The sequence below is a fragment of the Monodon monoceros genome, unplaced genomic scaffold (genome assembly GCF_005190385.1).
Source record: "Monodon monoceros isolate NGI ecotype Baffin Bay Population unplaced genomic scaffold, NGI_Narwhal_1 Super_Scaffold_4, whole genome shotgun sequence".
In the NCBI taxonomy this organism is placed as follows: domain Eukaryota; kingdom Metazoa; phylum Chordata; class Mammalia; order Artiodactyla; family Monodontidae; genus Monodon; species Monodon monoceros.
In genome coordinates, this window is record NW_021703781.1 from 31,897,435 (window position 1) to 32,185,792 (window position 288,358).

The 288,358-nt window shown below is 41.3% G+C and overlaps 1 non-coding gene across 1 annotated transcript; it reads left to right on the forward strand.

Annotated features, from left to right (window-relative positions):
• Positions 1-7,255: 7,255 nt before the first annotated feature.
• Positions 7,256-7,358, forward strand: LOC114883501. The gene has a single exon (XR_003790598.1). It is a non-coding gene; the product is annotated as a U6 spliceosomal RNA (small nuclear RNA).
• Positions 7,359-288,358: the final 281,000 nt, after the last annotated feature.

Genomic DNA, 288,358 nt, shown 5'->3' on the forward strand with positions numbered 1-288,358 from the left:
GCCTCAATGACTACCCACAAAGCCTTCTTTTTACTTTTAAATTTGATATTCTTAAGATATTTATAAATTGGTGCTCATTTTTCTGTATCAAAATCTTCTGGGGATTGATGTGCTCTTTTGCTCTACAGACAACAATGTTCTTTATTTTAGACGAAATTTCCTTTGAGTTTACATATTTCATTACATTTTATATTGCATTTGGCCTTTTCCAAGGATGTCAATCACGTATGTATTATATTTCTTCTCCCATCCATATCTATGATCTTTTCTATCATAAATGCTTTTTAGACTGTATTCTAATTCATGTTACTTCTACTATGGCTTTCATCTCTCTAATGGATTTTGTTTTTCTCCCATTTTTCATCCTCTTTTTAAGCCTTGTATCTCTTTTTTGAGGTCCTTTGTAAAAGAGAACATGTCAACAACATCCTGGAGCCCATTCAGAATTCTGTGCCTGAACTTTCTGTAGTGATTTAGGTAACTTCTGTCTCATATATTTTTCTGCTTCTAAAAGGTTGTCAGACACTTTTTCCTTAAATATACATTCTTTTTATTGATCTAGCGGTTATCTAGCTATTCCTCTATCTGTCTATCTATCTATGTGTGTATAAAACAAGGAAGGAATTTAAACATCCAAAATTCAGATATACAAAAACATAACTTTATTTTGTATAGGTGACCTCCTACTGGCTTAAGTCTCTCAGTTTGCACAGTATAGACAAACTTATTCTATACAATATGCTCACATGCTTTCTTGACATTGATTTTGAACATGATTGAGTGATTCACCGTGGGATTTTAAAAAAATCACAAAACATTAGTAAAGAGTATAAAAGAACTGAATTGACAGACTCTCTACTTGACCAAACTCAGGATCCTCTGAGCTCCTTTCTCATCTAGGGCTCAACCTTGGTCTATGAAGACTGTAGACTCTCAGAACAAACAATGTTGTCCACCCCCATACTAATAGACTTGAACAAACTCTAGCATAATTTCTAACAGCTTAAAACCACATCCCTGGGATGACCCAGGCCCCCTTAAGTTGCTGCCTGGGAAAGCTCAAAGCTGCAAAAAGAATTTACTGATTGTTCTAGCCAACACCTGGACAGAGATGCTGTCTCCCAGCTTCTGCAGGAGCGTAAGAGCCTAACTTCAATACATGCCAGTTAGCAAATGCAGATGGTCTAATCACATTGACCAACCTCCCTACCCACTTCATAACTTTCAACTTCCCTGACTCAGCTGGAGCCCGCATCATTTCTCCTCCCTCATTCTCCCTTTAATATGCCCAGTAACCTCTTCAAAGATTGAAGTTGAGCTCAATTTAAACTGGACTCTCTTCCCTACTTAAGTAGTTACTAAGTGAAATCTATCTTACTTCCTTTAACAAATGCCTGGCTTTGTTTCTCACTGACAGACTGCATCAGGGTATATCATGTACATGAATTATTGTAATAAAGTCGAATCTGTCCAGATTATCCCCAAAATTCAGTACTATCTCAATGAAAGTCTGAAATGCGTGCATGTGTAACTTAACAACCAGATTCTAATTAATACAGAAAATAAAAAGTTTAAGAATAGCTACCAAAATTTAAAAGAATTAAAAGAAATTGCCTTACAAAATATCAAGTTTGTTATAAAGCTGTTTTGAATAAGACATTGTGGTACTGACACAGGGATGTATGATGAGACTGACAGAATAGAAGGGAATTAATCATTTTTAACTTAAATTTTATTTTATACAATGTGTAGACAGTTCCCTGTTCTCTGCATTTAGAAGTATAAACAATATAAATCTGTTAATTCTGTAAGTAATTTTTATAATTATGATGTAACTCTATCCTATCCTTAAAACATTTAAAATAAACGCTTTATGTGCAAAAAAAAAGACGGGAATTCAAACTCACACACCTACAAGTAAACTTGATATTTGATTAGGATGACATTACAAATCAATGAGAAAACAATGAACTTTTTAATATATTGATCTGGGACAATTTGTTATCTACATGGGAAAAAATGGAATTAGATTTAAAATTTACCCAATTCATGAAAATAAAACATTGTCATTTGTATAAAGTTTAAAAATACTATATCTATTGTTGACCTAAAACAAATAAACTGCCAATTATTTCTCCAGCAAAGGTAAGTTTATTCAAGAATTGCAGTTTGGGGTCTGCAACCATAGAGAGCCATTTGCAAGTTCCCACATAACAAGGGAAGAACACCTTTGGAGAGGGGAAAAGGAAGTTGGGAGGGCTACAGTAGTCAGAGTCCACAGTTTTTCAATGGCTAAGTCCTTTCCAGGAAAGGAGTCTTTCTCCCTTCCCTTGGGCTCTGCTGTCGTTGTAGGGCGTGAGAGCTCCCCCTTCTGGTCTCCTGAGTCTATTTAATTGAGGTTATATTTTACACTATATACTTTGTTATTCCTATATAAATATATATAATTAAAACATACAGAAATGCATGGGAATGATGAATAAATAAGGATAATAGTTATTTCTAGGGAAGGCTGATGAATGTAGTCAGAGATAGAACACAGGGAGTTTTAATTGTGCCTGCAGTAATTGATTTCTTTAAAGATCATTTGAGACAATCTGAAAAGATACTCTCATTCCTTAAATGGCTGTTTGTTTTACTCCCTATAACTCTCTGTATGTTGGAATTATTCTAAGTAAATTGGAAAAAAGAGAATTAACAGTCATTGAGCTCTTACTGTGCCGATCATGATGCTAAAAGCCTTTACTTACAATTTCATGTATTTCTCACAAAACCTCTATAAAATGGTCATCATTTAGGTCCATTTTATTTACAAAGAAATTTTATCTCAAGAAGGTTAAATTTTTAAAAGGTTAAAATATACAGAAAAGTCTGGTTTCAAACATTGTAGAGGCATTCTGCTAAACCATGAGTTTTTAAAATGTGTCTCTGAAGCAAAACATGATAAACCCGAAGCTTTTATTCAAGTTTAATCTGTCTCCATAAGTCCCTTAAGCATTAATATGGCATGAAAATGCCTGGTGTTTCCAATTTTCCATGGTGCCTTAGTACAAGTTTTTAATACAATCATAAAGATGGTGTGCTAATATGATAAAAAATTCTATCATACATTTGCCAAATGATATGGATGGTGTGCCACAAGAAAACAGGAGCAATTTCTGAAGCATCTTCTGAAGTTATTTGCCATTTTCTCCCTCAATGCAGTTAACAGGAAAACTGCCTGGATGTGACTTTGGCTGTGATGCTTACTGTTTCAATTACTCTGCTTCTGGCTTGGCTGCCCAGACATTTAAAACTAGAACAAGGGTTTCAGACTGAGAAAAGGGAAGGGATTGGAATAACTGCTTTCCTTAGACTTTCCTAGGTAAAATCACCCAGTAAGGATGAATATAGAAAGTAGAAAAATCTATTACATTTTTAATCTCTTTCTTTGGCTTTTTTAACAATTTCTCTAAAATACATACTTTGAGGTGAAATGCTGCTGTGTCATAAGAAATACAGATATTTAATATTATTAGTTATTTTCAAAATACTCCCTAGGATGTTCATGCTAATTGATTCTGTAATAACAGTATATGAAATTTCCTACTGTGTCATAATTTATCACATGTTACTATCAGGCTTTTAAATTTCTGTGAATCTGTGAATCTGATTGATGTGAAATGCTATTGCTGTTTTAATTTGTACCACTTGATCCCTGAGGAGTTAGGAAAGAATATTTTCTTTCTTTTTTTTGTTGGCTATTTTAATTTCTTCTGTGAATTGCCCATTCGTATCCCTCATCTACTTTTAAAACTTATTTATTTATAATTTTCTTATTGATTTATAGGAGTTCTTTATGTACTCTGGAATACCAACTTTTTCAGTTTTATATATTGAAACTATTTTTTTCTAAGTTAATAAAATACTTGACATTCTGTGTACCTAGAAACTCTGCCACACCATCTTGTTAAAATTTTGGCTGGAGAATGTAGGCATTGGAGGGATATGATTGATGGATACACTCACTGCAGGTATACTAGTGGCTTAACTGGAAAATAAAAATCTCAGTCCTCTAGCCTTCTTCCTGACAAATTTAAATGACCAAAGCTGGGGCCCTCTGAACTGTCTATTTTTTAAAACGCTATGGTAATCAAGACAGTGTAATAGACACATGTATCAATGGAACCAAAGAGAGAGCCCAAAAATAGATCCATAAAAGTATAGTCAACTGACCTTTGACAAAGGAGCAAAGGCAACTCAATGGAGAAAGGATAATCTTTATACAAATAGTGCCAGAACAACTAGACATCTATTTGTAAAATAATCATCATATCATCTTACTTGTTTCACAAAAATTAACTAAAAATGGATCATAGACTTTAAAATAAAACTTCTAAAAGAAAACGTAGGAGAAAATCTATCTGGGTTTAGCAATGAGTTTTTAGATTCAACTAAAGTAAAACTGATAAAAGAACAAACATATTTTCAACTTTATTAAAATTAAATACTGAAAAACTTCCGCTCTATTGAAGACACCTTTAAGGGAAACAAAAGGGAAGCCACATACTAATAGAACATATTTGCAAACCACATAACTGATTAAGGGTTTTTATCTAAAATACACCAAAAAATCTTAAAACTCAACAGTAAGGAAATAAACAACTCAATTCAGAAATAGGTGAAAAGTCTGAGCAGGTATCTTACCAGAGAAGATATACAGCTGAAAAATAAGCATATGAAAAAATTCTCAACATCAGTTGTTTTTAGGTAATTGCAAATCAAAACAACAATGAGGGGCTTCCCTGGTGGCACAGTGGTTGAGAATCTGCCTGCCGATGCAGGGGACACGGGTTCGAGCCCTGGTCTGGGAAGATCCCACATGCCGCGGAGCAGCTAGGCCCATGAGCCACAACTACTGAGCCTGCACGTCTGGAGCCTGTGCTCCGCAACAAGAGAGACCACGACCGTGGGAGGCCCTCGCACAGCGATGAAGAGTGGCCCCCGCTTGCCGCAACTGGAGAAAGCCCTCGCACAGAAACGAAGACCCAACACAGACAAAAATAAATAAATAAATAATTTAAAATGAATATCTGCTTATTAAAAAAAAAAAGAAAATGCAAATTGTTTTAAAAAAAATAAAAAGGTGATTCTGGTAACAGGATAGATTAGTGGTCTTCAAAAAAACAAACAAACAAACAAACAAAAAACAACGAGATACCACTAGATACTTACTGGAATGGCTAAAATCCAAACAGCTGAAAATACAATATGCTAGTGAGGATGTGGAACAACTGAAATTTTCATTCATTGTTGGTGGGAATGCAAAATGGTACACCATTTTGGAAGTTATTTGGGCAGTTTTTTACAAAGCTAAATATAGTCTTAACATATGATTCAGGAATTGTACTCCAGGATATTTTTTTCCAATTGACTTGAAAACATATGACCACACAAAGATCTGCACATGAATGTTTACAGCAGCTTTATTCATAACTGTCAAAAACTGGAAGCAGCTGGAAGGAAGATGTCCCTCAGAAGGTTAACGGATGAACAAATAGTGGTATATTCATACAATAGAATGTTATTCATCACTTTAACATATATGAGCTATCAAGATATGATGGAATTTTAAGTACATCTTGCTAAAGGAAAGAAATCAATCTGAAAGATCTACATATTGTATGATTCCAGTTATATGACATTCTGGAAAAAGTACAATCATGGAAACAGAAAATAATAAGTTGTATAAAAATCATGTTTTTTATTTTCTGTATTCTATGATACTTTGACATTTTGGGGCCTTGTGAACTCAGGGAGATATTGCCTCTCCCCAGATTAGCTAATTCCTAGAGATAGCAAACAACTTATTTGAAAGCATGCATTTAATATGTAAACCAAGCAATCCTGAGCTCTCACCCCAACCATATCCTTCATCTAACTCTCACACACTGAGCAGATGAAAATGGCAGCTGATCGCTATGCTCATGAGAAAGATCTTGTATAAAGTCTAATTGAGGGATGTCCTATAAACACCTACCCAGTAATCCTCAAAACCGCCAAGAAAATCAAAAACAAGGAAAGTCTGAGAAACTCCACAGCCAAGCGGAGCCAAAGGGAACATAGCAACAAAATGTAGTGTGGTGTCCTGGATGCGATCCTGAAATAGAAAAGGTAAAAACTAAGAAAATCTGAATGAACTATGAATTTTAGTTAATAATAATGTATCAATATTGCCTTATTAATTATAATTAATATAATACTAATATAAAGGAAACTGACTGCAAGATATATGAGAATCCTCTGTACTATCTTCTCAACTTTTCTATAAATCTAAAACTCTTCTAAAAATAGTCTATTTAAGATAGCTAGTGGGAAGCAGATGCATAGCACAGGGAGATCATCTCAGTGCTTTGTGTCCACCTAGAGGGGTGAGATAGCGACGGTGGGAGGGAGACACGAGAGGGAAGAGATATGGGGATGTATGTGTATGTATAGCTGATTCACTTTGTTATACAGCAACTAACACACCATTGTAAAACAATGATACTCGAATAAAAATGTTTTTTAAAAGAAGCCAATTAGATAGATAGATAGATAAATAAATAAATAAAATAGTCTGTTTAGAAAAGGAAATGTGACCAATTTCCACACTAAGGGAAAGCCTCATACACTCAAAATACTTCAATATCAGAGAAGAGCATTGTAATTTCTGACACCAGTTTTACAAAATATATCCCAACTGCATTGAAGAAATTAAATAGAATACATTCTCCTAAATATTTCCAGAATTCAAGGTACTTATACATAGGAGAAAGCTTTAAAAACAGAAGGTTCACAATCCTGCATATTTTTAAGAAGAGAGATAGAGAAACAAAGATTACCAAGAATAATTTATTGAAATAGCTGATTTCTTGAATTATGAAAGAATATTCCTTCCCTCAGAATTTCTCCAGGTCCATATAATCCACAGGCACACAGAACTTTAGGTAAAGTAAAATGAGCACCCTAGTTATCCAACAATATGTTTCATAGAGCAGACAACAAGTGGAGAGAGGAAGTGGATGGTTCAAAATTGAATCAATTTACTTACAAACATAACCCTCAAAATATCTGTGAGATTGTCTTAAGGCAAAAGAATCAGATCGAACAATTGATTCTGTTAACCATGGCATGTTAAGCAAATCATAGGGCTACCAGGAATGATGTCTTTGGGTTATCATCCAGATGCTATGATATATAGGTGGAAAAAATAGCCACCCGAAAGGCGATTTAGGTGCTCACTTGGCAGTACGTACATTAAAATTGGAACAATACAGAGACAAGTATGGCCCTTACACAAAGACGACATGAAAATTCTTGAAGCAACTCATATTTTGGAGAAAGGAGAGTTATTGTTCAGTGGGTATGAAATTTCTGTTTGGGATGATGAAAAAGTTCTGAAGATGGATGTTGGTGATGGTTGCGTAACAATGTGAATGAATTTAATGCCACTGGACTATACACTTAAGGACGGTTCAAATAACAAATTTTATGGTATATATTTTTTATCATAATTTTTAAAAAGAAAGGATCTGGGAAATACCAGAAAGGTCCAATTCCTCTCTAAATGGCTCTCCTAACTTAATTCCAGGGCTGTGAAATTTTTGTTTGTATAATTTTTCTTGAGTTAAAGAACCATATAGCCAGTCTGCTATTCTTTTATTAAATATATTTTTATTATAATTGTTGATTTACATGCAGTTGCAAAAAATAATACAAAGATGCCATTACACATTATCCAGTTCCCCCAATAATAACATCTTGCAAAACTATAGTACAATAACCAGGATACTGAAATTTATAGTCAAAATACAGGACATTTCCATCACACAAGGATCCCTCAGTTTGCCCTTTTATAACCTAATCCATTTCCCTCTTGCCCCTACCCTCTCCTTAACTGTTGGCAACCACTAATCTATCTTCCATTTCTATAATTCTGTCATATCAAGAATGTTATATAAGTAGAATCATACAGTATGGAAGTTTGGGGAATTGGCTTTTTTTATACTCGGCATAATTCTTTAGAGATTCATCCCCATTGTTGTTTGCATCAGTATTTTGTTCCTTTTTATTGCTGAGTAGTAGCAATCTATGATATGTGTGTATAACAGTTTGTTTAACTATTTACCTATTGAAGGACATCGGACATCTGAATTGTTTCCAGTTTGGGGCTGTTACAAATAAAGCTGCTAAAAACATTCACACACAGGTGTTTGTGTAAGCAAAGTTTCCATTTTTCTAGGATAAATGTGTAGCAATGCGCTTGCTGGGTCATATGGTAGTTAGGTGTTTAGTTTTATAACAAACTGTCAAACTGTTTTCCAAACTAGCTGTACTTTTTACATTCCCAGAAGCAATGTATGAATTAGTTTCTCCACATCCTTGTCAGTGTTGGTGTTGTCACTTTTTTAAAAAATTATTTTGGGCATTCTGATAGATGTGTAGTGATATCCTTGTGGTTTTAATTGTCATTTTCCTAATGGCTAATGATGTGGAACATCTTTTCATATGTCATCTTCATATTCTTCAGTGGAATGTGTCTTATTTTGCCCATTTTCTAATTGAATATTTTTTTATTTTTGTTGAGTAGTAAGAGTTCTTTGTCTAGATACTCTTGGATATGCTGTATATTTTGTTTGTAAATATTTTCTCCACACTGTAGCTTGTCTTTCTATCCTCCTAACTGAATATTTCATAGAGAAAAACTTTTTTAATTTTGATAAAGTCTAATTTATCAGTATTTCCTTTTATGGATTATGTTGCTACTATCAAGTCTAAAAAAGTTTTGCCTCACTCTAGAACTTGATCATTTTTTTTCTGAAAGTTTTGTATTTTTGCATTTAATGTATAAGCTCATGATCAATTTTGAATTAATGTTGTATAAGGTATGAGGCTTACATAAAGGTTTATTTTTATGCCTATAGATGTCCAACTCCTCTAGCACCACTTGTGGAAAAGGCTGTCTTTTCTCCATTGAATTGCTTTTGCACTTTTGCCAAAAATCAATCAGACATATTTATATGGGTATATTTCTGCTTTTGTATTCTGTTTCATTAGCTATGAACCTATCCCTTCACCGATAGCACAGAGTCTCGATTACTATAGCTATATAATGTCTTGAAATTGAGGACACAGATTCCTTTCAAAATTGTTTTATTCCAGTTCCTTTTTCTTTCCATATAAATGTTAAATTCTCTGTCTATATCTACAGAAATATTGTTGGGATTTGACAGGAATTGCATTAAACTCATATTAATTAGGAAAGAATTGATATCTTTAATATATTGCATTTTCCAACCCATGAACATGATATGCTTTCTTTGATTTCTTTCTTCAGCATTTTCCAATTTTCAGCACACAAGCCCTAAACATGTTTGATAGATTTACATCAAAGTATTTAATTTTTTGAGCAATATTGTATGGTATTGTATTTTTAATTTTGATGTCCCAATGTTCATTGCTAATATATATATAATCACATATCAGTTCTGGAAACGTTATCATAGATTCCTTGGAATTTTCTATGTAGACCATCATGTCATATGCAAATAAGGACAGTTTTATTTTTTCCCTCTACAGTCTATATGCTTTTATTTCTTTTTCTTGCCTTATTGAACTGTCTACAACACCCAGCATTATGTTGAGTCAGTGAAAGAGACTTCTTTGCCTTGTTATCAGTCTTACGGGTAAAGCACTCACTCTTTCATCATGATGTATAATATTAGATGTAGGTATTTTACAGATGCTCTTTATCAAGTGGATGAAATTCTCCTCTATTCCTATTTTTCTGAGTTTTTAAAAGAATAAGTGTTGAATTTTGTCAAATGCTTTTTCTGCATCAAATTATATAATTATGTAATATTTCTTCTTTAGCCTGTTAATATGATAGATTACACTATATATATATATATATATATATATATATACTATTTGCTAATATTTTGTTAGAGATTTTTGTGACTGTATTCTTGAGGAATATTGATCATTGTGGGGTTTTTTTTTTTTTTGGTACTATTTTGGTATCAAGGTAATAGTAACTTCATAAAATTAATTGGGAAGTGTTCCTTCCTCTTCTATTTTCTGGAAGAGGTTGTATAGTATTGGTGTTAATTCTTCTTTAAACATTTGGTAGAATTATCAATGAAATCATCTAGTTCTGGATATTTCTTTGGGGGAATTCTTTTCATTACAAACTCAATTTCCTTAATATTTACAGGGCTCTCTAATTTTTCTATATTGGGTAGATTATGATAGCTGTATTTTTGAGGAATTAAACTATTTCATTTACGATACCAAATTTGTGTGTGCACAGTTATTCATAATAATCCTTAATTATCCTTTTGATATATGGAGGAACTGTAGTGTTATCTCCTGTCATTTCTGACATTGGTATTGACCTGAAAGGTCAATAAAAAGAACCACATCTGCTGACACCCAAGAATGAGAGGGATTCCTTGTTAGTGTGGACAGGGGTGAGAGTTCTGGCTCCCCTCTAGGCAGGACTGATATCTCCTTGGGAGGGTTAGGAGAGTCCCTAACTGCTTCCTGTGTGGCCTCCACTGAGACAGGGGAAGAAGAATGGCTTTATTACCTCTGGGCAGTGGGAAAAGTTATAATGCTCCACTAGGCCCCTCTAGCAGCTCTTAAGCAGGGAGGGGGAGGGATGCCTTGTTCAAAAGAAATCTTAAATGTCACTAATACATTAGTCTTACTCGGAATTAAATGAGCCATTTCTAATAAGGGGCCTGTTTCTTTCCAGCTGAGCAATCCTGGGCTCTTCCTCTGTGAGTGAGGCCAATAGTCCTTACCCTGCCAAACTCACACGGGTGTTATAAACTCAACAGATTTTATACTTTCATTATATATTTCTATGACAACAGATTCTATTATCATATGAACATAAAACGGTATGTTTATACTGTATAACCCTTACAATTATTTTGTGGACTATTTCTGGTGCCATTTTCCTCCATTTCCTTTATTCTTAGGAATACTCCTTGAAAAACAAAACAAATAATCTTGTCAGATATACAGGTAAAGATGTACATCTAATAGAAAAGGCCCTTAACATTTATTTTACATCTTAGTAAGTACTGAGTATTCCAGCGTGAACTTAGGGTGGGGAACTGATTCTCCTGACCCACAAATCCTGATGCCAAAAGTCTTTTCCAGACTAGGTAGATGAGACATGGTAATACATTCTTCCACTGTTTGCTTCTCCTGGGACTTGAATGCACATGCTGAATGGTGAAACCAGCTAGAAACTCCCTTTCAGCTTTATACAGAGTTAAAACTGAGACTATAATAGAATTACCTGATAGGGCAATTGTGAACATTGAATGAGTGAAGGGCCTAGAATGGTGTTTGAGTAAGTGCTCACAGAGTATAAATTCGGATCACCATCTTCTGCAACAGCAGAGACGCTCTTACTCAGATGGCTTGGGCTAGGGTTGCCTAATTGCCCAGGATCAAGTAGTAAATCTTATGTTTTACTTTTACCCAAGACTCTCAGGAACAGGAGAATCCCAAGAGCTTTCTCAAGTAGCACCAAGGGAAGCCCCCTTTAACTCCATTTATTGGCTCTTATGATAATGTCTCTCTTCTATCACCTATGTTTCTCTTGGCCAAAGAATCCCTTCCCGTATCCCATATCTATGAAAGTTACCAGTGATTTGATTGCCATTTTTTCCCCATTAGTCTAAAGAATATATCCTAGTGTTTCAAATGTGATAGTGCCAAAGAAATGGTAACACACTTTCCAAATATAACCTATGCCCACAAGTAATCAATTTTAGCAGACCCCTTTTCCTCCATGGAGAAGTGGTACACCTTGGAGTGGCTGCCTGGCTCATTCCCACACTCTGTAAAGGGTACCCAGTACAAAGGGAAGCCCCAGGTGACTGTGTCTCTGCCACGTGACCTTTCCCCTTGAACAAGCAGGTATCTGGAGACTTTCTCTTACAGAAGCCCAAGCTTGACACAGCACAGACACCATGTCATGTGAGGTGAGTCACACTTGTGGTAGTGCCAGGATAGGAAGTTTACGCACTTCTGCTGCTGAAGTTCCCAGAGCTGCCCTGATGCCTCCTTCATGACTTAATATCCAGCTCTGTTGTGATTACACAAGACACTCCAGGATGCTTCCCATAACATCCCCTATTTTCCTCAAGCCAAACAGAGTTGATTTCTATCAATTACAACCAAAAACTAACAAAAGGTAACACATCTAATCTTTTTGCCTGTGAGCCAAAAATAGTAGGGAATTCACTAGAGTATTAAATGAGGATGAAGACAAATTTCATCCACTTTCCAATTTTGCTGAGGTCTGGCAATGTTTCAGCCTCTGGGGTAATCATTGACACTTGTGATGGAAAACAGAATTTAGGGATTTTTAATCCTATTTTCCCTCAGTTGGCTGTGAAGCTCTGTCCTTTGATTCACCTTCTTTGTAGTTTGCCATTAATTATATCTTTTTGTTTTCCAATAAAGAAAATGGGCAATAAATAATTTTTCCAGGAAAGTGAGTACATTCATTTGTTAATTTAGAAGTAATTATTGAAGAGCTGGTATTAGGTAGTAATTTGAGTTTATAAATTAATTTCAAGTACAATATTGGGTTGGACAAAAAGTTTGTGTGTATTTTTTCATAAGGTGTATGGAACGAACTTTTAAGCCAACCCAATATTACTTTCAATCCACATGAACTACTTATGGGATAAATATTGATAAAATGGGAATAGTAATAAATATTTGCTCATTAAGTTGATAATTTCATAATTAACTAGTATAAGTAAATTCTAACTTTTCAAACATTTACTAATAACCTGGAGGCTCCTAGGAATTAGAAAGGTAGGGATGACAAAGAATGTAATTTCTAAAGTTAAGTTCAAAACTAAAAAAATAAATTCTAGCTATTTGATAGCCAGAAAAGGGGAGCAACGTTAAAAAAATATTTTTAAATGGCAAATTTGCCATAGGTATCTAGCTCCTCTTCCATCTCCTCAACCCTCTTCCCATTGAAATCATCCCAGGAATAAGAAAATAGGGAAAAGTCTGAAGCAGTAAAAGGTACACCTATAATACTAGGTGAAAGAAGTTAATCTGAAAAGTAAACATACTGTGTTATTGCAACTATGTGACATTCTGGAAAAGACAAAACTATGGAGATGGCAAAAAGATCAACAGTTGACCAAGGTTAAGGGAGTGGGAGGGATGAGGGAGCACAGAATATTTTCAGGGCAGTGAAACTACTCCGTATATGAGGATGGGTACATGTCATCACAAATTTGTCCAAACCCATAGAATGTACAACACCAAGAGTCAACCCTGATGTAAACTACAGGCTTTAGTGGATAATGTTGTGTCAACGTAGGTTCATCAACTGCAACAAATGTACCACTCTGGATGATAATGGAGGAAGCTATTATGCATGAGTGGGGGCAGGGGGTATATGGGAAATCTCTGTACCTTCCCCTCAGTTTTGCTGTGAACCTGAAACTGTTCTTAAAAATAAAGTCTACTTCAGGACTTCCCTGGTGGTCCAGTGGTTAAGACTCCGGGCTTCCACTGCAGGGGGCACGGGGTCGATACCTGGTTGGGGAACTAAGATCTTGTGCAGCGAAGCCAAAATAAAGTCTATTTTTTTTAATGGAACAAAAAGAAATAGGTGCACCTGAAAGCCAAAAACTTCAATGACATTTTGTTTCCTGCAGCATGAGTACTACCAGACTGCAGGTTAAAATTTTTAAAAAAAGGCAAAAAGTAAACTTATGATCCTCCTTTCCAATAAAGTAGCTCATCCTCATAGGAAGAAAGCTGAGAAAATCCTGATGAAACTCCATCCAAAAACAACCTCAATTTGGAGAGTCAGGCACTGAAGGAGAAGAGGAATTGGGGAAGTCCTTTCAGAATCCCTCCCACCTCCATGCATGCCCCAGGGTTCACACATACATGTCCCCAGTAGAAAACTCTCAGAGCATGGCTATCAGCATCACCTGGAGTTAAGCCAAAGTTACTAACTTTTATTGCAAAAAAAATTTATTCCAGTTAAAAAATAAAACAAAATAAAATAAAATAAAACAAGAATGTCTAGACTCAATAATAGATGGGTACAAATGGCTCTGCCTTTCTCCATACCACACATTGACTGGTGAGTGGTCATTGCCACAAAAACTAGTCCCCTTCTCCTCCTCCCAGAATGTGAGTGAAACTTCTCAGCAACTTCAGTCAAAAGCCCGAAACATGTCCTAATGATAGAGATGCCCCAAAAAGGGAAGGGTGCTATGGATTTGACAAAGCAACAGGGCTCTCTTTCTAAAATGTCATCAGAAGGAACATTCACATTACCATTAATTTGGCTAGTTAGGCTTTTGTTTTCTTCAGCATACTAGGTCCAAGGAAGTTACATCTGGCAAGGGCCACTGCAGTAAATACAAATGCTTTAGTTCACTTGAGTTCCCGTTAATATTCCTTGGTTATTCATTCAGCTGTGGCTCTAATGCAGTTGTCCCGGTAAGGAACTGTTATTAAAAACCTGCTAATTAAATCACTTTGATTTTAAAGTGTATTAATTCAATATTCAACAAATGTTTGTTTGTTTGTTTTTACTGCAAATCATATACCAGGGGATATATGGGGACATAATAAGCAAAAAACAGAACGAACTATAGGAGAAACATATACACATGAAACAATCACATAAACATGCACTTACAAAGTACGACATAGCCCGTGATGGGAAGTGAAAGAGTCTGCTAGGAGGACCAGGTCTGGAGGTCAGGGAAGGCTAGTGCTGAGATCTAAAGGATGATTTGCAGGCAGCTGCTATATGTGCACCACAGTAGGTTAGCTCTTCTCTGTGAAGTTGAACAAGACACAGTGCTGGGCCCTAAAGCTCATGAGAGGCGTTTGTCCTGGACCTTGAAGAATGAAAAGACTTTTGATATGGGGATGTATATATACACGTAGCTGATTCACTTCATTACACAGCAGAAACTAACACACCATTGTACAGCAATTATACTCCAATAAAGATGTTAAAAAAATAATGCAATAAAAATATTTCACTTTCACATTTTTCAATAAAAATAATTGTAGTTTCTTAAAAAAAAAAAAAAAAAAGAATGAAAGACTTTCAAGGATATAGAACAAAGGAAGGGGATTCCAAACTGAGGGAACCAGGTAGGATTTTTCCACTTTCTAACATAGTATCTTCTAAATACAAAGGAGTAGGAAACATCTAGCACCCATCAGATACAGAAAATCCTTTCCATATTACTTATCAATTAATTTCTAAAAGTCCTCCCTAGACTCGTCCAACTATGTACTGAAAATGCCTACCTGGGGCACAGCCAAGTTCAGGGCTCACTCACCCATGTGCTTTGCCCTCTCAAACTAAAATACTTTTATTCTGCCTTTCACAGAAACAAGCAAAGCAAAGGTTCCTGAAGAGATGGTGCTCTTGACCAGCTGGGGGACCCAGAATACCATAACAGAATCCATCACTGCCCTCCTTTACCTAAGGTTAGGATTTTCACAGAAAGCGGGGGATTACCACAGGGCTGCTTCCATCAGCAGACCCATCCATTGTTCACAGGCTTTAATTTTAAACTCCATTTCCTTTCAGTTTCAGCCTGAAGTCAGCTACATGTCCCACAGTGTTACATAAAGAGGCCATTATGGCTGAATTAATTCAGCCTTACCAAAGGACTGTTCTTGAAGGCTGTCTTAATCCTGATCCATTTTACTAATTCCTTCCATGGCCTGATACATGGGAGCTATGAACCTACCGAGAACAACTATTGATGAGGAAAGTTCTTCTGGGTATAACTTGCATCCTCTTGTTTGTTTCATATATAATCACTCCAAAAAAGAAGCCTGTAAGTGAACTAAACAGTTCTACATCAGATTCAATGTTATGCTCTGTATAGCCAAGTGGGATCTCAAACACCTTGATGGTAATCAATTTTCTTTCACTTCAGATTAGATGTAGAAAGAACAGAAGTTTCCCCACTTCACAGGAGTTGTGGTGCATGGGCTTAGTTGCTCCGCAGCATGTGGGATCTACCCGGACCAGGGCTCGAACCTGTGTCTCCTCCACTGGCAGGCGGATTCTTAACCACTGCACCACCAGGGCATCTAGTTTAAAAGGTGTTAATTGTGTAGCAGCAGATTACAGCCTAAAGAGGCATAGAAAAGGGAGCATTTGAAAAGCTACAGGGTGATTACATTGGTGAAAAGTGTCCAGGCAAATAGCATTTCTCTGTCCAGGAAGCATGTCTGCATCTGTCACTCAATCTCTATTTATCACTCAGGGTAGGGAAATAGGGCACAAACACTATTTAAATAAAGTGAATCCATTGGTAAATGTGGGTGCTGAGTGGAAGGACATTTTTGCTATTAATTACTGGATGTTTTCCATTAATATCTCCCTAAAATTTGCCATTTGGGAAGAGAAGAAAGAGCATAAAATTAGGATTTAGGCAGACCTGGGTTTGAATCCTGACACTTTTGTATATAGTTGAGTGACTTTGGGAAATTACATAGATTTTCTCACTGTGATAATAAACAACCCCAGGAGTTCAGGTCCAGACAATGGGACATTAACCCATTTCTTCCAGCGCCTCCCTGCCAAACAAAACTATAAGCCTTAGTATAGTCCAAACAATAACCAAAGGAAAACCGTGATAGGTAGTTTAGAAGAAGGCAAGCTGTTTGGGACCCCAAGATTCAAGGAACAGCACAACAGCAGGGCATTGTGCAACCTACACATATCAGAAGAAGGCAACCCGAGTGCTGTATTTCACGATCTCCAACGGAGCAAGAGAAATCAGTCCAGATGGGCTCTTCCTCCCGCAGACTGACGGGAGTCCCTTTGACAACAGGTGAACCCAACACCATCAGCAAAAGGGATCAACTGGGACCACAACCAAAACTAAGCAGCTGGAGTAACACTCTTCTTCATCAAGCCTGAGGACTCCACTTTTCCTCAAAGAGATACCAAGGTGGACAGGCAGAATCAGACTAAAGAATCCCAACTATAACAAGTGGCCTGGTGTGGTAAGCCTCTTGGTCTGTACATCCTATAGTTGCTCTTCACCTGTCTAGAGACACCTGAGCAGCGTGGGGGAAAAGGCCTAAGAGAGGACAGGTAGAGGGATTCACTCTGCACCCATCCTCCAACAAGAGACACCTAGCAGCTGGGCCTGGGAAAACTCCTTTCACCCCTCAGACAGTGCAAGCAGGACGAGCAGGAGCCCCATAGGCAGCAGATAAACCAAAAAAACCAAAAGATTCTGAAAATTAAACTGCCCCTGGAACCACAGCACATACGAGGGACCTGAATGCTAAAACTAAACATGGTGACTTCATGCAAAAATAAAAGATATAAATAAGACCAAGAGTCTCCTAACACAATAGACAAAGTGCCCAAGGCACAATCAAAAATTTTACTCATCCTACAAAGAACCAAGAAAATCACAACTTGAATGAGAAGTCAATTAACTGTTGCCAATACCAAGATGACTGCGTTGATGGATTATCGGACAGGGATTTTAAATCAGCCATCACAGAAATGCTCCGATCGTCAATTAGGAATTCTCTCCGAACGAACAGAAAAAAGAAATCTCAGCAAAGAACTAGAAAAAATTTTAAAGCAAATGGAAATCATAGAATTGAAAAATACAGTAACACAATTAAACTCAACCCCTGGATTTCGTGGGGATTTTTGTTTTGTTTTAAAGAAGATGCTGCATGTCAAATGCACAGCACGGTCCCTTCACAGAATAAAAACCCAGTGAATCTTAGAATAGTTCCTTTTAAGTAAATCCTACAATTTTTGACACCAAGAAATGCTATATTCTTGTAACTAATCACAAATTGAATTGAAGGAATCATTTCAACATCAACCCAAGCAAAATGTTTCTCCTAAACTATGCCCCTTATTACTTTCTGCAGGTAACAAAATTAATCAATCAGCAAATAATTATTAAGCAAATTTGTAGGATTTTATTCATTCTTAAATTCATGATTTGATACTAACATTATTGATCTTTGGGGTACCAACTACCTCATTCTATAAAAATAGGAGCAGGGACTCTAGTCTTATATGCCCATCATGGTTACCATGGAGAAACTCATTGTCCAAGCTTTCATGGTTCATTCAGAGCCAGGTGTCCCCCTGCCCATCTCCCCCTCTGCCTCCCACCCTCCCCACCAATTGCAAACAAGTGTCATTTAGCGAGGCTTGAAAGCCATTGGCTCTCAGTATCCTGTGCAGTAGCCCTGGCAGCCACATTCTCCCATAGATGCTGATACCTCTCCAGCATGGCATGTGAATGGGACAGGGTCTCAAATACAGACAGCACACAAATCCCTGTCATCTTCCAAGCATTAGAAAAAACAGCCTTATCCCAGTGAAGCCAAGCCAGCTCTTCTTCCTTAGTGGCCAGCATTTTCTGTGAGCCTGAAAGCCCAAATCCGAAGTCTGAGTAGATTACCTGACATTTTTGGACTTAACACTATGATAATCCAAAAGGGGATGAGGGATCAGGCTCTGCCATCTGATAGCAGATATTGGTGAAACAGCTAACTGCATTATAGCCACGATCATTTAAATTAAAGTGCCTAGTGAAGGCAAAATCTGGGGAGACTGAATAGCTATAGCCACAGATCAGTATGAGAGGCATTAAAAAAATCAAGTATTATGGGGTGGAATGGTTATTATTAGAAGCATTAGATATGTTTATAAAGGAGAAGAGTCTAGAAATAATTCTCAACTCAAGGCACACACTGAAAATTTGCGACTTTTTATGAGTATACTCCGAAAGTAACATTAACAGGACGGAAAGAGCTGACATTAAACTAAGATTTTCAAAAAGAGGGTTGAAAATTACAATATCAGTTAAATCTACAACTTTGTCAGGTCTTTTGCATGGAAATTAGTATTTTAGTTGGCAAAGTGTGGAATCCTAAAAATCAGAATGAGGACGTGGTACAGTATCACTCAATCCAGAGGACTCAAAGCCCCTCTGCCATCCCTGTCTGATGAGTTCTTACTGAAATTCCTAAAGGGCCTGTCAACATCCTCACTCATGGAGTTGTTTTCATGGCTTCTTGTTGTATGCCCTACGTCTTCTCATTCCATCCTAATATCCTTCAGCGTTTGCAAACCTAGACACAGAGTCAGATGTCAGCATTCCCCAAGGGCCAGTAGCCATGTCAGACCTAAGAGAGAAAACTTATCCTCCAAAATAATTGAAGGGCTTTGTTTATCACTACATGCAAAATTCTAGAAATACGTACAGGAATGGATTCTGAAAATGCCAGGCCAAGAAAAATTAGCACAACTTTAAATTCCACTTAATATATCTGTTATGTACTTTGAAGCATTTCTGAATTCAGTGTGTTAGCACAAGCAACCAAGTGGTTGCTTGGTTGATTAACTGCAATATGGGTTCAACAAAGGCCTGCACTGACTGAAGTTAAGATGCCAGCAACTTCTTAATGTGCTATTAAAGAAGGACTACAGGGACTTAGGGAGATAATAAATATTGGAGTGGATTTAACATGTGCAAAATCCCCTGTCCAAACCAAGCTCTTCTCTCAAGGTCAGGGATGCTGGTAGGAGCTACTGTGTCTGAAACAGTTTCCTAATTTCAGTGGGAATAGTACAATCATGAATGGCCGAGGCCAGGCAGTAGTTTACCAGAGTCAGGGGAGTAGAGGGGCTAAAAATGCAGGATTAGGGATCAGAATGATCTGCTGTGAAATGACCTTTGTGGGGAATGACAAATAAATGGGCATCCTACTAAGTTCCTTATGTAACTAGGACAAAAACAAAACAAACAAATTAAAAGTCTTATGAACCTAGGGCAATCAAAAGAGAGTCATAATCCTTGATCTAATACCCTAATCTGAGCCAGTTAAAAAAAAATCTCAGGGTTTATTGAATAAAGAGGAGGCTGGGTAATCTTGAAAAAGGTTCTCCAACAACATCAGCAGCAAGAACTCTGAATCTTACTCTCAGATTCTCATAAAGGGACCTGTGGCCATTTTCCAGGGTAACTGTGCAGCGGGGAAAAGGAAATATTCACACTCTTCAGAATTTATCAAACTCTAGTACCTGGGGCAACACTTATTCTCTGGGGCCCTTAATAGCACTGCTTTCCACCATTCAGAATATGAACCTGGATCTACTGTTCTTTATTATTCCATTCTAAAAGCCTCTATATATATGCTATTATAGAACCAGTAAGATCCTATACATAAGTCAGGTACAGAGTAGTACTTACTGGGAACGGCTATTCTCAACTGCTAGTAAAACCCACAAATTAGCCTCTTGACATGTAAAGTAAAGGCCAAATAGAAGTGTTTGACCATAATTTATCAAATTCAAAGTCATATCCCAGGGGACCTGCAGAAATGTGTTCCACCGTTGTAAAGTTGGGAGGTAATGATACAGGTTGCTCCACAAGAGACGGGTCATAAAGAATAACAATACAAACCCTTATCAGATGGGACTATAACTGTAGCTACCTGTTTTAAATGTGGACTATTTTCCAGAGCATATCAATATAATTCCTGGATCCTGATATTCAGTTATGGATCTAGAAGATACTTTTCCCTATCACAATTGCAAGGGAACACCATGCAATAGCGATTCTCACTTTCTCTATGACCCAGCACCTGGCAAGAAACTGATGGCATACTCAAAATGAGTAGTTAAAGATGGTTTACTGACTGGATTATTTCCAAAGGTCTAAACAGGGTTAAGGGACACCAGGGAGGGATGCTGAAGTAGCCTTAACAACAGCAGGAAGCCATTATCTACCCCGGACCTGAGGGAGCAAATGGAGGGAGAGATTAATAGGACCTGTGGTTGCATGAGGGGGGCGTTCAATGAAGATGTGGTCTTCAGTAGTGTAATGCAGCCATGACCAATTGAAGATCTGGTGAGAGAGAGCCGGGAGAAAATAACACTCCAATCTCTTTCCTCCCAACCTTCAATATCCTGCCAGTACTTTCTAGTAGATAAATCCAGCTGGAATCCAGACAGCAATGGAGCCTTACAGCTCAACCTCAGAGGACACAGATCAGGGTGGAGAAGGATAGAAATTCTATTTACAAAGAACAATAGGAGAAAATTCATCACACTTGTCCACTGTAATGACGGCATCTTGTGAAATGACTGAGCAGGAAGTAGCACACATCCTATATCACATGGCAAGATTCACACAAGCCAGAGAGCAGGAAACACAATCTACAACAGTACAAGGCGACCACCTCAGCCAGAAGTGCCGTGTCTAGTGATATGGGACATATCTGAGTACACTTTTGAAAGTAAAAGACAAGTTGCTACACATACACTGCAATCTGTGTCACAAAAGAAGTGACATAATGGTCGGTGAGCCCATTTTGATTTTCTAGGTAACATACACATATTTGGGTGTGCTGTTTTGATTAATTTACCTAGAGAATAGAAATTGTCAGCTTAAAGAAGGACCTAGAGCAAGGCCGGGTTTCCAGCTGGTCGGGGCCATCAGTCAAGCTTTACCTAGCGGATTCAGTGATGCTTAAAGTGTTCGTGGAAGATCAGGATGCTTCATAGAACCCAGGTCAATCTACGCTTAGAGAAGAACATCAGAAATGTCAGGGTGTGGAGCAAGTCCATGCCTGTTCTATTTTTCTGTGAAGTCTTGTTGATTGACAGTGTTGTGCCCATCTCTGCTGTACAGCACAGTGGCCCAGTTCTACACATATAGATGTTCTTTTTTCATGTTCTTTTCCACTATGGTTTATCACAGGATATTGAATATGGTTCCCTGTGCTATACAGTAGGACCTTGTTGTTTACCCATTCTAAATGCAACAGTTTGCATCTACTAACCCCAAACTCCCAGTTGATCCCTCTCCCTCCCCCACTCCCCCTTGGCAACCACAAGTCTGTTCTCTACGTCTATGAGTCTGTTTCTGTTTTGTAGATAGGTTCATTCGTGCCATATTTTAGATTCCACATGTAAGTGATATCAGATGGTATTTGTCTTTCTCTTTCTGACTTACTTCACTTAGTATGATCATCTCTAGTTGCATCCATGTTGCTGCAAACGGCATTATTTCATTCTTTTTTATGATTGAGTAGTATTCCATTGTCTATATGTACCACATCTTCTTTATCCATTCATCTGTTGATGGACATTTAGGTGGTTTCCGTATTTTGGCTACTGTGAACAGTGCTGCTATGAACATAGGCGTGCATTTATCTTTTTGAATTATAGTTTTGTCTGGGTATATTCCCAGCAGTGGGATTGTTGAACCATATGGTAATTCTACTTTTAGTTTTCTGAGGAACCTCCATACTGTGTTCCATAGTGGCTGTACCAACTTACATTCCCAGCAACAGTGCAGGAGGGTTCTCTTTTCTGCACACCTCTATTTTGAATAATAGGTTTTAACTTGTTACTGGGTTTGGGTAGAAACTCAACACCCAAGCATAAAGTACCACATGATGATGAAGCCAGGCCTTTCCATCATGAACTGAGAACCATCTGATCCACCTAGACATAAAATCAGGCATTCCCAGCAGCACACCAGCATCAAGTATAAGTGGAATGTAAAGCACTAAGCCCAAACAAGTCACAAGTAAGTTCTAGGAGCAAGTCTCCCACACTACCAGAATGCCTCCCTTTCTATTCTGCTACTCCACCCTTGACCCACCCACGGCCTCACTGAGTGTACCCTATGCCTAGTTCCCTGGGAAGGGGGAAATGAGAACATAGTGTGTTGGTGCCCGCCAAAATTGAAGTCCTATAGCACTACTGCTCCATTCAAGGACTCAAGGTCCTAACTATTTTTCTTCCCTCACTCTGATCCAACCACACTGGCCTTCTTGCTTCCCTCCAAACACCGCCCCCCGACCCCCCACAAACTTGTGTTCATCTCAGGATGCCACACTCCCTGTTAATTCAGTCTGGTACATTTTACCACAGATGGTCTTGTGGTTGTCTACAGCAGACTCTTGATTGACTAAACCAACACATTCCCAAGTCCTTTCTCCCTTGTCTGCCTTCACTATAGAAGCTGGAAAATAATCACTCTCCCAGAGTGCCTCGCAGCAAGAAGCAGCCATGAGAGAGTTAGGGGCAATAAGTCATAAGTAGAGACTTCTGGGAATACTTTTGCTTTCCTGATTAAAAAAAAGACATATTACAGGCACCAGGGCTAGCTGTAAGGCTGCAATCTGTGTGGTCACAGAGGGTTCTGCTCTCAGAAGGGCCCTCCCATACCTTCCCACTTAGTGTAATATTCTGCTATTGCCTTTTGAAATTCTTAATAAATCTATTAATCTCCTATGAGACAGCAGAGCATGATCACGTGAAGCAGAGATTCTCCAGGTGATAGGTTAAGTTCAGCAGACAAGGCAGACAATGCAGGCACTTAAGCAATTGGCTTGGATGCACCGTGCACTTGCCTTGGGCAACTGGGATAATATGAGGCCCCAGGGTGGGGGAAGCAGGGCAGGGGCCTGGGCCCAGAACGACAACAGGCTTAGGGGCTGTGCACTGTGATACAGTGGGAGGCCAGCTTGCTATCCTCCCTTGAGCCCTTTACTTCAGCCTCTGCATAAGTATTGACTCTGCTCTCAGCACCAGGATGGGAACGCCAGCACTCAGGCAGGAAACTTTGCCAGTAAATTTTTACAAAGTAATAGTGTATGCATGGACATTGCAATAAAATATATCAGAGAGTTATTTGGATTCTTCCAATCATTTAGAATCTCCAGTTTGGAAAACTACAGAAATGTTGCAAAGCAAATAGAAATTAAATTTAAAGATGTGGCATTCCGCAGAAAAGAACACTTTTCAAAGGAAGCTTCAGTTGAGCCAATTATTAATGAGAAAGACAATTTCAAAATTAATGTTTTAATTGAAAATACAATGATGGACTGCATAAACAAGCATTTTGAATTATAGGCAAATCACGAAGCCACTTCCCATTTCTTGTTCAACCTCCATATGTTACAGAAAATGTCAGAGGAGACATTAAAGTGCCATGGTACAAATGTACACTTAAAATAAAATTCAGACTTACAGAAAATTTATTTTAGAAAAATTACTTCATGAGAATCAACTTTGGATGTACTAAAATTTTTATTTCAAAATAATTTATCAGAAATTTTTTTCATGTTGCCACAGTCCATAAAATACTCTTAGCAGCTCCCATGACAACTGTTGCCTCAGCAGAAAGATACTTCTCAAAATTAAAAAATTATCAAAAATGATTTGCAGTCTCGTACTTGCCAAGAGTGACTGGTGTTGTTTTCAATTACATTGATTGAAAATGTACCTACTTTGAGTAGAAATTCTGATGACCTAATAAATGAAAGTGCAGAAAAGCAAGCCAGAAAAAGGTGATTTAAGATATCACATTACTCATTAGTATTTATTGTTTTATATAAATCCATGGTACCAAATTCTTTTTGCAGTTGGTAAGTTTATGCTGTCACTCATGTATCACTTTTTTATTTTTTTAAATTTATTGGAGTACAGTTGATTCACCATGTTGTGTTAGTTTCAGGAGTACAGCAAAGTGAATCAGTTCTACATACACATAAGTAATAAAATATTTTTAAATGAAAAAGCTTTATTTTGTGTTAGTCCTTTTAAACATCACTTTTTTCCTGCTTTATGAACAAAGACCCATAGTTGCATTTTTAACTGCCCCTGTCAATTATGTAGCCAGCTCTGACAGACATTTCCTTTTCTTTCTGACCTGAATGCACATACAACACCTAGGAGTACAGTAGTCATTTTGAAATCATGAGGAGAGAATCCAACATATTAAAAATGGATGATCAGAATAAGAGGAGTTTCTGTTCTTGATACTGTCATTGAACTAATACTTTGGTCCTAAACTGCCCACCTGTTGATATGTTGTATATGTACAAGAAAATAAACCAAACTTCCAGTGATTTGAGATACTGTTCATCCACTTTTCTGGAATGTCTATGCATCACTCAGAAGTCAGTTCATCTGTCCCTTCTTAGAGAGAAATACCCTGATCCCTTAAAAACTTCCCCTCTCACTGTTGTATTCACCCTATTACCATGTATAACATGCATCACTACCTTAAATGACCTTATTCTTTTTTTTGCATGATTACATTCTCTAAGTTAAATTATAAGCTCCATAAGCACAGAGATACTTTGTCTTTTTTACCATGACACAGCCAGCACCCTGACACAACATACCTACTCAAGAATTGTTTGTTTGAATGAGTGAATAAATGAATAAAAGACTTCCCTCAGCAAAGAAATCAGGCTCAGATCACAAAACAGAAAAGGGGAAAACATTGAAGACCTTCAAGATGGCAGAGGACTAAGACGTGGAGATCACCCTCCTCCCCACAAATACATCAGGAATACATGTACACGTGGAACAGCTCCTACAGAACATCTACTGAACGCTGGCAGAAGACCTCAGACATCCCAAAAGGCAAGAAACTCCACAAGTACCTGGGTAGGGCAAAAGAAAAAACGGAGACAAAAGAATAGGGATGGGACCTGCACCAGTGGGAGGGAGCTGTGAAGGAGGAAAAGTTTCCACACACTAGGAAGCCCCTTTGTGGGCGGAGACTGCGTGTGGCGAAGGGGTGGGGGAGCTTCGGGGCCGCGAAGGAGAGCATAGCAACAGGGGTGCGGAGGGCAAAGCAGAGAGATTCCCACACAGAGGATCGGTGCCGACCAGCACTCACCAGCCCAGAGGCTTGTCTGCTCACCCGCTGGGGTGGGCGGGGCTGGGAGCTGAGGTTCCGGCTTCAGAGGTCAGATCCCAGGGAGAGGACTGGGGTTGGCTGCATGAACACAGCCTGAAGGGGGCTAGTGCACCACAGCTAGCCAGGAGGGAGTCCGGGAAAAAGTCTGGAACTGCCTAAGAGGCAAGAGACCATTGTTTTGGGGTGCGCAAGGAGAGGGGATTCAGAGCACCTGCCTAAAGGAGCTCCAGAGACAGGCGCGAGCCGCGGTTATCAGCGTGGACACCAGAGACGGGCATGAGATGCTAAGGCTGCTGCTGCCGCCACCAAGAAGCCTGTGTGCGAGCACAGGTCACTGTCCACACCTTTCCTCCGGGGAGCCTGTGCAGCCCGCCACTGCCAGTGTCCCGTGATCCAGGGACAACTTCCCCGGGAGAACACATAGCACACCTCAGGCTGTTGCAACTTCACATCGGCCTCTGCCGCCGCAGGCTCGCCCAGCATCCATACCCCTCCCTCCCCCTGGCCTGAGTGAGCCAGAGCCCCCTAATCAGCTTTGAGTAGAAATTTGAACCATATGGTAATTCTTTAACCCCATCCTGTTGGGGGAGGGAACAGATGCCCTCAGGCGACCTACACGCAGAGGCGGGGCCAAATCCAAAGCTGAACCCCGGGAGCTGTGCAAACAAAGAAGAGAAAGGGAAATCTCTCCCAGCAGCCTCAGGAGCAGTGGATTAAATCTCCACAGTCACCTTGAAGTACCCTGCATCTGTGGAATATCTGAACAGACAATGAATCATCCCAAAATTGAGGTGGTGGACTTTGGGAGCAACTATAGACTTGGGGTTTGCTGTATACGACTGACTGGTTTCTGGTTTTATGTTTATCTTAGTTTAGTATTTAGAGTTTATTATCATTGGTAGATTTGTTTATTGCTTTGGCTGCTCTCTTCCTTTATATATATTTTTTTCTTTTTCCTTTTTCTCTTTTCGTAAGTGTGTATGTGTATGATTCTTTGTGTGATTTTGTCTGTATAGCTTTGCTTTTACAATTTGTCCTAGGGTTCTGTCTGTCCATTTTTTGGTTTTTTTTTTTTTAAGTATAGATTTTAGTGCTTGTTTTCATTGGTGGATGTGCTTTTTGGTTTGGATGCTCTCTTCCTTCTTTCTATTTTTTATTACTTTTTAATTTTTTTATTTTTAGTAATTTTTAAAATTATTTATTTTAATAATTTTATTTCTTTTTAATTTTCTTTCTCCCTTCCTTCCTCCCTCCCTCCCTCCCTCCCGCCTTTCTTTTTTTCTTCCTTTCTTTCTTTCTTTCTTTCTTTCTTTCTTTCTTTCTTTCTTTCTTTTCTTTCTCCTTTTTCTTCTGAACCATGTGGCTTACAGGGTCTTGGTGTTCTGGCCGGGTGCTCAGGCCTGCACTTCTGAGGTGGGAGAGCCGAATTCAGGACACTTGTCCAGCAGAGACATCCCAGCTCCAAGTAATATCAAATGGCAAAAGCTCTCTCAGAGATCTCCATCTCAACACTAAGACCCAGCTCCACTCAACAACCAGCAGCTGCAGTGCTGGACGCCCCATGCCAAACAACTAGAAAGACAGGAACACAACATCAACCATTAGCAGAGAGGCTGACTAAAATCATAATAAGGTCACAGACACCCCAAAATACATCACCGGACATGGCTATGGCCACCAGAAAGACAAGATCCAGCCTCATCCACCAGAACACAGGCTCTAGTCCACTTGACCAGGAAGCCAACACAACCCACTGAACCAATCTTAGCCACTGGGGACAGACCCAAAAACAATGGGAACTACTAACCTGCCGACTGCAAAAAGGAGACCCCAAACACAGTAAGTTAAGCAAAATGAGAAGACAGAGAAACACACAGCAGAAGAAGGAGCAACGTTAAAACCCACCAGACCAAACAAATGAAGAGGAAATAGGCAGTCTACTTTAAAAAGAATTCAGAGTAATGACAGTAAAGATGATCCAAAATCTTGGAAAGAGAATGCAGAAAATACAAGAAACGTTTAACAAGGACCTAGAAGAACTAAAGAGCAAACAATGATGACCAACACAATAAATGAAATTAAAAATTCTCTAGAAGGAATCAAGAGCAGAATAACTGAGGCAGAAGAACGGATAAGTGACCTAGAAGATAAAATAGTGTAAATAACTACCACAGAGCAGAATTAAGAAAAAAGAAGGAAAAGAATTGAGGACAGTCTCAGAGACCTCTGGGACACGTTAAACGCACCAACATTCGAATTATAGGGGTTCCAGAAGAAGAGAAAAAGAAAGGGACTGAGAAAATATTTGAAGAGATAATAGTTGAAAACTTCCCTAATATGGGAAACGAAACAGTCAATCAAGTCCAAGAAATGCAGTGAGTCCCATACAAGAAAAATCCAATGAGAAATACACCAAAACACATATTAATCAAAGTATCAAAAATTAAATACAAAGAAAAAATATTAAAAGCAGCAAGGGAAAACAACAAAAAACATACAAAGGAATCCCCGTAAGGTTAAAAAGCTTTTGACAAAATCCAACACCCATTTATGGTAAAAACTCTCCAGAAAGTGGACATAGAGGGAACCTACCTCAACATAATAAAGGCCATATATGACAAACCCACAGCAAACCTCATTCTCAATGGTGAAAAACTGAAAGCATTTCCTCTAAGACCAGGAACGAGACAAGGATGTGCACTCTCACCATTACTATGCAACATAGTTTTGGAAGTCCTAGCCACGGCATGCAGAGAAGAAAAAGAAATAAAAGGAATACAAATTGGAAAAGAAGTTGTAAAACTGTCACTGTTTGCAGATGACATGATACTATACATAGAGAATCCTAAAAATGCCACCAGAAAACTACTACAGCTAATCATTGAATTTGGTAAAGTTGCATGATAAAAAAATTAATGCACAGAAATCTCTTGCATTCTTTTACACTAATGATGAAAAATATGAAAGAGAAATTTTAGAAACACTCCCATTTACCACTGCAACAAAAAGAATAAAATACCTAGGAATAAACCTACCTAGGGAGACAGAAGACCTGTTTGCCGAAAACGATAAGAAGACACTGATGAAAGAAATTAAAGATGATACCACCAGATGGAGAGATATACCATGTTCTTGGATTAGAAGAATCAATATTGTGAAAGTGACTATACTATCCAAAGCAATCTACAGATTCAATGCAATCCCTATCAAATAACCAATGGCATTTTTTAACGGAACTAGAACAAATCATCTTAAAATCTGTATGGAGACACAAAAGACCCCGAATAGCCAAAGCAGTCTTGAAGGAAGAAGACGGAGCTGGAGGAATCAGATTCCCTGACTTCAGACTATACTACAAAGCTACAGTGATCAAGACAATATGATACTGGCACAAAAACAGAAACATAGATCAATGGAACAAGATAGAAAGCCCAGAGATAAACCCACACACCTATGGTCAATTAATCTATGACAAAGGAGGCAAAGATATACAATGGAGAAAAGACAGTCTCTTCAATAAGTGGTGCTGGGAAAACTGGACAGCTACATGTAAAAGAATGAAATTAGAACACTCCCTAACACCATACACAAAAATAAACTCAAAATGGATTTGAGACCTAAATGTAAGACTGGACACTATAAAACTCTTAGAGGAAAACCTAGGCAGAACACTCTTTGACATAAATCACAGCAAGATCTTTTTTGATCCACCTCCTAGAGTAATGGAAATAAAAACAAAAATAAACAAATGGGACTTAATGAAACTTCAAAGCTTTTGCACAGCAAATGAAACCATAAACAAGACGCAAAGACAACCCTCAGAATGGGAGAAAATATTTGCAAACGAATAAACGGACAAAAGATTAATCTCCAAAATATATAAATAGCTCATGCAGCTCAATATTAAAGAAACAAACGACCGAATCCAAAAATGGGTAGAAGACCTAAATAGACATTTCTCCAAAGAAGACATACAGATGGCCAAGAAGCACATGAAAAGCTGCTCAACATAACTAATTATTAGAGAAATGCAAATCAAAACTACAATGAGGTATCACCTCACACCAGTGAGAATGGGTATCATCAGAAAATCTACAAACAACAAATGCTGGAGAGGGTGCGGAGAAAAGGGAACCCTCTTGCATTGTTGGTGGGAATGTAAATTGATACAGCCACTATGGAGAACAGTATGGAGGTTCCTTAAAAAACTAAAAATAGAATTACCATATGACCCAGCAATCCCACTACTGGGCATATACCCTGAGAAAACCATAATTCAAAAAGACACATGCACCTCAATGCTCACTGCAGCACTATTTATAATAGCCAGGTCATGGAAGCAATCTAAATGCCCATCGACAGATGAATGGATAAAGAAGTTTCAGTACATATATACAATGGAATATTACTCAACCATAAAAAGGAACGAAATTGAGTCATTTGTTGAGCCGTGGATGGATCTAGAGACTGTCATACAGACTAAAGTAAGTCAGAAAGAGAAAAACTATGTCGTATATTAACGCATGTATGTGGAACCTAGAAAAATGGTACAGATGAACCGGTTTGCAGGGCAGAAGTTGAGACACAGATGTAGAGAACAAACGTATGGACTCCAAGAGGGAAAAACTGCGGTGGGGTGGGGATGGTGGTGTGCTGAACTGGGCGATTGGGATTGACATGTATACACTGATGTGTATAAAACTGATGACTAATAAGAACATGCAGTATAAAAAAACAAACAAACAAAACAACTAATACTAAACTTTCTTTGGGTTATTTGTATAGAAATATGTTAATATAAATGTTTCAGACATTACATGAAATTTCTAAAAATCTTGTACGTTCTGGTATAATGTTATAAGTCATAATTCTAGTTATTACTTTAAAATGTATATCTCAGAAATAACTAAATTTCCTCGTCAATTGCATTATTATGAACTGTCATCAAATCTTTAACCGCGGTCATTTTTAAGTTTTTTGTCATTTACAGACAGTTCTGGGTGTACTCTGAGGCTTTTGCAAAAATGTTCCTATAAAAGGGTTTCATCTCCAAGGAATTCATGGAAAAGACTCTGATAAGTACAGGTTTCTGGTAACTGACTATACTGCTGAGCTGAATGAATAAGCATTTCCAGAACTCTAATGGAAAACTGATGAATTCATAAAAGTGCTAACAAAAGATCAAGATGAAAAAAAAATTAATTACATGGGACTGAGTGAACTGATGAGGATGATTATAATTTTTGTGACTTTCTGCTTGAATTTAAAAAAAAATCCCACAAGGACTCAGGCAAAAAGTATACAAATCAATTTTCACTGCAAAGTAAAGGAGCTGTTACAGTGGAGGATTACTGGACTGAATGTCAATATTATGACATAGTATGAGTGTGTTTCGTGTTTGGTAATTGCAATCATTGTTGCTTTTGTTGTGGTCATCCACTTACAATGCTTGCTGTCAGTTTATTTGTCTCTTGTAAAAATAAAATACAGTGTGTATTTGAAAAAAATGCAAAAGGGCTGTATAAACTGGTACAAAACAATTTCCAGGATATATTGATAAGTGAAAAAAAAAGGAAGGGGCTTTTTTTATGATATTTTTTGTGTCAGACAAAGAAAAGAATTTTTTTTTTTTTAAGTAAAGAGTTGAAATAGTAAGTTGGTGAATAGAAGGTAACATTGAGCCTTCTCTTCATACCCACAGGGGGAGGAGGAATTGGCACAGAAATTTGCTAAGGATCCAGATTATGATAATGAGCAGAAAGTGTGTAGTTTTAAATGACGATGTGATCAAATCTGCGTTTGGGGAGATGTCGCATCACATCATAGGGGTTGACGCAGAGACATGAATGGTTTAAAGAGACCAGTGAGACAACTAGAGCAACAATCTAGGATCGACAGGTACATGGAAGGATCTAAGAAATGTCTTCTAGAAAAAAATGTGAGAAAGTGCCTTGAAAAGTCTTTGGCCATAATTGAGAAGCCACATCCAAGCTACATCAATGTGTCTAATTTCTTACAGTTAAGTTACTAGGGAAGTGCTCAAAATAATTATAGATTTAAAAGGAGAAGAGAAAGGAGGAAGAGGTGGAGAGGAAGGAGAAGAGTCGTAGTTATCTTCCCTGTGTCATCATGGCCAAGTGACGCTGCTGATTTTGGATTAAATCAAGGAAGTCTTTCCAGGTTCTGGCATCAGCTACACTCCTCAGCTGACAAACTTCCTCATCCTGTAAACCTTGGCCCACACACTACCATCTCTGCCTCCAGAGAGGACTGATGGCCCATTCTCTCCTGGACCCCTTCCTCGAGGCTTCCATGATGGCTTGTTCATATTTCTACCACTGTACTTACCACACTGTTGTAAAATTCTCTGCTTGTGCACCTCTCTTACCCACAAAACATGGACATCTTAAAGGGAAGATGGATTTTACCATCTGTGTCTCCACTGGCACTGGTTGAGGGCCCAGCACATGGTAGATGTCAGTAAATGTTGGCTGAATGAATGAGTAAAGGACTGAATGAATTCAATTTGGCAGAAAAAAATACAAAATCTTCTTTTTTTATTAAAAAATGAACAAGCAGATTAAATTAAATCATCAAGCCTGATTGAATGGTTTAGCCTGGAAAAGATGTGAACGTTTTTTAGACTCATTAATTTGCTCTGGAAAATGAAAGTACTAATTATTTGTAGGATTAGTCAACTGAATCCTGCCTTCTAATTTTCTTACTGATAGATTTCTTAATGATGGTAGTGAAGACAATCCCCATAGATTCAAGGAATTTATACAGACTTCATCAATCCAAAATCCTAGTAAGAAGATTAATTGGATCAGACTGCTGCTTCCACTTTGGATTCTTTCAGACTGACCTAACTTTAAGCCCCAGAACTACATGTGCTAAACTCTGTTCTGTGCACAGCTGCACGTACTCTATGTAATCCACAGGTGGTGTTGGTTCCTCAATTTCAAGAAATGAAAATTTTCTTAATTTATAATGGATTACATATCTAGTAAATTGCAGCATTCTTAGGCCATTATTATAAGTTTTTCTCTACTAACTGAGGGGTTTTTTGGTGTCAGACTTTTTTAAAATTTATTTTATTAAAAGTATAGTTGATTTACAGGGTTGTGTTAATTTCTACTGTATAGCAAAGCGATTCAGTTATATGTATCCTAACTGAGTTTTAACAAGTAAGGGTATTACTTTAAAAAATTAAAAATAGTTTTTTAAGGAAAGAGAAAGAAAAATTAGAAAACTTTTGTTTCTAATTCTGAGACTCTATCCTAAGGAAATGGCTATAAATAGAATTACTTTGTTACAAAAAGAGTTCAACATATCACCTTTTTTTAAAATCAGAAAACAGGGAGTATCCTAAATGGCCAAACATGGAAGCATAATTAAGACAGACTGTATTATATAAATACAGTATAAATTGTATAAATTTCTCAACTCTCTGATTTTTTTTTTCTCTCTCTCCCTCCACCCAGTGTCCCACTGACAGTGAATATTTTGGGTTTTTTTCCCTTAATTCTTAGTATTTTCTTTCATAAATAAAAATATAAGTTGTCAGAAGCAAATGTCCTCATATTCCCATCAAACTAACCACAACTCACTACACTTCCAGTCACCCTCAGCTTTTCTCCTGTTACAAGAGAAGACGTGTTCAAAAACCAAATTCTCCATATTACTCTGGATCTCTTCCAATTCCACTTTCTTGGGGGACTTTCTACTCCACTCTTCTGGATCATTCTGCTCACTCTAGTTTCTTTAAAAAATACAAACAGAACAAATTTTTCCCTAGCCCCATACCTCATTCTTTCTACTGCCCTAATTATCTTCCCCTCAAAATTAAATTTCATCAGAACAAATTTTTATAAACTGCTTCCACTTCCGAACCTCCCAGTCTTTGGTAGATACCAACAGAGCCTTTGCCCTCACCAATTAATTGAAAATTATCTTAATAAGGACAATGATGATCTTACTGCAGCTAAATCAAATGAGCAATTTTCAGTTCTCACCTTACCAGACTTTTCAATAGTACTGTATGCCAGGGACTGGCAAACTACAGCCCATTATATGTTTTGTAATAAAGTTTAATTGGAACATGGCTAGGCTCATTCACTTATACATTATCTAGGGCTGATTTCGTGCTAGCATGGCAGAGTACTAGTCTCTCCTCTCTGACCCACACTCTTCCCTTAGCTTCTCTGAAAAGAATCTCTTGGTTTTCCTTCTACTTCTCTGGCTCTTCTGCCTTCTTTTTTAGTCTCCTTTGGTGGCTCCACCTCTTCTATGAGTCTTTAAATATTAGAGTTCCAGGAGCTTAATCCTGGATCTTCTTCTCTTCTCATACATTTTACCCCTAGAGAGGCTCATCTATTCCTGTAGCTAAAATAACATCTGTAGGTTGACAGTTATCAAGGCATATCTCCAAATCAGACCTCTCCCTGTGCTCCAGAATCATATAAAACATCTCCATTTGGATGTTTCACTGCAACGTAGAAGTCCAGAACTGAACTCTTACTATCCCCCTCCTCACACATGAAATCTGGTCCTCATGAAGACTTCCTTACCTAAGTTCATGGAACGCCAATAGATCTATTAGCTCAAGTTAGAAACCTGGTGGTTGTACTCAATAACTTCTTCCTCAGTTCAGTACTGTCAATTCCATTGTCAGGATAGGTCTTGAAGCTACTGATGTCTTTACATCACTGCATCATTTCTGCAAGCAACTAGCATTTCTCTCATGGACTATTGTGCTCACTCTGTTCAAATCACTGAAATCGGGGTTTCCGGGAAGATGGCGGAAGAGTAAGACGCGGAGATCACCTTCCTCCCCACAGATACACCAGAAACACATCCACACGTGTAACAACTCCTACAGAACACCTACTGAACGCTGGCAGAAGACCTCAGACGTCCCAAAAGGCAAGAAACACCCCACGTACCTGGAGGGGATTAAGAGCGCTGCTTAAAAGAGCTCCAGAGACGGGCGCGAGCCGCTGCCAAAAGGGCGGACCCCAGAGACGGGCATGAGACGCTAAGCCTGCTGCTGCCGCCACCAAGAAGCCTCTGTGCGAGCACAGGTCACTATCCACACCCCTCTTCCGGGGAGCCTGTCCAGCCCGCCACTACCAGTGTCCCGGGATCCAGGGACACCTCCCCCGGGAGAACTCACGGCGCGCCTCAGGCTGGTGCAACGTCATGCCGGCCTCTGCCGCCGCAGGCCCGCCCCGCACTCCGTGCCCCTCCCTCCCCCCCCCCTCAGTGAGCCAGAGCCCCCGAATCAGCAGCTCCTTTAACCCCGTCCTGTCTGAGCGAAGAACAGACCCCCTCCAGCGACCTACACGCAAAGGCAGGGCCAAATCCAAAGCTGAGCCCCGGGAGCTGTGAGAACAAAGAAGAGAAAGGGAAATCTCTCCCTGCAGCCTCAGAAGCAGCGGATTAAAGCTCCAAAATCAACTTGATGTACCCTGCATCTGTGGAATACATGAATAGACAACGAATCATCCCAAACTGAGGAGGTGGACTTTGAGAGCAAGATTTACGATTTTTTCCCCTTTTCCTCTTTTTGTGAGTATGTATGTGTATGCTTCTGTGTGAGATTTTGTCTGTATAGCTTTGCTGCCACCATTTGTCCTAGGATTCTATCCGTCCGTTTTGTTTTTGTTTTTGTTTTTATTTTTTCCTAATAATTATCTTTTTATTTTAATAACTTTATTATATTTTATCTTACATTATTTTATTTTACTTTATCTTCTATCTTTCTTTCTCTTTTCCTTCCTTCCCTCCTTCCTTCCTTCCTCTCTCTGTTCCTCCCTCCCTCCCTCCCTTTCTTTCTTTCTTTCTTTTTTTCTTTCTTTGTACTTCTAATTCTTTCTTTCTACTTTTTCTCCCTTTCATTCTGAGCCATGTGGATGAAAGGCTCTTGGTGCTGCAGCCAGGAGTCAGTGCGGTGCCTCTGAGGTAGGAGAGCCAACTTCAGGACACTGGTCCACAAGAGACCTCCCAGCTCCACATAATACCAAATGGCGAAAATCTCCCAGACATCTCCATCTCAACACCAGCACCCAGCTTCACTCAACGACCAGCAAGCTACAGTGCTGGACAACCTATGCCAAACAACTAGCAAGACCGGAACACAACCCCACCCATTAGCAGAGAGGCTGCCTAAAATCATAATAAGTCCACAGACACCCCAAAACACACCACCAGACTTGGACCTACCCACCAGAAAGACAAGATCCAGCCTCATCCACCAGAACACAGGCACTAGTCCCCTCCACCAGGAAGCCTACACAACCCACTGAACCAATCTTAGCCACTGGGGACAGACACCAAAAACAACGGGAACTACGAACCTGCAGCCTGCAAAAAGGAGACCCCAAACACAGTAAGATAAGCAAAATGAGAAGACAGAAAAACACACAGCAGATGAAGGAGCAAGATAAAAACCCACCAGACCTAACAAATGAAGAGGAAATAGGCAGTCTACCTGAAAAAGAATTCAGAATAATGATAGTAAACATATCCAAAATCTTGAAAATAGAATGGACAAAATGCAAGAAACATTTAACAAGGACCTAGAAGAACTAAAGACGAAACAAACAATGATGAACAACACAATAAATGAAATTAAAAATACTCTAGAAGGAATCAGGAGCAGAAAAACTGAGGCAGAAGAATGGATAAGTGACCTGGAAGGTAAAGTACTGGAAATAACTACTGCAGAGCAGAATAAAGAATGAAAAGAACTGAAGACAGTCTCAGAGACCTCTGGGACAACTGTAAACGCACCAACATTCGAATTATAGGGGTTCCAGAAGAAGAAGAGAAAAAGAAAGGGACTGAGAAAATATTTGAAGAGATTATAGTTGAAAACTTCCCCAATATGGGTAGGAAATAGTTAATCAAGTCCAAGAAGCACAGAGAGTCCCATACAGGAGAAATACAAGGAGAAATACATCAAGACACATATTAATCAAACTGTCAAAAATTAAATACAAAGAAAACATATTAAAGGCAGCAAGGGAAAAACAACAAATAACACACAAGGGAATCCCCATAAGGTTAACAGCTGATCTTTCAGCAGAAACTCTGTAAGCCAGAAGGGACTGGCAGGACATATTTAAAGTGATGAAGGAGAAAAACCTGCAACCAAGACTACTCTACCCAGCAAGAATCTCATTCAGATTTGATGGAGAAATTAAAACCTTTACAGACAAGCAAAAGATGAGAGAGTTCAGCACCACCAAACCAGCTTTACAACAAATGCTAAATAAACCTCTCTAGGCAAGAAACACAAGAGAAGGAAAAGACCTACAATAACGAACCCAAAACAAGAAAATGGGAATAGGAACATACATATCCTTACTTACCTTAAATGTAAATGGACTAAATGCTCCCACCAAAAGACAAAGAGGGGCTGAATGGATACAAAAACAAGACCCATATATTTGCTGTCTACAAGACCCACTTCAGACCTAGAGACACATACAGACTGAAAGTAAGGGAATGGAAAAAGATATTTCATGCAAATGGAAACCAAAAGAAAGCTGGAGTAGAATTCTCATATCAGACAAAATAGACTTTAAAATAAAGACTACTGGAAGAGACAAAGAAGGACACTACATAATGATCAAGGGATCGATCCAAGAAGAAGATATAACAATTGTAAATATTTATGCACACAACATAGGAGCACCTCAATACATAAGGCAAATACTAACAGCCACAAAAGGGGAAATCGACAGTAACACATTCATAGTAGGGGACTTTAACACCCCATTTTCACCAATGGACAGATCATCCAAAATGAAAATAGATAAGGAAACACAAGCTTTAAATGATACATTAAACAAGATGGACTTAATTGATATTTACAGGACATTCCATCCAAAAACAACAGAATACACATTTTTCTCAAGTGCTCATGGAACATTCTCCAGGATAGATCATATCTTGGGTCACAAGTCAAGCCTTGGTAAATTTAAGAAAATTGAAATTGTTTCAAGTATCTTTTCTGACCACAACACTATGAGACTAGATATCAATTACAGGAAAAGATCTGTAAAAAATACAAACACATGGAGGCTAAACAATACACTACTTAATAACGAAGTGATCACTGAAGAAATCAAAGAGGAAATTAAAAAATACCTAGAAACAAATGATAATGGAGACACGACAACCCAAAATCTATGGGATGCAGCAAAAGCAGTTCTAAGAGGGAAGTTTATAGCAATACAATCCTACCTTAAGAAACAGGAAACACCTCGAATAAACAACCTAACCTTGCATCTAAAGCAATTAGAGAAAGAAGAACAAAAAAACCCCAAAGTTAGCAGAAGGAAAGAAATCATAAGGATCAGATCAGAAATAAATGAAAAAGAAATGAAGGAAACGACAGCAAAGATCAATACAACTAAAACCTGGTTCTCTGAGAAGATAAAAAAATTGATAAACCATTAGCCAGACTCAGCAAGAAAAAAAGGGAAAAGCCTCAAATAAATAGAATTAGAAATGAAAAAGGAGAAGTAACAACTGACACTGCAGAAATACAAAAGATCATGAGAGCTTACTACAAGCAACTCTATGCCAATAAAATGGACAACCTGGAAGAAATGGACAAATTCTAAGAAATGCACAACCTGCCAAGACTGAATCAGGAAGAAATAGAAAATAGGAACAGACGAATCACAAGCACTGAAATTGAAACTATGATTAAAAATCTTCCAACAAACAAAAGCCCAGGACCAGATGGCTTCACAGGTGAATTCTATCAAACATATAGAGAAGAGCTAACACCTATCCTTCTCAAACTCTTCCAAAATATAGCAGAGGGAGGAACACTCCTAAACTCATTCTACAAAGCCACCATCACCTTGATACCAAAACAAGGCAAGGATGTCACAAAGAAAGAAAACTACAGGCCAATGTCACTGATGAACATAGATGCAAAAATCCTCAACAAAATACTAGCAAACAGAATCCAACAGCACATTAAAAGGATCATACACCATAATCAAGTGGGGTTTATTCCAGGAATGCAAGGATTCTTCAATATATGCAAAACAATTAATGTGATACACCATATTAACAAATTGAAGGAGAAAAACCATATGATCATCTCAATAGATGCAGAGAAAGCTTTCGGCAAAATTCAACACCCATTTATGATAAAAACCCTGCAGAAAGTAGGCATAGAGGGAACTTTCCTCAACATATTAAAGGCCATATATGACAAGCCCACAGCCAACATCATCCTCAATGGTGAAAAACTGAAAGCATTTCCACTAAGATCAGGAACAAGACAAGGTTGCCCACTCTCACCACTCTTATTCAACATAGTTTTGGAAGTTCTAGCCACGGCAATCAGAGAAGAAAAGGAAATAAAAGGAATCCAAATCAGAAAAGAATAAGTAAAGCTGCCACTGTTTGCAGATGACATGATACTATACATAGAGAATCCTAAAGATGCTACCAGAAAACTACTAGAGCTAATCAGTGAATTTGGTAAAGTAGCAGGATACAAAATTAATGCACAGAAATCTCTGACATTCCTATACACTAATGATGAAAAATCTGAAAGTGAAATCAAGAAAACACTCCCATTTACCATTGCAACAAAAAGAATAAAATATCTAGGAATAAACCTACCTAAGGAGACAAAAGACCGGTATGCAGAAAATTATAAGACACTGATGAAAGAAATTAAAGATGATACAAATAGATGGAGAGATATACCATGTTCTTGGATTGGAAGATCAACATTGTGAAAATGACTCTACTACCCAAAGCAATCTACAGATTCAATGCAATCCCTATCAAACTACCAGTGGCATTTTTCATAGAACTAGGACAAAAACTTTCACAATTTGTATGGAAACACAAAAGACCCCCGAATGGCCAAAGCAATCTTGAGAACGAAAAATGGAGCTGGAAGAATCAGGCTCCCTGACTTCAGACTATACTACAAATCTACAGTAATCAAGACCGTATGGTACTGGCACAAAAAAAGAAAGATAGATCAATGGAACAGGATAGAAAGCCCAGAGATAAACCCATGCACATATGGTCACCTTATCTTTGATAAAGGAGGCAGGAATGTACAGTGGAGAAAGGACAGCCTCTTCAATAAGTGGTGCTGGCAAATCTGGACAGTTACATATAAAAGTATGAGATCAGATCACTCCCTAACACCATACACAAAAATAAGCTCAAAATGGATTAAAGACCTAAATGTAAGGCCAGAAACTATCAAACTCTTAGAGGAAAACATAGGCAGAACACTCTATGACATAAATCACAGCAAGATCCTTTTTGACCCACCTCCTAGAGAAATGGAAATAAAAACAAAAATAAACAAATAGGACCTAATGAAACTTCAAAGCTTTTGCACAGCAAAGGAAACCATAAACAAGACCAAAAGACAACCCTCAGAATGGGAGAAAATATTTGCAAATGAAGCAACTGACAAACGATTAATCTCCAAAATTTATAAGCAGCTCATGCAGCTCAATAATAAACAAGCAACCCAATCCAAAAATGGGCAGAAGACCTAAATAGACATTTCTCCAAAGAAGATATACAGACTGCCAACAAACACCTGAAAGAATGCTCAACTTCATTAATCATTAGAGAAATGCAAATCAAAACTACAATGAGATATCTCACACCGGTCAGAATGGCCATCATCAAAAAATCTAGAAACAATAAATGCTGGAGCTGGTGTGGAGAAAAGGGAACCCTCTTGCACTGTTGGTGGAAATGTAAATTGATACAGCCACTATGGAGAACAGTATGGAGGTTCCTTAAAAAACTACAACTAGAACTACCATATGACCCAGCAATCCCACTACTGGGCATATACCCTGAGAAAACCATAATTTAAAAAGAGTCATGTACCAAAATGTTCATTGCCGCTCTATTTACAATAGCCCGGAGATGGAAACAACCTAAGCGTCCATCATCGGATAAATGGATAAAGAAGATGTGGCACATATATACAATGGAATATTACTCAGCCATAAAAAGAAACGAAATTGAGCTATTTGTAATGAGGTGGATAGACCTAGAGACTGTCATACAGAGTGAAGTAAGTCAGAAAGAGAAAGACAAATACAGTATGCTAACACATATATATGGAATTTAAGGGAAAAAAATGTCATGAAGAACCTAGGGGTAAGACAGGAATAAAGACACAGACCTACTAGAGAATGGACTTGAGGATATGGGGATGGGGAAGGGTAAGCTGTGACAAAGCGAGAGAGAGGCATGGACATATATACAGTACCATACATAAGGTAGATATCTAGTGGCAAGCAGCCGCATAGCACAGGGAGATCAGCTAGGTGCTTTGTGACCACCTGGAGGGGTGGGATAGGGAGGATGGGAGGGAGGGAGACGCAAGAGGGAAGAGATATGGGAACATATGTATATGTATAACTGATTCACTTTGTTATAAAGCAGAAACTAACACACCATTGTAAAGCAATTTTACTCCAATAAAGGTGTAAAAAAAAAAAACTTATACGATGTGATATGTCAATTATATCTCAATAAAACTGGGGGAAAAGTTCATTGAAATGATTCAAATCCATGAATCTTCCAGAGGACCTTTTGGATATGGCCTCTGCTTATCATTGTAGGGTTCTATTGTACATAATCTGACCCCTGTCCACATGTTCTTCGTATCAGGACACTCCTCCACTTGTCCATTACACACCACCCACAATAACTTTCTTTTAGATCATAGAAGACAACAAGTTACTTCCTGTCTTGGAGGTTTCCACTCATCCTTTTCCCCTCTTCAGCTGGTTAACTCCTATGCATCCTTCAAGTCTCAGCTTCAATGTCACTTTCTCAGAGACGTCTTCCTTGACCACCCAATGGAAACCAGGTCATTTGTTATAATTTCTTATTACACTTGACTTCTCTATCAAAGAGTACCAGGTTTGACTCAAAGTCCACAAAGACAGATACTCAAGATTTATTAGATTTCCTTGTTTGGATGAAATCAAATTAATTTTGTCTATCCACTCTCTCAGGCAAATGAGAAATTCAACTTCAGTAATCCTTGGGAATTCCCAACATGCGGTTATGCCAAATATTAGGGTAATTTTACAGCACCAGGGAGTACAGGAAGCTTTTCTGATCATCAAGCCTCTGTGCACACAGCTTAGTGTTGAGATGCTCACTGCCCAAGCTCATGTAGTCAGTGCTGCCTAGTTCCAGAGGCTACTCTTTTGTGCCATTTTGGGGCCCACAGATCTCTGGGAGCACCTGCTTACATGTACCTCAGAACCATTTCTCTAAGGACTTGCCATTCTCTTGAAGTCACAATGTTCCAGTACCCGCAGCCCTTCTCCTCTTACCCGTCAAAAATCTCACCTCTCTACCTCATTGCCTCTCAAAGTATTCTCCCTTTCCTCTCTCCTTCAGGTCACCTGTCTAATCCCAAAGCTTTATTATCTGATCCTTGATGGAGGAAATCTTCTATCCAGCCTGACTGATTCTTCCTTATTGTTCATGGTCACAAATCTTAGATTGGCTCTCTACACTGTTTAGGACCCTTGCAAGTTTCTCCAGTAAGCTTGCTTTCCTATTGTCCAAAGTAACTCCTTTGTATCTTCTTCTCTCTCTTCTAATCACCTCCTGCCTCTCATAACCCCTCCTCACTCTCAACTAATGATCCTTCCCGTACATCACTGGAGCAAATAAGCCAGGCCCACAGACATCCTCAAATTTCCTATACCTAGTGTATAAACCTACTCAAACCCATCTTCTTCTTCTTCAGGCCTATTACAAATAAGGAAATTTCCCAATTCCTATTAAATACCAGTTTATCTGCCTGTTGTCTGAATTCTTTTACTTCTTGCTGTCTTCAAGAATTTTCTTCTTCAGTTTCCCCTTCTCTGCTGGACTACCAGTCTCTCCCTCTCACCTGCATTATTTTCCATCAGCACACATACTTGCCCATTGTTTTCGATTTTTAAGTTAAAACTAACTTTATTTATTTTTAAATTTTATTTTTGGCCACGCCACTCAGCATGAGGGATCTTAGTTCCCCGACCAGGGATCGAACCCTTGTCCCTGCAGTGGAAGCACAGAGTCTCAACCACTGGACTGCCAGGGAAGTCCCCCCAAAACTTTATTTTTCACCCTCTGCCTCATTTTTCTTATCCCCTTCACAGCCCAATCTGAATGTTCTAGTTTTCCAGGTATACTACCTTTAGTTACTCACCTCCCATTGACACGTCATCCCATATTATCCTGGTTTCTGCCTTTATCATTTAAGCAAAACTTCTCCCATCAAACTTACCAAAAATCTACATGTTGTCAAATCTTGACATTTTTAAACGACAGTTTCACTCAGTCTCTTGAAACACTCAATACAATTCCTCCTCTTGAAAACACGCTACATTTTTGCTTTTATATAAGCACACTCCCCTAGTTTTCCTCAAATCAGGCCTGGCCATGTCTTTTTAGCTACCTTTTCGGGTTTCTCCTCTGTCAGATATATGAATATTTAAGGTTTTTAGGTCTTGAGAAGACAGGCATTACAGAATCAATTTCTTAGAGGTACTGAGTTTCTGGACCAAGTTCTGTTTAGGCCAAAAAGGCATTCGTTGTTCTGGGGTTAGAACCCCAGGCAATCATAAAGACAACTACTTTATGAGCACAATTGATGTGACTCTTGATTCATTCTGAGATGACAGATTTAATCATGGAATTAATTAGCATTCTAGTGGCTTACTTAGTTCTACCTCAAACATGCCCTGTTCGAGAAAGACTAATATCTCCAACTTGGCACTAGAGCTCATTCCTTTTTTTTTTTTTTTTTTTTTGGCCTGACCAAGAATTGAATTTGGGCCACGGCAGTGAAAGCACCAAGTCCTAACCACAGGACCACCAGGGAGCTCCCTAGACCCCATTCCTTAACAGGAAATTTTCATTTTCAGGAATGCCTTCTTCTGTGTCCCTTCTTCTCTGAAATTCCCATAGTTGAGATCATCTACAGCCAAGAACAGATGCGAAGTTTAGTTCACACCAGCATAGATGATCAACTTTACTGGATACTTGACTTTTAATATCTTAAGACTTCCAACACCCCAAGATTCCTAGGCGGAACCTTCTTGCTAAAGCCTGAATTCCAGTGTTAACTGCATAGCTGTGCCTAGGTGATTAGCCTTCTGGAAAATGTGACCCATTAAGCACCATCTACAATAACAGCGCTCTACTGATAGCTGCAAATAGATGCAAAGGTCTCTGTTCATCTTTGCTTCTGATGTTTCCAAAGTCACTCAAGAGTGAGTGCTGGGAAAGGTGTTATTTTGAGAAGTCATATTCTACATAGACAGGTGTGTCACTCAAGGAGATCCAGGATGCAGTGTTATCCTAATGGTTCGACAGCACCCCACTGGCCTTCACTTGCCATGGCTGTCCAGTTAAAAATCTGCGTGTGACCCTACGACTTCAGGTAGTCACACATCAAAATTGCAAACACCTACAACACTTCTTCCATAGCCTCAACGTCTCCAGTGTTGTTATAACCTCTCCCAATCCCCTGAAGCAACTTAGGGACAACTGCTCTGAAATTTATCCCCCACATTTCTGTCTCAAAATAACAGATTCCAGATGCACGGTAGTTATTGACTTTGGGATTTTTCATGCTAGAATTGGCAAAAAAGAAAAAAAATTGCAGCCCATATTATTTATTTTCTTTACATATTCTGAATACCTGCATTCAGGTTCAGGGAAAGACCTGAGGCAGGACTCACCTACAAATTTCTATAGCTTGCCACCCCTGCACCATACGTTTTTAAGTTGACTCAATGAACAAGATATAAACATTGAATGATGGTTGTGGATTCCAGAAACTCAAAATGCAGTTTCAATCACAGTGAAAGAAGAAATTGGCAACCAACAGAAAAGTGTGTGAGTATGTTCAGAGCAGCAAAAAAAATCTCAGAAATAGAGGCTTCAAGATTTAATATTAAACAGCTAACTAACCCTTGACCTTTGAAACTGAGATATCAGAAATTCAAGGGGGAAAACAAATAATTTCAAGAAACAGGTTTTGCTTTATATTAAAACTTGTGGAAAAGAGAAAATATCTTCCAAACCAGGAAATATAAGCACTGTCCCTACATACAGTAAAGGAGGAAAAGCTCAGTCTAGGCAGCAGGCTTGAGCTGTGGGCTGAACCTGCTTGAAAAAAGGACACTCTTGACAGATGAGAATGAAAAGAGGACCTAGAGGGAGAAAGGACTGCTGTGAATATAACCTGTAGGGAGTTTTGGCTACACTCGAGTAACACAACTTACTCAGACCTTCTAGAACACGAGAGCTGCTGGGAAAGGAACAAATGGCAGAGCTCACAGCAGCTTTCACCAAGAACCTGAGGATCCAGTCTTTGGAACAAGAGCAATGCATGGTAAGACATGGAGAGAGAAGATACTTTTGTACTTAGTTAAGAAAATATATTCTCTGTGGAGGTATGACTTATTCAGTTAGGCTTTTATGTCTCTGGGAAAAATTAATTGCCTTTACTTGGGGCAGGGGCTCAAATTATTTTTAAAGTGTTACAACAAATTTCAGGCATGTTACATTGCTAATGGGTTATTATCTGGACAATGCTGTCATCTGATGCCCATTGTTCAACTCTCTGACAAGCCTGTTTAGATAAGGAAGATGCACCTAATTTGAAATGAGAGATAGAATCATGAATAAACCTCAGCCTAGTATACCCTGTGGCCTTGTGGTTATGTGATATCCTGAAGAGGTCTATGTCAGACGTTTCTAGGGCAACAACAAGACAGGCTTGTAACTGTCTAAAGAAGCTGAACCACCCAATCCTCCCTCCCAAGTGGAAGGTAACAGAGAAGCAGGGGTAATGATGGCATGAACAGATAGATTTCTCTAGTACTCAGGCTCTTTCTCTAAAGCAAGTAGCCATAACATTAGGATGATCACAGCACTGGTTCTGAGGTTCATTAAGTTAACAAGAGAAAGAAGGAAATAAAAGGAAATATTGTCCCCCTAGAAGAAGCTCAAGGTTTCCCCCCACTCTTCTTTAGTTCCAAGCACCACTGTGAAGGTTAGATTTTAGGGTAACATATTGGCTATGTACATGGCTAGAGCAGAGTATTGGTACAGTCTTATCTCTACAGTGTGGTAAAACATTTGAGATAAAACATCCATCTTCAGCTTCTTCTATCACCACATCTTTGTAAGTAGTTTGAGAAAGCCACACATATAATTTGGTAAGCTTACACAAAAGTGTAATCTGAAGTTGGGGTTGGCATGACCAGATGCACATTTTGGAGGTATGTCTGGGTCTCAGCATGTACAGCATGAAGGGTGGATTGAATGAGAAGTAACTGGCAGGGAGATCAATTAGCAGATAAGAGAGGATGGGGCTCTGAATCAGAAAGTTCACTGTCTTTCGTGTAGGCACATATTTTAAGGATTTGTTCTAAAGTTTTCACAAAACTGAAGTTCTTCTCTTTGTGGTTTGATGCAAGAGTCTCCATCCTCTGATCCCTGTAGCACTTGCGCTCTCTCTCTCTCTCTCTCTCTCTCTCTTTTTTCCTCTCTCTCTCAGCTTTTTGCAACTCATCTGCATCCTTTCTCTTAGATACAGAAACCAGTCCTGCATATAGAGGAGAGCAGCGGGGAAAGAGTTTTCTGCTGGGTTTCCGATACCTTTTGTAATACTGCCCAAAGATTAAATGATGTTTGGGGCTAGCTATCTCCACTCTAGGTCATCAGTAATATGAGTATATGAGTCAGGATTCTCCAGAGAAACAGAATTAATAGATTATATAGAGATATACATAAGAGCAGATTTACTGTAGGGAATTGCTTCACAAGATTATGGAGACCAAGAAGTCCCATGATCTGCCATCTGCAAACTGGAGACCAAGGAAAGCCAGTGGTATAATTCAGTCAGAGTCCAAAGGCTTGAGCACCTGGGAAGCCAGTGGGGTAAGTCCCACTCCGAGTCCAAATGCCTGAAAATTAGAGGGCAATTGTGTAAATCTGACTCCAGGTCCAAAGGTCTGAGAACCAGGAGTGCCAATGTCCAAGAGCAAGAGAAGATGAATGTCCCAGCTCAAGCAAAGAGAGCAAATTTGCCCTGCCTCCACTTTTTTGTTCTACTGAGACCCTCATCAGATTGGATTATACCTACTCATATTATGAGGATGATCTGCTTTACTCAGTCAACCAATTCAAATGCTAACCTCTTCTGGAAGCACCCTCACTGACACACTCAGAAAATATGTTTTGCCAGCTATTTGGTCATCCCTTTGCCCGGACAAGTTGAAACGTAAAAGTAACCATCACAATGAGAATAGTAGAACAACTTACTTACCTTCTCTGCATACACAGATTACACGTATTCCTTCTTTTGGATAAGATTCACCTTAGATTGAATTCACTTTGATATTGATTCCACACCCCCATCAAAAGTAGGAAATTAAAAGCAATAATAGTAGCAAATCATATTGACATATTTCTAATGTTCTTTACAAATTACATAGTGTTTTCAAATAAATTATTTTATTTGTTTGCCAAAACAACCTTCTGTATTAGCTTCAGTGATCTGAAAATGGGCTCAGAGAGGTTGAAATATGTGCTTAATGAAACAGCTGAAAGTGACAGAGCTGGGATTCAGTCCAACGTCCCCTAGACGCATCCCAGTTCTTTCCCCTCCTCCTCTGTGGATAAATGTGTAAGTATAAGGTCAACTGAGCCTGTTTTATCACTTTGAGAAATAGAAAATCATTCACTTTGTCTCACCTCCTTAATTTTTCCTAGTTTCATTAGCAAGCATTCCACTTTGAAGAATTTTCCAGTCTGCCAAAGCTTGTAACTCCTCAGTATTCATGCAACATTATGATTTTCCTTTAAAACTGAATAATCTCTGTATTTAATGTGCTTACCCATGCTGAGTCGAAGAGAAAGAGGTATCTTTCAAGGTGTCAACATGGCTGTAATTCTCTCAGGTCATGGCTATTTAAACCCTCACATCTACAAATTGGCTATTACATCACTGTCTCCAGGAGTTCTTTGAGTTTAAAAATTACAACTTTAATTTTCACATCCAGCATCCAAATTGAGAAAGGGGTGGGTCATTTCCATCACCCAACTGCTGCTACAAAATGAGCCAGTTCCCTGGAAATTTCACATTCTGTGACATTTTTGTTTCTTGTAAAAAATATTTCTAAAAACTATACTTGCCCAGAACCCTTTTCTCGAAACAGCTGTACCATCCCACAGACTGAATCCCCTATGCCTGACCTTCCAGGGATAGAAGTTACTCTAAGTTTCTTTTACCAACCAAGTCCCAATCTCTAGTCAAGCAAAGTAGTTGGGAACATTTGAATTTTTTTTCTTTGCTCCTGCCATATTCACTAGATTCTTTAAATAAACCATGAGTCCTGTATTGGGATTTGGATTCTAAACTGACTCTTGATTTGAGCACATCTGGGCCTTGTCATAGAGGGAAGAAAACAAGTGTTCTTGTTTTCAGACACACTGTTAGATAACACATTATTATCCAAGTCTGTTAATTAAAGAAAAGCCTAGGTTAGCCACAACTGAAGAACAAAATTATATTGTTCTTCTCAGCTGAGATGCAAAGTCATTCCCCTGTGGACAAAGAATGTTGCCTGTCATATCAGTAAACATGAGGCCATCAAGCCATCAGACACTGCAGCCACCTCCCACCCCCACCTCAACTGTGCACCCTGAGAGGATTCAGGATGGAGAAAACAGGATACTGCCCTGGATAGTTAAAGCGCGTATCAAAGGAATGATTTCAGACGCTTGCATCTTCCCATACATAGAAAAGTTCTGAATTTATTAACTTGAGATATTTTTTTTTCTTTAATTAATATTAATCTTTTGATGGTCCAACTACCTGATTTTTACTGCAGAAACCCCTATATATCCCGGCTCCTCCCTCACCTTTTTGAGCAGTCCCTCAGACCTCAGAAGCTGCCTCCCAGACTTCAGTCCGCAGCAAGTTCGCAGAATAAAACGTAATTCTCAACTTTTAGGTTGTGCAATTTTTTCAGTCAACAACCCTCATCCTATTCTTTCTGAAATTTCTCTTAGACTAGACACCCTACTGCAGATATAGTTGGGCACGTACATTTGGAGCTGAGAAAGATAAGAATACATGAAATGGGAACTAATTCCATGAGGAAATTTTGTTTTCTGTGGCTCTCTCAGACTACCGTATCAGAGATCCTGAGGAAGTCTTTGTTCATATCTCTCAACAAGGTAGAGCAGATAAAGTCAGCTTTATCTGCTCTGTATGTTGCAAAAGACTCACTTTCCCAGATCCTGATTTGGCAAAGAATGTTTGGAAGTTGTAGCCACTTAGATTAGATTAGTAAGTATCATATGAAAAGAAAAAAATCACAGACGTTCACAGGTGTTCATATCAATTCAAATCTAGTACAGATCTTTTTATTGGTTCTAACATTTTAAATGTTCTGCCTATTTCTATAGTACCTTGATTTGGACATCAAAAGGAAACGTTGAGGAAGTAATGACACACCACCTACAAAATCAAAATCCAAGTCTCGATCTGGCCGAACATATTCACACTTCAAGTTTGTTCATCAAAAGACCAGAAAGAGTTTTCTGGTTCTGAAATTAATGGAGACATTACCGTTGAGAGTATCAGCAGCTCATCCTCCAATAGTTTCTCATGCTTTTAGCACAGCTTGCTGCCCATCTTCAGGTTACTCCTTACAGGTGAGGGAAATCAGGAAAAAGAGAAAAACAAAAGAGAAATAGGAGCAAAAACTATGGAAGATGGTGGATCAGACAGGAGAGAATAGGTTATAATGTGCTGATTGAAAAGAAAAGCCAAAACAAAATCTCAGTGGCTCAAAATAACAAAGGTTGATTTCTTGCTCACAATACATGACCTTCTTGGACAGGACGGAGGCTCTGCTCGCATCATTCAGCTTCACTCAGGGATCCAGGTGGAGGGAACAGCCACTGTTTGAAACAATGCACTTCCTGATCACCATGAGGGAAGCAGAACTTGTGGATGCGTGCTCTAGCTACTAATGCTTCCATTGGGAAGTGACAAGTGTCTGCTATGCTCACTTTCTATTGAGCAAGTGATAGTCACATGATCACCCCTAATGGACAGGGAAGTACAATCCTACTTTGTGCCCCTAAGGGAAGAGCTGAATATTTATCACAATCCTAATGATTACTGTAGTTGGAGAAAAAAGAGGCAAGGTCAATGAATAGCCCTGGGCCTGAGCTGTGGGCATTGTGCCCTGGAGGGAAGAATGTGGGACAGGAAAAGGCAGCTTCTACCTTAAGTAGGGCTCTTATGCTTGCAACAGAAAATCTAAAAGACATGAAAAATAATTTCCCCAAATTTCCACAGGTAGGAAGTGGCAGAGCTAGCTCTTTGGTTTTCAGGGCCCATGTCTGCTGCCTCGCCCATATTCCAAACTGTCCCACTGAGTAAATGAAAGCTTGATCTCTGCCCTCCAGGCACTACCAGTGAAGCTGGGTAAAAACTTAATTGAGGGCACACAAGAAATAAGTGAAATTACCAAGTCAATATAAATTAAAGTTTCAGTTGTACGATAACAGACCTAAGAGGAGTTCAGGGAACAAGGGCTTGGTGCAGCTGGGGATCAGCCCAGGAAGCCTTCCTGAAGGAGGCGGGATTCACAGTCACTCTCAAGGGATAGATAGGATTTGTTTAAAGGAAGAAGAGAGCAGAGAATCTTCAAAATGAGCAGAACAGCAGGGGAAAAGCCAAAAGGGTAGGAGACAGCCCAGCACCAGGGAGAAACCCTGAGAAGAATGAGGCAGCATGTGGGACACAAGCTGGATGGGCTGACTGAGCAAGGATTATTCAGTAGGGGAGCCTGCTTTGTGCGGAAGGAGACAGGAAGCCTGAAGGGCTCCTGAGCAGAGGCACCATACTCTGAGGTGGGTGTTTAAGAAGGCTGTCTAACAGCGAGATGATCTAAAGGTGGGTAAGAGAGAGCTTCAAGGAAACTCCCACTCCAGGAGACTGTTAGAATGATCCTGATAACAGGCAACTTTGGATTGGCCTTTAAGATGTCAGAATTCATCAGATCAACAGTATTTTCAGCGTTGACATTAGTTCACTGACACAGTTTGGGTGTTCATTCTAACAACAGAGTGAGTGAGCCGCAATTCAGGAACGGCCCCTCCCCCTGCTCTCCAGGGTGATCAGGAGTTGGCTAGAGAGGGCCACCCTTTGATAGAGGGGTCAGGCAGAGGCAACTACTCAGCAAATCCTTGCATCAGGGAGATGAAGAAGTCATGACCCCTGCGATGCTGAGCTCACCATCTAGAAAATCTGAGGGTCACCTCTCTGAGTCGACAAAACTAATTGACTGGGACTTCCCTGGTGGCACAGTGGTTAAGAATCAGCCTGCCAATGCAGGGGACACAGGTTTGAGCCCTGGGCCGGGAAGATCCCACATGCCACAGAGCAACAAAGCCTGTGTGCCGCAACTACCGAGCCTGCGCTCTAGAGCCCACGAGCCACAACCACTGAGCCCTCATGCCACAACTACTGATGAAGCCTGTGTGCCTAGAGCCCATGCTCCACAGCAAGAGGAGCCACCGCAATGAGAAGCCCGCACACCGCAATGAAGAGTAGCCCCCACTCGCTGCAACTAGGGAAAGACCACACACAGCAATGAAGACCCAACACAGCCAAAAATAAATAAATAAATAAATAAAATTAATTTTTTTTTAAATAAAAATTATTTATTCATCAATCAGACCCTGATTGACTCTGGGTCTGTCATTATCTCTCTGAACCTGAAAATAAGTCTGAACCCAGACACAAAGCTCCAGCTCCCTGCCATTAACTCCAACTAGCATAGCTTTGCTAAAGCCAAGAAATCTTACATCCATCCTTGGGAGAACTTAATTGCCTACTTATTGCTATTACAGAGATTAATGAGGGCAAGCATGCTCCCAGCAATGCCTCATAAAAGGAGTGGGCAGCCACCTTTTAGAACGTGGGAGCCACAGCCCTGAGCCACCTCCCAGCCAAGCAACACACACACATCGACAAACATGCAACATACTGACTTTCAGGGCCCTTGTGCACCCATGACAGTAGGACAGGGCCAGTCTCCCTTCCTTCCTTCTCTCCTTCCCCAGGCCCTCCAGGCCAACCCAGCTCAATGGACTGTTCTGTTGTCAGGCTCCTAGAAGTCCAGCCACTGAAGCGGCTGGAGGTGACAGAGGCGTCACGCCATTTCAGCCAAGGTGCAATGGTGAAGCTGGGATGGGACTCAATTCAGATTCAACTTATACTCTGCTACCTTCTGATTTTATGGTGCTTTTACTTTCATAGCCCTGAAAAAGCATCTTTGTCAAAATACATATCATAGCATTAGGCCTGCGGAGGAGGCACTTTACAACACCCTCCCCTGTGAGGGCATAGACGAGGAGAGGCGTGACATAACTTCAGTTTATCTGTCAGTGATTGGCTCCCACTGTAAGGCAGAAAAGATCTTGCTGCTTCCATTAGAAAGCTTTCTCTTCCTGCGGACCGTAATTAGCTAAATGCTCTTAAACTCTACGATGGAAACAGCTGGGTATATTTCCAGGTGATGGTTCAATGCTTCACTTGGAGGGATCTTTGCCTTTCTAGATGTTGATCACAGTCTGGGAAATAAACAGCAAAACAGCTAGTGAATAACAAAGTTGGAGACTCGGCCAGAAAGCCATTTGTAGCATGTGCTCGGGGGTGGAGGGAAGTGTCAGGGAGGCCCAGTTCCTGAAAGTGGCCAGCCCGCCCAGGCAGGATGAACACTGGGGAAAGTCAACTGGCACCAAGGTGAGCCCAGATGGGTGAGACCAGGGCCACAATGACCTTGAGAAAGTGAAAGGCTACGTTTCACTCTTCCTCACAGGCAAGTCAAAAGAAAATTTATTTCTCAAAATGACATTAACTTTAGGGCTTCCCTGGTGGCGCAGTGGTTGAGAGTCCGCCTGCCGATGCAGGGGACACTGGTTTGTGCCCCGGTCCGGGAAGATCCCACATGCCGCGGAGCTGCTGGGCCCGTGAGCCATGGCCGCTGGGCCTGCGCCTCCGGAGCCTGTACGCCGCAATGGGAGAGGCCACAACAGTGAGAAGCCCGCATACAAAAAAAAAAAAAAAAAAAAAAGACATTAACTTTATATATAGGCTGGATGAAAAGAGCGTTTTCTAGATTTTCTAATTGCAAAATTATGGGTAAGTTTATTAAAACTGAACTGTCTCCCCTTTTCTGGTAGAGGTGGCACTCCTCCTTTGCCCTAAGCCTGTGCTTGGTCAGTCTCTTCGGTACCAGCATTGTGTTGGACCCCGTGTAGTTTTCTTATTATGAAGTAACTGATAGGGCTCAGGAGAGCCATCAAGAGCTTGAAGCTCATAACAGGAAATTTGGACAGGGTGCTGTGCTTCACTCTGGGTAGGAAGCTGCTGCTCTTTGATGACCCTCAGTTGTGGGGCAATCGTTTGGATACCCTACAGTCCCAGAGCCTCTGCTCAAATGTCACCACACCAGACAGGCCTTCCCTAACAAATAAATCTCTCACGAGAACTACTTCCTCCCAGTTATTCTGTATCTCTCTCCCATAATTCATTTTCCTTTATAACAGTCTAAACATAATATTATATTGCACACTAATTGTTTTAGTATCTATCTCTACTTATTGCATGAGGGTCTATGGTAGGCTGAATAAAGGTCAACCAAAGATGCCCACACCCTAATCCTTGAAACCTGTGAATAGGTTACCTTATATGACAAAAGGGACATTGCAGATGAGAATGAATTAAGGATTTTAAGATGGGGGTATTATCCTGGCCAGGTGGACATGATATAATTACAAGGGTCCTTATAAGAAGGAGATAGGAGATTAGTCAGTGGAAGATGATGTGATGGGGGAAGCAGAAGAAGAAAAGGCCATGTGATGTGGAGCAATGAACCAAGGAATGCAGGTAGCCTCTAGAAGCTGGAAGAAACAAAAAAACGGATTCCTCTAGAACTTCCAGAAGGAACCAGTCATCCCAAGATCTTGATTTTGGCCCTGTAAGACTCATTTTGGATGTTGGCTTCGAAACTATAAGATAATAGAATTGTGTTGTTTTAAGCTTGTGCTAATTTGTTATAGCAGCAGCAGGGTCTACTAATACAGAGTCTACACTGTATTTCCAGCTCCTAGACTAATTCCTGGCCCAGAGCAGGGAATAAATGCATACTTACTGAATGAAGAATGAATAAGTAAATGTATTACTCACCCACAATATGAAACTATAAGATTTTTGAGGGCAGGATTCAGGCTAGATCTGGCTTTATTTTCTCTTTGGTACTTTACACAAAGTAATCATTCAAGAAAAAATTTACTCGATTTAGTAAAGGAGATGTTCAAAATAATGTCTCCAACTGCATTCACGCATCAATTTGCAGAGTACCTGCAGTGTACCTGGCACTTTAGTGAGCATAAAGAATGGAAGACCAGAAAGATCTGTCCTAGTTGTTTAGTTGCTCACAGCTTAGTCAGAAAGGGAGGGATGGAAACCAGCACTCTGCACTTCAAGAAATGGGAGCTAACCTTAACTGAGCACCTGCTATGTCACAGGTCCTGTGCTGGGATACATTTTAATGGATTTCTTAAGAGCATGGGCTTTGTAGTCCAACAAATCTGAGTTGAAATTTCAGTCTTGTGCAAGTTACTTCCCCTTCCTTAGCCTCAGATTCCCCAATATAAACATGGGAATACAATATCTACCTCACAGGATTGATGAGAGAACTAAATGAGCTAATTTACATAAACATAAACATTGTGGTGATTAATTCTTGTTTGTTTTTTTTGTTTTTTGTTTGTTTGTTTTGTGGTACACGGACCTCTCACTGTTGTGGCCTCTCCTGTTGCAGAACACAGGCTCCGGACGCGCAGGCTCAGCGGCCATGGCTCACGGGGCCCAGCCGCTCCTCGGCATGTGGGATCTTCCCGGACCGGGGCACGAACCCATGTCCCCTGCGTCGGCAGGCGGACTCTCAACCACTGCACCACCAGGGAAGCCCGTGATGATTAATTTTATGTGTCAACTTGGCTAGGCCAAGGTGCCCAGATATTGGGTCAAACATTTTGGATATTTCTGTGTTGTTGTTTTTGAATAAGATTTACAATTAAACTGGTGGACTTTGAGTGAAGCAGACTGCCCTCCATAATGTGGGTGGGCCTTATCCAGTCGGCTGAAGGCCTGGATAGCACAAAAGACTGACCTCCCCTGAGTAAGAAGTAATTCTGCCAGAAGATGGCCTTCAGACTTCAACTACAACATCAGTTCCTTTCTGGGTCTCCAGTCTGCCAGCCCACTTTGCAGATTTTGTACTTGCCAGCCTCCATAATGCAGACAATTGTTTATACATACATACACACACACACACACACACACACACACACACACCCTATTTGTTCTCTTTCTCCAGAGAACATTGACTAATACAAACACAGAGTATAATGCCTAGCCATATCCTAAGTACTCAATGTCTTGTATCTCATTCAGTGTCAATGCCCAGCCATATGTTTTTAGGCATGATGTCCCCATTACACAGAAGAGGAAATAGAAGATTAGAGAGATTAAACATCTTGCCTTAGGCAATACAGATAACGAATTCTAGAGGCATGGTTCACCGGCCACCTAAGCCTGGATTCTCCATCTACAATGCTGCCCCCACTCTGCTTTAAAAGCTGGCCAGAAACGTATGAAGGGAATTTAAGTTTCTTTTAAAAGACATAAACTAAGGCAGCTGACATCCTTTTTGAAATAATGCATGTGAGAAGATATTAAAGCAACGTCTTTAAAGTACTGGGAAAAAACTATCAATTTATAATTTTATACCCAGCAAAATTTATCTTTTAAAAATAAAAGCAAAATAAAGCCTTTTTCAGACATCCAAAGTCTGAAAGAATTCATCAGACCTACACTGCAAAAAAATGTTGAAGCCCTTCAGGCAGAAGGAAAATAATATCAGATAATAAAAGGGTCTACAAAAAGAAATTAAGAACACCAGAAAGGATAACTGAATGAGTAAATATATTAGTTTTTCTTATTATTTAAATATCTTTAAAAGATAACTGACGACTGTTTAAACAGAAATAATAATGTAGTACGGGGCTTATAACAATTATAAAAGCAAAATGTATGAAAACAATAGTGTACACTGTTGATATAAAGATAAACACTTAGATCAATGAAATAGACAGAAATAGACCCACGCATATATGGACAACTCATTTTCAACAAAGGTGCAAAGGCAATTCAGTGAAGAAGGGATAGATTGTCATTTCAACAAATGGTGCTTAAACAATAGGCTATCCATACATTAAAAAGTGACCTTTAATTCCTTCAATAGTACCATATGCAAAAAAACAATTCAAAATTTTTCGTACACTTAAATGTACAAACTAAAACTATAGAATTTCTAGAAGGCAACATAGAAGAAAATCTTTGTGACCTTAGCTTAGGATAATATTTCTTAGATACACCACCAAAAGTGTGATCCAGAAACGAACGGTATAGAAAAGCGTTAATACAGCAGAACTGAGACTGCTGTCCTTGAAAGACCTGCTTGCGAGGTTGGCCCTTGACTAGGGTCTGGGAACTTGGACTGCGGGAGGATTTCCACCATTCTTAACTGATAAGAGTATCCACTGAACCTAAACTATTTCTACAAACAACATGGCTACGCTTAACACATGCTTTCTTTCAGAGAGTCTGGCATTTTTGGTACATTCTAGGAAGAAGATGCCTACATGACCAGCCCCTGAGGCAGTCAGTCTCTAGTAAGCTTCCCTAGTAGACGACACTTGGTTTCCTTGGGACTGCATCCTATGTGCCTTTCTTTTTGCTGATCTTGCTTTGTATCCTTTTGCTCTTATAAATTTTAGCCATGAGTATAATTACACGCTATGTCCCATGAGTTCTCCGAGCAAATCTCAAAACTGAGGGTGCTCTGATGGATCCCTGACATAAAAATAGACTGATAAATTGGACTTCATCAGAACTAAAAACTTCTACTCTTCAAAAGATACTGTTAGGGCTTCCCTGGTGGCGCAGTGGTTGAGAGTCCGCCTGCCGATGCAGGGGACGCGGGTTCGTGCCCTGGTCCGGGAGGATCACACATGCCGCGGAGCGGCTGGGCCCGTGAGCCATGGCCGCTGAGCCTGCGCGTCCGGAGCCTGTGCTCCGCAGCGGGAGAGGCCGCAACAGTGAGAGGCCCGCGTACCGCAAAAAAAAAAAAAGATACTGTTAAAGACAAGCCAGAGACTGAGAAAAAATATTTATAAAGCCTATATCTGATAAAGGACTTTTATCAACAAAATATGAAGAACTCTCAAAACTCAGTAATAAATGAAAAACTCAATTTAAAAATGAATTTAAAAGCTTGAAAAAATATTTCAGCAAGGAAGATATATAAATGGTAAATAAGCATATGAAAATATGCTAAACATCATTAAAGATTAATATACTTAAGGGAATGTAAATTTTTACCAAATGAGATATCACTACACACATATTAGAATAGTAAAAGCAAACTAATTATACCAAGTGTTGAATAGCATGTGGAGGAATTGGAACTCTCATACACTACTGCTGGGAATGTATAATAGTGCAAAGTACAACCACTTTGCATAATTGTTTAGCAGTTTCTTAAAAAGTTAAACATACACCTACCATATCTTCTATCCATTCCACTCCTATGTATCTACCCAAAATAAACGAAAGCAAATATCCATCCATACAAGTGGTTGTTCACAAATGCTCACAGCAGATTCTTTTTCTTTCCAGTGGCTAAAAACTGGAAGCAATCCAAATGCCCATCAACAGGTGAATGGAGAAACAAACAACGGCATATCCGTACACTGGAATACTACTCAGTAATAAAGTGGAATAAACTATTGGCACATGCTACAACATAGATTTATCTCAAAATAATTATGTTGAGTGAAAGGAGACAGACCCAAACAGGGTAAATATAGTACGGCTTCAATTGTATAAAGTCTAGGAAATGCAAACTAACGTATGATGACAGAAAGCAGACGAGTGGTTGCCTGAGGCAAAAGTGAGAGAAGCAGGAGGAAAGGATGAGAAAAGGAGGAAAAAAAAAAACTTTTAGGGTGATTATCTTGATTGTGCTAATTGTTTCACAGGTACATACATATGTCAAAACTTATCAACTGGGCACTTTAAATATGGACAGTATATTGAATGTCAAGTATACCTCAATAAGGCTATTTTTATAAAGCACAAACATACATGCAGTATATTTACACTGACCATAAGACAATTACAATTTTATTTAAACATTAATGCGGTATTCATTGCAGATGCTATAGTCTCATAATAGGATGCAATCTCTAAAAGTTGTATTGTTTTCATTTTATACAGTGTGTCTCTGTGACTGTAAGTATAATCACTTTGGAGATGTCCAAGTCAAAATTTGAGCTCCTTCAGAATCGTGAGGTTCCTGTCCAAGTGGATTTCCTAGCCAGGCACACAACCCCACATGCCCCACACATGTAGTTTGTGGTAGAATCTCTCTCATGCCTAAATCCACAACCTCCATTTCTTACCCTTGCTTCAAAGTCCTCTCAGTAACATGCACAAAAGGCCTTTATTTATTGAATTTCTACTTCATCAAACCTCTATGGGAGACACAGTGAAGGAGTCTAGACTGACCTTTATGGCATCCATTCCCTGGTTAGAAATATAAAAAACAAAACGTAGAAAATGCAACAACAACAAAAAGTACAAATGATGAAGATGTATAAAGTACCAAGCTCCGGCAGGTAACATTTCGTACAATTACTGATGCCCTTGATGACACTTTGAGGTGACGAATGACCCTTTTGCCTGCTAAATGTTAAAAAATCACCAAAGGGGATAATAAGATGCAATGGGGGGTGTGGGACTATTAGGCTGACCTAAATGGCAATGAACATAAAGAAACAAGCTGATACTGAGAAGACTATAATAGGAAAATAATGAGCCTGGCTTATCTTGCCTTTTCAAAGAAATTCATGAAGCACCACTCTTGCTAACATTTCTGCAATAAACTAATACTTTTTTTTTTCCTTCAGAAAGAAGATCCAAAACCTGAAATGAAAAATCTGTCAAGCATGTGGTTGTGCCATGGAGGATGATCCACTGGGGAATGGAAGAGCTGGCACACTGAGACAGGCATGCAATTTATGCAGTCCTGAAGCTTAATTTTTGCTACAGGCTCTCCTCTCTTAAAAGGAACTTGCAGAATGGCCATCCTCATAAAAATCTACAAACAATAGATGCTGGAGAGGGTGTGGAGAAAAGGGAACCCTCTTGCACTGTTGGTGGGAATGTAAATTGATACAGCCACTATGGAGAACAGTATAGAGGTTCCTTAAAAAACTAAAAATACGACCAAGCAATCCCACTACTGGGCATATACCCTGAGAAAACCAGAATTCAAAAAAAGTCATGTACCACAATGTTCATTGCAGCTCTATTTACAATAGCCAGAACATGGAAGCAACCTAAGTGTCCATCGACAGATGAATGGATAAAGAAGATGTGGCACATATATACAATGGAATATTACTCAGCCATAAAAAGAAACGAAACTGAGCTATTTGTAGTGAGGTGGATGGACCTAGAGTCTGTCATACAGAGTGAAGTAAGTCAGAAAGAGAAAAACAAGTACCGTATGCTAACACATATATATGGAATCTAAAAAAGAAAAAAAAAAAAGGTTCTGAAGAACCTAGGGGCAGGACAGGAATAAAGACACAGACATAGAGAATGGACTTGAGGATACGGGGAGGGGGAAGGGTAAGCTGGGACGCAGTGAGAGAGTGGCATGGACATATATACACAACCAAATGTAAAATAGATAGCTAGTGGGAAGCAGCCGCATAGCACAGGGAGATCAGCTCGGTGCTCTGTGACAACCTAGAGGGGTGGGATAGGGAGGGTGGGAGGGAGACGCAAGAGGGAGGAGATATGGGGATATGGGGATATATATAGCTGATTCACTTTGTTATAAATCAGAAAATAACAAAAAAATTATAATTCCAGGAGAGAGAAAGAATTGAGGTGAGGGACAGATGAAGATGAATGGCTAAATGTTGATAATTGTTAAAGTTGGGTGATGGGTATGTGGGTTCATCATTCTCTCCACTTTTGTATATGTATTTTTAAATTCCCATATTAAAAAGTTTACAAAAAAAGGAACTTGGAAAGAAAATAAGCAGAAATTCGCTCTAATATTCCAGAAAAGGACATTTTTCATGAACTTCCAACTTAATGGAAAAGCTAAATATTTTCAGTTACTGCATCAAACTTTTTCAAAGTTTCATTAACCTTGTAAAAATATTACATTGTTTTCTCTCCTTCCTTTCTTCCAGTTTCTCTCTTTTGACTGAAGTACATTCCTCTCCAACCAAGAAAGTCACTCAGATAGAAGACCTCCGCCCCTACCAATCTTTCTCAAAGGCACTCCCCTGGTTCTTAGACAAAGAAGCCATAGGGTGAATAAGGCTCCTTTATATCTGAAACAAAGGCACAATATTAGAGAGGGGGCTTCATTGATAATCATGGACCCATTTATTGTCTGTATGGGACAGGATCCCTTGTGCCTCTCAGGCTATACCTGCTTCCCAGCTTCCTTCCCATCCCTGTTCCCACGTGATTCCCACCTTCAAAGCCAACCCACCCCTCTCTCTAGAACCAGATAGGATCTCATACAGAAGAGATTTAAGATGCACCATTAATCGTCTATAATAAAAGCTAGAAATAATCTAAATGTCTATCTAGAAGGAAATAGCTGAACGTGTCAAGTTATGCCCCTACTATGGGCTACAAGACAACTATTAAAAGATTGGGTCGATCTATATGTACTTACTTAGAAAGTTGTCCATAGCACATTGTTAAGTAATAAAGCAAAGCTGCTTATCAAAATGCATAGGCCTATAGCAATATCTTTATAAATTTATTTTTTTTAAACTACTGGAAAGGAATAAACCATATTTTGGGTAGCATGAAAGAGGTACAGGAGAATTTTACTTTATGTAATTTTGAAGTATTTGGGATATGATTATTTCTACTTCATCTCTTTCTTATTTGTTTTTCACATAAAATATTTTAAAATCAATAAGCAAAGTAATAGCACATGTTTTCTCTTTATCTTTTCCATCATTTATTATTGGACTAACCTACTAAGTATACCATGTGGACAGAAGCCATGTGTGTCTTGATCACTATTGTGTCCTTTATGCCTAAAACAGTATCTGGAGTATTGAAAACATTCAATGAATGTTTCTTGAATAGATGGGTTAATTAAATAGATTCAGTCCCATCATACTCTGATCTGGTGCCCTTGGTCTAAATGGACTCTGCCTTGTTCCTGTGACAAAGTACCGCCTTGTACCCCATCATCATAACTGTGTCCCCACCTCACTCCCTTGCACTTAGCATCTTTGTCTTGAATCTTTTCTTTATGACCCAGTCCCTGAAGCATTGGCCTTGCTCTTGCTGTCCTCCTATCAGGAGATAAAGTCCTCCCTCTTGATCCTAACTGAGCAGCAAGAACCCTGTCACCTAGTGAAAACTCTTCTCTTTTTGACTGTCTACTTACAGTCAGACGGACTCAGCCCTGCCTGAGACTATCCATGTGTTTGTCTGTATTCCCCATAAGTTCCTTAGATCACTTTAATGCCTATTCTTTGACAATTTCTTTCCCTTTGGACACCCTCCTCTGTTTGTTAGATTGGACACCCTCCAAGGTTCCAAGTGTGGGTCTGTTTTCAGAGGTCCTCCACCAGTGGTCAGGTCTGGTTCCAAGTTCTGATCCCTCCCAGTCTGCCCCAACCCTAATGCAACAAACTACGTGATCAGTAGCTGGACTGAGAAGTGATATCCATAAGGTGTTTTCCAAATACCCAGATATATCCAACCTTTCCAGTTTCCTTTAACATAATGCAAGCACTTTCAGGAAGTGAAGTATATTTTTCTGAATTTTTGTATCCAACTCATTTACCTGAAGTGAAAACACATCATCATGTAATAGTCTGGCCCTTCTGATCCTTCTCTGTGGCTCTTCCTTCTCAAAAAGTCTTTTTCCCTTTGACTCCCTGTTCATAAATAGAAATCTGTGAGATTGTACCTTTGGTTCTAGTTACCCAAGAGAATCCATAGAGTTACTGTATTCATTCTTTAATCCTTTGTAAACTGAATAACCATGAGAATGAAAGTGCATTTTTGAAAAGGTTGTGGCCCTAGTAAAGATTCAGAATATGTTATCCAAGATTAAAGAGACAAGTCACCTGAGTATGTCTAATATTGATGGTTATTAGGATTCTGCCCTAACCTATTTTGTCTATTAAATTTTGCATTTAGTGAGAGGCAGCTATATTTACTTGGAAATTCATACAGAAAAAAATCAAGCAATACGAAACTATACAATGGGGAAAAGACAGTCTCTTCAACAAATGGTGTTGAGAAAACTGAACAGCTACCTGCAAAATAACCAAACTGAACTTTCTTACAACATATACAAAAATAAACTCAAAGTGGATTAAAGACTTAAATGTAAGACCTGAAACCATAAAAATTCTAGAAGAAAACATAGGCAGTATGCTCTTTTTCATCAGTCTTAATATTTTTGGGGGGGGTAAGTCTCCTCAAGCAAAGGAAACAAAAGCAAAGATAAACAAATGGGACTACATCAAACCAAAAAGCTTTTACATAGTAAAGGAAACTATCAACAAAATGAAAAGGCTGCCTACTGAATGGGAGAAGATATTTGCGAACAATACATCTGATAAGGGGTTAATATCCAAAATACATGAACTCATACAACTCAACATCAAAAAAACCAAGCAACCTGATTAAAAAATGGGCAAAGAACCTGGAGAGACATTTTTCCAAGGAAGACGTACAGATGGTAAACAGACACATGAAAAGATGCTCAACATCACTAATCATCAGGGAAATGCAAATCAAAATGAGCTATCACCTCACACCTGTTAGAATGCTTATTATCAAAAAGACAGCAAATAGCAAGTGTTTGTGAGAATATGGAGAAAAGGGAACCCTTGTGCACTGTTGGTAGGAATGTAAACTGGTGTGGCCATTATGGAAAACAGTGTGGAGATTCCTCAAAAAATTAAAAGTAGAACATCATACAATTCAGCAATTCCAGTCCTGGGTATATATCTGAAGAAAGTGAAAGCACTAATTAGAAAAGATATATGGACCCCTATGTTCATTGCAGCATTATTTATAATAGCCAAGATATGGAAGGAACCTAAGTGCTCATAAATAGATTAATGGATAAAGAAGATGTAATATATATATGCAATGGAATATTACTCAGGCATAAAAAAGAATGAAATCTTGCCATTTGTGACAAAATAGATGGACCTAGAGTGTGTTACACTAAGTGAAATAAGTTAGATAAAGACAAATACTGTATGAATCCACTATATGTGGAATCTTAAAACAAAACAAATGAACAGACATAACAAAACAGAAACATAGTCATAGATACAGAGAAAAAACAGGTGGCTGCCAGAGGGAAGGGGAGCGCTGGGATGAGAGAAATAGGTGAGGGAGATTAAGAGATACAAACTTCCAATTACAAAATAAATGAGTCATGGGTATGAAATGTACAGTGTGGGGAATATAGTCAATAACTTTGTAATATCTTTGTATGATAATGGATGATAAATAGACTTATTGTGGTGATAATTTTGAAATGCATAGAAATATAAAATCACCCTGTTATGCATGAAGAATGAACATAGTATTTAGGTCAATTATACTTCAAAACAAGCAAACTTGTAGAAAAAGAGATCAGATTTGTGGTCACTACAGGTGGAAGGCAGGGAGGGGGAACTGGATGAAGATAGTCAAAAGGTACAAACTTCTAGTTATAAGATAAGTACTAGGGACGTAGTGTACAACATGATGAATATAATTAACACTGCTGCATGACATATATGAACGTTGCTAACAGAGTTAAATCCTAGGAGTTCTCATCACAAGGAAAAAAATTTTTCTCTGTTTCTTTAGTTTTGTATCTATATGAGACAGTGGACGTTCACTGAATTTACCGTGGTAATCATTTCGTGCTGTATGTAAGTCAAATCATTATGTTGTACACCTTAAAGCGCTATATGTCAATGGTATCTCAATGAAACTGGAAGGGAAAAAATCAAGCCATGGTATCTATAAACATAGCTAGGTTAAAGTAAGTGAGAGATTTTGTTGCAAGTAGGTCAGGGACCTAAGAACACCTGAATCTTGCTCTCAGCCCACTCTTTTTTTTCTTTTTGGCCACTCCGCGTGGCTTGCAGGATATCAGTTCTCCAATCAGGGATTGAACCTGGGCCACAGCAGTGAAAATCTGGAATCCTAAACTCTAGGCCACCAGGGAACTCCCTCACTCTCTTTTTTTAAGATCCCTAAGAGAAATTCATGATCAGAGAATAACACAAGGAATATTTGATATTTTGAGGGGCCTAGGTCCGGAGCCACAACGAGCCAGGCTATTTAACATGGGTCACTGAACGGAGAGGACACTTCCTGCCTAAGCTAAAGAATCCTACAGAATCTGGAAAGGCTTACTCTGTCTACTTCTGCTGCAAAGTTCATAGCTGAGCCACACGTCTCACTATCGCAATGGGGTAAACACATTGGCCAACAAGAAGCAAAAGACCCAATGAAGACCCAGAGTATTCGCTGCAAGTCTTGGTAACCTGGCCCCAGGCCCTTCTCACCTGAAGAATCACACATATTAATTAGCTATTTTGGAAAACAGATCGTTCAGAATGAGGCAGCAAAGAGAAAAATGCATATGGCTTGGCTTTCTCTCAGAGAAGCAGTAACTGAAGGCTGTCTTCCCCCAGTCATTGGAAAGAAGAGTATCCAAAAGTCCACCTCAACAGATCACACAGATTATCACCTTCTTTGAAAGCTCCACCACTGGGATTGTGGCCCAGTACAATGTCCTAGAATCTGACCAATCCAGAAATCAACACTTACGGGTTGTATGAGGTAGGTAAGAGTAGCTATGAGCATTCCTTGGCCAACAGTGTGCTACTTATTTCCCATCCATGGCTAGTCAAGTCACAAAAGCTATACCCCATAACATGAGACACTGCTGCTATATCAATCAATGATTACTGACTTTGTATCTCTTCACTTCATCACCAGTACATGGAGTGTCTGTATTCTCAGCACTGGGCTAGTTCTACTAAAGTAACCAAATACAGAACTTGTATCTCTGTCCCAAATAATATTTTTCATATTTTTTTCCATTTTGCTAATCACATGTTCAAATCACATTCACCAAAAAGATTCCCTGTAAGAGCTATTACGTTGCAAGATATTTAAGGTCACACATGATTTAACCTTGAATAAAATAATGAAACATAAGAACTCAAAGAAAATTTCAGATTTTGGCTAAACTGCGGGGTTTTTTCCCTCATATTAAACTCAAAGAAATTTTAAAGAGAAAAATGCTGAAACTGTTAGCTATTTTCTAAATCACAGTTATACAAAAATGAAATGTTGTCTTCTTGCTGAGATACATTTTCCATGGGCAACATTGCCCTCAAGTCAATGTCGGGAGTATAGCCCACTAAGGACCTTTCAAAACCAAGCAGTACTTCATTACCTTAGGAAGGTCTCCATCCACGCCTGCCAGTGAGCCCAAATAATCTTCAGTTGGCTGACCAGATCATACCAATGATCAAGTCAATCCTACAAAATGCTGGCCGTTCCCTTTTGTAGGAAAACTCTGGTGTAGATCAGTTGTCCCGAGTCGGGCATCAAATGACCTTGCAAATGCTCTGGGTGACTATACACCAGCCAAGCTATAGCCTTCATGTTTTCCTCCTGGGCTTCAACCTAGATGGCCAGGTTTCCCCTACATTGTGAATGAGAGTGCTGCTCTCCCTATCTGTCTCTGCTCTTCAGCCACACTGGACTTCTTTTCGTTCCTCAAAGAAGACCCCAAGGGCCTTCCTTCTACACACTTTTGTCTGTGCGTCCTATCCTGGTTTTCAACAAAGACAACACTTCTTGAAAGGTACCTTTTCAGGATTCCCAGAGCACCTCAGTCCCTGCTGTTACATGCTCACAAGGCACTTCTCTTCATTACAGTTGTGTAACTTGCATTCAGTATCTGACTTCCCTATGAGACCATGCATTCTATAAAAGCCAGAGACCATGCCTGTCTTTGTTATCTCTTTACCCAAGGCTCCTAGCACATGTGCCAACCACATGGTATTTACTTAACGGTTTTTTTTAATGAATAAATAAATTCGTAATGAACCAGAAAAATACAGTCCAATAGAAAGAACGTGCAAGACAGGCAGAGTGTGAGGACTTGTTTTCAACTTCTGAAGAACTACATCACAGCTAGATAAAGCTCCATTCATTCTTAAGTCCGAAATTTAAAATCTATCAGTTTTAAATGACTCTCCAATCTGACCATCTCTGTGCAATTTTGTCTTAGTATCTAGCTAGGCTGTGTCAGGAAGATTAAAATCCATAAATGTGTGCTATAATGGAAAGAGCAGCGGGTGTAAAAAAAAATTTTCAACTCTCATTTCATGGCAGTGTGGCCTTGAGAAAGCCATCTGACATCTCTGAATTCAGTTACTCACCGATAAAAAGACAATGATTCTTGAGGTAGCATATATGAAAGAATTTTCCAAATTGCAAAAGACTGGGCACATATAAGAAACTCTTCTAATGTTGAAAATATATGGGTATTTCAAATGGAAAAACATAGAATTTCAGGACTAGGGAGCCCAAACAAATTTCCCTTGCAAGCCGATGAGTAAATGGTAAGGCCAGAGACCATGAGCATGTTGCCTGGGAGCTCTCCAGCAACCCTGCTCTCCGGACAACACCGTCACTCCTGTCAAAAAAAGAGGCTGGATGCTGATTTTATTTAAATAGATTCCATTCCATCAGATTTCCATGATAAAAATATTTTTCCATGCTGTCCATGAATTTGCAATGAAGTTCAACAACGTATAAGAGCCACTGAAGCATGAACACAAGCTAAATGGATCTAGGCTTATGAGTGGGGATGGCCTCACACTTGTAATTCAACCGCTGCCTTCTGAGAGGCTAAGCTGACACGTTTTAATATTAACGGAAAATGCCCCATTTGGAAAACCTAGAAAGGCAGTGTTACAGTACATAGAAATAACCCAGCCCTGATGTAATCAAGGACATTTTACTACCAACAGGAACCCTGATAGCAGCACCTCACCCCAGACCATGCCAGGGTGGTACAATAAAATAAGGAGCTTAAGTTCAACATTTATTTTTTCCAGCTTGTTTACCTTCAATATATCGTTCATTAAGCTTTCTGAGATTTTGCAACAGTCATAGGCATGCGCAAAAAATGGTACATGTAGGCACAACTAGAAGGAGTTCCAACCTGGAGAAGGCACTGCTGTGGACCCAGGGCAGCAAGCACTGGAGGAGAAGCACAACAGAGGCTGGTGATTGTGGTTTGGTGACACTGGCTCAGAAAAGGCATCTTTCCATCTGGGGCTAAGAGGGACCCACGGATCCTCATGGTGGGAGCAAAGAGTCTGGGGTTAGTCCCTATGGGTCACAGCAGATCTAAAGCTGGCCCATTGGTAACAACTCCTTCATAAACTGTCGAAAAGAAGCTGCCAGTGGAAATCCAGAGACTGCTCACTGTGAATGTTCTCCCAGATGCTGAGTGGGATCTGAACCAAGAGACCTGTGTATTCCCCTCATCAAAGTGCCCTATCACAGGGTGTCCCTGACTGCAGGCTCTCACCACCTGCTACTTGCTTACTATATTTCTTGCTTCCCTAATGAAATTAGCTGGCAAAGAAATCCAAAACCCACTGGAATCTGCTGGTGTCTCTGCCTTTGTAAATACTGAAGTTTAACTTAGGCACTAATGATGTAGCTATTGCCAAATACACAAAATGAATGCAAATGGTTCACAGTCATATATGTATGAGCCACCCCAAGCATCCCAGAGAAATTCACTCTGCTGCCTGTACATTTGGTGAGCAAAAAATCATCAGGGGAAGAAGCCGTTTAACTTTCAGAAGCAGATCCTCTAATAATCATGGGAACTAAAATGTCAGTTTTGAGGAATGGAAATTTTGTGTAACTTCTACAGGGTCTCCCCAGTATTTTGCATATGGTTTCGGAAGAAGGATCTTTATAGATATTCTGCAGATATTCCAGCAAGATCTATCCAAGGTCCCCAACTTTCTGCAAATTTTCCTAATGAATCCCTAGGCAAAGGAAACAGTTATATGATACTTCCAGAACAGGCTTCAGACCAAAACACTGACTGTCCCTGTGGAAATAGAAATAAATCCTAATATCCCGATGTGCTAGAAACACTTCTTGTTTTTCTGGCTTGCCTCAGAGGATTCCACCAGTATTAGGTGACAAGAGTTTTGAGATTCTTGCAAGGAGCTACTTCTGCCTGACTGATGCTTTAACCATCAGATGGCATATAAGAATGAGACGGTCAAACTGAAAGAGGGCGTTGGGTCTTCCCATGAACTAAACAGAGACTTGTTTTGCTATGAAGGCTCTGAGTCCCCACATAAGACTTGAATAGCAGGTGACAAAAAAGGTTGTGGGCAGGAAAGTTCTGCAAAGCCTGAACACTTTTAACGCTCTCGTTCCAGTTCACTAACAGATATCAGTAAAAAAAAATTTGCCCTATCCAGCTGCTTGTTTTCATGGTCTCCATTTCGTTTATCCTGTATCTACTTTCCATATTCTCCAAATTGAAATAATCTTCCCACCTGAAATTCTTCTCTCCCTGAGGAAAAGAAAGTTTTTTACAAAAGGAGACTAAATGAACCTACAGGCATATACAGAACATTCCACCAAAAGTAGCATAAAATACACTCCTCTCAAGCACACATGGAACAGTTTCCAGGGTAGATTACATGTTAGATCACAAAACAGGTCTTAACAAATTTAAGAAGATTGAAATCATACTTAGTATTTTGTCTGACCGTAATGAAATGAAACTAGAAATCAATAACAGAAGGAAAAAACTGGAAATTTTATGAATACCTGGAAATTAAACAACACACTCTTGAACAACCAATAGTTCAAAGAAGAAATCAAAACAGAAGTTATAAAATGTCTTGACAAAAATGAAAATGAAAACACAACATACATACCAAACCAAACAGGATACAGCAAAAGAAAAGAGGGACATTTATAGCTGTAAACACCTAGATTTTAAGAAAAAAGAAAAATCTCAAATCAATAACCTAACTTTTCACCTCAAATAACTAGAAAAAGAATAATAAACTAAGCCCAAAATTATCAGAAGGAAAGAAATAATAAAAACTAAAGCAGAAATAAATGAAATAGAAAAACAACAGAAAATAATAAATGAAGCTAAGAGTTAGTTTTTGTTTTTGTTTTTTTGTGGTACGCAGGCCTCTCACTGCTGTGGCCTCTCCCGTTGTGGAGCACAGGCTCCGGATGCGCAGGTTCAGCGGCCATGGCTCATGGGCCCAGCCGCTCCACGGCATGTGGGATCTTCCCAGACCAGGGCACGAACCCATGTTCCCTGCATCGGCAGGCGGACTCTCAACCACTGCACCACCAGGGAAGCCCCCAAGAGTTAGCTTTTTAAAAAACATCTAAAAAACCCATTAACTAAGAAAAAAAAGAGAAAAGACAAGTAAATAAAATTTTAAATTATAGAGGAAAAACATAACTGATACCACAGAAATACAGAAAATCATAAGAGACTACTGCGAATAATTATATGACAATGACTTGGAGAACTTAGAAGAAATGGATACATTTCTGGAAACATACAACCTACCAAGACTGAATCATAAAGAAATAGAAAATCTGAATAGTCTTATAATGAGTAAAGAGACCAAATAAGTAATCAAAAACCTCCCAACAAAGAAAGCCCAGGACCAGATGTCTTCACTAAATAATTCTACCAAACATTAAAAAAAAATTAATACCAATCTTTCTCAAATTCTTCCAAAATATTGAAGAAGGAAAATTTCCAAACTCATTTATGAGGCCAAAATTATCCTGATACCAGAGCAAGAAAAAGACACTACACAAAAAGGAAACTAAAGGCCAATATCCTTGATAAATACAGATGCAAAATTCTCAACAAAACACTAGCAAACTGAATTCAACAGCACATTAAAAGGATCATACACCATGACCAAGTAAGATTTAGCCCTGGGATACAAGGATGATTCGACATATAAAAATCACTCAAGGTGATACCCCATACTAACAGAATGAAGGATAAAAAGCATACGATCATCTCAATAGATGCAGAGAAAGCATCTGACAAAATACAACACCTTTCCATGATAAAAAACACTCAATAAACCAAGTATAGAAATAAATTATCTCAACATAATAAATGCTATATATGAAAAGCCCACAGCAAACAGCAAACCTAACAGTGAAAACCTGAAAGCTTTTCCTCTAAGATCAGAAAAAAAGCAAGGATGCCTACTCTCACCACTTCTATTTAACATAGTACCGGAAGTCCTAGGAAGAGCAATTAGGCAAGAAAAAAGAAATAAAAGGCATCCAAATAGAAGAGGAAGAAGTAAAATTACCTCTGTTAGCAGATGACATGATCTTACATGTAGAATGCCTTAAAGATCCCATCAAGATTTTGCTGGCAATCAGGCCTGGTAATCTAAACAGTATTCAGATACCAACAATTGCCCTTGCTTTTCCCCACCTCACTCAACCGAAACATTTGATGTCTCCCATCATGGTCTTGGTCCCACCCAGTATCTGAGCCAATGAAGGCTATCATATCTTAGCATCACACAGGCTAGGGAGACTGGTATTGCTGCCCAGAATATCCTGTATATGATGTCTGCAGTGTACTCGGGGTACTTGTTTACCCTCTTAGCCTAATCAGCCTCTATCCCACGCTGGATTCCCTAATTAATCCTCCACTAATTGAATTGTAAAAAGACGTGTTTGGATTTCTGATTTCAAAATTGCTGGCTCAGTAGACACTGAAGACTCCCCTGCCTTATGCTCAATGAATAGAAATTAATAGAAAACAATTAATTAAAGCAGTTATGCAAGGCATAAATAAGCAAGCAAACAAACAAAAAGGAGCACAGGGAAAATGTGAGTGGATGAGACACTGGAGAATCATAGAAAAATAAAAAGTCAGCTGAATTGAAGAGAAGAGGAAAGCCACAGGCTAGCATGGTAGGCAGGACATTTAGGAAGATCAAATCACAAAAAGTGAGAGCAGCACTGAGAGTGCCCCGTGCCGAGAGGTGGAAGCTGGGTGGCACAGCTGAGGCAGCAATGATTACTTGGAGTGCTACAGAGCAAGATCCAACTCTGTACATTTCCTTCCTCTTCTGCCATTTCTCAAAATGGGTCTTTCTCTAGGGGGAGTCTGACTTGAGAGACAAGAACCGATAGGGTCCTGGAATCTGGGATAACCTAGGAGGATCAGAGAAAAAACTCATCCAGATCAGACGCTAAAGAATATTTTTAAAATTAATGTTGCTTGAGAGCTCAGCTGCCCTTTCAGTTTGAAGATCTTTGCTTCTCTTGCTATCTTGTTTTCCAATATTCTTTTTTTTTTTTTTTTCTCTTCCTCTGGAATTATCCTCTATGCCTCAACTTCTCTTTCATACTTTTCTTCCCCACTGTGCTGCATGCTGAGAGAGGCTTTCTGCGTAATCTAGCTCACTAATACGTTGTCAGCTATGTCTAATCAGCTATTCTACCTATATTTTTAGTTGTACTTTTCTATCTAAATTTTAATTTCCAAGAATGGGTTTCTTTTCATAAATGCATATTGGGGCCTGGTAGTAAAAAAGGAAGGGGAGAATGGATTTAGGAGAAGCAAATGTGTCTGTCATGGCATGTAGACAATATGCAGCTTGTATCAAGCTTTGTTTTAATCTACATTATACTTCATCCATAAATATTCTTCAAAAATATGTATTTTAATGTCTGGATAATATTGTACAGTTTGTACAATTGTTTAACCATTCTTCTAGTGTTGGACATTCAGTTTGCTTGCATTTATCACTATTATAGTTAGCTAAGAAATGAGCATTCTAACACAAAAGGATTCATGCATAGCTCTGATAATGTTCTTAGGAAACATTCCCAGAAGAGAAATTACTGTGTCAAGGCAGATATTGTCAAAATGTTGCCAGAAATGTTGTTATCAATGTACACTCTCACCGGATATATATGGGAGTGCCCAGTTCATCAGGACCCTGTCAACATTGAGTATTATATATTTTAAATTATGTGTAATTTGACAGGTGAAAATATTTTCTGACCTTAACATATATTTTTTTGATTATTGGTGAGAATGAACTTTTTCCCACATAGTTCTTAGCCATATGTATTTCATCTTAGATGAAATTTCTCACTTTGTGTTTCCATTTGTAACTATTTCTAAGATTTTTATATATTGAGGATATCAAGCCTTTATCATAGCTTTAACAAAAAACTTTGCCAGTTTTTTAAAAATAAATAACTAGGTTTTAATACTTAAGAAAAGCATAATAATATACTGATCAATACCATACTGGGAAAACTTTCAAGTTATCAGCCCAGAAATGTGTAGAATTCTCCTAACAGGACATGAACTTCTTTACTTTCAAGTCTTACACTATACATTTTTTTATAGCATAGCTGTAGTTTTTGTTTTTTCCAACCTACATGAGTAATGGAGTCGAACTTAGTTTTGATGTAAAATGCATTGGAATGTATAACATATACTTAACAAAATTACCCAGTGCATTTTCTGTGAATAGTACCTAACTCTCTTTTCCTTCTTTTCTGACAACAAGAGTGCTATTGCTCAGAAAATCACCATTTCCCTTCACTTTTCTTTTTCTTTTTTTGAATTTTTATTTTTTTAACATCTTTATTGGAATATAATTGCTTTACATTGTTGTGTTACTTTCTGCTGTATAACAAAGTGAATCAGCTATACGTATACTTATATCCCCATATCTCCTCTCTCTTATGTCTCCCTCCCACCCTCCCTATCCCACCCCTTTAGGTGGTCACAAAGCACCGAGCTGATCTCCCTGTGCTATGCGGCTGCTTCCCACTAGTTATCTATTTTATATTTCGTAGTGTATGTATGTCCATGCCACTCTCTCACTTCGTCTCAGCTTACCCTTCCCCTTCCCCATGTCCTTAAGCCTATTCTCTACGTCTGTGTCTTTATTCCTCCCTTGCCCCTAGGTTCTTCAGAATCTTTTTTTTTTTTTTTAGATTCCATATATATGTGTTAGCATACAGTATTTGTTTTTCTCTTTCTGACTTACTTCACTCTGTATGACACTCTCTAGGTCCATCCACCTCACTACAAATAACTCCATTTCGTTTCCTTTTATGGCTGAGCAATATTCCATTGTATATATGTGCCACATGTTCTTTATCCATTCATCTATCGATGGACACTTAGGTTGCTTCCATGTCCTGGCTATCGTAATAGCACTGCAGTGAACATTGTGGTACATGAATCTTTTTGAGTTATGGTTTTCTCAGGGTATATGCCCAGTAGTGGGATTGCTGGGTCATATGGTAGTTCTAGTTTTAGTTTTTTAAGGAACCTCCATACTGTCCTCCATAGTGGCTGTATCAATTTACATTCCCACCAACAGTGCAAGAGGGTTCCCTTTTCTCCACACCCTCTCCAGCAATTATTGTTTGTAGATTTCTTGATGATGGCCATTCTGACCGGTGTGAGGTGATACCTCATTATAGTTGTGATTTGCATTTCTCGAATGATTAGTGATGTTAAGCATCCTTTCATGTGTTGGTTGGCAATCTGTATATCTTCTTTGGAGAAATGTCAATTTAGGTCTTCTGCCCAATTTTGGATTGGGTTGTTCCTTTGATATTGAGCTGCACGAGCTGCTTATATATTTTGGAGATTAATCCTTTGTCAGTTGCTTCATTTGAAATTATTTTCTCCCATTCTGAGGGTTGTCTTTTCGTCATGTTTATGGTTTCCTTTGCTGTGCAAAAGCTCTTAAGTTTCATTAGGTCCCATTTGTTTGTTTTTATTTCCATTTTTCTTGGAGGTGAGTTAAAAAGGATCTTTCTGTGATTTATGTCATAGAGTGTTCTGCCTATGTTTTCCTCTAAGAGTTTTATAGTGTCTGCCCTTACATTTAGGTCTTTAATCCATTTTGAGTTTCTTTTTGTGTGTGGTGTTAGGGAGCATTCTGATTTCATTCTTTTACATGTAGCTGTCTAGTTTTCCCAGCTCCACCTATTGAATAGGCTGTCTTTTTTCCATTGTATATTCTTGCCTCCTTTATCAAAAATAAGGTGAGCCAATCTATGTGCATGGGTTTATCTCTGGGCTTTCTATCCTGTTCCATTGATCTATATTTCTGTTTTTGTTCCAGTACCATACTGTCTTGATTACTGTAGCTTTGTATTATAGTCTGAATTCAGGGAACTTCCAGCTCCGTTTTTCTTTCTCAAGATTGCTTTGGCCATTTGGGGTCTTTCATATTCCCATACAAATTGTGAAGTTTTTTGTTCTAGTTCTGTGAAAAATGCCAGTGGTAGTTTGATAGGGATTGCATTGAATCTGTAGATTGCTTTGGGTAGTAGAGTCATTTTCACAATGTTGATTCTTCCAGTCCAAGAACATGGTATATCTCTCCATCTATTTGTATCATCTTTAATTTCTTTCATCAGTGTCTCAGTTTTTAAGTAGCATTTCATTTGTACATGGTTTCTAATAAACAGAAGATACTTAGCTTTTATGTTGTTTTCTTGTTATTCACTGATGGTTATTTTTATGTTTTAAAGTTTATCCCTCCATGATTTCTCTTATGTTTTTAAGTTTTTAGGTGTCTTAGTATATGGTCAACTGTTTATAACTGATTCATATACGTTTGAAATAAGTCATATTCTCTTTCTGAAAGATGAAATGTGGTTATTCACTTTACTGTTTATAGACTCCATATTCCATCACTTTCATGATTAAAGACAGAGAAGTGATCATTTCTATCACTGCAGTTACATATACATCACATTATCTTTGTATTTGCTTTATATTGTGGTATGATGTTTGATACATACAAATTAAAATTGTTATTTTATTATGAATTATAACTTTAATAAATATAAAACTATTGACATTTTCCTATGTAATAGTCCCTTCAGTTTTTTCTGTTAATTTGATTTCTAAGTTTTATTCATATTTTCTTTTAATATTTTAATATTGTAGCCTTCAAAGTAACAAAGCTTGATGATGACTTTAGCCAAATTGTAGAATTTGAGTTTTTAGTAGGACAGCAGATTAATCCCTTCATATTTGTTATAGTAACTAATATGTGCTTTCTTATTTTTGTTATTTTGTTTCATGTTATATGCTGTTTCTCTGTAATTTCTATTATGCTACATCTTGTTTTATAGACTTTTGCTTTCATATTCTGTAGTATTGGGAAGGTAGAAATCATGTTCTTCGTCATTAATGGTCTGAATATTATAAATACATAATTAAACTTGCATTTGATAGTGAAGAAGAAATAATAACTTCCAAATTCTCACAAGCATAACAGGAATTTTTGTGCACATATCTTTCCTATTCATTCTGTCCCTCTATTTTCAGAAGTTTATAATTTTCTCCTGAGTGATATAATGAGCTGATATTTGGTCAGGAGCTCCCATACATCAAATGATAGGTGTCCATTCTGATTACTCAATTCCCTCGACCTACTAGCTGTAAATATCACTGGCTAGGGATCTAGATTATTACTATACAATAAGTAGATTTAGAATAAAAATTATCTTTGTTAAACAATAGTGTGAGTTTTCATAGTACAAATTTGTAGCCATGCTTTTTTTAAAATTTCCTTATACATAGATCACATATTCTGTTTTTCTTTCATGTTGTCTTTAAGGCCTTTCATACAAAAACCAAAGACTGTAAAAACTGGATTACCCCTTTGAATTATTTGGTTTTTTTAGGATAGTTTAATAGTAGTTGGCTGTCTTCTAAGATAAAGGAGAATATCTTATTGTTGTCTTTTGACATGAAGAACTATTTGACTTAACATGGAGTTTTTTTATTTTTGTGTTAATGATAAGAAATATTTGAGAAGACGAGTGTTTGAGAGAAAAATAAGCCTGATTATAGTTCATTTTATGAAACTGATTTGCCATTATGTTTCTTCTTTCTCCTTAAAATGAAAAACCTTCACAGATCTGACTAGTAGTTGGCCTCTTTCATTAATTTTATCCATACTCAATAAGTTCATTTGAATTATAGACTCAGACATTTTAGTTCAAGGACAACTTCTATGTTCCCTTTGATAATTGTTACTTTTCAAGGAATTCACGTTTATTCTTTTGGAACAACTAAAATATTAGGTTGGATCTCCAGTACCTGCCTTCTATACCTATCATTCTCTTTATCTCTTTGTCTTTTTCTCTTTATTCCAAGACAGAATTTTTTTTTTTAATTCCTGTTACTGGAGTTATTTTTTACTGTATCAATTCAGCACTCTAAGGATCCCAAAATCTGTTTATTTCCACTATTGCATTTTGGGTTGTTTTGAGCTTCTTTTTTTATTTAGCTAAGTTTCCTTTATAACTATGCCTCAATATTAACCTTTTATGGAATTATTTCCAATATTTCTATTATGAAACTTTTCAAAAACACCAAGAGATGTTTTCAATGATGTTTTCTTTGCTGAAAAAGCAAACTCATTACTTTTAGTTTTCCTTTGGATCTATAGTTATACTCTTTTTTTATTATATTGTAATATATTTTTATAGAGCCTATAATGACTTAAAGTTTATTGAAGTATCATGTACACATAATGAAATTCACCCATTTTAAGCATATAGTGTGATGAAGTTTCATTAATTGTCTGCAGACAGGTATCTTCCACCACAATCAAGAATATCATTGTTTGTACCATCTAAAATGGTACCATCTAAAATGGTATATTGCTCCTTAGTTGGCAATCCCTTTTGCCATCCCCTGACCCCAGGAAACCATTGTCTGATTTATGAACCCATAATTTTTCCTTTTCTATAACTTCACATAAATGGAATAATGTAGTATATTTTTATGTGTTTGACTTCTAACACTTAGCATAATGTTCTGGGGAATTATCCATTTTGGGTTTTGTATTAATATTGTGTGTCTTTTTATTGTTGAGCAGTATTCTACAATTCTACACTTTATTTATCCATTCACAAATTGATAAATAGTTGGGTTTCCGATTTTTAGCTATTATGACTAATGCTATGAACATTCACACATGAGTCTTTGTCTGGATATAAATTTCCATTTCTAATGAGTGAATACCCAGGAGTGGGATTTCTGAGGCACAGGATAAGTGTATTTTTAGCTTTATAGAATACTGATTGCCGTACTATTTTCTGTAGTGGCTGTACCATTTTGCATCACCACCAGCAAAGTATGAGAGTTCCAACTGCTCCACATCATTGCTAACATTTGGTATGGTCAGCCTTTTTCATTTCTGCTATTATAGTGGGATGATAGTGGTATCTCCTTGTGATTTTAATTTGCATTTCCTTGATGACTAGTGAAGATGACCCTCTTTTCATGTACTTAATGGCCATGGGTATATCTTCTTTTCTACAGTTTCTATTCAGTTCCTTTCCCTGCCCTTTTTTTGCCTTTTGATCATTGAATGGAAGAGGTTTTTTGTCTTCTGGATATAAGGCTAGAATATGATTGGCAACTATTTTCTCTAAATGTATGGCTTACCTTTTCATTTTCCTAACTGTGCCTTTCAAAGAGGAAAAGTATTTATTTTTGATAAAGTCAATTTTACCATTCTTATCCCTCATGCCTTAACCTATCTCAAAGTCACAAAAATTTTTCTCCTTTTTTTTTTTTTTTGCAGTATGCGGGCCTCTCACTGTTGTGGCCTCTCCCGTTGCAGAGCACAGGCTCTGGACGCACAGGCTCAGCGGCCATGGCTCACGGGCCTAGCCGCTCCGCAGCATGTGGGATCTTCCCGGACCGGGGCACGAACCCGTGTCCCCTGCATTGGCAGGCGGACTCTCAACCACTGCGCCACCAGGGAAGCCCTCTCCTATTTTTTTGAGAAGTTTTAGAGTTCAGGCTCATATATTTAGGTCTACGATTTATTTCAAGTTAATTTTTTACATGATGTAACTTAAGAATCAAGGTTTGATTTTTTTCCCATACAGGTAATCCAGGACTTTTGTTGAAAAGAGTATCTTTTCCCTATTAAGTTACTTTGACACTTTAGTTATAAGTCAATTGGCTGTATATGTTTATTTCTGTTCTCCCTATTCAGTTCCATTAATCAATATGTCTATTTTTACCCTGTCACCATACTGGGAATACTGTACCTTTAGAGTAAGTCGTTATATAAGGTATTGTTAAGTCCTCTAATCTATTTCTTGCCTTTCAAAATTGTTTAACCTATTCTAGGTACTCTGTTCTCCACAAAAAATTTTAAAATAAGCTTGTCAATTTCTGCAACAGCTGCTAGGCTTTCAATTAAAATTGAATTGAATATACACATTGAGTTGGAGTGAATTGCCATCTTAACCATCCATATTGATATTTTCAATCAATAAACACAATATACTATTCCCTTTATTTACACTTTATTTAAATTTATTTTGTAATATTTTGATATTTTCAGTGTACAAGTCTTGAACATCTTTAATTTACTTCCAGAGTGCTATTATAAATTGAGTTTTTTGTTTCATTTTTTTAATTGTTCATGCCCAGTGTATAGAAATATAATTGATTTTTGTACCTTCAACTTTGATAAATTCCCTTATTCTTTCTAACCTATTTATACATACCTTAGTGTTTTTGATGTACATAACCATGCAGTCTGCAAATAAAGGCAGTGTAACTTTTTCATTTTCAATCTTATCCATTTTTTAAAATTTTTCTTGCCTTATTACAATGCTTAGGACTTTCATATAATATTAAATAGGAGAAGAGAGTAATCCTGTTGTTGGAATAAGAGTTTACAAATCTCCAACTATGATTTTTGAATTTTTGTGCCATGTATTTTGAAGTTCTGTTATTAGTTGCCTACATGTTTATGATTATTATACTTTCCTGAAGAATTGACCTATACAAATAGTAAATTTTCCCTTTATCACTAGCAATGATATGTTTGAGTGTGAATCTATCAGTTTATTTTTTGTTTTCCACATCTTCCTGTTTTTTTATTCTATTTTTCCTCTTTTGCTTTTACTTCAGATTACTTAAATATTTTAAAGAATTCCATTTAAATTTCCTTATTAGCTTTTCAGATATATTTTTGTATTAACTTTTAGTTTTCTCTAAAGAAATTATAATGTAAACCCTTAACTTTTCACTTTTTACTTTTAGTTAATAGATTACCCTTTCACATAAAATGTAAAAAACTTATAATTGTATACATCCATTCTTTATGCTAATTTGTCATACATATGGAACTCTATACCACAATGCAAATCAATATACTGCTTACTCATTAAGAAAGGCTTGCTACAAAAAGAAAAGAAAAAATTGTCAGCTGAGGGAACAGTGTGTGACTGGTGATGAATTTTATTTATATTCCTTCATTCTGATGGCTTTTTGCAAACCTAGGGCTGACAGGGGCAGCATGTTCAAGCTTTAACTTAGACTAATTAAATCTGGGACTCCAAACTTCTCAGAAATGTACTCTCCATAGTTCTAATTGTAGTTTGATACTGAGGAGGAATCATTCTTGGGATTTAGTAGAATATTTATTCATACACCGGTAGTTGAGCACTTACTATGCACCTAGTATAGGTACATAATTGGGATACATCAGCAAACAAAACAAAAATCCCTGTCCTCATAGAGCCCTCACTGAGTGGAGTGGATGGGGGACAGATAATAAACAATAGATACAATAAATAAATATATAATACTTTAAAACTGAAGGTAACTATGGATAAATTTTAAAAGAACAAGGAAGGTGGATGAGGAATAAAAGCAGTAATGAAAGCAGGTTATAATTTTAAACAGGGTGGCCAGAGACACCCTTGTGAAGACAGTAGTTGAGCAAAACTTGTAAGGAGATGAAGAAGTCAGCCATGTAGATAGCTGGGTAAATATGATCTCAGAAAAGAAAACATCCAGCAAAATGACCTTAAGAAGGAAATATGCTTTGAATGTCTGAGAAATCACAGAAACCAGGATAGATGGAGCAAAGAGAGTGAGGTAGGGACTAGATGGAAAGGTAATAGGAGACCAGATTACATAAAACCTTGTAGAGATTTAGGCCATGAGTGAGATGAAAGACGTTGGAGGATTTTGAACAAAGGTCTCATGCAATGGATTTAATTTTAAAAGTCTTGGTCTAGTTGCTAGGTAGAAAATAGTCGAAGCAAAGGTAAAGTTAGGAGATTTTTACAGTAGTCTAGGCAAACGATGGTGGGTGGCTCAGACCAGGGTGGTTGAAGTAGAGGTGGTGAGATGCAATTGTATTAGGAATATATATTTTCAAGGTAGAGTCGATATTTCCTGATGTTTTAAATGTCGTGTAAGGAAATAGAGTCAAGAGGATTACAATAAATTTACAGTGAACAAGAAGAGAGATGGGCTGCTCTCACTAAGGTAGTAAAGGAAGTAGATGAAGAAATCTGTGGGTGGGATGGGGAGAATATAAATTTAGTTTTGAATATTTAGGTGGAATTTTCAAACAGGGAGTTGGATATACATACAGGTCTGGAGTTCAAATGAGAGGTCTAGATTGGAGATAGAAATTTGGGAGTCAGTATATAGAAGATATTTTATATAATGGACACAAAAATATCATTTCATGAAGCTTTCAAGAAATAAGCTTAAAACAGATTTTCGGGCTTCCCTGGTGGCACAGTGGTTGAGCGTCCGCCTGCCGATACAGGGGACACGGGTTCGTGCCCCGGTCCGGGAAGATCCCACATGCTGCGGAGCGGCTGGGCCCGTGAGCCATGGCCACTGAGCCTGCGCGTCCGGAGCCTGTGCTCCGCAACGGGAGAGGCCACAACAGTGAGAGGCCCGCGTACCGCAAAAAAAAAAACCAAAAAACAAAAACAGATTTTCTCATTTTTCCTTATTCCCTATTCCAAACTATTTCAAACACAACCTACAGAGAGATGCTGCCAGTTTACAGGTTCTCAGGGCCTTGGCTCTGGCACCCAGCCTACATACATCTGCTGATGCTGCCTGGTTGGCAGGTACACATCACCAGCCATCAGGAAGTCATGGAGATGAGAGGTTTGGCCCTGAGTACCTGAAGCAATTATATACACCTCAGTCCTGGCAGTTCCTCCAGAATAAAGACAAGGAGGGCTGCCAGGCTTCCACCTTGATGGTGTGAATACATAACTGTGCATCACCTAATGAGGAGGCTGCCCGCCAATAACATTCCTGCTTGTCAAAAATTTTATAACCTACAGAAAAAATAATACCAAAAGCTGAGAGACCCTATTCAAGCAGTTAGGATAAAGTCATATGCCCCAGAAATAACTAAATATTAGTTATTAGGATTAAATATTTTCCCCCAAAATAATACAATAGGTGTCTGGGGGAAAAAAGAAGAAGGCAGAGATGACAAGTCTTGGAAAGATTAGAGAGGGTCTGTGTTCAGGAAAAAAAGAAAAATAATGTTGTCCTCGCCTACTGTAGGCTTGCTGGACTCAGAGAACTCAGGTATATTGGGGGGAAATGAGAAAGCTGAAAGTAAGCAGAACTAAAGTTGGAAGCTCTAATCAAACTCTTTAGGTGGCCCTAGAATGGGTAGCTCAAAATCCATTATCCAGTGTTCAAAGAGGTGCATAAAACTTGGGCTTGCTTTAACCTAACATCTATTGGCTCTGGTTTAAAATGGCATCAGGCAAGGAGCCTCTGAATCAGCTTTCCCCAATGTCCCATCAAAATGTCGGTGAAGAAGCTCAGAAAAACATGAAAACTCAAAAAATGACAGAGAACACGTTTTAAGAATCCACCAATTCCCAGATGATGAGAGTAATATTTACTAAATAGAAAACTGAGAGGACTAGACTAAAAAAGGTACTCTGTGGCCCACCTGGGCTCTGCTTCCCTGGTGACAGGTAAGATGACCTCTCTTCCTTCCAACACAGGCTGCCTATGGGCAAAGGACTTGAATAAACATTTCTACAGAGAAGACATACAAAAGGCCAACAGGTATAGGAAAAGATGCTCAACGTCCCTAGTCATCAGAGAAATGCAAGTCAAAACCACAGTGAGGTACCACCTCACATCTGTTAGGATGGACACTGTCAAAAATAATAATAATAACAAGTGCTGGTGAGGATGTGGAGAAACTAGAATCCTTGTTCACTGTGGGTGGGAATGCAAAGTGGCACAGCAACTACGGAAAACAGTATGGTGGCTCCCTCCTGCAAAAATTAAACATCGAATTACCATATGATACAACCATACTACTTCTGTGTGTATATCCAAAACAACTGAAATCAGGATCTTGAAGAGCTGTCTTCACTCATGTGTACACTGCAGCATTATTCACACTAACCAAGACATGGATACAACCTAAATATCCATTGACCTAAGAATGGATAAAGAAAATGTGATAGATACATACAATGGAATATTATTCAGCCTTAAAAAAAGAAAAAAGTCCTGTCATATGCAGCAATGTAGATGAACCCAGAGGACATTATACTAAGTGAAAGAAACTAGTCACAGAAGGACAAACATTATATGGTTCCATATTCCATGAGATATCTAAGCATCAAACTCATAAAGGCAGAGAACAGGGTGGCAGTTGCCAGGGGCTAAGGGAAGAGGGAAATGGGGAGCTGCTGTTCAAAAGGTGTAAAGTTTCAGCTGTGCAAGATGAGTAAGCACGGGGGATCCACTGTACAACATTGTGTCTGTAGTTAACAGCAATGTATTGTACACTTAAAATTTAAAAGGATAAATCTCACGTTAAATGTCCTTGCCACAGTAAAAAAAAAAAAAATTAATTAAAATTAATAATAATAAAAAGAATGCAAGGACAGTATAACTGGAAAGGGTAGCTTTCTGACTGCAAGGAATCTGCTTTTGAAGCAGCCTTCGTCTCCCTCAACTATCAAGAATAAAGAAAACACATGCACGGGTGTGTAGTTCAGACATAAAGAGAGAGTTGTAATAGGATATAAGAAAAGGATGTAAGAAAAGCATATAAATTCACCTTCTCTGGTGTTCCAATTCTGCCACGTTTCCTTTCTCCACTGCTTTGTTTTTACCTTTACTATAGCTCCTGTCACACTCTTTTGTATTAACTGCTTATCTGTCTGCTTCCCCACCAGGCTTTACGTACCTGGAGGGCAGGGACTGTTTGATATTGATTCTCTGGGCTAGCACAGATCGTTGTACGGTATATACTAATTTTAACCATATGGAATTACTGCTTTCAACTATTTTGGACTATAAAAGAAAACATACCCATTTCATATAATTCCACCTGATATGATACAATGAATATACATCTAATAAATAATGAATGAATTAGAAATAATCTGCTTCTCCACAGAGTAACCAAAATCAGACTCACCTCTATAACTCTAATACCAAAAGACAGGGCGACAAAACCTATAAAATTTTAAGTAAAAGTATTGAAAGCCTAAAATTTATACCCAGATTGACTTTCAAATGTGAATGCCACAGAAAAACAGTCTCAGGTATTTAAGGTCTCAGAAGTCATATCACATATATAACTTTCAAGAAAAAAAATATTTTTGAAGACATATTCCAAATGGCACTGGAATATTAACATTAAGTAAAATTCCTGGCAGAATCTCCCCCAAGGAATATAAAAATCCACACTGGTAATTAATCAGAAGAGTCTCAGCAAGAATTATTACTTCTGAAAACCACATTAAGCTTTGAACTGTCCTGCTGAATGACTTACAAGAGGGCGGAGAAGCAGAGCTGCTTTTCACAGTAGCATCTGAATAAAGCTAAAAAGTAAATTATCAAGCTCGGAATATCTGCCTACCTCTGGGACAGGTAGAGAACTGGGGAGCCCAGCACCTGCAGGAGTTGAACCTAGATACTAAGAATGGGAATAGTCCTCATTCCCCCTCACATTTGGTTCAAGCAAGGAGCTAGCCAGGAAGATTGGAAGTGGGGGAGGGGGTTCCAAGATACAGTAAGGGGGTACCCCAAAAGTCAGGCAGAGCCCAGGATTTCAGGCTGAATGATACTCAGCTCCAGAAAAGAGACAATGACAAGATCAGTCGCTGAGCTACTGCTTAGGGTCCTCTAGTCCCTGAGAATGGACAGCCCTTCCCAGATCAAGCAGATCAGAACAGGAGCATCATAGCAAGGGAAGAAGCCTGATTATAGCAATGGGTACACCAGGTCAGGTTAGACTAGCAGCAGGGGTGCTCTGAGAATCTCCTGCTTCACTGCAATGCCAGTCCTTTTATCAGAGATGGGAGCGTGGCTGAGCCTGCAAGTAAGGATCAGCTGTGACAATACGGGACTGCAAAGAGTCTGGGACCAAGCCAGACCTTCAGTGGCTCTACATGACTAAAGGATAAATTACACACTCCCTAACCTGACACGCAAGGAAGGCCGTGAAAGATCAGCCCCACCTGTCATTCCCAAGGACTCCTATGGATGCGTGTTTTGTCTCATGGAACTTGACCCATCCTCAAGGAGCTTCTGCCCCAAGTGAAGTTGGTGATTCCCTCCTCCGTGTGTCCGGCTCTGAGACACACACCACACTGCTCTGTAATGACTCAGTTGCATCTGTATTTCTGCTACTTGGCGGCATCACCATCTCCCTGCATCTCCAGTGCCTATCACAGAGCCAGCTCATAGGGGAGAAACAAAATACAGACTAAAGGACACGTGGGGCCACGTGAGCTATTCTAAGCTGTTGAGAATAAAGCAGCATGACTACAGAGTGGGGCTGCTGAATTTATTGGCACGTGGAATAAAAGGGACCTTGGGGACTGGAGTTTAAACTCTACACTGACTGCCTTTCTCATCTCAGCCCATAAATCTTTCATAGAAATTCTCGTCTTCACCCTCCTCAAGGTAGAAGGGTGACAGGTGCAACCGGCTATCATTGAGGAATGCTTATAAATGATGACAAGAACTCGGGACTTGAAGAGTGTTACATTTGGGTGTTATTTTTTAACTCCAGAAGACAGCAGCTTCGAGATATATTTTCTGATTTCATTGCCTCTGTACATACATAAATAAATACACGGCAATTTGATGTAGTGGAACAACCATGGGCTTGGTTTCACAGATTTGGTTTCAAATTCTAGCTCTACTGCTTAATGAGGAAGTGAGGTGACCATTTATAAAACTGGGACATTATCCTCTAGCCCACAGAGTTGTGAGAATCATTGACAAATCTATGTAATGTGCCTAATTCTGAGCTGGGTTCCTATTATACATTCAATGGATATCTATCCCTTCCTCCTGCATCAGGGAGCAACCCCTGCCTTCCTTTATCAGATTCTACTCCAGTGCGTCAGAAATCTGTGCACTGAAGACAAGACAATTTTTATCTTCAAAATAAATGTCACATAATGCCATAAATATCTAGCAGAAAGTTCCTTGTACTTAGTGTTTCCTACTCAGCTAAATGATATGGAGAATCACCAAGGAGCTGAATTCTGGAATCCATTGCCTGTGGCCAAGGACAGAGATTTAATATTACTTCCAAATCTAAAGATGCAGGGAGATTCTTTGGTGCCTATGGGTTCCTTGAGCCTTGGCATCTGTGAGAATGAAAAATGATGACTGGATGCAATTCCGTAAGGACTTAAGCTGTCCATGCCCTGGACACTCCCAGGGTGCTTGCTCAGTAGCAGCTCTTCACTCTCACCCATCCTTCGCTGGGAGTTTGGGAGGTTCAGAGAGAGACTTCAGCAGGGTAGAAACTGGACAAGTTTAACCACAAGGCAGGTAGGGACCTCAGAGGGTTAGGAATGTGGAAGAAAAGGAAGCTGTGAGTGATGAGTCGGAGATGAAGTGGCTCCTCTAGGGGCTTGTTGGCCTACAAGTCTGCACTCTGTCTAAGGATGTGATGAAGCCAGTTTTACCACCAGCAGATCTTACTCTCAGAGGAGTTCAGCCTGGTGGCTGAAACAGTGCTGCAGGGGTTTCCCAGTCAAGTGCAAAGACTAGGGTCAGGGGAGTTCAAGAAGGCGTGTGCCTTGCACAGTCCTAATTATGAAACGCTTAATCCAGGCTGAGCTCTTGATTCCTCCTGGCTCTTCAGCCTGTGGTTGCTCGGCTGTTGCCTTCCACTCTGTGTTCCTATCAGGAACCCAGATAGGGATTACTTGCCATCAGTCAGTAAGGCCTGGGGAGGCACTACCGCGGCTCCTTTTTTTGAACACATGGCTGTCTCTCTCCAGGGAAGCAGACTGCGGCTGTCTTGGAGCAACCTGTCTCCCAGTGCAACCCGATAGGAACATCCCTGCTTCAAATCCATTCCTATCCTCCTTCCTCCTTCTCTCCCTGTGGCTAACTGATTACCAGGATATCTCAGCATACTGGGTGATCACTACACTCCAAATGAGACCCCAGGTGGAGCTGAGGGTATACTGATGGGCCTAGCCTTGTGGGTGGTGGGGCTAGGGGTGTCTGCTGGGGCTGGCACAGGACTCTAACTTAGCAGAGAAGGGGAGGCTAAACAGAAGTCCAAAATTGGTTAAAAAAAAAAAAACAACTGTTGATTAACGCAGTTTGGGTTCTAACGGTGCTCTGGGCTTCCCCAAAATACTCAAATTACCAAGTACATAGTAACTTGATTAATTTCCCTTCCACTGGTGGGAACAGGATCTCCTTGTCCTCTCAAGGATTGACCTAGACTGAAGTGATCCCATAAGAGGAGGGGTTGCACCCAAGGGTTACTTCATGCCCCTGAGCTCTGGCCACAGCGGCCCTCTCTCCCACCTTGTGGCCTTCACACAGACTCCCTTCCCCAGCCAGTATGCTCTCCCACTGCCCTTCTCTCCACACAGGGTGATCCTTGTAACTCTTCAGCTTTCAGCTCTTCCCTGAGCCCTGGACTAGACCAGGCCACCCTGTTATTTATTCCTAGAGTGCCCTGCACTTTCCCTAGATAGTCCTTACATAGTTAATAATTATCAGTTTCTGACATCACTTGACTAATGTCTGTTTCCTCGAGGTTGTAAGATCCATGAGACACAGACAGTATGGATTTTACCATTTTATTTCTGACGCAGCTTTTGAAGTCAAAGCTCAATCGACTGTAGGGGTCAGAGGTAGTGAGAGAGGAATAAATCAGGACTCCCAGGTTTAGGTTTGGGCCACAAGGTCAATGGTGCCTTTCTGGGATATGGTTGGAACATAGCAGGAGCAAATTCCTAAAACATGGATGTCCACAGTGGTTCCATGTTATCTATAAACTGTTGGATCTTTTTTAATTTTTTAAATCTGGTCTTTAAAGCCTTTACCCATTGCTAATGTAAACTTAACATCACTCCTCTACAATCCATACCCAGTGGCACCAGCTGGGCCACTCTTGACACTTTCCCACCCACATCACTCTCTTATTCCTGCATCTTTCATTACAATTCACCTCCACTGTAAAGGCTTCCACCCTCACTTTCCACCCACCCAATTCAAAAGTACTTCAAAGCCTAGCTCTTGTCCTGCCTTGATTTTAGTCTCTTCCAACTTTTCCAGGTCATCCCCAAGCCCCCCAAGCACACAATGATGCTTGTAGCTCATTTAGCCTGAGCTTAGATCTCCTCAGCGAATTTCTAACCACCCGCTAAACCATGAAGAGATGGGCAGCTCCTTCAGCATGGGAAGCCGGCCTCACCCTCCCTTCTATCTTCCCCAGCCCCCAAACAGCTCGTAGACATAGGTTCACCAAGAGTTGTTGATTGGTTGGTAGTGATAAAGGGTCAGATAAATTTTTCTATCAGAAGCTACGTGCCCAGACCCACAATCAAGATGTCCTGTGGACAAGTGGCAACAGTTTTTCTATTAGCTCTGAGGAATCCCCACTTTTATATGTGTGGTTACATTTCTGGTTCCCTATCCCAGAAACATCTCACGATTGCCTAGATTGTCTTCATTGCAACATCCACAACTTAGAATAGCTGCATATGTCTTCAACCAGAAGACTTAAGATGTGTACGGATAGAAAAGCAGAAGGGACACATCTATATATGTACCATCGTTGAAAGCTCTACATGAAGAGCTATTTAAGATTCAAGTTGAGCTTGCAACTGGCTCTGACCTCTCTAAATTCTAAAACCACATGAAGGACTTTCCCTTTTACGAAAAGGAAGTACTCAAGCATGGCTATAATTACCCCTTTGAAAGGAGCCAAGAAGAGGCACTAAAATATACCATGGGTCTCCAGTGACATTAAAAGACTAATAACAATGTAGGTAACCACAGGAAGTGAAAAGTGTTAGTATTCAAGTTCGATGTTTGAACTTCCCCCAAGCTCCCAGGCCCTCACCCAGATTAAGTACAACCTTTTTCTTTATCTCCAAGTGTTCCCTTACAACTATCCACTCTGTTCTTGAGATATAAATTTCCTCTTCTTCTTGGAAAAAAATTCCTTCTCCTTTTGCCTTCTGTCTTTATTCATTGTCCTTTAAGATGACTCAGACTCCAATGCTTGTCATCCTCAGGCCCAAGACAGTGCCCAGGTCAGCCTCTGAAAACATCCTCTAGCTAGACAACGTGCTGGGATGTCACAGCCTGCATTTCTGCTCACTGGAGCCCCCAGGCAATCCTGCAGCCTGTGTGCTGAGCTGAGGATGGCTGTACCACAGAGACATCTGCTGGAGCTGTCCTCACACCACAGCTGTATGATACCTGGCCATCCTCAGCCCAGGGATCCACACAACAGGTGCCCAGAGGCACAATGTAGCCCAATGGCTTTGAGGTTAGTTTACACATGTATGTCCAGTTGATCCCATTTCCTGCCAGCTCTGAATAAAAAGAAAAGGATTTAATATTCATTGGACATCCCTTGTGTGCACATACAATGATAGGTGCTTTCCATATGCCATTGTACAGCCCTGTCATCTCCCCAGAAACAGCTGGTGAGATTTTTGTCCAAACAGAAAGCAGGCATATGTAACTTGAATGCTGCTATCTAACTTTCTGTGTCAGCAGATCTGAATACTCAAGGTCTGTCTAAGCAGAGTCCTTGTTTATTGTTCTGCTGGGGTTTTATAAATGACCCATTAATCCATGATATCATCCATTGCTTGACATTTCTATTCAAACACATATAAGCATTATCATGTGGAGTAGAAAGAAAGAGATGGGGTTTTCTTCAAGCATTTACCGAGACCTAGGCCCATTTCATACACCATCGCATTTAGTTGTCAAACTTTCAAAAAACTGTTATCTCCATTTAATAAATGAAGGTTTGAGAAAGCTGATTAAATTAATCAAGTTTGCACAGCTAATAAGTAACTGGCCCAAAATTCAAACTCTGTGTGTTCTCCTTTCCCAATCCACTTGGCACTTGTCCTATCTTCAGCCTAAAGCTGTGCTCACATTTCTACAAAGCTGGCCCTCAATATGTACGGAAAGTAATTCTTCATAGGCCAAGGCAGCAGGGCCGCAACTCAGCAAGAGCCAAAAAGAGAAATGGAGGTGGAAATTCCATCTGGAGAAGAATTATAGATCAGCTGAGCACATTTTTTATAACTAAAATGCATCACAGCCTTTTTGTACTTTCCTGCGAAACATCTTAATAAGCAGGGGGTGGAGAACATAGTGGAGGTCATGCTGTGACCATCTAGCTTGCGAGAAGTAACAAATGAGCTGATACCACCAGGAGATGGATCTGTGCTGAGGGAGAGCAGCCCCTTATTCCAAAGTCAGGACTTAAGTGGCTTCAGCACCTAAAACAGGTAGACACTGACAGGGGTCTCTGATGATGAAGGGGCACAGCAGCCACACGGGGTGGAAGGAGCAATCACAGCAAGGCCAGAGCAGAGACAACCTGTGAAATTCAAGGTCACAAATGGAGCTGTGCAATGGAGACACCAAGGAGACCTGGAAAGAAGAGGCTTGAGGAAGCAATGAAGAAATCCAGTGATGATGGCAAAGACAGTGAAATGCCCCTTCACAAGGGACCAAGGAAGCCAAGCTTGGTATATATGGATAGGTGTGTGTGCATGAGTGTGAGTGTGTGTGTGTTCAAGCATAGTGTGAAAAGCCATAGTCTACAGGCGTGCAGAAAATTTCTTGGAACGGATATGTCAGCCACAGTTCCCTGAGTCTGCCCAGAAGACTCCTCATTTTAATCTTCTCTGACCCAGGATGCCTGAATCCCCAGGATACATGTGGACCATGTTGAGTATGGAGACCCAGGGAATGTCCATGACAGAAATCACCCTAGTATTATGTCAGGCTGCTGTCACCTATCTTTCTTCCTATCTCCACTCCAGCTCTGTTAGGAATCATAACATTTAGCTCCAGCAAACTGACCCACAAAGAGTCTTCAAGATTACATGAACCAAGATTATGTGAACTCCTAGCATATATCCACAGAAAACTATAATTCAAAAAGATACATGCACCCCAACGTCCACTGCAACACTATTTACAATAGCCAAAACATGGAAGCTAAGTGTCCATCAACAGCTGAATGGATAAAGAAGATGTGGTATATGTACACAATAGAATATTATTCAGCCATAAAAAAAGAATGAAATAATGCCACTTGCAGTGATGTGGATAGACCTAGAGATTAGCACAGAAAGTGAAATAAACCAGACAGAGGAAGACAAATATCATGGGATATCAGTTATATGTGGAATCTGAAAAAAAAGATACAAATTTATTTACAAAACAGAAATAGAAAACAAATTTATGGTTACCAAAGGGGAAAGGGGTGGGGGAGGGATAAATTAGGAGTGGGATTAACATGTACACACTACTATATATAAAATAGATAACCAACAAGGCCCTAATATATAGCACAGGGAACTCTACTCAATATTTGTAATAATCTATAAGAGAAAAGAATCTGAAAAAGAATATATATATAAATTATATGTATACAATTTATATATATATGTATGTGTATGTGTATATATATATATATATATATATATATATATAAACTGAACCATTGTGCTGTACACCTGAAACGAACACATTGTAAATCAACTATACTTCAATAAAACACATATACACACAAAGATTACATTAACCACTACCCTTTCCAAACTGCTGTGACATACCCCCTTCTCACTTGTCTGTGGACCAGAAGTTGATGTTTCTTAGAGCATCACAGGTTAGGTAAGTGCCTAAGAGTTTCCCAAAGGCAGGGAACATTTTGTTCCTAACTTTGTCACTGTGGAACCTATGATTTTAGTAGGAAGTGTAGCACCTTTAGCAGATATCAGTTATTTATATTACAGAGTGAATCATCATCACATCCTCCCCTTCACTTTATGAACAAAAAGCAGTAAACTGCTCAAGTAGGAGAACTGAGCTCACAAAATCTGAGACTTACTCCTGACTCTGCCTCATCCACATCGTGTGACACCTTGACCTCTCTGAGCCTCAGTCGTTTCACATGTAAAATGAACATGAAAAACTCTTTCATGAGTTGGGGGACGATGGAGTGATATTGTGGAGGTAAACACATTGATGTTGATTGGGTATTATTCTATAAAATTCTCAAAGATTTGAAAAGTAAACACTGAAATGGCATAACAAATTTGCAGTTTTGTCTACCAGCTGGAACTGATTCCAAGTGCACGACTGGTTCCAAGCTTGGGGAAAGCTGGAGGCCAGCTCATGATCATCATCACCACCATCACCAACATCAACAACAACATCATCTTTTTTTGAGCCTACTATGTGCCAGGGCTAAGTTTCATACAGCACTTCATTGAATCTTCAAAATAGCATCCTGAGATAGATGTTAATATTATCTATTCTTGGCAGACAGTGAAATCAAGGCTTAGAGAGGTGAAGTCATGTGCCAAAGGTCTCACAGCCAGTATGTAACCCAATCAGAATACGAATTCAAGTCTCTGAGAGAAAGTACATGCTTTGACCCATAATGCCTTCCATCAAATTGCCCACAAGATTGCTTCCTGGATGGGAACTCTGGCTGATCCTCTACAAGATAATTTACCTAACTTCTCAGCTAAATGGTTTGACTTCCAACAGCTAGGAACTACTTTACAAGTCTCACGAGTACTCTAAACCTCAAAGCCATAGAACTGGAGAAAATAAATCACATTTCCTTCCAAGTGCTAGCACTACAGGTGTCTCCAGTGTCAGTCTTGTTGTCTCTAGGCCCAGGTGACACCCAAGGGGAGAATGTCAGCATTGAATAAGCTGACTGGATTCTTGTCTCATAACCTGAGAACAAGAACGCTTAGCTCATCTTCTGTGTGGGGAGTATCAACTAAGAGGTCTACAGCTAGTAGATTCCCTGTTCATTGATCTGCTGTGGTTTGCAAATGACCCCTCTGGTAACACAAGTTAAGTATCCTTAAAGGGACCATAAAATCAAAGAGCCACTAACCTATCACAAACAATGACAACAGCTGAAACCTTTTTTACTCAGTGTGGGTCTGGGGCTCCCAGCCCATAGTCAGGCTCTGAGCTCTTCAAACACCTTTTCTTTTGGGGTTTAGTCAGCACTGAAGTCATGGAGATTTCACAAATAGAATCTTCATTACCACGAGAGAAAGTAAATGGTGCAAGATTGCACCACACATGTGGAACTTCCATCCAAGGCCAGGAAAAAAGAAAAGAAAGAAAAGTAGAAAGAATGTATGTTCATGGTCTTTCAAAGCTCATTGGTTCATCCAAAAATACTTAATGAGCACAAACCCTCAGCCAAGTGCTGGGTCAGGGACTCTGGTTGAAGCAAAAAGGGGACACTAGGTCTGCTTTTAAATGTGTTCCAAGTCTGTGGCTCTTGTTTGACTAAATAGACATATATTAAAAGAGAGTGACAATACAGTGTGATGAGTATGTTCATCAAGAGATGTACAGACCCATTTAGGGCAATATTAACCTACTTGCTGGTGATCAGGTGGACTTCAAAAGAGGATGTGTCGTGTGATTTGGGTCTTAAAGGAAGTACAATATCTGTTAGAGATAGCCTGGAGGTCTTGCTTGAATTTGTCACTCTTTCCTTCCCTTGAGTCTGGAGTGATTTATCACAGGCAGGGAAAACTGGACAGCAACATATTATGTCTCTATGTAGCTGTTGAAGAGGAAAAAATTGGTAAAAGGATGCCTGCAGTAAGAACCCAAGACCAAAATGGCTATGTCAGGGACTGAATGGCCAACAGCATCCCCAGAGACCAGCAGGGTCCAGATTGGGACCCAGGATACTATCTTCTGAGAAGACCTGGGGGAAAAGGTCCTTTGCTGTGCTAGATGGGGAAGGGGGCTCATTCCTATGGGATTTTAAAAGTCTATTTCAGCATCTATAAATCACAGCAGCCCCATGGAAGTTTGCTCAAAGGACAGGAAAAGAAAGTAAGAGTTGGGGAAAGGAGTATTGCTGCCTCTGTTGTGATCTGAACAATGGCTACAGCTGGGCTTATTATTTCTTGCAATGTGGCTCTTATTACCAGCAAAAAAAAAAAAAAAAAATGAATTTTTCAACAAGAGCCTTTCTGAGCTTTTCTCTATTCAAGCCCAAACAGGAAAAATAATCATCTATTAAAACAAAACAGAGGGGAAAAAACTATTCTCATTTACAGATTTTCTTTCATTAGCATACAAATAACTTAAAGAAAAAAAAAAACAACTTCATGATAGGATTAGATGAGGCAATTCAAGAAGAGAGCAGTCAAGAGAAAATGGAAGGAGCTAATAATTCAACAAGGCCCAGGGATTCTGAGCCAATGATGATGAAACGGCTCCAAAATCGGAGAAGGAAGGTAGAGGCTGACAGTCTGAGTTACTTGATGTTGTGGGCACCTATGAGTAGATCTGTAGTCTACTATTTGGGCAGTAGTTTTCATTCCCTATGCTCTCCTGGAAAAACAAAAAATATATGGGAAATAATGGGGTTGACTTTCATTCTGGGCCACCGATGGGTCACAGAGAAGCCTAGGTCAACAACAGTAATGGAAACTAAGCTTGCCCTCCACTGGATATGTGTCTGGATTATCTCAGATGGCAGAGCCCCTTTAAAACTTCCCTGGCAGTTACTCTCTCACCCTCCCCCAAAAGCTCCAAGAGGCATTATTTACATGCCTATCACAGCACCCACTGCTGTCAAGTGTACCCTGCCTCTATACAAGTCAGCCTCTCTCACTGAGACAAGAGCCCCTCACACGGGCACTGGCTGCACCTGATCCGGGACTTGGCACAGAATGGGGCCTTACCTCAGGGTGGTAGACTATAGTAAGAGCTCAGGCTGAGCTGTACAGGTGGAGCACCGAGCAACATTAACCAAGCTCATTATACCACTAGGGGCTCTAAAAACATCTCCAAATCCGTTGTCCCAAGAAATCTTCAGCATCACCAACCACATGCTAACTTGCCCCATTTCCAGTTCAGAATATGCGAATTGAATCATTGGTTTCTTTCCCCAAACTGCTTCTCCTGACTTTCCTTATGCCTTTGGGACTCTCAACTTCAGCTCCTTGGGTGTATTGCTAACTCCTCCCTCTCCCTTGCCTCCCTTAGCCCTCCACAGCAGAAGAGAGTCCGTGAGCCCTTTCAATCAGGAAACAAAAGGGAGCTCCCTTTTCCTGATGCACTTGAAGGACTGAATGTAGCTATACCCTCTCATCTCCTGGGAGATACTGTGAGGATTGCACTCTCCTGCCCCCTTGAGAAAAGATAAACTAATTTTTTGGTTATTAATGACTGGGTTCTGGGTTTCGCTGGCCTTCAGGAATGGAGGAGAACAGGGTTGAGGAGAGAAGGAAGAGAATAAAGTAGATAGAGAAGTTCTGAAGAAAATCAAAACAACAGGAATTTTCCTAAGGTAAAAAAGATGTCAGAGAATGGGGGAGAGGAGAAACAGTGAGAGTGGTTACTGGGGCAGGACTGGGTCCCTGAGGGTTTCGTCTGAGGACGCTGGCCACAGAAGGATAGGGAAACCAAGTGTGCAGATCCAACAAAGAGACGTGAGAGGGACACTATGCAGGTTCCCAAGAGCTGTGGGAGCTGGTAGAAGACCCTGCCACCTACATCCGGCCCATCCAGCCTCCTTTTGGCAGAGTGGACTTCACCTCATCTGTATTTAGCCCCTCACCTGCTGCCTGCCAGGAGGGAGGGACAGCCATCCATGTCATAGGCTTCTCTCCAGCCCCAGGTAGCCAGCCTTCAAAATGACCCCAGGTGATTCCTGCCCCCTGGTATTCATACCTGTATGTAGTTACACACACACACACACACACACACATTGTACCAGGGTTGGTCTATATGACCATAGAATATGGCAGACATGGTGGTATGTGACTTGCAAGATTAGGTTGTAAAAGGCTGCATCTTCTGCCATGTTCTCTCTGTCTGTCTTTCTCTCTCTCTCTCTCACATTCCTCATTCTGGGGGAAACCAGCTGTCCTGTCATGAGGAACTCAGGAAGTCAATGGAGAGGTCGACGTGGCAAGGAACTGAGGCCTCCTGCCAACAACCACCTGTGCCATCTTGGAAGCAGATCTGCCTCCAGCTGAACTTGGAGATGACTGCCCCCCAGCCTGGAGGCTGACTTCAACCTCATGATAGACTCTGAGCCAGAGCCTCACAGCTAATCTACTCCCAGATCCCTGACCCTCAGAAACTATGAAATAATAAATATTTTTGTTTAAAGCTTTAGGGGGAGTACATTTTATACAACAAGATGACTAACGCAGCACGCACTTTATCTGACATGGACAGTCACAGGTTTTATTTCTAGAATATCCAGCACCCACAAAGCGAGAAATAGCTTGCTGGACACTGTGTGCGGGGGGAGGAGGGAGGGGTGAGAACCTCTGCCCCAGCTTCTGAACAGGGGGCTGAGGGGACAGAGCAAAGTTCAAAGGGCCTCTTACCCCAATCACATGTCTCAAGCCATGCTCACTGCCCAATGCCACGTGGACAGTAGCCACAGCCTTTTCTCTGGCCCTTGCCCTGCTGTTCTCTCTCCTTCCTCCCATATGTCTACAGCACTTGCTGTCAGAACTCTGAACTACAGTCCAATCCTGGCACTTCCCACTTTATGATCTTTCACTAATTCCTCATATTTTTACAGAATAATGCTTACTTACAATTAGAGCCCTACACTTCCCCATTCCCAAGGTAACCTCTGCATACCTCACCAGCTATATTTCCCACGTTTCCCCCAGATAAGAAGAGGCGAGAAGAAAGGGGAGATACAGTGTTTTAGGCTATATTTCTGTTTTTGTTTTTGTTCCGCTGTAAGGTTAGGCTAAGGAGATAGGCAGCTTCCCCACTCCACAGTCAGCCCAGAGGGAAGGGGATGGCTTGGACCTTCAGCAGCTGTCAGTGTCTCTGGGCATCAGACCTGGCGTGAAAGGAAGTATTGACAGGGAAGGGGATGAACAACCACAGATGTCTCCCAGCAGTAAAATCCTGCCTCTGGGGAACGTACAAGTTTCTGTCAGGACCCCCGCCAGGACCCTGGACTGGCAACTGCCATGCAGTGTGTTCACCCAGCGAGCTGGATCAGCCTGGCACTTAGGCCAAATACCCAGCAGACTCAGCAAGGTCCAAGAACAGCAACATGCTGGTGCTGGGGATTTAGGCAAATGTAAGCACCGTCATGCCCTGGGCAGCCAGATGAAATGTCCAGCCCACCTGCTATGCACCTGGCTGGGTGAGTGCTGGCCTAGACACTCAGATGCACTGGGCTGAGCCCGAAAGGAGAAGGTTCTCGGTCATGGCACCTCTGGAACAGAAGCTGAACTTCACTTAGCATTTCCCTAGGAGGAGGTTAGCTCTGGTCAGAATAGCATTCATCCTTTCAGCCCTGAGTCGAAACTCTCAAAGGCTTACAAACACAGCTACAGAAGTGATGCTCTTGCCACCAGGCAGGGATGTGCTGGATCACCACTGAAGCTTGAAGCAGCAAGGACTGCAGGCTCTGGTCTTCTGCCCTCTTTCTTTCTTCTTTCTCTCTTGTTTTCTGTTTGTTGTGGTTGTTACTCCTTTCGCTTTCACTCTTTCCTCCTCCTCCGCATCTTCATTTATATCCCTCCCCTGTCCTTCCTCTCTCCCCGCCCCTGACTTCCCTTCTCTCCTCTTCTAAACACCCCCACCCCGGTGGTTCCCTATCACCCCTTCCCTTCTCCTCCTTCCACTTCCTTCCACCCCACAAGTCACTCTGCCTCTCCTGCCGCCCTAGGTCACAGGGCACTGCCCTATGGTTTTCTAAACTAATGAAGTCCTATGGGGAAGTTCTAAATGCTGCTGCACCTCCACGTTCTTGCCAGGCTCTCCAAATTCATCTCTCAGCATCCACCTTCCCTGCTCCCAAAGGGTTTCTCCAGACAAGGCCCACCTCCATACAGGCCACACCTCTCTGCAACCTCCTGGGAACCCAGCCAGGATATTTTCTCATGACCCATTTGCTAAAAGATATGGGTGATCTATCATCAGTCAAATTATGCAAAGGCTAGTGTGGAACAGTGATAAGAACAAGACTTTAATACGGCAGATCCTGCTTCAAATTCTGGCCATGCCATACCTCCAAGCTGGGTCACTTTGGGCACATTGCTCACCTTTCTCACCCTCAGTTTCCTAATCTGTAGAATGGGTATTAATATATAACCATTTGTGGACCCAGTGAGATAATGTAGTAGTACACCTACTATGGTGCTCAGAACATTGTAAATACTCCAAAACGACCAGTCTCTTCATCCTTCACCATATGCCTTCCTTCATCCTCTCTCCAAACAAACTGAAAACTCCATGAAAGCAGGTGCCCTGAATTCTACTCTCTGTCTAGCCATGGCCCTGTTAAAATGCCCCATTTGCTGCTGATGCCAAGGAATTTGAAACTTTGCTGACGATTAGAGCGATGGTATTAGGCACTCATTACAAGAGAAGGGGTTGTGGGGAGTAGGGGGGTCTCACAGATTTATTACTGGGAAAGCAACACATAGTCTATCTTTGGCAAATATCTTCCCACATAACACGCCAAACCAGACCAGACATGCTCACCTATGACCTTATCTTCCATTCCTATGTTAAGAACTCCACATGTTTCAGAGAACTTACACTGCCAGCCAAGAAGGCCTCAATACCCAAACGATGCCCTCAGGGCCACTGTGCCTGCAGCTCATGACAGCCCTCGGAGGGATGCACACCAGGATGGTCTCTGTGCCTGTTTTGTCACCAGCTCGTGAGTGCCTCGTACTCAGGCTCCGACTAACATTGCAAAGCCTAACATTAAATGGCTCACAGCTATCATTTACTTGTGTTTTTACTTTTGGCAATTGAGAATTGGCCAGAGGAAGCTTAGCTGCACTCTTCACTCTTAAATTAGTCAAACCTTCAAGTAAAAGCACTCAGTAAATACCATTTAAGACCAAAAGATTAAACTCGTGTAACATGAGACCTAATAACTAAAAGGTCCAAATGTTTCCCACCATTCCACCCGGCCCAGCAGCCTAAAGATGCCTGTGTTTGGGCCGCAAAAAGCATATCTGTTATCCTTTCTGGGAAAGAAGAGATTAGGGAATTCAATGTTACACCAAGAATCCTGATCTTTGCTGGTTTCTGTCATAGTTTTCTGTAGCAGAGAATAGCAGGCAGAGCTCTAAATTATTAGGACGACAGTAGAATAAAGAACTGGAGAGAGGACTTCCCTGGCGGTCCCATGGTTAAGACTCTGTGCTTCCACTGCAGGGAGCGCATGTTCAATCCCTGGTCGGGGAACTGAGATCCCACATGCTGCACAGCATGGCAAATAAATAAATAAAAATAAAATAAAAATCTTCAGTTAAAAAAAGAAAGACTGGATAGAGAAAGTGGGTTAGTTCTCTTATAGGAAGAGTCTAGCCCTAAAGCAACAGGCTCTGGTTAGGGGCATTTATTCTTCTAGGCAGAGCCATCTGACCAGGTTTTTCAGCAGGGAAGCTGCAAGACCCCTACTCTCCACAGCCCCTTGTCCTCCTGATAAGTACCCTTCCCACTGCTCCACCAAGACATCTTCAGAGACACTCTAATCTTGACAGTCATTTGCAAGAACTCTGCGCCATTTTCAGCCACGTGATCCCCAGTGCTTCTGGAAAGGGCAGTGAATCAAAAAGGAAAACTCTCCAATTCCCCAACAGGGGGATAAAATGCAGGTAAGTTGGCAAACTGGCCTTTTAAATGTCTCACAGAACTCGCTTGCTTCAGAGCACAGAAAAAAACAAACAAAAAAATTGCTTGATTCATTTCCCCTTGTCCTTCCCCTTCAGAAACTGCCTTGCCTCTTTAGATTTTTTTTTTCTTCTTCTTCTTCATGCAAGGGACAGAATCATTAACAATCCTCAGGCTCTCCCAGGACTAAGTTAATTAATCTGATTTGGGGTATTTCCCTTCGGTTAGAAATGGTGAGCAGTAAGCAGGGCCAGGCTCCTGAAACTGAAGCCCATGTCATTCACTTCTCACGCAAAGCCCTAAGGCTTCCTGGTGGAATTGGAGACTTAAATTGGCCTTGTTCTTTTACCCAGGCAATTAATGATGCATTTGGCAAAAACAAAAACACACAGCTTGTTTGCTAGCTCCAGAGACAGCTGCCAACATTCCTTAATTGAGTCCAACCTGCTGGGCTAAGGTGCTTTTCTACAGGAGCTCCTGGGTGGGAGCTGAAGGGGCCTTGCCAAAGATCTGCTCTCTCTGGGAAGGAAATTCTGACTGATTATTTGCATAATAAGACCAAACTCCTTGGCATGTGCACAGTCCTTTGTAGTTTACATAATGTTTCTCAGCAGTTATCTCAGTTAATAGTCACTGCTCAATAACCTCCTTTTACATTTCCAAAAACAAATGGACAGCAGGTACGCCCAACAGTAACTTGTTCTCCGATGAGATCTGATTTCATATAAGATTGGTCAACCCAATTTATAAATTCCAATCCTCCCGTAGGTACAAGTAGGTTTCCTCTGGGTTTATCCATATGCTCTTAACATCCCAGGACTAACACTATCCACTCTCCAACATCCCAGTTCTTTCCACAGAACATCCACAAAACAAAATGGTTCATCTCCAGAAACAAATTTTAGGCATATCATGATTGCTATTTAAAGTCCTTTGAACTCTCTATTGTTCAAAGGATACAGTTTCAAATCTTTAGCCATATCCTCTGTGTTGATGCATGTAGATCTAAGTGATCAGTTTAAAAAAATTTTTTTTAACATTTATTTATTTGGTTGTGCCGGGTCTTAGTTGTGGCTTGTGGGCTCCTTAGTTGTGGCAGGTGGGCTCCTTAGTTGTGGCACGTGAACTCTTAGGTGCGGCATGCATGTGGAACCTAGTTCCCTGACCAGGGATCAAACCCGGGCCCCCTGCATTGGGAGCTCGGGGTCTTAACCACTGCGCCACCAGGGAAGTCCCTAAGTGATCAGTTTAAACCTCCTTGTGGTGGTATGCCATCGGATGCATAAGTCACAATATAGCCAACCATTCCCTTCCTGAGCAGTGGTCCATTTGTCCCCCCTTTTTGGTTATTACAAACAGAGTTTAAATGAAGAGGCTTGGATGTATCTCTTGTACATATTCACACCAGAGGTTCTCCAGGCTAGAACTGAAATTTCTGGGTGACAGACTATGCATATTTTGAACTTTATTAGGACTTGACGAATCGTTCTCTAAACTGATTTATCAATTTGAACTCCCACTAGCAATGTATGATTTTATTTTCTCTAGATATGCATTATTTCTTACCAGTTGATAACTTTTAACACTTAGATAGGTAGGAAATAATATCTCATTGTTTTAATTTACATTTGCTTGATTACTGAGATTGAGAATCTTCTCCTCCTCCCCTCCCCTCCCTCTCCCCCTTCCCTTTCTTCTCCATCTCCATCTCCTTCTCCTTCTCCTTCTCCTTCTCCTTCTTCTTTTGGATTTCTTCTTCTGTGTATAGATATATTTTGCCCATTTTTCTTCTTCTGTTGGGTTGTCTTTTTCTTATTGATTCATAGACATATAAATATATTCTAAAATTTTATATCTTCTCTTTCTCTTTTTTACATTAGGTTGTTAGGATATTCAAAAATACTTGAATACAGGGCTTCCCTGGTGGCGCAGTGGTTGAGAGTCTGCCTGCCGATGCAGGGGACACGGGTTCGTGCCCCAGTCCAGGAAGATCCCACATGCCGCAGAGCGGCTGGGCCCGTGAGCCATGGCCGCTGAGCCTGCGTGTCCGGAGCCTGTGCTCCGCAACGGGAGAGGCCACAACAGTGAGAGGCCCGCGTACCGCAAAAACAAAACAAAACAAAACAAAACTTGAATATCATCAATTTCATGTGGTTCAACCTAATATTAGTATACTACCACAAACTTCCAGGGCAATATGAATAGAAATAGTAATAGAGGGTATTCTTGATTTATTGCTGACTTTTAAGGTAATGCTAGAAAGTATTTCACCATTACATGTTATAAATACTGTAGGCATTCAGGAGATACCATTTTTTAGTTAGAAGGCATTCCCTTCCATTTCTGTTTTAAAAGACGTTTAGTTCCAGTTTTTCAATTAAAACCACTCCTACATTCCTGGGAGAGCCTACATAGCATTAATATGTTCACGGTATGAATATATTTTGATTTCATAAATCATTTCTAGTGCTGTAACAATGGCAGGATCTTCAATATATTTCAGAATTGTTATGGGAAGAGGAGGGTGGATGGGCTCCTAAGGCCACAGAGTATTGGGATCTGTGGGAATGGAACCACCAAGAAATTAAAACCTTAGGGATATACAGGAGACTTTGTTGAGAGAGAAACATTTTAGCTGAGACTTGATGGATGTATATGATTATTTATACAGAGCTGGAAAGGAGGAAGGAGACATGCTTAGTTATAAACAGATCTACACAATGTGAATTTAAGGCAACTCCAAATGACAGATATTTGAAGGGAAAAAAAGCTAAATAAAAAATCCTGAAGAAAATGGAGTGGATCCACATTAGGTGAATAATAACTAGTGAATGAATGAAAAAAACTCCATGGTCGAGAGCTCCCAAATGAAACAAGACTGTTTATTCAGTTGTGTTCAAACACAGAGTATCACCTCTGGAAAGGCATTCCCAGAATAACTAGCCCTAAACAGACATTGCTTTGAGTCTGTATAATTGGTGCTGTGATAAGAGGCTGATGGTGAAGCGGCTGGCTCTTAATCGGAGACTGACCACAACCAAGTTGTCCTCAAACAGAAGTCCAATGTCTGAGCAATAATGGCTGTACAGAAGACATAAAGCCCAAGGTGAAATGAACCACTCTCATAAATGGCACAAACACTGGCTAAACTTCATCCCACTCTAAGTACAAGTTCAAGCCCACTTTCCGCCCTGCAAAGTGAATCAGAGGCTTTTTTATTCATCAACTGGATAAAACGTGAGGATTAAAAACTTTAGTGTTCTAGTTGTCAATGTCCGTTTTATAGCTGGCATAAGATCTATGAGCAAAGTGAGAAAACGGGTCAGGATGTCTGTACTCTGTTTCCCCATTCTTGTTAGGAGAGAACAAATTCAAACATACACGAAAGCATTTTTTCTCACTTTGGTCCAAAATGAAGGCAGGTGATAAAACAGTCTGTGAGCTAAATCCATTTTGAAAGAGGAGTATTATTGAGTGATCCTAGACAGACAAAAGGATCAGAACCTGTTCATATTAAATAAATGCTATTTATAATCAAACCCTTTGAACATTTGCATCCAGGGATGAAGATCTTAATTGTCTGACAAAAGGGCATTTAATCACCAAGATCTAAGCAAGCTGAACAAGTATTGAAAACCTCCCATCTTCCTTCTGCTTTGCACGTAAAGATGTCAGTGACGGTTACTGAAGAAATAGGAGTTGTCTGTGTTGAGCCTCAGCAACAGATTCCCCAAGGGAAAATGTTGCACTGAGAAATTCCATTGCCACTAAAAATTTCTCCATCACCGTAATAAAAATTATAGATGCAAATATGGAATTTTCTTTTTGCTAAGTTTTCGACTTCTCCCATCAAGTTTTGGGGGGATCAGAGTTTATTCAAAATCAGTTTCAGTCACTGAAAGGAGTGATCATTTTATGGTAGGGATGCAATCATTTTGCCTTCATGTTTCCCCCGTAAAGAGAAGGAAAGACATGATCAAAAGAAGAAGTGTTGAGCAGCTGTTGAACTGAGACACTGTAGATAGGATAAAGGAAAGAAGTAAAAAGATCTGAATTCTAGCATTCTACAATTTATTTGCTGTATAATAATGAGCAAGTTACACAACCCCTCTAAGTTTCCATCCTTTTCTATGAAATGAAGATAGTAATACCTCGCTGACCTTACAGGGTGGTGTTTGGGACCTTATGATATAACACAGAGAAAGACAAATATCATATCCCTTGTATGTGGAATCTAAAAAAAAGAGTACCAATGAAATTATCTACAAAACAGAAATAGAGTTATAGATGTAGAAAATAAACTTAAGGTTACTGAGGGTAAGGTGTGCAGGGAGGGATAAATTGGGAGATTGGGATTGACACACACACACTACTAGGTATAAAATAGATAACTAATAAGGACCTGCTGTATAGCACAGGAAACTCCACTCAATACTCTATAATGGCCTATATGGGAAAAGAATCTAAAAAAGAGTGGGTATATGTATAACAGATTGACTTTGTGTACACCTGAAACGAACACAGCATTGTAAATCAACTATATCCCAATAAAAAAATTTTTTAAAAAGATATGAATGGAAGGTGACCTTAAAGGTAGTGTGGCTTTGAGCTCCCTCCCAAAATGCCCTTAGCGTCCATTCACTTTCACCCTATATTTGGAGAGCCCTTGCTCTGTGTAGAACACAATGTTGGACACCAAAGATAAACCTGATTTCATCATTAGCCCTGCCTTCAAGAAATACCCAGCTTTGTGATGGGCCCTAATTATGTGCATCTGCACAAAGTAGAAAGAGCAAACTGTCTTAAGCGAGAGAGATAAAGTACTGCAGGAGTTCAGAAGCATGAGAGGCTCCTTCCAGCCCAGCATCTTCCAAAACAATTTCCATCACACTCTAGCCCTATGGGATGTTAATAGATGTCACGCTTTAAAACATACGTGAAATCAGTCTGGAGAACACTGGCTGGAAACATATTTAATAGGTTTCTTTTCGGCAGAACTCCTCAGAACTTTTAATATTCAAGTGTGCATTATATATCTCCAAAGGGGGGCTAAGGTATTACTTGTTTTTTGATATGATTTGTGTATGAACCCCATTCGTGCCCTTATAAGAGCTTCAAGACAGATGGCTTCCCCACACGAGGATAGAAGTCGGCCATCTGCAACTTGTGAGACAGCCCTCACCAGAACCTAACCATGCTGGCAGCCTGATCTCAGATTCCCAGCCTCCACATCTGTGAGAAATAAGTGTCTGTTGTTTGTAAGCCACCCAGGCTATGCTACTTTGTTAGAGAAGCCTGAACTAAGACACAAGGTCAAGGTGGTATGGGACCAGGTCATGAAGAGACTGCCGTGTTTTGTAACTCTACCATGAGCAGTCAGGGATGTGGGTCACGATCTTGTCAACCAATTCCTTCAGTCATCTTTACCAAGGCCCTAGAGAAGTAGAAATCTTTCCTCCTGTGGGAAAGTAGAAAGCTTTCCAGGGCTTGTTCTCTTCACCATAAAGCCAAATGAGTGCCCCGTGGAAATAGCAAACAACATTAACACCTACAGATTACCTGAATGTCCTCTTTGACCTTCTCATGCTTAAACTGTTAAATGATCAGTGTCACATACAATCTCTCATAAGACTAATCCCAAATTCCAACACTGAAACAAAGGTCCCCCACAAAGTCTGAGCAAATTGATGAAAAACAATCACCACACATATATATGAAAACCTTCAGTGTTTCAAAGAGAAGAAATCTGTACCTTTTCCAATCCCCTATCTCTTTCCCTCTTACCCTCCACTGATGACTTTGCTTCTCATTTCATGGTGAAATACAGAGGCCATCAGGAGAGAAACTCCTCAAGTGCTCACCTCCAAACCTACTGGGTCATTTCTATCAGCTAAAATATAATGTAATTCTTTAAAAAATCTCTCCCCTTTTCCCCTTCAGACACCAACCCCATTTTTCCGCTTCTCTTTAAAGCAAATCTCCTCAGAAGAATTACCTGTGCTCACTGTCTCAAAGTTTCCTCCTCCTTTTCTTCTTAAACTTACATCAATCAATCCTTTTCCCCTATAGCTCCAAAGAAAAGTCTCTTCTCAAGGTTACTAATCTGAGGTCAATTCTCAGTCCTTTTCTAACCCATCATCTCAGTGACTTCTGACATTGTGGCCCTGTATCGGGAAAACGGTCCTTTCTCTTGTGTTTCTCTTTCAGTCTCACTCTACTACCACATTCACAACACCTGTAACACCAATTCCACTACACCAGTCCTACCGCTTAATTCAGACACTATCCACCTGGGGATAGCATCAGATCCCAAAGGACAAAGGTTCAGTCCCACAAGACTGCTCCAACTCCACTTCAGATGTCAATCACAAGTTCAGGTTGTCACCAGTGCTTCTGACGTATCAGCTATAAATTTGAGTTTCCCATAACCCCCTCCTCCAGTTGGATTAATCTTCTAGAGTGGCTCACGGAACTCAGGGAAACACTTATTAACATTTACCATTTTATTAAAGGATATGATAAACGATACAGATGAGCAGCCAGATGAAAAGATATATAGGGTGAGGTGTCGGGGTGTCCTGAGTGCAACGGCTTTTGTCCCCGTGGAGTCGGGGTGGTTCATCCTCCCAGTATGTGGATGTGTTAACCAACTTGGAAGCTCTCCGAACCCCATACTATTGGGATTTCATGGAGGCTTCCTCACGTAGGCGTGATCAATTATTAGCCTCATTTCTAACCCCTTTCCCCTCTCTAAATAGGTGAGCGGTGGGGAGGCTGAAAATTGCAAGTTTCTAATTATGTCTTGGACCAGCCCCCATCCAGAAGCCCACCCAGCGTTGCTCATCAGAACAAAAGATGTTCCTAGTGTTCTTATCACTTAGGAATTTACAAAGGCTTCAGAAACTCTGTGTCAGGAACTCTGTATCAGGGACAGAGACTAATATATAATTTTTCTGTTATCTCACAGGCCCCCAGGACATTATTCTCTGTGGCTTCTCCTCCTATGTCACTGACCAGTCCATCTCCATTTCTTCTGCTGGTCCCTTCTCATCTTCCTGACCTATAAAGGAAGGACCAGTACTCTAATCTCATGTTCCTGATATTCTCTCTCTAGATTACCTCATCCAATTCTATTCCTTTAAATGCCATCAATATCTTTCATTGATGTAGCTCTGATCTCTTTCCTGAACTTCAGGAAATACAAATTCCTACTTGAAATGTCCTCTTAGACATAGAATAGTCTAAAATTTAACATATTTAAAACCAAAATACTGATCTTCGCCCTACACCAAACTTATTCTTTCCCTACACTCTTAGAAAATAGTGGCTCGAGCCAAAACCGTTTAATTCATCATCCCTCTCAAACATTGTATTGTATCTTCAGCAAATCCTTTGGGGAAAATCTTTTTGGATTTATCATCCGAAAATATCAGTAACCTGACTACACTTCTCACCTTCTCTTCTAACCGAGTCCTCCCTATTCTAAGCCTCCATTATCTCTCCCCCTTGCTTACTGCAATAGCCACCTGCTGCAACTGGTCTCTTTTTTCTCACCTTTGCCCCACTCTCCCTCATAATCTACTGTGCCCAAAATAGCCAGAGGGACTCTTAAAAATCAGATCTTATTACCCTTTTGTTCAAAGCTGTCCAAGGACTTTCCATCTTACTGACAGTAAAATCTAACATCTTTACTATGCTTCAAAAACACCTCTACTTCCTCTCTGAATTCACCTACTACCACACTTCCTCTTGCTCACTCTACTCCAGCCATCATTGTCTCCTCACTCCTTGCCAGCCACACAGGATTGCTCTTATTTGGGACCTTAGCACTTGCTATTTCCTCTGTCTGGAATACTCCTTCCCCCAGAGGGCCACTTGTCTCTCTCCCTTCCTTATTTTGGGTGCTCTGAAATATCACTGTATCGGAGAAGTCTTTCTTCACCACTCCATCTAAAATTACAGGCACACACACATCTTTCTATACTCTGAGACCTAAAGATGGCTAGATCTACAGAAAAACCAAAGTAGATCAAATATAATGAAGTATAAGATCAAGGACGATGGGGTCAAGAAAGTTCACCAGTAATATAACTGGCAGCCAGACCAAAATTCAACACTTTTTCAAGGAAGACAATATAATCTAGCCTTTCTACAATGTATTTTCCTCAATGCCCACCATATAATCAAAAAAAACTGTTAGATTTTCAAAGAAGTAAAATATATGACCCATATAGCTCATAGAAAAAAATCAGCCAATAGAAAGAGACCTTGAGATGACCCAGATGTCAGAATTAACTGCAAAACCTTTAAAGCAGCTATTAAAAACCTGTTTGAGGCCCAAAAAGAAAAATACATATATAAGAATCTTTTTAATGTTTGATAGAATTCACCAGTAAAATTAGATTTTAGTTACATATTAATTTTCAGATAAAGTTCTTGAGATTTTATATTTCATCTTGTATAAGTTGTATCTTTCAAAGAATTTGTCACTATTGTCTGAACTGTAAAATTTACTGTCACAATGTTGTATGTAATATCTCTTTAATGACTTTAGAAATTATATTGATATTTCTTTTTCCATTTCCGATACTGGTAATTTGTTATTTCATCAATTTTTTTGATCAGTTTTGGTAAAGATTTATCAATCTTGTTTTTTTTCAAATTAACGAACTTTAGTCTGTTATTTCCCCAAGTTGTCTATTTTCCGTTCATTAATTTTTGCTCTTATCATTATACTTTTCTGCATTCAACTGATTGTGCATTTAATTTGTTCATATCTTTCTAGCATTTTAAAGCAGAATATTGGATAATTAATTCTAAACTTTTCTTTTTTCTAAGTGTTTAAAACTGTAGGCTGGCGGAGATGCTGGGTGGTGGGGGGGAAGCTTCGGAGTCATGGAGGAGAGCGCAGCAACAGGGGTGCAGAGGGCAAAGTGGAGAGATTCCCACACAGAGGATCAGTGCTGACCAGCACTCACCAGCCTGAGAGGCTTGCCTGCTCACCTGCCCGGGGCGGGTGGGGGCTGGGAACTGAGGCTTGGGCTTCGGAGGTCGGATCCCAGGGAGAGGACTGGGGTTGGCTGCGTGAACACAGCCTGAAGGGGGCTAGTGTGCCACAGCTAGCCGGGAGGGAGTCTGGGAAAAAGTCTGGAACTGCCTAAGAGGCAAGGGACCATTGTTTTGGGGTGCGCGAGGAGAGGGGATTCAGAGAACTGCCTAAACGAGCTCCAGAGATGGGCAGGAGCCTCAGCCATGAGCACGGACACCAGAGACTGACATGAAATGCTAAAGCTGCTGCTGCAGCCACCAAGAAGCCTGTGTGCGAGCGCAGGTCACTATTCACACCTAGCCCACCACTGTCAGGGTTCCGTGATCCAGGGACAACTTCTCTGGAAGAACACAGGCACACCTCAGGCTGTGGCAAGGCCACACCAGCCTCTGCCGCCGCAGGCTCGCCCCGCATTCCGTACCCCTCCTTCCTTCCTGGCCTGAGTGAGCCAGAGCCCCCTAAACAGCCCCTCCTTTAACCCCGTCCTGTCTGAGCGGGGGGGAAACAGACGCCCTCAGGCGACCTACTCACAGAGGCGGGGCCAAATCTAAAACTGAACCCCAGGAGCTGTGCAAACAAAGAAGAGAAAGGGAAATCTCTCCCAGCAGCCTCAGGAGCAGCAGGTTAAATCTCCACAATCAACTTGATATACCCAGCATCTCTGGAATACCTGAATAGACAAAAAATCATCTCAAAATCCAGGTGGTGGACTGTGGGAGCAACTGTAGACTTGGGGTTTGCATTCTGCATCTAATTTGTTTCGGGTCTTATTTTTATCTTACTTTAGTATTTCAAGTTTATTATATCATTGGTAGATTTATTGACTTGGTTGCTCTCTTCCTTTTTATACATATATTTTTTTTCCTTTTTCATTTTTAGTGAGTGCATATGTGTATGATTCTTTGTGTGATTTTGTCTGTATAGCTTCGCTTTTACCGTTTGTCCTAGGGTTCTGTCTGTCCGTTTTTGCGGGGGTTTTTTTAGTATAGTTTTTAGTGCTTGTTGTCATTGGTGAATTTGTTTTCTGGTTTGGTTGCTCTCTTCTTTCTTCCTTTCTTTTTCACTTTTTAAATTTTTATTACTTTTTAATTTTTAATAATTTTATTTCTTATTTTAAAACTATTTTATTTTATATTTATTTATTTATTTTTCTCCCTTTTCCTCTGAGCCGTGTGACTGACAAGGTCTTCATGCTCCAGCCAGGTGTCAGGCCTGTGTCTCTGAGGTGGGAGAGCCAAGTTCAGGACTCTTGTCCACCAGAGACCTCCTGGCTCCACATAATATCAAATGGTGAAAGCTCTCCCAGAGATCTCCATCTCAACACTAAGACTCAGCTCGACTCAATGACTAGCAAGCTGCAGTGCTGGACACCCTATGCCAAACAACTAGCAAGACAGGAACACAACCCCAGACATTAGCAGAGAGGCTGACTAAAATCATAATAAGGTCACAGACACCCCAAAACACACCACCGGACGCAGTACTGCCACCCAGAAAGACAAGATCCAGGCTCATCCACCAGAACACAGGAACAATTCCCCTCCACCAGGAAGCCTAAACAATCCACTGAACTAAACTTAGCCCCTGGGGGCAGACACCAAAAACAACGGGAACTACGAACCTGTAGCCTGCGAAAAGGTGACCCCAAACACAGTAAGCTAATCAAAATGAGAAGACAGAGAAACACACAGCAGATGAAGGAGCAAGGTAAAAACCCACCAGACCTAACAAATGAAGAGGAAATAGGCAGTCTACCTGCAAAAGAATTCAGAGTAATAATAGTAAAGATGATCCAAAATCTTGGAAATAGAATGGAGAAAATACAAGAAACGTTTAATAAGTACCTAGAAGAACTAAAGAGCAAACAAACAACAATGAACAACACAATAAATGAAATTAAAAATTCTCTAGAACGAATCAAGAGCAGAATAACTGAGGCAGAAGAACGGATAAGTGACCTGGAAGATAAAACACTGGAAATAACTGCCATAAAGCAGAATAAAGAAAAAAGAGTGAAAAGAATTGAGGCCAGGCTCAGAGACCTCTGGGACAACATTAAACGCACCAACATTTGAAGTATAAGGGCCCCAGAAGAAGAAGAGAAAAAGAAAGGGAATGAGAAAATATTTGAAGAGATTAGAGTTGAAAACATCCCTAATATGGGAAACGAAATAATCAAGTCCAGGAATCGCAGGGAGTCCATACATTATAAATCATGGAGAAACAAGCCAAGACACACATTAATCAAACTATCAAAAATTAAATACAAAGAAAAAACACTGAAAGCAGCAAGGGAAAAACAACAAATAACATACAAGGGAATCCCCATAAGGTTAACAGCTGATCTTTCAGCAGAAATTCTACAAGCCAGAAGGGAGTGGCAGGACATAGTTAAAGTAATGAAAGGGAAAAACCTACAACCAAGATTACACTACCCAGCAAGGATCTCATTCAGGTTCAATGGAGAAATTAAAACCTTTACAGACAAGCAAAAGCTAAGAGAATTCAGCACCACTAAACCAGCTTTCCATCAAATGCTAAAGGAACTTCTCTAGGCAGGAAACACAAGAGAAGGATAAGACCGACAACAACAAACCCCAAACAATTAAGAAAATGGTAATAGGAACATACATATCAATAACTACCTTAAATGTAAATGGATTAAATGTTCCAACCAAAAGACAGAGACTGGCTGAATGGATACAAAAACAAGACCCATATGTATGCTGTCTAAAAGAGACCCACTTCAGACCTAGGGACACATACACACTGAAAGTGAGGGGATGGAAAAAGATATTCCATGCAAATGGAAATCAAAAGAAAGCTGGAGTAGCAATTCTCATATCAGACAAAATAGACTTTAAAATAAAGACTATTACAAGAGACAAAGAAGGACACTACATAATGATCAAGGGATTGATCCAAGAAAAAGATATAAAAACTGTAAATATTTATGCACCCAACTTAGGAGTACCTCAATACATAAGGCAAATGCTAACAGCCATAAAAGGGGAAACTGACAGTAACACAATCATAGTAGGGGACTTTAACACCCCACTTTCACCAGTGGACAGATCATCCAAAATGAAAATAATTAAGGAAACACAAGCTTTAAATGATACATTAAACAAGATGGACTTAATTGATATTTACAGGACATTCCATCCAAAAACAACAGAATACACATTCTTCTCAAGTGTTCATCGAACATTCTCCAGGATAGACCATATATTGGGTCACAAATCAAGCTTTGGTAAATTTAAGAAAATTGAAATCATATCAAGTATCTTTTCCAACCACAATGCTATGAGACTATATATCAATTACAGGAAAAAATATGTAAGAAATACAAACACATGGAGCTTAAACAATAACTACTTAATAACCAAGAGATCACTGAAGAAAACAAAGAGGAAACCAAAAAATACCTAGAAACAAATGACAATGAAAACATGACGACCCAAAACCTATGGGATGCAGCAAAAGAAGTTCTAAGAGGAAGTTTACAGCAATACAATCCTACCTCAAGAAACAAGAAACATCTCAAATAAACAACCTAACCTTACAACTGAAGCAATTAGAGAAAGAAGAACAAAAAACCCCAAAGTTAGCAGAAGGAAAGAAATCATAAAGATCAGATCAGAAATAAATGAAAAAGAAATGAAGGAAATGATAACAAAGATCAATAAAACTAAAAGCTGGTTCTTTGAGAAGATAAACACAATTGACAAACCATTAGCCATACTCATCAAGAAAAAAAGGAAGAAGGCTCAAATCAATAGAGTTAGAAATGAAAAAGGAGAGGTAAGAACTGACACTGCAGAAATACAAAGGATCATGAGAGATTACCACAAGCGACTACATGCCAATAAACTGGACAACCTGGAAGAAATGGACAAAATTCGTAGAAAAGCACAACCTACAAGGATTGAATCAGGAAGAAATAGAAAATATAAACAGACCAATCACAAGCACTGAAATTGAAAATGTGATGAAAAATCTCCCAACAAAAAGCCCAGGACCACATGGCTTCACAGATGAATTCTATCAAACATTTAAAGAAGCACTAACACCTATCCTTCTCAAACTCTTCCAAAATATAGCAGAGGAAGAAACACTCCCAAACTCATTCTATGAGGCCAACATCACCCTGATACCAAAACCAGACAAAGATGTCACAAAAAAAGAAATCTACAGGCGAATATCACTGATGAACATAGATGCAAAAATTCTCAACAAAATACTACCAAACAGAATCCAACAGCACTTTAAAAGAATCATACACCATAATCAAGTGGGGTTTATCCCAGGAATGCAAGGATTCTTCAGTATATGCAAATCAATCAATGTGATAAACCATATTAACAAACTGAAAGAGGAAAACCATATGATCATCTCAATAGATGCAGAATTTCAACACAATTCAACACCCATTTATGATAAAACCCTCCAGAAAGTAGGCATAGAGGGAACTTTCCCCAGCATAATAAAGGCCATATATGACAAACCCACAGTCAACATCATTCTCAATGGTGAAAAACTGAAAGCATTTCCACTAAGATCAGGAAAAAGAAAAGGTTGTCCACTCTCACCACTATTATTAAACATAGTTTTGGAAGTTTTAGCCACAGCAATCAGAGAAGAAAAAGAAATAAAAGGAATACAAATTGGAAAAGAAGAAGTAGAGCTGCCACTGTTTGCAGATGACATGATACTAAACATAGAGAATCCTAAAGATGCTACCAGAAAACTCCTACAGCTAATCAATGAATTTGGTAAAGTAGCAGAATACAAAATTAGTGCACAGAAATCTCTTGCATTCCTATACACTAACAATGAAAAATCTGAAAGACAAATTAAGGAAACACTCCCATTTACCACTGCAACAAAAAGAATAAAATACCTAGGAATAAACCTACCTAAGGAGACAAAATGCCTGTATGCAGAAAAGTATAAGACACTGATAAAGAAATTAAAGATGATATAAACAGATGGAGCGATATACCGTGTTCTTGGATTGGAAGAATCAACGTTCTGAAAATGACACTACTACCCAAAGTAATCTATAGATTCAATGCAATCTCTATCAAAGTACCAGTGGCATTTTTCACAGAACTAGAACAAAAAGTTTCACAATTTGTATGGAAACACAAAAGACCCCGAATAGCCAAAGCAATCTTGAGAAAGAAAAACGGAGCTGGAGGAATCAGGCTCCCTGACTTCAGACTATAATACAAAGCTACAGTAATCAAGACAGTATGGTACTGGCACAAAAATAGAAAGATAGATCAATGGAACAGGATAGAAAGCCCAGATATAAACCCACACAAATATGGTCAACTTATCTTTGATAAAGGAGGCAAGAATATACAGTGGAGAAAAGACAGCCACTTCAATAAGTGGTGCTGGGAAAACTGGACAGCTACATGTAAAAGAATGAAATTAGAACACTCTCTAACACCGTACACAAAAATAAACTCAAAATGGATTAAAGACCTAAATGTAATGCCAGACACTATAAAAATCTTAGAGGAAAACATGGCAAAACACTCTATGACATAAATCACAGCAAGATCCTTTTTGACCCACCTCCTAGAGAAATGGAAATAAAAACAAACAAATGGGACCTAATGAAACTTAAGAGCTTTTGCATAGCAAAGGAAAGCATAAACAAGACGAAAAGACAACCCTCAGAATGGGAGAAAATATTTTCAAATGAAGCAACTGACAAAGGATCAATCTCCAAAATTTACAAGGAGCTCATGCAGCTCAATATCAAAAAAACAAACATCCCAATCCAAAAATGGGCAGAAGACCGAAATAGACATTTCTCCAAAGATGTTATACAGATTGTCAACAAACACATGAAAGGATGCTCAACATCACTAATCATTAGAGAAATGCAAATCAAAACTACAATGAGATATCACCTCACACTAGTCAGAATGGCCATCATCAAAAAATCTACAAACAATAAATGCTGGAGTGGGTGTGGAGAAAAGGGAACCCTCTTGCACTGTTGGTGGGAATGTAAATTGATACAGCCCCTATGGAGAACAGTATGGAGGTTCCTTAAAAAACTAGAACTACCATATGACCCAGAAATCCCACTACTGGGCATATACCCTGAGAAAACCAGAATTCAAAAAGTCATGTACCGCAAAGTTCACTGCAGCTCTATTACAATAGTCAGGACATGGAAGCAACCTAAGTGTCCAGTGACAGATGAATGGATAAAGAAGATGTGGCACATATATACAATGGAATAGTACTCAGACATAAAAGGAAATGAAATTGTGCTATTTGTAGTGAGGTGGATGGACCTAGAGTCTGTCATACAGAGTGAAGTAAGTCAGACAGAGAAAAACAAAAACCGTATGCTAACACATATATATGGAATCTAAAAAAAAAAAAAAAGGTCTGAAGAACCTAGGAGCAGGACAGGAATAAAGACACAGGCATAGAAAATGGACTTGAGGACATGGAGAGAGGGAAGGGTAAGCTTGGACGAAGTGAGAGAGTGGCATGGACATATATACACTACCAAATGTAAAACAGATAGCTAGTGGGAAGCACCTGCACAGCACAGAGAGATAAGCTCTGTGCTTTTTGACCACCTAGAGTGGTGGGAAAGGGAGGATTGGAGGGAGACCCAAGAGGCAGGAGATATGGGGATATATGTATATGTATAGCTGAATCATTTTGTTATAAAGCAGAAAGTAAGACACCATTGTAAAGCAATTGAACTCCAATAAAGGTTTTATAATAAATAAATAAATAATAAAATAAAATAGATTAAAAAATAAAACTGTAAATTGCTAAGCACAGCTTAGCTTCACCTCACAAGTTTTAATGTTTTATTTTCATTATCATTCAGCTAGAAATATTTTACAATTTCCCTTGAAATTTCTTCTTGACTCCTGCGTTATTTAGAAATGTGTTTATTTCTAACTCAGCAGTATGTCTAGAACATCTTTCCATGCAAGTAAACATAGCTCTACCACATAGTTTTAATGGCTGAATATTATTCTATCATATAACTACACTCTAATGCATTTAACCCATTTTGTTATTGATACTCACTTATGCTGGTTAAATTTTCAGTATTATAAACACTGCTGCAATGAATAACTTTGTGCCTTAGTGCCTTGCAAAATTACACATATAATAAACAAAAGAGACAAAAGTCAAACTCCAGATCTCAGACTCTTAATCTGTCCAATCTTCTGTGGTCATATGTTGAGGAGTAGGAGATTTTAGGCTAAAAGTTTTTAAATCTTTGCAATTCTAGTGACTTCATCGTAAACAAAATTAAAATATAAATCAAAAACTTGAAAGAAATAATTGCATTATAAAAGTTCAATAATGCTTTTTGTGTTTTAATCAGGATAGATCAAAGTATGCTACAGAAACAAATCTCAATGGCTTAATATAATAAAAGGAGGGGAGGTTCCTCATTAATTACACATATACAACATGCACTGGTTAGGGGTTTGGCTCCACAAAGTCACTCAGTGTGACAGGCTGGCCAGTGGCCACACCCGGCCGAGCCATCACCCAGTGCTTGGGGGCCTGGCCCCTCCCACTGCCTCTTCACTGTGAGCTCAGGATCTCAGGTGCCAAGGGGACAGTATCCATCATGCAGCATATGTACATAAGTGTGAGCTTTCAGGGACCCTTAAACTCTGTAATATGGGGGATGACTTTTCCAAAATAAACTGCACTTACAGACACCCCCCAAAAATTAACAGTTTAATTTAGTAATTAGCCCAGATTAACAGAGGCTCTATGACCTTTTGATACCACATCAAAAACAAATCACTGCACGTCTAAAAATAAAAGAAATCACTGCATGTCTTCCTGAATCACTACAGCAGGAGACAATAAAGCATGGAAAATTGATACTTGCTCTAAAATTCTTTGACCATAAGTGAAACACTTCACTTCTACCCAAAACCCACTGGCTAGAGCTAAATGAGTAACCCTACCTAACTGCAAAGGGGTTGAAAAAGCAGATCCTCCTAAGCGTTCAGGAAGAAAAGAGAACCGAGTGTGAGTGAGCACTGGAGTCTACCACAATCTGTTTTTCTGGTCATCAAGTATTCAACTAATTCCTCTTCCATAAAAACCAACCAATAAACAAAAATCCCAGAAAACAAACAAAAAATAACAGAACTTCCTCCCCAAGGGAGAAAACATAAAGTAATATCCAGTCGCTGAAGCCAAATCAAATCCCGGTTAGCGGCAATAGTCTTTCCTTCAGTCTTATCTCCTCTTGATCCAGAGCAGCAATGACAAATTATTTGCTTCCCGCTTGCATCCATCATACGGCAGTGGGACAGGGGCAGGTTCAATAAATACTCCCATTCAGAATGTTGAAGAATGGGAAACAAAGAATCACTAGTTCATGGCAATTCTGCATTCCAACTGGGTAGACACTGTGATGTCTGGGGAGAGATGGGGTGAAGTGAGGAGTTCTTGATTACACACTGATTCGACCCTCTGGGAGTAGCTCCTTTCTCCATCATTCTGGGGCTCCTGGCTCTGCCCTCCATGTGTTCTCCTTGGCCAAATCTGAAGTGGGAATTGGAGAATACATCCTCCTTGAGACCTGAACAGTTTTCTCAGACCACTTCCTGCTTATAGAGGGTAGGATTTCATTTTCCAACCTGGATGACTTGACAAAATATTATCCCAAGCAAAGGTACTTTCCTTCCCCAGAATACTTTTGATGTTAACCATGAAAAAATTACTCTTTTTTTACCCACACCATTATTAATGGGAAAAATTCAAACAATCAAAATGTCCAATAATAGATTTATTCAACTATTGTACACCTATAAGGTGTCCAAAATATATTATTAAATAATAGGGATTATGAAACTATGTAGTTGTTTATATGATGTCACTTTTTGTGGATGGGAAGGAAGGAAGGGAGGGAGGGAGGAAGGAAAGAAGGAAGGAGAATAAAGTCTGGAAATCTCTTCATCAAGATTAAGCTCTTTTTAGCTATGAAGTAGATTTACTTGGTTGTTTTAGTTTTGTTTCATGTATGATGGGGTGTTTTGTTATCTCTTTTGCTGATTTGTACGAGTTAATATTTCCTGGGTAAAGGTGAATTTATTCTGTAAAATTATTTGAATGTAAAGATTGACAAAATCTCAAATTGTAAAAGAGTTTTAAAAATCTCTTCTGCTGCTTGGAATACATCGGCAAAGCCTACTCAACCACTTATGCATGCCTTGGTAATCACATGTGTAAGCAATGTGACAACTTACGCAGAAACAAACGTGTTTTGGGGCCCTAAAGTGACCACATAGAAAGCACGACCATTCTGAAGTAAAGACTTCCCTGCTATCTAGATCTATGTCGTGTGTGTACGTGTGTGTGTGTGTGTGTATGTGTGTGTGAGAGAGAGAGAGAGAGAGAGAGAGAAAGTGAAAGAGAGAGAGAGGTGGGGTGGGGTGGGGAGGAGTAAGAGAGAGAAAGCTTGCACATATTAATATGTGTTTGACATGTCCTTGGAAGCTAGGATCCTGTCATGGACTAAGGGAGAAAGACGGTAGGGGTTGAAGTCAGATTGCAAGTTACATACAGATCAAGCTCTGTTCTTGATGACAGCCTTAATATGGGGCATTCTCTTAACCTGTCCAAGATTCTGTTGTCTCTTTCATAAAATGATGACAAGTAATAATTCTTACCTGACAGGGATTTTTTGAGAACCAGGTGAGATGATGCAGTTGAAGACACTTTGTAATCTGTAAATCACCTCACCTAAAGATTTGTGATTTGGCTTCTAATCCTCTTAACAAATAGCACAACACTTGGCACATAGTAGGTACTCAATAAATACTAAAATTGCTTCCTTCTAGCTTCTGGCGGATCTAAATAATGCCGAAGCCGAACAAATAAAATCATGTAACATCAAGTTCTTGATTTTTCTGTTACTGTCCACTCGCTCACCACCCTCCCATCACCAGCTCACACCCTCAGAAAGGTTTATGAGAGAAGTCATATGACAAGAGAAGAGATGGAGCAAAATGTGTACAATTTTTTTTAAGTATGTGAGATAATTGAGTAGCATTTGCTGTAAAGTGTAGGTGAAATAAAGCATCTATGTGCCACAAATGATTGGGTCTGCCTCAATCCATTCCCTTAGATGAATCCATGAACTGCTTTCAATTCTTGGCTCCATTGAGCTACAGCGGTGTCCAAACTGAAATACTGCTACTACCTTCAATAGGCACAGAGGATGGAAAAGCCATTTCTTCAATAAGAATTTGGTAGGAAATTGTTTCTTTATGCCTCCTGCTCCCCCTCGAGTGGCTTCCACCATTCAAAAGGAAAGAGGACTCCTCCTGTAATTTGTCCAAACCAAGATATCTTGAGAAGACAGATAATGCACAATTTGCTTCTCAGAAATAGAGTCCTATCTCAGGAGTTCTGAAGGAGGAACAACTGAATTGACTTGAGAGAAGTCAAAAGAGAAAAAGCTTTCCAATCTCCCAGCAACACAGGAAAAACTATTTAACTTATTGCAAAGCCTGAGTCCTATCACAGGTCATAGTTGAGGCTCATTTCAAAGGCAATTCATAACTTATTCTAATTTGATTGACTTTTCTAAGTTTTTAGATACAATTTTGACTCCAGGTCTGAGTGTGCTCACAGAAATGTTGGAAAATGAATGAGATCAGCTCTGCATCTTGCAACACAGCATCAGTTCTTTTTTTGTTCTTAACATTGTTATTTTGAGATAATTATAGATTCATATGGACTTGAAAAAATAATACAGGTATAACCCCTCTTTACTCAGCTTCCCGCAGTGGTAACATCAAAACTATGGTACAGTTATCACAACCAGGATATTCACATTGATACAATTACCGATCTTAGATTTCCCAAGTTGTGTGTGTGTGTGTGTCTATTTCTATGAAATTTTATCACATGTGTAGGTTCATGTATCTACCAGCACTGTCAATATGCCAAATAGTTGTATCACTGCAAGCATCCCTTATGTTGGCCATTTATAACCCCTCCCACATCATTCCTTGTCTCCCTGTAACCTTTTGGGACTGTTTTTTTCTCACTCAGCAAAATTCCCTTTAGATTTTTCCAAGTTGTTTCATGTGTCAATAGTTCGTTTCTTTTTATTGTCAAGCAGTATCCTATTCTATGATGGGTATGTGTCATGGTTTGTTTAACCATTCAGCCATTAAAAAACACCATGGTTGTCTCCCACTTCGGGCTATTAAAAATAAAATTGCTATGAACATTCAGTACAGATTTTTGTATGAACATAAGTTTTCATTTCCCTGGGATAAATGTCCAAGGGTGCAACTGTTGGGCCGTATCCTAATTACATGTTGAGTTTTATTTTTAAAAGCTGCAGAACTGTCTTCAGAGTTCATACACCAACAATGTATGAATGATCCAGTTTCTTGGCATCATTTGGTGTTGTCACTATTTTTTATTTTAAGCATTCTTCTAGATATGTAGTGATATCACATTGCAGTTTCCATTTGCATTTCCCCAATGGCTAATAATACTGAATGTTTTTCACATGTGCTTATTTGCTCTATGTCTTTCATTCCTGTTTCTCTTTTCTTACCTTCCTGTGGGTTGCTCGAGAATTATTTTAGGATTCCATCTTGACTCAATATTGTGTTTTTACATATATTTTTGTGTATAGTTTGTTGTGGTTGCTCTACGTGTTCATAGTATAGGTATAGATGCAGCTATAGATACAGGTATATAGATATCTTAGTCTACTGGTATCAATGTTATGCCACTTAAACTGAAGTGTGCAAACCTTACTTTTATTTAAGTTACTTTACCTAGCCCACTTTTAAATATCATGTCTTGAGTACAGTGTTATAATTTGTGTTTCAATCATTACATATGACTTATAAAACTCACAAGAAGGTTAGTCTATTTTACTTACCCACCTATCTGTTTGTTCCACTCTTCTTTCTTCCACCCTAATGCTCCAAGATTCTTTCTTCTATAATTTCCTTTCTGTTTGAAGAAACTTTTAGCCATTCTTTAAGGATAATTTTGCTAGTGGCGTTTTTATTATTGTTCTTCCATCTTAGAATGTCTCTATTTCCCCTTCATTTGTGAAGAATAGTTTCACTGAATATAGAATTCCTGGTTAACAGTTCTTTTATTTTCACCACTTTAACAGTATTATGACATTTCTTTGTGGCCTCCATAGTTTCAAATGAAAAATCCAATGTCATTCAAATTAATGTTCTCCTATAGATCATTTTGCTCCAGTTGCTTTAAAGAATTTTTTTTAACCTTTTGATCCCCTTTACCCATTCCTCCCACCCCACCCCCATCCCATGCCTGGCAACCACTAACCTGTTCTCTGTTTCTATGAGCCTAATTTTTTTTTTAATATTCCACATGTAAGAGAGATGATATAGTATTTGTCTTTCTCTGACTTATTCCACTTGGCATAAATGTCCTTGATGTCCATCCATGTTGTCACAAGTGGCAAGATTTCATTCCTTTTTATGGCTGAGTAATATTCCATTATATATATACCACATCTTTATCCATTCATCCACTTATGAACACTTAGATTGTTTCCATAATTTTGGCTATTGTAAATAACACTGCAGTGAACACTGGGGTGCATATATCTTTTTGACATAGCATTTTTGTTTCCTTCAGATATATTCCCAGAAGTGGAATTACTGGATCACATGGTAGTTCTATTTTTAGTTCTTTGAGAAACCTCCATACCATTTTCCATAGAGACTGAACCAATTTATATTCCCACCAATAGTGCTCAGGGGGTCCCTTTTCTCTACATCCTCCATCCTCACCAACACTTGTAATTTCTTCATTTTTTTAAAAATAGCCATTCTAACAGCTGTGAGACAATATCTTACTGTGGTTTTGATTTGTAGTTCCCTGATGAATAGTGATGTTGAGCATCTTTTCGTGTACCTGTTAGCCATCTGTGTATCTTCTTTGGAAAAATGTCTATTCAGATCTGTCCATTTTTAAACTGTATTTTTTTTTTTTTTTGCTATTGAGTTGTATGAGTTCTTTATATATTTTAGATGTTAACCCCTTATCAGATATATAATTAGCAAAGGTTTTCTCCCTTGCAGTAGGTTGCCTTTTTATTTTGGTAATTTTTCCTCTACTACACAGAAGCTTTTTAGTTTGATGTAGTCCCACTTTATTTTTGCTTTTGTTGCTTTTACTTTTGGTGTCAAATTCAAAATGTCATTACAAGGCCTATGTCAAGGAGCTTACTGCCTATGTTTTCTTCTAGGAGTTTTATGGTTTCAAGTCTTATATTCAAGTCTTTAATCTGTTTTGAATTAACTTTGTGTATGGTGTAAGATAGTGGTCCACAGTTTCATTCTTTTGCATGTGGCTGTCCAGTTTTCTCAACATCATTTGTTGAAGAGACTGTCTTTTCCCTGTTGTATATTCCTGGCTCCTTAGTCATAAATTAATTAACCGTATATAGGTGGTTATTTCTGGGCTCTCTTTCCTGTTCTATTGATCTATGTGTCTGTTTTTAATGCAAATACCATACTGTTTTAATTACTATAGCTTTGCAATAGAGTTTGAAATCAGGGAACATGATGCCTCCAGCTTTATTCTTCTTTCTCAATATTGCTTTGGCTATTTGGGGTCTTTTATGGTTCTATATAATTTTAAGATTATCTGTTGTATTTTTGTGAAAAATGCCATTGGAATTTTGATAGGGATTGCATTGAATCTATAGATTGCTTTGGGTAGTATGGACATTTTAACAGTATTAATTCTCCAATCCATGAGCATGGAATATCTTTCCATTTATTTCTGTCTTCTTCAATTTCTTTCCTAAATATCTTCTAGTTTTCAGTAGATACATATGTTGATGTCATGCCGTCTTTATGCCTTGAGCATCACATTTGAACTAAATCTTAAACTGGCAGTGTATAGGACAAAAACAATTTGCAGAAGTAATTTGTTCCAAGCTATGTTTTTTTAAGTATGTCTATATTTAGTTATTAATTAATAACAAACATTTAAAAATCAGAAGAGTCCACAGAGAATTCTACAGCTCTAGATTCTCTGAGAAAATCAAATCTGGCCACCTGGGTCTGAACTGGGCAATAATCAGCTGAAAATATGTAGACACATCCTTATTTAGACACAGTACTTGCAGCACCAACCCTTTTTTTTTTTAGGTCCTGCTTTTTTAGTCATTCAAATCACCAGCCTCCCTCCTTGAGTTAACAGCCCTGACTCAGACTAGTAATGAACAATCACAGACTTTATCACTGCATTTTACAAACACTCCCATAAATTCTTTCATTTCATCCTTGCCATAAAAAAAAATTGGCACTATTTAGTCCTAATTCTAAATAATAGGTTCTGTTACTACCATTTTATAGCTAAAGAGACTAGGTTTTGGAATGAGGATTTGACTTACCAAGGTCATAGCTCTACTACTTAACAGCAAAGTTGGGATTCAATCCCTGCTTTCTGACCCCAAGTCCAGTGTGCTTTGCTTTCCCCCTACAGCAGAGAAGACCATGTCCCAATATAATGCCACAAATCATAAGGTCACAAAAGGACATGTGAACGTCCTTTTTGAAAAGAGATTCATGCATTCCCCTGGCTGTCACTCATTTGCACCTAGGTTGTATACTTATTCTGTCAGGTCAATCAAACATAAAAAAACAAAAATTTGAGTCACACTCAAGTAAGCTTGAGCATGACCTTTCCAATCAATTATACCTATTAAGTTTTAGATGGACTGCTTTTCTGGCACTGAGGTTGGTTCAGCAGCCACATACAAACAAACCACAGCACATGTTCTCCCACCCCTACAGATTTTGAATATAGTTTAGGAGAACAGACAAGCACACTTTTAAACAATAAGAAAAAAAAAAAGTTACTGTGTATGATTAAAACCTCAGTTGTGTGGACCTCCATGGAGAAGAGCTAGCTATTGGAGTCCAGGAAAAGTTGAGACACTTAAGACTTAATGATTTATTCTGTAGTCTCTATACCCTATAAAATTATAACCTTTGATAAAACCACTGGGAAAAGAAAAGGAACCAGAAGCATCTTAGAAATGCCATGAATAATGCTTCCCTGTGAATGATCTTTCTGGTGTCACTGCTGCAAACTCAGCCAAATGACAGGTTTTCCTGAGGGGTAAAGAATAACCCCATCCCTGCAACCATGCAGCAAGAACAAACTGTAAAAAATGAACAGAGAAGCTCAGACAGACAAGAGAGAGTGCTCTGCCTGAGTAGGGTGGCAGCCTGCTTGAGCAGAATGAGAGTAAAGAAAGCAGGCCAAGTGTTAAAAGCAGCAACAATTGAACAAATGCAAAGTCCAGAGGTCATTGTGACCTTAAATTATGGCCTCAAATTTTGGGATACTCCTCCCTGTGTTCAGTTCCCTTGAAGTTAGCAAGCTTGTGACTACTTTAACCAACAGAGTATGGCAGAAAGCATGCTGTGTGACTTCCAAGGCTGGGTCATAATGTCCATGCTCAAACACTTATTCCTGAAGTCCTGAGCTGCCATGCTAGATGGGTCTCATGTGGGTTCTCTAGATGAGAGTAAGCTGAGCCCAGCCTTCCTGCCATTCCAGCCCAGGTAGCCAGTGTGCGAGTGAAGAAGTTTCCAGATAAATCTAATCATTCAAATCACTCCTAACCACTTGAGTCTTCCCAGCTGAGGCCCCAGACATCACGGGGCAAAGAAAACCCTTCCTCTGCAAATTCTGATCAATGAAATCCAAAAGCAAATTAACATGGCTGTCTCTTAAGTCACTAAGTTCTGAGGCTCTTTGCTATGCCGCAATTATCAGAGCAGAGGGTAAAAATAAAAGGCAAAACGGGGTAGAAAGAGGAAAGTTTAGCACAGAGCTGGTGCAGGAGGTAGAATTAAGCATGACCAGAGAATGCAGCAGAAATGTAAAAGGGAAAATCAATGGTAAGAAAAAGCATTACCGTCTAAGGACTATTAGCCTATGCCGCAAACCCAATTCTGAGTGCCAGCAACACATATAAAATCCTATAATTACTTTCATTCGCGACAGTATGAGATTATTCTTCACGAAACTGCCAACCAGCCATGCACATTTTTCCTTCTATGTAAACGAGACAGCTTTATCTTTTGCCAGATTCAGCCTATCTGGCACCTCTTCAGCCTGCAGCGTCAATCTCACTAAGCCTCGGGCACACGATACCCAAGGCATCAGCTTATCACACGGGGAGGAAGGTGTCGTTTCAGGTGATCCCCTGTGTCCCAGAGCTACTCTATACCTTGAGGGCTCAGTCCACCTAACATCTTTTTCCGAACTCCAGCTCGGAAAAACTGCCCTTATGTCTTTGACCTCAACACCGGGCTGAGATATTGACACCACTTTCACCTGCCTGAGCTGGGCTCTGCTTCCCTTGAACTCCCTGCCGGCATCTGATTGCACCAGGCATACCGTCTGACTCGGAGGCTTCCATAGCGTCAGACGAGAGCCCCCCATCCCTCTGAACGTCTGCACAGGAAACAACTGGTAACTTGACTTTGGGTAATTGCCCTGAAACTCAGTTAGTTCTCCAAGCCCCAGTACCAGCTTTCTCTCACTCCACAGTGGCCCAGCCTGCCTTGCAGCTAAGCCCACCTGAGTTGTGACAACTCTTGCCAAAAGTGCACCATTTTGACAAGAGACGAAACATCGCTCTCCTGGATACCTTGTGAAACCTCTTTTCTTTTAAGCACTCCCTCCCATGATCCCCCAAACACCACTGAGCAAGGTCAAAAATATAGGCAGCTCAGTGCTTCCTGGATTGACTTGTGAGATCCTGCAAAGCAAACCCTTCTCTGTGGAGTTGTTTGTCTAAGTGGGGCATTTAAGTTCAAATTGCCAGTTAATACCTGGGGAGCTGAACCCCAGCTTACTCAGCTCTGAGACTAGAAGAAAGATTTAATGGACCTCAAAGTCCCACAGGTTGGCAGTTTAAGCAGAAATTTCCAAATTTTCCAAAGGAACAACTTTCCCGCTTCAGTTGCTAGAAGGGGAAAAAGGGCTGGAGGATGACAGCCTACTGACCCTCCTGCCAAGAAAACTCAGTTTCAAAGTTAGGGAACTCCACCTCAAGGGTCACAAGAGTCAGTAGGTACATCCCATCAGCCAACGATAAGCATCAGAGAAACACCCAACAATGGACTCATTCTTTCTCCCAGAAAAAGGGAAGCAGGAGCAGGTCTGAAAGGATGGGAGGAGAAGTTCTGAGCCTTGATTGAGTCCCATTGTTGAGCTGTTTGGGAAGATTGCACAGCTGGGCTAAGTGCTGTATTCAGGAAAGCACGTGATGGATGGCGCTTTTGTGCCAGGGACACTCCAGTGAGCACGGAGCCTTAGATAGCTAAGAAAATTAAAAACTTTTCAGGCCCTTTCACAACACACCTGATTTCTGTATTAAATTTGAGGGTGGATGGGCATTGTGTTGGGTAATTGCCTGCCCTGAATGTCACCATAGATGACAGGCTCACTCGGATCTTCTCAGACAATGGGGGAAATCTGGCTCCCCTGATATTTAAGCAGCCCCAGGCATTAGTGATAGTACTTAGAAGAGAATGACAGGGTTCCGGTCCTATTAACTTCCAACTCCACCTCACCTTGCATTCAAAAGAGGATCCATGTGCTTCTGACTCCAAGTCACAGGACTGGCAGGGAAGCCACCTGGTTTGACAGCAGAAATCTCCTCACGCAGGAAGCGTCAAGCACCTGGCAGGGAAGAGGGAGAGAGGTGAGTCTGGTGTGTCCCTGGAGCTCACACTGTCACATCCACAGGATATAGATAATCACATTCTAATCAGGCTGAAGGCTCTTTGGTGGGAAACTAGGGACATTCTCAGCAGTCAGCATGGCAGGCTGGCAGTTATGGCAGTGGCCTGTCTGTGGCAGGTCGACCCCAGCGTAGTCCCAGAGAGATCTGTGTGTTAGGCAAGGCACTAGGTCGTTTATACACATTAGGTAACTCAATTTCTTGAAATCATCACAATAACCCAATTTACAGGGAAAGACACTGAGGTTCTGAGTTCAGTGCCATGCTCAAGGTCACACAGCTACTTACAGAGGTGGTATTCAAACCCAGGCCTCTTCAACCCCTCAGTGGTATGTGGTTTACATAAGAAACTAAAGGAAGATGGTGGTGCTCAGCTCTTGCCTGGGCTCAAGACTACTGGGCAGTCCACTGAAGAGACAGACCTGGAGACTTCCCTGGCAGTCCAGCGGTTAAAACTCCGCCTTCCAATGCAGGGGGCGCAGGTTCCATCCCTAGTCAGGGAACTAAGATCCCACATGCTGCGGGGTGCTGCTAACAATTTTTCAATCAATCAATCAACCAATCAATAAGAGACAGACCTGGAGTGAGGAAGTCAGGAGCCAGGCGGGAAGAAGTCTGGCCTGGTGGCAATTCTCCAGGGAGGCCAAAGCCCGAAGCTCCTGCAGGTCCTCTGTGGCCCCATTTCACTCTGACACCAAAGATATCACAGTGGGGAGAGCAAGTATCTCAACTCCCTCTCATCCTCTGTAACACGTTCTGCAACGTGGTGCAATGCAAGATGGGATCCTCCTTGGCTCAGAGACCTCCCCATTGCCATTGTGAGCCCTCCGAACGCAGTTTCTAGTACATGAATGAAGGGGGCTAAAGCCAGGAGGTAGAGACTAGAATCTGCTCACTATTTGCCTTGGAAAACAGGCATTCATAGAAATCCCTCAAGGGCATCATCTCTACTCTCACCTTTGCCCTTGGCTGTCCCAAATCAATATCACTAATCCTATTGGATCAGAACCCTACCCTTATGACCTCATTTAATCACTCTGTGAAGGACCTATTTCCAAATACAGTCATATTGGAAGATTAGTGAATTTATGATACATGAATTTAAGGGGACACATTTCAGTCTATAATTGTAGTTATGATTATTTGGATACACCTAGTGTTTGCTATTTCCCACCTGAAATGACCATGACACCAGGGGAAGGTGAGGCTTAGCCCCCAGGAGGCTGTTGTTACCATCGTGGGTGCTGGGTGTTGCTGAGACAGAAGTAGCCACCACATCCCAAACAGATGCCATGAGCCTCCTAGGTTGGGCCTACAGGCCCAGGCCTACTGTATTTTGTCATCATGTGTCCAACACCATTGTCTACACGCAACATGGCCTTCACCGAGGGTCACGACTGGCGAGACCCAAGTTGGCGGCACCATCAGAGGTGCTGGACAGGCCCTGGCAAGGCTTCGCCCAGAATGATGAGTTGCTGGCACTGTTGCAGGAATCTATTTTGCTTACAGGACAAGGGGACCATGAGCCACGGGCAGTGGTAGAAGTCAAGGACAGTCTTGGCTTCTCCAGTTACGTCCACAGATGGCAGCAGCAAGGTGTTGAAGACAGGCTTCCAGAACTCCAAAGCAGACACATGGGAGTGGCACCTCCTCAGGGTTTCCTGATGGAAGCTGTGGGTGGCATGGGCAGGAGAAGTAGTGCCCCTCACAGGGCAGCACCTGTCTGCGTTCTTCTTCCCAAGCCAGTTCCCTGCCACCATTGCTGGGACATGCAGGACTGGCACTGTGCAGAGACACTGAGCCAAGAGAGACCCCTTTTCTTGCATCTAAACACACTTCAGCTGCCCAAAGTGGGAGCCATGGAAACCAGAGGCAAAGGAATCTCAGCCACAGTGAAATGTTCCTGTGGGCAAAGGGCCCCACAGAAAGGGTAGGTAAGCCAGATGATGGTGACATCAACATCCTTGTCACCTTCACCCTCCCTCTCATCTTCCTGACCTCGTAGTTAAGAGCAGGGACTCTTGATTGTGTGGGTTTGAGCGTCAGCTCTAACTCTATGGCTGGGTGAACTGCAGAAGGTACATAACTCTGCCTCAGCTTCCTTATCTATAAAATGGAGCTGATAATAGAGCCTAAGTCCTAGGTTTGTTGTGAGGGCCAAATGAATTAACACAGCACTCAGTAAGCAGTCATTATTATTGTATTTCCTACCATGGACAGAGCTAACATATTTAGGACAGTGTGGTATTAGGCACTCTACTGAGGGCTACGTAAAGTAATCTTCCTTTTTTAACCTATTATTGATCAATCAACAAATAGATAAAAATAGAAAGATAAATAGATGTACATATATATTTATATGTATATATATAGATTAGATATATGCATATATGTGTGTATATATTGATATCTATAAATATATAGAAAGAAAGAAAGAAAGGTGAAAAACATGACACTCAAAGATATTAAGATGGTCCAAAGTTACTCAAATATCAGAGCAAAGCTTGAAACCCACATCTTTCTGACTCTGAAGCTGGAATTTTTCACCACAACGAACAGGAATCTGCTCCCTTCCTTCATGGCTTGGACAGCAGCTCAGTGTCCCAGGATGGGCAGGGCCTGTCCCCATTCGTGGTCACCAGTGCTCAGATGTTCATGGACACAGGACTTCTGCAGGAATGGGAGGGCCCAGTTTCCATGAAGCCTTGTTATCCTTGCACAGCCAGCCCTTTTGGAAACAGTAGGTATCATACCAGCGATGCTAATGCAAACCACAGCCACACTCTGAAGGGAGAACTTCCTGCACATCCTGGCACATGGCAGTGACAGAGGAGCAATATGGACAGTAAACACACAAGACCTCCTTTTCTCCTTCAACTGTCAGTATCTGTGTCAACTCTCCAGCACTAGGGCCTCTGTCTGCTCTTAACCTTGTCTTCTAAGTACTTAGAGCAAAATTGGAAATTCAGGGAGATGGGACAGGACCAATGATCTGGGGATGAGGGAGGTTAGAAGGTTGATATGTTAGGTAGAGTAGGTTAAGTGCTTTCACAAATAACCCCCAAATCTCAGTGGCTTAAATGCAACAAAGGTTTTCCTCTTGCTCATGTCACAAGCCACATTGAGCTGGCAACGGACGAGGGATGAGCCAGAGTTGCTCTGCTCCATGCAATCCTTCAGGGACCTGGGCACCTTCCATTTAGTCGCTCCTCTATCTCCTGGACGCCTTGGAGTCCTCTAGCCTTTGCAGGTCTGCACTGGATCTTCTGTGTTTGTCTGGCCAACAAGGCAAGAGTGAGCAGTATGGAGTTTCTATCACACAGGAGGTATTTTAGATGCAGGGCCTGGAAATGGCACCCATCACTTCCACCCACGTTTCACTTGCCAAAACTCTCACCTAACTGCAAGGGGGACTGAGAAATGTATTCAAGCCGTGTGTCCTGGGGTGGGCTGGCGGAGGAAAGAAAGAAAGAAATGGAGTTTGTTCAAACCTAAGGTTTTCTGCTACAGTTTCCATTTCTTTCGGTAATTGCTGACCATGCATAATTTAAAAGGTGGCAGGGACTAACTTCTCCAACCTCGATACCACTTGGCACAGACCAAACTGTCTACCGTCTTGGAGTTGCGACATGAACAAAAACAAAGGGAGACAAATCATTCAGTATTCTACTCAGCCCCTCTGGATCCTGTCAAGTTCAGGAATGAGAAGGACCTGGATATAGGTTCCTATTACATATCCAAGGCATTTGGATGTGGGTGCAGCCCCACTCAGGCACTCTGCCAAGGGAGGTTCACCTAGAAGACGTTGCCATCGCTCACATCCCCTCCCTTCCCCCTGCGCTCTGCAGTCCTTGGACAAAGCTGGACTTTCTCAGCATCCCCAGGTGGCACGAACCCTCAGTGAGACCAGCCGCTGGAGGGCTCTGAAGCCAACAAGAGACGAGCAACCTTCAAAGTGCTGCCCTTCTCCTGTGGCAAGTGCAGCAGCCAGTAGGGTTGCAGCAAACCCACTATTAGCTCTGTGATTCTTCTGCATTTTTTGAACAAGTTATGTGCCAGGCCCATGAGTCAGCAGCAGGATCCAAACAAATAAATCAACAAGAAACCATGAGAAGAAAGCTCCCGCCCTGGCAGAACCTATGGTCCCCTGGGAGCGTACCAGAAAATAAGCAAATACAACTCGATGTGATCCCTGCTGTGCCGGGGGAGGGAAAATACGCCTCTAGAGCTCTGAAGCGGTACCTGAGCCAGCCCTCAAGGACTAGGGAAGGCTCTCCTGCTCAAGTAAAGTCTAAGCTGAGACCCACAGTATGAGAAGAAGCTACTCGCCCAGGTGAAGAGCAGAGCTGTCTGATCAGACTGCACGGAGCATGAGCAGTGGCCCAAGACAGGAAAGACCAGGTCACTCTGAGAGGCTGAAGAAGAGTTTGAGAGGGAAAGGAGAAAACCCAGGAAAGACATACAGAATCATGCAGTCTCCTTCGGGCATTATCCAAAAGACTAACGGGCAGGCCCTGAAAAATTTAAAGGATGAAGACATGGTCAGTTTTGTGTTGTAGGAAAATCGTCTTCTGGTGACTTTTAGAAGGTCAAGGAGAGAGCGTGTGGCTGAAAGAAAAAGAACAATGCAGAGACGGGCTACATAGTGGCGCCGGTGGACCAGGCAGTGCAGCGGAGGAAGGGGCAGCAGGCATGGTGGGGGCGGGGGCTCCACTCCCAAAGGTCCACGTTCTAGCAGGACCATCGATGGGTCCCCAGAGATGTTGCAGTAACAGCAGGATGGAGTGGGGCTGGGGCCATGGCCACATGTGCTCGGGAGCTGCATCCAGTGCAACCAGGATCCTGCCTGTCCTTGTCTCAAGGGGCCAGGGTGTTCCCTTCCCCAGGTGTCCCCTGTGGGACAAGGCCACATCCTGAGCATCAGCAGGCTCAGCGCTTGGTGAGTCAGCCTCACATTTCATCCCACAAACTACGTCTGGGGATGTGAGAGCAAGCAGGACCTCTGCCTCATTTTCCAGAAGGAGCCCTACAATAGGAGTTCCCAAGGAAACCGGCAGTGTCACTGCCCGGGTCCAGTGGGTGCCCTTCCCCCACTGCTGGCGGGTTCCTGCGGGTTCCTGCACTGCCAGATTAGCATCCTTGTGGGCATGGGTAAAGGGAGGAATAAAGTGGTAAACGGAGGAAGAGTGGCCCCTGCTATGTCATCTTTGGGCAGAGGTGCTGGATGGAGCACGCAAAGGGGCAGAGGGCAGCCCACCAGGAGAGGACTGGCGGGTCTCTGCAGACCCCTGTGATGGCATTTCACAGACCCTCCCCTGGGCTTCCTGCCCCTACACTCAGGCGTGGCTCTGAGGAGCTCCCAAGGGGCCCACAAGGGCAAGGCCTCAGGTGGACTTGGACGATCTCCCCAGGCAGGCAGCACAGGCAGCGGCCGAGGACCAATGCTGCTGCCGCGCCAGGCAGTCAGCCTCTTGGAGGGGCACATGCAATCCAGCCAAGTTCACTGTGAATGGGGATGTGAGGGTGGAGTCAGGATTCCCTGAATCTCAAGGCCTGCTGGTGTGTCTTTGGCTCTATCTTGCTACTGCCTTTGATTCCACTTTCTGTCCTTTACCCTCAAGAAAGACACCCCCACTGTTTTTCTTTTTCCTCAGCTGAGTCCTATCAGATGAGTTCATCCACCCTCTCTAAAGGCTTCCCTGTTTCTGGGACAGTTCAGGTGTTTCTCCTGGGTGGGTGGCTCCTATTTCCATCATTTTCTTCTCAGGGGAAGGTGAGAATTCCTGTCGTGATCCCACCCCTCCCCCGGCACAACAAGAGTTACCCTAAATAACAACTTATTCATAACTGAAATGATTAGGATTAAAGGATGAAATGTTTTTATTTGTATCAAATTCCTCGTTTTCTAGGTAGAGGATTAAAGGATGAAATGTTTTTATTTGTATCAAATTCCTCGTTTTCTAGGTAGATTATAATTGCATTTTTATTTCATCTTTCATCCAGGAGTCATTTATGAAAGTTATTCCTTTATTTCATTTATTATGGATTTTTAAAATTCTATTGTATCCCAGTCAGAAAATGTGACTTGGGCCATTTTGTACTCTTGGGAACATACGGAGATTTTCCTGGCAGTGTGTACTATCGTCCACTTCTGAATGCTTGATTTGATCTATCTCCTAGCCAGCTGAAATACATCTTATAGCAGTTTCCGGGAAGAATAAGAAAGTGGCATACTTTCTAAACCATTGCATTCCTGAAGGGGTCTTTTTACGGCTTCACACATGAATGACAATTTAGCTGAACGTAAAATTCTTGGGTCATCACCTTCTTCATTTAAACCTCTGGAGATGATGTTTCTGTGTTGGTGTGAAATCCAAGGGGAGTGGATGTTTCTTCCTTTGTAGGTACTCTGTTCTTCTGTTGAGATGCTTGCAGGAATTTTTTTTTTTAAGTCCTCTAAATCATTTTCTCCTTTTACCCTCTAAGGCACCCAGGGACACCTCAGAGGAGGTGAGACACCATGTGGAGAGATGAGGGAGATGCTGATGGAAACCCTGTGATGTCTGGGAAGCGTTCTCCACAGGATGCAGAGGAGACCGTGCTTTCCACAGTAATTTCACAAACCAAGCTACACCAAGTATGAACAACAAACACAATAACTCAGTCATGTGCTCCTGCGCTCTCACTTCCCTTCCATGGGCAGAGCTTTATTATAAATCAATAGGATTTCTACAGCGAGGGCAAAAGTTACATGTGTGGGATTGAAGAAACAATAAGTTGAACGTTGAAAAGAATTTTCCTCATTATATGATATTTTTATCCTCGGGGACCCTTGTCTCAATGATAGGTGCCGCTGTTCTCATGCCCTACTTCCCTCTGAATGTTGCCTCTGTCCTTGCCTGAATCCAGCAGGTTCAATGCCCTGTAACATATCTGTTGGTGCCCTGAGCCATTCCCCTCACCCCAAGCCTTATACTACAAGGCAACATGACTATACTCTAGGACCTAGAAAGTATATGCCAGGAAGAGGATCAGAAGAGAAAAAGGCACAATGCTGGTGGAGAGGGTCCTGCTAAAAGTGGGACTGGTCTCAGGATGCTGGGCAATAGAATCTTCCTATGGATGTGGGGATGTGAGAGCAAGCAGAACATCTGCTTCATTTTCCAGAAGGAGCCCTACAGGAGGACACCCTCCAGGGAAACCACTGCCCAGCTCCCATAGGTGCCCTTCCCCCACTGATTTGTGAATGCTGTACAGTGCACTCCTGTGAGGATACATATGGTGGCCCCTGCTACAGGAAGCCCCCATACCCAGAGAGGTAAGTTAGAGCAGACCTGGAATTGCTACAAGGCACGTTTAGGCTGAGAAACTAGGGTGAAAACCTTAACTTCTCAGTTAATATCTGTTATGGACCAAATGTGTGTGCTCCCCCCAACACACACATAAAATTCCTATGCTAAAATCTGATACACAGTGTGACGGTGTTTGGAGATGGGGCCTTTGGGAGGGAATTAGGTCATGATGATGGAGCCCCCATGATGTGACTGGTGCCCATAAAAGGAGGTGAAGAGCCCAGCACTCTGCTCTCTACCATGTGAGGACACAGCAAAGAAGGAGGTCATCTATAAACTAGGAAGTGAGCCCTCACCAGACACTGACTCTGCCAGAGCCTTGATCTTGGACTTCCCAGCCTCCAGAACTATGAGAAATCAATTTCTGTTCTTTAAGCCACCCAATCTATGGTATTTTTGTTGTAGCAGCCCAAGTTGGGACAATATCTCAATATATTATTTTGCCATACACTCGTGACCAGAAAGCACTGCTCTGAGATATGAGTATAGGGAGATGTGCTCCTAAAATTCATCTATTCCTAAGTGCTTCCAGAAACACTAGACTTAAGAAATACTCATCAGAAAAATGGCTTAGTTATCAAATGAGTTTTAGTTGGGAAAACCTATCCTAGAAACTTACAATGCACATTCATGTTTTAAAAGCTCTGAAAAGGCCTGCAGAAAAGATTACCACTGAACTTTATCTAGCTCAGTGGTTCCTAAATTACTTGGCCACAAAGAATCCTTTCCAAGAAATACTTACTAACGTCAGACAGAAGGTGGCCCACACCTGGGAAAGTACTCTGCTGAGAAAACCTTCCAGATCAAAGGACTTGACACACTGCCTTCTGCCTCAGCAGGAAATTAACAAAAAAGGAAGCTTAGTATAATCGGTTCATTAAATGAACTGGACTCAGTAAGGTGTGAGAAGAAAGTAAATGTGTTCCTTCTCATCAGGTGTCCCTCCTCTTAATCTGCTCAGCCAAACCAGACTTGTCTGTCCCTGAATGAAATCTCAGCAGGTCTCAGAGCTATCTCAGTCATTCTCAAGTATTAATAAGTGGTCTCATGTTCAAGAGCAAAAATATCCTGTCAATTTGAATACCAGAACTTCGATCTCTCATCCAATTTAAAACTTCTCTCTCCAAATCACCACGAGGAGGAGCAGAGAGAAAGCCTATAATGGGAAAGGAAGGGCAGTTGTAGTCTTTTTGCTTTGCTTTTATATTTCTCTTAAGCATTCCCTCAGACTTTTCATTCTTCATCCATGCACTATGCTACTCCCGGCTCCTCTGACCTTGGGGAGGGTAAAAGAGCAGTGGGAGAAGGAAGGAATGTCAAAGTGTCTCATATGCCTGGTGCTTTCTCTGTTCCTCTCTGGGTTTCTTAATGCCCTTAACCATGCAGACATTTAAATACTGACTCTTTTGCCCTGTGGGGGCACTTTCTGGAGTTCTTCAAGAGACCCTCAATGCCTTCATACTTCTGGTGTCAATACTGCCTCTTCTAGCTAACCGATAGGACGGTGCCCTATGTCCCTGGCGTCTGGCAGTCCACCAGGAAGGGGTCTTTCAGAACCCCCCCCCCAGGCCAGCCTCTTGGGTGAAGAACCTTTCAAGATCCCTGAGGTCTGTCCCATTTCCCAGGAACCTACCTCTGCATCTCACTGCCCCTCCTATTGCCCTGCACAGCATCGGAGGTAATCCCAGCAAGCCTCCCAGCTGTAAGCCTTTCAGGTATGACTTAGGTCTCAGTCTCCATGTTCTCCAAAATCCAGAACACGTTTCATGCTCTCTTTGTGATTCTCCAAATCTCCTCCTCTCCTGACTTAATGATGGGGAAGAACTCCCCTTCATTCCTTCATGAAGAGTGGGTTACCCCCAGCTCATCAACTTCCCTGTGTAGGTCGGTTCCCTAGCAATAAACTCTGAAATGGAGTTTACACCTGGAAGGTTGATTGGGAAGCACAGGAAAGAGTGACTCCTGTAAAGAAGTGAAGGAAGGGGCAGGATTGGGCAAAAGGAGAAGTTGGACTTCCATACACTTGTATCAGCCCTTAGCTGATCCCCTAGGGGGGGCTGTGAAGCTGCATGGCCCCTTCTCAGATTGGAGCAAGGGGGTCAAGTCTCTGTACCATGGCATCAGCCAGTCCTGGACGTAGACTTGCCCCCAAGGAGAGGACATAAACTTGGGCAAAGGCAACTCCCTCAGTCAAGGGGAATTCCCAGAGAAGGATATTGCTGTGAGTCACAGGAGCTAGCCCTCCCAGCAGCCGGCAGACTGAGTGCCTTGGTCCTGAAGGGTGGACCTGTGTGGTGCACCACAGCGCAACACCCACTATAGGGCTCCTACCGAATGTCAAAGATGAAGAAGTCCTATTTAACAAGCTGCTCCAGAAATGAGCGCTTGTTTTTTTGTGTTGTTTTGTTCTGTTTTGTATTGTAGTTTGCCTTTTGCTGAGTGAAATGCCAAGTATTTGTTAAGCTAGTCAATTAACAGCAGTGTGATCCCCAAGAGGGATGCAGTGAGTATCTATTCTTTCCTAGCTCTGACTTCACCGTCTGGGTCAAGCTCATGTCACTCTCTAGTCTTGGTTTCCTTAGCTGTAAATCAGGATGACAAAAACCACCCTGCCTACCTCTGTTGACTGTGGTAAGATACACATAGGACATCTGATACACACAAAGCAAGGGCTTTGAAGTCTGCTAGAGAGAGTTTGAACCTTCTTCAAAGTACTAGCATGATATTAATAGAATCACTGAGCCTTTTCTGCTCAAGCCCCGTTAGAGCTTGGTGATCCCATTGTCCTCGGAAATAGCACTAATGAGAGAGATTCTGCAGAGTCAGTCTTCATCTCAGGTGAAGTTGGATACCGCCTTAAGGGCTATGAGCAGAACATTTAGAGCTGCAAGTCAGAGTAGGTCAGATGGCACAGCAATGCCACACAGCCCATCATAGAGGCTGTGGCACAGGGAGAGCTGGGATGGTGACCTAGTTCCAGCTCTGCCATTTACAAAGATGTGAGATTTGTACGTCACTCCCTATGCTGGAATTCATTTTGCATCTGTGAAATAAAATCTTTGTTCCAGGGCAGGATTTTTCAAGCTCTTTTAGTAGCAGAACTCTGTTTTCAACTGCAAATTCTTTTCAAACCCTTGTTATCTGAAAGTGTTGAACAGATTCCTCATAATGTTTAAATATAGGCTAATAACATAAAATTTTCTCCAAATGCTGTAAAGTCTCCTAAAGCACATTAGTGCAATCACTGACTCAGAAAATGGTTCCTGGGCGTCTACCATGTGCCAGGCACCATACTAGGCAGGATGTTAAAAAGTGTGCTACAGGCTGAATGACCAATATGGTCCCTTCTAGAATTTACAGTCAATTGGGTGGACCAGACAATAGATGTGCAATTACACTGCAAAATGCTAAGTTCTCAGACGGGAGAATTTTAAAGCACATCAGAGATTTTAACCCAGCTTTGACAATGTGGGGAAGTCATGGTTGATGTTCCAGAGAAACTAGATCTGAAGGGTATGTTAGCACTGACTAGCTACTCAAGAGAAGACTCTTCCTGGTAGAAAGCCTTGGTTTTCCAGAGGCCTATAATTTAGAGAGAGACACTTGTGAAGAGCTAAATAAAGAGTGGTTCCAATACAGAAGAGGAAATGATCAAAGACAAAAGATGGGGCTATAGAATTAGGCACTGCCTAGACCACGAAAGGTCACTTATGAAATACTAAGAAAACTGGATTTTATCAAAAGTGCCATGGGAAACCATTGACGGATTTTAAGCCAAGTTGAAGAATTATTAGTCAAGGTGACCTCTCAGGGTACCTCAAACACTACTACTTGCAATAACAGGTTTCATTAAGCTCAACCAATAAATTCCTGCACATTAATTGAGCCATTCAACAAGCATTTGCTAAGTGTAATTAAAAGGTGATTATTTAAACCATAAAGACTTAGTGAAACATCTTTTTAAAAAAAAGATAAAAGTAAATCTATTTCTGGCAGAAAACCCAGTTTATATTCTCAAAGGGTAGCATCACATCTCCAGTGGGGGAGAAAGGGAAAGGAGAAGATTCAGAAGGGTACAGCCAAGGAGAAAAAGGAAGCTGCCACCTAAAACAATGTGGGTCAAAACTGGGACACTGAGAGACAAAACAGAACAGAAAAACGAGGGAGCAACAAAGTACACAATGAAAAGTGTAATTGGGAAGCTGAACTCAGGGCAGCTAATAGGTGCCTTACCCTCCCACCAGAGCAGTTAGTAGGTGACAGAGTCTTTCCCCACGGACTAGACCAGAGAGAGAGTGTGGGCCCCTAGAAGAAGGTGGGTCGTGTCTCAGGTAGGCATTAAACCTCAGAAGAGACAGTGAAAATCTTGTACTCAAAAGATGAACTATTAGCACCCCAACTTTGATCAACTTGTTGGTGTCTAAAAAACCCTACCTCTCAGCATTTATTCCCTTGTAAAGTAACTTCCCACAGTGACTCAGTCTTGGCCATGTGACTGGCTTTGCCCAGTGGAACATTATCAGGGTTAATACAAACAGAGCCTTCTCCTCTTAGAATATTCTCTTTTGAAACCCAGCTGCCATGTTGTAAGGAAGTCCAGGCTACTGTACTGGGGAAAAGGGCCATGTGGAGAGGCTCTGGAGGATGACACCACATGGACAGGGAGAAGCTTCAGGGAAACAACATAGGTGTCCCTGCTGAATTCCCAGCTGAATGCAGCCACCTGGGCAACCCCAGATGGCACGGCATAGAGCAGGAACACAGCCTAGTCAACCCCAGAATCATAAAACAAAATAAAGTGTTGTCATTTCAAGCCACTAAATTTTCCAGTGGTTTGACATGTAATAATATTGCTAGAAAGAAAGGGTAAATAAGGGGGCTGGAAGAATTGAACAATTGAGAATATACCTAAAAGTTCTAGTGTCAGTCTAGTAGACGTTTCAAAAAGAGAATGCAAAGAGAATGGAAGGGATGAAGTAATCCAAGAAATAAAAATAAAATTTCTCAGGATCGAAAATGTTTATATTCAGACTAGAGGTTGTCGCCAAGCGTTTAAAAGCAAGTGGAAAAGACACCTAGAACACAATGGTGTTATTTTAAAACAACGAAGAATAAATATAAAATCATCAGAACTTCCACAAATTATTTTAAAATGTCACCCAGAGCAGAATATAAATCAGAGTGGCATTAGACTCCTCAGTGGAAACAACGGATACCAATTTTTTTTAAAGACAAATCTTCAAAATTCTGAGGAAAATTGTTTCGAATCTAAAATCCTATCTCCAGCCAAACTAACATTCAAGATGGAAGCAAAATATAGATACATCTGAGCATACAAGAATTCGTAAGTTTATCTCCTCACGAAACTTCTCTGAAAGAATTAAGTATACACTAGAAAAAAAATGAATACAAGTAGGAAAAGGTGAGATGCAGAAACAAATGAAAACAAAGAAATCACTAAAACTTGTAGTTTAGTATAAATAACCATTGATTCAAAAACTTAGTTTAAGTTAACAAATTACTGTCAGAAACCAAAATCCAAGACAATCTCAAAATGAAATGTGAGGCTGTAAAGGAGAAGGGGGAAATAAATGCATGATAAAGGCGGGGTGGCAGGCGATAAAGATTCTGAAGGACACAATGACAAAAGGGGGAAAGTGCTGCTGCCCATATACCTCCATGTGCTGCCTTCTCTCCTCACTCGCATTGGCTTATTGGCCAGCTCTGTGCCTGATTGGCTGCACAAGCACCCAGACAACACAGTTGTGCTGACCCTCCATCATGTCAGATCTCTGATTTCCAATGACACAAAGAAGATAATGATGATGTCACTCCTCCCAAAGACAGAGTTGGAGAGCCGACTCATCAAGCCTGCTAGTCACCCCTAAAATGAACATATTTCCCTGCAGCAACTTATAGATGTAAAATGACCACCACCCTCATGGCTCAAGGTAGGAAGACAAATATACAGAGTGTGGCCCACTCTGGCCTGCTCCCCCCACAACCCACCATGATGTGGGCCTACAAATACAGGCAAATGAAATCTATCTAAACCCTGTGAGTAATCCCGAGGGAGTCCTGTCTCTCTGCTCTCAGATCGGTGTGTACTCAAATTAAAAAGCCCCAGAGAGCAAGAAGCTGTCCACTGCAGAAACACCCAGCACTACCATGCAGTAGCCAGAAGAAATTTACCTCCTCCGTACCCAGAGTGGCTAGGGGGTACAAATGTAATAACGTCTCTAAGCCGACTCACAGATTGACTTGCAAATGTGCCTTGTCACAGCTCTGCACATTCCTCCTGGAATTCAGAGCTATTTCTTTGTGCTCTTGCCGAGTGTTCGCTCAGATATTGGCTCTATACCCTGGGTTCCCAGTCAGACCCAGGCAGCAGTGTTGCAGCATTTCTGCCTTGACAGTGAGCAAAGCAAACGTAAAGTCACTTGAATTAATCATGCCCATAACCTGATAGGCAGGTTACAATCTCCCACATGAATGAGATGCTGTCATCCAGCCTGATGTTTCATCTGTGGTTCCCTCAGCCAGAGCCTGAGTGGCTGGGGTAGGAGAGAAGTGGATTCTCTCACTGATCAGCTTGATGAAGTAAACCTCCCTCCCAGGAGAGGTCTGAGTAGTATGAGTAAAATGAAGGACCACGTCCAGATGGTGTATTTCTCAGACCCAAATCCAGGAGAAGCACTCTATCAGTATCTTTATTATAATATTTCTTCCAATATCTTTACTATTTCAGATAGTTGGAATTACACCATCCAACTTGGGAAGGCTGCTCTACCATTGACTAAGAGAGCACGGAACTTATTCCAGTGTCCCTAGCACTCTTTTTTTTTTTTGTGGGGGAGGAGGGCCGTGCCGTGAAGCTTGCGGGATCTTAGTTCCCCGACCAGGGATTGAACCCGGGGTCTCAGCAGTGAGAGCACCGAGTCCTAACCACTGGACCACCAGGGAATTCCCTTTACGACTCTTCTGGTAATGTGCAAAATAACCATCAGGAAGCACAAGTAAACAGAAACCAAAAGACTGACCACAGTCAGAAAGTTGTATTTAGAAACAACAAGGATGAGAAATAGCAGGAAAGACGCTGAAGGAAACCCAGTACCTGAAATGGACCTCCCCCCAAAAATCAAGATTAAAAAGAAAAAAATGTTGTCATATGGAGTCACACATTATCAGGTAACTAAAAGGGGCATTGCAACCATAAAGGTAAAAGAATGGAAAAATCGTTTGGTAAAATAAATAAGAATTAGAAGGAATAAATAATAGAATTAGAGCTACAGAAAATAGATTGGAACAGAATGTCAACCCAAACAAACAGAATAATAAAGAAATAATGAGCAAAAAAAGAGAAATAAGAAAAGATAAATATTAAGAAGAGTTCCTGAATTCTTGAATAATTCAGTTAACATAGAGGTCAGTTGGAATAGAATCAATATCAAAAGATATAACTAAAGAAAATGTTTAACAAATTTAGAAAGAATAAATATTGAAAATTAAAGTGATTCACTTGGCCCTGGGAAAATTATTATGCAGACATCAATGCCAAAATATTTTATAGAATATAATGTTTACATCCTTCTCTATTAAGAGAAAAATGAAGATTATAACATCAAGCCAAACTTCCATTTATGTGTGACAATGATGAAGATGTTCTTGACATGAAAATTTTGATAACATGAAAGACTTTTCTCAATAATAACCGTAGTAACTAATACACACTGAGCAGTCCTGTCTACCCCATCCTGTGACAGTCATTACGCTATGATCCATCGAGCATTAACCCTTTCTATCCTCACAACTCTGAGGTTGGTATTATTGGTATTATTATTATTACTACCTCTAATTTACAAATGAGGATACTGGAGCACAGAGAGGTTAAATAATCTTCCTAACGGGATAGAAGTTAATCACGGAGTCAGGACTCGAACCCAGGTTGTCAGAATCAAAGCCCAAGTTCTTAAGCACTGTGCTATGCTGGATCTAAAGACACAGGCAGAATGAAGACCTCCACCACAGTGGCTGTTACGGGTTCATACTGACAATCAGAACCAGGAGACATAATAGGCTTTCGACTCATACCAGGCTTGACTTAGGTTTATTAAAGGACACTGGACAGGAGATGCAGCCGGTATTCATCTTCAATTTATCAAGAGACCCAGCAGCTACCTTACATCTCACCTACATGGCACAGGTACCATTGCCCTGGACAAGGGCTGAGCTGTGTGCGAATCATCTTGATGCAGAGAAGCTGCAGTCTCAGTTTCTCCCCAGGCTTTTCAGTCACATAGGTCTGAGGCCTGCATCCCAGCTCACAGGTCTTCTCAGCTGGGCACATTCCCACATAGCAGACAAGGCAGATCCAACATTCCATATTTATTCTAACTCTGTAGTTTCTAAGGGAATCAGGATGGAAGAAAACAAGCCTGGGGGGCCTTCTCCCAGGCAGGCTTGGACCAACCCAAGCCTGATATGAGCTCTTTACTTACAGCTACATACTTTGTGTAAGGGACTTTGGAGCTTCCTGTAAAAATGCGTATTTTTGTTCAATGTCCTCACGTTCTATGAATCTATTTCTTGCCTCATATAAAAGCAAGTCCCAAAGATAAGGAATGGGAAGAAGAGCCAGGTGTCCATTCCAATTATACAGACCAAATCCGTTCTCTAGGTAGCACTCCTACTAATGTCATCATGGAGTTTTAAAAATTCCACATCTACCTGGAGATATATCAGCCCCTTAAAGTGTTGAGGCTCTTGAGTCAATAGGCCAGCACAAGAGGTCAAAGTAGGGATGTGATGGAAACCAGCAGACCCATCCCGGGGACACGCCAGGAGCCTAGTTTTGATTTGGGAAAGTGAAAACAGATTTAAAAAAATATTCCAGACACTACAAAGGCCTCCCTGAAAACTCAAGAAAAGTGACAAGACATGCTCTTAGAAAGTTGGCAAGAGTTAATCAAAGGCTGACAGGCTTCTGAAAGGATCACTATGTGTTTATTTCAAAAGTGGTCTTTGAAGGTATTTCAGAAGTCAAGGACACTTCCAGGGAAAGTCAACACAAAGTTACCTGGAGTAAAAAAGAACTGAAACCAAAAGGCCTCTTTTGTCTTCCCAGAGGTAACCAGGAAAGAGCAGCATGGTATGTACTTAGGGCAGAATCCATTGCTGTTGGCTTGTTAGCTTCTAGGGCCACGGTAATTCTAGGTCAAGGACCACATACGGACTTTCAGCCATGGCATATAATTGGAAAAAATTGAGGGATGGCTTAGTAGGCAGATCAACAGCAATCAGGACCCTCTTGATCAGCTATTATTTGATTCTTTACAGTTGGGTCCAGCAAACTGGCCCATGGGCCAAATCCAGCCCTTCACCTGTTTTATAAAATAAAGTTTTATTTGAGCACAGCCAAATCTGGCTTCATGGGCTTGTAACCTGTACAGCCACGAGGACCCCACACTTAGAAGCGTCCCCCATTTGGTTTAATGCACTGCTACTGATGATTTGAAATTTTTGATAATTTTTGAAAAAAGAGCCTTGGATTGTCATATTGCACAAGGCCCCTCATATCATGTATTTGGTCCTGAACACAGCTATGCCCATTCGCTGATGTGTGGTCTGTGGCTGCTTTCTACTGAAATGGCAAAGTTGAATAGTTGCAACAGAAGCCTCATGGCCTACAAAGGCAAAAATATTTACCATCTGGCCCTTTGCAGAAAATGTTAGCCACTGACCCCTGCTTTATACGATACTGCATTACTGTGCACGCGCTGTGCGGAATGCAGGTAGGAGCACAAGTGTGCTGTACTGGAGAGACTTTAAGACTGGATTGAAAAGACCCAGAAGCCAGCCTAGCTCTGCCTTTGGTAGGCTCACTGGTTCTACTTTACTTCATTTCTCACCCTAAATTTCCTCATTATTATGTATGATTTTTGTCCTGTCTTAATAGAGTTAAAATTATCTTCACGAATCTTATTTTTCATATGAGATTTTATACCTATATAAAGATAAAAGAGACGATGTAATAAAAATTTATAAAAATGTCACTAAATGTAAAAACTAAGAAAACCCAGCCTGTTGCTTATCATGTCTCTGCAAAGCCTACAGACTCACTGTGTCTTGGAGCATCCTTCAGGGAGAAAGGTGACAGATATGTCTGGGGACTCCTTACTATCTTCTGTTGAATGTTCTTATTGGTTAAAGCCGCCCCCAGAGGGTGTTGACTCCTCCTCACTTCCAGGTTGTGTCACCCCGCCCTCTAATAGCACCTGTGCATCTGGTCAACTGGACCTGGCATTGGAGTTGCCATGGCAACAGAAGAATGCTAACACCCAGCCTCTGCCTCCAGTGACAGAGCCAACCTGGGGTCTCAGGAAACAAGGTGCTAAAAGCATTGGCCAAGGCTTTCCAGGACAGCAGCTTAGGCCTAAGAGGCAGGCAGGCCTCTTAGATCATATGGATCTGGAGAGGTGCATAAAACTGGATCTGGTAGAAAACAATTAGACCATGATTTAATTTCTCACTATCCTGAATCTTTTATTAGTTTAGTTTTGAAAACAGCCATCCAGATTTAAAAATAAGTCACTCCAATGCAAATGGCAGCCAGTTCTGCTACTCTGACTCAAAACAAGATGGGATAATACTGCCCTTTAAGTATGAGAATAGACAGGGCTTTAAATTTTTATTAAGCTATTCACTAACATATTAACCTAATTTATTACTAATTTCCTAACCTACTAATGTGCAGGATAGTGCCTGGAATTGTTATAAACATTATTTCATTCATTTCACATACATTAACACATAGGGCTTTTGTTGTTACACCTGTTTCACAGATGAGGAAACAGACACTCAAATCAATGAACTTGTCCAAAATCATATAGCTAGTGTAACAGCTATTGAGCTAGGAGTCAAAACCTGCCATGGCTCTAAAGACTGTTCTTTCCAAATTCTATGCCATTGTTTTTTTTATGACATGGGAAAATCTAGACCTATGGATCTAGATTAAAATTTAAATCTAACCAAAGAAAAAATCTAATAGAAAAAAGGAAGTGAAAGGAAGAAGTTAAAACTATTCCTTTGAAAGTGTTTGCTGGGGCTGTTTTCCTTCCTTTAACTTTTTCCAGACACTTATCAGAGTTTTGCTGTTTTTTGACCCAGAGAATCTGAATCTTCATGCTTATCATAATATAACTAGTACTGGCCTTTAGCAACACAACACTGCAGTAGAACCTGCAATTTCACAGGCCATGACTGTAAAGTTGCTTTCTACTCTTAACTACCTCACACTGTAGCAATGATATATTTTAATATGCACAAAGTACACAGCCATTTATGGGAGGAAAACAATGCTAGTTTAATACCGACATAGTACTTAAAAATTATGGGAATGTCCCATAACAAGTATCAGGGGATAATTTAAGTGTAATTTCAGCTTTGGGTGCTGATGGTGGATCTTAGGCTTCTTCCTTGAGTTTTAGGGAGATATATTATTCTCCTTTTCTGGTTTACAAGACCAGGGTAATAAATATACTACAAAGACTCTTCATTTTAGGAGATTGTTTTTCAATAATGCTAGTTACTGGTATTAGCACTAGAACTAAAAAGAAGTATAAGATGACTTATGGTTACCAAAGGGGAAACATGGCAGGAAGTGACAAATTAGGAGACTCGGATTAACATATACACACTACTATATATAAAACAGATAACTAATAAGGACCTGCTGTATAGCACAGGGAACTCTACTGAATATTCTGTAATAACCTATATGGGAAAAGAATCTGAAATCAAATGGGTATATATAAATGTATAACTGATTCACCTTGCTGTACACCTGAAAGTAACACAACATTGTAAAGTCAACTGCACTCCAATAAAATTTTTTTTAAAAAGAAGTATAAGATGGATGCTAACTGTCCAATAATATTGAAGGGGTATTCTATGGGTTGTCCTCCAATTCATGTTAATGTCAGTAGATCTGCTACTAATACTCAGAATAGGCACTGGGTAAGAGGCCTTTGAGACTCAGGAGTCAGCAAAGTGAAATATTTAAAATAATTCCTGCCATACGTGATTTCCTCCAGGATGTCTTCTTAACAATTTCCTTCCATGCGCTCCCCAAGCTAAACCTTTGTAAAGACAGAATGGGAGGGAGACATAGCCCAATCTCTTGCAGGGCTCAACTCAAAATGTGCTATAGCAAAAAACTGGAAACATCTGTCCTAGAGTTTTTTTGGTTTTTTTAAATATTTATTTATTGGGTGCATCTCGTCTTAGTTGCAGCACGCAGGGTCTTCCGTTGCGGTGAGTGGGCTTCTCTCTAGTTGCTGCACGCGGGCTGCAGAGCACATGGGCTCTACAGTTGCAACACTCGGGCTCTCCAGTTGTGGTGCACAGGCTTAGTTGCCCCGCGGCAGGTGGGATCTTAGTTCCCCCACAAGGGATCGAACCGGCATCCCTTGCATTGCAAGACAGATTCTTAACCACTGGACCACCAGGGAAGTCCCTGTCATAGAGTTTCTACTTAACTTCTCTCTTTTCTTTTTATAAGAGCTTTATTGAGGTATAATGGATGTAAAAAAAAAACTGCACTGTTTAAATGTGTACAGTTTGATGTGTTTAGACATATGCAAACACCCACGATACCATCACCACAATCAAGGTAACAGACAGATCCAACACCTCCCAAAGTTCCCTTGTGTCCTTTTGGTTTTGTTTCTTGTTTTCTGTGGTAAGATCTACTCTCTTAACAAATTTTGAAGTACACACTATTGTATTGCTAACTATAGGCACTATGTAACAGCCAATCTCTAGTAAAACTTAATACCCATTGCACAAGAATATCCCGTTTCCCCAACATCCCAGCCCCTGGCAACCACTATAGTGATCTCTGCTTTGATGAGTTTGACTATTATAAATACCTCATACAAGTGGAATCATGCAGTCTTTCTCTGTCTAGCTTATTTCATTTAGCGTAATATCCTCAAGGTTTATCCATGATGTCACAAGTGTCAGGATTTCCTGTTGTTTAAGGCTGAATAATATTCTATTGTATCTATATACCACATTTTCTTTATCCATTCATCTACAGATGAACACTTGGGTTGCTTCCGTATCTTGGCAATTGTAAATAACACTGCAATAGCATAGGAGTGCAGAGCTCTCTTTGAGATCCTGACTTCAATTATCTTGGATATACCCAGAAATGGGATTGCTGGATCATATGGTGATTCTATTTTTAATTGTTTGAAGAGCCACTATACTGTTTTCCATAGTAGCTACACCACTTTACATTCCCACCAGCAGTGCACAAGGGTTCCAATTTCTTCACACTCTCACCAGTGCTTGTTATCTTTCCTTTTATGATAATAGCCAGTCCTAACAGGTGTGATGTAATATTTCATTACAGTTTTGATATGCCATTTGCCTGGTAATTAACGATGTTGAACATCACTTCCTATATCTGTTGGCCAGTTGCCTGTCATCTGTTCAAGCCATTTGCCCATCTTTTAAATCAGGCTATTCTGACTGTTGTTCAGGAACAAAGTGTATATTATAGTAGGATGAAGTTTCATCATAAATGATGATCCTAACTGAAATTCATCGACTTTCCCCTCTTCCATAATATTTAAAATTCAAGAATAAAATGGGATATACGTCAGCAAGCTTTTTCTATAAAGGACCAGATAGCTAATATTTTAGGCTTTGCAGGCTATAAGGTCTCTGCTGGAATGACTCAGCTCTGTCCTTGTAACATAAAAGCAGCCATAGACAGTACATAAATGAATGGGGATTGCTGTGGTCCAAAGTTTTAAAACTTTATTTTTTTAGATAGGCAGCTGTCAAGATCTGGCCCATGGGGCATATACTGTGTCGACCCCTGATACAGGGTAAGCAAGAAAGTTCACCAATCTTAGAGTTCTGACTATCCTGTTGGAAGTTCTGACTATCCTAACCTTAACTGTGAATGTAGCGGTTTCTCATGCTAAAGATGTGTTGCCTTATGCGCCCTGCCCTACTTGGGTTTGAGTCCCCTCCACTTCTTTCCCATCCTATACAAATTCTTTGTGCTGTCACTCTTAACTCATCAGGCAAAAGAGCACTGTCCCCAGGCTAAGAGCTGTCCCACTTCTGACAGTGGCAGCCAAGCCTGCTCTGGTCCAGCAGCCGCCTCTCCCATTTCCAGCAATAGCTAATAACAGGAGGGGGCCTTTTTCTGTACAAAGACAGCTGGCTCAGCAAGTTCAGGGAAAAAATGATTTTCTCTTTCAGTAGGAAAAAGAGGTTAAAAATGTCAATGTTGTGTTTGCACTGTATTTATTCTATTAATCCTAACCTTGAAAACTGAAAATCAACTACCATATAATCAGAGCATAACTGTCTGGTAATGTCTGCCCTTGAAACTGGAACACTGGAATCAGTTCTCAGAGCTGGAATGCACACAGTAATTAATCTTAAACGCATGGAACAACTCAGTCATTGCAAATAAATGTTCCTTAGTCAACTCTGGATGAAGATATTGTGCATTATTAAAGTATCTGATGTATTTGGGCCGCAGAAGGTTTACAGCGAAGGAAAGTAAATGTGTACTTTCAGACGCATTTGTAACATGCAACATTTCCTGGCAGCTATAAAACTGGTAAGGTGGAATCTAGATCGAAACCCTGTCTGTTTTGTCTACTCTGGGCACCAAATTAGTCATCCTAGTAAGTATATAACAGCCAATCAGATAATTATCTGTAACCATACCAAAAGTCTTTACGGAGACAAGCAGTATCAGTTACCTAAGACATGAATTACATACAGCTGACTTGAGTAGAATGGCAATCAAGACCCAGTCAGTGGTATCCTGTTCCAGGAGCTCAGTCTGTTTGAAGCAGGACCCTAAAATGTATATGAGGGAGGGAGGGGGAAATTGAAGGTACAGAGGAAAGGGATATGCCCAGCCAAAAAAGTGGTAGAACAAGGATGGTAGGGTACAAAAGAAAGGAATCCGCGGGTTGTAGACCAGCACTTCTCTAATGTTCACGTGCGTATGAATCACCCAGGATCTTATTAATGTGCAGATCCTGATTCAGTAGGTCTAGGGTAGAGGCCAATATACTGCATTTCTCATAATCACCTGGGAGTGATCTGGAAGCTGCTGGTCCCAGGACACATCTTGTGCATCTGACTAGCAAGGATGTAAGTCTTTAGCAATTACGGTTGGAAAGGGATAGGGAGCGGATAGAAGCCAGCCCTTAGACATCACTCCATCCAACCTTCTCATTACACAGATGAGAAAATGGAAGCCAGGAAGGTTAAATGGTTTGGTTTGCCTAAGCTTGTTATGTTAATGATAAAGCCTTTTGACTCCCATTTTAATGCATTTTACCTCTCTATGAAATTTCTACGAAGGATTCCCAGAGACAAGCAATAGCTAGCTGGGTCTTCTTTTAAGTTTTTCGAAGAATTTCTTTTTTATATATGGAGGTTGTGAAGAGATATTTCTAAATCAGGATCCTTTCTTTTATTAATGACAATTTTATAGCAATCCTGTAACAGTTCATTTATTCCCCGATTGAATCCAGGACTGTGCCAGAAAGCAAAGAGGTCAACTTCACAATGAATCATCAAATTTCCTATATTTTAAGTAATTTTTAAACAGAAAGATTCTTTGACTTCAAATAATCTAGAAGGCAATGACCTGAAGAATTGTGTCCTTTTAAAATATGACAATTTCTTAGTCTGGAAAAAAAAAAAAAGCAGAATTCATGGACTCCAAGGAATTTCCTGGGAAAAAATGATAAAATTATTTACTTTATCACTACGTGTCTAGGAAAACTTCCAAGTCAGCAGTTGTCATCACCATCTCAGCTAATCTAGCCAATCCAGTTTCGTAGTCTTTTTCCAACTTTTACTCGAAGTTTGAAAATCCCTACAAACATTTGAATCATGCAACACTATAAAATTACCATAAAAGTCTCTAGGAAAGGGGAATATTTCTGAGCCTGCTTTGTCCTATCTTCCCCTGACATTCAGGATGAAGGAAAATTGGCCCACTCAGAGTCTCCTTAGATAATCAAAAACCCAAGAATCCAAGCTCAGCTGACGCTCACTTTCAGTCTACCAAGTACTATGCCTCTCTGGCCAAATTTGACTCCATCTGGAGAACAGAAGAGAAATGAATGCTTCACCCTAAGACCCAGCATTCTGCCTGTCCACCCAGATCAGCCAAGAAAATCTCCACCACTGAGCCTCACAGACTCTTCATAAAAATAATTCATAAGCATCTCCCGACAGCCCCCCTGGGGTTTTGCACTGAGATATCTGCCCGGCAAACAGTTCTGGAACGTTTGATGAGGGCTCTATTGCTGGTCCCCATCCCAATGGGCAGACCTGGGAATTTGTAGTCATACATTTAAATAGCTTATTTAGCTGTGCATGTTCCACATTAATTGCTCCTGTCTTCAATTTTGTGACTTGTGATTTTCTCCTTACACAGAGAATACAGATAAAATTTGATGGGCCGTGCTGGCCTTGGGCCAGACAACTACAAAGCTTCTTTGTGCATTGATGACAATGAGTGCAGAGAAAAGAGAGGGATGCCACAGATCATGGTGAGCTGGTGGGGCTCCACTGGTCTTTCCTGATCCATCACTCATGCTTCTTGCTTTCAGCTTCTTCCCCTGACTTTGTCACTGGGAAACAGCAGGACCTCCCAATCCATGGTTGGCCCTCTAGAAGCTTGCTTAATGATTGCTAATGGGAGGCACAGGAAACTATTCTCTATCACTTTCCCTTTACATTCCCTGACTCTCAACAAATGGTCGAAGACACCATCAGGGCATTTCACCAACGCTGGGACATTGCTTTCTCCATACACTGTAAGAATTCTTGGAAGAGCTGGCCAGTAAGAGTGTTTTCCACTGAGATGACTTGCATAAAGCAGGAGTTTGTATTTAGGAAAAATGTGTTTCTCCTTCATGCCATGTTCTGGTTCAACAAGGTTTTAGAGTTTCTGTTCTATCTTTTCTGTGTTTGGCTAGCCAGTCCATATCTGTCTGCCTTACTCACCACTTCTGTTCACCCAGACAGGTGCAGAATGACTCCCCAAGAGGACATTTTGGCCGGTACATTGTCAGTGTCCTAATCACCAGTGGCAACGCCAGGCGCTGAGGAATGAAAATTGTCATCAGGGGAGAGTCCCCATAATGGCTCTGGGCATTTGGCTTGGATTTAGAAGCTGCTGTAGGTAGCTTTTTTGAATACTGAGTGATCATGACTTGAGGACAAAGCTGAAATTTATCAGCAGTAAGCTTTGGCCTGATACCACCGTCACACTGCATTAGAGTAAAGCTGTGGCTTGCCCTGGTCATTCAGCCTGAGCTGCAAACACCCCCTTGCTGCCGCTCATACATCTCTGATGCTGCTGATTAGCTGTGCTTGCATCTGTTAGGACGGAGAGCTCAGGATGATACAGCTCTTCACGTGGCAGAGTCCTACTGAGCCTTGAAGATTACTGTGAAAGGAGGGAGAACTCCACTGGCACCTCCCTGGAGGAAACTGGTTCTTCATCCAAGGCTACTAGTGCTAGAGAAGGCCATGCCTCCAATGTAACATGCCCTATCCTCCCTCATCCCCTCAACAAACCACTCCTCTTCCTGTGCTCTTTGCTTAGTGAAGGTCACCACCATCCCCTCCATTGTCCAATTAGAAACTGGGGACCATTCCTAGCATTTCCCACGTCCCCAGCCCATGTTCAGTAACTAAGTCCCAACCATTCAGTCTCCACAATGTCACCTGAACATATGACTCCCCTTTATTCTCATCACCAGTTACATAATTCAGGTGCTCGGCTCGATTAGTAAAATAGCCTCAACTGGGAATCCTGCCCTCTAATCCCTCCTCACCCTCAATCAGCTAAGTTTACCTCGACACATCATTAGCTTCTATTCTAAAATACAAATCTTCCCATGGCACTCTTCTTACTGAAAACCTTCAATGGCTCCCATCACCTGTAGGATAAAATTCAGACTCCTTACCACAGCATTTAGGGTTTATGGCCTTCAATAGCCCCAACACATTTTATCACCTCCCTTCCTGCTGTTATCCTTCACATATTAATGCGAATTTCACCGCAACTACTCTTTCCCAAGCAAGTCAAACTCTTTCATATCCGTCTTCTGCCTGAAGTGCCTTTCTCCTGCCTTCTCAGCATGGAAAATTCATACCCATTCTCCAGATTTGCCCAAAGATAACATCTCTTATAAGACTTTCTCTGATGCCCTTTACCTGTAATGATTTTTTATTGGGTTCTAATCAGTGTTTTAACATGCCTGTTTTCTAAGGTCACACACTGGGTTTTCCTAGTCTCGAAATTTCTAGTTCCCAGCATATACTCTTTATGCACTGATATTTAAGGAAGGGAGAAAGGAAAGGAATTCGTTACTATGTTACTTAGATAGACTTAGAAAGCACAAATTACATCTTTTATATCTCTTATCTGGGTAGATATCCCATGTTGCTAAAGTGAACGGGAGCCCAAGCTTTAGGGAGAAATGGCTGTTGTGGAGATATAACCTCTCTGGACAGCAAGTAGAATTTCCAACAAATTCGGCAACTGCCCCATGCATATTTAAGCCAAGTATTTTATTAGAAAATTACATTTGCCCCACAAATCCAAGGCTTTCAGCCAACTCCAGGGATAAAATATCACTGGCATCATACTAACATCCCCAACAGACCAAAAGGTACTCCCACTGTGCATCTGGGTCAGAGGGATGCTGTCTAGAAGATGATCATAGCAGTACAAATATGGTTTCAAAACTTCAGATCAGGCAGATCTGGATGGAAGAGGGTAAAGTAGAAAGCATAATCTGCTGGGAACAGGAAAGAAGCTTTTAAGCAAGTCAAGACGCACACTGCTTTTCTCTTCAATATTCCAACTCATCTCTCCGCAAAGAAAAAATTAAAAGCTTATTCAGATAAAGGTTGGGATTGATTCTCTTGCCGGAGATTGACAATTTTAATGCCTGTGGATAAAGTGTTAATCTGCCAAATGCTCAATACCTTAATAGTTTTCATTTTCATCCTGCCCCAAAGCAAGTGCGTGTGTGTGTGTGTGTGCGCGCGCGCGCACACACACACACACACACACACACACACACACACACCACTTCTCATGAGTGAAGGCTGAGAGGAGAAGCATCAGAACACACCTAGGAATTGAACTGCAGGGAAATGCTGGGGGAAGCCAGCAGGGCAGGATGTATCAAACTCAAGTCCTACAAAATGCCAAGTCTTCTCCCCCATGGTGTCCAAATGGATACCAGTCCAAGCATGCATCTTGACCCAAAAGAAAGGGCGAGCTGTACTTAAACCTTGCTTCAATATCCATTTTCACTGTGGAACTAGCTCTTTACAACCCCACATGTGGGAACCCAGAAAATAATACACAGGAATTGGAAAAAGCACATGCTTTATATCTAGGCATGCTTGGCTTTGTCCATGACTTATAACATAGGACCAGCATCCTTAACCCCTCTGTGTCTGTTTCCTTCCATGAGAAATGGGAAATAAACCACACAGCATTGTCATTTCATCTGCTGAAATGACAAATAAAAGTAGGGAGCTGTCAACTAACATATAATAGGCGTGTCATAAATTCCAGTGACCCCCGACTCCCTTCCAGTGGCAGGCTCATTTGTGTAACATTTTGTTAGCATCTTTATTAGGCATATATACTCTCTGTTGAATTGAACAGAAAGCCCTGGTATCTGGCTGAACTGATGACATTCAAAAGCCCTCACACATCGTCCTCCCCACATCCATAACTGTCACAGGCTGTGCAGGCCACACTGCATGTCAGAAGGCAAAAAGAACTTGATTTTCACCCTCCTTAAGTGAGATAAAATGTGAAGAATAAACAAGATGAATAAGGTCATTTCCCCTGTAGGTCTTGCTTATTTAGATCTCATTTTGAATGCACAGGAAACTAATTTCCGCTATGTTAAGTTTTTTTTTCTCACACACTTAATGTGAAATACAGCAGTAAGTTGATGATGTTGGTGCTTGGAAGTATGTGTAGTCAATATAGGCAACAGGGTATATAGGAAAAAAAAAAGAAAAGGTAATTCCTTTTCAGAAAGAAGTAACCCATTGATACTACATCAGGTGCTGACAGATCAACCCTGAATTGATTTTCGTGTAGTCAATAGTTCTCTTTTCTTGCATTAATAGTTAACAATGAGAATTGGCAACTTACCAAAATTAAATTATATAGCCATCAGCTATGTCTAATGATACAAGTGTCTCTCAGAGCAAAGAGAACTTGGAAGACAAGGATATACGCCCTGATCCTTTAAAAAGAGTTAGGGGAATCCAACATATATAGACAACTCATACAACTCAACATCAAAAAACAAAAAACCCGATTTAAAAATGGGCAGAACTGAATAGGCATTTTTCCAAAGAGGAAATACAGATGGTCAAGAGGTGCATGAAAAGGTGCTAATCATCAGGGAAATGCAAATCTAAACCACAATGAGGTATCACCTCACACCTGTCAGAATGGCTGTCATCAGAAAGAACACAAATAACAAGTGTTGGTGAGGATATGGAGAAAAGGGAACCCTCATACACTGTTGGTGGGAATGTAAATTGGTGCAGCCACTGTGGAAAACAGTACGGAGATTTCTCAAAAAAAACTAAAAATAGAGCTACCATATGAACCAGCAATTCCACTCCTGGGTATATATTTGAAAAAAACAAAAACACTAATTCAATGCACCCCAATGTTCATAGCAGCATTATTTATAATTGACAAAACATGGAAACAACCTACGTGTCCATCAACAGCTGAATGTGAAACTTTGCCATTTGAAGCAATATGGATGGACTTGGAGAGCATTATGCTAAGTGAAATAAGTCAGACAGAGAAAGACAAACACTATATGGTATCACTTATATGTGGAATCTGAAAAACACAACAAACTAGTGAATATAACAAAAAAGAAGCAGGCTCACAGATATAAAGAACAAACTAGTAGTTACCAACGGGGAGAGAGAAGAGGAGAGGGGCAATATAGGGGTAGCACATTAAGAGGTACAAACTATTAGGTTTAAAATGAGCTAAAAGATATGCTGTACATCACAGGGAATATAATAAATACTTTATAATGGAGTAAAATCCTTAATAGTGGTGAACCACTATACTGCACACCTGTAATTTATATAATATTATACATCATCTATACTTCAATTTAAACAAAAGACATTCTGTATGGCAGAAAAACAAAAAATAAAATAAAAAGAGGGGAGAACATATTAAGAAAGAGAAAGTAAAATCTCTTCTAATGGTGTTTTGAATACACATAACTATATGTCTTCTTCTTTGTTACACCCCAGCTCTCACAAAATGACCAAAGTTCATAAAATTAGGGGGAAACCTATCAGTGGTGCACACAGAGAAATAGAGACATTTTCATGTTAGAAACTTTTAGGAACTTCAATAGGACATCCTATACAATTGGCTGGTTTGAAGAAAGGTTGATGTGGTCTATTCCTTTCCACAAACAACTGACAAAGTTAGAATAAGAGACCCAAGCAGAACCCCCCAAATATTCCAACTGGGAGATGTGTGGGAAGGAAGTGAAGCTGAGCCTTGGATCAGTCGACTGACACAAATAGTCTACACCAGCACCACCGGGAAGGGCAAAGAGACTGGTAAAGCCTGGGCGGTCAGCCCAGCACACCCACAGCACCACATGCAGTGCGGGGACTGCACTCTCCCCACACCTAACCCTGTCCCAGGAGCAGCTGCAAAATTCGTGGAGCCCAGAGCAAAAGAAAACGCAGGGCTCTGTGTTCAAAAATTGTTAGACACGTTAAGGTAGCCACAGCAGAACATTAAACCAAGCAGGAAGCCCTTCTAAGCAGGAGCCCCTGCGTGACCACCCAGGTGACATGCCCATGAAACTGCCTCTGCCTCCTCTTTACACCTGTTTACCCAAGTGACTGATCAAAATCTCACCTACTTGGTAATCCAGCACCAACCAATTCATCGTTCTTATATTAATCTGAGCATCGTCCACGCTAAGCCACCCTACCCTTGACCTGTACTCTCTAGAACTCGTGGCCTGTGACCAGAAAGCACTCTCATTCCTCCCTAAACTTCTCCTTCCCCTTCTTCTTTAACCTGGCTACCCTCTGAGGCCACTGCCTCCCCTGAAGGCTTACCCAGCTGCTGCCTTTCTTTTTTTTTTAACATCTTTACTGGAGTATAATTGCTTTACAATGGTGTGTTAGTTTATGCTTTATAAAAAAGTGAATCAGTTATACATATACGTATGTCCCCATATCTCCCTCTTGGGTCTCCCTCCCTCTCACCCTCCCTATCCCACCCCTCTAAGTGGTCACAAAGCGCCGAGCTGATCTCCCTGTGCTATACGGCTGCTTCCCACTAGCTATCTATTTTACGTTTGGTAGTGTATATATGTCCACGCCACTCTCTTTGTCACAGCTTACTGCCTTTTCAATTCACCTCTCCCTGTGAGACAGAAGTAGGAGTCCTCCTTGCCCCACTCCCACTGTGCTTTCAAATAGTCCCTCCAGCACCCTGCTTAGAGGCCGTGCCCTGCAGCCGTCAACCCCTCTCAAATTTGTAATCTAACTGACCGCCTAGTCTTACTCTGCACTCACTCTAGACTTCTAGAATCAGTCTATCTTCCTCCCTCTGGCATCGTCTTAGCAAATCCAACATCCATGGGCATAACCGACCACAAACCTAGCCTAGATGATCAGCTACTGGACCTCCACATCATCCCCCATCCATCCCAGCTCCCCCACCCGTCCCACAGGTATTCCCTAAATGAAACAGAATCATCACAAAAATCTTCATTTTGGGAATTCCACCCTCAAGAGTACTTCCTGTCTTCCAGTTAGTTTATTTTAGCACCCCCAATGATGTAATCGTCTATCCCCATCAAGCCCTCCCCGCCATCGACTCTCTCCATGACTGCATTATCCGTTATGTCCCTGCTGTCTTTACTTTCTGCTTAGTACAATCTAGGTTCCAAATTCCTCATTATAGTTGCTCCCTTGCAGAGTCTTCATCCCCTTTACTTCTCTCCCTCCTTTATATTCATGTGGGAAAACCCCAACTGTCTACCTGCTCAGTGCCAGCTTGAGCCAGAAAATCTAAAGGGATCCTTGAGTGAAAGGCCAAAATAATAGAATCATGGCCACACCTTGACTCTCCTGGTTCCTCTTATTTATTTTTTCCATTTCAAAGCTAAAGAAAAAAAGTAAAAGCACTCTACAAGATATAGTACACTACTTCAAAGGAACAAAAATCAGATGAATGATGACATCTTCCCTAAAATCCTAAATGAATGAATTAATTCTACATGATTTTTGAGGGTAAATATTGTGGACTCAACTCTGATCCTGACACACTCTCACACATGTACAAGGAGAACAGAAACAGTCTCAGCTGTTCCAAATATGTTCACCATGTGTATCATACTTCCTGAAAACAGACATGCCCCACATTGCCAAGAGATGAGTTAGAACCAGAAAGTCAGAACTGGGGAAGTCAGAGAATAAAGGAAGAATAAATTAGCGTAATAAGTTGTCCAAATAATTATTGTTAATATGGTTATAAAAGTTACTATAAATGTCAAAAATAAATCTTGTCGTGAGGATTAAATGTAAAAGGCTTACATTAGTGTCCAGCATAGGGCTGGCGACTGTCATTACAAAGAAATTAATTTGTTAATAATCTCAATCTAAATTCCCAAACCCTATGAAAAAATTCAAGGAAATGTGACAGGGAAGGGAAGGATGGAGTAGAAAATGTAGAGAGAAAGGAAATAAAATCATATTAAATTTTTCATCCTGTGCTAGATTAAGTAAGAAAATGTCATTTTGTTCTTGAAGCTAATAATTAGAAGCAAGATGTGTGGGTATGTGTGCATGAACACGTGTGCGTTGTTTCATTTAACGCTGTAGTCCTCGTTCTAGGAGTGCACACCTTATTTACCCAGCAAAGTGTTGCTTTGCTATGTTTTCTAAATATGCAGGGCCATCACGGAGTGATGCAATGCAACAGCCCTGTACACACTCATGTCCAGGTCACAGCCGAACTATTTACTGAATATGAGTCAGCCTCTGAAACCCCAGAAAAGAGATGACCAAAAAAAAAAGGAGGCAGACCCCCTTAAAAATGAGAGCTCTTCAGCCAGGCCCTAGGCCCACAAGGCCGTCTTGTCTCTTGCACAGAAGCTGGTCAGCCTCAACCCGAGCAGCCTGGGAACCAGACCTTCAAGGCAACAGTATGGAGCCACAGCTCCAGCACCATCCTTAAGACTGTCTTGAGGATTCCCGCTTCCTGAGCCCAAGGCTTCACATGGCAGAGGAGCAGTACCTGCCCTCTTCGCCCTCTGTGATCCTGACTGCCCTCGCCCCTGTTGGAGAGGTCTTTTAGTGCAATAACATCAAAATAACGCCACATGCAAGGCAGCTTTAACAGCCATGGCGGTTGTTGAATTGAGATTGGAAATTGCCAGAGACAAAAGGCAGAAGAGATACAGAGTGAGGATCATGAGGTCCCGATCAGGGGACAGAAGACGTCAACAGAAGCGAAAGGATTTGGAGCCAAGAGGATAACAATTCTCTTAGGACCAATTCTTTAAATTCTCATTATTTTACACCCACTCGAGGGTACATTTATTAATCCCCATGTAAGTTGGGGAGACCGTTTCCATCCCAGACCCATTTGCTGTAACTCCCAAAGGTGATGTTTGGCCTCATGTTCTCTTTTTTTTTTTTTTTAATGTTTATTGGAGTATAGTTGATTTACAGTGTTGTGTTAACTTCAGGTGTACAGCAAAGTGAATCAATTATACATATACATACACCCACTCTTTTTTTTAGATTCTTTTCCCATATAGGTCATCACAGAGTATTGAGTAGAGTTCCCTGTGCTATACAGTAGGTCCTTATTAGTTAACTATTCTATATATAGTAGTGTGTATACGTCAATCCCAAGCTCCCAATTTATCCCTCCCCACCCTCCTTTCTCCCCTGGGAACCATAATAATGTTCTCTTAAGTGTATATTTGAGAAATGTCCAGAATGGCTATTCTAACAAAACTTGCCTGAATGGAAGGGAAGTGACTTTCTAATACACCATCCCCTCAGGGAATCTTATCAATAGAGATTCTATTTTTCCTGAATTCACAGTAATATTGCTGGGGCTAGAGGGCTGCTTGGCAGGGAATGGGAAGATGTGCCCCATGGACATGATCTCACTAATTAGAGCCAGCGCAGCCATGGTAGCGGCTAGATGGAACCCATAAACACCTGCCCTAGTTCTGTCTGCAACACAGAATAATTAATTCCTTGCTTCTAGCCTTCCACTTTCCATTTACTTTGCCAATGCTGCAGTTACATACGACTGACTTTCCCACATAGGATATTAATGATTTACTCTCTGAAATCTTAGGGTGCTTACAAAGCCTGATAGCGTGAGTGGCTAAAAATATAATAATGAAAATAGAAAACATTCCTCTCTCCCCATCTGGGTGTGGCCAGACTGATGATTTATGGGAGGAGGAGGTGTCTTGTCAGCTCTTGACTAGGAAGGGGAAGGCAGGTAGAGGAAGAGGGGCTGGCTGCCCGTCTGCTTCATACACCTCGGTTGCCTGTTGACAGCCTGGGGATCAATCACAGAGCGAGAGCTCTTCCTGCGTAGCTGAACTAATAGAACTCATTCATATTCTCACACAAAAAGCAAGAGATACTCCTGTCAGCAGTGGAAGACCACAAGGAGCTGATGCCCAGGGCCAGCCCCCAGCTTGCCAATTCTTACCTCCAGCCCCCAGAGCTCTTCACACCCTTGTTTCCGCAAATCCGTGTGGATCACCGCCTTGGAGACCTGGCCCAGATTTCATCTCCTCACGGGAGCTGTCCTTGACTGACCCCCCCCCCATACACTGATTATTAATTTTCCCCATATCCTGCCAACTCAGAGAGGTTAAGATATTGCCTAGTAGTGGATCTCAAATGCAATAGTTTTCAAGCAAAGGCATGCTGGTTTACAACAGTAACACTTAGCCCTTACACAGCAACTTAGTGTCCGTAACCCTATAGATTGTTTTATTCTCATATCTATGTACAACCCTATGAGGTGGATGGATGGACACAAAACATTTTACTATGCTGACCTTTTTGCAACCTCTTTGATGCTACTATTTTGATGAAAAAGATTCTGACATATTTTAAAGATAAGCCACTAATATCTGTTTTAATTGTCAGATTAAGTGAAAAACAGAGATCTTAGCCCTATTTCTGAACCCTACCCCGTGACAGTAACCTACAGCCTTCTCCCACTCTCAATCCCCCCAGCATAGACACACACAATGGGAATCTGAGACAGGTGAGGGATGAGAGGGAAAGCAGCAGGAAAACGTATTGTGCACATTTCTCAGTCCACCAAAGAGAAATACTACATTTTGAGCATGTCAAAAGGACTTTCTTGAAATGCCTCATCCAAGTAAAGGGTGCATTGTTTTATTCTAGACATATAATAGATGAAGAAACAACATAAGAAGGGTGGTTTGACCAAGTTCATAGAGTTGGCAAGGACAGTGCTGTACCTGAACTCAGCACCTTTGCGTTAATATCTTTGAGTTCCTATCACACTGGGAAGTGGAGTTTGCTGCCTGGAGAAAGTTCTCCTCAAGCATTTAAGGCGTGCAGAGCAAAGGAAAACATAAATAAGATGAAATGACAACCCTGAGAATGGGAGAAAATATTTGCAAATGAAGCAACTGACAAAGGATTAATCTCCAAAATTTACAAGCAGCTCATGCAGCTCAATACCAAAAAGACAAACAACCCAATCCAAAAATGGGCAGAAGACCTAAATAGACATTTCTCCAAAGAAGATATACAGATTGCCAACAAACACATGAAAGGATGCTCAACATCACTAATCATTAGAGAAATGCAAATCAAAACTACAATGAAGTATCACCTCACACCGGTGAGAATGGCCATCATCAAAAAATCTAGAAACAGTAAATGCTGGAGAGGGTGTGGAGAAAAGGGAACCCTCTTGCACTGTTGGTGGGAATGTAAATTGATAGAGCCACTATGGAGAACAGTATGGAGGTTCCTTAAAAAACTAAAACTAGAACTACCATACGACCCAGCAATCCCACTACTGGGCATATACCCTGAGAAAACCATAATTCAAAAAGAGTCATGTACCACAATGTTCACTGCAGTGCTATTACGATAGCCAGGACATGGAAGCAACCTAAGTGTCCATTGACAGATGAGTGGATAAAGAAAATGTAACACACATATACAATGGAATATTACTCAGCAATAAAAAGAAATGAAACTGAGTTATTCGTAGTGAGGTGGATGGACCTAGAGTCTGTCATACAGAGTGAAGTAAGTCAGAAAGAGAAAAACAAATACTGTATGCTAACACATATATATGGAATCTAAAAAAAAATATCGTTCTGATGAACCTAGGGGCAGGACAGGAATAAAGACACAGACGTAAAGAATGGACTTGAGGACACGGGAAAGGGGAAGGGGGAAGGGGAAGCTGGGACGAAGTGAGAGAGTGGCATGGACATATATACACTACCAAATGTCAACCGATAGCTAGTGGGAGGCAGCTGCACAGCACAGGAAGATCAGCTCGGTGCTTTGTGACCACCTAGAGGGGTGGGATAGGGAGGGTGGGAGGGAGACCCAAGAGGGAGATATGGGGATATATGTATATGTATAGCTGATTCACTTTGTTATAAAGCAGAAACTAACACACCATTGAAAGCAATTATACTCCAATAAAGATGTTAAAAGAAATAAAATAAAAAATAAAAGACACATTTTTCATTTTTACCAAGAACTTTATTGAGCAACATATTCACTGTTTTGTTCCACTACCTTCTGCCATTTTTCAGGCAACTTCATAATTCCATCTTCCCAAAACTTTTTATCTTTTTGAGCAAAAAACCATTCCAGGTGCCTTTTCCAGGGAATTGAAATTTTTTCCATTAAGAGAATTTTGTAAATACAAAATAAAAGGAAATCCAAAGGTGCAATGCCTGGTGAATACGGTGGATGAATCAGAACTTCCCAGCCAAGCTGGAACAGTTTTTGCCTGGTCATCAAAGAAACATGCGGTATTGTATTATCCTGATGGAAGATTATGCGTTTTCTGTTGACTAATTCTGGATGCTTTTCGTCAAGTACTGCTTTTAGTTGGTCTAATTGGGAGCATTACTTGTTGGAATTAATCGTTTGGTTTTCCGGAAGGAGCTCATAATAGAGGACTCCCTTCCAATCCCACCGTATATACATCATCACCTTCTTTGGATGAAGACCGGCCTTTGGTGTGGTTGGTGGTGGTTCATTTCACTTGCCCCACAATCTCTTCTGTTCCACATTATTGTACAGTATCCACTTTTCATCACCTGTCACAATTTGTTTTGAAAACGGAACGTTTTCATTCCATTTAAGTAGAGAATCCCATGAGGAAATATGGTCATGAAGGCTTTTTTCACTTAACTTACGTGGAACCCAAATATCAAAGCAATGAACAAAAGCAAGCTGGTGTAAATGACTTTCAAAGCTTGATTTGGATATTTTGAGCGTCGGCTATCTCCCACGTGGTATATAACGTTGATTGTTCTCAATTACTGTCTCAATGTGATCACTATCAACTTCAACTGGTCTACCCGACCATGGAGCATCGTCCAGTGAGAAATCTCCAACACGAAACTTTGCAAACCACTTTTGACACATTCAATCAGTCGCAGCACCTTCTCCATACACTGCACAAATCTTTTTTTTTTGCATTTCAGTTATGTTTTTACCTTTCTTGAAATAATAAAGCATAATATGCTGAAAATGTTGGTTTTTTCTTCCATCTTCAATATTAAAATGGCTACACAAAAATTCACCAATTTTGATAAGTTTTTTTAAATGCATGCTGATATAACAGCTGTCACAATGCAATTTAACAAAATTGTTTCGAACAAAGTTAAAGACAACTAAGCACTACTAGAGCCATCTTATGGGAAAAATCAAATGAACTTTCTGGCCAACACAACAATTTTTACTTTTTTATTTTACTTGTACACTTTGTTTATTGCCTGCCTATGTTCCCCCAGCACTCATGAGGGCAAGAATTCAGGTCTGTTTTGTTACTGCTGTATCTCAAGTGCCTAGAACAGTGTCTGCAACATAGGAGGTAGTCAATAAATATTTTCTAAATAAATGATGAATGAATAGAGTTTGAAGGCAGACAATATGGCTTATTCTTTTTTGTTTTGCCAACAGTACCTGGCATATAGTAGGTATTAAATAAATATGGAGGTTTGGGAGTTTAAATAAATGGGTATCTGTATTAATCAGGGTTCTCCAGAGAACCAGAGGCAATAGGTGAGATGTGTACATGTACAGAAGATTTATTTTAAGTAATTGGTTCATGCAATTATGGAGGCTGGCAAGTTCAAATTCTGCAGGATGGGCCATCCAGCTGGAGACCCAGGGAATTGCTGCAGAATTCCCTCTTGCTTGGAGGAAGTCAGTCATTTGTTCTGTTCAGGTCTTCAAGTGATTGGATGAGGCCCACCCACATTATGGAGGGCAGTCTGCTTTATTCAAGGTTCACCAATTTAATTGTTAGTCTCATCCAAAAACACAACCAAAGAAACACTCAGAATAATGTTTGACCACGTACTTGGACATTATGGCCCAGCCAAGTTGACACATAAAATCAATCATCACAGTATCCTATTAAGGTAAATCAATAGGACACATCAGATCAATGAAAGAAGAATATTATAACAGGAATCCAATACCCGCTTTTTTCCTATAAATGCTTTATAAGCACAATGTCCTATATTCTGTCATTAAGCATTTACTTGGCACTGTGCTAAGCACTGCAGAGGACAAGTCTCAGTTTTCCTCATCAAGGAGCTCAGAGGAGCTACATAATGTATATCATCCTGCAAGTGTTATCTCTGCTGCATGTCCACATGTCCAGCTACTGGTCTCAAGAGAGATTGTACAGCTTTTCAGCCAGGTCCTTTCTTAATGAACTAAGTAAGTATATGCAGATCAGTAACGGGTTTGGCAGCTATACAGAAAAACTGAGCAAATAAACAGCCATAGTAAATAAAAGAGTAAAAACCAGTCAGCCCTCTTGGGGTGTGTACCTAACAACTTTCCCTTCCCTAGAGATTATCCCTGGCTACAGGGGCAGGCCCTGACAGCTGTTATCTGTACTTCTAGCATTTGGTCCCCTTCTTCACCCCTTCCTGATTGCATGTCCCTTGAATGCTCCAAGCCAGTTTCCTCAGGAGTAAAACCTACCTACCAGTCGATAAGCTCAATGAGAACAAAGATTTATGTGGGTTGTTTACCCAGCCTGACATATTAGTTAGCACTATTATTATCATGGTTATTACTACAATTATTAATTCAGAAACGGGAAGCCCTTTCATGAGTCTGCCACCTCCGGGCACTAGCACTGTATCTTTAAGAGTCAGGTTGAGTTCATTTTTTGCAGGTATATTTTTATAGCAACACAAAGAGGACTTCTTCACTCCCAATTTTTGATGATGATGACATAAGGTCATTCCGAGGTTGACCAAGCCCATGTTTTGTAAAGAGAGAGCTATGAACATTTCACCATAGCTCTCTGACACTCTCTGAATCACTTTCAAAGTTTTGTTTATTTGCATGGTGGTTTGAATAATTTGTGTCTCCCTGACTAGACTTCAACTCCATAGGAGTTATGAAAATTTTATTCTTGGTTGAACCTCATCATTTAACACAATGTCTAGCTGAATTATGCGGGAGAGACTAGGTGAGGCCACAGAACCAAATCTTCAAACTTCAAAAGTCAGTGGTGTAATACAATAAAGGTCTATTTCTTTATTACTCATGCTGCATTCCCATTATGAGTTAGTAGGGGGCTCTGCTCCAAATTGTCACTGAGGGACCCAGGGAGACAGAGGATACACCATTCTACCATAGCTACACAATCTGGAATATATAGCTCCTCAGTCACAGGAGCTGCTCATATGCGGAAGGGTCTTGTGCCAGCGATTGAATATTTTGGCCCCACAGGGACATGCCCCCTTCATGGAGCCTCGGCCAAGAGGAGTCTCCAGCCCCAACTAACTGCAAAGGGTCTGGGAGATATAGGAGACCATAAGCATATTTTGTGAGCTTTACTCTCTCTACTAGACTGGCACACCATAAATATTCAGTAAATATTTTTGATTAAATGTATGAGTGAATAAGTGATCGTTTACAACAAATTCTGCACACTCTACAATGAGTCCAGATCTGTTTCCAGCCCCAACCCACCCTAGGAGGAAGGATAGATTCTGCATCCATCTGAATTCTTCTTCTAAGCCCCAAACCATTTGCTTAAACTTCCATTCAATGTTCATAATCACCATGTCATGGATGAGTAACTAACCCTAGCAGAGTTCTTGGAATTCATTTGGGAGGTTCTTCGATGAGCTGAGTTGGTTTGCTCATAATTTCCAGCCAATTAGGTCTTGAAACAAAAAGACAAAATCCTGGCTCTAGAACTTGCCAATGACTTTTAGGTCATGATAACAGTAAAGGGTTGAGAAAGTAAATTTCTCCAAGAAAATTCTTCTCTAATGAAAAATAGCAGCAATTATGTCGAAAGGCATAAGAGAGAGAAAGAAACAGGGAAACACCTATCAAGGGCTGCCCATACAATGCAGAAGATAATGTCCCAAAGAGGTCATTTAAGGCTTCAAGCATAGCACGGTCCTCCTTGTAACAGGCCCAAGCACATGAAACCATCCTTCTCTGCTTTTCTTTGCTCATTTGCCATTTCTAGGAAAATGGCTTTTATCACCTCAGATTCTTAATTTTCAAATTCTTATCCCTCAATAAGCCAATGAATTACCTGTGCCCAACTGAAGAATGGATTGAAGGACAAAGAGAGAGAAAATAGGAAATTCTAAAACACACTGAAGTGAGGTGGATGGACCTAGAGTCTGTCATACAGAGTGAAGTAAGTCAGAAAGAGAAAAACAAATACCGTATGCTAACACATATATACATGGAACCTAAGAAAAAAAAAAGGTCACGAAGAACCTAGGGGTAAGATGGGAATAAAGACACAGACCTACTAGAGAATGGACTTGAGGATACGGGGAGGGGGAAGGTTAAGCTGGGACAAAGTGAGAGAGTGGCATGGACATATATACACTACCAAACGTAAAATAGATAGCTAGTGGGAAGCAGCCGCATAGCACAGGGAGATCAGCTCGGTGCTTTGAGACCACCTAGAGGGGTGGGATAGGGAGGGTGGGAGGGAGGGAGACGCAAGAGGGAAGAGATATGGGAACATATGTATATGTATAACTGATTCACTTTGTTATAAAGCAGAAACTAACACACCATTGTAAAGCAATTATACTCCAATAAAGATGTTAAAAAAAAAAACGTGTTACTTATAATCCTAAAAATAAATAAATAAACCACATTGAAAGAAATAATCCAAATCCCTATTGTAGATATACTGGGCTGCTTGCCTCACCCATAGTGCTTATGGAGACCTGGTCCCTAGAACAGAGAGTAAACGCCATTCAACATAGCCAACAGACCCCAGACTGCAGATGTCCATCTGTTTGCTGGCCTTCAACCAGCATGATGCTCTCTCATTAATTTTAAATTATGTCCTAGGAGTCCATAAGTCCATTACAGATGGCAGGTGCTTAGGATAAAATGGTATGCATACTCGGAGCTTGGGAAGCCTTACTTGGAGTTGAGCAAAACAAGTGAACACAGCACTCTGCTGAAGAGAAAGAAGACCCAGATCCAGCAAGAGAAGCAGTGGTGAGGATGACATGTGGGCCCAGGGGAGCTGGAGAAAGGAGTATCCATATCTGACTTTACAGTCTGGCTGCTCTTCACAGTTTTGCAATAGCCCCACCCTATATTCATGTGATCTGAGGTCAGTGATGTCTGTCCTTTTCAGCCAAAAGGAACTTGATTCTATACATACTAAAATTAGTAATGATAATTAGCATTTACTAAACACTTATTATTTAATGTATCTGGAGTCACACTAAAACCTATATTATTGTCTCATTGTTCCTCACATTATTCCTCTGAGGGTAGTACTATTTTTATCCCCATTTTCCAGTTGAGGAAACGGAGCCTCCGAGAGGTTAAGTAATTTGATTGCAACTTCCAGTTGACGGGAATTAAACACAGATGGATTTGACTCAAAGTTCACACTCTTAGCTGCCTTGCTAGACTGCCCTTGACCCCCAAGCTGAGCAATCTCATGGACCTGGGAACTAGAGAAAAGCAACCCGCCCCTCTAAAAGTCCACCACTTGGCTGTCAGTGACAGTGACCTTGTAGTGAAGTTGGAAGAGTATGGGCTTCGGTGTGGGAGGAGTTGAATTTAAATCCTGGCTCTGGGGTCTACTTAATCTCTCTCCAAACCTCACCTTCTTCATCTATAAAATAACAATTATGTCCAATCTTTGCAGGGGTTGCAGGTTAAATTAGATGGCAAATATGACAGAGAGTGCCTTGCATAAAGTAGAGCACCTAGAAGATTTTAATAAACACCAGCTCCCTCCTTATTTGCAGGTGGTCTTAAAGATTAAGGAGCTACATTTGCAAAGTAAAAGTGCATGGCACATAGTAGGTGATAAATGTACATTTCATCCCTTCCCACCCTCCACTCTACAGTTTCTCAGATGTCTTGGCCATCAACTTGTAATACAGACCAGAATCACTTTTAGGCAACCACAGAGCTTCAGCTCAGTGCTTTTACAAGAGGAGCACTGATCCCAAGTCAAGGCTATTTTTTGTCCTTTTGAAGTGTGTGTGATTCTCAGGCAGCTGCGAGAATAGTCTGTGAAAAGTAAGAAATGCCAGGCTGCTTTTACTTAGAGTTGTCACCAGTGAAAAGTGTTACTGTAGGTTAATGAATTTTTCCAGAAGAATGAACTGTCACAGGGGCAAGGGGGTGAAAGGAGGGAAGAGGGTGATTACCTGTGTGCCTAGCCCAGGCTTCATTAACTAAAGCTGCTCGCGGCAGACAACTGCAAGAAAACCTCAGCTGCACAGAGATTCATGTCCACCAGAGATGGATTCTAACCACGCATCTGAAAAAAGCATCTCTCTGCTCAGCCACCAGGTTATCAGTAAACACACAGCTGCAGGGTTTCTGTGGGTGGTCTCTGGATTTCCTCCTTTCTCAGACAAAACAAGAGCTTGGGAACCTACTTAACCTTCTATTTAGAGAAATGATACCCATGTCAAGTAGATGACTGCCATTTACACAAGGATTGGAAAGTGAGAGGCCCCTCCACTTCCACACAGACGCTGAAAAACTCTCATTTTGTTCAGGGAGAAGTTGAGCTTCTGAAGTTGGCGTCCTCTGCATGTTTGCTACTCAAAGTATAGTCCATGGACCGGCAACAACTGCATTACCTGAGAAGCTGTTAGAAACAATCAGAATCCTAGGTCCAGTCATAGCCCTCCTAAATCAGAATCTCCGCTGGACAGGAAGAGGTTTCGGTGGAGGGTTGTAAATGCAGATTCTAACCCCTGAGGTCTGGGGTGGGGCCTGAAATTTTGCATGTCACACAAGCTCCTGAGCAATGCCAAAGCTGTAGAGCCACAGAGCACACTCCACGTAATGGATTAGGTAGCCCCTGCCCATTCCGAGTGACTGACCTGGCTAGGATTAGCTCTCTGTTAAGGCATCTGTATCATCCCAAACCATCACTCATGCCGCTGGAGCACAGAAAACTAACTGTCCACAAAACACGCGTGTACCTCCTTCAACAGGGTAAAGTTAGCCCTGGAAGGGAGCTCCCAGCCGTAGGTCATTGGTGAGGCTCCCTCCTTGTCGCCAGGGGTGGGCACATGACTGGTTCTTATCAACATGATATGGGCAGGAATACCATGGGTTAGATCCAATCCAGGACTTTCAGGAAGTGGGGCACTTTCTCCACTCTCTTTCCCCTCTGCCGACTGTGGACTCTGAAGTCTTGGTGGATGACTGAGCAACAAAATGAAAAGAACCTGGGTCCCTAAATCAACATATGGAAGAAAACCACCCTCTGGTCTCCAACCCTGAACTGGAATGTTACATGTGCAGGAAACAGATTTCCATTGTTTTATGCAACTGAAACTAAGGGATTTCCTTTTCTCAGCAGCTAGCGTTACACTAATACCACCACCACCATCATAGTCTCCCAAAAAGTCTAATAGCTACATTTTATTTAGTCACGGCTATTGCCTACCAGGCACTGTGCAAGACACGTTATACACATTGTGTCTAAACTCCCACAGCTAAAACAATCCCCGTTTTGCAGATGTACAAACTGCAGCTCCAGAGAGAGTAAATCGTTTTCTCAGGATCCCACCTCTAGTAAGTGCAGAGCAGGAATTCAAGCCAAGTGCTTGCTACTGAGAACAAGAGCAAAGCTGGGACTGCAAGGGGCTCGGTTCCATGGAAATTTGCACAGTGAAATGAGATTTCATCCCAGGCTAGCTATTTCATCCTACATCATACTGCTGCTTTCCTGGACTTTCCCCAAATGGCCTTTCTCCGCCTGCCTCTGTCCTTGGCACTCTCCCTCACAATGTAATTACTAATAAAAATCCTGACTATTTGCAGGAATTCTCCACCCATCTAGCCCTAGACCTCTCCTGGAGCTACCATCTCTCCAGTGTCTCTCTGTATTTTGCAGCACGAAATGGTTGCTGTCAAGGCGGTTTAATGTTCCTTCAGGGTCAAGTCTGTTGGTTGCTTCAGTGATGCCCTTATTGCTGAGCTGGCTTCCTTCACCAGCTGTTTCTGTTTTTGTGGAGTTTCTCCCTTCTACTCCTTCTTGCAGACAGATAACACAGAGAGCTGTGAGAGCAGCTGCACTAAAGCCTCCCCAGCCATGGGAAGCGCTAACATCTGGGGAGGGGATGGCCAAATCAGCCCCGAAAACCAAGACGCTACACTCCCCACGCCCCCCTCTCCCACCAGTCCAGGGAGCCTCAGGTCTGAATCCCTGCCATTGCCTGGCTGGTTCCTGTGCCCGCCTGCCCTCTATCTTCACCTCGTGGCCCCTGCCACTTCCGGCATGGGGATGTGGCCAGCAAGGGGGTCACTCTTGTTACACAGCTCCTCTGGTCATCCTCAGCCATGTTACTCCAGGCGTGGGGGAGGGGAGCGGGGTCCAGGGTAGGCACAAGCCTGAGCCAGTGTTTGAATTGGGTGCAGAAACAGAATGAGGTGTTCTGCCCAAGATGTCCAGGAACCAAAAACGACAAAGAAAAAGCCAGAGTCCTCCCCCATGAACAGCACCCTCACACCTACTACCATACCTTGCACGTGGTAGGTGCTCGTGTCTTACTTGCATAAACAATCAAATGAATTAATTAGCAGACAAATGAGTAAGCAGGTGTTAGATGCACATGAAAATGCGCTCAAGCAGAACTAGGGATTAAATGTACCTAAGGGATCAGGGAAAGCTCCAAGGATGAGCGCTCTAAGCTGTGGTTTGGAAGGATGAATAGGAGCTTCCTGTGGGGATAAGGGTAGAAGATACTTCCACCTGTGTTTTGTACCTACAGAAGGGAACTGAGACTTGGGTGCACTTGCCAATAATGAACGTCTTGTTCTTTTCCTGAGTTGTTTATCCGTCTCTAATTAGATCCTTGTGGGCCTCTGATTACCATGCCAAAGCAGTTGATGAAAAGAGAGCCTGCGAGACAGGCTCACTAACAAAACATTGGTGACTGATTTGAGAAGAGCCTCCAGGCAACCCTCCTAGTATTACCCACAAACCCTAAGAGCTGGTAAGGCTGGCGCTAGGTGCACACATAGCAACCGATGTCTTATTTAATCCTTCTAACAACCCTTGGAGGGAAACTGAAGCACAGAGGGTTGTGTGGCTTATTCCTGGTTGAGGGCTTGGAAGGAGTTGATGCAGATTCAAACCCAGGCCTTCTGACGCAGAGCACGTACTTTTGGTTACAGTACCTGGATGCCTGGACACCCAGATGTAAACACAAGCAAGACCCTTTCGTCTCTGACCACCACAGACTGGGGCTCCAGAAGGAAACATCCTGTCCAGTTTACAGGTTGTGCTGTGCACACATGCCCTTACGGGGAGGGTAACTGGGACTGAAATCCAACCCCCCCCCCCCCCCGTCAGGGTAGCACTGTGCCTTGGGCCTGGAGGAAGGGATGCCTTTGCCTTCCCACAAGGCTTGGCTCCCTGAGTCACATGTCCCAGGGTTGTGCCTGGAATTGGTTCCTTTTCCTAATTTCGACACCCAGTGGAGGCACTTTTTCCTAATTTGCTCAAAGGCGCTGTATGGTGTCACCATAACCTGCCTTCAGCCTTCCCGGCTCCTCCATAATACACTGAAGTCTAAAACTGGGGGGATTTGGGGGTCACCCAGGTTGAGATTCAAATCCCTGCTATGCAGCTTACAGACTTAACAGGCCGTGTGAGCTGAAGCACGTCACTTAACTTCCTGCATCTTAAAAGTCCTCATTTATAAGCTTAGGATAATATTACAGTCTCAACAGAAAATTCTGAAACTTGAATTTAAAGTGAAGTTGTGAATATAACATGACTGGCTTAGATCCTTACAAACTGTTAAGTCCCAAAACCCAAATCTGGCAACCAGAAGTCTAGGTGAAAGACTAAAGTATTTCCCAGAGCAGAATGCTCAATGGGGACATTTCTCTACTACTTTTGGGAGTTCTGTCCACATTTTGCATTTTTCAAAAGTGGACACTAAGCCTTCCTTGGGCATCATCAACCAGCCTCCCCAGCCTGCTGGCAGTGAGGGGGCAGGGGCCCTCCTTCTGAAATAACTGAAGCCCCTGCTCGTGTTCAAAGACTAAGGAAGTTCCAGAGAAGATTCTAGAAGGAGACTCAAGCACATGATCTTGGATGGGTAGTAGAGAAAGTTTTACACTGAAGACCTGGTAGCCTGAGTTCTTATCCCAGTTCTGACACTGACCTTGTGCGTCACACATACAGTTTATTTCATTTATCTGAGACTCAGTTAAGTCCTGGACAAGTAGGGCATGATACCAGCTACCACAGAGTCAATTGCCCAATGAGATCTAATAATCATGTAGAAGAGCACCCAGCATATACAAGCCTGTAATTACAGTTGTTGTCAATGTCATTATTCACATTTCCTTTATCTACCTTGCACTCTTGTTTTAAGAATGTAATTGTTATAAGAATGTAAACACACACATTTAAATGCAAATGTTCTGCAAGCCGCAGAGCCTTGGCAAATATGAAAGATAACCTCATTAGTGACACGTAATCCCTCAGGGCCTCAGTTTCCTCATCTGTAAAGGATGGAGTGTATTGCCTGTCTGCCACGCCATGCCCCACACCCACCATCTCATAGGTTGATAAAGGATCAGATTAAGAGCAAGTGCGGTTAGAAGCCGATTCGCTCTACAATAGGTGTCATCTTTCGTCCTGTTAATAGGATACAAAACCAGCAGGGAGCTGCTTTCAGGGAAAAAGAAATTACCCTTTCAAGAAATAGAGAGTTCATTCCCATGACCCTCGCTGGTCCCCTACAAGGAGTCCTGTGGCCATTTTTCCCAGATTGTGGAGACTGAAACCCCTGTCAGACAATTACACCAACATTTCCCAGGTCTCTGAAAAGAAGAAAGCCCTCAGCTCTTTCTCAGAGCTTGTAGAGCCCATAAGAGAGATGAGGAATCAGGAGTCCCCGCTGGCGACAGCATCATACTCCATCCCTGGCTGCCTCTGACCCTGACCCTCCAGGGTGCTGTCGCTGGCATCCTCACTGAGCCACAAAGGGATAGTTCACATGCCTGGTGGAGAGGAGGAGATGGAGAGAGGAACTCAGGTCACAAAGTTTCTGGCTTTATTTATGGCTGGTCTCTGGGCAGAGAGAGAGCCCAGGGAAGGAGATCGCCAGCAAGCAGGCAGAGCAAGACAGGGTGGGACAGTCCTGGACCTAAGCTGATGTTTGCTGCTGTCCAAAGGCCCCCAAGCTGGGAATCAGGATCAACTCAGCCTCCCTCTGATTGATAAACAGGCCTCTGAATAGGTCAAACCCCCCCCCCCGGACCTATGTCTCCATGTGGCTCAGTAGAAGTGGCATGTATGGGGAGACACGTCAGAAAGAATGGTCTTGAAGTAAAGATGCTGACTTCTGCAGCTATTTAAGCTTCCAAAGGCTACCCTAGGGGCCCTTTACGAGGAGCATGCCTGCTCACAGGTGCACGATGCTGGGAATGTGAAAGCTCTGGACCTTGCTCTCCACCCACCCCAGGAGGTCTCCACCCAGCCACACCCAGTTCCCTGGCCCACTTCCACACTCCCAGATCTTGGGGACCCAGACCATGGCTGGTTGCTCTTAACCTGAATGCAAAAATAAAGACATGTCTGGAGCTTCCAATCGGTGCAAGAGACAGCTGCAGATAAGTGCCTTACGGTGTGCAAAGGATGCTGAGCAAGGACTACGGGAGCACAGGAGAAGAATTTACTCCAAACTGGGAAGCGGGAAAGGCTTTCTGAGAAAGCAGGTTCCTGAGCTGGGTTGGAAAGGATGAGTAAGAATGAGCCAGGTGAAGGGGTGGGCGGGGTGTTCCCAGCAGAGAGAGCTTCCTGAGCAAAGCCATGGAGGCACAAGCCAGCAGAGTAAGAGGACAGGTTCCCAGGGGTTGCTGGAGAATAGAAGAGGATGATGCCAGGAGGCCAGAAGAGGTGGCAGGCAGGGCATCCCAGAGGCTGGATGTGCCGAAGGCTGGACAGGGGTCTGAGAGCAAGGAGGAGATGCCGCAGAACCTGTGCAGGTGGCAATGGGCTCAGAGGTGCGTTAGGACACTCAGTCTACCAGCCACGTGGAGACTAGCGGGAGGATCAAGATAGGCAGAAAAGGAGTTCCCTCTTCAGAGGCAGAGAAAATCCTGGTAAGGAGTGAATGGTGACCTGAATTAGATAAGAGTCATCAGGATTCAATGGATTCCCCAGCTAGAACCCCTAGGACCTGGAGCCCGAGTATAATGTCTGAAAGAAATATATGTAGGGGAAAAGGCAGGCTATTGGCTTAAAAGAACAAGGGTGTCTGGCACTGTCAACGAAAACAGGGCTTTCCTCTGAGAAGAGCCAAGGTTGAGGGGCATGTTGAACTTGAGGGCCCTGGGAGGCTTGCATCTGGAGAGGGAGAGCTGGCAGTGAGATCAACCTGTAGCTCCTCCCTGTCACCACTCTGCAGGGACTGTGTCCAATTCGATTGTTCACAGCGTACATAATAGGTGCACAATAAATGCCGAATGAACGAACGCTTTGAGATATAGGGCAAAATCACTGGGGAATCCATGAGAGACAGTGATGGAAGAGGGAAGCAGATTAGCACTTACACTGAGACAAGGAAGTATCAGATGATACGCACACTTCAGCCCATTTGATTCTTACAACAGTCTAGGAAGTGGTGTTATTATTTCCATTTTGCAGCAGAAGAAGCTAAAGGCACAAAGGAGCGAAGTCAATTATCCTTTCCTGTAGCTTCTAAGTGGTATTCCTACACTTCAAACCCCATTCTGGCTCGCATCACAGCGGTTCAGAGCTCCAGCTGTGGGGCTGGATGAGCCTGGCTCAAAACTTGACCATCACCCACTAGCTGTGTGGCTTTAGGAAAGTTACTTAACAATTCTGAGGCAGTTCCCACAACTATAAAATGTAAATATATCTAATACATATCTCCTGGCACGGTGAGAGAATTGAGTGAGATATCCGGGTAAGCCTATAACACAGCACCTAGCACACAGTGAATGCTTAGTAAATGTCAACCCCAACTGCTCCAAAGCTCCTTTCCCCACCTCTGCACGGTGCTGTCAGAGCCAGCAGAGGTGGGCCTGTGGTTGCTGTCTTGTTTTTCTTCTAAGAAAAAGGTTATTTCATCCACAGTCAGGTAATCGGCCCGAGTTAGAGGCCACCCAACAGTATTTGGTCTTTTTTCTTGAGAGGGATATCTAACACACTGATAAAGAAAAAGCCAGAACCTTGCCCACGGTTGCTTGTGCATGAGTTCATTCTTCTCTGCCTTTGCTAACGTGCTGGGCCTTGTATCATACACGTGTCCTGGAAAGGAAATCAAGATCCCGTTTTCAGTATATCATCACGCATGCACGCGCACGCACACACCCACACCTCTTTTGCCTTTGAAGCAATCTCACAGTGTTCTAGAAGTGTGGTTGCAGGTCAGCAGCGTCTGAAAGCTTCATTCCTATGTGAATTCTCAAGTTCTACTCTAGACCTATTGAATGAGAAGGTTGGGGACTTAGGCCCAGCTTGTGATTAACAAGTCCTCCAGGTGATGCTGGTGTTCACTCAAATTTGAGACCCACTGCTTTAGAAAAAGGTACAAGGGAAACCCAGCTTGCACTCACTGGAGTGAAGGTCAGGAGAGGCCAGTGGGGTCTATCTTCATCACCCCCCAATAGTGGCATCAAAGATTCTACCTTCTCTAACCAGTTTTCTTCCACCTCCCATACCCTGGGCTACAGTAGGGAGCTCTTGACCACCTGGGCTATCTGTAACCTTGAAGAAGTAGGTGCAAGAAACAGGCCACTAGTCCTACCATGAGCCAAGAATTCTCCAGCCCCAAACCTAAAGGTGGAAAGGATCTTAAAAAACGAATCTCGTAACACCTTTGTTTCTAAATCATCCTATCCTTCAGATGCCTGCAGAAGTGGTTAATGCTATGCATGTGTTTACTCCAAGAGACACAGATGCCAACAGGGGCTAGGCTGCCAACTTGAATGGGTGAAGTGACCTGATTTGGGGGCTACTTGGGAATGGTGAGGACTGTGGAAAATGAAGAGAACATGTCCATTTAAAAGATAACTGATTGGGCTTCCCTGGTGGCACAGTGGTTGAGAGTCTGCCTGCCGATGCAGGGGACAGGGTTCAATCCCTGGTCCCCGAGGATCCCACATGCCGCGGAGCAGCTGAGCCCGTGAGCCACAACAAAAGAAGCCACCACAGTGAGAGACCGGCGCCCCGCAATGAGGAGTAGCCCCTGCTCACCTCAACTAGAGAGGGCCCGCACACAGCAACAAAGACCCAATGCAGCCAAAAATAAAATTTTAAATAAAAACTTTTTCTTTTTTTTCAAAGATAACTGATCGTCATCTCAGCTGTGGCTTTGCAGGGTGTGAATCTAATGTGGCAGAGCTAACATTTCAGGCAAAGCCAGAAATCCAAATGTTTGTGTGAAATCCTCTCCACTGTAAATGTTGGCTCGATTGTTTCCCAAACACTGTGTGGGTCACACAGCTGTGGGCCAGACTTGGCTACGGGCTCTTTGTGACCTCTGCTCTACAGAAATACAGATCTCCTTTTTTTAAAAGGGCAAATCAGGGAGTCTTGACTGCACTTAACTTGGTTGCTGATTGCCTTGTCATTCTGGATGATGCCTTTTATTAAATGGAACTTCGAATCTCCAAGACCAATGAACTCCTCCAGATGACACTGGTGAGCCAGCACTGACCACCTGCAGTTCCTGTCCTACAAATCTGTCACTCCTCCAAATTAGAAGGGAAACACTAATACAGGGAACAAGGAGACACTGACTGCCGTTTTTGCATTTGTCCCTGGATTAGATGGCCTCTTCCTCCAAGGACCCTCCTTGAGTAAACAGTGACATCCACTGGCTAAAAATCAGATCCCGTGTCATATTCACTGAAGAAAAAAAACCTCCCCACCGGTTAGCAAGAGAGCTTTGATCCAGGCTGGGGATTCTCAGGTACCAACAGACAGCATGAAAAGAAATGAATCTAGAGCCAAGAGAAGGCAGGTCTTGGGAAAACACGGATGTGAATAAGAACAAGAAAGAAATGCAATTCCCAATACATGCTGGGCTGCTTTGAGTTTCAGAATCACAGAGCTGTGCTCAGAATCAGTTATCAGATGCCAGAACCAGAAGGGACCTGTGGTTCTGTACCAGCTAATACAGGAACCCCAACCTTATGTGGCTACTGAGCTCTTAAAATGTGGCTAGTCTGAATTGCAATGTGCTGTCAGTACAAGCTACATCCTGATTTTGAAGACTTCTTAATTTCTAAAAAGAGAAGTATAAAATATCACATTGATAATTTTTATATTTATGATGTGTTGAAATAATATTTTGACATAGTGGGTTATATAAAACATATTATAAAAATTAATTTCACCTGTTCTTTTTACTTTTATCATAACTACTAGAAAATTTTAAATTGCCTACGTAGCTGGCACTCTATTTCAGTGGGCAGGACAGTTAAGTGTCACCTAGCTCAGTCGTTCTCAACCCTGCTGATACCAGAAACTCCTGGGGAGCTTGTAAAACATACAGATATGGGGACCCCACCCTCGCAGATTCTGATTCAATTGGCAGGGGGATGTAAGTGGCAGAAACACCATGAATGTGCTCTCCTCCAGTTTCCTTTCTCTAATATTTCTGCATCCAAGCTGTCTTTGATTGCTCTGAATTTTACTGATCTGTAGTCCTCCTTAAGCACCACTTTCATCTTGCACTTCTGTGCTCACAAATATATAATGCCTTTATTCGCTTAACAGATACTAGGTACCTTGTGCCCCAGGCACTAGGAATACAGGATGAAGAGGACAATTTTCTTCTCTTTCGGAGCTTATATTTGGAGTGGAGCAGGAGAGATCAATCAAATCAGTCAATCAAGAAAAATATCAACAGAGACCTAAGATAGAATGATAGGAGAAAGACAGATTGGGTGGCCGCTTGAGGCCAGGTGGCCATGGAAAGGCTCTCTCATCAAGTTCCAGTGGAGATCTGAGTGATACCAGCCACGAGCATCATCATGAGGAAGAACATCCTAGGCACCAGAAACAGCTGAGACCAAGGCCGGTGACGGCAAGGTGGTTGGTGCGACTGAAGAGCAAAAAGAAAGCCATGGTGACTGAAGTAAGGATCGGGTGGAGGAGAGAGGAGAGGGAGGTTGAGACTTTAGTAAGAAAGTACCTATTAAGGATGAATCAAGGACTCTACACCTGAACTAGATTAAGGTGAAGCAGGGGAGGGGAAGGAGCCTTCCAACCAGGGAATAATGCATGCAAAGTTTCTGTGAGACAGGGAGAATGTCCAAAGGACTGAAAGAAATCTCGTGTGCCCAGGTCACAGTGAGCAAGGGGGACTGTGTGATGAGCCGAAGACATGAGGTGAAGCCAGAGGATGAAGGACCTCAAAATCCCTGCCAGGAATACAGGTGTTGTCCAACATGAAATGTTTTTAGAAGGGGTATTTTAGAAGAAGTGTTTTTAGAAAGAGGTATATTCATAATTCTAAAAAATAGGGAGCCATATATATATATGTCACATATATGTGTTTATATATATATGATTGATTATGCTGGAATATCTTTGGAAAGACATATAAGAAACTGGTAAGTCAGGAAAATATACTTTTCATTGTATACCTTATACATGTATCAATTTTTCATAAGATAAAAATATTTTAAAATGTACAAACTAAGCTGATATATGAACTTTATCAAGGCCCTTACATCTGCTCTTTGCTATGGCTGGAATGCTCTACCCCTGCACTTGTGCATGATTCAAGTCCAATCTCATGCCTCTGTGACCTTCCTTGTGGACTTTGTCTAAAAGCCTCAAGTGCCCCTCCCACAGCTGACCTTGGCCACCCAGCAGACATCAGGGTATCTTTCAGGACCCAGCTCCCTGCCTCCAGGACCCCCCACCCCCCAGAGTCAGGCGCACCCTCCTCCCTGGGCTTTGCAGACCTCCCTGTGTTTCCCATCCTGCTATGTGATCATGCACTATGACTTTATAGGCTGTTCTCTAGACCAGAAACTCCTTGAGGCCAGGGATGGGGTCTCACCCTCTCTGTACAACCTGTACCTAAAGCACAGCCTGGCACACAGGACATGCCTGGAGATGGTCTCATGAGGACGTGAACACGGAACTTGGAATCACACAGACCAGGGTCTGTGTCCAGGCTCTGCTATGAAGTTTACAAAGGCAAGTTACTCTGATTGGGGCCTCAGTTTGTGATCTGGAAAATGGTGCTTGCAATACCTGTCTTACAATATAGCTGTGATGATTAAATAGCAAAGGAATGTAAGGTGGAATTATTATTGCTTCTGCATCCCCTTAAGAATTCGGGTGCTCAGTAAAATCCTTCAGCACGCACTTGGTCCTCTGCTCACTAGCTTCTGTGCCCTGCTCTCCTTATCAGCCCGTTTTCAGCTTCTTCTGCTAAGAGTCCAGCCCCTCCACCTGGCTGTTAAGGCACTGAGACCTGGAATTTTCCTTCTCTTTTAATAAATGCAGGTGCAGCTTCCTTTAATGCGCTGTCAGTGAGCGGTAAGAATCTAGGCTGCACAATTAAATGAAACAAATGCTTGGCCATCTCTGCTAACAGCTGTGAAGCTCAGCAAACCCTTATGTCCTGGGAAACCGACATTCCAGAGTCTGTATGTCAGGAGCACAGCCCACTGCTGTTAAGGTATGGCATGGTTCCTTTGCTTTTAGCATTATTTTTCTCTTAAACTTGGGAGTGCACAGAGCGGGGTAGGATGGCAGAGGGTGGGAGAGGATGATGGCTGCTCTTCAGGGAAATGATTAGCCTGCAAATGACGATCTGATTGCCTGCAGGGTCAGTGTGAGGTTGGGGGAAGTCTCCAAAATAACAAGCCAGGGTCCACTATGTTGCATGTCAATACAAATCCATTCTTGCTAGGAGGATGTTTGCTTAATCCAGAGCAGAACCCATCAGTTGGTGGCCCTGCTTATCCCATAAACGAAGCCTCACATATGAACGTGGACTCTCTTGACTGACGCATCTTTCAAATATTTTATAAGAAGTTGGTTCCTTTTTCTTATCGTGCCAGCTCAGGAGGAACTGGTGTCAGCTGTAGTCTATGCTTTTACTTTCTAGGACAAAAAAACAGAACATGTGACACAGGGGCAGGCCCTGCTTTCTGGAGGATGATCATTAGTATTAATTTATTTAGTTAACCAATGTTTACTGAACACCTACCATGTGCTGGTTGGGAGGAGAGGCAGTTAACCAAATCAGAATAGATGAGGTTTCTGAGATGGATAGCTGAGCAGTAGGAAGATAAGTAAATAAATAGAAGCAGGGAGCTTACAGTGGTGCAAGGTGAGCTCTTTTACAGACCCAGGGAGCCAGAGCCCAGGGAGATGAAGACCTAGCAGTGAACTCTGGAGACTCAGAGCTGGCTGGAGTGACCACTCCTCGGGCCTCTGCCATCTGCGAGGCTGCGTAAGCCTCTGGGAATGCCTGAATCCGAGGCCCTTCATCCACACAATGGAGGTGAAAATCCTATTTCAGAGGTTGATGTGAGAATGAGTTAGGTGACATACTTAAGAGTGCTGTAATTTAAGGGGCATTCAGTAAATATTAGCTCCCTTCCCCTTAAGCGAGCAGATCAGTGGGCTGGAGAACCAGTGGGCTTTGGAAGCAAACAGAACGAGATCTGAGCTCCAGTTCTACGGTTTATTGCTGTGTGAGGCTGCATCCCACCCCCTCATCTCTTAAATGGAGGTGCTAATACCTACCTTACAGGGGTTGTGAAGGACAACTGAGTTGATGTGGCTGACACTGGGTGTCACCCAGTGCAAACCCTTAGGTGCATGAGATTTCTGCCCTGAAAGGTCAGGGACCGTGTCTGAATTTGCTCATCAGCTTGGCCCTGAAGCACCCAACACATACGAAGTAATGAACAATTTTTGTTGAAGGAATGAATTTCCTAATTTTCCAATGGCAAAACAAAGACCCAGGGCTGTGAAGCAATTTACCCCTTCAAGGGTAATTTTGCCCCAAGTCAAGAAGTAAATTAGTGACCAACCTTGGGGATCTTTTCAGTGCCCCATAGGAAAAGGAGACAGGAAATGGCAGAGTATACCTCAGAGACCCCAAAACAGGGGGGATCTTGACAGGCAAATGTAAATGCTCCTGCCTGAATTATTCCTGCGCCCAAAAAATTGCACAAATCCCTCCTGGCTGAAAACAAAGGGCAGACCATTTTTACAGTTTAATCAGACAAAAAGTAGCTCAGGGTTTGTGACTAAACAGGGGGAGGACCAAGAACGCTGTGATTCTTGGGGTCCCTTATGCTCTATTGGCAAGATTCAGGGCAACCTGCTAAACTACAGCAGCTGAATTTTCACCTCCGTGTTATGTTCTGATAAATGCAAAATGGGAACAGATCTGAACCTGTTTAGATGAACTGAAGAAAAAGATGAGGCAGACATTATGGCTTTTCTGAGCTTTAGCACATGTGTCATTACCTCATCTTCCACAAGCTGGGAAAAGTATGGAAACCATCCTTCTTATCACTGAGCCAGTGACAGTAACACTTAGGAGAAGCTTTCACACAGTGGGATAGAAAATCTATCTCGGGCAGCAATGAGATGTGCTGAGAGCATGGAGACTCATTCAGAAACACTTTGTAAAGCAATCTCCAGGGCCTCGGCCACAACGGGCACTCACTGCCCCCAGCAGAGCCAGGGCCTGCTGTCTGGGGGCCCATTAAACAATCTGTGGGTCATTCAAGGCCCTCAGATAGCCGATTCTTCCTGAAATACCCCTTCTGGATGTGATTTCTTTTAGATTCCAATTCCTTTTACTGAGCGGATGACCTTGGGGAAATTATATAATCCCTCTGAGCCTGTTTCCTCATCTATAAAAGAGAAGCAAGACAAGGACCCACCCCATTAGGTTGCCATGAGTAACTAAATGAAATAATGCATGTCAAACATTCAGTGAAGGGCTTAGGACATAGCAGGCTCTCAAGAAATGGTTTTCGGGAGTGCTGTGGTTGCGATTTTAATGTGCACCGTCTCATCTGCCGGTGGATCGGCCAGAGGAATTTAACTTCAAAACCCAAATTAGATGATGTTTTTGAGTTTATTACTTTGGATTTTAAAAAAAGAGTATTGGTGAATGCATGGGCACTTGATTGGAAAAGCTGGGCTGTGAAGTGCCTGCCAATTTGGATAGAGCTCTCAGAGCCTTCTAGAACTGAGGACAGTATACAGATGGTCAAGTCATAGCCACCTCATGGATTGCTGGGTCCTTCTGTAACCCATTTACCATAATCTAGGTACACAGGTCATTCACATTTAGCTCTCAGCCTAAATCCCCTTTTTGTAAGTGTTTGATGTTTTCTCCTGAATCTCTGCAGTTGTTTTCAATATCTAAGAGCAGGATATGTATCCCTAGTCTATCCTGTTAGATTCGGCCCCTCACTTCAGCCTGCCCTGGTTCTGTAGGTGTTTGATTCTAACATCCAAAAGATACACGAACAATCCTTCTACTAAACCTCCCCCCTTTATCTTTACCCAACCCACTGATAAAGTTAGCAATTAGGAAAATAAATGTGTCGCACAGAGTAGGAAAGGGGAACAGTAACGTTTGTGGAACACCAATAATGCCAGCACTTTAGCAGTAAGCAGTAGAGTGTGAGGTCTTAAAATCATGTGCTCTCAGGTCAGACTGCCTGGCATCATTACTCCCTGTGTGAGCTCAGGTCAATTACTCAGCCTCTCTGAACCTTAATTCCCTCAGCCGTAATATGGGAAGGATTTGTTAGAGTAATTAATTGAGCTGATACACGTTTCTGACACATGGTAGTGCTGGATAACCGTTAGATTTTATTCTCATGCAATCATCATAACAAGACTGCAAGTGCTATTCATCTTCCTGTTTACAAGTAAGGAAATGGAGGCTCAGGGCGTTTAGGTCATTTGCTAGTAACCTTGATATCAAATTGGACCTGGAAACCTAGCCCAGGCTGCCTGTCGCCAAAGTCCCATCAGCATCAGGCTGCCACCCAGAAGAATGCTCCAGGCACAGTTAATGATGAGTATGTGTTCTCTCATCTATGTTTCCAGCCATTGCAATTCAGTCTCTCCTCTCCCGTACTACCCAGGAAAAGAAAGCAAAAGGAGGCATCAAGCAACAGGTAGAAAGAATAACAGCCCTAAGAGTTTATCCTTCCTCTATTAATTTCCCTAGAAGCGGAAGTTTATCTGACAAGGGTGAGTCCTTAATAAGGAATTCCTATCCAAGGCCCCCAGTATGGGTGTGTTTTGTCCACATTCACAGCATGTGACAGCAGACAGCAAAATATACTTGGCTTTAGGTAGCCTGATGGGTTCTACAACACATACAAACACACCACACACACACACAAACACACACACGACCAGCTGAGTCAAAAACTAAAACTAGATATTCCTCCCAGGGTCCACTGGGTGAGATCTTACCTAGCAAAGATTCTCTACCTTCGAGTACCTGCTCAGTCTAAAGTTCAGCCAAGCGTTAGACTATTATCCTAGGTTCTGGGTGCAAGTGGAATAAAGGATGATTCTATCAAAGGTCCAAGGGAGGTAGGCAAAGGAGCCAAAACATGGCAGAGGCCTTTACAGCATCTATGGGAGATCACAGCTCAAAATGGGATTTTTCTGGAGATCAAGACAGATAATACTTCTGTATTCAAAGCAGCCCTGACAACATGTTGGATATTGATACTGATCATGGGGCTAAAGATATTCCAGCCCTGCATAATTTCTTTCTGCTCTTCTTTACTGGAGGATTAGAGCCAACTCAGACCTGGCCTCTCTGTGTGATGAGTGAAGGCTGGAAACCTCCCTTCCTTTCCCAGGACCAGGTATCTGGTCAGCCAGGGGCAGCTGGGAGTATTGGACCTGGCAGCTTCCTGAAAGCTGAAGAAGAGGGAGAAGCTGATTGGACCAGAGTGTGAGCTTAGACTAGATGTTGCCAAACTTGTCTGTACTTTGGAACCACCTGGGGAAGCTTTTAAATATTTCAAAAACTGGGCCACATTCCAGGTCCAGTAAAACTGGAGTAGGACAGAGGCACCAGGAGTTTTGAAGCTCCCGAGGCAATTCCAATGTGCAGGCTAGTTTGGGAACCACTGGTTTAGAGCCATGGTTCTTACCTGGGGGGCGATTTTGCCCCGCAGGTGCATTTGGCAATGTCAGAAGACATTTCTGGTTGTCACACTGGGGGATGGTACTACTGACATCTAGTGGGAAGGGGCCAGGGATGCTGCTAAACATCCTGCAATGTACAGGCCAGCCCCACAGCAAAGAATTAACTGGCCAAAATGTCAGTAGTGCCTAGATTAAGAACCCCGGTTTAGACTCTTGCTACTCGATGTGTGGTTCAGCAACCAGTAGCAGAACATCACTTGGAGCTTGTTAGAAATGCAGAGTCTCAGGCCCAACCCCAGACTCAGTGGCTCAAAACTGCACTTTTTACAAGATCCCTTGGTGACCCATATGCACATTACACTTTAGAAGCACTAGCTTAGATTATTTTAGGGTTGTTTTGTATAATGGGAGATCCCTTCAGTTTAACTACTATGCTGGATTGTTTTAAACACGGCAACCCTTTCTTTCACATCCCAAATTCTCCCCACAGCTCCCCAAGCTTGTGTACGAGAACAGCCTCAGGCTTTAGAGCCAGACAGATGCAGGTTTAGATCCCAGCTCAGGGTAAGGATCACCTGAAAGCATTTACCCTAGCTGGGCCTCAGCTGCCTGATCTGCAAAAGAGAAAATGATGTGAAGACTCAGGGAAACTATGCAAAATTCAGGATGGTGTCTGAACAGTGTGAGCTGGAATCTGAGCTTCACCTACTTCTGAGTTTTTGACCTTGAGCAATGTACTTTTCTTCTTTCGACCTTAATTTCCTCCTCTACATAAATAATAGCAGGCTCAATCCCACTCCTGGGCATACACTCCAACAAAACTCTAATTTGAAAAGATATATGCACCCCTATGTTCATAGCAGCACTATTTACAATAGCTAAGACATGGAAACAACCTAAATGTCCCTCAACAGTTGAATAATGATGTGGGGGGGTGTGTGTTCACACACACACTCACACACAATGGAATATTACTTAGCTGTAAAAAAGAAAAAATAATGCCATTTGCAGCACCATTTGCAGCATGGATGGACCTAGAGATTATCATACTAAGCGAAGTAAGTCGGAAAGATAAAGACAAATACCATATGATATCACTTATATGCGGAATATAAAATACGACACAAGTGAACATATCTACAAAAAAGAAACACACTCACAGTCATAGAGAACAGACTTGTGGTTGCCAAGGGGGAGGGGAGGGGAGGGGAGGGAGGGAATGACTGGGAGTCTGGGATTAGCAAATGCAAACTAGTATATATAGGATGGATAAACAAGGTCCTACTGTATAGCACAGGGCACTCTAGTCAACATCTTGTGATAAACCATAATGGAAAAGAATATGAAAAAGAATATATATGTATAACTGAGTCACTTTGCTGTATAGCAGAAATTAACACAACGTCGTAAATTGAATATACTTCAATAAAATTTTTAAAAAAGAGCAGGATCACACCTGATCCTGCAGAACATTATCCAGATGATGGAATTTAAGGTGCTAATGTGAAAAAAAAAAAAAAAAAAGCAGCAGCAGCTCATGTGGAGTATATGCTCACGTGCAGTCCTCACTCACTTGCTTCCTGAAATACAGGAGGAGCTCCATAAATGGGATAGCCTTTAATTCAAATTGCTCACTACAGAACCATAAATCCCTTCCCTGTATCAATCTGGCAGGGCATATGTTCACAGTCATAGACTCCCCTTCATCCATTCTGGGGCCAACACGGAGGATGTTGTCATCTGCTGTTTTGTCTCGTTGTCTCTGTTGAGACTGCAGCTCAAGGGTGGGCGTCATGCCTCGCCTTTCTCCTGCAATCCCACAGCACTTTGCAGTTGGGTGATGTGCACAAAAATCCTCAACAAATGTTTTCTGCTAGCGATTTGGAATGCAAAGCCCCACAACTAGTAAGAGGGAGAACCGAGATTCAAACCTGGTTCCTCCAATCCCCAAACCTGAGCGGGCTTCATGTCAACACACTACCTCTCCCATGACAAGTGTTTTACACACACACACACACACACACACACGGAATGCAGAAATCAATTAACAACTGCCTGGTGGGTTTTTCTGTAGTGACATTAGTGTTTATCTTCTCTCCTCAACTGGGTTGTATGTGTCTCAAAGCAGGAGCTGTGCCTTTTCCTTGTTCTGTGTTCCCCAGGGCCCTTACTACATAGCTGAGCTCGCATCAAAAGCTCAATAAATCTGTTATCTAAATGATGGATTGGTGAGCTGGTTCACTGATTAGGTTAGCGATTGACTGGAATAAATACAACGTGAGCATAAGAGACACACGTTGCAATTATGTAATCTCTAACTCTGTCTTTAGAAAACTTCTGTAAATTTCTAAGTATTTTACTACATTCAGGAGAGATCTACTCTACTTAGGCCTTTCCATTAACTCCCAGAAAACAAATAATACACTCTATAAAGTAAGCATGAAGGAAGGGGAAGAGGAGTCATCAAAGACCCAGCCCTACAAGGCTTCTTAGGTGCTACTGCCACATGGAGGAGGCCCAACAAGGCACATTGGAACAACAGTCACACTGAGCCTGAAGACATGAATGAGATGAGGAGAGCTGAGAAGAAGGGGAGATGAAGGCATGACCTCTAGATAAAAGAGAATCACTGTGAGATGGAACAACGGCTCTTCCTTGCTGGCTTTGCAAGAGGATGCCCAGCACATCCAGAGGGGTAGGCCAGGCAAACCCGTGGCTTCAGGGGCTGTAGAGAACACGACCGACACTGACAGGAGTGTAAGTGCCACACCAGATGAGCCAGAACCAGTTTCAGTGATTCTGAGCAGCCAACACCACCATTGAGTCCAAGGGCTTTGGTTTTAGCCCAGGAACCAGGAAGCAGGAGTTTGGGGAGGCTCCAGCTCCAATGACAAAGCATAGATTGGAGCCATTGGACATGAGCACAGAGATTTTCAATTCTACTTTGTGCCACAAACAGAGACCAAGCACCTGCTCTGCGCTGACTGTGGCAAAGCAGCCATGAAAAGAAACATAAATGAGCATTGACTTTCCCGCAGTGAGGGAGACATGCTAAGTAGCCAGTTCCCCATAAGAGAAAACGAGACAGACGATTGCTGTTGCTTCTCTCTTCAATCACTTTCATTGCTCGGTGGAATAAGGGTCTTCTGGACCTTCATCAAGGCTGGATCTACCCCAGTTCTTCACCTCTCTTGGAGGTTGGAGGACAGGTATGGGTTCACAAGGGAAGCGTTGAAAACTCCTAGACCTTAGGCTGCGGGGAGGGATCAGCCAGAGAGCCAAGTGAGGAGCCAGAAGAGACTAAAGAGAGAAAGAAAAACAAAGCGGAAACCCAACCCGAAAGCACAAAACAGTGAAGAGCTCTGTGGAGCCAGCAAAAAAAGTGAGGAAGAGAAAGGACTCTTCTTGAGGACTTTCTCCAAAGAGAGGAATTGTTTTCTGGGCTGGTGTTGATGTGCCGTGCACAGAAAAAGCCCCTTCCTGGGACCCACATAGGAACAGCAGCCCAGATCTGCCTGAGGCCTCACTAGCCATGTTGTTTCTTTCTCCTGAAAATAAAATCTGGGGTCCCTACTTCTCACCCTTCTAAGAGAAGAGCTGAGACTTGGATCAATCTGAAGTATTTCTCAGTCCGCCATGAAGGTAACACAGGGAGAGAGAGACCCAGCTCCAGTACTGGGGGGAAATGTTCTGGATCTCAGAGTATGGCTCGGGAAGGAAAAGAGGAAGCTGCATTTAATGGGATGATAGTATGGCAATGGTATTTTTTTAAGTATTGTTGATGAAAAATAGAAACTGTAAGATGGGACTTCCCTGGTGGCACAGTGGTTAAGAATCCACCTGCCAATGCAGGGGACACGGGTTCGAGTCCTTGTCCGGGACGATCCCACATGCTGCGGAGCAGCTAAGCCCGTGCGCCACAACTACGGAGCCTGTGTGCCACAACTACTGAAGCTCGCGAACCTAGAGCCCGTGCTCCGCAACAAGAGAAGCCACCGCAAGGAGAAGCTCGCGCACTGCAACGAAGAGTAGTCCCCGCTCGCAGCAACTAGAGAAAGCCTGCACACAGCAACAAAGAACCAAAGCAGCCATAAATTAATTTTAAAAAACTGTAAGATGTTTGAATTTACAAACACACACACACCTCTTCTCCAAAACAAAGTTTTCTTACAGTGAAGCTAAACAGTGCAGTAACTACCCAGAAAAATGCTTCTTTCTTTCTATTGATTTACTAAAATAGGTGTGGAGAGGACCTTCCCCTTGGCCATCAAAAAGCAGATGGAAATATTTTTTTCTTGCCTGAGTTTGCATGGTTTGACAAATAAAAACTCACCCTTCTTTAATGTAATGAAAGGATCTTCTGTCACTGTTGAAATTTTGCAAGGAGAAATTTTCACAAAAGCAGACAGGAATGAGGTGTGATCCTTCAATTATAAATAAGGAAGGGAATGAATTTTGGACTACCTACTTTGTGCCAGAGAAAAGCCGAACATGTGTATTTTCCCTTGTCAGAAATTAGTGGAAATTGCACAATAATGTGAATATGGGCTGTATTGTTTTCAGTGTAATTGTCAGATACCGAACACGAAACCATTTTAAAAAATCAATAGCAGTGTATGTAATAGAACATTAATTAAAATGGAGGCTATCATGGTAAAAGAAAAAAAAAAACAAAAAACCCTAGAGCAACTGTTTCAGGTGCTCTAAACAGTGTATTTCATTTAACCGTTAGAACAACCCAATGAGATAATGTTCTTATCCTTTACTTAAAGACGGCAAACCGAGATTCAAAGAGGTGTCATAACATTCTCAAGATCCCACAGGTCCATGACTTCATCAAACATTTGCCAGTTGACAATCTGATGCTGACTTGTGCCCCCACCCACCCCCAAACACACCACCGTCCCAACACCAAATCATCCTGGGTGGGGGGGTGGATAATACATCTCCCCTACACATCATTCTAAAGGCAGATGGGTTTTAAACCAATCCACCAAGTGATCAATTAACATCCTCCCTTCTATAATCAGCTCCGGATTCCTGGAAGAAATGGGGAAATATTGTGTCTTTTCAGAGCGCATTTATATTCATCTCAATTACTCTCCTTCTTCATTCCAGCAGAACATAAATTACCAGCTCTGTTGTCAAATGCTGCATGTGACTGTTTAGCATAAGGTCCCAGGGGAAAAGAAAAGTCATCGGCTATTCTATGGGCAGGAATATGCCAGGGGACACCAGAATGGAGATTGAAGGGTGGTATCCACCCTCTCTACCCTCCCCCCAATATCTCCCAGGACCTGGGAGCCCAGGCCTGTCAACAGCCACAAATAGGAATAGGGGATATCAGAGTGTGCAGAATATGAACTGGGTAAGTGATTCCAGGAAAGAAACAGTGAGCTTTTTATTTGTCAAACCACACAAGCTCGGGCAAGAAAAAATATTTCCACCTACTTTTTGATGGCCAAGGGGCAGCTCCTCTCCATGCCTATTTTAATAAATCAGAGGAAAAAAACATTATTTGGGTAATTACTATGAACCGTGTCATGTAACAATGATCTCACTTAATTCCTGGGCAGCCCTCAAGTAGAAGTCTCAAGTCAGGGCTGTTATCCGACTTCTCCAAGGTGACACAGCTGGGAAGTACAGAGCTGGTAGATATTTTTTTTCCTGGACTGGTCTTTTGAAGCCCCTTTCTTTCTTTATCGCAGCATTTACCCATTCCCTCAAGTGACTGCTCCAGCAGACCCGCCCTGTTGGAAACCAACTAACCAAGAGTCAATCTTTGTAAAATGCCCAAAGAGATGCTCCTCTTGAACTCCAAAAAGAAAGAACCCTCCTCATCACTGTTGATTAGAATTAAGATTGCTGATAAAACTCAAAAACAAAACAACTATGACTTGACAATGCTCTCACCTAAAAGAAGTTCTGGCAAAGAGTTCCACTCTAAATCAAGAACCCAGGTTTTCTCTATCTTGCTGCTCTGTCACCCTCAGATCATGGCTTCCATTGTCAAAGTCCCTTTAGGGTCCAGATGGCTGCTGGAGCACTTGCCATCGCCTTTGAATGCCAGGCACCAAGATGGATGAAGCAAGAAAGGACAGACGGGCTGTCTCTCCTTTAAGGAGTCACCCTAAATCTTCTACCTGCAAACTTCAGCTTGCCTTGTGGCCAGAAATATTCACATGCTCACACCTAGCTGCAAGAGAGTCTGGCAAATGTGGTCTACACTGGGCACACCGTCACCCTGACATACACCAGGGCCCTTTTCCTAAGGGAAGAAGACAAAACAAAGATAATGGGTAGCGACCAGCTATCTCTCACTCAATAATCACCACCCAACCCCACCACCATCATCACCACTCTTTATCAAAGACTTTCTATACTACACACCTTAGCTCAGTTCATCCCACAATACCCCTATGAAGGATACCATTTTCCCCACTCTACAGACAGTGAAACAGAGACTCAGAGAAGCTAGGTAACTTACATGAGGTCACAGAATTGAGATGTGAGCCAGGAAGATACATTTATTATTAATAATGTTTGTCCTGAGTAGAAGAAAGAAGAACTACAATACTGCAGCCTGTGGAACAAAAACCACATTTACAGAAAGATAGACAAGATGAAAAGGCAGAGGGCTATGTACCAGATGAAGGAACAAGAAAAAACACCAGAAAAACAGCTAAAATAAATTGAGACAGGCAACCTTCCAAAAAAAGAATTCAGAATAATGATAGTAAAGATGATCCAGGACCTCGGAAAAACGATGGAGGCAAAGATCGAGAAGATGCAAGAAATGTTTAAGAAAGGCCTAGAAGAATTAAAGAACAAACAAACAGAGATGAACAATACAATAACTGAAATGAAAACTACACTAGAAGGAATCAATAGCAGAATAACTGAGGCAGAAAAATGGATAAGTGACCTGGAAGGGAGAATGGTGGAATTCACTGCTGCAGAAGAGAATAATGAAAAAAGAATGAAAAGAAATGAAGACAGCCTAAGACACCTCTGGGACAACATTAAACGCAACAACATTTGCATTAAAGGGGCCACAAGAGTGAGAGGCCCGTGTACCGCAAAAAAAAAAAAAAGACTAGAAATGAAAAACGAGAAGTTACAACAGACACCACAGAAATACAAAGCATCTTAAGAGACTACTACAAGTAACTCTATGCCAGTAAAATGGACAACCTGGAAGACATGGACAAATTTCAAGACTGAAGCAGGAAGAATAGAAAATATGAACAGACCAATCACAAGTAATGAAATTGAAACTGTGATTAAAAATCTTCCAACAAACAAAAGTCCAGGACCAGATGGCTTCACAGGTGAATTCTACCAAACATTTAGAGAAGAGCTAACACCCATCCTTCTCAAACTCTTCCAAAAATTTGCAGAGGAAGGAACACTCCCAAACTCATTCTATGAGGCCACCATCACCCTGATACCAAAACCAGACAAAGATACTACAAAAAAAGAAAATTACAGACCAATAATATCACTGATGAATACAGACGCAAAAATCCTCAACAAAATACTAGCAAACAGAATCCAACAACACATTAAAAGGATTATACACCATGATCAAGTGGGATTTATCCCAGGTATACAAGGATTCTTCAGTATATGCAAATCAATCAATGTGATACACTATAATAACAAATTGAAGAATAAAAACCATATGATCATCTCAATAGATGCAGAAAAAGCTTTTGACAAAATTCAACACCAATTTATGATAAAAACTCTCCAGAAAGTGGGCATAGAGGGAACCTACCTCAACACAATAAAGGCCGTATACAACAAACCCACAGCAAACATCATTCTCATTGCTGAAAAACTGAAAGGATTTCCCCTAAGATCAGGAACAAGGCAAGGATGTCCACTCTCACCACTATTATGCAACAGTTTTGGAAGTCCTAGCCATGGCAATCAGAGAAGAAAAAGAAATAAAAGGAATACAAATTGGAAAAGAAGAAGTAAAACTGTCACTGTTTGCAGATGACATGATACTATACATAGAGAATCCTAAAAATGCCACCAGAAAACTACTAGAGCTAATCAATGAATTTGGTAAAGTTGCAGGATACAAAATTAGTGCACAGAAATCTCTTGCATACCTATACACTAATGATGAAAAATCTGAAAGAGAAATTAAGGAAACACTCCCATTTACCATTGCAAAAAAAGAATAAAATGCCTAGGAATAAACCTACCTAGGGAGACAAAAGACCTGTATGTAGAAAACTATAAGACACTGATAAAGGAAATTAAAGATGATACCAACAGATGGAGAGATATACCATGTTCTTGGATTGGAAGAATCGATATTGTAAAAATGACTATACTACCCAAAGCAATCTACAGATTCAATGCAATCCCTATCAAATTACCAATGGCATTTTTTACAGAACTAGAACAAAAAATCTTAAAATCTGTATGGAGACACAAAAGACCCTGAATAGCCAAAGCAGTCTTGAGGGGAAAAAACGGAGTGAGAGGAATCAGACTCCCTGACTTCAGACTATACTAAAAAGCTACAGTAATCAAGACAATATGATACTGGCACAAAAACAGAAACATAGATCAATGGAACAAGACAGAAAGCCCAGAGATAAGCCCACACACCTATGGTCAACTAATCTATGACAAAGAAGACAAGGATATACAATGGAGAAAAGACAGTCTCTTCAATAAGTGGTGATGGGAAAACTGGATAGCTACCTGTAAAAGAATGAAATTAGAACACTCCCTAACACCATACACAAAAATAAACTCAAAATGGATTAGAGACCTAAATGTAAGACCGGACACTATAAAACTCTTAGAGGAAAACATAGGGAGAACACTCTTTGACATAAATCACAGTAAGATCTTTTTTGATCCACCTCCTAGAGTAATGGAAATAAAAACAAAAATAAACAAATGGGACTTAATGAAACTTCAAAGCTTTTACACAGCAAAGGAAACAATAAACGGTGACTTCTCTGGTGGCACAGTGGTTAAGATCCACCTGCCAATGCAGGGGACACGGGTTCGAGCCCTGGTCCCGGAAGTTCCCACATGCTGCGGAGCAACTAAGCCCTTGTGCCACAACTACTGAGCCTGCGCTCTATAGCCCACGAGCCACAACTACTGAGCCCGCATGCCACAACTACTGCAACCCACGTGCCTAGAGTCTGTGCTCCGCAACAAGAGAAGCCACCACATTGAAAAGCCTGCGCACTGCAACGAAGAGTAGCCCCCACTCACTACAACTAGAGAAAGCCTGCACACAGCCATGAAGACCCAACACAGCCAAAAACTTAATTAATTAATTTTAAAAATGGAAACCATAAACAAGACGAAAAGACAACCCTCAGAATGGGAGAAAATATTTGCAAACGAATCAACGGACAAAGGATTAATCTCCAAAATATATAAACAGCTCATGCAGCTCAATATTAAAAAAACAAACAACCCAATCCAAAAATCAGCAGAAGACCTAAATAGACATTTCTCCAAAGAAGACATACAGATGGCCAAGAAGCACATGAAAAGTTGCTCAACATCACTAATTATTAGAGAAATGCAAATCAAAACTACAATGAGGTATCACCTCACACCAGTTAGAATGGGCGTCATCAGAAAATCTACAAACAACAAATGGTGGAGAGGGTGTGGAGAAAAGGGAACCCTCTTGCACTGTTGGTGGGAATGTAAAATGATACAGCCACTATGGAGAACAGTATGGAGGTTCCTTTAAAAACTAAAAATAGAATTACCCTATGATCCAGCAAATCCACTACTGGGCATATACCCTGAGAAAACCATAATTCAAAAAGACACATGCACCCCAATGTTCATTGCAGCACTGTTTACAATAGCCAGGTCATGGAAGCAACCTAGATGCCCATTGACAGACAAATGGATAAAGAAGTTGTGGTACATATATACAATGGAATATTACTCAGTCATAAAAAGGAATGAAATTGGGTCATTTGTTGAGCCGTGGATGGATCTAGAGACTGTCATACAGAGTGAAGTAAGTCAGAAAGAGGAAAACAAATATCGTATATTAACGCATATATGTGGAACCTAGAAAAATGGTATAGATGAACTGGTTTGCAGGGCAGAAATTGAGACACAGATGTAGAGAACAAACATATGGACACCAAGGGGGGAAATCCGCGGGGGGGTGGGGGGTTGTAATGAATTGGGCGATTGGGATTGACATGTATACACTGATGTGTGCAAAACTGATGACTAATAAGAACCTGCTGTATAAAAAAATAAATTAAATTTTAAAAAAATGTTTGCCCTGATATCAAACTCCATAAAGTACCCACTTGACATAATTGTCTAATGCAATACAAGTTAACTGTGAAGAACATTGCTTTTTAACTTGAAGGCAACTGCTTACCCAGGTGTCGTATGGCTCTCCTCTCTGTGTGGCTCCAAGGCCCAAGAGTCTAAACACTGAACTACACTTTCAACCTTCCATGGTAATTTCATGAACTGAACAGTGACAGAGAAATTATGGAATCAGAGGACACTCAAATTAGCCATGCAGGAAGCCACTTAGTATGCTTGAACATGAACTAACTATAGTCCCCTCCAAAATCTCACTCTAGAAGGTGATAGTTAACAGAGGAGGATATCAGAAGAGTTAAGTTGGTAACCTCCCTCTCACACACTTTCTCTCTCTTTCTCTCTCCCTCCCTCCCTCCCTCTCACATACACACACTCTCACACACAAACACACTTAAACTTTCCATCCTTCAATCAAGTGGCCAGTGGCAAGTACCATTCTACTGAACAAACATCCAGTTTTGCCCTCCTTCTTTGTCCTCTGCTTATAGCTAACATTCATTTCTTTCCTCAAGTTTTTCCTATTTTGTCCTGAAACATCCTTCATAGTTATTTTGCTTAAGAGTTCTTTTTCAAAACTATTTCAAGAGAGAGGCTGACCTGGTTATAACCCCAACTCCTTGGTCTGCACATCCTCTGACTTAATTGGATGCCACATTCCCAGATGGGGTCAGGAGGTCAGCAGTCAAGAAAAAGACAGCTTCCCAGCTGCTACAGAGAAAAGTGGACATTCTTATTAGACCTGTAAGCAAAATGTCAAACTACAGAAAGCCTTAGCCAATAACATTCTTGCATTAGATGGCTCAGCAAGAAAGACCTGAAAGCTGCCTAGAACTGCTCCATTTAATGCTCTACATCAGGATGATGTCATTCCAACAGCAAACACACCTGAAGATGCCATATGTAGAACTGGACCTGCCAACTCATTTCCACCATTTACTGGGCACCAATTCTAGGCCTATCACAAGTCCATATTGGGGATACAGGAGCAAGAAAGCCTAGCACCCTGCCTTCAAGTAACTCACAGTCTAGTGGGTGAGCCAAACACATGAATTAATAACCCCAGACCATGGGCTTAGAGCTCTGCTTGCTGATGAATAAAGTGCTTTCGACACTCAGAGGAGAATCATCAACTCTATGTAAGGCTATCATGGGGGACTGCCTGGAGGAGATGGCATTGGAAGATGGACCTTGACTCCTGAATTCATTCATAGATAGTGAGCCTCCCACAGGGAAACTCATTTCTCAGTCTTGAGCCTAAAATAAGGGCTTTGTCCAAAGCCCAGAAGCTGAATCACCTCAACATGCATTGGCAATTAACACTGACTTTCACAGAAGATTTCTTGGGGAGATTGAGACAATGTTAAATCATACACTAAAGAGCAAACACAATTTTTAAAATCCCTGTGAGATATTTCTTTTCCTTGCTCAAGTCTTTTTCTAGCTCCCAGCTGCATCATTTCTCCCCTTGTGCCCTGCGTATCCCTCTCGTCTCTCACACATCCAGAGGCATCAGTTCCCAGCCTCAGCCTTTATGTCCAACTTAGCAATAAACAAGAGCCCAAGGTTTACAAAGAGCCTCATGAGGAAGCCCTTCAGGGAGTCATAACTCGTTATGTAGTAGGTCCTTGGAGAATCTCTCCCCCTACTCCAGGCTGCTAATCAAAATGTTTACCCAACAAACCCAGGGCTGAGGAAAGAGAAGCATCATTCTGCTTTCAAGAAAACAAAATATTGTTGCATTGAGGATTTTTTTCCCAGATGCAGAAGGTAGGAAAAACATTTCAGGAAAGGAGATCACAAAAGCAAGGGCAAGAAGCAGGAAAATGGATGTCCCACCAAACATCTGAGAAACAGCAAAGGGTCTGTTGTAGCCGGAAGAAAGGGAGCAAAGAGATGAGTCTGGAAGGTGTGAGCAAAGTAGGTGAGTTAAATCACCTCCTTCTGGTTCCAGTGGTGTGTTCTATTCTGGAACGTGATGCCACCTCACTGCACTGTGTTCCCAGCCTCTATTTTAGCTTCTCAAGGTGTCACTGACACTCCTAAAAGGGGTAATTAATTAGCCTGTCCCTTCTTTGTGTTTCATTGCAAAGTGAAGAACAGAGATAGTCAAGTTTGGTTATAGCTTTAAGTTTACTGTTGTACTTAGTAATTTGGGAATTATGTATAATAATGTGTGTATGTATGCATAAATACAGAGAGAGAAAGAGAATTGATTCTTCTGTTACATCTGCCTTATTTAGCTTTTAACTTTAGATTGCATCATTCTATTTATTTAGATTCTGCCTATTTCCAAAAACAAAAGAGACAGAGAGAAATTGAAACAGTTTACCTTAAAAGAAGTATAATAAGACATTTACTCAAGATGGAAGACAACAGCCACATACTTTAGAAAGAAATTAGGAAAAATGTGATACTAAAAAATTCTGGTAAGGAAAGCTACCAAGTAAAGATGGACGGCTAATTAGGCGATTGGGATTGACATGTATACACTGATGTGTATAAAATTGATGGCTAATAAGAACTTGCTGTATAAAAAAATAAAATTAAAAAATTAACAAAAAAAAATGGACGGCTTCCCAGCAGGCAGGTTAAAGACATACATGTAATAGGTTTAGGAAACATAAGCTTTCTCTAGGCTCTGAAATAAGGAAATGTGTGTATTCCACAGGGATTCTCTTTTACAGGGGAACTGTTTTACTGTTCGAGAAATATTGGCTGCTGAGACCCATATCTTAGTAAATTATAAAATAATCCCCTTTATTCCTCTTGTTCTTTTTCAGTACTGTGTTGAACCACAAATTCCAACTTAATTTTTTTCTTTGTTCTCACCCCAGATCCTCCTTAAATTGTACTTGAAAAGCAAAAAGCACACGCCAGCTCAAATTGGTACTTCTCACCCAGTTGTATTTATTTGGCAGCCGTGATTGGCTTTGGTTTGCACATGGGTTCACATCTAACTCACAGACTGAAGCATCATTATGCGATCTCCCACCAGAGAATGCTAGGTGGGGGTTAGTGAAGGTCCACACCAAAAATGGAAAAATTAAAGATTACCACTTCTCAATCCTTGTTAGCATGAAAGTATAATTATGCATTTTGTTTTTCAGAGGCGAGGGGCATGCCTCTCGGAACACCTACTGATTGCAATCTTGTTTTCACCATCAGTAAAAAGGAAAGCATCAATTTATTTGAACAGCCTTTCTCAATGTGGGTCTGAGAGCATGCTGCATGAAATAATAATGATTAGTATTAAATTAATAACAATAATAAGAGTTACTGTTTATTGACTGCCTCCTATTCTAAGTGCAAGCCGATAGCACTGAGTTATCGGCTTGCACTTAGATAACAATTAGATAACAGTGAGTTGTCCAATTCTTACAACAATCCTGTTATAGTATATGGAGAAGCTGAAGTTGATTGGGGTTAAGTAACTTGCCTAATTCAAGCTATTTGCAAGACAAAATTCAAAACAATGTGATCTGACTCTATGTGGATTGTGGAACAACATAACGAATGCTACCTTCAATAGGAATTTTACCACCATAAAGAAGAGCCATGGACTTCCCTGGTGGTGCAGTGGTTAAGAATCCACCTGACAATGCAGGGGACACGGGTTCGTGCCTCGGTCCGGGAAGACCCCACATGCCACGGAGCAGCTGGGCCCGTGAGCCAACGCCGCTGAGCCTGCGCGTCTGGAGCCTGTGCTCCACAACGGGAGAGGCCACAACAGTGAGAGGCCCGCGTACCGCAAAAAAATAAGTAAATAAATAAATAAAGTGATCCAGACTCCCTGATTCCAGAGTGTTGTTGATCCATGAGTGACCCAAGATAAATAGACTTCCTTCTCCAAGACATTCCACTTGAGACTAAGAGGTTTCAATCTGACTCAATCTATTGAAGAGGAGATGACAATTCAGGTGCCGTTCTATGGGCTGACCATGGTGTATACCATGTGGGCTGGAGGCATATAAGGACTGTCTGCAAAGAAAGTGAAATGATGTGAACTTGAGAGATGAAGGTGGGTGAGGTCTAGAAAGGCTGTGAGCATCCAGCTTCTTGCTCCCATTCATTCCTGAGAGCCAGCTGCCTCCCTGCCCTGTGCTCTCCAAAACCAATCTATATGCTTTTAACAAATCTCCCATATTTGCCTAAAGAGAATCATGTATATTTCTCTTCCATGGAACTGAGAGAGCCCTAACTACCCAGGGTGATCTAGTTAAAGAAGGTCCGGAGTTTCCTAGTGGTCTAGTTTAGGGAATACAATATGAATCCTGGGGAAGTTTGAGAGTTGAGTAATGAACACATCCCTCAGATTTTCCCCTCTCAAGTGTCAGTAAGCTCTGCTTTCAGTTTGAAAGAAACTGAAAAACTACTCTAAAGTAAGGCTCAGTCGAGAATCTGAAGAGCCAGCATTCTGTGTTCAGAATATCCATATCCTGGAGCTGACAGCCACCAGAAGGTCAGAGATCCTGTTTTTTATATGATAAGTAAAGATAAGCTGATAAAATGAGAGCTGTCACACAAGCATCCCATAGCACATGGCTTATGGCCCATGAGTAAGGTTCAATATCAAGTGCTGTCTTGATATATAGTAAAACTAGGATGGCCTCAAATGGCTTACCCACAATTCATCTTCCCTTCTGCTCTATAGATAAGGTCCCCTAGCCAAACAACTCTCCTCCTTATCAAATGGGCCAGGTGAAGTGCCTGCTTATCCCTGAGTAGAGGGTTTCCATTCCCTGACAGCCCATGGAATTATTCAGACCAACCAGCCACATCCCATCAACCCTCCCACCATGAATCTACAGCCACTTCACCCTCTTGATACTACCAAGCCTGTCTTCCACAGCCCAGAATTGTTCATTCTATTCCTGAGTTCTACTGTCCTCTGGCCCTGTGTGCTGCTGTGTGTGGAAGCTACTCCAGGCTGTATGTGTGATAAATAAACTGCCCTTGATCTCATCTGTCTGTTTTCAGGGGCTGTATGTTTAGCCATCCTCATAACCCCAGGGTGGTTTACCAATGGGGTGAATAGGAGGTGATTAAACACAGCAGCACAGAGATCTATCAGAGGAGGGCCCAGATGGGTAACATAGGCCTATGCAGACAGGAATACAGACCAGTAAGAGCCTTCTTGGTGATAGAATGCTTCTCCAGGTTCTCAGGGTGACAGGGGAAACTTCACTGCAAGAATAATGGGGCATACTTGAACCCGGCCTCCAGTTATAACACCATCTGCTGAGGTCTTGTACAAAATGATTCATTGAGAATGGCAGGGCCCAACCATCAAATGGTTACTAGATCATTACCTTCAAATTAAACCATATAGAAGAAAAGGTAACCAAACTATATGGAGGTTCTGATCCTAACTTCCAATCCTTACTTCTTCAAAATTTAAATTAAAAAAAAAAAAAAGATTCTCTGATAAATGACACCAGGCATTTTCCTTCTGATCTGATTAGAACCATACACGTCTTGTCCTTTTTTCATTGTCACAGCTCAGGCCATCCTCCTCTTTGTGGTCTTGACTCACCCTAAGTGTATTCATATGTTAAATAGGGATAATAATAACACCTACTGCACTGAACAGGGTTACAATAATGTCTGCACCACACTTAGAGCAGCTTCAACACACACAAGATCTTAGTAAGCATTAGAGAGACTTAAAAAAAAAAAAGTGGAAACTTGACTGGTCCCAACTTTGAGAACATCTACTCAATGAAACATCTAAATCCAGTTACAATTAATCCAGGAAAATATGAATGACTCAAATGAATCAGAGATCAAGCCTGCATAATACATGATCTAATGTGTTAAAATGTACAAAACTGACAAACTTTCCAAACAGCCATGGGGAAGAGAAAGATTACCATGGCCTAGGCAGGCCAACTAGGTTTTTGAGAAGAAGAAAGACTTGATCTTAGCCTTAAAGATGCATAGAATTGTTAGAAAGAGGCATAGAATTGTTCAATATTACGTATGAAACAAATCTCTAGTAATTTCTCACTAATCACAGGCTTATGGTCATGGAAAATAACGAAATTGGAAAAACTGCATTTGGCAAGATCATGTTTTAAAAAATGAAAAGATCATTAAATTTACATTTATCTATCAACTGCTAGCTCAAGCCATATCCCCTCCAGAAAGGCAACTCATCTGAGGATCCATTACTGCCTCATCTGAGTTACTGCTATACCAGGGCATGCTTCTACATGGCCCTCATACTCCACAATGTAACCTACCTGTGTACTAGACTTGAAACCCAACCCACAAGCTCAGACATCAAGGGAATGTAACTTTGTCTACTTTTTGTATAACTCAATTTCAGCTCAAGATGACATCATTTCCAGGGGACTTGTAGTAAGCAGTCACAGGGGTGGAATCTCAGGTTCTCAAAGTCATCTATGCATGTGAGCTGAGATATCCATCCCCCTGCCTGGACCTAAATTTTTGATCCAACTGAGTTGATCTTGGGTAAACCCAGGTCTGTCTCCATGTTTTCCAGGCTCTGAGCCTCTCTCCACTATCTCCCTGCCATTTTATGCGCAAGGAAATCATCCTACTGCTAAAACCCCTGGGGCACTTCCATTTCTTCTCTCAAATTGGTACTTCTTTCCCAGTTGGATTTATTTGACAGCAGTGATTGGCTTTGATATGCCCACAGGTTCACGTCTAACTCACAGACTAAAGCGTCATTATGTGATCTCCCACCAGAGAATGCTAGGTGGGGGTTAGTGGAGGTTACCACCAAAAATGGAGAAAGTAAGATTACCACTTCTCCATCCCTGTTAGTATGAAAATGTAATTATGCATTTTGTGCTTTTCACAGGTGAGGGGTATGCCTGTCAGAACACCTACCAGCTTGCAATCTTGTTATCACCATCAGTAAAAAGGAAAGCATCGATTTATCTGAACAGTCTTTGTCAATGTAGGTCTGAGAGTATACTGCATGAGATAATAATGATTAGCATTAAACTGAGAGTGATAATAATCGTTATGTCCAATGAGTATCTCCTATTGGAAGGGTCCCGCCACGTTCCCAGGACCGTACCCAGTAGGAGGGTCGTGGTACCACTTTTCCATGATCAGCAGCATCAGTGGTATCACTTCTCCAACTCTCTCTCTCTCTCCTCCAAGCCAAAATATTCCTTTTCTAGTCTAAAGGATGGAGGAGGTTGGAGGAGGAATCTTTATTTTTTCCTCCCCAATATTTTTTCTTCAACCAGTCCTTTCTGTTCCCAATAAAAGATGAAACTTTAAAAACCAGAAGCCAGAAAGTGACTCCCTTTTCCTTCTATTGTCATATCCTTTCCCTGAGTGGATAAGCACAGACCAGCCTAGCTGCTTAAATAGGAGAAAGGTCCAAAGGAGAAAAGAAAAGACGAGGGAGAGAAATTGCTAGCTTAAAAGTAGCATCTCACCACATCTGTCTGTGAATCTGCCTCCCCTAATAGTTCGTGAGCTCCTTCACCATAAGGACAGACTGTGGTATTTATCTTTGTCTCCCCGGTGCACATCATGGGCCCAGAACTCAGACGGGGTCCAGGAGAGGGAAGGGTGGCTGACGGAATGAATGAGTCAGGACTTGGACTTGGTGTTCCACCCCATATGTCCTACTATCTCACCATCCCAAGCTGTAATCCTGTGGGTCTCCACACCCTCACACCGGAAGTATGCTACATTTTCTTTTCACAGGGTTTGGAATGTGTTCCTTTCCTTTCTCACACTGCAAAATAAATAACATGTAGGCTTTTTAACTATTTTCAGAGACTAAAAGAATAAGATAAAATATATGTGCATGCATTATGCCTTTATAAGTTTGTTCACAAACATCCATACCAATTAATGTATGCACCTATGCTAACCTATAATGAAATGGGCTTTGTTCCAGGGGTGAAAAGACCTTGCCTTCTATTAGATTTTCAGAACTTCCCAAATAAACTATTGCATTAAAATCCTTGTCTCAGAATCTGCCTGTGGGGGGACCCAAACTGTGAGAGTCGGGGTGGCTTCCTGGAGGAATGGATGCCTCTGGAAGTTACTAAGCATGAGAGGAATGACCAGGCAGAGTCCAGAGAGGAGGCATCCATGAGCAATGCAAGCTCCACAGGTGTTTTCTGACTTCTATACCCCACCCCCATGCCTTTGCCCAACATACATCGACACTACACTGCTCTATGGACATGGAAATAAGTCTTCCAAAATGAGCTAGCAATGGTTTTACACTACAGAAGCGTGCTTATCTAGCTATCAGCAGTTCTCAAAGTGAGGTTGCTGGACCAGCAACAGCATTACCTGGGAACCTGTTGGAAATGCAAGTCCTCAGGCCCATCCCACACCTCAGGAAATCTGGAGGTGGCAACCAGCACTGGGCACCTTAACAAGCCTTCCAGGTGCTTCTGATGCATGCTCAAGTTTGAGACCACTGCTTTCGGCTTTAGAAATATGACGGAGGACAGTGAACTGTGAACGTGACAAGAGGACCACACAGACCATGGGCAGTGTGGCTTTCTACCACTTACTGAGGTTGCTTGTGGGCATGGCACTTATCCTTTCTGAGATTTTCTCTTTTTTGGCCTATACAACAGTGGTTAACAATAATACATAGCTCTCATGTGTTACCATGAGAATGAAATGCAGTCATGTATATGGAAGGTCTTCATAATTGTTCAAACGCCATAGAAATGTAAGGCAAGCAGGCAGGCAGCTTTTAAAAAGCCAGGAGCAGCAGGAGAACAGCTTGCCTGGAGGCTCCAGCACATTCTGAACAGCCCTCTGAGGGCCTGAACAGCTGCTGGGATCAGCCCCACATCTCAACAAATTCAAATGCCGTTTGTCTGCCCTTGCTAACACACACGAGAACCTCTTTTCTCCTTTGCCTGCAGCCTCCTGGGACCGGGCTCGGAGAGCAGGCGGCCACTTCCGTCTGATGCCCACCTTGCACTGTGACTACAGACAGTGACGATTTACAAAGGGCATGTTTTAAAGATGTCTGGCTCCCGTGTCTTCTCACTGCACTGCCTTTTCAGATGCAGATGCAGCAGTGAAAGAGAAAAGATGGAGGAGGAGGGAGGGGATGAGAAGAAGGCTGGATCAACTCTCCATGACCTGCTGGCTCCCTGTGCTTGTCTCAGCCTGGCTTTCTCCAAGGCTGGCTACCACATGTGAGAAATGAAGGGGTATTAGGTCACAGACGGAGCAGGGTCTCGAATCTGAGGAAGAGGCTTGATTCAGAAACAGGCAAGCAGTTTGCTCATGCCTCCTCCTTGTTTACAGACCAAAAGCGTGTAGCATCCAAACAGCCCTGAGCCCTGCTGGGAATGGCTGTCGGTGAGTTCTGTTAGGGAGAGGGGCCACAGGACATGAATATCAGAGTCCTCCCTCCTCTGGAGGTGAACTGTCATGGTTCAGCTTCATCTCCTGGAATCCCTATTGGCCTTTGAGGTTGAATGATGCACAAAAACTTATGAGCATAAAAAAATACAATACAGGGCTTCCCTGGTGGCGCAGTGGTTGTGAGTCCGCCTGCCAATGCAGGGGACACGGGTTCGTGCCGCGGTCCGGGAAGATCCCACATGCTGTGGAGCACCTGGGCCCGTGAGCCGTGGCCGCTGAGCCTGCGCGTCCGGAGCCTGTGCTCCGCAACGGGAGAGGCCACAGCAGTGAGAGGCCCGCGTACCACAAAAAAAAAAAAAAAAAATACAATACAATGGGGCCATGATGGAGCCAGCAGATTTCCCTGGTATTTTTATGCATCCCAGAGAGAAGGCAGATTTCCCTCACTACATGCATCTATCATAGTACTGAGGTTTCCTGGAAAAGAAAGAAAGCCAAGCAAGAAGCCTTGCCTTATTGTGGAGTTGTTTTTTCAAGTTTAAAACCTGAGAAGTGATGCCAGTTTGCAAAAGGGGGGAAATTTCTACAACTGATATATTTTCTTCTACAAAGTCAGATAAGATGACCTCGAAATCACTACCAATTCTGAGACTCAAGCATCGCAGAAATTCTGTTTGCTGGCAAATCCGGAAAACTATAGTCCTGGAGCATACAGAGTTACAACTCTAACCATAAAATTCTGGGGACTATTTTATACCTAATGCCTACCATTGTTCTCAGGTATTGAAGGCTTTCAACTAAACAGTCCAAGCTCCAGAAGCACAAATTGAAATAGTATTATACTTTTAGCTCCCAGGTTCTGACAAGAGGCCAAGGGGAAGAGAGAGCAGACACCATTGTCACCCAGAGGAGAAAGGATGAACGATTTCCTTTCTTATGGCTCTAGACAAATTTTATAGATTGATTTAGAGCTTGCAACAATAGCAAGAAAGGAGGGCAGGAGAGGGTGTGCTCCTGGCCTTCTGGCTCTGTACAGATGGCTCTCAAATATCACTGGCCCTGGCACTCCAGCCAAGAAAGACCAAGAAATGGAAGAATGATCATAAAAGGGAAGAATAGCTCAGCCCTGTGGTTTTATAAACACAATTTCTCTTTCTTTCTTCCTGGCATTCTCCTAAGCCTGCAGCTACGATTTTTCACATTTTTTTATTTGTACAAATGCCAATTTAGCTCAGGGAACAAAATAAAGCACAGCTCTCAATTAAATATACTCTGAAAACCGGAAGTTCATGTTTGACCAGAGTCTTACCCACATTAAGCTGAGGTCTGCAACCAGGGAATCCCATTTAGCTTCTCTTTGTATTTCACTGCCAGTGTAAGAGGATCAGAGCTGACACATTATCTCCAATTGGAAGGATTTTAGAAATCTATGTGTACCACAGCACAATGTGAAACTGTAGAAATTCAGTCCCAATCATCTCGCAGCAGTGGGACTGCAAATAAAGAAACCACGTCATGCTTCCTGAAGATCCCAAAATGGATCACCAGTGGGTATTAAAGACCCAGTAATCTCTGATGAGTCCTCTCCTTGGGCAGCCCTGAGTTAGATCCTCATATGACAGAGGCAGGAATTGCCCATAAAGTGCAAGGTTCAGGTTCAACAAGGCCACCCCGCCTCCACATCCAGAAGTCATGTTTTGCTGGGAAGACAGCAGGCAAATATGTCCAGGAAGCATGGAGCCTCCTAGTAGGGAAAAAGGTCAAGGACTTGACTCTATTCCCTTTTGCGGTTGAATGTTTTTATTATAAACTTATTATCATGCCCTTCATGTCCATCAAGAGGGTGTGAGAGTCGGCCCTATATCCAAAAAACGTATAGCGTTAGCTGCTTAGTTAAACACGTGGAGCCTGATGAATGGACAGGGTGGTTCCTGCAGAGCAGCCTCTGCAGCCCATTCAGGGCACATCGTGATGGATCCGCCCAGGCTGAGCTCACCTCAGGCGCTCCTTCCTTCTCCTGCTCATTAATTGTCCCACGTGCTCCCACTTGTGGACTCCCTTTCTTGCTGCCTATTATAGGACCTTACTTTCCTTAAGCTTCCTTGCCTTCCAGCACCCTGAGCTCCCCAAACACATACATACACACACACACCACATCCTGCCTTTCCTCCCTCCACCCCAAGTCTTTCAGCTGCACAGGTCATCACTCCATTCCACCCACCATTTTCTTAGAAGGAGCCGGGGGTGGTTGGGATCCATAAGACCAAAAAGAGTGGATGTAGAAGAGTGAAGAGACAGAGACTACTTAAGAGACAACTGCAAAAGTCCACACTTGAAATGACTGTGGCTTGGACAAGGGTTGAAGTAGTGGAGAGAGGAAGGATTCAGACTCAGAAAGGACTTAGAGGGACTTCCCTGGCAGTCTAGTGGTTAAGAATCCCCTTCCAATGCAGGGGACACAGGTTTGATCCCTGGTCAGAGAACTAAGATCCCACATGCCGCGGGGCAATTAAGCCCATGCGTCACAACTACTGAGCCCGTGTGCTCTGGAACCCACAAGCCACAACTAGGGAGAAGCCCACATGCCGCAACGAAAGATTCCACGTGCCACAATGAAGATCCCACATGCCACACCTAAGACCCAACACAGTCAAATAAATAAATAAATAGGATTTAGAGGGTTTGCTCAAGAGTTGGATATTGGGTGAGAGGGAAACTGAAGATTCCATGATGACTCCTACATTTTTGTTTTCAGCAAGTAAGTGGATGGTGGTACCATCTCTGAGATAGAGAACTGGGAATAATTGTACATCATAACCTATTTTGTACCTTTAACCTGGCGAAGTGGAATATTTCACTTAAATGAAATAAATTAAAGGCCTAGTATGTGCCACATGTTATGAGCAGGTTAGACTCAGAAAGACTGAGAAATTTGTGCAAATTCCCTAAGCTAAGTAACTGCCTGATTCAAACAGAGGTCATTTGTTCCTGTATCTAGTCATCCATTGAACATCTGATAGGTGCCTACCATGTGCCAGATACTGTGGGATCTAAAAGACACTAGAATCAAAGACATAACCAGGACTCAATAAATGTTGATATTATCATTATTCATATTTGAGGAGCTAATAGTCTAGTGGACAAGACAAAGGCATAAACATAATTATGGAAATCTTTGGAAGGGTAACATTAGAAGCTGCATAGGACATTGTGGCAGTACCAAAGAATGCTATCTGACCCCCACCAGGGGCTCTGTGTGTCTCTCATGCCAATCCACACTATTTCTGTCCACTGTGCCTGCAATTAGGTCAAGGGCAACCAGCTCAGCTACAGCAGAGCTGAAGCTGTAACTCAGTTATACAACGCCCAACTGGGACTTTACTCACCGGTGACACTGCTGCACTGAAACCAAGACTTCACATCTCAATGAAAAGTGAAAACCTAAGGCAGCCCCAGAGCTATTTCAATGACCCGAGTTCTCCATTTAGGAATTCAGTATTTCTCCTCCACTGGCATGCTGGTGTCTACATGATTGTGACTTGGTAGAGAAAATCCTGACTTAATTCTGTCTCATTAGAGAAAGCAGGGTGGGACCTGACTATTAGGGCCCTTGGACATCGTGTCTATATAGACTATAAAGCACATAAAATGTAGATAACCATACTAGTAACATTACATGTGTGCTCTGTCTCAGACACTTCTCTAAGCACTTTTCCTATGTTATCTTACTTTATCCTCAGAACAATCATGTGAGGTAAGTAAAATGATTAGCCCTATTTTATACAGGAGGGAGCGAAGATCAACTAGGGTCAAAAGTGCTAGTTCCAGGATGGGAACGAGGCAGTCCACACTACAGAGTCCACACTGGTGATCACTACGTTGACTACTGGGTTATGCTAAAAGGACATTTCAAGAAGAGGCACCATGTTGACCCTCATGGATTTGTGTCCCTCTATACACCAGCACTTGCATCCAGGACAGTGTCTACCCTGAGGAGCAGAATCCCCCACATGCCCACCCTCTGGCCCACGCTCAACCTACCTCCCCCCTCACCACCCTCCCTCTCACCCTTTGCAGACACTCCCCATTAAGCAGTTTCAATTTACATAATTGCCTTGTGTTTCTCTGCAGAGACCCACTTGACACTGTCCAGAAGCCTGCATAAAATAATGGCTTCTTCATAGATGCTAGGAACCTTTTCCTTTTTGCTGCCAGTTTTACACTGCTCAACTGCCCACCTATCTGCTGATAAAATATAATAATACGATTTATCTCCAAACACAAAGAAACATCTCAACAAATAGGATTTACTTTATCTTTTAAAAAATGTTGTTTGGTGTTTTTCCAAAATGTCCTTTACACAGCATTGTCCTCATAAGATGAGATGACTTTGAGAAAAATGAAAGAACTTCATTTATACTTACTCACTCATCTGATTCTAAGAAAGATTTGTCTGTCCCATATTCTCACTGAAGCCTTTGCTAGGAGGTTCCAGAGAGCAATTCTTTGTCTTTCTCCCCTTCCACTTGTATCCTAACCATGGGTTCTACTTCCTGGGAGAGGGACTCAAGGACCAAGTAAGTAAGTCAGCCTTGTTTTCCCTCTTATCCTGCATCCAACATCCTTAGGACTATAAAGACAATGATAACTCAGGGTGTTCTGCCGTTTATTCCAAGCTTCTCTTACTCCACCCCCATCTCCCTGCTGCTCCAAATATCACCCACTTGCCCAGATTCTTTCTTGAGAGTCCTTTGGAGTTTATATATCATTTCAGCCAACCTCTGCTTTACCTTCATTCTTTTTCCTCAGTGGTTCCCAAACCACCCTCACTTGCCTATTCCTGAACAATCCAGCTTTCTCCATTGTCCTATCCCCAAGAACAGATGCTCCGCTGGTAGCTCTATTTCTTATTTCCAGGCATATTTTGTGGCCTGTTTGCAGGGCGATAGAAGGATTGTCATAGATATAAATAAAGAGAATTATTCTTTTCATGCTGCTTTGCCTACTCTCAGGCTATTACTCTCTATTTCAACCAAAATCCCCTCGTCCTGGGCCCCCAGCTCCAATAAGACCTGTCTTTTATCCATCCCACTGCTGTTGGTGCTTGATTATTCTGCACACCCAGAACACTCTGGCTATCATCCTGGACAACTTCATCACCCACATGGATGGCTCAATCTCCTCAACCCACACCATCCACACGGAGAACTCAACCCAAATCAAGATGTCCTGACCTCCTCTAAGAAAAGATTTCGAAGAAGAACTACAATCCTGCAGCCTGTGGAACAAAAACCACATTCACAGAATGATAGACAGGATGAAAAGGCAGAGGGCAACGTACCAGATGAAAGAACAAGATAAAACCTCAGAAAAACAACTAAATGAAATGGAGATAGGCAACGTTCCAGAAAAAGAATTCAGAATAATGATAGTGAAGATAATCCAGGACCTCGGAAAAAGAATGGAGGCAAAGATCGAGAAGATGCAAAAAATGTTTAACAAAGACTTAGAAGAATTAAAGAACAAACAAACAGAGATAAACAATACAATAACTGAAATGAAAACTACACTAGGAGGAATCAATAGCAGAATAACTGAGGCAGAAGAACGGATAAGTGACCTGGAAAACAGAATGGTGGAATTCACTGCTGCGGGACAGAACAAAGAAAAAAGAATGAAAATAAATGAAGACAGCATGAGAGATCTCTGGGACAACTTTAAACGCAACAACATTCACATTATAGGGGTCCCAGAAGGAGAAGAGAGAGAGAAAGGAACCGAGAAAATATTTCAAGAGATTATAGTTGAAAACTTCCCTAACATGGGAAAGGAAATAGTCACCCAAGGCCAGGAAATGCAGAGAGTCACATACAGGAAAAACCCAAGGAGAAACACGCCAAGACACATAGTAATCAAATTGGCAAAAATTAAAGACAAACAAAAATTATTGAAAGCACCAAGGAAAAAAGACAACATACAAGGGAACTCCCATAAGGTTAACAGCTGATTTCTCAACAGAAACTCTACAAGCCAGAAGGGAGTGGCATGATATACTTAAAGTGATGAAAGTGAAGAATATACAACCAAGATTACCCTACACAGCAAGGATCTCATTCAGATTTGATGGGGAAATCAAAAGCTTTAAAGACAAGTAAAAGCTAAGAGAATTCAGCACAACCAAACCAGCTCTACAACAAATGCTAAAGGAACTTCTCTAAGTGGGAAACACAAGAGAAGAAAAGGACCTACAAAAACAAACCCAAAACAATTAAGAAAATGGTCATAGGAACATACATATTAATAATTACCTTACATGTGAATGGATTAAATGCTCCAACCAAAGGACACAGGCTTGCTGAATGGATACAAAAACAAGACCCATATATATGCTGTCTCCAAGAGACCCACTTCAGACCTAGGGACACATACAAATGAAAGTGAAGAGATGGGAAAAGATATTCAATGTAAATGGAAATCAGAAGAGGGCTGGAGTAGCAATACTCATATCAGATAAATAGACTTTAAAATAAAGGATGTTACAAGAGACAAGGAAGGACACTACATAATGATCAAGGGATCAACCCAAGAAGAAGATATAACAATTATAAATATATATGCACCCAACATAGGAGCACTTCAATACCTAAGGCAACTGTTAACTGCTATAAAAGAGGAAATTCACAGTAACACAATAATAGTGGGGGGCTTTAACACCTCACTTACACCAATGGACAGATCATCCAAAATGAAAATAAATAAGGAAACACAAGCTGTAAATGACACAATAGACCAGATAGATTTAATTGATATTTATAGGACATTCCATCCAAAGACAGCAGATTACACTTTCTTCTCAAGTGCGCACAGAATATTCTCCAGGATAGATCACATCTTGGGTCACAAATCAAGCCTCAGTAAATTGAAGCATATTGAAATCATATCAAGCATCTTTTCTGACCACAACGCTATGAGATTAGAAATGAACTACAAGGGAAAAAAACGTAAAAAACACAACACATGGAGGCTAAACAATATGTTACTAAATAACCAAGAGATCAATGAAGAAATCAAAGAGGAAATCAAAAAATATCTAGAGACAAATGACAATGAAAACACGATGATCCAAAACCTATGCGATGCAGCAAAAGCAGTTCTAAGAGGGAAGTTTATAGCTATACAAGCCTACCTCAAGAAACAAGAAAAATCTCAAAAAAACAATCTAACCTTACACCTAAAGGAGCTAGAAAAAGAAGAACAAATAAAACCCAAAGTTAGCAGAAGGAAACAAATCATAAAGATCAGAGTAGAAATAAATGAAATAGAAACAAGGAAAACAATAGCAAGGATCAATAAAACTAAAAGCTGGTTCTTTGAGAAGATAAACAAAATTGATCAACCATTAGCCAAACTCATCAAGAAAAAGAGGGAGAGGACTCAAATCAATAAGATTAGAAATGAAAAAGGAGAAGTTACAACAGACACTGCAGAAATACAAAGCATCCTAAGAGACTACTACAAGAAACTGTATGCCAATAAAATGGACAACCTGGAAGAAGTGGACAAACTCTTAGAAAGGTATAACGTTCCAAGACTGAAGCAGGAGGAAATAGAAAAAATGAACAGACCAATCACAAATAATGAAATTGAAACTGTGATTAACTGTGATTAACTGAAACTGGTGGCACAGTGGTTGAGAGTCTGACTGCCAATGTTAGGGGACATGGGTTTGTGCCCTGGTCCGGGAAGATCCCACATGCCACGGAGCGACTGGGACCATGAGCCATGGCCGCTGATCCTGTGCATCCGGAGCTTGTGCTCCACAACAGGAGAGACCACAGCAGTGAGAGGCCCGCGTACAGCCAAAAAAGAAAAAAATCTTCCAACAAACAAAAGTCCAGGACCACATGGCCTCACAGGTGAATTTTGTCAAACATTTAGAGAAGAGCTAACACCCATCCTTCTGAAACTCTTCCAAAAAATTGCAGAGGAAGGAACACTTCCAAACTCTATGAGGCCACCATCACCCTGATACGAAAACCAGACAAAGGTACTACAAAAAAAGAAAATTACAAATATCACTGATGAATATAGATGCAAAAATCCTCAATAAAATACTAGCAAACAGAAGCCAACAACACACAAAAAGGATCATACACCATGATCAAGTGAGACTTATCCCAGGGATGCATGGATTCTTCAATATACACAAATCAACCAATGTGATACACCATATTAACAAATTGAAGAATAAAAACCATATGATCACCTCAATAGATGCAGAAAAAGCTTCTGACAAAATTCAACACCCATTTATGATAAAAACTCTCCAGAAAGTGGGCACAGAGGGAACCTACCTCAACATAATAATGGCTGTATACAACAAACCCACAGCAAACATCATTCTCAATGGTGAAAAACTGAAAACATTTCCTCTAAGATCAGGAAAGAGGCAAGGATGCCCACTCTCAGCACTATTATGCAACATAGTTTTGGAAGTCCTAGCCACAGCAATCAGAGAAGAAAAAGAAATAAAAGGAATACAAATTGGAAAAGAAGAAGTAAAACTGTCACTGTTTGCAGATGACATGATACTATACATAGAGAATCTTAAAAATGCCACCAGAAAACTACTAGAGCTAATCAATGAATTTGGTAAAGTTGCAGGATACAAAATTAGTGCACAGAAATCTCTTGCATTCCTATACACTAATGATGAAAAATCTGAAAGAGAAATTAAGGAAACACTCCCATTTACCATTGCAAAAAAAAGAATAAAATACCTAGGGAAACAAAAGACCTGTATGCAGAAAACTATAAGACACTGATGAAAGAAATTAAAGATGTTACCAACAGATGGAGAGATATACCATGTTCTTGGATTGGAAGAATCAATATTGTGAAAATGACTATACTACCCAAAGCAATCTACAGATTCAATGCAATCTCTATCAAATTACCAATGGCATTTTTATGGAACTAGAACAAAAAATCTTAAAATTTGTATGGAGACACAAAAGACCCCGAATAGTCAAAGCAGTCTTAAAGTAAAAATGCGGAGCTGGAGGAATCAGACTCGCTGACTTCAGACTATGCTACAAAGCTACAGTAATCAAGATGATACCTTACTGGCACAAAAACAGAAACATAGACCAATGGAACAAGATAGAAAGCCCAGAGATAAACCCTCACACCTATGGTCAATTAATCTATGACAAAGAAGACAAGGATATACAATGGAGAAAAGACAGTCTCTTCAATAAGTGGTGATGGGAAAACTGGACAGCTACATGTAAAAGAATGAAATTAGAACACTCCCTAACACCATACACAAAAATAAACTCAAAATGGATTAGAGACCTAAATGTAAGACCGGACACTATGAAACTCTTAGAGGAAAACCTAGGCAGAACACTCTTTGACATAAATCACAGCAAGATCTTTTTTGATCCACCTCCTAGAGTAATGGAAATAAAAACAAAAATAAACAAATGGGACCTAATGAAACTTCAAAGCTTTTGCCCAGCAAAGGAAACCATAAACAAGACAAAAACACAACCCTCAGAATGGGGGAAAATATTTGCAAATGAAGAAACTGACAAAGGATTAATCTCCAAAATATATAAACAGCTTAATCAGCTCAATATTAAAGAACAAACAACGCAATCTGAGACACAGATGTAGAGAACAAACGTATGGACACCAAGAGGGGAAAACCACGGTGGGGTGGGGATGGTGGTGTGCTGAATTGGGCAACTGGGATTGACATGTATACACTGATGTGTATAAAATTGATGACTAATAAGAACCTGCAGTATAAAATAAACAAAGGAAAACAATTAATACTAAACTTTTTTGGGTTATTTGTATGGAAATATGTTAATATAAATATTTCAGACATTACATGAAATTTCTAAAAATCTTATATGTTCTGGTATAATGTTATAAGTCATAATTCTAGTTATTACTTTAAAATGTATTTCTCAGAAATAACTAAATTTCCTTGTCAATTGCATTATTATGAACTTTCATCAAATCTTTAACCGTGGTCATTTTTAAGTCTTTTGCCATTTACAGACAGTTCTGGGTATACTCTGATGCTTTTGCAAAAATGTTCCTATAAAAGGGTTTCATCTTCAAGGAATTCATGGAAAAGACTCTGACAAGTACAGGTTTCTGGTAACTGACTATACTGCTGAACTGAATGAATAAGCATTTCCAGAACTCTAATGGAAAACTGATGAATTCATAAAAGTGCTAACAAACGATCAAGATGAAAAAAAATTAATTACATGGGACTGAGTGAACTGATGAGGATGATTATAATTTTTGTGACTTTCTGCTTGAATTAAAAAAAAATCCCACAAGTACTCAGAGGCAAAAAACATACAAATCAATTTTCACTGCAAAGTAAAGGAGCTGTTACACTGGAGGATTACAGGACTGAACGTCAATATTATGACATAGAAAAAACATATATATATATATATATATATATATATGTGTCATCTTGGGCATGTTACCTAACTTCTTGTCTCATATGTAAAACGGGATAGTAGTAGTATTGTTGGGAAATTATGTGAGATAGTATACATAATGTAGAGCACTTAGAATGGTATATGGTTCAACCAAAGACTATATATGTGTTTGCTTTCTTCATGGTATTTTATTGTGTATATGCAGTATAATTAATTTAGCTAGTTTACCATTGGAAAAAATTAAATTAAATTAAAAAAACAAATGGGCAGAAGACCTAAATAGACATTTCTCCTAAGAGGACATACAGATGGCCAAGAAGCACATGAAAAGCTGCTCAACATCACTAATCATTAGAGAAATGCAAATCAAAACTACAATGAGGTATCACCTCACACCAGTTAGAATGGGCATCATCAGAAAATCCACAAACAACAAATGCTGGAGAGGGTGTGGTGAAAAGGGAACTCTCTTGCACTGTTGGTGGGAACGTAAATTGATACAGCCACCATGGAGAACAGTACGGAGGTTCCTTAAAAAACTAAAAATAGAATTGCCCTATGATCCAGCAATCCCACTACTGGGCATATACCCTGAGAAAACCATAATTCAAAATGACCCATGCACCCCAATGTTCACTGCAGCACTATTTACAATAGCCAGGTCATGGAAGCAACCTAGATGCCCATCGACAGACAAATGGATAAAGAAGTTGTGGTACATGTATACAATGGAATATTACTCAGCCATAAAAAGGAATGAAATGAGTCATTTGTTGAGCCATGGATGGATCTAGAGACTGTCATACAGAGTGAAGTAAGTCAGAAAGAGAAAAACAAATATCGTATATTAACGCATACATGTGGTACCTAGAAAAATGGTACAGATGAACCGGTTTGCAGGGCAGAAATTGAGACACAGATGTAGAGAACAAACGTACGGACACCAAGGGGGGGAAGCAGTGGGGGGTGGGAGTGTGATAAATTGGACGATTGGGATTGACAATGTATACACTGATGTGCATAAAATAGATGACTAATAAGAACTTGCTGTATAAAAAATATACATATATTGTTCAAGTAAAAAAAAAAGAAAGAAAAGATTTAACTTTCTTCCCCCTTTGGGGATCTCCTTCCATGGCCACATCTTAGATTTTCTTTACCTAGAACTGTGATAGCTCTCATTTCTAAATTCAAAGGTCATAGCTTTCTTGCTAGCTTAGTCCTTCTCTCCAACTAAGCAAGACCTCTACCAGGTCTTTCCTCTGCAGTAACTTCTTTACTTCTTTGCAGACCATGACCTTTCCTCCTTTTATTTTCTATATCTATGGCCCTGGACCATGGCGTCTGTAATTTCAGTGAAGTTTTTCCTCATATCCTCATTCTACTCTCCCCTGTCCTTTCACTGTACCCTCCAGGCCAACATACATTGTCCCACGGATGATGGAATGGGATATTCAGAGAGGGGAGGATAAGTTGAGCTCCACTCAACCTAATTGTAATCATAAGGGCTGCTAAATTCTTGGCCCCTTCTAAATAAAACTGCCCCACTCACAGCCTCTGCAAATAAAGCTACTGGCCCTCTTCCCCAGCCCCCAGTCATTGTCTATTGTACTCAGTTGGACTACTGACCCAATATCCATATGCAGCAGATGACTCATGAAGTAACCTGGCACAAACCACACCGCTCAAACCAGGACAGCTAAGCTAATCAGATTTGTATTCTCAGGAATCTGAGTTGCAAAATACAGAGGAATCAAGCAGCTCATAGTGGGACATAAAACAGATATGATAAAGAGAATAAAACAAATTCTGAGAAGTCCTAATGTAGATCAAGGGCCAAGAGGTGCCACAAGGGGTCAAAACAAGACAAAACTGTAGGAAACAGAAGTTATGACAAAACACAACTCTAAATATACTATTCATTCTTTACACTAGAAAATTTAAACTCATTTTTCACTTCTCTCTCTCCTTTATGCCTCTTGTCCAATTGTCACTAAATCCAATCAGTTCTGCCTGTGAATGGGACACTTCCTTCTCTTTCATCTGCCATTGCTCTACCAAGGCTGCTTTTCTTTCAGATGAACTTCATCTAAGAGGCTTCCAGTTGGTCGCCCAGCCATGAATCTCTCTTCCATACCCTCCACACTGCCACTAGAGTTGTTTTTTTAGAAAACAAATCTGACTTTTTCCTTCCATCCTTAAAATTCATATATTGTTCATATTCTGATCCTGAATATGATGGTATTTAGAGGTGGGGCCTTTGGGAGGTAATAAGGTTTAAATGAGATCATGAGGGTAGAGCCCTCACAATAGGATTAGTGTCCTTACTTATAAGAACGGGAAGAGACTAAAGTGGTTTCTCTTTCTCTTTCTCTCCCTCCTTCCCTCCCTCCCTCCCTCTCTCCCTCTCTCCCTCTCTCCCTCTCTCTGTCACGGGAGGATAAAGCAAGAAGGTGACCATCTGCAATCCAGGATGAGAGCTCTTACCACACACCAAATCTGCCAGTGCCTTGATCTTGGACTTCCCAGCTTCCACAACGGTGAGAAATAAATGTTTGTTATTTAAGACACCCAGTCTATGCTATTCTGTTCTAGCAGCTGGAACTCACTAATACAGTGTGGCTGCACCCCAAACAAAACTTTATTTACAAACACAGGCTGTAGCTGGTTTTGGCCCTGAGGCTGTAGATTACCATCCTCTGGCTGCACTATTACACAGAGATAATAAAACCACACAGGATAGCTGTGGTCATTAAATACATAAAGGTGTGAAGGTCCTTGAAGGACAATAAAGTATGATACAGTTAAGAAGAGAGGAGGGCTGAGAGGGGAGGGAAAGAACAGTAAAGATCCCTGTCATTTGCTAAAGGACCCACTTTGCATATTACGGCACATGACATATAAGGTGGCACTGAATATGAGCACTCTGGAAGAATCTACAGTCTTGCTCCTAGAGACCAAATTTAAAATAGTATTTAAAGTCCTGTTGCCTGCAGCTTGAGTTATTTAAGATTTGGTTTATTGCTTTTCAGAGCCTAAAGACCCCAGGATGCATCTTTCAAGACTAGATAAAAACATGATGCAATTAACCATGCAAAAAGTTTTACACAAGGAATTCTTACAGCTCTATTCTTTTAGTAATCAGCAAAGAATTACTGATATGTCAGGCATTGTGCCGGAGGGTTGTGGATACAGAAATAAGTAAGACATCACCTTAACTCAAGTTCATGTTCAATCTAGCAAGGGAAGTATACATGTATAAAGACAATGATAGTGAAATGCAAGAATTGTTTAGAGAAGAGAGAGAGATTCAGTGGAACTCTGCCATTCATGCTGCCCCCTATCTTTTAAATATTTTTGCATATTTTTCTAGTCCTCCACATTTTGAATTCTGCCTTCTCAATGTAAAATCAAAAATGAAAACATTCCAGGTCTCCTTTGCTGCTAGAATGTAGGCATGTGGCTTTGTTTCTATCCATCAGACACATCTACACAAGACCTGGATTTGGAAGTGAGTTACATAAGGAAATAAGGAAGGGTGCTGGACACCCATTCAGTGGTACAGGTGGCAGCAGGGCATGGTTTGGGACCAGAGGCAGAAGCAGCTTCTTTACCAGGACGTGTGTTCCTGAGAACTGCTTCTGGAAGGTGAGTCTAGAGCCTATTTCTCCAGCCTTTCCAACAACTCAGGGAGCTTTCTAATGTCCTCGATTAATCCATTCCTGCCTAAGAGTGGATTCTGTTGTCTGCCTCTAAGAACCTGAGTGATACATGAGAATATTCAGGGTTACCTAGGATTAAATGATGCAAGAAGGCATCTCAGAGGCAGTGAGGGTTAAAGATGGGTCATTCTAGTCTAGTCATTTAAACTAAATGAACTCTATCTGCAAAGGCCCTGAAACACAAGGGAGCACTGTTCAGGAATGATGGCAAATTTGGTTGAAATATTTGGAGCACAAGGAAAAGTGACTACGTAGTGATGGTGCTGAAAATGTGCGCAGGGATCGTGCAGGTTTCTCAGTGCCTTGATAGGACATTTATATACTGAATAAATGGAGCACCACTGAATGAATTAAAGCAAGAGATTGTCAGTATCATGTTTGCATTTTAGGAATATCCGTTGGCAGCAGTGTGGAGAGCTCAATGCAGAAAGAGAAAGAGAGAGACTAAGGCAGGAAAGCTATTAGGAGGCTGCTGGAAATCACCCAGGTTGAGAGGTAACAGGATCAAATTTGAAGCCCTAGTGGTTTAAATGGGGGGAAAAGCAGATGGATTTGTTCTGCTGAGATTTTGATTTAATCAGAAGAGAAGACACACAACAGATTCACTAGTATGTGGCCTCTCAACTAGAGAAGATAATATTCCTTTAAAAACAACTAAATTGCAACCTTGGATCTCTGTTTCCCCAGGGCAACACCACACTGAGCACACCGCACAGAGCCAGCGTATAGGAAACCCTGTGGCTACTGTTGTGAATGTTTGTCTCTAGAAGTGGACTGGAAGCAGTGAGATAAAAAGCTTTATTTTATGACTATTGCCCAGAGCATTTCTTTCAGGAGGAGAGGTACCTCTGGGACAAGCTGTGAGATAAATCTTAGAAAGGTGACATGGCTATTCATTTCCACAGAATCCCATATTTCATGGCTTTTCTACATCCATCCAACTTCCAATCCTTGTCTAGGGTAACTCTTCAAGAAATGCCCCTACCTAAGGATGTTGGAGTTATTAACCATATATGCCTTCTAGCAGAAGGGCTCCAGGTTTCTGAACAATTTTCTTATTCAAACTAGAGGAGGAAGGTACAGGCGGCTGCGATTCCAGGAACAGGAGGTGACAGAGAAAGTAAGCAAGAGAAGAATTCCCTGGCAGTTCAGTGGTTAAGACTCCACACTTCCACTGCAGAGGGTGAGGGGTTCCATCCCTGGTCAGGGAAGATACTGCATGCAGTGCAGTGTGGCCAAAAATAAATAAATTTCAAAAATAAACCAAAAATATCAAAGCATTAAGTATTTTTTTTAAAGTAAGCAAGAGAAAGAAACAATAAAGACCTTCTTAGGAGATCCTCCCTGCGTCATAGTCATGCAATACCTTTTATCCCTCTATCAACCTGCATTTCTTTCTTTAACTTATAAAAATAATAGAATATTCTTCCACTTACTAGGTTTTTAACCTTGGACATGGAACATCTCTTAACCAGAGTTCCTTTAACTTGAAGATAAGGAAAATACTAATGTCTGACACCAAGGTTTGGGGAAGATTAAATAACATGTGGAGGGTATACACAGCGCATGGTAAGCATTAAGTAAATCGATGTTATTATGGTTATTAGCATGCAGTTAATCTTTGCTCTGGTGACACATTATGTCCAACTATCATCTTTAATGGCTACATAATATTCCATCGAGTAGATAGTTATATTATTTTACTTAACCATCTTCTCTTATTTGACATAAAGGCTGTTACCAATTAATCACCATTAAATAAATATAATGTAAAGTGAGCTTCTTTGTTCATACAACTCTTTTTTTTTTTTGGATAGATTCCTTAATTTCTTTAGGTAAAAAATCCAAGAAATTGTGCTGTTGTGTCAAGTGATTTTGACATCTTCATGGCTCCTGTACAATCCTAATTTCCAAAGTCATTCTCAACAAGACTATTATGAGCCTCTTCTCTCAAAGAAAAGTGTTATCAACCAAAACTTCTGACAGAATTTCAGCTGCTTTTTACATCTCAGGCAAAATGACTGCAGAATCTTTTACTCAGAATATAAGTTTGTGAAACAGCAAACAAGTTGAAGTTGCATTTTGTTTGGAGCCAATTGTACACACACACACACACACACACACAAACACACAGATTCAAAACTCTAATTCAGAGCAGAAGCAAGAAGAACTACAACCCTGCAGCCTCTGGAACAAAAACCACATTCCCAGAAAGACAGACAAGATGAAAAGGCAGAGGGCTATGTACCAGATGACAGACCAAGATAAAACCCCAGAAAAACAACTAAATGAAGTGGAGATAGGCAAGCTTCCAGAAAAAGAATTCAGAATAATGATAGTGAAGATGATCCAGGGCCTCAGAAAAAGAATGGAGGCAAAGATCGAGAAGATGCAAGAAATGTTTAACAAAGACCTAGAAGAATTAAAGAACAAACAAACAGAGATAAACAATACAATAACTGAAATGAAAACTATACTAGAAGGAATCAATAGCAGAATAACTGAGGCAGGAGAACGGATAAGTGACCTGGACGACAGAATGGTGGAATTCATCACTGCAGAACAGAATAAAGAAAAAAGAATGAAAAGAAATGAAGACAGCCTAAGAGACCTCTGGGACAACGTTAAATGCAACAGCATTCACATTATAGGGGTCCCAGAAGAAGAGAGAGAGAAAGGACCCAAGAAAATATTTGAAGAGATTATAGTCAAAAACTTCCCTAACATGGGAAAGGAAATAGCCTCCCAAGTCCAATAATCGCAGAGAGGCCCATACAGGAAAAACCCAAGGAGAAACACGCCAAGACACATAGTAATCAAAGTGGCAAAAATTAAAGACAAACAAAAATTATTGAAAGCAGCAAGGGAAAAAAGACAAATAACATACAAGAGAACTCCCATAAGGTTAACAGCTGATTTCTCCGCAGAAATTCTACAAGCCAGAAGCGAGTAGCATGATATGCTTAAAGTGATGAAAGGGAAGAAACTACAACCAAGATTACTCTACGCGGCAAAGATCTCATTCAGATTCGATGGAGAAATCAAAAGCTTTACAGAGAAGCAAATGCTAAGAGAATTCAGCAGCACCAAACCAGCTCTACAACAAATGCTAAAGGAATCTCTCTAAGTGGGAAACACAAAAGAAGAAAACCTACGAAAACAAACCCAAAACAATTAAGAAAGTGGTCACAGGAACATACATATCAATAATTACCTTAAATGTGAATGGATTAGATGCTCCAACCAAAAGACACAGGCTTGCTGAATGGATACAAAAACAAGACCCATATATATGCTGTCTCCAAGAGACCCACTTCAGACCTAGAGACACATACAGAATGAAAGTGAGGGGATGGAAAAAGATATTCCACGCAAATGGAAATCAAAAGAAAGCAGGAGTAGCTATACTCAGATAAAATAGATTTTAAAATAAAGAATGTTACAAGAGTCAAGGAAGGACACTACATAATGATCAAGGGATCAATCCAAGAAGAAGATATAACAATTATAAATATATATGCACCCAACATAGGAGCACCTCAATACATAAGGCAACTGTTAACACCTATAAAAGAGGAAATCGACAGTAACACAATAATAGTGGGGGACTTTAACACCTCACTTACACCAATGGACAGATCATCCAAAATGAAAATAAATAAGGAAACACAAGCTTTAAATGACACAAAAGACCAGGTAGATTTAATAGATATTTATAGGACATTCCATCCAAAAACAGCAGATTACACTTTCTTCTCAAGTGTGCATGGAACATTCTCCAGGATAGATCACATCTTGGGTCACGAAGCAAGCCTCAGTAAATTGAAGCATATTGAAATCATATCAAGCATCTTTTCTGACTACAATGCTATGAGATTTGAAATGAATTACAGGGAAAAAAATGTAAAAAACACAAACACATGGAGGCTAAACAATACATTACTGAATAACCAAGACATCACTGAAGAAATCAAAGAGGAAATCAAGAAATACCTAGAGACAAATGACAATGAAAATATGACGATCCAAAACCTATGGGATGCAGCAAAAGCAGTTCTAAGAGGGAAGTTTATAGCTATACAAGTCTACCTCAAGAAACCTCAAGTAAACAATCTAAACTTACACCTAAAGGGACAAGAGAAAGAAGAACAAACAAAACCCAAAGTTAGCAGAAGAAAAGAAATCATAAAGATCAGAGTAGAAATAAATGAAATAGAAACAAAGAAAACAATGGCAAGGATCAATAAAACTAATAGCTGGTTCTTTGAGAAGATAAACAAAATTGATCAACCATTAACCAGGCTCATCAAGAAAAAGAGGGAGAGAACTCAAATCAATAAAATTAGAAATGAAAAAGGAGAAGTTACAACAGACACCACATAAATACAAAGCATCCTAAGAGACTACTGCAAGCAACTATATGCCAATAAAATGAACAACCTGGAAGAAACGGTCAAATTCTTAGAAAGATATAACCTTCCAAGACTGAAACAGGAAGAAACAAAACATATGAACAGACCAATCACACGTAATGAAATTGAAACTGTGATTAAAAATCTTCCAACAAACAAAAGTCCAGGACCAGATGGCTTCACAGGTGAATTCTATCAAACATTTAGAGAAGAGCTAACACCCACCCTTCTGAAACTCTTCCAAAAAATTGCAGAGGAAGGAACACTTCCAAACGCATTCTATGAGGCCACCATCACCCTGATACCAAAACCAGACAAAGATACTACAAAAAACGAAAATTACACACCAATATCACTGATGAAAAGAGATGCAAAAATCCTCAACAAAATACTAGCAAACAGAATCCAACAACACACTAAAAGGATCATACACCATGATCAAGTGGGATTTATCCCAGGGATACAAGGATTCTTCAATATTTGCAAATCAATCAGTGGGATACACCATATTAACAAATTGAAGAATAAAAACGATATGATAATCTCAATAGATGCACATAAAGCTTTTGACAAAATTCAACACCTATTTATGATAAAAGCTCTCCAGAAAGTGGGCATAGAGGGAACCTACCTCAACATAATAAAGGCAATATACGACAAACCCACAGCAAATATTATTCTCAACAGTGAAAAACTGAAAGCATTTCCTCTAAGATCAGGAATGAGACACGGATGTCTACTCTCACCATGATTATTCAACATAGTTTTGGAAGTCCTAGCCATGGTAATCAAAGAAGAAAAAGAAATAAAAGGAATACAAATTGGAAAAGAACAAGTAAAACTGTCACTGTTTGCAGATGACATAATACTACACATAGAGAATCCTAAAAATGCCACCAGAAAACTACTAGAGCTAATCAATGAATTTGGTAAAGTTTCAGGATAGAAAATTAATGCACAGAAATCTCCTGCATTCCTATACACTAATGATGAAAAATCTGAAAGAGAAATTAAGGAAACACTCCCATTTACCATTGCAACAAAAAGAATATAATACCTAGGAATAAACCTACCTAGGGAAACAAAATGCCTGTATGCAGAAAACTATAAGACACTGATGAAAGAAATTAAAGATGATACCAACAGATGGAAAGATATACCATGTTCTTAGATTGGAAGAATCAATATTGTGAAAATGACTATACTACCCAAAGCAATCAACAGATTCAATTCAATCCCTATCAAATTACCAACGGCATTTTTTACAGAACTAGAACAAATCATCTTAAAATTTGTATGGAGACACAAAAGACCATGAATAGCCAAAGCAGTCTTAAAGTAAAAAAGCGGAGCTGGAGGAATCAGACTCTCTGACTTCAGACTATACTACAAAGCTACAGTAATCAAGACGATATCTTACTGGCACAAAAACAGAAACATAGACCAATGGAACAAGATAGAAAGCACAGAGATAAACCCTCACACCTATGGTCAACTAATCTATGACAAAGGAGGCAAAGATATACAATGGAGAAAAGACAGTCTCTTCAATAAGTGGTGCTGGGAAAACTGGACAGCTACATGTAAAAGAATGAAATTAGAACACTCCCTAACACCATACACAAAAATAAACTCAAAATGGATTTGAGACCTAAATGTAAGACTGGACACTATAAAACTCTTAGAGGAAAACCTAGGCAGAACACTCTTTGACATAAATCACAGCAAGATCTTTTTTGATCCACCTCCTAGAGTAATGGAAATAAAAACAAAAATAAACAAATGGGACCTAATGAAATGTAAAAGCTTTTGCACAGCAAAGGAAGCCATAAACAAGGCCAAAAGACAACCCTCAGAATGGGAGAAAATATTTGTAAATGAATCAATGAACAAAGGATTAATCTCCAAAATACATAAACAGCTCATGCAGCTCAATATTAAAAAACAAACAACCCAATCCAAATATGGGCAGAAGACCTAAATAGACATTTCTCCAAAGAAGACATACAGATGGCCAAGAAGCACATGAAAAGCTGACCAACATCACCAATTATTAGAGAAATGCAAATCAAAACTACAATGAAGTATCATCTCACACCAGTTAGAATGGACATCATCAGAAAATCTACAAACAACAAATGGTGGAGAGGGTGTGGAGAAAAGGGAACCCTCTTGCATTGTTGGTGGGAATGTAAATTGATACAGCCACTATGGAGAACAGTATGGAGGCTCCTTAAAAAACTAAAAATAAAATTACCATATGATCCAGCAATCCCACTGCTGGGCATATACCCAAAGAAAACCAGAATTCAAAAAGACACATGCACCCCAATGTTTTTGCAGCACTATTTACAATAGCCATGTCATGGAAACAACCTAATAGACGAATAGATAAAGAAGATGTGGTACATATATACAATGGAATATTACTCAGCCATAAAAAGGAACAAAATTGAGTCATTTGTTGAGACGTGGATGGATCTAAAGACTATCATACAGAGTGAAGTAAGTCAGAAGAGAAAAACAAATACCGTATATTAACGCATGTATGTGGAACCTAGAAAAATGGTACAGATGAACCGTTTTGCAGGGCAGAAGTTGAGACACAGATGTAGAGAACAAACCTATGGACACCAAGGGGGGAAAACCATGGTTGGGTGGGGATGGTGGTGTGCTGAACTGGGCGATTGGGATTGACATGTATACACTGATGTGTATAAAACTGATGACTAGGGCTTCCCTGGTGGCGCAGTGGTTTGGAGTCCGCCTGCCGATGCAGGGGACACGGGTTCGTGCCCCGGTCCGGGAGGATCCCACGTGCCGCGGAGCAGCTGGGCCCATGAGCCATGGCCGCTGAGCCTGCGCATCCGGAGCCTGTGCTCCGCGGCAGGGGAGGCCACGGCAGTGAGAGGCCCGCATACCGCAAAAAAAAACAAAAAAACAAAAAAAAACCTGATGACTAATAAGAACCTGCTGTATAAAAAAACAAACAAAAAAAATAACAGCTAATACCAAACTTTCTTTGGGTTATTTGTATGGAAATACGTTAATATAAATGTTTCAGACATTACATGAAATTTCTAAAAATCTTATATGTTCTTGTATAATGTTATAAGTCATAATTCTAGTTATTACTTTAAAATGTATATCTCAGGGCTTCCCTGGTGGCGCAGTGGTTGAGAGTCTGCCTGCCGATGCAGGGAACATGGGTTCGTGCCCCGGTCCGGAAAGATCCCACATGCCTCGGAGCGGCTGGGCCCGTGAGCCATGGCCGCTGAGCCAGCGCGTCTGGAGCCTGTGCTCCGCAATGGGAGAGGCCACAACAGTGAGAGGCCCGCGTACCGAGAAAAAAAAAAAAAATATATAAATATATATATATATATATATATATATATATCTCAGTAAAAACTAAATTTCCTTGTCAATTGCATTATTATGAACTTTCATCAAATCTTTAACCGTGGTCATTTTTAAGTCTTTTGTAATTTACAGACAGTTCTGGGTGTACTCTGACAGTTCTGGGTGTACTCTTTCGTACTTTTGCAAAAATGTTCCTATAAAAGAGTTTCATCTTCAAGGAATTCATGGAAAAGACTCTGACAAGTACAGGTTTCTGGTAACTGACTATACTGCTGAACTGAATGAATAAGCATTTCCAGAACTCTAATGGAAAACTGATGAATTCATAAAAGTGCTAACAAAAGATCAAAATGAAAAAAAAATTAATTACATGAGACTGATTATTATAATTTTTGTGACTTTCTGTTTGAATAAAAAAAAAATCCCACAAGTACTCAGAGGCAAAAAATATACACATGCCGCGGAGCGGCTGGGCCCGTGAGCCATGGCCGCTTTGCCAGCGCGTCTGGAGCCTGTGCTCCGCAACGGGAGAGGCCACAACAGTGAGAGGCCTGTGTACCGCAAAAAAAAAAAGAAAAAAAAAAAAAAAAGAAGTGGTCTAATTCAGTCAATTCAGAATTTTGATTTCACAATTAGTTTTGCTTCATAGTTTTCCACATTGTAGTAAAAACAATTTATGGTTCTAGTTGCCATGTCTTAAAAATATACGTAAATTTAAATAATATTAAATGGAAAATGAAAATTGTTTTAAATATATTAACACCAAAGAAAACCTAATATATAACCAAAAATAATTGTTTTAACAGTGATTAATTCTTTAATATGGGAGTTCACCTTCTTCAGACTTTTCAGTATTTTATCTTTTCCACAATAAGCATTCTTTAAAGTACATGTTCACATCAATCTTGGAGAGAGTGCAGGGGAATGGAAAAAATTTTGGCATTTATCAGGTCAATGTGGACAACTTACTTATGACCTGGGCAGCCACTTACTGGCTAGATGACCTCTCTGAACCTTACTTGCAACATCACAGGGATTCTGTGAAGACTAAAAGATATGAGAGCAAATAGAAACTTCCCTAGTGAGTAGTAGGTACTCAATGAATAGTACCCTCCCCTCTAAAATGGAAGTGAGCACGGCACCACCCAGGGGCATCTCCAGCGGTCAGCCTCCTTCCACCTGGCCAGGTGAACATTCTCCTACTCCACTCCACTGGGGCCACGAAGGCACACTTGAAGGCTGTGCCTCAGAAAGTTTAAGAATAAAGAGCAATTACAGAACAGATGCTGGGCAATCAGTTAATTAGCATTTCAGAGACAAGAAAACAGAGAACTCAAATCCCACAGCATAAATGAACAGCAGCCTGTTTCAAAAGGACGCAACTCATGAAATACTCCACTCAGAGCCTAAGGAAGACTCCCCACCCCATTGGTCTGCTCTTCTGCTTTCTTCTTCCGTCTTGCTGAAGCCTTTAACATCCTCTCCCTCCCCTTCACCTTCTCTAATACTGTGCTGTCTCTTTTCTCTCTTGCCCATATTCCCACTTTCCAATTTTTTTCCATATTCCCCTATTTTCTCTCCCCTTGATTAACTGAGCAGCTGGGGGTTATATTCTTTATTTTAATACCAAAGGAATGGAGCCTTTGATTTTGATACTCAAAAATATTTCACTGAGGCTTTTAGTTTAACAGATGTATGTAACATGAAAGAGCTATTTTACTCGAGTCAGTGAAGGAAAGTCTCCCCAGTGGGTTAGTGTTGATCCTGGATATTTTGTGTCTGCCAATTTGCTGTGAGCTTGATTTCCAGATATGTGAGCAAAAAGCCCAGGCCCTGAGACTACTCTTGGGATTCCCCAAAGGACTAACCCAGGAGACACAGAAAGGATTAGCCCCCCACTTCTGGAAGATTCTGTCACAACTCTTGTCACAGTTTAAGAGGCTTTGGTCAGGGTAACAGATGCCTCCTCAGACCCCACCAGCCTGGCTGGGGGCCATGGGAGGTGGGAATGATAGGGAAGTTGTCTGTGAAACTACCTGCCTTTGGGACTAGAGTGTGATCATCAAAAGCAGCAGGTTAGCGTGGGACAGAGCCTGGGAGCCTTGTAACTCGGTTACATCTGACGGGATCAGAAACACACGGTTTCAATTATCCGCATAGACAACTACCCCAAACTCAGTGGACTAAAGAAAAAGCCTTTCTTTGTTTCATTTCATATAATCTGTGGGTCGACCAGGGCTCAGCTGGATGGTTCTCTTGCTATCTTCACCTGGGGTCTTTCATGAGGCTGCAGTCAGATGGTGCCTAGGGCTGGGCCTTCCAAGATGCTTCTCCTACACATCTGGCTGGAAGGCTGGGCTGTCTCTCTCCCTCCATGTGGTCCTTCCACATGGGCTTCTTTACATGGCAGCTGGATCCTAAGAGTGACTGTTCCAAGAGGACAAGTCCCAGGGTCTGATTGCATCACACTCCACTGACCAAAGCAAGAGAAACGGTCAAGCCCAGAAAGCAGAAAGAATGAAGACTGGGAAGCGGGGTTCACTGAGAGCCACAAAATAAACAATCTATAATATCTACACTCACTAAACTGCCTCTGTGCTCTCAATATTTTATCCACTGGGTTCTATTCTATTCTCTATTAGTATCTTATCTAGTTTTTGTGAACTTTCCTACTTCTCTCTGCTGAGCCAAATGACAAATAGGGCTTTATTCTCCACTTCTGTTGAAGATTTTAAAGTGAAAGTAGTGCCCACTGCCCTGGTCTCCTACCCCAAACACACACGTGTGTGCACGCGCACGCGCACACACACACACACAGCGGCACACGTGTCATGATGATGGCAGTAGGAATTAGTTGGACAAACACCCAGTGAAAGCTGAGTCCCTGGGGAAGCTGTCAAGACCACGTGTTCAACTACTGATACCTGAGTCTACCCCCAGAACAATCTCAGCAAAATCTTTTCAGTGCCTTGAGTTTGCTTTTCCTTTTGAGGAAAGTTGTTCCCTCACATGATGAGCATTGTCACTGGTTACAACAGAAATAACGTGGTTCAAAAACTTTCAAGACAATAGCTGGAGTCCAATTACTATATGATGCTGTTTTCATCTTAATGTCATTAGGTCTCAAAAAAAATATTCACATGAGAATTGAACAAAGCCTCTCTATTGGCATGGGACCAATAACATAGCAAGTAACCCACTGCAGTTTCTGAGAACTTAAAACTGGCAACTAAATCAATCTCTGTGTTAATGGGAAACTCAATTGATTGAAATGGAAATTTCATGTACCTCTCCACTTATCGCCAATGTTGGAAGAGTTCTGCAGGCATCTCTGCTGCATTTTCCACCTTCTATTTCCTTTGTGTGTAGGAAAAATTCACTCAGACACTCACACACACACATGCACACGCACACGCACACAAATACATTTAAACTAAAATAAATACTGAGATAGGCTCAGCCAAATGCAAGCAGGACATTTGCAATCCAAATAACAAATGATTCCAGGACCCTAATCCGGCAGCAATCTAATCAGCTCCACTTTCAAATATATGGGAAATAGAAAACACAATGGACCGTACTGCATGTGTTTTTTTTTTAAACATCTTTATTGGAGTATAATTTCTTTACAATGGTGTGTCAGTTTCTGCTTTATAACAAAGTGGATCAGTTATACATATACATATGTTCCCATATCTCTTCCCTCTTGCATCTCGCTCCCTCCTACCCTCCCTATCTCACCCCTCTAGGTGGTCACAAAGCATCGAGCTGATCTCCCTGTGCTATGCGGCTGCTTCCCACTAGCTATCTATTTTACGTTTGGTAGTGTATATATGTCCATGCCACTCTCTCACTTTGTCACAGCTTACCCTTCCCCCCCCATATCCTCAAGTCCATTCTCTAGTAGATCTGTGTCTTTATTCCCATCTTGCCCCTAGGTTCTTTATGACCTTTTCTTTTTTTCTTTTTTCTTAGATTCCATATATATATGTGTTAGCATACGGTATTTCTTTTTCTCTATCTGACTTACTTCACTCTGTATGAAAGACTCTAGGTCCATCCACCTCATTACAAATAGCTCAATTTTGTTTCTTTTTATGGCTGAGTAATATTCCATTGTATATATGTGCCACATCTTCTTTATCCATTCATCTGTTGATGGACACTTAGGTTGCTTCCATGTCCTGGCTATTGTAAATAGAGCTGCAATGAACATTTTGGTACATGACTCTTTTTGAATTATGGTTTTCTCAGGGTATATGCCCAGTAGTGGGATTGCTGGGTCGTATGGTAGTTTTATTTTTAGTTTTTTAAGGAACCTCCATACTGTTCTCCATAGGGGCTGTATCAATTTACATTCCCACCAACAGTGCAAGAGGGTTCCCTTTTCTCCACACCCTCTCCAGCATTTATTGTTAGTAGTTTTTAGATGGTGGCCATTCTGACTGGTGTGAGGTGATACCTCATTGTAGCTTTGATTAGCATTTCTCTAATGGTTAGTGATGTTGAGCATTCTTTCATGTGTTTGTTGCCAATCTGTATATCTTCTTTGGAGAAATGTCTATTTAGGTCTTCTGCCCATTTTTGGATTGGGTTGTTTGTTTTTTTGATATTGAGCTGCATGAGCTGCTTGTAAATTTTGGAGATTAATCCTTTGTCAGTTGCTTCATTTGCAAATATTTTCTCCCATTACTTTGTCCCAAGTTTTAGGAGGCAGTATGTTAACTCATTAAGAGCAGGGCTCTGTTCTGACTGTTCTAGGCTCAAACCTGGCCCCTGCGCTTATTAATCTGCAGTCTTTATAAGACATTGAATTTCTCTCTGTTTAGTGCTCTTATTTGAAAAACGGTGATAATAAAGTTCCCTCATAAGGTTGTTGTGAATGAAGCACTTAATGGAGTTCCTGGTTCACAGTACATAATCGATAAATGCAGTCATTAGTAACAGTAGTAGCACTGTTGTTGTTATTACCACAAATCAGATTTACAGCCCAGTCTTATCTCAGCCAGGCCCCACCCATCCATAGGCAGGAAGAATGTAAAGTGTCCCCTCATCGTCTCAACACTAAGTCCATATTGCTGCATATCCCCCCAACCTTAGTACCTACAGACACTGAACCCCCAAGGGGCAGACACTGCCTTGCTAACCACAACAGAACCCATGCCCAATCCCCTGATGCCAGGCTTCCTGCCCAGGACCCCAGCTGTCCTTCCCTACTGGATTTTGACCTTGACTCCCTCTTATTAGACTCTCAAGAGCCTCCTTCCAATGCCACCCACTCCCTCTACACGGCTTCCTGCATCACCAGGAACTCACCACTGCTCAGGGTCACCCATGATCATCCACATCAGCCCTGCATGGACCTGGCACCCAACTTCCCAGCCCTATGAAATGATACTAGATGAATAGATAGCAGTTACTGAGTACATACTGGGCACTGTTCTAAGAACTCTACATGAAATAATTCATCCTCTCACCAGCCCTATGAAGTAGGTACTGTCATTATCTCACTTTTACTAATAAACTGACTGAAGCACAGAGAGGTAAGTTTCTTAAGAAAACATAGCTACTAGGGAGTTCCCTGGTGGTCCAGTGCTTAGGACCCGGCGCTTTCACTGCCGTGGCCCTGGGTCAGGGAACTGAGATCCTGCAAGCCACGCAGCGTGGCCAAAGAAAGAAAAAAGAAAACACAGCTACTAGATAGTGGTGCCAGTATCAACCCTATATATATATAATATACACACACCCCATATACAATGCATATGATATATGCTGCGTCATACATATGAATGTATATGATATACATATATGCTGTGTCACATATATGTATCATATAATATATATGATACAGCATAAGGAAAAATACTTTGGAAAGTGCTAATGAATTATAAACTTTCTCTTTCTCCCAATACAGTAACTGGAAAATCTCTTGCCCAGAGTCAAGATCCCTGCCTTGGCATCTTGGTTCCTTCAGGGACTGGATTTTCTGATCCTGAACATCCTTGTCCTCTGGATTCAGATATGAAGGCCTGCAGATGGACCTCCCAACAATGACATCACCTCCTACTGGCATTCTCACCAATCTTTTGCCTCACCTCCACAGGGAGAGATGTTTGTGACCTGGGGCTTACTTTTTTCACCCAGCTTTGTTGAGATACTATTGACATACATGCAAGTTTAAGGTGTACAGGTGATGATTTGATATAAGCATATACTGCAAAACGTTTACCACACTAAGGTTAGTTAACATCTTCTCTCCTCACAGAATAACCATTTAAGATCTACTCTCTTAACAACTTTCAAATATACTGATATAATACAGTATCGTTAACCGTCATAACCGTAAAGTTTGACTAATACCCCTCACACTACATTGTCCCTTTCTACAGACCCGACATAGGATTCATGCGCACATCATTCCATCTCTCAAATCCTGGCCTTAGGCTTGCTCCATGGTTGAACCCCAGGATTTGTCCAGGGTGGATGTGTCTGCCATGTTGTTGTCCAGCTGTCCCTACAACTTTGAAAGAAGCATATGTGCAATCTGCCATGTCTTATGAGCTACTTGGAAGACACCAGGTCACTGAGTACCAGCCAGTCCTTCCTACTGCTGGGTTTCTTTAGACATGGGTGATGTCCTTTTCACACAGATGCCATCAAAAACTATAAATTCTTATTAAACACTTGGCTTATTTACAGAGGGTTCAATAAGGGAAATATCTCATTCAATCTTTACTTCATCAGGCAGTCTGGAAAACATTTTCTATTAACACTTAAAAGGTGCATCTAAAGCATACCTTAACATGTCATGTGATTAGAACTCAGCCTAAATTCTAACTAAAATATGAAAATAGCCAAAGCATGACCTTTAAGATGAGATATAATATTACCATCATTTTCTCAGTACTGTACTTGTTACTCCTTGCTGGGTAGAATCTAATCCAAAATCGATTCTCATCATCTAGAAATCATTGAGCAAACTGACATAAAAACTGTCATCGGGAGGATAAATAATTTGGAGTACAGACAAAAGACATTGAAATTATACAGCTTCTCTGGTAGAAAGATAAAAAGCATGTTTCCAGTTGACTAGGTTTGCTTGGAACCACCCAGAGCTTGGGAAAAGCTGCCAAGCACTATCTCAGCTCAATGAACATTTATAATAACAGTAATAAGACATTACAGTTAGAGAACTCTTCACAAAGAGTGCATCATCTCCTTTAATCCTACAACAACGTTGTGATATCAGTATCATTATCCTCATTTTACAGTTCAGAGAACAGAGGTTAGAAGTCATGAGACTTGCCCAATATTATACAACATATTAGCTCATTGATTTAATAAACATTTATTGAGAAATCACCATGTGCCTTACATTGAAACACAGGCTGGGGAATCAGAAACAAATAAGATATTGTCCCTGTCTGAGTACTATTTGGAGATATCAAGCTATGGGATTTCTTCCTACAATATTTTCTCCCTCCCTGGGTGCCCAATTGTCCTTTATGCAACCCCTTCGTTAGTTCCGAGCTCATAGCCTCAGGCAAGACATTTGGCAGGGTGGAAACAGAAGTAGCTCATATGTCTTTCTGGCTCTGAAGTTCCTCAGAGAACCTCAGACATTATATGAAAAAAAAAAAATAGTGTGTCTTGAAAAAACTTAAAGGAAAAATCTGTCCTAGATTAAACCAAGATTCTTCTTTTGCTCGGAGAAAAGGAGAAAAGAACTAAAGGAAGAGAGAGGTTCTAGGGGTCCTGGGAGAAGAGGGGCCCGTATTTCCACTCCAACAGTGCCACCAGGGAACTGGATGACCATAGAGGGGAAAGGGTGGCTCATTTGTCCAAGCATCCAGGAACTGAGGGAGCCTCACCTGTGTGGTTAAGAGCATCAGAAAGCCAAGTGATTTGATGGGACCATATACACAGGGGAAAAGATAGCTGCACAATGACCTGTTTGGACCAATGTCTGTATTCTGTCATATGACCCTGGAACTGGGGGAAAAAACATGAAGAAGGAAAACAAAGCCCTGAAAGATCTGAAAATGGGGGCTCCAAACAGAAATAAAGTTAAATTATAGAACTCAAGTTCTCATATACCCGTGTTTGTGGACTGAGATTCATACCCACCGCGCAGGTAATAAAGAGCAGTGGGCAAGGGAGTCCTACTGCTGGTAAGGTGAGGGAATTTTCCCAGCAGACTGACCCTCTTGAAAACAACAAATATAAATTCTGGGCACACTAATAAAATACTACCTGAATCCCCTGTGGAGTGAACAAAGGCTGGCAGAATTTTCAGGGGAGCTGAAATTTGGAAGAAGGGATTGACATCAGGTAAGTTCACCATTTTCATGGCTTTGGTCCAGGGGTGAGCTGTGGTCACAGCAAAGCATGAAGTCGCTTCTGAGGGGAAACTGTCATCTCTCTGTCCAGAGGAAAAAAGAGCCTAGGGCTGCCACAGGAGGGGGCACTCCAGAAAGAAAAGAACCAAAGAAGGGGAGCCCAGTGTCGTGTGTAAGCTCTGCCCCATTCTCTGGCTGACTCCTGAATCACAAATGGCAGGGCAAGCTGCAAACATCCCAGCTTTAAAAAAAAAAAAAAAGGGTGGGAGAAGGGAGGGGTGGGAAATTGAACTGAAATTTGAGCTGCAGCTCAGCTATTATAACTATGATCAATGAGGTAAAGGAAAATACCCTCACGATGAAAGAAATCTTAGCTGAATAGAAAACATAAAAAGAGTTGAATGGGAACTTTAGAAATGAAGAATATACCATTTGAAAATTACAAACTTAGTGGATGGGCTTAATATCAGAATGGATATGACAAAGGAGTCAGTGACGTGGGGGCTGGGTGGGGGGAGGGAGGGAGGGAGGGGGAGAGAGAGGGAGGGAGAGAGAGAGAGAGAGAGAGAAAGAGAGAGAAAGAGAGAGAGAGAGAAAGAGAGACAAAGAAAGATCCAATTTGATGAATAGAGAAATAAATGATTGACAAAAAAAAAATTAAAGGAGCCTAGGGACTTTTGGGAAAATCTCAAACAGTATAATATACCTCAAGAAAGAAAGGACAGAGGAAATGGAGCAGAAAAAAATACTTAAGAAATAATATTTGACACCTTATCTGGCATCCCCACCATTCTTTTGCCCCACCTCCACATGCAGAGAGGCCAAGGACTCAGGCTTTGAAGTTTGGCTGGTAGCCCTTACAAATTTGGTGAAAGACATAAATTTGGAGATTTAAGAAGTTCAGCAATGAAAATAAAAAGTTCAGTGAAAGCAGCTGAAGGAAATCAACATGCCAACTTCAGAGAGATAAATGATTCAAATGACTGCAAATTTCTCATTAAAAACCATGGAAGACAGAAGACTGTGTCAACTCAGAGTTCTATATCCAACAAAAACATCTCTCAAGAATGAAAGCAACATGAAGACATATATAAATAACGTAAAACTAAGAGAATCTGACACAAACACGCCTACACTGTAAGAAATGCAAAAGAAAGTTATTCAGGCTTATGAGAAATGATACCGGGGGAAATTTAGATCTTTGGAGAAGAACAAAGAGACTCTAAATAGTAAATATCTAAGTAAATGTAAAAGGCTATTATTTTCCTCATAATTTCTGTTAAGTGGATATGACATTGCCTTCTTGGGTTTATAAAGTAGGTAGAAGCCATGCATGTGACAATTAGAGCTTAAAGGCAGGAGGCTGGGAAATGGACTTCTATGGTTGCAGGGTTTCTGTAGTAAGTGTTAGAACATTAACTCTAAGTAGCTAAGGATATCTTATCAATCAGGATCTAGTCAGGAGACAGAAACCATACCAGTTGTCTGAACAGAGCAAATGTAATAGAAAAAAATTTTAATTAGTAAAATGCGGTTAACTATTTAAAGGCATAAAAGTGGACTTTAAGAAATAGCAGGGCTTCCCTGGTGGCGCAGTGGTTGAAAGTCCGCCTGCCGATGCAGGGGACACAGCTTAGTGCCCCGGTCCGGGAAGATCCCACATGCTGCGGAGCGGCTAGGCCCGTGAGCCATGGCCGCTGAGCCTGCGCGTCCGGAGCCTGTGCTCCGCAACGGGAGAGGCCAAAACAGTGAGAGGCCCGCGTACCGCAAAAAAAAAAAAAAAAAAGAAAAAAGAAAAGAAAAAGAAATAGCAAATACAGGACACAGCTGCTACCTCTAGAGCTGATAGAAATTATACAAGGGAGGAACTACAAGTTTGGAAGGGCCTGCCTGCTCTCAAGGCTGAGATTAAGGCCTCATTGGAGGGACTTCCCTGGTGGCACAGTGGTTAAGACTCTGCGTTTCCAATGCAGGGAACCAGGGTTCGATCCCTGATCAGGGAACCAAATCCCACATGCATGCCACAACTAAGGGGTTCACATGCCACAACTAAGGATTCCGTGTGCCACAACTAAGGAACCCCTGAGCCACAACTAAGCAGTCCTCAAGCCACAACTAAGGAGCCTGTCTACTGCAACTAAGACCCTGTACAACCAAATAAATAAATATTTTTAAAAATTTTAAAAGACCTAATTGGAGAGGTTGTTGCCACCACAGGAACATGTAGCCTTCCAGAGGCAAAGAAATTCACCACCATATATGAGACAGAGTTGGTCTTTGGAACAGCCTGTTAAATAGTTTCACAAAAGGTAAAAACAGGCTGACTATGCACAATAGCCATGACATGCAAGCAACCTAAATGCCCATCAACAGATGAACGGATGAAAAAGATCTGTGAGAGAGAGAGACACACACACACACACACACACACACAAACAATGGAATATTAGTCAGACATAAAAAAGAATGAAATACTGCTATTTGGAGCAACATGGAGGGACCTAGAGATTATCATACTAAGTGAAGTAAGTCAGAAAGAGAAAGACAAATACCATATGATATCACTTATATGTGGAACCTAAAAAAAGGATACAAATGAACTTATTTACAAAACAGAAATAGACTCACAAATACAGAAAACAAGCTTATGGTTACCAAAGGGGAAAGGCAAGGGGAAGGGATAAATTAGGAGTTTGGGATTAACATATACACGTGACTATATATATATATAAAATAGGTAAACAACAAGGATTTACTGTACAGGACAGGGAACTACATTCAATATCTCGTAACAGATTATAATGGAAAAGAATCTGAAGCTGTACATCTGAAACTAACACAATATTGTAAATCAACTATAGTTAAAAAAAAAAAAAAGCAGGCTGGACCTGGTGTACAGGACTTGGCCGGCTGGGGTACTGGTGGGCCTGATCTTTTCAGCAGAAGAGGTTTCCTGGGTGGCAGAAACTCTCTGGAGAGTGAGCATCCCCTGGACCTTCCCAGTGCTAATATGCTGGCAGCCATGCCATAGAAGGAAAAAGAACCCAAGAACCAGGAAAAGCAGCCCTCTCCTTGGCCATAGACTTGCAGCCCTCCAGTGCCCTCTATTGGCAAAGCCTAACATTGCACCAGCTATCAAGGGAGAAATACGTGCAAGTTCCAGCTCCAGTATCATAAAGCAGGACCAAAAAAAAAAGGTTGGAGGGAACGGATTTGGAACTGAGAAGCAATAAACTGACAACTTTCCCAGATGTATAGTCTAATCCCTAAAAATGCCACTAAAAAATAATGCAAAGAGATAGAGCTTAAAGTTACTAAATTCAAATAGAATTCTGAAAAACATATTTAAATAATCCAAAGACAGGAGGGAAGGGAGAACAAAAAATAGAAGGGATAAACAAAAAATAAAATAAAATGGTAGACTTAATCTCAAAATCATTATTCCACGTGAAAAAGTCAGACAAAAGAATGCCTACTGGATGACTGTATTTATATAAATTTCTAGAAAATGCCACCTAATGTATAATATAACAAGAAAAAAAGATTAGAGGTTTTCTGGGATTAGAAGTGGAGGAAGGTGAGTAACTACAAGGCGGCGTGGGGAAGCATTTGGGGGTGATGAAAATGTTTTCTGTATGTTGACTGCTGTGCTCATTTCATGGGTATATACATTTGTCAAAGACTGTACACTTTAAATGGATGCATTTATTGTACATAATTTCTTTTTTTACATCAAGTTTCTTAAAGGCAGTAGATCAAATGTTCCAATAGGGACAAAGAGTCTGGGAAACTAGAAGGTTGGAGGAAGAGTTGAATGGCCACCTGGTGGACCCTGTGCCTATGCTGTGCTGTGCAGCCTCCTGCACCATCAACGGGGCCCAATGTCTTGTGAAGCCCAATTCTACCTAGAGTGATGCACAGCCTCGAAGATTCAACTTCCCAGACTAAGGGCAGTGCAGCTAAGAGTAGTATTTTGCTGTCCAAGGTACCTGCTGTATTGACACAACTGCCTGAAGTAGAGTGAAAGCATTGCCATTGGTAGGGCCTAGATAGAGACATCTCCTGGACACGCCTGAGCTCAGGCTCAGCCTCCGGGAACTGACTTCTGCTTTGATGGACAGATAACTCCAGGAGCCCAAAGTCTCCCTTGGAGGAGCGCTGAAACATGAAGGTACTGACAGCAAAGACAGGACACTAAAGTCAGAAACCACATTTAGAGTCAGGACTGTAATAAATAACAAACATTCCCTTGGATGTCTCTAAAACTCAAAACAAATAAATTTGTCCTTTTGTGATTCACCAGTATGGCAAAGACTTCCCCATGCCTGCCAGCTTCTGAGAGCTTGAAATTGGATGATTTAAGAAGAGAATGAGAAGGGCTTTCTGAGTCTAATAAAACAGACTCTGAGAATTTCTTTAGAGGGAAAAAAGGAAGACACTTTATAAAAATACTCATTTAAAAATAAAATACATTAATACATTTTATTTTGCACATATAAAGCACTGAACTAATTGCTAAGTGGTAATGGAAGCCTTTTGAAAGGACTGACCTTTCACAACACAGTGATCTGCTTACAGTAATATAAACAGAAGTACTTAAACTGAAGCCACAAAAATGTTTTTCTTTTAGGATAAAATGTTAAAAGATTCAAATGAGTCCCATTTCCTTCAAAGTCACCATGTTGAGAAGCTGTGCATTTATCCCAAAGTCTGTATAAAAATTCTATTTTGGAATTGAATTATCCAATTATCATCTTGACTCTTCTTACTATTCACAGGATCTCTCTATGCTACCTGCAATCTGAACACAACTACTCTGGAGAAAACAGAATATATATGTATAATGTCATTGGTTGGTATACTGGAAACTGTATGGGGTTTTTTGTTTGTTTGTTTGTTTGTTTTTTTAATCTGTGGTTTATGGTCCATATTCAGATTTCCCCCACTGGTCTTAGAGGTTTGTTTTTTCTTTTCAATTTTTATTTATTTTTGGCTGTGTTGGGTCTTCGTTGCTGCATGTGGGCTTTCTCTAGTTGTGGTGAGCAAGGGCTACTCTTCATTGCGGTGCAAGGGCTTCTCATTGCGGTGGCCTCTCGTTGTGGAGCATGGGCTCCAGGTGCATGGGCTTCAGTAGTCGTGGCACGTGGGCTCAGTAGTTGTGGCTCACGGGCTCTAGAGCGCAGGCTCAGCAGTTGCAGCGCACAGGCCCAGCAGCTCTGCGGCATGTGGGATCTTCCCGGCCCAGGGCTTGAACCTGTGTCCCTGCATTGGCAGGCAGATTCTTAACCACTGCGCCACCAGGGAAGTCCCTTGTATGGGTTTTAAATCACAAGCCCTGCATCTTATTATCTCTGTGACATTCAGCAGCTTCTCAATTCCTCTCAACCTTGATATCCTCTTCTGTAAAAACAGGAATAAGGACACTCATACCATAATGATGTTGAGTTTGTTTTAAGTCCATGAAGTATTAATAATAAATAAATGTTGGAGTCTTCTATCTTTCCTCAGTAGCGATAAGCTTTATTTTCTGTTTTCAGAAGATTTCATTTTGGGCAATAGACAGAAATGACTTGGAATCAAAACCATGCACTTGTGAACTCTATTAACTCCACTATGGTCCAGGCACTGGTGTAGGTCTGGGCAGGACAGAATGGTTTGATGCTTTAGAGTGAGTTCCAGAATCTGCCCTAGCAGTGTGACCTTGAGCAAGGCTGAACAATTCTGGGTCTCAGCTTCTTCATCTCCAATAGGAAGTAATAATAGTAATGACCTCAAAATAGTCCCCTAGGATGCTGTGTATTTATTCCAGAATGAAAAGGTATTGGGGGCTGAAAATATGGTCCCCCAAAATTCATTCACACTTAAGTACTGCAGTCCTAACCCCAATACTTCAGAATGTGACTGTATTCAGAGATAGGGCCTCTGAAGAGGTAATTAGGATAAAATGAGGGCATACGGGTGTCCTTATATGATTCAATATGACTGGTGTCCTTATATGAAGAGGAGATTAGGACACAGATATGCACAGGCCGAGGGAAGACCATGTGAAGACACAGCAAGAAGAGGGCCATCTACTAGCTAAGGAGAGAGAAAACAGAAAAAAACAATTCTGCTGATACCTTGATCTTGGACTTTGAGCCTCCAGAACCATGAGAAAATAAATTTCTCTTTAAGCTGCCCAGTCTATGGTATTTTCTTATGGCAGCCCTAGTAAACTAATAGAAAAAGGAAAAATATTTATTCTGATCCTGCATTCTCCAGGCAAGGCCACTCTTCCCCAGCTTCTCCACTACCATAGGCAGGAGAAAAGAGGAAATCCCAGCATACACAACACTCCTAGCCAGATCCCACCACCTCTCTCTCTGTCCTTGCTTTCTTCCTTACCCAGCTTGGATTCAGTGGCTCATCCTATAATCACTCACTTGCAAATTCCCTCAACTCCTTCGCCTCTCTCACTCTGCAATATTCATCTGGCAAAATAGTCCCAAGTTAAATCCAACTCTGCGCCTACTCTGACCTGCACCCACGCAGTTAACCACGGCTAGAGACCAGCCACAAGCAAACCGACTAATTGTACTTTATCACAGCTATAATCTAAAACCAGCCCTTAGTGTGCCCCAGCAATCCTACTACATTCCTTTACCTCATTATCCTATAAGATCATTTCATACCTTCTCCTCCCTTGGCAACCATCCACCACCTCCTTCCTCTCCTACCAGCTGATGGTCTTGCTTCCATTCCCTGACAAATAGAAGCAAACAAAAGACCTTCCACACCATCCCACTGCCATGTTAACCAACCCACTCCATCTGTACCTGTCTCTCTGCCTTCCCACTGTTACTATAGATACAGTGTCCTCGCTCTTCTCTCAGGTCCATGCTTCTACTTACTCAATGGATCCTATATCCTTTTACCCATTCAAGGACATCTCTCAAGTAATTGTTCCTCTCAATCATGAGTCACCAATTCTTCCCTTTTCTACTGCATCATTCAAACCAACATACAAACATGCTCTTCATTAGCCCATCCTTTAAAAAAAAATTTTATTCTACATCTCCTTCTAGCAGATTCCATTTCTTTGTCCCATTTAGGGCTAGCCTGTACTTGCTGGTATAGGTTGAATTCTGTCCCCCTAAAACTCATATGTTGACCTTTTAACCCTCGCTACCTCTAAGGTTTATATAAGAATAAACCTTATTTGGAAATAGGGTCTTTGCAGATGCAACAAGATGAAGTCATACTGGAGTAGAGTGGGCCCCTAATCCAATGACTGGTGTCCTTATAAAAAGGGGACATTCAGACACAGAAGCACACACATAGGGAAAATGCCATGTGCAGGTAAAGGCAGAGATCAGGGTGATGCCACAGAAGCCAAGGAATGCCGAAGATTGTCAGCAAACCCCAGATGTGGGAGAGAGGCAAGAAACAGATTCTCCCTCACAGGCTATGAAAGAAACCGACCTTGCTGACATCCTGATCTCAGACTTCTAGCCTCCACAACTGTGAGACAATACATTTCTGTTGTTTCAGTCACTGTTTGTGGTACTTTGTTATGGCAGCCCTGGCAAACTAATACAACGGCTATCCCTGATTTTTCTCCTCCTATCTCTTCTCAGCCCACTCCAGTCAGGTTTTGCCCCTACTGCTCTACTAAAGCAATTCATGTCTAAGTTTCTAATGGCATCCATACTGTTGAATCCAGATGTCAGTACTCAGTCTTTGTGTTAAGTGACTTATCAACAGTATGTGACACATTTCTTCATTCATCTTCCTTGACATATTTCCTGTACTTACCTGCCAAGACACCATTTCTTTTCATTCTTTTTTTAATTTATTTTATTTATTTTTGACTGCGTTGGGTCTTGGTTGCTGCGTGCGGGCTTTCTCTAGTTGCGACGAGCAGGGGCTACTCTTCACTGTGGTGCGCGGGCTTCTCATTGCGGTGGCTTCTCTTGTTGTGGAGCACGGGTTCTAGGCTCATGGACTTAGTTGCTCCACGGCATGTGGGATCTTCCTGGACCAGGGCTCGAACCTGTATCCCCTACATTGGCAGGAGAATTCCTAACCACTGCGCCACCAGGAAAGTCCCTGGACCATTTCTTTAGGTTTTCCTCCTACCACACCCCTCACATTTTCTCAATTCTTATGCAAATTGCTCATCTGTTATTTTCATTTGTTTGTTTAATGTTTCTTTAATGATATGTAATATACATGCAGAAAAATAAGCAAAGCCTATATGCTCAGTTCAATAAATAGTTGTAAAGTCTATAACTGTGTGATCACCACCTACACCAAGACACAGAACATTCTTGAACTCCAGAAGCCCTTCCCATCACTTCCTAATGAAAACCTCTCCCTCTCCTGCAAAAGCACCAACACTTTTAATGAGAACAACTTCTCTCCTAAGAGAGACACGTTTGAATCTCCCACCATGATTGTGTATTTTTCTATTCTATTTGTAGGTCCATCAAATTTGCTTCATACATTGTGAGACTATATCTTTTGCTTTATACATTGTGAGACTATATTATTAGAATCATAAAGAATTTAAATTTTCATATCATGTTGGTGAAGTAAACCTCATATTATTTTGCAGTGATTCTCATTGCCTCTAGTAACACTTTTAGCATTGAAGTCCATTTTACCTAATAATAATTTAGTTATACCAACTTTCTTTTTATTATTTCTATCTTTTTGACTTTCAAATTTTCTAAATCCTTATATTTTAGATATATCTCTTATCAACATGATATGATGTTAGATGGAATTTTAAGATCCAGTCTGATAATCTTTGAATTTTAACTTGAACATTCAGTACATTTACTTTTAATGTAACTACTAACGCTATGGAGTTTGGATCTACCATATTTTTCACATTGTGTTTGTTCCATCAATTTTATGCTTCATTTTCTCTCTTTTCTTGCATTCATATGGATTGACAGTATTTTTACTTTATTCCTTTACACCTTCTATGAGCTTAGAGATTATACCCTTTCTATTTCTTTAGTGACTGTCTTAGTCTGCTCAGGCTGCCATAACAAAATACCAAAGACTGGTTGGCTTAAACAACAGAAATTTACTTCTCATATTTCTGGAAGCTGGGAAGTCCAAGATCAAGGTGCTGGCAGGATTGTTGTCTAGGGAGAGCTCTCTCTTGGGGTTGCATACAGCTGCCTTCTCACTGTGTCCTCACATGGCCTTTCCTGGGTGCATGTGTAATGCATGCCTTCTTCTTAAAGGCAACTGATCCCATCATGAGGGCCCCAGCCTCATGACCTAATCTAACTCTAATTACTTCTGATAGGCCCATCTTCGGGGGTCAGGGCTTCAACATATGAACTTAGTAGGGGAGGATACAAACATTCAGTTCATCACAGTGATTACTCTAGAAATAACAGCATGCACAGTTAAATTCTACCTGTTTTTTCCCTCTTTCTATGTTATATTATGGTTAATTTCTTCTGATATATATGGTAATTCACTGATTCTTTGAGTGTAATCTAGCCAAAGATCTCCACTGAATTTTTAATGTTAATTATTGAACTTTTTAGTTTTGGAAGTTCTATGTAGCTCTTTTGAAAATCTTCTCTGTCATTTTTATAGATTCCTATTCTCTGTTAATATTTTTAAGGTTGCCATTTACTTCTTTAAACTAGGAAGGATACTTGTTTTAGAACCCATGCCTGATAATTACCTGAATTATTTGTAGTCTATTTCTGCTCTTGTTTTTTTGATTTTTTTGGGGGGGAGGGGGGGGCTGGTTCTCACTTACATTACCTTATTTCTTTGTGAGCTTGCTTTGTGTGGGGGACATTGCCTTTGAGCAATTTTTTATAGTGTGTGAGGTCTCAGATGAATGTGCTCTTCTCCAGAGATGCATTTAATTTGCTTCTTGCAGGTCCCTCGGGGAGAGGATCACTTCCAGCCAGCCTCACAGCTTAAGGCAGACTAGCCCACCCAGCGTATGTGTATACACACGAAACACATCTACACAAAGGCCAATCTGTTGTCACAACTTCTCAGGAATGAATAAGGTTTTTTCTTTACTTTTTTATTTTTGTTTCCCACTCTCTTTGGTAGAAAAACAGAGTTCTCCACAGTTCCCTGTCATTGGATGACAGGGAGGCGGTTTGGTTTGGTTATACTTTATCCTTACCTTAGATCTAACCTTAGGGAATCTCAGCTTAATATGGAAATAGACTCCTTTAAGACATCTCACCTGAGGTGGACCCTGGACATCTGCCTCCTTTGATCTTTAGGCCACTTAACCGAAGCCCAAGTTTGTAGCAACAACAAAAGCCCTGCAGATTTTGGCCTTCCAATAATCCATTTATCGCTTTAACTTCAGACTTTCTCACAGAATTTAGACTCTCTTCTCAGGTCTTCAATGCTCTTAAATTGGTGAGGGTGATTTTTTTTTTTCATACCTTATCCAGCATTTTGTACTGTTTTCAGTAGAAGGATTAGTCAGAATAGCCAAGCTCACTTACTGGAAATAAGAATCTCTGTCATCTTTACCTCTTAATCTTTAAGTGTCCCAGGTCCCCATCTTTGGACCTCTCCTTTTCTCTATCTACACTCAGTCCCTATGTGATCTTATCCAGATTCATGGTTTTAAACATCGATGTGATGACTGCATGTATATCCCTAAACTCCATATACATACAGATACAGATACACAGATATACACACACTGGTATATATACATATATACTCATAGTATATGTATGTGTAAGTTTACTCTACATCTTCATTTGGATGTAAAAGATCCCTCAAACCTAACATAACCCCTTCCTACCTCACACCCCATAGCCTCTCCTTCTTGAACGCTAACTCTACCCATGCAAATGATTTGCTGGTCTCCAAATTGGCCACATTACCACTTAGCTCCAGACCTTTGCACACTTCCTCCCTCCTCTTGTTCACACAGCTCCTACTTCATCAAAGTTCACTTGAGAAGCCACTTGCTCCAGGAATCTTTCCTTGACCATATATCTGTCTGGGTTGTGTGTCCCTCCTATTTTTTTTCCATAGCATTCTGTGCACACGTCTACCACTGCATTTGTGAAACCCACAGTGAAAGCACCTGGTTTACTGTCTATGATCCCCCAATAACTGGTAAAAAATCTTGTAGGAGCTACGACCAGCTTACTCATCATTATTTCCCAAGTTCTAGCACTGTACTTAACACATAACAGGAATTCAACATACATTTCTTAAAGGAATGGATGAGTGAATTGTATTAAGGAAGATTTGAAAAATGATTTTGAAAAAAAGGCAGCTCTAAAGGTCTATCACACAGCAATTCCATTTGGATATGTGTACAGCCTCTCCAGGAGACTCCTATGAAGGGGACAAATATACAGTTGTTTGCAGATGTCTGCAAGTATTTTGTTTTTTTGTAGCATCCCCTTCTTCCACTACAAACCTCCACTAAGGCTTAATCTTTAGTACAGAGAAAAAATAAAATCGAAACCTAAAAGACAGCAGGGATCATAAACAGCTCTTTATACCTGGGCAGTAGGAAAGTTATTTGTGACTTCTTCTCTTCATCCCATCATTTTCCAAAGACAGACAATTGGATAGCCAAAGAGAGTAATTGCCATCCTTCCTCTGGCCCTTCGGATCCTGTGAGGGGGTAGGACAGAAGCCTTGGGGGCTCATTTCCCCATCATCCTTTTATCAACTTCAGTATTGCCTCTGCTCTTGTTCACATGCAAGACTCAGTGGACCCCATGGATCATAAGACTCCCACCCAGTGCTCAAATACAAACAAGGAGACTAAAAACATGGATAATGGGCTCTCTTGATGGGGAAGAATACATCATTTAATACATGATGTTTATCTGAGTTGAACGAAGTGTCTCCAAATGCAACTTTTGTGACTTAGAGAGAAGGGGTGAGAGAGTAGTGAGAGAAGAAGAGTTGAGACTGTGCCCTTGAAGGGAAATTGAATCTCTCCAGAAAGTGAGCAAATCATTTCAGCATTAGGGAGCAGCAATTGAGTGCTCTCCTCTTTCCAAACTCTTTCTATTGTCCAGGATTTACATCCATTGGCTCTTTAGAGCCACTGCATCCTGGACAAAGATCACCAAAAAAAAAAGAGAGACAAAAGGAGAGCTAAAACCAAATTTATTTCCTGTCAGCAGAGGCTCTCCAGTCAGCCAAAGTATCCCATCCAGCATCTTCCGTATACGCCTCAGAAGATTGGAAAATGTGATTCTATCAAATTACTTTGAGGATGACTGGACAGGTATTCACCGTGGCAAACCTGAGTATCAGTGACTGTATCGGTCAGACTAAGCTGCAGTAGTAACACCCAAACTCAGGGGTTAACACAGCAAATATTTATTTCTCACTCACACCATACATCTGAAGCAGGACAGGGGCAGGGGAAGCTTGGGTCACTTTAGCACCCAGGCTGGTAGAGGATTGCTCTCCCCGTGTGCTTCACAACCACCGTAGCCAGAAGGGAACGTGGCTGCTCCCACTCACACCTCATTGACCAAAGCAAGTCATATGATCACACCTACATTCAAAGGGGGTGAAGAAGCCCCATCCTACCATGTATCTGGGGGGAGGGGAGAACTGGGATATTTGTGAACAGCATTATTTTCAACCAAAGTGACCCACCCCATATTTTCACATGCCCTGCCCTAAGCCCTTTTAGTGAATGCTCTCTTCAGCAGGCATCCCTCAAAGCTGAAAATAACCAGTGAGCCCACTGTGGGAGGGAAGTGATGGCTTGTCTACAGCAGAAGACTACCAAATAAGGATGCATCAGAGGGGATTGAAGAGCTGGAATTAATACTAAGCTACGTCATCCTGCGAGTGCTTCCCAAGCAGATTCTACGGTTCCAAGATGTACAGGGATGCCAACCGAGGCACTGTGTTAATTCAGGCCAAAGATAAAGCAAGCAAAACCAAAGTGGAGACTTGGGGGTAGTTGGAATTGTCCAGATAAATTATCTTGATGCTCATTGATTTACTCAACCATGAAGGAATGAAGTACTATATGGCAGTATGGGAGGAAGACCTGATGGGTGCTATTAGGACAGGGGGAATAATTATTAGGTAATTACTTATAATCCCTGATTTCTAAAGACAGTGGATACTGAAGAGAACCTTTGATTTTGTTGAGCTAGGGTGAAAAGTGGGGATATAAGCTATAAAAGAGGAGAAGGTTAAATGGAAACATAAAAAAAAGTGATAAAGAGATCTGGAAGGGAGGGTTGAGATATAGAGAAAAGACTAGAATACATGTGGCCAAGAGAGGGCTAGAGCTGGAAGACAGAAGAGAGACACTGGCAATGGGAGAGGAATGAGGGAGGAAGAGCAAAAACCAGGGCAGTTTCCCTGGGTTAAGACATTGGAAAGAAGCCAAGATATTAAAAGGTGATGGAGGGATTATTTTTGCTGTGCAAGGTGAAATATAAGCCTCCCCTCACAAAGCCTCCTCTGTGAGCCATCAATGCCTTTCACTATTTAATTGTATTTAGAAGGAATTGATGACATAATCAAGTTGACCCTATGGATCGCCCAAGGAGACCTAAGCCTTTGCAGGTTACCTTGTAACAGCAGCATGAGTGAAATAAGACAGAAGCACAGGTGCAAGGAAATCCAATTCTGCTGAAGAAGTGGAGGGAACAATTCACAGAGAAGATATAATGGGATGACTTTTAAAGCCTTTGGGATGGAATGAATGTATTTGTGTGTGAGAGGCTATGAATCTTTGGAGGCTGGACGATGGACTGCAACAGACACCCCAAGGTAACTCCCAATAAGCTATACCCAGGCATATTCCCCACCCCTTGGGTGTGTGTGGATTCAGTGACATGCTTCTACCCAGTAACTCCTCCCTCCGATTGTGTTATGTTATATAAGAATCCATCATAGCAGACTGTAGTGAGAAAGACTCCTGCTGGCCTTGAACATGTAAGCCCCCATGTTGTGAGGGGGCTACGTGATCAGGAACCGTGGGAGCCTCTGGGATCTGAGAGTGGGCCCTGGCTGACTGCTAGCAAGAAAACAGGAACCTCAGTGCCACGACCACAAAGAATTAAATTCTGCCAATAACTTCATGCTGGGGAAAGAACCCTGGGCTTCAGAAAGGAACAGCACCCAGCCACCACCTGATGGAAGTCTTTGAGATCTTGATGAGAGGACTTGGCTAAGCCATTCCCACACTACTGACTGATGGAAGCTGTGAGATAGTACATGTGTGTTGTTCTAAGCTCCTAAGTCTGGGGCCACTTGTTATGCAGCAATAGTAAACCAATGTAAGAGGTGAGCATCAAAAGTGGAATATGAGCTCACCAAGTAGGAAGAAAAAGACTCTCCAGCCAGAGGAAATAGCACAGGGGCATGGAAAACCCTGGCTTGTCTGGGGGACTGTGCGTGTAAGCAGATAGGGGAGGGGGTCCCCAGAGAAAGAGAACCAGGCAAGACCTTCTTGACATAAGAGAAGCCATTTCTGGCCTAAGCCATTCTGTGACCTAAGCCTGGCCACAATGCTTATCCTTGAAGAGATCTCAGTAATTAATGATCTTAAGGGAACCAAAGAATGCAGAAACACTGCCTGTTATGAGGCAAGAGAAGTAACAATAGAAAAGATAATATCAGTTATAAAGACTCCCAGTTCTCTTTCAACGGTAAAGATCAGCTGGAATCACTCAACCACCAGATCAACTGGAACCTAAGGGATGATGCTGCTGACCTCTTCTGACCCTCCTGACTTCAGTCAGCTAAAGCCAGGACTCTGACAACTGCCCAAGCCCCTTCATGAATATGCAGGTACCCTTGCCTTAAAACTTCCCCAATTTTGCAGAAATAGAGACACAGATGTAGAGAACAAACGTATGGACGCCAAGGGGGGAAAGTGGCGGGGTGGTGGTGGTGGTGGGATGAACTGGGAGATTGGGATTGACATGTATACACTGATGTGTATAAAATAGATAACTAATAAGAACCTGCTGTATAAAAAATAAATAAAATGAAATTCAAAAATTCAAAAAAAGAAAAAAGACTTCCCCAATTTCGTTGTTCAGAGAGACACTGCTTTGGGAAAGATGCTCAGTGTTCTCCTTACTTGCTGCAAGTAATAAATCCTTCTTTCTCCTGTAGATGTGGTACATATATACAATGAAATATGACTCAGTCATAAAAAATAAAATAATGCCATTTGTAGCAACGTGCATGGACCTAGAGATTATCATACTAAGCGAAGTAAGTCAGAAAGAAAAAGACAAATACCATATGATATCACTTATATGTGGGATCTAAAATACAACACAAATGAACATTATCTAGGAAACAGAAATGGACTCACAGACATAGGGAACAGACTTGTGGTTGCCAACGGGGGTACAGGTAGGGAAGGGAAGGACTGGGAGTTTGGATTAGCAGAGGCAAACTATTATATATAGGATGGATAAACAACAAGGTCCTACTGTATAGCATAGGGAACTACAGTCAATATCCTGTGATAAACCATAATGGAAAACATATATATATATATGTATATATATAGCTGAATCACTTTGCTGTACAGAAAAAAATTAACACAACATTGTAAACCAACTACACTTCAATAAAGTTTTTTTTTAAAAAATCCTTCTTTCTCCCAACCTTTGGCTTGGTTGTATCTTTTGGCTCAACACGCACCAAGAGGCAAATCCAGTTCTCAGGTAACATGAGTAGCTAGGTATGGCTTGTCTAGATGAAGGCCAACACAAAGAATGTGGTACAGCGGGCTACAAAGAGGGGCATGGACAAGATCATGGATAGTCTTCTCTTTTACCAAAGAAGGAGTTTAGGCTTTAGTATTAGGTTATAGGGTGCTCTATAACAGACAATTTTTTTTTTTTTTTTTTTTTTACTGTTTTCAGATTTCTAGGAAATCTGAAAGAGAAGACAAGATATGGATCACAGCTACCCTGATTCTATCATGGTTGACTCTCCACCTGCAGCCATATTCCATAGAATCCCTATTCAATGGAGCAACAACATATGATGAAAAATTGGTCCAAGTTCCTCCAGAGTAGAGAGCATTTTCTTGTTTCTGAGCCCAACACCTGAAATTGATTTACCATTTATCCATTTATTTAATATATATATATTTACTGAATAACTATTATATGGATCCAGCACTTTTACAGATGATGGGGACACAACTGTGATTCTATTAAGTCTATTAAGTGATATTAGTAGTCAGTGCTTCAACTCTCAAGTATCAATTCTTCACTCTGCTATAAGATTTGGCAGGTTTTTTTTTGTTTTTTTTTTTTGCGGTACGCGGGCCTCTCACTGCTGTGGCCTCTCCTGTCGCGGAGCACAGGCTCCAGACGCGCAGGCTCAGCAGCCGTGGCTCACGGGCCCAGCCGCTCCGCGGCATGTGGGATCTTCCCGGACCGGGGCACGAACCCGTGTCCCCTGCATCGGCAGGCGGACTCTCAACCACTGCACCACCAGGGAAGCCCTGGCAGCTCTTTTTAAGTGCTTTTACATAGGAATTTGAATTTGTTACCATGCCCGTATTCACTTTTAAGTAAAACTGACTACTCTGTGGACAAACATGTTTTCTATCACATGACAACTCCACACCATGCAATCCCACCACAGCTGACTGGACCAAGTGAGAGCACTTGGTTCAAGAGTAGCCAATTCACTGGTAACCAATGACAAACAATCCGGCATTCCCACAAGTTGGACCAAAGAGATTGTCTCGGGAATCTTAGCTTAAAGAGAGACAGAGAGACAGAGGGAGGGAATGAGCCAATTAACAGAGAGAGCTGGAACTAAAAAACTGATATAAAAAGTATTCACGGGGCTTCCCTGGTGGCGCAGTGGTTGAGAGTCCGCCTGCCGATGCAAGCGACACGGGTTCGTGCCCCGGTCCGGGAAGATCCCACATGCCGCGGAGCGGCTGGGCCCGTGAGCCATGGCCGCTGAGCCTGCGCGTCCGGAGCCTGTGCTCCGCAACGGGAGAGGCCACAACAGTGAGAGGCCTGCGTACCGCAAAAAAAAAAAAAAAAGTATTCACAATAGGGGTGACCACATAACTTACCACCCAAACTGAGATACTTTTGAGAATGAAAGAGGATATGAAAAAATATTAAAATTATGCAGTTGTAATTACTGGAAATTATGAAGGTGTTACCAAAAATAGAATTATAGATTTATTCCACACAATAGGTTACAAAACCACCATAGTAGGAACATTCAGGTGTCATTGATGGGCTTTATGCCAGGACTACTCAGCCTCTATTTTCTGCACTTAATTCACAGATCTCACCTATAATTTCCTAAATATCTCAAAGGCCTGATGACAACTTTGTGCATCTCACAGGCTCAGGCCACAGCACAACCAGCTGACAGAACAAATGGCTGGCAGAGGCAGTGCTGGAATACTTCTCCTATAGCCAGCCAGGCCAGAGGGTTAGCTGTAGCTGTCCCTAGGAAAGCACATTCTTTATTTTATCAGTGAGCACCCTACATACTGTCCTTGAAAAAGGGGTGTTGGGACTTCCCTGGTGGTCCAGTGGTTAAAACCAGGTTTAATCCCTGGTCAGGGAACTAAGATCCCACATGCCGCATGGCATGGCCAAAAAAATGAAAAAATTTAAAAAATAAAAAAAGGAAAGAGTGTGTTAGTTATGTCACATCTAATATAAGAGGTCTGGAAAAGAGGAAGATTATCGAGGACTTCTTTCAGGTTTAACCATGGGTTAAAATGATATTTGCTTCATTGCACTGGAATCTCATGTTTTATCAGACAAGACCATGGTAAAGCTGAAAGTATAAAATAAAGCTCTGCCAAATCTACCCAGGCTTATTTTATTGGGATTTATTGAGAACATTTCATTAAAAATGAAAAATTCAGAACAAATCCTCAACCAGAAGGGATGCCAGGATAAGAGATATAAAACAGACCATGCACAGTGGACATCTGATCCCAATACAATGGCAGAGTGCAAATCAAAGTTATGAATTACAGAGCAGATGCCCACAGCGATGCAGAGATATAAGAATGTGTGAGACCGTGAGAACACTGAAAGGATAGAGAGAGCAACTTGTTCCTAGAGTTGTTCCTTGCCAGATTCTACTTTCACTCCATGTATAACTTTATAATTCGCCTCCATTTTCCTGAGGTAGCTTGAATAGGTCTTGGTTTAAAAACAAAAGAACTGGGCTTCCCTGGTGGCACAGTGGTTGAGAGTCCGCCTGCCGATGCAGGGGACACGGGTTCGTGCCCCGGTCCGGGAAGATCCCACATGCCACGGAGCGGCTGGGCCCGTGAGCCATGGCCGCTGAGCCTGCGCGTCCATAACCTGCGCGTCCGTAGCCTGTGCTCCGCAACGGGAGAGGCCACAACAGTGAGAGGCCTGTGTACCGCAAAAAAAAATAATAAGAATTATAATTCATTGAATTAGAAATTTAGTTCCTTGATTGCACGAGCCATGTATCAAGTGCTCAAAAGCTACGTGTGGCTAGTGCTACTCTATTGGACAGTAAAGGTCTCTACAAATTCACTAGATATTCTCCCCCCAAAGCCCTCACTTTGCTTTGACTGTGATGTTGAAAAAACATGGGGCTGAATTTCCTATTTAATTGTCTCAATTCTCCTAGTATTTCTTTGGCAGTGCAGAACTGAGCCCAAGTGTCTGGGGCTAATTTTTTTTTCTTTTTCTTTTTTTTTTTTTTTTGGCCGTGCCACGCAGCTTATGGGGTCTTAGTTCCCTGACCAGGGATTGAACCTGCAGCCTCAGCAGTGAAAGTGCAGAGTCCTAACCACTGGACCACCAGGGAATTCCCTCTGGTGCTAAATTTTGATCATTGCTCTAAGTATTCAGATCAGAGAATGTAATAAAATTTAGAATAGGTTCTAGGTCCCTTTTTGTTTATCAGTACCTACACCAATATTCTACCATAATTGTTGTCTCTTGGTGTACAAATAAAGGAGAAAAACAACGATCATTAAGGGTATGCCACATAATGTAGTAAAAGGGTGAGCTCACTAGAAGGTAAAAGAACTAAGTCTCAACGTCCCCTGGGCTGCCTATCATTTACTGCCTCTCAGCTCCAAATCACTGCCCTACCTGGGATGCTGGAGTAATTCTCCCCTGCCTACAGCACGGTATTAACCTTTGTCAGTAGAGGGCGCTGTAGGAACACTGGGATAAGAGCATCCTTTCCTCCTGGTTGCTTCTTGCTCTTACAGTGCTAGGTTGGTGTGCAGGACACCAAGCTCTCCCCTAGCAAATTTAAGTGGCACCTCTGCAGATGGAATCCCAGTGAGTTCTAGGGTGCTCCAGCTAGCTTCTCTGCGGGAAGTTCATCAACATCCTCCATGGGCAGCTTCCCAGGAAGTTCTGAAGGAGACTTCCCCTGAACTCCTGCCCCGTAAATGGATTCCCAAGTGAGTTCCACGAGTGCCCCAGCTGGTTTCCTAGCAGTGAGTTCAGCAGCACCCCTCCATAGGTAGCTTCCCAGGAAATTCATCAGCAACCCAGCAGGTAGTTTCCAGTCAGTCTCGGACTGTTTGTTCCCTAGCGTGAGTATTTCCAGCTTACCAGCCTCAGCCCATAGCTCCAGAGTCAGTTACAGACCAATGCTGGCCCAGGCACACTGGTGAGCTTCTCTTGCATTCAGTGGGCTATAACCACATCCTCTGCAATGAGCTCTGAGTCCCACGCATGTGGAAGGTCTCCCCTTCCAAGTTAGCCCTTCCTTGGGTACTCTCTCAGAGCCCTAGTGTATATTTTAGAGTTCTTTTCTATCCCCCTTAGTAAAGTTCCTGTAAATAATAATTCTTTATAGGCAACTTCCTTGTTCAAATTCCTGTTTGGTTTCTATCTCCTAATTGGACCTTAACTGATATACCTCCTTTGCAGTTCCTTGCCCAGCTGATATTGGGCGAGACACCTCACATCTCCCGGCACTGTTGAGTCTTTTCTGGAATACAGAGCTATCGGATTAGCTCAAAGCTAGAAAGATACAGCTACAATCCTTGGAGATCCCTGAAATGCCAGTTGATACCTATTAAGAAGCAACTTCACCATTTTTCACACAATTATGAAAACCACTGACTTCTCAGAGAAAACACAAAAACTACCACAGTTCAGGTTTTGCTATAACCTGTGGAAGTTGAGAAATGTCTTGCTGAAGTAAATAGTGAATGAAATTCTGATATGGTCCCACTCACTATCCCATTGGCAGATTTTTCCCCCATATTTAACATTGTTGAATGGCAGTTTCTGTGAGTGTGGATCTCCAGAGACCATGAAAGCGCATGTGAGACGCACTCCATGCAAGACTATAGCTAATTCGAGTTTTCTTGTGCTACCGGAGGAGCTTGGCAAGGTAGGTGTCTTCAATTATTCATGCTGGCTTCCCTGTAAACCAAACCTTATTTAGGCTCTTAACCTGCCCACCTGGAAGCCCAGTGTTGTGGAAAACCCTTGTGAAGGCAACATGATATTCTCTGGGCTGTGTGACCTGCCTGGTCCTCAGGCTTCAGGCTTCAGGCTTGGGGGACTCTGCTCTACGGAAATTTCAAACAGAAATCGTACTGGGGTAAAAATACCATGAAGCTTTCAAGAACAGGAGTCATTAGATGAAGAAATCACACTGCTATCAAGCAGAGATCACCAGTTCTGATTCCTTAGTGTCCAGACCTGGCAGAAGAAGAAAAAGTGGAAGGAGATGAGGGGATGGGGTGGGTTTGGGGGGATGCACTAACACCACCAGATCTGGCTGGTTTGAGCACTTAAAAGAAACTGGTAAATAAAGGAATCTCTGCTATTAAAATAAGAGAGAGGGCTTCCCTGGTGGCGCAGTGGTTGAGAGTCCGCCTGCCGATGCAGGGGACGCAGGTTCGTGCCCCGGTCCGGGAAGATCCCACATGCCGCGGAGCGGCTGGGCCCGTGAGCCATGGCCGCTGAGCCTGTGCGTCCAGAGCCTGTGCGTCCAGAGCCTGTGCTCCGCAACAGGAGAGGCCACAGCAGGCAGAGGCCCGCGTACCACAAAAAAATAAATAAATAAATAAGAGAGAAAGAGAGAGGGAGATTCATATCAGAAAACAGGAGAACAATAGGACATCAAACCTAATCCAAATTAATTTTAAATCGAGTTGACCCTTGAGCAATGCAAGGGTTACGGGCGCTGATACCCCATGCAGTCAAAAATCCATATATAACTTTGACTCCCAAAAAAACTTAACTACTAATAGGCTACTGTTGACTGGAAGCCTTACTGATAACATGAATTGTCGATTAACACATAGCTTGTAATTAATGTGTATTATATACTGTATTCTTACAATAAAGTAAGCTAGAGAAAAGAAAATGTAATTAAGAAAATCATATGGAAGAAAAAACACATTTACAGTACTGTACTATGTTTATCACTACTCTACATCATCTCTTTACTGGATTAATTGTCTGTCAGTACCTACATAAATACTGTCTTATATGATACAAAACACTGCAAGTGATATACATATTACTAACACTAGACATCAAGAATGAAAAGATAATGTGAAAAAGAAACATATTCATTTGCAGGTATAAAGATTCATGCATTGCTAACAGCAATTAGAAGCAGTGATAAGAAGCAGCAATATGATTGCTTCATGGTAGCCTAGTGTGATCGACACAATGGCTTCATGGTAGCCTAGCCTATACACTAATGAATGAATTGTTATAAAATTTTTATGGCATACAGTATGACAGTCATATTCATAATACAATATTGGAAACATTGTTACTTTTTTGAAACCACTTACTTGATGATAGGCTGATACAGTTTCTCCAATCATGGTGGGGCGGGGAGGGGGGGATGGGGAGAGAGAGAGAGAGAGAGAAGGGAGAAAGGAGAAGGAGAAAGGAAAGAGACTGCTCTTGTGGCATTTTGTTTGGGGAGTTATTTGTTCCACTCAGCCTGATCAGGAGAATGCCAGTGATTCAGAGAGTTTTCAAGCCATGTGTCACTTAGTTTTCCATTTCAGTGGTGACCTTGCCCTCTCCTCTGTTTCTATGTTTTTCATGCACAATTTATTATTCCAGTCAGAAAGCTTTCTCAGAAATGTGGCTTTAAAAGGCAACAAGAAGCACTTTTCATGACTCAAAGTGATTTTTTTCCCTTCTTTTACCTTTTACTTTATTAGATCTCAAATTACAAAAGCTATGCATGTAACAAGTTGTACAATGCAAATATGGGTGTTCTAATTATCTCCTCGCCAGTCCCCTAATCTCCAGGGGAGACAGTTTTAAGATACCTTTTTTAAAGTAGAAAAGACAGAATTTGCTAATAGATGAGATTGAAAGGCGAGAAACAAAGATGGCTCTGGTCAAAGTGGTGCCACTTACTGAAATGAGAAAACAGCAGGGAAGGGTCAGCTTAGAGCAGGAGAGGGGATCATGAGTTCCAATGTGGCCACAGAAAACTTGTAAGTCATTCAAATGAAAATTCTGAGTAGGCAGTTATTATCAATCTGTTCTAACGAGAGAAGCCCAAACTGAAGGTTCCATCTGTGAGTCACTGGCATGTAAAGAGCATCCAAAGCACTGTGTCTGGACAGAAAAAACAGCAGGCGAACATGTCCTGGAACGATTCTAAGGACAAAGGCTTTAGTATTTCACTATGTATAACGATTATTCTTAGTTTCTAGTAAATAGCCTATATCCTATACTAGGTTTTTTTGGTTTATTTGATTTTGGTTTTTCATTGTTTTTTAATTGGCTGTTCAAAATCTTATTAAATGGCTTTCTGGGAATTAAGAACATAATCACAGTTTGTTGGTGTAATGAATTATGTTAACAGATTTCTTAATATTGAACCATCCTTGCATTGATAGAAGAAATCTTACTTATTTTTGATATATTATTCTTCTAATGTGTTGCTAGAAGTGATTTATAACTGAGCACTCTATATGGAATTTTTACATCTATATTCATAAGTGAAATTGGCTTATAGTTTTCTGCTTTGTGTTATTTTTTTAAGCTTTTAGCATTAGCTTGTACTAGCTTTATAAAATAAACTAAAAATAAAACTCTTATTCTATTCTCTAGAAGAGTTGTGTTAACAAAGAAATAATTTATTTTTTAAAGCAGATGTATTTCAAGGGTAAAATCACCTGAGCCTGTTGCCTTTTTAAATGGTGATCTTTAATAAAGTTTCCAATTTATCCTATGTTATTGGTCTCTTCAAGTTTTCTGTCTCTTCTTGAATCAAACTTAGTGATGCATGTTTTCATAGAAAATTGTTTTCTATACATTTTAATGTATTTTTAATGTATTTCTAAAAGCTTCATATAACATTCTCTTACACTTTTAAAAATATTTTTCTATGCTTTGGTTATAGCCACTTCCTAATATCATCTCTCTCTCTCTCTCTCACAAGGAGCTTTCTATTTTATTTGTTTTTTTCTTTAACTAGCTTTAGTTTTATTAACCACTTCTATTATTTTTCTTTTTTATTTTATACACATTAGGCCCCTCCTATTTTCTTTTAGCTTTTTTTTGCTATTCTTTTACAGTTTCCTCCATTGAAAACTTAGTTCATTTAGTTTTGATCTTTAAGTTATAAAAGCATCTAAGAACAATGTATTTTCCTCTCAAGAGATCTTTAGCTGTATCCCATATATTTTGTTCTCCTTTCTATTTGTAAGTACTTTGTCATATCAATTTTATTTTCTCTTTGAATCAAGGGTTATTTAGAAGAGTGTTTCTTAGTTTCAGTGGGTTAGTTCTTTCTACCATACAGATAACATATTTTTGTCACAAAAATAAGTGTCAAAGCTATGGACACCCATAGTGACAAGTATACATGAAAACCAGGGATTAATAAGGAAGCACTGTGTGTGGTCATTTGGGATCAGATATAGCTCTGTTCAGTCTAACTCCACTCTTTACCACCTATGGTTTTCCAGACAAATAACCTCACTGAGTTGCAGGTTCCTCATTTATAAAATGGAGAGAAGATGATAATAACACCTGTGCCACCACCCAACAGGGTGATCGTGGAATTCGAATGAGGAAATGGGTGTGGTCACACTTTGGCAATGGTAGTTCTTCCTCGCTATACCATGTGAATGTTTAAACTTAAAACTAGGCCATTAGGATATGCAATTGAAGTGAGTGATTTTAATTTCTGCTGTCCCAGCAAGAGAATAACAACTAGAGATAATTTGTGGGCATGAGAAAGCACCCTGAGGGGTTCCCCAAAATAATCAAAGTAGTTGATGTTGAAAAAGACAGGACTTAAAAGAGTCAAGGGGCAGGGGCAAGAGCCAATGAAAAGTGAATGTCAATGTCACGGTCAACTTGCACTCCCTGACCACTGACACCTGAGTATTTGGATCACACTCTTAACTGACACAGCAGAGTCTACTGACCCAGAACTTGGGTGCTCACGGTGGCAGAAAGCCTGAGTTCGAAGCTTGATACACTACTTACTATCAGTGTGATCACGAAAAGTTACCTACAATCTCTGGGCCATGTTTTTCTCATCTGTAAGTTAAAATAACATGTATATAGTATTTAGACTAATGCTTGGCACAAAGTACATACTCAAATCAATGTTAACAGTAATTAGTAACCAACAAATCATTCATGAAATTACCTCTCAAATATCCCTGCACCACAGTAAGATATGTATTTAAAAGGGCTCTGAGTTATTTTTTTATTATTTCCTTCACTGAAAACCCATCAATCATCCTCAACTTTAAGAAACCCGTGCAGAAATATACAGAATTTAAAAGTGGATGGGCCTCCCTGGTGGCACAGTGGTTAAGAATCCGCCTGCCAATGCAAGGGACACAGGTTTGAGCCCTGGTCTGGGAAGATCCCACATGCCGCAGATCAACTAAGCCCATGCACCACAACTACTGAGCCTGTGCTCTAGAGCCCGTGAGCCACAACTACCGAGCCCACATGCCTAGAGCCCGTGTTCTGCAACAAGAGAAGCCACTGCAATGAGGAGCCCGCGCAGCACAACGAAGAGTAGCAACGAAGACCCAATGCAGCCAAAAATAATAAATAAGTAAAATAAATAAATTTATTTTTTAAAAAAGTGGAAACAAGCTGAGGGAAAATTATTTTTCCAAGCTACAAAGACAAAAATCTCAACCTGATGTTGAAATGTTTTGGAAAAAAAAAAAGAAAGAAAGAAAGAAGAAGACTGGTACGTAAAGATTCTTAACCCTTTACTCCTTCCAGCTCCTAGATCCATGGAGGTTCGGTGGTTAGGTAATAGGAGGATGTAGTGGGTGTGTCTGAGCCTGGGACGAACACAACAGTGTCTGCAGGGACTGGTGGGGACCACCCTCAAAAGCACCAAAAGAAAAATGCCAGTTCACAGCGCACTACGTTCCCCTCTTCAGGGATGCCCACAGCCAGGATGAAGAAGATCAAGAGGGAGCAGCGTGAGCTCTGGAACACGGTGCCTGCTTCACAGAACCCTCCTGCTCCAACGCGGGATATCCCCAATCCCTACACCTTCAATGTTTTCTCCTTCCCCCAGCTCTGGCCCCAGGCTCTCCAGACTCAGACAATTGTGGGCTGGCAGGAATCAGAGCATTCTATTTCAATCACTTAAAAAAAACTCTGGGGCTTCCCTGGTGGTGCAGTGGTTGAGAGTCCGCCTGCCGATGTAGGGGACACGGGTTCGTGCCCCGGTCCAGGAAGATCCCACATGCCGCGGAGGGGCTGGGCCCGTGAGCCATGGCAGCTGAGCCTGCGCGTCCGGAGCCTGGGCTCCCCGCAACGGTAGAGGCTGCAACAGTGAGAGGCCCGCGTACCGCAAAAAAAAAAAAAAAAAAAAAAAAGTACTCTGATATGTCGCCATCAGCAATGAGGAGAAGGGGCTGCGTGCTCTGGAGTCAGGCAGTCCTCCAAGTGGCCGGCAGATCCTAATCCCATCACGTTGAATCAGGATTCCACGCGCTCTCTCTTTGCACAGCTCTGGGTTTACTCCCACTCCCATGCTCTCTGTCTCCACACTCCCACACACACTTGCATCCACACACGCTCTCACACCCATATGCACATCCACGCAGTCACACAACTCAAACACTCCTTTTTACATTCTTATGCACACCGTCACATGCTTATACACACTCATTCTCACACACACACACACACGTGACCTCACAGCAGCAGTCCCAAGATGCTCTGGCCCTGTGAGAGGCAGGGTGAGCTCTCATATCAAGGAAGTCCATGTTCATCTATGGGCTGGGGCGGGGAAAGAGGTCTGCAGTGTTCATAAGGGAGAAAAGTACATAAAAGTTCACCGTTTGTGTGCATTATCTGTATGTCTCAAGGTGCTGCCGTTAAATGGCTTCCTCTGGCTTCTTTTCCTCACAGCCTTAACAAACACTATGTTAACACATCACATTCAAAATGTTTGTAAACGTGCCACTTTTGGGAAAGGGCTCCGGAGAGACACTTTGTTCCCCCACCTGGCCCCCAGAGCCCCAGACATATTTCTGGGCCTGTTCACAGCACCTGTTTCTGTTCTGGCAGGTGGCGGCAATTATATCTTCCTAATTTAGGATTTGCCAACATTCACTGCTGGTGGTCGAGATAGAGCTGGGAAAAATTAATTTTATATCATGGTTGTCATGGCTAAATGATGACTACAAATTCTTGCTTCTCCTCCCATCAAGACGTGGAGTCTATATCCTTTGCCCTTGAATTTGGGCTAGATGGATGCTAGACCCAGCAGAATGCAGCATAAGCCTGCCCTAAAGAGCCTGGCAGCTTCCTCTCTTGCTCTCCTGGAGCTCTCAGTCACCAGCTAAGGTGGCCACCCTGCTGGAGAGACCACACTGAAGGAGAAAAGCACCTGGCCAGTCCCCAGGTGTTCTGGTCATCACAACAGAGGCACCAGAGGTACTAGATGTGTAAGTAAAACCATTTTGTTTCTGCCCAACCAAGCTTCTAGTGACCCCAGTCCCTGCCACCTGGAGCAGCAATGAGCTGTCCCTACTGAACCTTGCACATAGGTTATAGAATCCTATGTTTTAATGCACTAAATTTTGGGGTGGTTTGTTACACGGCAATAGAGAGCTGATATATAAAATGCCTACTGGGACTAATGAGGGTCCCCAACTATAGAATCAGTGTGCACATTAACCTCTGTCCTCTGTGACCCACTATTGTGACACCTTGTATCTAAAGTCACTTGTAAATATTTTAGGAGATATACATATATTTAGAAGCTATAGATATATCTTCTAAAATCTCCTCTACAGGGAATTCCCTCGCAGTCCAGTGGTTAGGACTCCAGGCTCTCACTCCCAAGGGCCCGGGTTCAATCCCTGGTCAGGAAACTACGATCTCACAAGCTGCGTCGCACAGCCAAAAAAAAACAACAACAACAACAACAACTCTACAAATCAGATGTATTTACTCCGATCTTATAGCTGAAGAAACGGATGCAAAGACTATCCCAGGGTCACACGTCAAGAAAATTATAGAACCAGCTACTGAAAAACCCAGATCTGATTCCAAAGCCTGTGTTCCTTCTGATAGAGCTCGCTACCCCTTAACCATGTGATTTTCTTTTGGTACCCTGCAGGTCGATGGCATTTCTAATGTGAATTAGTGGGCAGTCCTGGACAAAAGAAATTGTAAACAAATCCTTTCCAAAATCCCTAGGGAAACCCTCCGCAGCGTCATCTGCTTTTTTGCTGCAGAGCCCACTGCAGTGCCCCAGGTACCACTTCCATAAAGAACCAACCCTAAGCATTTATCTCTGTGTGTAAGCCTGATCTTTTACCAGCTATTACAATGTGAGTGTGTTTTGGATTTTCTGGTTTCTCTGTTTCATTTTCATGGAACACACCCTGGGTTTTCAGTAGTTTGAAGTTCTCCAAAATTGATTCAGACCTTTCCCTGTCATTTCACAGTGAAAATGAAAGAAGGGATAGCAGTCTTGCAACAAATGTATCCAGGAGATATAAAGGAGGGATAGAGAGAGAGAGGGAGAATGAGAACTAGAATCTGGAAGATGAACCAACCAACTGTGCCTCTTTGAAGATGAAAGCCAAACGCTCCCTTAATCAATACTTGAAAAGCACTTCCTCTGGGATGCTTTTTTCACCTTAGACATCCCAGGAGAACCTTCCTGGGGCAAAAACTCCAGTCCCTGAGACTGGCCCATTTGACCAACATGTACCTGACCTGCCACTAGACTATTAGAGGATTTGCTAGGCCAGGGAGCCATCATTCTTTATTTCCAGAGCAATTTGCCTGGTGCACACATGAGGATGTTAGGGCTGTGAGGCCATCCAGTGACTAGTGAGCCTTCCCATCTGCTCCTAGCAGCCGCTTGCTGCGGGGAAGGGAGGCGGAGGACGGGGCTTCACTGTCAGTCAGACTGACCTGGGCTCAGATCCTGTCCCCATCAATTACTGTGTAATCTCAGAGAAGGTACTTATCTCTAAATTTTAGGTTTATTATCTGTAAAATAAAAAAAATAATACCCTCCAAGTGTTCTTGTAAAAGAGGGGAGTCCCATCCATTCATTGTCTTTCTATGAAAGAAGGGCAGAAACACACCTCAGAGATAGTGGTCCAATGCAGCTAACAAGATCTGCTACAGAACAAAGGGAAGTGATGTGTAACAGAGACTATTAATTGTTCCCCAGTATCCATTCTGCCCTGTTCCTAGTAAATGAATCTCTTATAGTTAGCTGAGTTCATGGCCACCTAAAATAAAGACTACATTCCCAGACTCTGCTGCTGCTAGGTGTGGCTACAAGACAAAGCTCTGGACAATGGAATTTAAGTGAAAGTATCATGTGTGAATTCTGGAAAGACTCCTGAAAGGGAGAAGGGCTATCCTCGTTAGTCCTTTCCTCATTTCTGCTGGCTGGCATGTGGACATGAAGGCTGGAGCCTAGGCAGCCATCTTGAACCATGGGACAGCATCCTAAGGATGACAGAGTAATAAAAAAGAAGGCTGAGTTGCTGATGATCAAAGGGGTGCCCAACCTGCCAGGTTCCTTTAGTAAAGGAAAAACAAACTTTTTATACCACTATTATTTTAAGTTTTTCTGTTACTCGCAACTGAACTGAACCTTTACTGGTTTTGGAAGTTAACATGCTTTGTGGTAAGTTTGCTCTCAATATATGCTCAAGAATACGTTTTTCAAGAACGTGTATTTCTTTTTTTATTTTTATTTTTATTTTTTATTTATTTTATTCATTTATTTCTGGCTGTGTTGGGTCTTTGTTGTTGCGTGCAGGCTTTCTCTAGTTGCGAGCGGGGGCTACTCTTTGTTGCGGTGCACAGGCTTCTCATTGCAGTGGCTTCTCTTGTTGTGGAGCACGGGCTCTAGGCACACGGGCTTCAGTAGTTGTGGCACATGGGCTCAGTAGTTGTGGCACGCGGGCTTAGTTGCTCCGCAGCATGTGGGATCTTCCCAGACCAGGGCTCAAACCCGTGTCCCCAGCATTGGCAGGCGGATTCTTAACCACTGCGCCACCAGGGAAGTCCAAGAATGTGTATTTCTGATTGCTTAAAAATTGAATCTGTTTGACACGTTGCCTAAAATGTTCCTCATCTTCTTCAAGCAAGGACACTGTTGGACCCTAACCTAGTGGGCTTGTTAGCAGAGTCCAGGTACTCAATGCTGTTAAAGTATTCTAGGAACCCCAGGGCTTCTGGACTGAAAAGTTAAATTTAAATGAAAAGATACAGCTTTGGGGAATGTAATACTTCAAACCACAAGATGTGCATTCATTAATAATGAAAATAATAATCACATCTAGTATGTTTTAATGTTGACTATTGGCTAAGTGCTATATAGTTGACATGGACTATCTCATTTAATCTTTCCAACAAACTTGTGATTCGGTACTGTTGTCATTCCTGTATTGTGAGTGAGAAAAACCAAGGCTCTCAGCCACCTCACCGGCTGCCTTCCCAAAACAACACACTGACAGATTCAGCCCTTCAGGCCCTGAGAGTACCACGTCCCTATTTTCCCATATGCCCTGGTATCTAGCTCTGAAGAAGGTGAAGTGAAAACCCTTCAGCATTGCAGTATGGACAAGGGGACACTCTTTTACAGACTTGATTCCTGAGTGCCAGGGCCCTAAGTCTGAGACGCCACACGCCCTCACTGAAAAAGTGTCTTTTCCTCCAGTGGCTTCTTCCCTGTGATTCTCTCACCTCACACATAACCTTCCAAGCTGGAGGCAGGATTTGGATTAACACCGGCTCACGCTTGATTTATAATATTTCATCTCAAACCCCATTGATCCAGCTAGCATTGATAAATCTTCTGAACTTTGTGCTAATTCCTGAGATTAGTTTTGAATCATGTATTCATACCCTCAGTCATTTTAAAAGCCCTGACTGCAGGCTCAGGGATAAACTCTACACTGTTCTAAATTTATCACCAGCTTAATCTGGAATTTGTCCTCGTCTCCACATGAGTTACCTGGACCTCTAGTTAGACGCCAAAGCCCACATCCTGACTCTGGTTCTGCCCCCCGAATCCCATAAAAAAGATATTCTGGATGTATAAAAATATCAGGTAAGATTAAAATGTGGCCTTTTCTAGTACAGTCCAAGATGATTTGATGTTAGACAAAATTGATAAACAGAGACTTTCATCCGGAAGTAAAACAATTACCCTGAAATACAGAACCTCTCTCAAAACAGTAAATAAAACGCCTGGAGTGCAAACGTCCCTCTGACGCCAAGACCAGAGCACACTGAATAAGGTGATGATGCCGGAAGGAGTTAATGGACTGAGCTTCCCGAACATTCACAGCTGAGGAGGTAAGAATACTTTGCCCAGCGGAGCTGAGCTTAACTCCCTTGAGGAAGGCTGTGCGCATTGGGTTTGCTTCCCCTTGTCAGCAGTAGTCACAGCCATCTCCCACCTGCAGTGAAATGTGCCCAGCGAGCTTGGGCCAGGACAGCTGCTATGGTTTGCAATTACCCTTGAAAAATGAGCAATCTCGAGCCTTGCGTTGGCTGTCCAGAAGTATTAGCAAATGTGTTCTGCCTGATCCTTTTAATGCTGGCGTGCACTCAGTCGTGTGGAACGGGAAGGTGTGGGCGGCTCTAGATGTGCCTATATTTACCAGCCCAAGAATAGGGAAGGAGACCCCCTAAAGCCCCTTGAGCTAGTACTCCAGGCACACCAAGGTCATTGATATTCACATCCTCTCCGAGATTTGCGGGAAATCCATTCATTAATTCACCAAAAATGAACTGAGCCTATACTATGCACCCCACATTGTTCTGGCTACAGTCTATAAACCTGACAAAACTCCTGCCCTCATAAAGCCTACCTTCTAGAGTGGGGACACAGACAATACAGGAAATAGATGCGTAAATATACACCGTGTGTGATGACATCCACTGCAGACGCTTTGGCTGCTGCACCCATATCCCCAGGGCACCCACCATTCAGCACAAACTGAGTGCTTCTCATCACAGGCCAATGAATCGAGGGCCTTCTTGAGCCACAAAACTATGATTGGCTTTTACAGGACGTGGCCAAATGTACTGGTGAATTAATGTCCCAGGACTGATCTTCCACCAAAGAAGAACAGGAATTGGTATATTTGCCTCTCAGTTCCAAATCCATCCTCTGCTGGCCTCCTGGGATGCTGGAACACATTTTCCTTATCAACTGGCACAATGTAAAACTTTGTTGGCAGAGGGTGCTGGGGGGACCCTGGAGGAGAAGGGGGCTTCTCCTCCTGAATCCTCTCCATTTGCTCCTCTGGGGCAGCAGCTGGCATCGCAGGGACACTAGAGGCATGCACATGACACTCCCTCCCACCCCCAGAAGTTTCAGCAACACCAGTCTTACAAGTAGCTCCCCAACAAGTTCTGCACAAGGCACATCTCTGGGAACAACTTTCCCTGGTACCCTAGAGGGTAGATTCCCAGCGAGTCCTACAGGTGCAGCACCGCGGCAAACTTCACCGTCCTGTGGGCCACAGCCATGCCCTCTCTAATTAGATCTAGATTTCTGCCCTAATGGGGAACCTGTTCAAGATTCGTTCCTTCCTTGGTTCTCTGCCACAGCCCTAGAGATAGTGACTGTTCCTTTTATCTGTTATTCCTGTGCTCTTTATAGCTCTCTCTTTCTCCTTAGTAGGTAATACACTGATATAGTTAATCATTTACATTAAAATGTCCCTGTTTAAGTTACTATATGGTTACTGTCTCCTGACTGGACCCTGATTGACACACAATTTTTTTAATGACTATTTCCTTCTTTAATTCCTAGCTCAAAATATTAGGGACACACACCCCCCCAAGCATCCTAAACTTCTCCGAATTACTATCTCCACCTAAGAAACCTTGAGAAATGTAACCGGAAGCTGGAAAATGATCACCTTTTCCCTGACGACTCCACTTGTAAGAATCTGTAATCAGCTGAGGAGTGGGCAAAATTTCGAGCAAGAGATAGTAACTGCAGCCTCCTTCCCTTCTTTTACAAAGATTTATCCTAATTTGTATTATTTTATATTACTTGTCAATTCTCTTGCCTTTTGAATTTCTAGCCCCAGTGGAATGTAAGCTCAATGAGGGCAGGTACCACTTCTGTCCTGTTCATCGTTAATTGCCATGAGACTGGATGAGGGCACCTAGGGAGCCAGGGTAGAAGAAAGAGAGCTCTAAAGCAAGGAGGAAAGGGATAGAGAGGAAATGTGTGGAGAGCGTGAGTGGGGCCCCTGTGCCTCCACCCCACCCATTAGGGGAGACTGCCGTTGTGTGACTAGAGGGAATCTGGCTCAGAGGCAACCTCCACAGGTGCATCTGGTACCCACAAGGCATGAGAAAAGGAGAGGAGAGCTAACAGAAAGGTGCAGCTGGGCAGGAGGGGCAAAGACAACTCCAGACCCACACAGGGTCCAGCAGAGTGAACTGGCTTAGAAGAGATCTATAAGGTTCTAAGGTCCTTTCAGAAAAGCAAAGAACCTGCCTCAGAGGTCTGTGTGTGAACACTCACTGGAGGTGAGTGTGAGTGTGTGTGCGTGCATGCACACGTGCGTATACTGATGGAGGTGGGAGGGGAAACTGCCGTACACCTTGGAAGTGTAGACGGACAGCACAGAATACCTGCAGCGCATCGCAGGCTGGCGGAGTGATGCCACCTGTGCCAGGCAGGGCTGACTAAGCAATGTAGAGATGGCCCTGGCAGAGAAACACTGGAGACGAAGAGGAAGCCCGCTCTCCCCTCCTCCAACCCCTCATCAATCACCAAAGGGGACTCTTCAGGGGAAGCCAGCGGGATAAGGGCCACAGCGGAGTGCCACACTGGGATTGAGAAAATCTTGAATCCACTGTGCAAAGCTCTGAATCATAGTTTCTATTTGTGAAAGGACCAAGATTAAGTTCTCCGCCATTCGTGGGAATAAAAACCTCATTTACAGTTATAAATTAACTGGGGGCTCCACTGACGTGCTTTCAAGTTTTGTGGACTGTTTGTACAACTGTTCAGTTTATACCTGTTACACGTGGCCTCAATAAGTAGTTCCCAAACTGTAGATATGTATGTAATGTCAGATATCACTGTTCCAATTTTTGACAAATTTGGGCATCACTTATACTAACTTATACTATTATTCGACATTTTTCTTTAAAACAACTTCATTTTATAATTATCTCCATTCTAAGCAATAAAATGTTATAGGTTTGTTGTACTAATTATATTTTTATCATATATTTCATTACATACATTAAAATAAATACCTATTTATACCTACTAGTAAAATAAAAGGTCCGATCTTTATATTACTTAAAATCTTCTCGCATACCATTGATGAGTGTAACACGTTTGAGGAAACACGATACTACAAAATGTGTAAGGTCCTTCATTATTTCCAAATCACTGCAAATAATTTGCAGTGTTCTCTGGGAAATGTCAGAAAGGCTAAGAAAGATTCTGTGAGCTGTTGGCCTTTTCCTGATGGAAAGGAAGATACTTTGCCCTATTTTAAGCTTTTCTCTTCAAACAAATGCTCATCACTGGACACATTTGGAAATATCAAGAATTTGAAACAGAGCTGCTAGCTTCTTCCATTTCCCTTCTGAGATATCAATATCCTAAGTGATGCCAGCTTGTACAGAATAAGACCCATAATCTTTGGTGCTTGTCTAAACAGCTAAAGGGAAGATAATATTAAGGCAATTACAATATGTAAACAATTAGAGACGCACAGCACATTGTCCTGGTTAGTGTAGTAGAAATGACACTAAAATTGAAACCCAGGAGGACCTGGGTCCCTGTCTCACCTCTGCCGCTTACAGGCTGAGCTGGGAACCTGCAGGTAAACTGCTCCCTGTCTCTGCAACTCAACTTTTTTCCTTCTGTAATTAAGGGGGTTGGAATAGACTAAAGCTTCTTAGGCTAAGATTATTGGACGGATACCACTACCTAGTACCACCCTAATAAGAAGGCAAAATACGCAGTAGCCCTCATCAATTTTTCTAAATTTTATTATTCTCCTGGAAAAAAAAAGAGCAACCACTGGACAATGTGGTCTCTAAGGCATATTCAGAAGCTGATATTCCCTCAATGGTTTTGAGTCAGCTCTGGATAAAGACTTGAGAATCTTCTCAATGAGAGGTTCCTGGGGAAGAGATGGGGCGCTAGGAGACTTGTGCTCACCCAGGACAGAACTGATGGGGACCTTTCTCCTGCCCTTGAATATATGTTCGCCAAAGGCTCTCCTCAAATGCTTTCCCACGCTTTCACTCCCATCGTAGTCCTTCCACTGAACCTAGGGCTGGCTTCTTCCGGGGACACTCAGACTCAGCCCAGAGGCGCTGCAGAGGCTACCTCATCCTGGCCAAGCTCGTTCTAGCCAGTGAGCTGCAGTGTGATGGGCGGCCCTGCGGGTTCCAGGGCACCGATTTTCTCCGAGGTAATCTTACTTTTTCACATTTCCTGCTCTGCAAAACTTGTTCAGAACAGCAGTGTAAGGCTTTTGTATTGACTAAGGCGATGCCGTCAAGATGCACAAAATGGCTCAAAGATTTACAGTCGCCTGAATTTTCACTTCTTACTCCTTTACCCATGGTCTTCATCTTTGTAGCCTGACAAGCCTGTCTCCCTGTACATGCGTCTGTATCCTGTAATCCCTTGTGGCTCGTGTGTGAACTGCCTTAGAATGGACACTTCCTGGTACAGGGATGAGACCTTAGGAGTCACCTTTATATGTCCCCACTAGCCACTCCTCTGATACAATCGCATGCCACTTTGTTGTGTGACAGACTTATGCAGGACATTGGGTCCACGCCAGAGCTCTCCTCCAGAAACCTTGGTAACCACGGAAGAGGGACCCAGTTCTCCTGCAGCACCTAGAAAGGGATTAGGTTCACTCCCAGTCCCCTGGAAATAATCTCGAGCTCCGAAATAAAAGACGCTCATCCAGGCCCAGCCCAGATGTTGCAGCAAGCAGGGTTCTTGCCTCAGCCTCCTGGCCTGGCACGCAAGGCTATCCACAAGTCAGCCAGTGCCCCTTCCCCATCCCCCAAGGCTCCTCCCCACACACTGCTGCACCAGTGAGAGCACAAGCCAGCAGGCCCGTTCCAACATTTTATACCCATTAACTTACTTAACACACAGGAGAACCCTGCAAGAAAATAGTATGGCTCCCACCATTTTACAGACGAGACAACACTGAAACAGAGAAAGAAAAAGCAACTCACCTGAAGTCACACAGATTCTAAACGCTGGAGCCCATATTCAAACTCAGGACCGCTCAACTCCCCCGCAGGGAAAGGTATTCACGTGCCGACCTCTTGGCCTTGCTTCTGCTGATTTTAGCATAAAACCGCAAGCAAGACTCAACTGCAAAGCTCTCTGACTCAGTTCTGGATTGGGCCCTGTGGGACTCCTGGGCACAAAAGTCTTTATGTGCCCTGAGTTTCTTTTTGGCAAGAAATAGGCTTCATTCAGCCTCCATGACCTTCACCTGCGTTCCAACCAGCAGGTTCAAAAAGATGCTAATCAGGGAAGGGAGGGGATGTGGAGACAAGGAAGGAGCAGTCAAAAAAAAAAAACAAAAAAAACAATAGTACAGCCTTGGGGCAGGGTCCTGGTTCCCCCTCGAGGGATACACATGACAATATCTTTGAGCTGTTTTGCAGATACTGAAACCGCACCAGCTGGAAGAAGTTAACTGTATGCGGCTCACAAGCAGGAAGCCCCCAGACCTGTTGGAACCAGAAGGTTGATGATGCTGACTCCCAATTACCTCACCAACCAATCAGAAAAATGTCCACCAGCTGATCACGCCCTGCTCCTTGAACAGTATCAGGCTTCTCACTACCCCCTCCTGGGCGGGACACACAGTCTTGAGGGTATTAACCTGCTGTGGCCCCCTTTACTTGGCAAAGCAATAAAGCTATTCTTTTCTACTTCACCCAAAAGTCTGTCTCTGAGATTCCTCCAGGGTACAGAGGCCAAATTTCGGCTACACTACCAGTGAAAGGCAGAGCAGGAAGTCACAACGAGGAGGCGACATATGTAAGACCCCGAGAAGCACGGGTAAAGCCTGCTGGTGTAGCCGGGGAGCACTGTTCCCCAGGGCGCCTCCCCACGTGGGCTGTGTGCCCACTGTGGCTGCCTGCCCCGCAGAGCTGGGGCCTGGAGGAGGTGTGCAGCCCCACTAGGGTGCTGCCAAGTAGGAGGCGCTTATGTGACCGTGACATTTCTCTGTATAGTTTTTATTACTAACTTTGAATCATTTTGCTCTTAAAGACTTTGCTAATAAACTCTGAAATGTCTTGTTTTCAGTCAGAATCCAACTGGAGGAACACTGTCCTCTTTCTCTACAGACACACACACACACACACCCCAGTTAAGCTGAGCAATTCCTAGAGCCTGCCCATACTTTCTGAATGTGCCTCCTCCATGCTAAATGCCTTGAAGCCAGTATTTAAAGCCCAAATCAGGGCTTCCCTGGTGGCGCAGTGGTTAAGAATCCGCCTGCCAATGCAGGGGACACAGGTTCGAGCCCTGGTCCGGGAAGATCCCATGTGCCACAAAGCAGCTAAGCCCATGCGCCACAACTACTGAGCCTGCGCTCTAGAGCCCGCGTGCCACAACTACTGAGCCTGCATGCCGCAACTACTGAAGCCCACACGCCTAGAGCCCCGTGCTCCACAACGAGAAGCCACCGCAATGAAAAACCCGTGCACCACAACGAAGAGCAGCCCCCGCTCGCGCTCGCCGCAACTAGAGAAAGCCCGCACGCAGCAACGAAGACCCAATGCAGCCAAAAATAAATTTAAAAAAAGAAAAGTCCGATTCAAATGCCACATACTCCAGAAAGCCTTCCTTGATCTCTCCAGGCAAGAGTCATCGTAATCTTTCCCCTCTATAAACTCTAAGAACTTTTTACTTTGGCCCTTTTCTGACACTTTTATCTTATGGTTTTGCATCTCATCTCCCCTGATCCCCTTGAGGACGCAGAACCTTGCTATGCCCTCCATCTCTATAATGGATATATCAATACCAATCAATAGATATTTGTTGAATTTATTTATTTCGATAATTGTAGTCCCCAGTGACAGCTGATGGAAGAAATTAGACTGTGATTATCACTCATGATCCCTAGTGATGACGAAGATGAAAGATAATGAAAGACAATAGGAAGTGCAAATGATGGTGAATATGTGATTCAAAACAAGGAGATAAAGAAAAATTATGCATCCCACTTCCCATGCAAGGAAACGTCATAAATTTGCATTAAGTAAGGATCCTACCAAATAGAGCCAAGAACCTGCAGTTAACTCCATCTTACTGCTGGAAACTCTATAGTCCACAACCTTAATTCTTCTTCTGGTATAATATAAACACATTCATTGGTCAAATTTTTAAAACATCTAAACAGGGAAAATTATTATTTTAACATTCTTTCCTCAACACTCCCACCCTCGAGTGATATTGGTGGATACCTTAAAATATAAAAATATTCAATGCCTCGATTATCCTCTGGGAGTTTTAACTGTTGTTTTCATGTACATTAATAATTTCTTGGTGTAATTTTTCCCAAGAGAATGTATCAAAAGAAAGTATGCATAGATTTACATATGTAATTACTAATAAACCTCCCAGGAAGAAAATAGCCTTCCAACCAGGTGGAAACCACATCACTTTAAATCAACACTCAATGACTATCAAAGCATATTTATGAAATTATAGAATGCTAGGCTGTAAGTCAAAGGCAATTAGGAAATATAAATGGCAATTTTGACAAGTGGCTACTTATCTGATGGTTTTGTGAGCAGTTCCAATCTCTACTATGTCTTATCTGCCATTTTTTCTGCCCAGGCTGTGTACACCCTTATTATTTGGAAGTAATTCCAAGATAGTTGGGCAGTATAGCCCCATCTCCTATCATGGATGACAAAGGGGCAACCTAGCTCCTGGGCTACAGGAATGTAGGCATGTAATGATGAACCTTGAGGAAGTAATAAAAAGGATTGATTAATGACTAAGTCCTATAAAAATTTAGTTTATAGGGAAGAAGGCATCTCGAATTCAGGTAATAGTGCTGTGGGTAAGGATTTTTTTTTTTTAAGTTATCGGCTGGTGAAAAATACAAAGTGTTTACAGGTGACTTATTATGTCTAGAATTGCTTCAAAATATTCCAGCAAAAATTTTTTTTTTAATTTTAAATGGGGGATAGATAAAATAAGATGGACAGAATTGTATCAGTAATAATCAGGGAATCTGGGAATGAATGCATGGAGCCTCATTATACTTTGCTCTTGTTGTATATACTTAAAATTTTTCATAAAAAGGTTTTTAAAACTTTTTAACAAGTCCAAGAGTGTTGCAGGGAAGGTCCCAGAGCAGTGGTGTGCTGGCGGAACTGGTGAGCATCCAGTGACACCAGGGTTACCTGCCTGTGGCCATGCCAGGTCGTCTTGGTTGCTGTCAATTTTATGAGCTAAGTTCTCCAGTCTTCCTGGAGACTCAGTGAACTATCCAGTATCCTACAGCACATTTTGGTTTTCTGCTTAATTTCCTGTCGTTTGCAGCCCTGGACCTGAACTGTAAAACCTAGTAAATTAAAAACTCTGGAAGTCTTTCAGGTTGCCTCATCCAGTAAGTGCAACTTGGTAACGTGCAACCAGATCAAGGACGGCAAACACATTTTAAAAGTGTGGCTTTTCTCCCCTCCTACACCCATGACTGGCTTTAATAATTAATTTGATACTAATTAATGACCTTCCTGTTACACCTGCTTATGGCCTCAGACTCTTTCCCAACAGGGCTCTCCAGGCAACCACTGCCTAACATAGCTGACTGGGAAATTACAAGATATTCTCCATTCCCAGTCTAAGCAAAGTAGAATAAACAGGAACATCTGCCACTCCACCCTACAAAGATCACGTCATTTTAAGCTGATTATAAATGAATTGCTGATGACTGTGTCTGCCCTCTCTCCTCTCCATCTCCCTTCTCCCAGTGGCAAATGTATAAATGACATACACATTATATTTGATTTGAATTAATATCAGAAACTCCTCAAAAGAAAACTTCACTGCAAGGGAGTATCCCTGGACCTGAAGGCTTTAGAATCCCTTTTGTTCAATCTTATCTCTGTATTTGTTGGTTGGTAACCCCTGGAGTTCCTCCAGTGAAATCTGAGACTGCCCCCGCCCTCTGTACAGGGAGGGCAAGGAGAGACCAAAAAAAAGAGTCTTTGTCATAAGTTCCCTCCTCTGAAGCGTGTGCCCTCCTGGCTTTGCAAAACGGCACGTTAAGGGCTCCAACATATTATCCTGCACTCCTGCTTTGTCTGCCAGCCCCCAAGCTAGCAGAGTAGTGGACACCTGCACGTCCTTCTCTAACCTCAGCTCTCCTTCCAATTTCCTGATTTGAGCTGAGCCTCTAGTTGGACATCAGTGTGCAGCGACCTGCCCACAGCAGAGCCTGGCCCACCGCCCACCCATGTGTTTCTCTCCTGTGCCGCGGGGCACCGCACAGTTCCTCAAACAAGCGCATTAGACCAGCCGGCGTTTTCCGGGTGTCCCTGTACTCACGGGATCCCCAAGCATCTAACATACATGCCACCCCTCTCCACACAGAGGCCAATAGCCAACTCAGGATTCCCCCCCCTGGATATCTCTTTCCCAAGACCCATTCTTCAGCTTCCTGGCTGCCTCCCCAGTTGTTGGTTTCCTACCTTGGGAGCTTCCCAGGGTAAAATTCGAAACTGGCCCCCTGGACATGGAGGGCAGGGCCAGACCAAAGAAAGAGGCAGACCACTCCAGACTGGTAGGTGGCAGGCTTAGTAAGCCAGGGAACGTACTCACGAGGCTTGTCCTGGGCGGCCACGAGATGAGTAGATTTCCATTCCTGCCTGCCAGAATCTTAGAAGTTTCTATAGAAACTTCTCTATAGAGGCTTTAACTGGGTTCAGTCTAATATACCGTCCAGATGGTCTCAACAACACCTACTCTCTCAAGGCTGTGTCCGTGAGGCAGCTTCCAGCTCAGGGAAGGCAGGCAGAACTCACATCCCAAGGACAGAGCAGGGGGCCAGAGCCTCCGACTGGATTGCCCCGTGCAGCTCCTGGGTCAGCCGACAGTCAGGTCCTCTCAGTGAGCCCCCTCCGACAGTGCCATCTCAGTTGCTTGCCAAGGCTACAGACCACTCCCCACACGCACACCTCACACAAGTCTCCAAGTGGGGTTTTTAAGCCCTCCCAAGAACAGGAGTGGGCACTTTAGAATTGATTAGGACGTTGAAGGTTTAAAGAGCACGTGCATGGGAATGAGTAAATAACAAGGTCCTGCTGGGTAGCACAGGGAAGTATATTCAGTACCCTGTGAAACCATAATGGAAAAGAACTTTTAAAAGAATAGGTATATTTGTATAACTGAATCACCTTGCTGTACAGCAGAAATTAACACAACATTGTAAATCAACTATACTTCAATTTTTAAAAAGTGCATGGGAGTGAGTCATAAAACTAGAATGAGATTGTTTAATTAAAAGTGGCTGAAAATCTATAAAATTGGGAAGAAATCTGGGGACGCACCTCTCCACAGAGAAAAGCTAGGCATTTTTAGAAAAATTAAACTCATGTTTATATCCCCAAAGAGCCGAGAATCCTCAATCACATTAGTTACACATGAAATGGGGGTAATAATAACATCTAACTCACATGGTTGTTGTGAAGTTTGAAAGAGTCATATGGAAGGTTCATGAGGGCAGACGTTCTGTTTGTTTTGTTCAACACCAAAAATCCTCGCCTAGCACACAGGAGGCTCTCAAAGGTGAATAAATAGTCACAGGCAGGTGCTAGTGAAATGTATGTTCAAGATCAGCCTATCTGAGCCTCCAAACTAACCAGCTCTTAGTTTGGGCTCTCCAAAAGCAGGGACTGAGACAAGGATGTGGGCTCGGGTAATTCATTTGGGAGTGTCCAGAGAAGCTGGAGAGAGAGGGAAGGAGACCTGATAAAGGCTGCTTGATTGAGCTGGTTACTGCTCAGTCCTGCTAGGGAAGCCACTCAGAAATGAAACTTAGAGTCATCGGTCCAAGGTCAGTGTTGGGGTATTTATCCAATAACCCCTGGTTGTTGGTTACTGTGGGAGTACCAACTCCTGTCTCACACTTCCAGGCCCAAGCACACAGGCTGAGCAAGCTCCTTGCACTTGGAGAAAGACCTAAGGCAGAGAGCTGAGACCCATGAGTGTGTAAGGTGGGAGGTGGTCTGCATGAAAGCTCCCACCACACCATAGCTGGAAGCCAAGTTGGGCAGCATGGGACACCAATAGCACCTGGTCCATACCTCCTAAATAATCAACTGTTAACAGGTGTGAACTATTTATGAATTTCAGTGAGTGCCTCAGGAGACAGCCATTGTATCTAATCACAGAACAATTTTATAATTTAAAAGGGATTTGATTCTCTCCTCTGCCTAGACAGAAAATAAGCTTGGAGGGTGACTCAGACCCTGTATATTTAAACAGAACACTTCGTGTGCACCTTAAGTTAAGATATGTTAGTCTCTAGTGTGGAAAGTCAGGTTAATACACATTACTTTACAGGGAAACTAATTAAATTTTGCAATCTTCTTCCTTGGCCTCTATCAATTAATTGTAATTTAAACTTTACCTGGGTCTTCCCATAGAGGAAATAAAGCACACAACCAAAGTCCTGAAAAGCAAATAGTGTTCTTAGGGGAAACTTGTAAAGTGTGAGATAAAAGCTAAGCACCTGGGTACCGTGGAGTTCAATGAATTTCAAACTCTATTATTCAAGGAGGATAAAACCTAGATGGCACAAAGGATCTAACAAATATGCTCGTCCACATTATCCATTTCAAGGAGATATTAATGAAATTCATATTTTCTACAATAAAATCAAGCAGAGAAACAGATCCATTCACAGGGCCAAGCAAACTCTCCTACATAATATTCCTTCCTAAGCATTTTCTCACATGAGTTCGGGATGTTTCAGCAGCCCAACCAAAGGGCTAGTTGAAGGAATGACCAGAATGAGAGGACACAAAACTGTTCTTGGAGGTAGTGAGACTTTGGCCACCCAGCTCTTCGCAGCCTGTGGGAGCTAATAGTGTGACATTAGCAGAAATAACTCATTTTTCACTGGGTCATGCCCCTACCCGGCACTTGAAGTATTTCTTGGAGACCCCAGGTATATCTCAGGTGTATTTATGAACATGTCTGCTCCATCTGAGTGCTACTGCTGTCCCTCTGTCTCCTGCCAGATGTCCCCTCTCCCACTGCAGCTGAATTCCTGAACCCCCGAGATATCACCAGTGCACAGTGGTCCCTCTTCCTTTGTCTTATGCTCTGTTGCAAGAGTGTCAGAGCTCTGTGGCTCATGCCCTAGTGTCCTGGAGAAACATCCTTGTAGGAGTTTATGTACAACACACCTGTCCTCCAAGGGACTCCAACGTCTTCTAGGAAATCCAAGGATTAAGGACTTGAACACAAACTGGAATAACAAACACTTCTAAGTCCTCCCAACAACATCCCCTTGGCTCTGGGTGGTTCAAAAATTCTCCTTGGTTCCTTCTTCCTTTAGGTGGCTTTCTCTCCCAGAAGTTACGGTAGTCCTTCCAGATATGCCCAGGTGGTCCTGAACCCCAATCGAGGACCCCCTTGATAAAATAATTTTTAAAACACTTGTTTTTATTTTCTCTATTAATTTTCAACACTTGTTCTCTCTAATGAGCTCATTCTCTACCCAAGATTCAGGATGGTGGTTTTCCCTGCATCCCCATTTCCATAAGACAGCCAAGAAAAGTCACTGGTTTTCAGGTTGTCCAGTTTTTTCTTGTAAGGATAGGAGTAACAGATTCCATGCTCTTCGCATGTAGAAACTGAACTGGAAGTCTTTTCAAGCTATGTTAATCTAAACATCATAGCTTCATAAAGGAAAGTTCTCAACAGAAAGAAAACTACATTCATACGTCATTTCAAAACCGAAAACCATCTGTGCCACTGAAGCACCTTCCTCAGAACTTTTGTTGGAAAACTAAGAGGATGAAAACTTAGGTGCCTGTGTAACTGAGCAGGACCCTATGAGCCTTCCCAGAATAGACTCACCCATGTCCTCCGCCTGCCTTTTGACTGCAGAAAAACTTTAGTCAAAGAATAACTTTAATCAGAGAAGTGAGAAAATGCAGAAAGAAAGGAAAACAGTCAAGCAAGACACAATATTAATACTTTAGCCAAAAAAAAAAATACTTTAGCCATTAAACAAAGTCAAGGACTTTTAGTTCTTCCTCAATTACTATTGATAATATTATGAGCCACATCCTTTGAGCCATATTGCAGATACTGAAACAGCCACCAGGTGGAAGAAGTTAACTGTATGCGGCTCACAAGCACGTAGACCCCAGGCCTGTTGGAACCAAAAGGTTGATGACACTGACTCCCAATTACCTCACCACCAACCAATCAGAAAAATGTCCACCAGCTGATCACGCCCTGCTCCTTGAACAGTATCAGGCTTCTCACAACCCCCTCCTGGGCAGGACACACAGTCTTGAGGATATTAACCCGCTGTGGCCCCCTTTGCCTGGCAAAGCAATAAAGCTATTTCTACTTCACCCAAAACTCTGTCACGGAGATTTAATCTGGCACTGATGTACAGAGGCCAAATTTTGGCAACACTTGGTTGTGGTGTTTCTGCTCAAGACATCCACAGACTTTTGTAGAAGAGCCTGATTTCATTCTCAGTTCATTCTTCCCCAATGACAATTTTTTCTTATCTATAATGGTTATGTTTGAAGAGGTCTGATCCCATGTACAATGTGGCCAGCACACTGGAATAATAAGCCTTAACTGTGTTCCCTTTCATTTCTAAAGACGGAATATTTACAATAAAAGCCATAATCTAGGAAGCTTCAGCGTTAGGCAAACATTCTTGAATTTGAAAGTTGAATGCCATCACTTAGTTTTGTATTGACTCAATACCAATTTAGAATACACTCACCTCCTTGTCTGTGGCTACATTTTTCAGATAGGTAAGCGACCCTATTGTTCTCTTCCCAATTCTTTTTTGTTTTGCTTGTTTTAAAATTTTTTATTGGGGGTGGAGCTTCAAGATGGCGGAAGAGTAAGACTCGGAGATCACCTTCCTCCCCACAGATATATCAGAAATACATCTACATGTGGAACACCTACTGAACGCTGACAGAACACCTCAGACCTCCCAAAAGGCAAGAAACTCCCCACGTACCTGGGTAAGGCAAAAGAAAAAAGAATAAACAGAGACAAAAGAATAGGGACGGGACCTGCACCAGTGAGAGGGAGCTGTGAAGGAGGAAAGGTGTCCACACACTAGAAAGCCCCTTCGCGGGTGGAGACTGCGGGTGGCGGAGGGGAAAGCTTCGGAGCCGTGGAGGAGAGCACAGCAACAGGGGTGCAGAGGGCAAAGCGGAGAGATTCCCGCACAGAGGATCGGTGCCGACCACTCACCAGCCCGAGACAAGAGAGGCTTGTCTGCTCACCCGCCGGGGCGGGCGGGGCTGGGAGCTGAGGCTCGGGCTTCGGTCGGATCGCAGGGAGAGGACTAGCGGCGTGAACACAGCCTGCAGGGGGTTAGTGCGCCACGGCTAGCTGGGAGGGTGTCCGGGGAAAAGTCTGGACCTGCCAAAGAGGCAAGAGGCTTTTTCTTCCCTCTTTGTTTCCTGGTGCGCGAGGAGAGGGGATTAAGAGCGCTGCTTAAAGGAGCTCCAGAGACGGGCGCGAGCCGCGGCTATCAGCGCGGACCCCAGAGACGGGCATGAGACGCTAAGGCTGCTGCTGCCGCCACCAAGAAGCCTGTGTGCAAGCACAGGTCACTATCCACACCTCCCCTCCTGGGAGCCTATGCAGCCCGCCACTGCCAGGGTCCCGGGATCCAGGGACAACTTCCCCGGGAGAACGCACGGCACACCTCACGCTGGTGCAACGACACGTTGGCCTCTGCCGCCGCAGGCTGGCCCGTACCCCTCCCTCCCCTCGGCCTGAGTGAGCCAGAGCCCCCGAATCAGCTGCTCGTTTTACCCCGTCCTGTCTGAGGAAAGAACAGATGCCCTCAGGCAACCTACACGCAGGGGCGGCGCCAAATCCAAAGCTGAACCCCGGGAGCTGTGCCAACAAAGAAGAGAAAGGGAAATCTCTCCCAGCAGCCTCAGAAGCAGCGGATTAAATCTCCACAATCAACTTGATGTACCCTGCATCTATGGAATACCTGAATAGACAACGAACCATCCCAAATTGAGGAGGTGGACTTCGGGATTAACGATATATTTTTTTTTCCCCCTTTTTCTCTTTTTGTGAGTGTGTATGTGTATGCCTCTGTGTGTGATTTTTGTCTGTGTAGCTTTGCTTTTACCATTTGTCCTAGGGTTCTGTCTGTCTGTTTTTTTGTTTGTTTTTACTTAAAAAAAGTATTTTTCTTAATAATTATTTTTTATTTTAATAACTTTCATTTTATTTTACTTCATTTTATTTTATCTTCTTCTTTCTCTGTTTTTTTCCCTCCCTTTTATTCTGAGCCGTGTGGAGGACAGGCTCTTGGTGCTCTGGCCAGGTGTCAGGGCTGTGCCACTGAGGTGGGAGAGCCAAGTTCAGGACACTGGTCCACAAGAGACCTCCCAGCTCCACGGAATATCAAACGGCAAAAATCTCCCAGAGATCTCCATGTCAACACCAAGACCAAGCTCCACTCAACGACCAGCAAGCTACAGTGCAGGACACCCCATGCCAAACAACTAGCATGACAGGAACACACCCCCATCCATTAGCACAGAGGCTGCCTAAAATCATAATAAGGCCACAGACACCCCAAAACACACCACCAGATGTGGACCTGCCCACCAGAAAGACAAGATCCAGCCTCATCCACCAGAACACAGGCACTAGTCCCCTCCACCAGGAAGCCTACAAAACCCACTGAACCAACCTTAGCCACTAGGGACAGATACCAAAAACAATGGGAACTACGAACCTGCAGCCTGCAAAAAGGAGACCCCAAACACAGTAAGTTAAGCAAAATGAGAAGAAAGAGAAACACACAGCAGATGAAGGAGCAAGGTAAACACCCACCAGACCTAACAAATGAAGAGGAAACAGGCAGTCTACCTGAAAAAGAATTCAGAATAATGATAGTAAAGATGATCCAAAATCTTGGAAATAGAATGGAGAAAATACAAGAAACGTTTAACAAGGACCTAGAAGAACTAAAGAGCAAACAGAGATGAACAACACAATAAATGAAATTTAAAATTCTCTAGAAGGGATCAATAGCAGAATAACTGAGGCAGAAGAACGGATAAGTGACCTGGAAGAAAAATAGTGGAAATAACTACTGCAGAGCACAATAAAGAAAAAAGAATGAAAAGAATTGAGGACAGTGTCAGAGACCTCTGGGACAACATTAAATGCACCAACATTCGAATTATAGGGGTTCCAGAAGAAGAAGAGAAAAAGAAAGGGACTGAGAAAATATTTGAAGAGGTTATAGTTGAAAACTTCCCTAATATGGGAAAGGAAATAGTTAATCAAGTCCAGGAAGCACAGAGAGTCCCATACAGGATAAATCCAAGGAGAAACATGCCAAGACACATATTAATCAAACTATCAAAAATTAAATACAAAGAACAAATATTAAAAGCAGCAAGGGAAAAACAACAAGTAACACATAAGGGAATCCCCATAAGGTTAACAGCTGATCTTTCAACAGAAACTCTGCAAGGCAGAAGGGAGTGGCAGGACATATTTAAAGTGATGAATGAGAAAAACCTACAACCAAGATTACCCAGCAAGGATCTCATTCAAATTTGACAGAGAAATTAATAGCTTTACAGACAAGCAAAAGCTAAGAGAGGGCTTTCCTGGTGGCGCAGTGGTTGAGAGTCCGCCTGCCGATGCAGGGGACACGGGTTCGTGCCCCAGTCCGGGAAGATCCCACATGCCGCGGAGCAGCTAAGCCCGTGAGCCATGGCCACTGAGCCTGCACGTCCAGGGCCTGTGCTCCACAAAGGGAGAAGCCACAACAGTGAGAGGCCCGCATACCGCAAAAAAAAAAAAAAAAAAAAGCTAAGAGAATTCAGCACCACCAAACCAGCTTTACAACAAATGCTAAAGGAACTTCTCTAGGCAGGAAACACAAGAGAAGGAAAAGACCTACAATAATAAACCCAAAACAATTAAGAAAATGGTAATAGGAACATACATATCGATAATTACCTTAAATGTAAATGAATTAAATGCTCCAACCAAAAGACATAGACTGGCTGAATGGATACAAAAACAAGACCCATATATATGCTGTCTACAAGACACCCACTTCACACATAGGGACACATACAGACTTAAAGTGAGGGGATGGAAAAAGATATTCCATGCAAATGGAAATCAAAAGAAAGCTGGAGTAGCAATTCTCATATCAGACAAAATAGACTTTAAAACAAAGACTATTACAAGGGACAAAGAAGGACACTACATAATGATCAAGGGATCGATCCAAGAAGAAAATATAACAAATGTAAATATTTATGCACCCAACATAGGAGCACCTCAATACATAAGGCAAATGCTAACAGCCATAAAAGGGGAAATCGACAGTAACACAATCATAGTAGGAGACTTTAACACCCCACTTTCACCAATGGACAGATCATCCAAAATGAAAATAAATAAGGAAACACAAGCTTTAAATGACACATTAAACAAGATGGGCTTAATTGATATTTATACGACATTCCATCCAAAAACAACAGAATACACATTCTTCTCGAGTGCTCATGGAACGTTCTCCAGGATAGATAATATCTTGGGTCACAAATCAAGCCTTGGTAAATTTAAGAAAATTGAAATCGTATCAAGTATCTTTTCCGACCACAATGCTATGAGACTAGATATCAATTACAGGAAAAAATCTGTAAGAAATACAAACACATGGAGGCTAAACAACACACTACTTAATAACCAAGAGTGTCCATCAACAGATGAATGGATAAAGAAGATGTGGCACATATATACAATGGAATATTACTCAGCCATAAAAAGAAACAAAATTGAGTTATTTGTAGTGAGGTGGATGGACCTAGAGTCTGTCATACAGAGTGAAGTAAGTCAGAAAGAGAAAAACAAATACCGTATGCTAACACATATATTTGGAATCTAAAAAAAACCAAAAAATGGTCAGAAGAACCTAGGGGCAAGACGGGAATAAAGACGCAGACCTACTTGAGAACAGACTTGAGGATACGGGGAGGGGAAAGGGTAAGCTGGGACAAACTGAGAGAGTGGCATGGACATATATACACTACCAAACATAAAACAGATAGCTAGTGGGAAGCAGCCACATAGCACAGAGAGATCAGCTCGGTGCTTTGTGACCACCTAGAGGGGTAGGATAGGGAGGGTGGGAGGGAAGGAGATGCAAGAAGGTAGAGATATGGGAACATATGTATATGTATAACTGATTCACTTTGTTATGAAGCAGAAACTGACACACCATTGTAAAGCAATTATACTCTAATAAAGATGTTTTAAAATAATAATAAAATAAAATTTTTTATTAATTTCAAAGAAATCCATAGTAATTGTATATCATTTAGAAAATGCCAAAGTAAAGGATGTAAACAACTATTCATTTTCTCACCATGTAAAGGCAACTGTTAACATTTCAAAATTTTTCTTCTAGCTTTTTACAAAAACCCTTTGACAATTCAACAGTTGCTGAGTAACCACAAAAGTTGAAATAAAACAAAGCTGGGTGGGGATATCAAATGGTTAAATAATCATTATTACTGTAGTATGAAGAAATCCCTCTTCCCAATTCTTATATTAAGTGTCCTATTCAAATATTAAGCACGACAAGAAACCATAGAAATATAAATTGAATGAATAATGAGGTATATTTATACCCAGAGTATGTTCATAAAATTTGAAACTCCAGCAGAGTGGAGAGCAGGGTGTGGCAAAGGAAAAGGCATCAGATCACCTGACAGCTGACCACTGTGCCTTCTCAGGACAGTCGCCTGTCTGCTCACCTGTAAGCCTTGACATTCTCACCTGAAAATGGGAGCATTAATAGCACCTGTTAACGTTGTAATGAAGATGAAATGAGGGCGTCCCTGAGAAACTTAAGACAGTATCTACCAGACAGTGAAAATTAACTGAGTTTTAATTATTGCTGAGCCCCGTGTCATTGTGCGTGTCTGAAACACTCCATGTGAGTTCGCCACACCCACAGCTCATGACCAATACAGGCTTCAAACCTATGGTCTCCAATTGCATTGTACTTTACCCTCCCCACAACCTTGGCTTTTTCTGCCCCGCTGCGTCTTCAATCTTTTAACTGTCTCTGAGACTTTTGACCTTTTTTTTTTTTTTTTTTTCTAAATTTTTGACTGCGTTGGGTCTTTGTTGCTGCGCACGGGCTTTCTCTAGTCGTGGTGAGTGGGGGCTACTCTTCGTTGCAGTGCATGGGCTTCTCATTGTGGTGGCTTCTCTTGTTGCGGAGCACAGGGCTCTAGGCGCGCGGGCTTCAGTAGTTGTGGCATGCGGGCTCAGTAATTGTGGCTCATGGGCTCTAGAGCACAGGCTCAGTAGTTGTGGCGCCCGGGCTTAGTTTCTCCGCGGCATGTGGGATCCTCCCGGACCAGGGCTCGAACCCGTGTCCCCTGCATTGGCAGGCAGATTCTCAACCACTGTGCCACCAGGGAAGCCCTTGACCTTTTTTTTACTTCCTATTTCCTTTTGTTCCTCCTACTTGGAATTCCACCTGCAGTTTGAAGTTCACAGAATTTCAACTTCACTAAGGTTTTTTGTCAGCAGATCCCTAGACGGAACTTGCAGTGCACTTCCACCTCTGTCCATATGGGAGAGCCATCCTACCTGACCCTGCTCTGGCCTTTTGAACACCTCCACCCACCCACTTAGCTAACCTTAGTTGGTGACATCATTATAAGTAAACTCTTTTAAAAGGCAATATGGAAGAAAATATGAAGAGTTTATATGTTCATCCTCTATGACTCAGCAGTCTCACTCTTGAAAATACAACCTAAGAAAACACTACAAAATATAGGGATGAAACCATGGTATACAATATTTTTAATACAGCCTTATTTATGATGATGATAAATTAGAAACAGACTAAATGTCCTGCAGTAGAGGAATGCTTAATTAACTTATGGCACATACACTCCATGGAATATTACACAATCATTTACAAAGAATAAAAAGAATAATTATAAAGAGTACTTAGCAACTCAGAACAATGCTTATGAGTCAACTGAAAAAGCCAGTGATAAAACAATATATAATCTGTATGATTGCAATTATGCAAAAATATGAGTGCATATAGAAAAAACACAAAAATACCCAAAAAGAATAGTAACTATGCTAATAAGATTAGCAGTGGTTCCCTTTTCTGTTTCTTAACTTTCTATAAAATTATTACATTGTTTTTACAATCAAAAGAAGTTCCTTATAAATGTTAATAAATAGCTACAAGGCCAAACTCAGCTTCCAGAATATCTTATACTTTTAGCTCAAATGATTCATATTCCAGGGTTAATTTCTCATGCTCACAGGCTGTTCTACAGGCAAAATTTTCTTTCCAGATAAAAGAAAGGAAGTAATTGAGTTTACTGAGGAAAATTTGACCTCTATGCTGAAGTAATGTTGTACAAAGATAATGCTTTTGCTCCTCTGTGAGCAGGGCGTATGTTTTGAATTGCTTTTTCTCTCATGGGGATAGATTTGACCTGAACTATCCTTTCTCCTTTCACCTTGCTCTCTGTCCAGCCGATAATGCATTTGTAAGGCTGGTGACTGGGGGCACTCAGGAGCCTGGCCAAGCAAAGCAAATTGACCTGTCCGCTGAGTACATGGAGACCTTGGCCAAACACTCAATCCAAACACGCTGAATTGAGATATAATAATGCAAGGCTTGTAGGCGATTCTGTGCCAGCCAGGTGAAGCACAGTCATTCAGTGGAATGATGAATTATCTAGAATGTCACCAGATAATAGTGTGTGTGTGTGTATTTTAATATAAACCACCCGGAGACATAAGGGAAATTACATGTGATAATGTATAAAGAATAAATATTATACTCACAACCATAACTTACGAGTATGAAAAGGGGAGATAATATAATAATAATAATAATCTCCTAAATTGGTCCCCCTCCCCTCCTGCCACGCTTATCTCTTTCCCAGCTCCTTCAAACTCACTGAAAGTGTTGTCTGTACACACAGTCTCTCCATCTTTACTTCCCTTAGGAATCTATAGGGCCTGCCCTCACCACTGTGCTGAAACTGCTCTGGTGATGTAAACTCATAGCTGCCATATTGTTTCAGTCTTTCTCTTACCCGACTTCTCTGTAACCTGGATGCTGGGGAACATTCCCCCCTCCATGAGACTTTTCCTCACTTGGCCTGCATTTTCCCACTGTGATAGTTTTCCTCCTACTGTTCTAGGTGCCCATTTTCATTCTGTCTATGTGAGTTCCTTTTCTTCTCCCTGCCTTTATGTTGGTGATCCTTAGCCTGCCGTGACTCCCCTGCCTCTACATACTTTTCCTGGATGAGGTCATGCATCTCCATGAGTCCAACTCCCACCAACCCACTGATGACTTGCAGCTCTGTATTTCTGTGCCAGGCCTCTCTTCAAAGCTCCAGCCTTTTGTATGACGAACTTATCACACAACCCTCTGTAAATGTCCCATGAGGGTTCCTCCACTCTGCATGTCCCTACTTGAGTTTTTCTTAGCTCTCTTCTTCCAAAATCACTTATTCCTCCACTATTCCTTATCTCTGAGACAGAAACCTCTTGCCATACTTGATGCCTGCCTTCCTTGCTCACATCTAATAAGTCATCATGTTCTCTTGAGTCTGCTTCTGAAATAGTTCTCATATTAATTACCTACCTGCGTTGCACTTGCCTCAGTCCATGCTCTCGTCATCTCTCCTAAATTATTTCAAGTCTCCTAACTTGTAGTCTCTTTGCCCCCAGTCTTGCTTTCTTCCAATCTCTCATCCACATATTAGCATCGCAGTAATCATTCCTCAAAATAATTTTGACTCTTCTTTACCGGAGAATTCCTATTAATAAGTGTAGAAGGAATAATGGAAATAGGAAACCACCACTCGAACACAACAATAATAATGGCTCCAGGTAAGATCCATGGATAAATGCTAAAATTAGTGGGCAGAAAATTAAGGAGAAGCAGGATATTTGTATCGTGTCAAAGAACATCCTCTCAGAATATTTAATAATCACAAAAGAAAAAAATAACTTCACAGTGGATAAACCTGGCATACTCCACCTTAGCCAAATGAATGAGGTTGAAATCACCAATAATAACATCAACATCAAGTACCACTTGCTATGATGCACTCAGAAGGGCAACTCAATTCTGTAGTATTCTTGCCAAAAAAAAGCATAACCTCAATCTAATCGTGAGGAAACTTCAGACAAACCTAAATTGAGGGACAGCTACAAAACACCTGACCAGCACGTTTCAGTCATGTGAAGGTCAGGAAAGACAAAGAAAGTCTGCAAAACTGTCACAGATAAGAGAATACTGAAGAGGCATGACAACCCAATGCAATGTGGTATCCTGGATTAGATCATGGAACAGAAGAAAAAATTAATGGGAAAACTGATAAAAATGTAAACAAAGTCTATCATTTAGTTATTAGTATTGTACCAATGAAAATTTCTCAGTTTTGATAAATATATAAGTCATTAACATTACAGGAAGCTGGGTAAACAGCATACGGGACTTTGTACTATTTTTGCAAGTCTTACATAAGTCTAAAATTATTTCAAATTAAAAGGTTTAAAACATGAGCGTTTCCCTAGTACCTGTAAAATAAAATCCGTTTTCTCTAGCATGACATATAATGTCTCTTATGATCTGACCTATTCGTACACCTCTATCTTCTACCACTACTCATAATACACCCAATGTTTCAGCTACGCTAAATGTCTTACCTTGTACCGTTTTTTATAAACATACACACAAATACACACACTCATACACACACTCATATACACTCACACACACAAAACACGAGACCCACCGATAATTGCCCAATTTTATTATAAATGGACATAGGACTAAACTCCAGGTTTCCCAATTCCTAAACCACTAGTCTTTACTGAATCAATATAATTCCAGTCCATTCACTGGAACAGCCAAATAATGTCAAATCACATGTCATAGCTAAGTCAAGGTAATCAACTTAATCTTACCACCCGCGTAATTGAACCTTTTGATGGGGAGTAATACCCTATAATGGTGTATGTCACACATAGAACTGAGGACTCTGAACTCATTCACCTCAAAAGCAAACACTGAAATCAATTGTCATGAAGCCAAAAATGTGCACATTTACGCATATTTCAAAGTGTATAGTTCTGCTTTTATCAGTCCCATTACAGTCCTGTCTAAATTCTGAAGTGAAAATGAATGTCACAGTGAAAAAATTACTGGTTGCATATGAAATAGCCTGGTCTAACTTTTTAATATATTCACAAACAGGGATTTGATTCTTTTATTAGTAGTTAGAAAAGGTTGCATTAATATTCAGTAGTTAAAATGTGCCATTCTAAAGTTTTTATAATTTCCCATGGGGGAATAATTTTTTTGAAAATATTCCCAGCAGGTGAATTACTTTAATAACATGGTGTCTGTGAAGATGGCAAATAAAATGGCTCATAGATCTATGCTTTGGCAAACAGTTGAAATACCTTTTCTTTATAGACAAGTGTTAGATGTGCTTATCTGAGGTTGATTGAGATTGGTTAGCTTCTGGATATGTGTATGTTGACAATTCTTTGAGTCCTATTGACTTTTTGGGTCCCAAAATCCTTTCCTTTAAAAGCTAATGCCTTAGTAAAGAGAGCAGAGAGAACAGACAGATGGGCCCGGAGGTAAGTAAAGGGTTCTGAAATAAAAGAAATGAAGACAGCAAATGAAATTCTCTATTTCTCAATCCCTGTCTCTTTTTCCTTTCTCTCTTGGTTGCAGAAGTACAGGGTGACCAACCTCTATTTTTTTTTTTTTTAAGAATAGCAATTTGAAGTAGCAGAAGGGTAAACTTCTTACTCAAATGAGGAAAAGAGCTACTAGAAGCCGCAGGATCAGACAAGCAATCATCGTGGGCCAGAAAGGACTGCAATACCGTTGAAAGCTTTTCTTCCTGAGATGCTGAAGAGCACCGTGGAACACCCTGCAATCCCAGCCAGCGGAACCAGATGTAAAATTGCCTGGACAGAAAGGATCAGAGCAACTACGCCCAAGGCTAGCAACGAACTCTGCTCTAGAAATTGTCCACAGTCAGGTAAATACCACTTTTCAAAACTCAAGAGTGCCA